The 279812-nt window shown below is 40.0% G+C and overlaps 22 protein-coding genes, 2 non-coding genes and 3 pseudogenes across 38 annotated transcripts; 19 read left to right on the forward strand and 8 right to left on the reverse strand.

Moving 5' to 3' along the window:
* The first annotated feature begins 4669 nt into the window (after window positions 1–4669).
* dyrk1a (dual specificity tyrosine phosphorylation regulated kinase 1A) lies at window positions 4670–16510 on the forward strand. Of its 3 annotated transcripts, XM_011482467.3 has the most exons (12): window positions 4670–5473; window positions 7176–7242; window positions 8672–8868; window positions 9126–9218; window positions 9535–9723; window positions 9886–10033; window positions 10123–10409; window positions 10535–10681; window positions 10902–11042; window positions 11153–11456; window positions 12210–12334; window positions 12579–16510. In XM_011482467.3, exons 2-12 carry the CDS (start codon window positions 7233–7235, stop codon window positions 13164–13166), a joined length of 2229 nt encoding a protein of 742 aa, XP_011480769.1. In that variant the 5' UTR covers window positions 4670–5473; window positions 7176–7232; the 3' UTR covers window positions 13167–16510. The 3 variants fall into 3 exon arrangements, with proteins under 3 accessions (XP_011480769.1, XP_011480770.1, XP_020563863.1); XM_011482468.3 differs by lacking the exon at window positions 7176–7242; XM_020708204.2 differs by lacking the exons at window positions 4670–5473; window positions 7176–7242 and adding an exon at window positions 6056–6247.
* A 129-nt stretch (window positions 16511–16639) lies between these two features.
* trnap-cgg lies at window positions 16640–16711 on the forward strand. The gene has a single exon. It is a non-coding gene; the product is annotated as a tRNA-Pro (tRNA).
* Window positions 16712–16954: 243 nt separating this feature from the next.
* Window positions 16955–17026, reverse strand: trnap-agg. The gene has a single exon. It is a non-coding gene; the product is annotated as a tRNA-Pro (tRNA).
* Window positions 17027–17335: 309 nt separating this feature from the next.
* Window positions 17336–21211, forward strand: LOC101169875 (52 kDa repressor of the inhibitor of the protein kinase). The gene is made up of 5 exons (XM_004075596.4): window positions 17336–17670; window positions 18256–18376; window positions 18479–18586; window positions 18658–18694; window positions 18772–21211. The coding sequence occupies exons 1-5, from the start codon at window positions 17582–17584 to the stop codon at window positions 20673–20675; spliced, it is 2259 nt and encodes a 752-aa protein (XP_004075644.1). The 5' UTR covers window positions 17336–17581; the 3' UTR covers window positions 20676–21211.
* A 210-nt stretch (window positions 21212–21421) lies between these two features.
* Window positions 21422–28569, forward strand: LOC101169716 (microtubule-associated protein 6 homolog). Of its 2 annotated transcripts, XM_011482470.3 has the most exons (4): window positions 21422–22360; window positions 24136–24349; window positions 24599–24647; window positions 26786–26894. In XM_011482470.3, the coding sequence occupies exons 1-3, from the start codon at window positions 21651–21653 to the stop codon at window positions 24641–24643; spliced, it is 969 nt and encodes a 322-aa protein (XP_011480772.1). In that variant the 5' UTR covers window positions 21422–21650; the 3' UTR covers window positions 24644–24647; window positions 26786–26894. The 2 variants fall into 2 exon arrangements, with proteins under 2 accessions (XP_011480772.1, XP_004075400.1); XM_004075352.3 differs by lacking the exon at window positions 24599–24647 and having other exon boundaries at window positions 21424–22360; window positions 26786–28569.
* Window positions 28570–37338: 8769 nt separating this feature from the next.
* Window positions 37339–41292, forward strand: LOC101169959 (histone H4 transcription factor). Its single transcript, XM_004075353.4, has 9 exons — window positions 37339–37931; window positions 38070–38296; window positions 38368–38479; window positions 38547–38699; window positions 38794–38868; window positions 39047–39167; window positions 40052–40190; window positions 40278–40402; window positions 40523–41292. The coding sequence occupies exons 1-9, from the start codon at window positions 37784–37786 to the stop codon at window positions 40950–40952; spliced, it is 1530 nt and encodes a 509-aa protein (XP_004075401.1). The 5' UTR covers window positions 37339–37783; the 3' UTR covers window positions 40953–41292.
* A 467-nt stretch (window positions 41293–41759) lies between these two features.
* Window positions 41760–48248, reverse strand: LOC105355410. 3 transcript variants are annotated; one of them, XM_020708206.2, is made up of 6 exons: window positions 47655–48248; window positions 46641–46760; window positions 46481–46555; window positions 44937–45005; window positions 43159–43282; window positions 41760–42996 (listed from the first exon to the last, which is right to left on the reverse strand). In XM_020708206.2, exons 2-6 carry the CDS (start codon window positions 46728–46730, stop codon window positions 42389–42391), a joined length of 966 nt encoding a protein of 321 aa, XP_020563865.1. In that variant the 5' UTR covers window positions 46731–46760; window positions 47655–48248; the 3' UTR covers window positions 41760–42388. The 3 variants fall into 3 exon arrangements, with proteins under 3 accessions (XP_020563865.1, XP_011480774.1, XP_011480773.1); XM_011482472.3 differs by having other exon boundaries at window positions 46641–46757; window positions 47655–48247; XM_011482471.3 differs by lacking the exon at window positions 47655–48248 and having other exon boundaries at window positions 46641–47620.
* A 2261-nt stretch (window positions 48249–50509) lies between these two features.
* On the reverse strand, window positions 50510–70059 carry LOC101170114 (mediator of RNA polymerase II transcription subunit 13-like). Its single transcript, XM_011482473.3, has 30 exons — window positions 69210–70059; window positions 68278–68512; window positions 66483–66651; window positions 64361–64506; window positions 64065–64262; window positions 63420–63614; window positions 63184–63340; window positions 62979–63086; window positions 62188–62892; window positions 61898–62114; window positions 61329–61353; window positions 61093–61214; window positions 60914–61004; window positions 60633–60829; window positions 60332–60531; window positions 58083–58972; window positions 57833–58000; window positions 57515–57738; window positions 57234–57429; window positions 56774–57149; window positions 56298–56514; window positions 53737–53928; window positions 53426–53649; window positions 53206–53348; window positions 52964–53122; window positions 52677–52859; window positions 52441–52595; window positions 52143–52307; window positions 51839–51939; window positions 50510–51733 (listed from the first exon to the last, which is right to left on the reverse strand). The coding sequence occupies exons 1-30, from the start codon at window positions 69273–69275 to the stop codon at window positions 51601–51603; spliced, it is 6357 nt and encodes a 2118-aa protein (XP_011480775.1). The 5' UTR covers window positions 69276–70059; the 3' UTR covers window positions 50510–51600.
* Window positions 70060–70635: 576 nt separating this feature from the next.
* Window positions 70636–75606, forward strand: c13h3orf33 (chromosome 13 C3orf33 homolog). Of its 5 annotated transcripts, none has more exons than XM_004075355.4 (5): window positions 70636–70835; window positions 71122–71181; window positions 72082–72238; window positions 75022–75116; window positions 75311–75606. In XM_004075355.4, exons 1-5 carry the CDS (start codon window positions 70665–70667, stop codon window positions 75566–75568), a joined length of 741 nt encoding a protein of 246 aa, XP_004075403.1. In that variant the 5' UTR covers window positions 70636–70664; the 3' UTR covers window positions 75569–75606. The 5 variants fall into 5 exon arrangements, with proteins under 5 accessions (XP_004075403.1, XP_011480777.1, XP_004075402.1 ...); XM_011482475.3 differs by having other exon boundaries at window positions 75314–75606; XM_004075354.4 differs by having other exon boundaries at window positions 70638–70835; window positions 75022–75182.
* Window positions 75607–77695: 2089 nt separating this feature from the next.
* On the forward strand, window positions 77696–143632 carry plch1 (phospholipase C eta 1). 6 transcript variants are annotated; one of them, XM_004075598.4, is made up of 24 exons: window positions 77696–78258; window positions 89419–89532; window positions 107905–108051; window positions 113097–113340; window positions 113711–113840; window positions 118678–118848; window positions 119375–119468; window positions 121247–121450; window positions 121872–121992; window positions 124675–124846; window positions 125920–126027; window positions 129429–129584; window positions 130241–130303; window positions 131267–131361; window positions 133224–133321; window positions 133406–133585; window positions 134913–135020; window positions 135678–135802; window positions 135999–136083; window positions 136616–136762; window positions 138018–138097; window positions 138221–138280; window positions 138683–139070; window positions 139862–143632. In XM_004075598.4, the coding sequence occupies exons 2-24, from the start codon at window positions 89454–89456 to the stop codon at window positions 142468–142470; spliced, it is 5664 nt and encodes a 1887-aa protein (XP_004075646.1). In that variant the 5' UTR covers window positions 77696–78258; window positions 89419–89453; the 3' UTR covers window positions 142471–143632. The 6 variants fall into 6 exon arrangements, with proteins under 6 accessions (XP_004075646.1, XP_011480781.1, XP_011480782.1 ...); XM_011482480.3 differs by lacking the exons at window positions 77696–78258; window positions 89419–89532 and adding exons at window positions 97813–100572; window positions 139437–139464 and having other exon boundaries at window positions 139862–140037; XM_020708209.2 differs by lacking the exons at window positions 77696–78258; window positions 89419–89532 and adding exons at window positions 97813–100572; window positions 139440–139464 and having other exon boundaries at window positions 139862–139972.
* Window positions 143633–146799: 3167 nt separating this feature from the next.
* LOC101170609 (extracellular calcium-sensing receptor-like) lies at window positions 146800–150313 on the forward strand. The gene is made up of 10 exons (XM_023961840.1): window positions 146800–146983; window positions 147055–147146; window positions 147368–147547; window positions 147621–147809; window positions 147902–148360; window positions 148503–148712; window positions 148831–148954; window positions 149048–149241; window positions 149336–149617; window positions 149702–150313. The coding sequence occupies exons 1-10, from the start codon at window positions 146800–146802 to the stop codon at window positions 150122–150124; spliced, it is 2337 nt and encodes a 778-aa protein (XP_023817608.1). The 3' UTR covers window positions 150125–150313.
* A 1445-nt stretch (window positions 150314–151758) lies between these two features.
* LOC101170861 (extracellular calcium-sensing receptor-like) lies at window positions 151759–158104 on the reverse strand. The gene is made up of 8 exons (XM_020708210.1): window positions 157823–158104; window positions 157640–157726; window positions 157179–157448; window positions 156707–156904; window positions 156350–156610; window positions 155467–155694; window positions 154507–154630; window positions 151759–154432 (listed from the first exon to the last, which is right to left on the reverse strand). The coding sequence occupies exons 1-8, from the start codon at window positions 158087–158089 to the stop codon at window positions 153534–153536; spliced, it is 2334 nt and encodes a 777-aa protein (XP_020563869.1). The 5' UTR covers window positions 158090–158104; the 3' UTR covers window positions 151759–153533.
* Window positions 158105–160037: 1933 nt separating this feature from the next.
* Window positions 160038–164929, reverse strand: LOC101171098 (extracellular calcium-sensing receptor-like). The gene is made up of 10 exons (XM_011482714.3): window positions 164926–164929; window positions 164280–164445; window positions 163908–164202; window positions 163711–163797; window positions 163296–163565; window positions 162360–162560; window positions 162001–162276; window positions 161585–161806; window positions 161358–161481; window positions 160038–160972 (listed from the first exon to the last, which is right to left on the reverse strand). The coding sequence occupies exons 1-10, from the start codon at window positions 164927–164929 to the stop codon at window positions 160062–160064; spliced, it is 2556 nt and encodes an 851-aa protein (XP_011481016.2). The 3' UTR covers window positions 160038–160061.
* A 4404-nt stretch (window positions 164930–169333) lies between these two features.
* On the reverse strand, window positions 169334–178680 carry LOC101156827 (extracellular calcium-sensing receptor-like). The gene is made up of 10 exons (XM_023961841.1): window positions 178581–178680; window positions 173308–173473; window positions 172934–173228; window positions 172759–172845; window positions 172329–172598; window positions 171998–172198; window positions 171639–171914; window positions 171231–171449; window positions 171029–171152; window positions 169334–170894 (listed from the first exon to the last, which is right to left on the reverse strand). The coding sequence occupies exons 1-10, from the start codon at window positions 178678–178680 to the stop codon at window positions 169984–169986; spliced, it is 2649 nt and encodes an 882-aa protein (XP_023817609.1). The 3' UTR covers window positions 169334–169983.
* A 1413-nt stretch (window positions 178681–180093) lies between these two features.
* Window positions 180094–183994, forward strand: LOC101171351 (extracellular calcium-sensing receptor-like). Its single transcript, XM_020708211.2, has 7 exons — window positions 180094–180354; window positions 180452–180741; window positions 180952–181247; window positions 181344–181549; window positions 181660–181881; window positions 181957–182080; window positions 182153–183994. The coding sequence occupies exons 1-7, from the start codon at window positions 180094–180096 to the stop codon at window positions 183049–183051; spliced, it is 2298 nt and encodes a 765-aa protein (XP_020563870.1). The 3' UTR covers window positions 183052–183994.
* Window positions 183995–187866: 3872 nt separating this feature from the next.
* LOC101171600 lies at window positions 187867–191461 on the forward strand (annotated as a pseudogene).
* A 3886-nt stretch (window positions 191462–195347) lies between these two features.
* Window positions 195348–198391, forward strand: LOC111948505 (annotated as a pseudogene).
* An 11628-nt stretch (window positions 198392–210019) lies between these two features.
* LOC101172097 (extracellular calcium-sensing receptor-like) lies at window positions 210020–213109 on the forward strand. Its single transcript, XM_023961915.1, has 7 exons — window positions 210020–210307; window positions 210390–210676; window positions 210821–211116; window positions 211335–211540; window positions 211669–211890; window positions 211969–212092; window positions 212165–213109. Exons 1-7 carry the CDS (start codon window positions 210047–210049, stop codon window positions 213061–213063), a joined length of 2295 nt encoding a protein of 764 aa, XP_023817683.1. The 5' UTR covers window positions 210020–210046; the 3' UTR covers window positions 213064–213109.
* Window positions 213110–218282: 5173 nt separating this feature from the next.
* LOC110016284 (extracellular calcium-sensing receptor-like) lies at window positions 218283–221999 on the forward strand. Its single transcript, XM_023961842.1, has 8 exons — window positions 218283–218575; window positions 218726–219020; window positions 219103–219389; window positions 219533–219828; window positions 220023–220228; window positions 220358–220579; window positions 220659–220782; window positions 220855–221999. The coding sequence occupies exons 1-8, from the start codon at window positions 218283–218285 to the stop codon at window positions 221751–221753; spliced, it is 2622 nt and encodes an 873-aa protein (XP_023817610.1). The 3' UTR covers window positions 221754–221999.
* Window positions 222000–230112: 8113 nt separating this feature from the next.
* On the forward strand, window positions 230113–230968 carry LOC110016202 (vomeronasal type-2 receptor 1-like). Its single transcript, XM_020708215.1, has 2 exons — window positions 230113–230400; window positions 230495–230968. Exons 1-2 carry the CDS (start codon window positions 230140–230142, stop codon window positions 230783–230785), a joined length of 552 nt encoding a protein of 183 aa, XP_020563874.1. The 5' UTR covers window positions 230113–230139; the 3' UTR covers window positions 230786–230968.
* A 658-nt stretch (window positions 230969–231626) lies between these two features.
* LOC111948486 (extracellular calcium-sensing receptor-like) lies at window positions 231627–233265 on the forward strand. The gene is made up of 4 exons (XM_023961843.1): window positions 231627–231644; window positions 231698–231985; window positions 232064–232187; window positions 232260–233265. Exons 1-4 carry the CDS (start codon window positions 231627–231629, stop codon window positions 233156–233158), a joined length of 1329 nt encoding a protein of 442 aa, XP_023817611.1. The 3' UTR covers window positions 233159–233265.
* Window positions 233266–239488: 6223 nt separating this feature from the next.
* LOC110016203 lies at window positions 239489–242902 on the forward strand (annotated as a pseudogene).
* A 3029-nt stretch (window positions 242903–245931) lies between these two features.
* LOC101172835 (extracellular calcium-sensing receptor-like) lies at window positions 245932–252539 on the forward strand. Its single transcript, XM_020708218.2, has 11 exons — window positions 245932–247307; window positions 247428–247860; window positions 248161–248313; window positions 248389–248589; window positions 248677–249249; window positions 249327–249457; window positions 249620–249716; window positions 249798–249921; window positions 250069–250541; window positions 250613–250693; window positions 252162–252539. The coding sequence occupies exons 1-11, from the start codon at window positions 246964–246966 to the stop codon at window positions 252516–252518; spliced, it is 2967 nt and encodes a 988-aa protein (XP_020563877.1). The 5' UTR covers window positions 245932–246963; the 3' UTR covers window positions 252519–252539.
* Window positions 252540–254148: 1609 nt separating this feature from the next.
* LOC101173081 (extracellular calcium-sensing receptor-like) lies at window positions 254149–259594 on the reverse strand. Its single transcript, XM_020708216.2, has 9 exons — window positions 259530–259594; window positions 258899–259187; window positions 258711–258797; window positions 258332–258523; window positions 257599–257868; window positions 257335–257538; window positions 257030–257254; window positions 255754–255877; window positions 254149–255655 (listed from the first exon to the last, which is right to left on the reverse strand). Exons 1-9 carry the CDS (start codon window positions 259577–259579, stop codon window positions 254757–254759), a joined length of 2340 nt encoding a protein of 779 aa, XP_020563875.1. The 5' UTR covers window positions 259580–259594; the 3' UTR covers window positions 254149–254756.
* Window positions 259595–262767: 3173 nt separating this feature from the next.
* LOC110016204 (extracellular calcium-sensing receptor-like) lies at window positions 262768–263955 on the forward strand. Its single transcript, XM_020708217.2, has one exon. The coding sequence runs from the start codon at window positions 262796–262798 to the stop codon at window positions 263381–263383; it is 588 nt and encodes a 195-aa protein (XP_020563876.1). The 5' UTR covers window positions 262768–262795; the 3' UTR covers window positions 263384–263955.
* Window positions 263557–265633, forward strand: LOC101170608 (vomeronasal type-2 receptor 26-like). Its single transcript, XM_023961845.1, has 5 exons — window positions 263557–263685; window positions 264191–264314; window positions 264497–264969; window positions 265053–265449; window positions 265626–265633. The coding sequence occupies exons 1-5, from the start codon at window positions 263557–263559 to the stop codon at window positions 265631–265633; spliced, it is 1131 nt and encodes a 376-aa protein (XP_023817613.1).
* Window positions 265634–267579: 1946 nt separating this feature from the next.
* Window positions 267580–270440, reverse strand: LOC101173324 (extracellular calcium-sensing receptor-like). Its single transcript, XM_011482718.2, has 5 exons — window positions 270168–270440; window positions 269260–270084; window positions 268929–269150; window positions 268678–268801; window positions 267580–268520 (listed from the first exon to the last, which is right to left on the reverse strand). The coding sequence occupies exons 1-5, from the start codon at window positions 270411–270413 to the stop codon at window positions 267580–267582; spliced, it is 2358 nt and encodes a 785-aa protein (XP_011481020.1). The 5' UTR covers window positions 270414–270440.
* Between the last annotated feature and the right edge of the window lie 9372 nt (window positions 270441–279812).

The raw sequence follows: 279812 nt of genomic DNA on the forward strand, positions 1-279812 counted from the left end.
ATCTGTACTGTCCTAGAAATATATTTGTACTAACTCATTGACACACAAACACCATCCAAGTGGGCACAGCCTTTTTAATTACCATGTAGCATTGATTTCAAATAATTTATGCAGCCCAATCTTAATTAAACTCTATTTACACTTTCCCCCGTATTAAATTTACCTTAAATGCAAAAAATAAAAAACTTCTGACCAGCTTGTTGACAAGACTATAAATGTTTGTAAAAGGGTCATATAATCAAGTGAGCATCCACACTGGCTCCTCTCATGTCAGTAATAAACACAATGCTTCAGGTTTATCGACAAGCACTTTAAGATTACCGATCACAAAAGACTGCTTAACCTTTGCCTTAACCCTACCAATAATCCAATTCTGACTCTAAAATTCCAAACAGATGGCAAACCTGTAAGGGATAGATCAAATGTCCTCACAACTGCCTGTGTCCCCATAATGTCATAATGGTGACTGGTCCTTACAAAGTAATTAAAGACAGCTATATACCCACACACTAACACCCAAAATTAGACTTTGCATTGACATACATACAGTTTGAAGCTAGTAAATCCTAATCTTAAAAGTAGGCATCAGCATTGGATGCCAAACACTTAAACCAGGCAGACAAGTTCACCTTTGCAGCTCATTCATTCATTCATCTTCTTGACCATTTTTCCCTTTCGGGGTCACGGGGTTGCCGGAGCCTATCCCAGCCACTTGGGCGTATAGGCAAGGGATGCCCTGGACAGGTCGCCAGTCTGTCGCAGGGTAGAATATCCTCAATCACACATCCATTCACTCTCACACTCACACCTGTGGACAATTTAGAGTTGCCAATCAACCTATGAAGCATGTTTTTGGACGGTGGGAGGAAGCCGGAGATCCCGGAGAAAACCCATGCATGCACGGGGAGAACATGCAAACTCCACACAGAAAGGTCCCCCATTGATGTTGTGTTTTTCATGTCCCCCAGCTGGGACTTGAACCTTTGCAGCTCACAGATATAAAAAACTGATCACTTATGGGAACATTTTAGGTAAAGGTTGATCTGGGGTCTTAATAATTAGCAAGTGAATCAGCTGGTAATGAACAGAAATGTTTTTTAATGGAGTCACTGATAGATGGGATGGCTGCTATAACAAAGAGGGCAGCAGTTTTAAGTGGCATTAACTTGGTTTTTGTACATCGTCCACAATTAGACCTTTTTTTATTGATAAGCAACGAAGCCATGTGGTGATGCCCTGCCCAGACACTTTTTCAACTCCTTTTCTTTGGCTGTTAGTTAAAAGTATTCTACCTGCATTGATTGTTTTGAGCAGGATTATGACTGGCCCCCAGATTCCATCCAGATGGTCAAAAGCGTGAATGATGGGCAGGTTAGAGGTAGCTTTCATCTCTACTTTTGTCACACAGCCAGGCAACGATCCAAATTCCTAGAGATATGATGGAGTGTTATTTCGGTTTAACCCAACTTAGCTCATTTACAAGAACATGATATAATGTAAAACTGTGGTTTGGACAGGTATGTCAAGGTCCTGCAACAGAATAAGCCATTTGTGATAGTCATCAATTGTAAATGTTATCTTTTGTCAAAAGAAAAATCAAAACAACATTAAAGCGAGCATTGATCTTCTACGTATAGATCTATTTGAGTCAGTTAGTATATGAATCTAGGGGGAAAAAATACAGTATTACAGAACTTCACCCAGACAAATTGAAAATCACAGATCTGTTGAATTATTTTTTATTCTTCTCAGCCGCCTTTGACTGATTTTATTTACAAATAAAATATTGAACTCAGGTAACTTTCAAACTGTAAATGAAACTTTCTTGGGAATCAAAGCTTCAAAAATTATTCTTGAACCTAAACTGCTTTGATGTCCATTTTGATCTGTTAAGCTACCATCTTAATAACAAACCGAGAAGGAGGGTCTAAGGACAGGGATGCCCAGTTTAGTTTAGTCTGTTTAGTTTAGTTTAGCCAATACCTATTGAATTGTATGACTTCATCTTCTTTATGATTTAATGTTTATTATACAATTACCGGTATGAAGCCCATTGAGATGACTGTTGTTGTAATATTGAGCTAAATAAATAAAATTGAAATGAATTGAATCTTCCTGTCATGTATCAATTTCTCCTCTAGATCCAACTCCAACCAGACTATTGAGTGATATGTTTCATGTACCATAAATAATATTGATCCAATAAAGCTGCAGAGACCCATGAAATGTTTTTTATTTGCACATAAATGATTGGTTCTGATACAAAAAAAAGTTACTAAATGTTATAACGCGTCGATGAGTTTACTAAAACATTTTATCCTTCTAAATGTGAAACATTTTATAAATAAAAGATTAATGAACTGGACTGACCCAGCAAAAAAAGAAATGTTGAAGTTACTGTATTGCAAGACTTTGCTTTTGATTGGCTGGAAAAGTTGCAGATATTAGGAGTAATACAAAGATAAACCAGTTTATTTATTTATTTATTTATTTATTTATTTATTTATTTATTTATTCATTTTTGTATGCAAAACTCTGTTTAATGCTGAAGTGTCCCCCAGAGATGCAACAGGTTGTCTTACAGGCAGGTAAAACCAGTCAGGCTCTGAGAACATGCACACACCTGGGCAGAGAAAGTTAAGAAGATAAAGAAGGAATGTAAAGCACAAAATTTGACATTTTTTAGAAAAACATTTAAAGTTTCATTTTTATTTTAAAGTATTTTTTAAAAGTCTTTTTTTAAATATATTTTTATTCAGCAGCCTACAACGTCCCAAAATCCTTCTTCACTGCTGATAATACAGTCACAAATTCAAATGTGCAACAAGTATATCTCTATCAATTATATTTTCTTTGTATGAAAAAAGTGAATTCTTAAAAGAAGTAATTGTTTCTCCTCTTGAATTTGTGGCTGTTTATAAATGTAAGCAGCCCCTCAGGATAAAGGTTATTTCAGTCCAACACACAAAAAGGTAACAAACTATTGTATCAAACTTTTAGTTGTATGGACAGAAAATTAATGGATTAATGAAATTAGTATCAAATTTGCTTATAACCATTGATGTAGCCGCATTTAGCTAAGTCTGAATGTTGCATATTTACTGACCCTTTTCCATTTGTTTGGTTCTATCTTCTTTAACCTAAATGTACACTTAGGACAAGGTCTCAAATCACCAGTTCAGCTGACTCATGACAGCTGAGAAGCATCTTCAGTCATTTAAACACACATTTCACAACACACCAATCAAAATTTGCACCAACAGATAACAATAATAATAATTGAATATTAGCAGGGTTCATGAGCTCTGGACTCTGTAGCGCATAGATTGACCAATCTGATTGTTAAGTGTACTGTACTATGAAACAATGCCAGTCGCCTCTCTGCGACAAGTCAGTTACAAATTAGCTTCACAATATAAAATATGAACAAGGAAGTTTGTGTCCCTGAAATGCTGTTATTGTCTGATTTGGTTGCTAGCTGTAATAAAAATCAAGGGTATTTCACTTAAGTCTAACCAAGTAAAGCTGAGAAATACAGGCAGAATTTATCATATTCCATCTCAGGCTTTCATGATGGTTAAAGTCTAAAATTTAACAGTATTAAAAACTATAAATCCGTTAAAAAAAAAGTTAGAATTTTTTTTAACATTTATATTCCAGTTTTTGCATATGGGCATGAAAAGGCCTTAAAATAATTCACCATGGACTGTTAGCACTGTACAATTTTACAACCACAAATTTTTACACAATGAACATGCTTAACCCAACTACTGATTCAGCATTAATTGGTTCAGTGACAAGTTAACACCCATACATCTCCTGCAATGTGGCCAGTACTAATCTACTGCATGCAACTGGAATTTCTTTTTAAAAGCAGCATTTGATTATTGTTGCAGCATAACTCAAACTTACAAGGATAAGGTTGTTTTTTTAAAACCTTTTCAAAGTTTAAAGGATATTAATCTTTAATTATATGGGTATCACTAGTTTTATACAATTGTGATTTGTAAACAGATAACAAAATAGAGCCTTATATTTTAAAATTTTCTAAATTAATGTAGACTATTTCTGACAAAATTGTGATACATAGATAGATAGATAGATAGATAGATAGATAGATAGATAGATAGATAGATAGATAGATAGATAGATAGATAGATAGATAGATAGATAGATAGATAGATAGATAGATAGATAGATAGATACATAGATAGATAGATAGATAGATAGATAGATACATAGATAGATAGATAGATAGATAGATAGATAGATAGATAGATAGATAGATAGATAGATAGATAGATAGATAGATACATAGATAGATAGATAGATAGATAGATAGATAGATAGATAGATAGATAGATAGATAGATAGATAGATAGATAGATAGATAGATAGATAGATAGATAGATAGATAGATAGATAGATAGATATGAGGTTGAAGAGGTAGCAAACAGGGTATGACACAGCAACAGCACAAAAACGACTATACAAAGAAAAATTCACATATATATATAAAGCCATGGCTAGACACAATATCTAACAAAATATGTTGTCTGGTTCACCAAGCGAGCTACATGTGTAGAACTCTGGTCAGTTCAGATTTTATTCGTCATTGGTGCATCCGGGTACTTCCATTTTTTTTGATTGACAGTTGCCATGGGAACAAGCTAGAGCATCGCCATTTTGTCAGGAGGTTTTTTTTTTCCTCTGCTCAGTCTTTTCAAATGTTCTCCCTTCCCGCCGGAATAATGCTGTCAGAAGATATATGTTTGACGTTTTTGGATGTTGAAATGCGCACAGTGGATCGGATCAAGAAAGTCAAGAGGCCGATGTTTTAATTGAGCTGAAATAATTAGGCGGCGCCGCACTAACTCAGTTGTCCGTGTCTCTGGTCCACCGGGCCGGTTCACTGCGCAGGTTTGGACCGCGCGCCATTTTGTGAAAATTGACTCAAAATTCCTAACCAAAATTATCAGAGGACGCGGCTTATGGTTTGTGTTTTCATGATCTGGATATAATTGTATTGTCGCACTAGTCGAAGCGACCGATGTGAATTTTGTAAAGATAGCGTTAAATCGGAATTTGGCATAACGTTTGTTTAGCGGTTGCTAGAATAGTTAGCTTGAGGCCAACCAGGGCAGGTAGCTAACGTTAGCTGCGCTCATTTTGTCATCCAGCTAGCCAGCTCGCTAAGGTTAGCTACTGACTTATGCGTGCTGCTTAGCATGTTGCTTGTCATCGGGTAATATTAACATTTGCTGAAGTTATTTCGGCCTTGGATGTTGCGCATTAAAGCTTGAGCCATGAAGTGCATACCAGATGTGACTGACGGGTTATTTTAGAGCTTGCCGATCTGAGTACAGAGATTGGATTTACTCGCTAACCGTGCAGGGAGGGGAGAATCTCAAGCTGGATAAGTTTCCTCATCTTACAGGTTATTGGACTTTAAATGAAGATCGTGCCATCAGAGGTGAGTAATCGCAAACTGTTCTGTTGCGCATGATCGTTTCATGGCGTGGATACTACATCTTTCGGCGGATTTTTTTCACTCTGCAGAGGGAATAGTTAACAATGATGGACGCGGTAGACAAGGATGGTAGCTGGTGTGGCGGCTAGCTAACATTTTTTCCTGTAAAGCCAGCGTTAACGTTCGCCTCCAGTCAGTAGGTCAGTGGACGGATTTTAACGCTGGGCGGATTTAGTCTTGATGTCGGCTGTAAATGATGTGTAGCAGTCAATGGAAGTCATGTCTGCACAGTGTTAACGTTTTTGCTAACTTTGCTATATCAGACACTGTCATTGTATGATTGAGACCCTGTTACGTTCCGCCTCCGATTTGACTTACTGTCAGTGCGGTGGGTAATTACATTAATACAAGGGGGCGGTTTGAGCTTCAGTGCTCAGAGGCTAACCTGGCTTGGTAGCTTATTCGGCTAACGTGGCTAATGGTTAACGCTGACTTGTTGACGAACCAGTTTGAATGGGCCCCACAATCCGCTGGCTCCACACAGCGTCACTAGCTAACGGTGGGCTGGTGGTGAGAGACCTGCTCGCCTATCCCGCAGTTTCAGGGGAACGACGAGCACGTTAGCTAGTCGGACAGCTAACTGTAATGCAAGCCCATAAACGTTTGTCATCCTCACCGGGATTTGGAGTCCTACATTAGCGATACAAAGAGAGAACGGACGTTAACTCTGAACATGCCTCTCAAATTCCAGCCATGACGAGATTTATCGTATCATCTGTAAGTAAAGAATTTCTCGGGAAAAGCGTCTGTTTGGATTAACGATGGGCTTTTAATTGTTTAGAGATGGGTTTCGTCTGATTCCGCTTTGGAATGGATCTAAGCAGTTGGGCGTGAGAAGATGACACACCGGTTTGATCCATAGGTCTTTAACAATCACTTGTGATGTTATACCGCTCCGAATATAAGCTAACTGTTATTATATTCATGCTTTATTAAGCCCGTTGATGGCATCATGAGCACAGCTACTGAAGGAACTGTTCAGTCTCTTAGTCCTGAACCTAAAGAATAGTAAGACGTTTAAAAGACGCCGAAGCAGCGACGGGACTGCTTTCAAAATGCTTTATCGGCTTCACTTGTTTAAGAAAATTATATTTATTTGTCCACATTGAATTAAGAAAGTATTTTATTTGTCTTTAATGTTTAATCAGTGTTCTAAAATCAAACTTTCAGCTCTTTGTTAATTTTAGAAAGGTAAATAGAATGTGTCTGTGTTTGATTTTGTTTATGCATCTTTCTTTTTTCCTTCTCAAAAGTATTTAAAACTTCCCATATAGGTGACAATTTAAATAGTTTATTGCCTGATAAGTTCAGGGAACCACAAAAATATCCAACCTGATTTAATTTAGTGTCATAACTATTTTCTGATGAGCTCAGTTTGAAGATTTAGATGCTTTTTTTTTTTTTACTATTGAACTTGGTGGTCATACTGATTGTAATCATTTCTAAAAATTAAAAGTCACAATGGATGATTTTGTCCTATTATAAATATGAATTCCTAAAATGCAGCTAACCCCTGATGACTTTGCAAAGTTTTGGATGGCCCTCTCCCAAGCGGTCCTGTCATTCACTTCTTCTCAAGTTACTAGTAAAGTTCAGTAGCCACCAAAAATGTAAACTTATAATAATGTCTTTTTGTTCCTTGTAGTGGGTTGTGGTTTGCTGCTGGACTCTCCTTCCAGGATGATATGAAATTTTGCAGAAGATGCATCCAGGTTAGCTGCTGTATACTTTCCTCCACCACATCTTTGGTGGGGGACTTTAATATTTTTTGGCTTTCTTCTGTCCTCCGCTTACAGTTTTATTCAATCTGGCATCTATCCTCTCCAAATTTTTGTCTCCCTTTAGAAGATAAAGATCTAACATATAATTGAGACCATCAGGATTATTTAGTTTATTTTTTAAATAGCTATGCTACTTTATTAATAAATAAACACACTTTTTGTACAGTTAAAAAAAATGCTGCTTTTTGAGCCTTAAAGGGCACTAGAAATTCTACAAATAAAAATAAAAGAAAGCCCCAATTTTTTTAGGTTTAAATATAACCTCTATATCTAAAATAGAAGTGAAAGGACTCCCACTTATGTGTTTAAATTTTATAAGAAAATAAGTCAAATACGTAGCGCCTTATAGCACCTCAAATATAGTGTTGCTCTCTGCTCATCTTACAGCTCCTTTTATTTCTGTCAGTGGACGGGTATTTCTTTACTTTTCTAAAGCTGGGTCAGCTTTCTTATGCTCTCATATGAAGTGCAGGTTTTAGGCTGTGCAGCTATTTTGCTGTCAGGCTCTTGTGTTGAAAGCAACGTCTAAGTGTGCCAAAGTTCAATTTTATTTCTTGTTTATTTCTTGTTTTCTCATTGGAAAATGGGAGCAGCTCTGCCCTGGCAACAAAAGTAGGCTATTTGCATACTGCGTTGTGATTGGTCTGTGCGTTGATGGGCTTGCCAAATCACGCTGTATCTCTGTGGTGATAGGCTATGCTAATTAGGTGCTGTTGCTGGGATTCTGAATAGTGGTTACTGTGTAGCACTGGTGAATTGTGTTGTCTGGTGAGAGATGCTGATAGCTGAACATGCTATTTAATAATTTTTTGATTCCTTCTGGCTTAAAATGAAGGATGATTCACCGTACAGTGTGGAGATGCTGTATTCTCACCCCTTTTCACTGTTAAACTGGCTGTTTTTTCCCCTTTTCCTCACAAAGGTTGACATATTTCTGCTGTGTTTTGATTTTTTTGGGGTTGTCCTTTGATTGCATTGTTTAACGTGTACATGTTTAACATAGCACTGTGTATAAACCTGACATTTAATTCTTTAATTTACTAGATTTTGCTGTTTTTGTTGGTGTTTATCATCATTTGAGATTGATTATTAACACAAATGTAAATAATGCTGTTAATTTGCATTTATAAATTCCTATAGATAATTTCTTTTCATCTTAAACTAAGCTGAAGTTTTTTTTGTAAATCTAAACAACAAATAATGTTTCTTTATTATATTGTTTTACCTGTAAATAACATAATACATCTTGCTGGCTTTCTTTGTAGCGTTAAATCTCTGATGACCTCTTTTATTTTCCTTTTTCACTTTTGTATGTTTCTCTGTTCAATGACTTTAAAGGGAACTTTAATTTCCTTTTTAGGAGGAGAGACTTCAGCATGCAAACCTTCGTCCGTCCGGCTTGCGCCCTCTTTTTCTTTACACACTGCTGGTCTTCAGATGGCTGCTCCAATGCCCCATACGCACCAGCAGTACAGTGACCGCCACCAGCCAACCACTGACCAATCTGTTACGGTTTTACCGTACAGCGACCAGACACCACAGCTCACTGCCAATCAGGTACAATCACCCTTCCCACTGCCCTTTTAGGATTTACAGGAATAGCTAAACTTAATTGCACACAAAAGTTTGCTCCCTTTTTTTAAACAAGTATCACTAGGCAGAGTAGCTGCATGTCAAATGTCTTTCTGTGTAATTGTGTCACATTGTGTTAACAGCTTTGAAGTTTAAACACAAACCCTGTAAGAGGAACTTTTTACTTCTAAAGTTGTGTTTCTTTTGTTTGTTTGTAAAATGTTGTTGTACTTTTATTTCAGAGGCACATGCCCCAGTGCTTTCGTGACCCAACTTCAGCTCCCCTGAGGAAGCTCTCCATCGACCTTATCAAAACATACAAACACATCAATGAGGTGAGGCTTTGCTTTAGTAAAAGTTCAAATCATTCTTTGACATTTGTTTTCCCCTTGTTTTAAGATGTTTGCTATTTCAACATTCTTTTTTTTTAAATTGGTAGTCTTTATTATTTTATGAATTTGTTGTTCATAAAGATAGATATTTTTAATTTATAAGAAAAAAACATTATTATTCATTTAAAAAAACAGGAATTTTATACATGAAAAACCTAATTTGTTGGAGCAAAATCCAAAGGAACATTTAACATTTCCTGAAGAAATCTCTGCATGTGCTTTTCTGAAATGCATTCAATTTTCTTTTTTTCTTTTTCAGGTTTATTATGCAAAAAAGAAGCGGCGGCACCAACAGGGTCAGGGTGAAGACTCCAGTCACAAAAAGGAGAGGAAGGTTTTCAATGATGGCTATGACGATGATAACTATGACTACATCGTCAAGAATGGGGAGAAGTGGATGGACCGCTATGAGATCGATTCCTTAATAGGAAAAGGATCATTCGGACAGGTGAGGAATTAAAACTGACAGTCTGTTATTTGTCCACTTCTAAGGGGTTCCAGCTTTCTGACCTTCCTTTTTTTGGTTTTAAATCTTGATGTTTAGTGTAACAAATGTGCTTCAGATATAATACTTTTAACATATTTAATACTGGTTTTGTTCAATTCTCAGGTTGTGAAAGCTTATGACCGAGTAGAGCAAGAATGGGTTGCCATTAAGATCATTAAGAACAAGAAAGCTTTCCTTAATCAAGCCCAGATTGAAGTGCGCCTTCTGGAGCTTATGAACAAACATGATACGGAGATGAAATACTATATTGGTAATTTACTTTTGATGTCCCACATACAGAACAAATCCAACGGCTTGCAGTGTCAGCGACTAACGCGTCCAATTTTTGTTTCTTTGCAGTCCACCTGAAACGTCACTTCATGTTCCGTAACCATCTCTGCCTCGTGTTTGAAATGCTGTCATATAATTTATACGACCTGCTTCGAAATACCAACTTCCGCGGCGTCTCACTCAATCTCACCCGGAAGTTTGCCCAGCAGCTATGCACGGCACTACTCTTCCTGGCCACCCCCGAGCTCAGCATCATCCACTGTGACCTGAAGCCCGAGAACATCCTCCTTTGTAACCCCAAGAGGAGTGCCATCAAAATAGTGGACTTTGGCAGTTCATGCCAACTGGGACAAAGGGTATCTACCATCATATATTTCATCTGCTATACAGTCTATGTGTGTTTGTGAGAAATGGTTTGCAATTTTCAACAAAAGCAATGCGCTTTACAGTCACCCTCACTTCCCACGCTTTGTGTTTGTAGATATACCAGTATATCCAGAGTCGCTTCTACCGTTCTCCAGAAGTGTTGCTGGGAATGCCCTATGACCTGGCCATCGACATGTGGTCCTTGGGTTGCATCTTGGTAGAGATGCATACCGGAGAGCCTCTATTTAGTGGAGCCAATGAGGTATAAAACATGATAAAAATATCAAAGACATATGTGGAGCTTATTGATAACAGGAATATCGAAAAGTCACCTTGTTTGTAGTTCTTCAATAAAAAAGTACCCTTAAAACTGGATTTGTAAGCCGTGGTGTGTTCCTACAAGAGCTTAGAAGCATTTTGACATTTACCCTCATTTATAATGAGTGCAAATACTTATTAAAAGATGCATTTGGTTTCTTCAGGTGGACCAGATGAACAAAATAGTCGAGGTTCTTGGCATCCCACCCAATCACATAATGGACCTAGCCCCAAAAGCCAGGAAGTTCTTTGAGAAGCTTTCAGATGGTACATGGAGTGTTAAGAAGACCAAAGATGGCAAAAGGGTGAGTTGACAGCTTTAACGCCAACTGATGGGTGCTGATGACGGAACTGTCTTGTTTGATGTCTTGATATGCACATTAAAAAGCTTTACATGTCTTTGGTTTCTTTGTAGTATAAGCCTCCAGCTTCGCGGAAGCTCCACTCCATCTTAGGTGTGGAGACGGGCGGTCCTGGTGGCCGACGGGCAGGGGAGTCTGGCCACGCTGTTGCTGACTACTTGAAGTTCAAGGACCTGATCCTCCGGATGTTGGACTATGACCCCAAGAGCCGCATCCAGCCGTACTATGCCCTACAGCACAGCTTCTTCAAGAAGACTGCGGACGAGGGGACCAATACAAGTAGTAGTGTGTCGACAAGCCCCGCATTAGAGCAATCCCAGTCGTCAGGAACCACCTCCAGCACCTCCTCCAGTTCAGGTAAAGTCCATCTAAAGGTTCTTAAAGCTGCACTATGATGACACAAAAAGATGTATTTCAATAAGCCAGAAGGTTAGTAAACAGTTACTATTATTTTATTTTGTTATATTGATGCATAGTGAGAAAGGCTTAGGAAACCATTGCAGGCGATTCAAAACAATCTTTTAGAGTTTGACATGCCAATAATAGAATATTCCAATTTTCTGAGATTTGGAATTTGTTGTTTGTATTGACTACGTGTTATGATCAAGCAAAATAAACAGCTAAATTATGTCGTGTTTGTGACAAACCTGTGCGAGTTCCTTTTTTGAATAGAATTACTGAAATAAAGCAACTTTTGATGAAATTCTAATTTATTATTTAAAGCCTGCATTTTTCTGGTTGTATGTTGGCTTTAGGTATCAGGAAAATCTAAGTGTGTTGATGTTGCTTACATAATAACCTTTATGCAATACTTTGATGTATTTAGGGCTATGTAAGGGTATTTTCTGATTGTTTTTCAAGTGATAAAAGGGTTGTAAGTTTGGGTGCAGCGCATTGATTTTAAGATTTTCTTACACTCACACAGATACACAAACCGCATGCATGCCTGCCGGATCCTAATGTATTATCTTTAGCATTACTACTGGTGATCTTATGGGGAAATAAGACCTCTAACTGCTAAAGACATGAATATAAAGAAGAGCGACAGTGTGTTTCTGATGGAAGCGCTTTAGTTGGGGCTGACCTTATGTTGTGTATTTGAACACACAGGAGGATCGTCTGGGACAAGTACCAGTGGCAGAGCGAGATCTGACCCTACACATCACCACTTGCACAGTGGAGGACACTTTGGCACGACGATGCCTGCCATGGATGGTGACAGCCTCTGTCCACAGGTAAACCTGCTAGCTCCAAAGACCATTGGATGTGAGGCTTCAAAGATTTATTTTGGAGGGAAATGACACGAGGTGTAGCTTCAGTAATGGTTCCAACTCTACATTTTCTTTAGTGATGAGCAGCTTTTATTTCATGAAACGTTCAAGTGTTGGTAAATAAGATTGTGTAAATGCATCCATCTCAAAGTTTGATGTTGAAAGGCTTTGCCTGCAAATAACACCAACGTTTTCTCGACAACAACAGGCAAGACAGCCTTACCCGCCCCCACTGGTGTGGGGAGGGGGCGTCGGACCAGAGTCGGTCACTGGGGAAACTCACCCAGTCCAGGAGACCACCTTCCATGTTCCCCCTCAGCACCCCAAGGCCCTGCATCCCCACTCTCATAGTCATCACCACCACGGGCAAATGATGGCCACTCGTCCACGTCCACGCCACTACACCTCCCCGACACACAGCTCCTCGACACAGGACTCCATGGAGGTGGTTCATGGCCATCTGTCCATGACCTCCCTGTCTTCCTCTGCCTCCTCTTCCTCTACATCGTCCTCTTCCACTGGGAACCATGGCAACCAGGCCTACCAGCTTCGCCATTTGCCTGCTGGAGCCCTTGACTTTGGTCAGAATGGTGGGCTGAGCATGGGACTAGGTGCCTTCTCGAACCCGCGGCAGGAGACTGGCATGGCAGCACACCCTGCATTCTCCATGGGCACGAATACGGGGCCTGCCCACTACCTAGCAGAAGGCCACCTGGGTATGAGGCAGGGCATGGACCGGGAGGAGTCTCCAATGACTGGAGTATGTGTGCAGCAGAGTTCTATGGCCAGCTCGTGACTGCACTGACATTTGGCTGTGTGTCCCCACCCCCACCCCCCACCCCCTGTGCGTCATTTTTAAGGTGGTGTTTTTTACTACAAGGTGTGTTGACAAAAGCTGCTCACGTCAGAAGGGAGATATCACTGAACCGCTACTACAGAGGAAAAAAAAAACAACAAAACGACAAAAAAAAACCTTTGTTAAAAAGTATATATGTAATTTTCATCGATTTTTCTTTTGCAATCATTAGGCACAAAATAATACTGCGGAATAACCATAGTGAAATCAAAACATCCATCTTACCATTTCACCAGTTTCATGTAAGCACCAAGTTATCACCTTATGGTATTATGTGGCAAAAACCTTCTAAGATGCATTTCGGAGGAGAAGTCTGGAGCTGTCTTGCAGCTAGCTGTTGGTGGCGAAATGCTGGGCGTCCTCGGTCGCTTTCAAAGCGCGGACCGCCGGATGTTACTGTTTCACTGGTTCATTATTTCTGCCCTTTTTTAAAAAAAGTTAATTTACTTTTCTTTTTTTTTTTAAGTGAAATTCCACATCAAAGCTGCTTGTAAATCCTGTAGCTTGACAACAAGGGGGAAACGTTTGCGGTGATATTTCTTGTCGGTCGGTTTGGTGTGTCTCTGTGAAAGGGGGAACACTTCGCAATGGAGTCCCTCCCTGTGCGTGCGCTGACCAGGTGGAGGTGGGGTGGGGGAACACCCCCCCCCCCCAATGGGTGGACACCGATTTATCGAGGGGTGGGGGTGGGGGGGTCGAAGGAGAGGCACCAGCCCTCAGGCCCAGACGCCTTGTAGTCCTGCGAGCTGCAACCGGGCCCGGCACAGGCGAGAGCAGCGATGGGCACGGAAGGTGAAAAGATCCGGCCCAGTGAGAGGAAGACAGTCAGCGGCTGGTTCTAGATAACCCTTTGGCCTTATGACTCATGGACTTGGAATGGGATGGAGCTGGACATTATCATTTGAATTAAGATGGCTTTTCTCTATTTTTCTCTCTAGACAGCCCTTAATTCTTAAGGAAATTAAAAAAAAAAAAACAAATGTAGAAAAGGTTAATAAAAAATTGTGATTTTTGAGGCCTTTCTCGACAAAGATTTCGTCTTCAGCAGGGCCCCACACAACAGGGTTTTATTGTACATGACAACCTCCTAAACATCACTTCCTTCAAAAATTCACTGGTTTAAGGATTTTTCATAGAAAAAGAACTATCTATCCCACAATCTTTTCTTTCTTTTTTAATTTTTTTTTTTTGGAAATACTTTTATTTTGGTTATTTTACTTCTTCCCTTTTTTGCATGTAGTTTCTCATCTGAACCACCTGCACAAGTCTCTCCATCCAAAAACATGGAAACTGAAGAAAAAAACAACAACAAAAAAAGACGATTTAAGTGACTGCCTTTTTTCTCCTCAAATTATGCTGTGAATTTTACAAGAATTTATTTTCCCTTTGGATATGTTTTTATACCAAAGCAGTTGTTTTATAGCATATAGGTGTCTGTAACCAATAATGTAGCAGTTCACCACTTTGACGCAAACTTTATTAAGACCTTCTTTTAAACGTCAACACCAACAGCTACAATATGTTACTTTTAGCAGAACTGGAGAATCGTTGTGGAGACCGTTTGCTATTTGTTGTATTCTGGCCAGACTTCTTTGCAACATTGTACCAAAACTGTTTCCATATAAATTGGTAGATTATTTTTTGGGAGTCTTTTAAAAACCCTCAGTATGTTAGAAAATTTGGTAGTTACTCTGCAGGCTCCGGAGTAGCGAGATAGAAGCTGATGGTTTAAAAAAAAAGGAGACTAACAACGTGTTCTATTTCTGTCTTTTTTTTCCCTTTTTTTTTTTGTGTATTTCAATTTCTTTTTGCCCCCATCATACTATTTCAAAGGGTGTTGCTGCCTTTCATACATCATCAACGTGGCTAGTTTTTACAGTGGAAGCAAGACTTTGTCTCTGTCCTGCCAGGGTAATCGTGGCAAATCCGCTGGTGTTGAATGATAGATCTCTGATTCGGTCAGGAAGATCCCCATGATTGTCGCACTGTTCAAAGGGAAAGGGCTCCTCTCAGCCCCGCAGTTACATTTCTTTGTCTCGGCAGACATGCATGTCCTCCAACATAAGTCAATAACCAGATTTTTAAATAACATTATTTCTTAGTTTTCTTTTTCTTTTCTTTTTTTTTTTTTTTTTTTTGTCAGGGATTTTGAAGTGCTTTCTTTCTTCTGTTGGTCATTGTGCTGGGTTTGAAATTAAAATTAAGGAAGGAGAAGAAGGAAGAAAAAAAAAAGCCCACAGCCTCCTTGCAAGTTAGGGGCAGGGCACAAGTCCACACTGTTGTCATTTTCTAGGAGAAACCCTCGAATGCAGTCCTGCTCGGTATTTTCCAAATATAAAGCTACCTATTTTGAGATTGGGGTTTTATCTGGATGTCGAGGTGAAATTGCAAAATTTGCAATCATTTTCCTTTTTCTTTCCTCCCCCTCCCCACCACACCCTGCTGAATTTGAGGCATTTAAAATCGCGTCAGTTGTTTTAATGCTGACACTCATACTGGTACTAAACATTCCAAAAATAAAGACTGAAAAAAATTTGACTGCAGTGACTGGTAAGTGTGCGCCTATTTCAGATCATACTGATTGACTTCTTATTTAGAGCAGTTGTCATGAAATGCAGCCCCTTTTTAATAGTTGAAATAGAATTTATGTATATATTTATATTTTTTTAATAAAGGAAGTATAGAACTCACTACCTTGCTCCTGCTGGTATGTTGATTATGTTTGTCAAATTGGTGACCATTCAGTGGGCAGGAACTCCTGTTTTCTTAGTGGCAAAACCTTGTCTTTTGGCAAGGCTTTGTCTTGACCACATCAGGACAACACTATGAGGTAGGGTTTGAATCAAACAGGGAAAGCTAGATCTTCAAACCTTAATAATTTTCACAGGGTATATTGTAAGTGCATGTACATCACAAATCTTACTTTTTGGTTATATGAGAAGCACATGGTTGAAAAGAGGTTCCATTTTTCATTCGCCTGTTCGGTTTGTAGGTTATACACAAATAGTTGTTGACATATCTTAACACCCAACAGAAGCTGAAGTCCTTTTATTTAATTTGGAATTATCCCTTTCATTTTTTCTTTTTAATTTCACATTTTTTTCTCCACATTTTCTTTTGTACATGCAACATGCACTATAGAATTGAACAGCATGGGGGAAAGGATAAGTCCATGTATCCACAGATTGTAAGATCTAGTCAAGACTTTGCTGTGTTTATGACAATGCCCTTTGTATTATATTAAGACAGTCTTATGTATGATATATAAAAAGAAGTTAATTGAATTGTTGTTTGTGTCGTTATTGTTACGATTCACAAATACTTAAACATAGAACTCAGCAAACCAAGGACAATAGGACACAGACCAAGTGAGTACAGTACAAGACCAGAGTGTGCGCCTGTTTTCATGGCTTGGCTCGTTGGTCTAGGGGTATGATTCTCGCTTCGGGTGCGAGAGGTCCCGGGTTCAACTCCCGGACGAGCCCATTGCCCATTCTTTTCTTGAAAATCTGTTTTGTTTTTATTCATTCGTTAGTAATATAAGAGTCATACATAAATCCTGACGTTTTTACAAAAGGTAACTAGAATTTTCTTACTCTGTCATTAACGGACACGTGGACTAGTAACACTGGAGAATGAAAAATACGCTCGAACAAAATTGATCACAACTTTGTGTTCGATCAACAATTTACTCCGTCCGTCTCCCCGTTTCCACTCCTAAAAAAGTTGGGCTCGTCCGGGATTTGAACCCGGGACCTCTCGCACCCTAAGCGAGAATCATACCCCTAGACCAACGAGCCACGCCAGCTCGGTGAAACAGATGAGGATTTCAATCTAGACCACCACCAGGGTACGACGACAGCTTGGGCGATAAACGGAGGAAAAATCTGTATTTCTTCTAAGCTTTTGTTTGGGGATTTGTATTTTCTTCTCCTTGTATCTCTCATTACATTATTTTGCTGTGTCCCAGGGATCGCAACAGTTTGGTCTGTAGGCGGCAGTACTGTTTTAAAGCTGTTGTTAAGGGACAAAGAAGAAGATCTGACTGCCACTTGATTGGTTTTTTGAATTATCCATGTGACCAATCGTGTCACTTGTAGTTTACGGATGTCCAATCGGGTTCTTCGTGGGCGGGACACCGTTCTGAAAATTATACGAGCTAAATTCAACCGCTTTGTGTAGGTTCTGTAGTTTTCCGTACAGTGGTTTATATTTTATTTCACATTTTTGTTGCATAGAATATATTCAAAATTCGTATCCGAACAGTTTACTGTTATGAAGGTGGCGTTTTAGAGTCCGAAACCACCGACGTGGACCAAAACAAATCAAATGATAGCTAGCTTCCTAGCTTAAGCATGCCGAATTTTTGCGCGGCCCCAAACTGTACACGGAAAAGCACACAGTCAGATCTGGCTTTTTTCCGTTTTCCAAGAGACCCAGAGAGGTAAGGCGGAAAATATCACAACAACAGATCCTTTGATTAAAAAAATAATAAAAACACCTGTTAGTAATAGCGATACCAAACATGCTATGTATTTCCCTGTTTATTGATGATGGAAGAAAAAAGAAGCCAAGCTTTATTTAAATGTTACTTAGGTTTGAGAAAGGGCTCCAGTCACTAGTATATGTAAATATATATTTTATTTGGACCCGTCGTTCTTGTATTTTTTGTTGTTTACTAGCATTAACATACAAGAGTAATCAATTTTGTTACACATTTTAACTTTTTTTTTAACTTCTTGAGCATTGTTATTGTCGCATTTGAGATATGAAAAAGCAAATAATAGACTTTTCTTTTTAAAATCAAAACTTCCTGCAATGAAGTTTATTTATATATTATAACGTATGTTCTATTTTTTGTTTTAAATGGCTGGAGAGCATCACAATTTTTGTTTTTCATCATAATGACATTAAAGGAAGTTCTGGTTATTTTCTTTCTGCTTGTCAGTCAATCTTTTTTTCTTATTGTTTTTTAAAAGAGTTTTGCACATCAAACTAAATTTGGCTTCTTTCATTTTTTACTTTCTAGATGCAGGATCTGGGTGGAGAACTGCCGCAGAGCAGATCTGGAAGCCAAAACTGCAGATCAGTTGAATAAACATTACAGATTATGTGCAAAGCACTTCGACCCGGCGATGGTCTGCAAAACGGTGTGAAAATACGCATACATTTTTTTGTCTCATTCTTTCCTGCTATGTTTGAATTTTTAAAATCAGAAAAGATGGATTGATCTAATAATGTTTGCTTTTCAGAGTCCGTATAGGACTGTGCTGAAGGACACAGCAATTCCAACCATCTTTGATCTAACGAGCCATCTGAAGAACCCACACACCAGACACCGCAAACGCATCAAAGAGCTCGTAAGACAACAGGTTTTCTGGCCCCTGTGGGACTTTTCTGTGGGAGTTTGACAGCTTTAACTCTTTTTCAGACTGAGGACGATATTAGGAGGATGAAAGAAAGACGACGTGAGTAATATTGGAATTCGTTCATAGATGTTGGCGCTTGTATTTTATTCCGTGTGCTATTCTTTTTTGTCTCTCAGTGGCAGCGGAACAGCGTTCTTCCAAAAAAGAAGAAGAGAGCCCAAACACAAACAATGCCGAACCTCAGCTGTCCGCAGAGGAGAAGGAATACAGAGATTACCTGAGGTCTTCCTTTGAGATTCTCTTGTTGTTGGGGAAACAGGGAATCCCTCTAACAGTGGACAAAGTGTCAGAGACTGAATTTAAGCCCAACAACTTCCAGGCTCTCCTGGATTACTCCATGAATGCCGGCGATGCCGCTTTGAGGAAGCGCTTCAGTACGATGGCCGTCAACACAGAATACCTCTCTTCAACCCAGCTGAATCAGCTGCTGGATGTTTGCGAGAACACAGTGCGCGAGGAGATGCTCATGGAGGTGAGAGAAAGTCGCTTCTTCTCCCTGGTCACAGGGGAGCTTGTGGAGTTTTCCCAGGAAAAGTATCTGCCTCTGTTTCTCCGCTACGTGAATCAGCAGAACCTCATTAGGGAGGAGTTATTGGACTTTTTGCCGTTCGGGGATGGGGACGAGTGTGGCCTGGTGGAGCAGCTGGAGGCCCAGCTGACGGAGCGCTGGGGTCTCAGCATGGAGGACTGCCGGGGTCAGGCGCACAAAGCCTGCGGAACCTCCACCATCAAGATGAAGGCTGTGGCGGTCCTGCTGATGGAGAAGTACAAGTTTGCGCTCCACGTGCCTTGTTCTCACATGGCGCTAAACATCCACCTGGCCAACAACCTGCCCTTTCCCAACGTCCAGGTCGTCATGGAAACTCTGAGGAGGATCACTAAGTTCTTTGAAACGCCGTCAACTCAGGCGGAGCTGGAGAAAGCCATCAGCACGCACCATCAGAAGAACGAGGACAAGGCCACTGCACTGAAAGAAGCTTGTGGCTGTCGCTGGGCCGAGCAGCACAATGTTTTTGATGTGCTGCTCGACGTCTTGCCGCCGCTGCTGCTGTGCATGGATAACGTTCGGGACAACGATGACGGACTGTTCACCTCCGCCACTGTGGCGAGCGCTTACTCCATCGCAGAAATCCTCGCCGACTTTGAGTTCATCGTTACAGTTGTCATCTTGAAAAACGTCCTCACGTTCACCAGAGCTTTCGGGAGGAACCTGCAAGGCGAAACGCTCGAAGTGTTCTCTGCGGCCAACAGCTTGACCGCCGTCCTGCATTCCCTGAACGAGGTCAACGACAACATCGACGTCTACCACGAATTCTGGTACGAGGAGGCTATAAGCTTGGCGTCCCTGATGGAGATCCCCGTGTCCATCCCGAGGCTCTTCCTCCGGAAGCAGAGATCTATCGACGCCGGCGAAGTCCAAGCAGAGCTGTATTTTAAGGAGTACGTGACCATTCCCGTGATCCGCGGCATCATGCAAGAGGTGGAGGACATGTTCTCTGACACGCACCTCAAAGCTCTCAAGTGCCTGTCTCTGGTCCCAGCCGTCATGGGCCACATGAAGTTCAACACCACGGAGGAGAATTACGCCGACATTTACCGCAACGACCTGCCGAATCCCGACACGCTCCCAGCAGAGCTCCACTGCTGGAGGATCAAATGGAAACACCGCGGCAAGGAGGTGCGCCTGCCCACCACCATCCACGAGACCCTGCAGCTTCCAGACGTCAAGTTCTTCCCCAACGTCAACTCCTTCCTGAAAGTGCTCTCCACCTTGCCCGTGCTGAAGCTGGAAAGCGGCAGCGACGACACGGCGACCAAACGGCTGCAGGCGTATCTCGACAACACGCCTGTTAAAAACTGGCACAAAAGCCTGGCCATGCTGCACGTCAACAGTCATGTCAAGCACGACCTGGACGTCATGGTGGACAAATACTGCAGGCTTTATCCGGAGGATGAGGGAGAGGGGGAGGAACCCGCAGAGGAAGAACCTGTGGAGGAGGATGCTGCGGCGGCAAACTGATGGAAAACTGTGGATCAGTAGTCCCTGCTACAACCTCTGACCATTTTAAAGAAACCGAAAGTGTTCCTGAAGGCTTCTAATGAACAAAGGTGCAAATCTGCAGCCTTTAAGACATTAAACAATCAAAACAGAGAAGTCTGAGCCAGGATGTGTTTATGCTGTTTGAAACCCATTCTTTAAAACAAAGCGTGTTGGTAACATTTTTTAGATCAGATTTGTTTCTTAAACAGACTTTTGGTTGTTCTTAATCCAAACCTCATGATGGAGGCAAAAGTCTCTGACTGTGAACCAATGAGGAGTCGGGTGGAGCAGTAGAGGGAGCAGTTCCACCAGCATCCAGGTCTTTTCTCACTTCGGGCCACAGTCATAAATGATAGAAAACATCAGATAAAGCAGCTTTTTTGTTCACTTACTTCGACTTTTGTTTTTTAACTGAAAAATAAAAGTGTGGTTTCTGTTGACATCATTCCTGCATTTTCAATCTATTTTTCAATGGACTTGTTGCGTCATTTGTGTAAATAAACATTAGCATTGCATTTGTGTTTAGTTTTTTTCAGGTGCAGTGCCCTCACATGACCTTAGTTGTAAATTGTTTTCTTTTTTTTATAAATAAATGTAAATGAGAACGTTTGAGGATATCATAAATCCTGTTCAGAAATGGGACATTGATTCCGGGATGGATCGGCTGTGCGCCATCATCCCTGCTGGACAGACGCTGGTGGGGGTGCGATCCTGGGGTATCACAAGGACGTGGGTGGGGCCGCTTTCAGACACAGCCAGACGGCGATGTGCGCGCTACGGCAGTCGTGAGAGTCCTGAACTGAAGTCAAACGCAGCTGCAGGAGCGGGTCTGGACGCGCGCGGGGCGCCTGCAAACGTAAGAAAGGCGCGCGCGGAGAGGGAGGGTCTCAGCACCGTAAGTGGGGGGATTTGTTCGTGCATCTTCCTCAGTCAGGCCTTCCAGAGTTGGTCACCATGGCGTGGCCGTGCATCACGCGCGCTTGCTGCATCAACCGCTTTTGGACCGAGCTGGACAAAGGGGACATCGCGGTGCCTTTGGTTTTCACCAAATACTCCGACGCTGCCGAGGTGCACCACCTGCCCCACCACCCGCAGCCCAAGCAGAGGGTCGTCGGAACCATCGCCATAGAAACCCAGCCGCATCCGGAGGAGCAGGAGGCGGCGAGGGCACCGCCCGCCACGGGTGCCGCAGCGGGGAGAACCGGCACCGCTACGTCCGTTATGCGCCAAGACTTCAAGGCGTGGGGAGTGCGCCCCGAGCCCAGCTGCAAACCCCGGAACGAGTACCAACCCCCGCCATCCCCATTCAACAACGAAACTCAGTACCAAAAGGATTACAAGCCATGGCCCATCCCGAAGAAGCACGACCACCCGTGGATCCCCAAACCCAGCTCCACCGCCGCGCCGGAGCGGAGCAGCAAGAAGGAGCACGCGGCCGCCGAGGCCGACAGCGGCGTGGAGAAGAGCGAGATCGAGGAGAAGATGCAGGAGAAGGAGTCGAAGGATGTGACGAAGAGGGAGAAGTCTGTGGAGAGGAGAGCGGCTGGCAAACCGGGGCCGCAGGAGTCTGCAAAGGCGAGCGCAGAGCTGCGGAAGAGCAGGGCAGCCGCAGACGCAGTCAACAGACAGATCAAGGAGGTCATGTCCACTTCCAGTTGCTACAGGTAAACATCATCACCCCATTAGGGCCTGCAGGACGCACTGATCATCAACCTTCGCCCCATCACCTACAGCCAATAGAGGAGACGTGATAGCAGAGTCTCATGTTACAACCTAAAGTCAACTGATACTGAGGATGTGAGCAGCACTGACCCCCCCCCCCCCCCCCCCCTCATCCATTCTATGGAGCCCTGGATAAAAAATGTAAATTCATCAAATGTTTCCTCCAATCATTCATTTGTGTCAACACATTAGTATTATGTGAGCACAAAATAATATTTTTGTGCACAAATGAGCATTTTGTGTTAGGAATTAGTACTAAGATACAAATTTGAGCCCACAAAAGTAATCTTTGCAAACACAATACTAGTTTTGCATAAAAATGCTTTCATTTGTGGCCACAAATCAGTAATTTAAGGGAACTTTTTGTTTTAAGTCATGTCCAGACTGTAATTTCTGAGGTCATTCAATCAAATTCCATAATCCATAAACGAGTCCAATCATTAAAACTGTGAATTCAAAGATCCCAGCTTTCTGAGTTATCCCTTGTACTATCTTAGATGACCCCACCCTTCCATTGACGTGTTCTCCCTACCATGACAAAGGTGGATAAAGGTGGAAAGATTTCATGTAATCCATGGACACCAGTGAAGATCACAAATCATTGAAGAAAAAATGTTCAGCGCACTGTCTAGTGGGTCTAGATGACCCAACTCCCAACGTTAAAGTGCCTAGGATAGCACAAGGGTTAAATCATTTTTTGGCTTCACTTTATTTAAGTTAAAATACAGTAGAAGACCTCTGTCATGGATAAACTGCACCAAGCTTATAGTTAAATCAGGAGAGACACGATCAGACTTGGCTATTTAAGTGTTCGAGACCCAAAGCCTAAAAGGATTCAATCGAGGAGAAGATATTATGATGCAAAACAAGGAAAAATAGAAACCTGACCAGACCTAGAAAAGCCTATTCCAACATATAAAAAATGCCACAACAAACAGCAACTAAAAGATTGAGTTTATTAATTCTGCACATCATACAGTTATTTATATTCTCCCATTGTAAGATATTAAAATATTGTGTTTATTATTTCAAACATAATATATTTTTGCATTTTTAATTGACTTCGAAAGACCCAGATTTGAGTCCAATTCATTTTTGGGGGAAAAGGAAGTTTGTCCTATTTTGCTGAAACAATGCAGCAAGTATAGAAAGAAAAATGTACAGTTAACTTTGGAGGTAGATTAATTACTTTATTCAGCCCCAAGGGGAAATTAGAGAGTAAAAGCCACTTGGTATCCTTAAAAACAACATTCAATAGTAAACATAGAAGTAGAAATGGGATTTGCAATTAAATGCTTGAGAGAAAATTATCTCCCAACAAGTGCAAAAACTTAAAACAGGAAAAAAATTTTTTTTTTTTATTAAAAGATGCAGTTTCTCGTGTATATCAGTTGATAAAATTTCAAATAAATTTTTTTTTCTATTGATTTATAGATGTTTGGTAAGCTCTATTTTGATTATACACGTAAACTACTGTTTTACGATTTCCCAACTTCCTGTCAGTGTAAATCTTATAAAAGGAAGAAGCTGCTGCTTCTGGTGTCCAATTTACATGTAAAATCTATACCAAGTGTGCATTTTTATCAATACTGTAACACAAAACCTTGTAAAGCTGACACAACCAGTTTTATTGATTCATTTGATTGATTTGTGTTTGTGTCGAATTATAAATAAGTAATCATCAGCTGCAGCCTGAATCGAACTTATATTTCTGCAGGACTGAGTTCAAGGCGTACAAAGACGTGAAGCCAGTGAAGGCTATCAAAGCCACGTCTCAGTATAAGCCGCCCATGGAGGAGACCAGTCTGGAGACCAGCTACAGTGCCACCTACAAGGGGGAGCAGGTGAAGCCAAAGGAGTCAGATAACAAGCTGCTGGAACGCAGGAGGATACGCAGTCTGTACAGCGAGCCTGGAAAGGAGGCCGCCAAGGTGAGAGGTCCACTTTGAACCCCACAGTTTTCAATCTGAGTGCAGTCAGCTCGCTGTTTTCTAGATCTTCTGCAACTAACTTCTTGTTTTTTGCACAAAAAAAACTAACCTAAAGACAAATGATTGTGGTTAAACGTCTATAAATCCCGATTAAAACTCCTTAACAACTAACTCTGTGTAGAAAGACTTTGAATCATGTGTGTGCACAGTGGTGTGTTCATGTGGCCACTTCCTTTCTTGTTCTTGTAGGACTTCTCAGAGGCTGAGAGCAGCTCTGTTCTTAACCTGCTGTAGTCAGGTGTGTTCTCTGTTTCTTCTGGAAGGCATGCAGGCTGACCAAACTAACGTGACTGTGCATTATGGACAGACACGAATGCAGAAGGTTTAGCATCTGTGAGCTCACCTACCTTCACCAAACACTGTCTTTGATGGTTTAGGTTTCAGGATGTTTGGCATTGAAAAAAGAAAATTGTGCATTCACAGTTTATTATATATTACCTTCTGTTTTTATGCTGATGATGTTGTGCTTTTTGCTTTAGTCCAGTTTGTGCATCTTGGTACTAAATTCTGGGAAAATGTAAATTTTATCGGTACAACGTCTCTTAGTTTCTCTGAAATTTTAAAACAGTGCCTTAAAATTAAAGTTTTTTTCCCGTATTTATTGTGATAAAGTTTGGTCTACAGCCTTCCCACATTACACCTACTCTCATTTGAATAAATGAAGCACTCATTTATTGATGGGCCACTATTATCAGTAGATACTTTTGTAAGGTTCATTTGTTTAGAGGGTTAGGGATAGAGCATGTTGTGCAATCTTATTGTTGCACTCCCAAGTTACTTGAAAACCTGGGAGCCCCTCCATCAGTGTTATATTTGCTTTGGCAACTCCTGAAAAACAGTGACATGCCAGGTGTCTTGCTAAAGGTCACATTTATCTCCACACCCACGTTTTCACCAATTGCATTTGAATGCACCATTCCAAACTGCAAGCCTGCTCAGTTCTGCCTCAAATAATAATGGCTGAACCAGAATGTTTATTCTTGAAAGCGTATTACTAACATCATTTATAAAAAGTCTAATATACCTTGTGTGCCAATTTTTTCTTTTACAGAAGGTAAATTGATGGTAAAAACTGCACAAACCACATTCTTTTGTTAGAAGGGCACAAACACACTTCTTGTGTGTTTTTTTCTTATCATTGCACTAACCACGTGTTTGCAAGTAACACATCTGCCTTAAGGTATCATTTGTCATTTTTAATTTAAGGTATTTGAATAAACAGGTATGTATGCATGCATGCTAAGAAGGGGGGATGACTCCAAAATAAGAAGAGTTATTTCTTTAATTGTTTTTGGGAAATGTGTTAATTTGTTTTCTTGTGAAAAAAAAGAGTTGGATCTACAGAGCTTTTGAAGTATTATCTGGGTAAATGTAATGCGGTTGCAGAAATAGACAAACATAGCTTAGCATAAATCTGCTAAATAAAATACACAGTGCACTATAGAGTGCGTCCAGCATTTTGTAGTGCTGTCCAAACCTATAATTCCAAAATCGAGTTTCCCCTAAATATTTCGCAGAAGTCTCAACGAAAAACGAGTGTGCAGCGATGCTCAGTAGATTGGCGAATATAGACCACAATGCATTTGTGTTTGAACAGTTTTTGGCCAAAAAAAATGTATTTAAATGTATTTTTTTAATAAACCATCCAAGTTTTCCCCATCAGAACACAGTGGAATTAGAAATGGTGTTTGTAAAATGTTCATACTTAGGCCTATTAGTTCTTCACTCCGGGAAATCAGCGACGTTATATTGTGTATTAAAAAAAAGAAAAGAAAAAAAGATAGATAGTGCGGCACAAAAATGTTTTGAAGTAGTTAGGGGGCAGTAAGGGAATTTGGACATAGCCTTAGTTTAGTATGACGAGAAAGTCATACTAAGTCCTTACTGCATAGCAACTAAAGACAGGTGTGTCAGAAAAGGTGACGTCAAACAGAAAAACAAAGAGAACTTCCACACACTGTTAAGTATTGCAAAACAAAACAAAATAAAAAAAAATACTTGTATTTCTGCAGTGTTTTAGCACTCCGAAATTTGCCGGATGAAGGCCTGCAATAAACCTTTTTTCTTGCAAGTCTTAATGGTATACCGTAACCTAGTTTAGGATAAAACTGTGTAAGCGCTTAAAGAAAGCCAGGGTTAACTTTAACAAGTATTTATCACTTACCGCTTTACCTTCCAGTGACACCAAACTGAAATAAAAGAACCGTTCCTTGCTTTTATGCTAAGCTAAGTGTACTTACTGAAGCTTGTTTGTTAAGGAAGGATCTTTTCATGATCTAATCAAGAATTCAGTTGTACATTTCCCAATCTAACACAAGTTATGTCCCTTTTCCCTTTCAGGTTACTTTTAGAGTTATGATGTTTCCTCTCTTTCAGGTGGATAAACCAGAGAGTCGCCTTAAACCTAAAAAGGCACCAACAACAACAGGGAAAATGTTAAAGAAAGCTAAAGAGAGGCAGATTGCTAGCTCCCAGTCGACTAAGAAGAAACCTTCTGCGGGCCCATCAGAACCCGAAGGAACCGTGACGAAGAAAAGCAAAGAGATCAGCAATAGACTGGCGGAAGCAAAGCAGTAGGATGGGTTCATCTGTAGACAGGTTATAAAATAGGCAAATCTCTTGACTTTGTTTTACCTCTTTACCTGTTGTCTGTCATGCATAGTTCACCTTTGATTGGTCACCAATGTCTAGCTTTTAGAAGGATGCAAACACTTTAAACGGCGTGTGTGGGTACATGTGAAAGTTTTTTTGTACTTTGGTGGACAAAACAGCTTTATGATACTGCGCACATATTTTGCACATGATTTTTTTTTTTATTTCACATTAGAGTTTGGAAGGAGCCGTCAGAATGCATGAGTATGAAAGCGCATTTCTACTTTTGTCTAAATGGAGGACGACTGAGCTTTTGGATGATTGTTTCAAAAAACAACAATATGAAAAGCGATGCTATTTTTTTGTTATGGCTTGTTTTTTTCTCTGAGGCTGTATCACACGGGGTCCTGATGAGAGTGCAATCTCTGTTTTATGGTTTTTCTAATTACAGTGCCTCTGCTGTACGGTCCTGGTTTTCACTGCATCGTTCTGGATGGTATCTGGTTTCATCAGTTTGGTTGCTAAGGAACCAAATTAGCTAGAATGTAATTGCTACAGCTTGCATGGCAGACCTTGTTTTTCATTGAGCAGCAGCATTTTAGCCGACTGTATGCCACGGTCTCATTCTAGCTTGTAAATGAAGCCATCAAAAGACAAAGACCTGTTCAGATAAATGCATGTGTAGGAATAGATTTAGATCACTCCAAAAGCTACACACAATCATAGTCTAGTGGCTGTTGAAGCTGTAAGGTGAAGACACCGACAATATGGTTTCATTGATGTCGCTGATTTAAGGTGAATATAATGTGGCATCGTGCTCCATCCTCTTTAAGATAAGTCATTTTAAAAAGAGGGGGAAAAAATTAAGACACACATTAGCCTAAACATTTGAAAACCTGCTGTACTCACACAATGTTTCTTCTGAACTGGATGATCTCTCCAGGTTTTGAAGGATACAGGCTAAGCCAGGACTCAGCAAGGACAACTGCTGCTGCTGTGTGAAATTGTGCGTTCCTGTTGTTAAATGGCTACAACAGCAGCCTAGCCTTGTTGTGGTGACCTCTGCGGTCCATAGTGTGTGAACCGTGATCCTGGTTTAACCCTTGTGCTATCCTATGACCCCACCCTTACATTGACGTGTTCTCCCTACCATGACAAAGGTGGATAAAGGTGGAAAGATTTCATGTAATCCATGGAAACCAGTGAAGATCACAAATCATTTAAGAAAAAGGTTCACCGGACTGTCTTGTGGGGTCTAGATGACCCAACTCCCAACGTTAAAGTGCCTAGGATAGCACAAGGGTTAAGTTTCTGCTTCTCTTTGTGTGTCAGCGAGTGTGTGACTGTGTGTTAGCCTATTCGTACCAACTCGAACCCAACCACTAGAAGTGCTGCTATGCACTCCCAACACCTTGGTGCTATCCTTCTCATCCGATAATGCTGTCTGAGTTGACCTGTGTGTGGCGTCACGCCAGGAAGGAGGATGTAACACCACTGCAGACATGTTGTGATTTGTGCTTGTATTCTCAGCTTGCTTTGAAAGAACTGATTAAAACTGATGCAACAGATCCCGTGTCTTCTTTTACTATTTATGTTTCCAGCAGATGTTAAAGATGTTCAAAGTGTTTGATATACGTACACACCAACGTTTTAGGAATTTAAATTTAAAACCTTCAATTAAAAATATGGTATATGTTGCCAGATATTATCTATTTATTTCTCCTTTATTTAACCAGAAAGTCCCTCAGAGAATCAAAGATCTCTTTTTCAAGGGGGCCCTGGCCAAGAGTCCCATGTAAAAATGTATAAAAATCACAAATTCTTATCAAGCTGAGCAATAAAACGTTTTTTAAAAAAAAGGAGTTAAAGTAAAAAAAAACAATGACAAGCCATTGATTGCATAAGCAATTTTTAATTACATTAATAGTTTAACCACAAGTTTACTTGTGTTTTGCTCTACTGTAAGTGTGTGATGGTCCCCAGAGATTCTTCTGCTTGGCCTAATTGAGTCAATCAATTTTGATCAGACTCTTACTAAAAAAGTTAATTAATTCATAAATTACAATAAAAACTTACCATTATTATCAATAAAGTTGTGAAATTGATCTAAAGCAATCTAAACAGAGTGAATTCTCACAACAGTTGCCTTTTTGATGAGATAACTCCTGCTTTGCTGATTTATCACCAATAAACAGTGGCATCCCATTATCTTAATTATTTAGACCCTGCACTTAGTATTTGGCAGCACTGACAGCCACAGATTGTCTCAGGAATGACCTTAACAGCTCAGCAGACTCTTGATGTTTATAGATTTCTTCCTTTCTTTTTTATATTTTTCTAGCTCATATGGGCTGGACTAGATTCATCAAGCTATTTTCAGGTTCGTGTCATCTCTGTGCCAACTTTTCCAAAGTCGTCTCCTTTTTTTCTTGGTCGAAATATAAATCTTCAACTTCCTTTCAATTTTTGGCTACTCTGGGAAATGAACGACACTCTGGAAATCTGCACACTGATCCCAACCACCTTCCTGAAAAAAATAAGAGCAGCTTTCAGTGAGGTGATGCTTAAGGTATATAACAAGTATACACATTTTTAGATTTTAAGAAGCATTTTTTACAACTTAAAAAGAGAAAACAATATGGTCCTTGCAGTCAGTGCGGGCCATAATTAACTGTCAGAGCTATGATGGTGGATAAATTGTGTGAAGTAGAAACATGTTTATCGAATTACATGTTGTTTCCAGTGCAATTGCAGCTCAAAGATGCTCTTAGATGCACCAACGCTCTGGTTAAAGCGTCCTAAAAAAAGGTCAGTGTGCTTACGCAACTTGCAGAGCCTGATTTTGCTTTGTCATTGGATTTTGCCTGTGTGTGTAGGTGTGTGTGGGGTGTCTGTAAAACTGGTGTGAAATAAAAATATAAACAGGAAAGTAAATATTGAAAACCTTTGCACCTGTGCATTTATGCATGTTGGTTGCCTTGCTTTCTTAATTTATCACTTTAACACGAAAATTGCCGAGTCATTATTTAGAGTTCTGAAGTAGAAATCCCATTAAATTACAGTAAATTCAAAACATAATCCTTTTATACATCGTTATTTTTAACAGTTTTTAAATGCATTTTTTTAGCTATTACAATTGAATTTTAATTCTTTTTGTATTAACTCAGCAAAAGTTTCAACCTAATGTCATTTATATCAACTTAACGCTGGTTTAATATGAGTTCCTTTACAGTACAACATGTATGGTTGGGCAAAGGTTACAGGATTTTCTCTTTTAGGCATAAAGAATAAATTGTTTTAAAAAGACATTAATGTGAAACGTGAAAATTGCATTTTCTTTTCTCCATGGTGTGGGACTCTGGTGGTCATTTTCCTGTAAATCAGCCATCTGGATGTAAAGCTGTATGAATAAATCAGGGGTTATGGACCCTTGTGTTTACAGAGCAGCATGAAATATTGATTAATAGCTCAGGGAAGGCAATGGAAGTGGCCAAAATCTACCCTCTCAACTCTATCATGTCTCTACAGAGGCCTTGTCTGACTTTGTTTTATAATGGAAATGACATTTAAATGTAAAGGTTCTTTTATGAAGATCCTCTCAGTTTCTATTTAAAAACAACAAAAGATTTGATAAAGAGTGTCAATACAAATACAACTAACAGTGTGAACTTATACAGGATAACACATGGGTCTCTCATTTGCCTGGTCACGGATACAGAATCAGCTTGACATGGATATGATTTGATTCAGAGCAGAAGCTGCTTTTTTGTGAAGCTGAGTTGTTATTTCCCACATTTCCCATTTCTCTACCTGTGAACAAACTCTGACCTCTGCTGGAGAAGATCTGCAACAACTTGGACAATACATGTTTGCAGAATTCTTGAGGGCAATCATGAGTGATCTTTGGCCTAACCAAGCGACAAGCAATATCTGGACTGTCTCTCTCTCTCTCTCTCTCTCTCTCTCTCTCTCTCTCTCTCTCTCTCTCTCTCTCTCTCTCTCTCTCTCTCTCTCTCTCTATATATATATATATATAAACACACAGTACAGACCAAACGTTTGGACACACCTTCCCATTCATTTGAATGGGAAGGTGTGTATTAATACATATACAGTACAGACCTTTGGTCTGTACTGTATATGTATTAATGTTTGCAAACAATTGTAGAAATAACATCCTATTACAGTAAAACAGGATATTGACAAAATGAAAATTACAGCAATGCACAAAAGCAGAAAAATGTGAATAAAGATTTTAAAGCAACTTTTTAAATTATTAACTAGAATATTAGAATTGTATTGTGATGTTCTTATTTTGATACATTAAGTACAAGCAACTTATATTGTTGCGGTTGTTGCTGTTATTGATGCTGATGCTATTGTTAGCATTATTCAATTGGTTGGAAAAATAAATTTGGATGAATTCACAACACTTTGACAGATTTATTTTCCTGAAAGTATTGTTACCAAAAAACTTACATTTTGTATATTTTCAAAAAGCAATCAGTGGTTTATTAAGGTAAAACAAATTAAATGTTTGTGATTAATTAGTCGGATATCTTGATCCTTAGCAAATAGTAATACACCAGTAAATACTCTTATAAAGTACACTTAAGTGTAAGTAAAGGGAGTATACTATATCTACAAGTAGTTTTAGTATAGTGAATACTTCTTCGTCCTAAATAGAATATTTTAAGTTTACAATAAATAGAAATAAATAGAAAGTAAATACAAAGTAAACTACCTCCTGCCTGTCATCTATCTCATCGTCAAAGGTTTCAATATTATTATCACAGGGTTTTAATTTCACCATGATAAACTTAATTTCTGTTTTTTTTTTCAACTGTGCGCATTTATTTAAATCAAACTGACGCAGAAAGTATCAATGTTCATAAAAGTGGGCAGGGTCACATGAACAGCGCAGTGAGAATGGACCCATCTCAAAGTCCATTGTGAGAAGAGATTGTCACTCAAACCCGATTTTTAAAAAAAAAAATCCGAATAATATTTTTTGAGGGCAGATCAATGCTTCTTGTTGTTACATGTTCTTATATCTCATCAGCAAATTGACTAATTTTAAATTCCCTGTCGAAAATGTTAATACCCTCAAAATCTGGAGAATATTTAAGAAAGATAGCTAGTAATTCTGCTGAAATTATGAACAACAGCGGGCTAATTGGACATCCTTGGCGAACACCTCTATTAACAGGAAAACTGTTTGAGAAACCTCGGTTGAGTGCAATGTTGCTACTTATGTCTTTGTAGAACATTTTAATTATGTTACAAAATTTTGATTCAAAGCCAAAGGTTTTCAAGGCATTAAACAAAAAGGCGTGTTCTAATGAGTCGAAGGCCTTAAAAAAATCCAAAAAAAGGATAAGACTATCCTGAGGAATAATTTGATTGTAATCTAATATATCTAAGATTAAGCGAGTGTGGTGGTGAATATGTCTCCCCTTAATAAATGCTGATTGTGATTCGTCTATGATCTGAGATATTCCTGATTTCAGTCTGTTAGCATAGATATGTGCTAGTATTTTATAGTCACAACAAAGAAGTGTGATTGGTCTCCAATTATCAATTAATAACACATCTTTGCCTGGTTTGGGTAACAGGGAAATAATGCCTCTTTTCATTGTAGGTGACAACATCTGTTCGTCGATGCATTCATTGAATGCCTCAAATAACATTTCTCTGATGTCAGTCCAAAAGTGTTTGTAGAACTCAGCTGTAATTCCATCAGGTCCAGGTGATTTACCACTGGCCATCTGGGAAACAGCTTTATCAAGCTCATCTATAGTAAGTTCAGATTCCATGAGATCTCTAAATGTCTTGTCTATTTTAGGGACTTTATCATAGATTAACCTTTCAAATAAAAGTGTGTTTTGATTTGAATATTGAGTAGTGTAAAGATTTTTATAGAAGTTGGTGATATAGTCCTCAATATTGTTTTGATCGTCTACTAGAGAGTTTTCTATCTGTAACTTAGTGATTGTTTTTTTCCTTTGTCTACTTTTTTCCTAGTTAAAAAAGTAAGTTGAATTTTTTTCTCCATCTTCCATCCACTTTGCCTTTGAACGAATAAATGCTCCTTTGGCTTTTTCGGTATAGAGTTCATCTAATTTAGATTGCAATTTGTTAATTTCAATGACATTTTCCTCACTCAGTTTAGTTAAATTACACAAAGTGTTTAATTTTGAAATTATTTCAGTCTGTTCTTGTCTTTTTTTTCTAGCCAAAATTTTTCCTTCTACAATTGCAATTTTTCTAATATTAAATTTCAACCACTCCCATCTATTAATAGGAGACAGGTATTGTATTTCTTTTATTTCAGGAATAAGTGATTTGATTTTTTTACAAAAGTTTTTGTTATTTAAAAGGCTATTATTGAATTTCCAGTGGGATGTTCCATTTTTTGGTTGATTTTTTTCAGGGGAAAGAGCCAAAGTGATAGCACAGTGGTCAGTGAGAGGAGAGTGGGAGATATTACAATTCAAGGTTGAAGATGTTAGATTACTTGTTACTAACCAGTAATCTATCCTTGAGCGTTGAGAGTGTTGAGAGTTATTCCAGGTGTATTGAAGCTTATTTGGATTTTGTCTACGCCAAATGTCGATAAGGTCGAGAGAGTTAGAAAATTCAGAAATAATTTTATTGAAATGAGGAGAGTTGTGTTGAGTTGGATGTCTGTCTTGGTTTTCATCTGGTACTACGTTAAAATCACCTGCAACAATAATCTTTTCAGTTGCATACATCTGTTTCCAGTTGATTATCTTGTGATTTATATTTGTGAGGAATTTCTGATTTTTTGTCCTATTATTGAAACCATAAATGTTAACAAGAATATATTTAGTGTCGTCCACCTCAATGTAAACCATTAGCCAATGACCTTCTGTGTCACTTTTATGATCAACAATTTTACCATCAAAATTATGTAAGAAAATTGCCACTCCTGCTGAACGAGGACTTCCATGAGATAAATAAATGTTTCCACTGCCCCACTGAGATTTCCAAAAATCAAAATCTTCTTCACTACTGTGTGTCTCTTGAAAGAAAAAACAGTTCACGTTAACTTGTGCCTTACAGTAAAGAAAAATTGCCTTGCGCTTTGTTACATTCTTAAAACCACGAACATTTAAAGATAACAAAGAAAGAACCATAAAGAATAGCTGGAAAGCAATTAACTCCATAAAGGGCTATAATGCAATTTCACATTTTTCTAATCTGTTTCCTCAAAGCTGTAATAACATTCAACACAATAACATAAACATACCGGCTTTGGATTTATTTTCTCTCTTCTTCTTCAGGAAGATGTCTTTGTCCATTCCGTCTAGATGAAGGAGTGTTGGTTTCAAGCAGTGACCTGATGACCATCGATGACCGCGTAGCCGTCCTTTAAAAAGGCCTTGAGTCCTCTCTTCCTCGCCTCCTCCACTTTCGGCCAAAGACGCTGACGAGTCTCCCTGTCTTCTTTGCAAAAGTCTTCTTTGAAGCGAACATTTAGATCTTTGCAGATTTTTGCATTTTTTGACATTCTCCAGACTTGGTCTCGAACAACTCTCATTCCAAACTGGATGATAATCTGTCTTGGTTGGTTATTTTTTCCTTTCTGTCCCAGCCGATGCACTGTGTCCACTGAGTGTCGTAGTTCCTCAACGTTGACCGACATCACTTTGGAAAGGATCTTGAGAGTTTCATCTCGTGTGATTTCCCCTTCTTTCTCAGGAAGGCCAATAAGTCGCAAAGACCATCTTCTTTTATATCTTGCATGTTCCAGACACATTTCACGGAGAGAAGCATTTTCTTTTTGCATAGACACCATCTGCAGTTTGAGGCGGTTCACATCTTCCACAACACTTTTAACAGCAGCTGTATTTGCATCAACAGATTCTTTAACTTGTTTAACTGCATCTGTGATCTCTTGCAGTTGAAACTCATATCCTTTCAGATATTCGCTTTGAGTGTCAAACTTGGTTGTCAGGTCAGGGTCTGAATCGCGTTAAAGAGGACACTGTTGGATATTTCCTCCTTGCGTTCTTGTTGAGCATTCTTTTTAATCTTTTTAGGGTTTGGGCTTTTTACCGGTGTATGATGTCTGTTGACTCTCGTCTGATCTTGTGAGATGTCTTCCTGTTCCTCCATCCATTCAACTTCTCCCTCGCTGCACGTCTGTCCTGAAGCCACTAGATGGTACTCATGGTCTTTGCTAGTGTTAGCCATTTCTTCACGTCGAAGTTTGAAAAATATAACGAAAACAGTGGTAAACAAACCTCTTTCAAGCTGAATCGGTTTGAGAGTTCTTTGCTGGTATTTTCTTTAGCTTTGGTTGAACTTGTCATATAGAAAGAGTTATTATTTCAGGTAAAGCGTCGGAGCCCCAAAAAAAGTAACCGCTTATTCCGCCATCTTGGTAACAGCTTTATTTTTAAAGAATAAAAATATGGTACCTGTTGTTATCAATAAAATACTTTTGTTTTCAAGAGCATCTGGCCTTACCCTAAATCTCAAAAAATGTGAAATCTTACCTATACATACCTGCAATCAAAGTATTATTGAAAACATACCTGTAAAAAGTGAAGTGAAATATCTTGGTCTAATAATAACAAAAAATAGTAATGATAGAGAAAGTGTAAATATCACTCCCAGACTAAAAACAATACAGAAAACTTTAAATCAATGGTTGGGACGTGGCCTATCAATATTTGGCCGCATTCTATTATCCAAAGCGGAAGGTTTTTCAAGACTTGTGTATCCCTGTCACTCATTATATACATCCCCAAAGAACATCAAGTTGTCTAATTCTATTCTCTTTAAATTTATTTGGAAAAATAAGACTCACTATATACGAAAATCACAATTGGTCAGAGATTATAAAAATGGCGGTTTAAAAGCTTTAGATGTTGAATCACAGATTGTAGCTTTTAGAATGAAATGGTTAAAAGGCTGTATTTCCCAGCCTCATTCTATGTGGTATCATATCCCAAACAAACTCTTCGGTAAGATCGGGGGACTGGAGTTTTTGCTGAAGTGTGATTATAATATTTCAAAAGTACCAATAAAACTATCAAACTTTTACAAACAAGCCTTAGAATTTGGGAAGATGCTTTTCAACCATAACTTCTCCCCTCACAACACTGTTTTATGGAACAACAGATTTATAACTGTAAACAAGAAATCCTTGTTTATGTCTGAATGGTATGATAATGGTGTGTATTTTGTCCATGACTTGATGCGTACTGATGGAAGGCTGTTATCATACTATGAGTTTGTAACCAAATACAAGATTAAGGATTCTAGTAACTGTTATAACAAAGTCTGTAAAGCAATTCCCATACCTCTACTTAATCTCATTCAAAACATACTACAATACAATGAAATCAAACCACAACTTTCGGAGCTGAAAATTAATAATATTCCCCTAAAAGATAAAAAATGCAACAATAAATTAATAACTCTAACCTTTAAACAATTAATTTTCTGCAACTTTAGTATAAACAATAGATGCGATTTAGAAACCACCCAAATGAACAAATCTTTTTCTTTATACACAAAGTACCCACTTCCTCCTAAAATGAAAGAAACGCATTTTAAAATAATATCTAAAATTTACCCTGTTGGAGATTTTTTACATAAAAGATTCAAATTTGAATCGGAACCATGCATATTCTGTTCATCTGAAACTGAAACATTAGAACATCTGTTTTACAGTTGCAACCAGGTTAAAATATTTTGGTCTGATATACACAATTGGTTGTCACTCAAAATTTTAAATATTCCCTTTTTTTCCTTATATGATGTTCTTTTCTATATGGAAAATCTGGACCCGGGAATTTCTGATGTCATTAATGTTGTTATTATTTTATGCAAACATTTCATTCATTTGTGTAAATGGAAAAATACATGCCCTTTATTTAGTATTTTTTTGAATTATTTTTCTGATTATTATAAGTGTCTTAAATGCATTCCTAACAAAAACAAGAAAACTACAGTCATTTATCAAAATATATCAAAAGTATTATTATTTTGAATTGTTTTGGCCTTGCCTTTGCCTATTATTTCATTTTTGTTTCTTTTTCTTTCTATATGTGCATTTATAACGTTTGTTCACCCTAATTTGGTTTGTATATGAGCATCTATAAAAAAAAAAGGCACACACATTGTTAAAAATATTACTATTTTTCGTTTTTTTCAGTCTTATATGTGTGTTTGATATTAACAATTGTTTATTGTGCAAGTAAGTGACTGTGAATGTCTGTAAATTGAAAAATGTACAATAAAGTTTGTTTAAAAAAAAAATGTTCTTATATCTCGAATCCTAAAAAAAAAAAAAAAACACTTCCGCTTTCCGTTTCAGACAGGAAGTAAACAAACAGGTCATTGGACATCTTTGAGGAGGGAATCAGGAGAGTTTCCAGCTGCTGCCGCGTTTATTTGAGAAATACTTTTTTTAAACTTTCGTTTTCCACATACAACATACATATGTATCTAAATTCTGTGTCTTGTTCTGGCATAAATTGTAAATATTTATTTTCTAAAATTTCCGTGCAAACTTATGCTAGCTCTGATTATGTTCGTTTGTTAGCCAAAGCATCCGAACTTTTTTGTTTTATTTTACCTTAAGTTTGTGTTCATGTTATGCCATTTGATTTTTTTATTTTATTAATACGGCTGCAAAGATTTGTTACATAAATTAACAGTTTAGGGGTGTGCTCAGTGATGTCAAAGTGTGTAGCTGCTGATAGGACATGTAGCATCCGCCTATGATCCCTCACCGTCACGACGATGGCGACGAAAAGACTGGAAAACTTCGAGGTGGTGTGTGAGTGGGCTTCCTGCGGCTTCAGCGGCCACACCATGGAGGAGCTTAGCGATCACATGTCTGCGCATCTAAATGAATACCTGGGAGACAACGATGCCCTGGAGGAGCTGGGTAAGGGAGGTGCAGAGCTTAACCAGAGAGACACACTCAGGGAGTGCTCCAGCATTAAACCATCCTTCGCTTCCAGACACAAAGTTTTTCCATGATGATCAATGGATGTTACAGATAGCATCTCCTTTCTCTTTTTAGATGAGTATGCTTGTCTCTGGAACGCCTGCGAGTTTCTGGCCATGGGCAGCCCAGCAGAACTTGAGGTTCACGCTTATTCCCATAACTACCACAGTAAACTCAAGTTTGTGGGGTCTCAGCTGCTCAAGTCACGTCCCGACTTACCCAGCTGCAACCAGGGTGTGCACAGCAACAATCTGCTGCCAGAGGGATCCGATGGATATGTTTGCCAGTGGGAGCATTGTGATGTATGTTTTTTTTTTTTTGTCACTATTGATCACAGTTGCTGCCTTTTGGGTTCACATATTTTGTTCCGCAGAGCACTTTTAACAACCCTGAGTGGTTCTACCGTCACGTGAACAATCACATTGAAAGCACTGAGCTGCAGACTCTCTCGCAACAGCAGCAGGCGCTTTTCTGCAACTGGGCAGGTACATCAAACAGATGTCCCTCCAGTTTCTCCTGCGTGATGTAAACGTCTTTGTGTTTCTGCGACAGGCTGCGACGCCTTCTTCAAGATCAGGTACCGGCTTAGGGAGCACATGCGCAGCCACACTCAGGAAAGGCTTGTGGCCTGCCCTACGTGCGGCAGCATGTTCTCCAGCAACACCAAGCTGTTTGACCACCTCCAAAGGCAGGCCGAGCCCATAGGTGAGAACAACACTTTGACGTGCATTCTTTTCTGGTGGGATCTTTTATGTTCAACGTGTGACGCTCTGTTTCCGATGTGGATAATATTTCTTAGAGTCGCTGGTGTGTGAGCATTGTAGCAAAGCCTTTCCCAGTGAGAGACTCCTGAGGGATCACATCCGTCAGCACGGTAACAACTCTCTGCAGTTCAAAAGATTCACATGATTGGGATCTCTTTTGTAATCTGAATATAATTGTCAGTTCGTAAACATATTCTTTGTGGTACTTTGGTATTTTTTTGTCAACTAGTCAACAATCAGTAGAGGTTTTTTTTTTTTTTTTGACTAAACAGCACCTATCTATTCCAGTGAATCAGGTCAAATGTCCCTTCTGTGATATGAGCTGTACAACCTTAGCAGCTCTGAAGATCCACATCCGGTTCCGCCACTGTGATGAGCGACCGTTTCCGTGTGACTTCTGTGACAAAAGGTAGTAACTGCGTCCGGTCAGCCGACAACACGTTTACTGTCAATTAACCGTCTGATCTGACGGTTTGCCTTTATTGTTGGCTAAATAATAGTAGGATACCAGAGAATCAGCAATCTGGAGTCTTCAGTCAGTTTAATTAACCCTTGTGCTATCCTAGGCACTTTGATGTTGGGAGTTGGGTCATCTAGACCCACTAGACAGTGCGCTGAACCTTTTTTCTTCATTGATTTGTGATCTTCAATGGTGTCCATGGATTACATGAAATCTTTCCACCTTTATCCACCTTTGTCATGGTAGGAATAACACGTCGATGTAAGGGTGGGGTCATAGGATAGTATAAGGGTTAAAGACCTTTTAGTGTTTGAACACATTATTGTGGCATTTTTCTCATGATGGAGGACATATATAAAGAAAAATAAGCTTGAAATTACATTTCTGAGTATTTCTTTATCCATATCGTTGGGAATTAGGAGCAGATGAAAAAATTCTGTTGGAAAAAGAGCTTATTTTTGACTTATGCTAAGCGGGCCACAAAGTCCCTGCTCCGAGCTCTCAACAACGAGGAGGGGAAAAGGGGCGGGGCTGCTCTACGCCAACGGTCATGGCCACAACTAAAAGGCACATTTCTAACGAACTACTTCTCCACTGTAGAAACAATGTCCTGGTTTATGGATTAAGCCTAAAAACGGCATAATCCTAATTAAGAGACCACTCGGAACACTTTAACAATAGTTTAATGGATTATTGGAGTACGACTTCAATAGATCGCATCAACAGTCGAGGAGTTACACTACGTCATGTGTTTTTTAGTCAAGCTGGTGCAAGGAAATACTGTTTTTGAAGTAAATGAATGAATTTCTATTTGAAGTTTTTTGTAATTCCAGATTTAAGAACCAGCGCGACCTCCAAAAACATACAGAGGTTCACAACGAGGGCACTGTGTTCCACTGTTCCGTGGAGGGATGTGACTATTCCTGCCACACATTCCAGACCATGAGCCACCACTTCAAGAGAGTCCACGAGGTTTGTTAACAGCACAAAGCGAACGCCCCGTCTCCTTCAAAATGAAGGAAGTGTGTTTTCTTAACATGACTTCCTATTAACCAACAGGTTGGGGGGATGTCCAAGTATAAATGCCACATCTGTGGAAAGGTCTTCTCGTGGTGCTACACTCTAACGCTCCACCTGCGGAAGAAGCACGAGCTGAAGTGGCCCTCTGGACATTCCCGCTTCAGGTGAGTTGTGAGATTTAAGAATCATAAAATAAGAAAGCATTTGATCTCCGTTTTATGGCAACTGAGATTTCTATGTTAGAATCTGAAGTGCTCGTCTCCCCCTGTGTGTTCTCCTCACAGATATAAGAAGGATGTGGACGGCTTCCTAAAGGTCAATATGGTGCGCTTCGAGACCGTCGAGGTGACAAAGGAGATTATGAAGAACATGGCCAAAAAGCCCCAGCGCCTCCGACAGAGCCAGAGAAGCAGCAGCCGCAACAGAAGAGCCGCTGTCGCACCGGAGAGCGGCAGGAGTTCACCCACAGGATCCTCCTCGCCCTCCTCCAGCTCCTCGTCCTCGTACTCCTCAGACCTCTCTGGGGAGGACGTGTCATCTCAATACAGCCCCAGAGGCGGCGACTCCCCTGTGTACTGCGTGATGAGCACCATTGACCACTTGGAGGAAGAGGAAGCCGGGCTGCCACAGGAGGACAGCGAGGTTGGTGGGACGTCCGGGGCGGTTCAGGTGCTCACAAAGGTTGCAAGAGGCCTGGGTATGGACGTGGTTTGACCTTACGTGGGGGTAGATTTTGGTTTGGAGCAGTCAGTGAGGCCCAGATGCTTCTCTCCTCTTGCATGGAAGTCCCTGCATTGCTGGCTTTTAAACCCTCAACTATTGACTTTTACAGCTGCGATTTACCTCAGCATCAGAGTTTAGATTTGTCATATGTGCTGCTGTTTCATCTATGAAAAATACTGACGGCAAATATAGTGTCGGAGCACTGCAGAACAACGCCATAGTTCAGTTTTGTGTTTTATTGTTCCTGGATATTGCATAGGACATGTTTTTTATTACAGAATTTAAAAACTGTATTATACAAGATCTTAATTAAATTTGATACAAAAGCAAACTTGAGTTTCTTGTTAATTTTTTTGTCTTCTGAAAACAGAGCCACACACACACACTCTTTTAAAAAAAACAACTTTTTATATAAATTATAGACGAACAGGAATAACTACAGCTTTGGTTTAGCTAAACATCACATATGAAAGTTAAAAAATGTACCCTAAAAAAAAAGAAAAAAGAAAATGTAGCCTCAACTAAATATAAATCATTTTAGTTGCTTTAAAAAATTATTTTTGTTAGTTTTTAAATAAAATTTATAATTCAATACTCAAACCTTAAAGTGAGGAAAATATTAAAATTCTAGTTAAAGAGAGGTCTTATTTTTTAGTGCTGTTTGTTGATTTATTTTATTAGGTCACAATTTTCCAACCATAAAGCCTATAAATAAAAAAAATCACTAAGTATACAAAAGAAGGAACTTAACAAAATGGACCACCTTAACCATGGATCTCAGCTCAAGAATAGAGGTTGTAAAAATGAACTGTTGTGTTTATTTCTCGCATTACCGGTACATATTCCAGATGAACAATTTGTTAAAGGGAACAAACCATTAATTTGATTTATTAGGAATGGAAAATTTGGAATTCAGTGGAAAAATATCTTTTTACAGTCATGATTATGGCCTGCAAAAAAAACAATAAGACATTGGCTTAAAAGTGAACCACTAAGACTGGATCAATGGAGAGACATTATGGAAGAGATCTGTTCTATGGAAAAAATGACATTTCACTTACGGTTGAAAGCTGAAAAACTTCAACTCCAATGGAGGAAATGGAAGCAATATGCACAACCCTCAGAACTTAAAGATCAAAACTAATTTTTGTTGTACTCCACTTGTTCAATTTAGCTTGTTTGTTTGTTTTTGTGTATTTTATTTTGTTTTATTTAATTTCATTTTTTTTACTTGATTGTGTTTTTTTATCTTTTTTTTGTATTTTAAAAGTGCAAAACTTAAAATAAAAAGTAAAAAAAAAATCACTAAGTAAAATTACACGACTTTTGAATGACCAGTAATATCTGGGAGCCCTGTAAAACAAAGCTTTATGAAACTTTCCTCCCGTCTGGAAATAGCAGGATCAGAGGGTTATTTAGCTATTGTTTCAGTCAGAAAAGTTCTGAAGCTTCAGTCCAGTCAGATGTGTTCTGAATGGAGGCACTGTCCTCTTCCAGGGTTCTGAAACGGAGACGGAACCTTCCATTTCTTTAAGAGAACGCGTTTCCTGCGGATCAGGAGGAAAATAAAAAGGCGGAGTAAAGAACTCTTGAAAAATATTATGTTTCACAAATCTTTGGCCAAAATTGAAGTAATTGCACCCAGCGTTTAGTGCAGTTTGTTGGTGGGGCTCAAACGTTGTCCCAGGGTAAGAAATGATGCTTTCACCACCTTTAGGATGGAACACACAGAAACCTGTCTGCAGTCGATTGTTAGGGGAGGGGTGCGTGGAAGGTGTGGTGACCAAAATGGAGTTTGGGTATCCAGATAAAGAAGGATGGCCATGACTGTCTTTGGTTTGGGGCTTGACTCTTCCCTCTTGGATGGACCTGTCCCACTGCAGCTGCTTCTTGCTGTAAAGTGAGTATCGCACGTTTACTTTCGTTGCTGGAGTGTTTTCAGTTCCAATGTATTTCATCGTCCCATCAAGTTTCTCTTCGGCAGAGTCCGAGTCCTCCACCTCTTCTGATGGTGTTCCTTGGCTGCGATAAGAACCTGAGAGGATGGCTGGAGTCAGTTTGACCCCTAACACTTACACATAGACATTCAAGCACATTTTAAAAAAGCAAAACATTTAGAAAATTTATTATTTCAATTAAAATCACACAAAATATGTTCCCAGGTTAAGACTCACTAAGGAGTCAGACTAAAACTCACCTGCATTAGGGTGTCCCCTCCATAGATGTTGTGACTCCTTATATGGCGTTGAGTCAGGTAAATCTCTGTGTGGAGACTTGGGCGAGGGTTGGAGATAAAGGCTTTTATTTTCTTCTTGCATTTTCTGTTAAAGATAAAAAAGAAATCCCCACAAACTCAGAAACATGAACAAGATAAACAGGTAATTTTACCTACAGGTGTTGTGCTGTTGTTTATGTTCATGTGAACTTAAAACAGTTAGAGACAATCAAGGGGGTGGAGTATCCCCTCTGTTCACTTGTCCTGTCCAGTATCTGAGAAAACAAATAAGAGCTGACGGCCTCTTGTGTTGGACAGATGTCACTGTTACAATGAATCTTCTGACACACAAGGTGGATATCTGTATAAACCCCTTTTGTACTTGAGGCTAAACTGTCTTTACATTAATTTTCTTTGTATATATTTTTAGTTGGACCGGACGGAAAAAAAGAACAGAGAAGGAGAGAGTGGGGTGTTGATTGGAGGATGGAGGATGATTATCCCTTGTGCTATCTTAGATGACCCCACCCTTACATTGACGTGTTCTCCCTACCATGACAAAGGTGGATAAAGGTGGAAAGATTTCATGTAATCCATGGACACCAGTGAAGATCACAAATCATTGAAGAAAAAAGGTTCAGCGCACTGTCTAGTGGGTCTAGAGGACCCAACTCCCAATGATAAAGTGCCTAGGATAGTACAAGGGTTACAGAAGTAGGGGGTAGAATCATAGAGCAACATGTTGCTGGAGGTTTATCATTATTACTGTCAGGTGTAAATGTTAGTCCAAAGGGAGGGGCCTGTCCACACTCAAAGACTACAAGCATACCTTTTGTCTCCAAAAATCTTCACACACATCCATGTCTACACGTACACGACACAACTACAGCTCACACGCACATACTTATGCATACAAACAAGCACATGTCAAGCATGTGGTGCTGTCACACAAACTCTTTGTGCAAAGGTGAGCTGACACCTGAAAAAAAACTTTTTTTATTAAATGTGCTCCAATATTTGAATGAGTGGTGATTTAAATAAAATAGATTATTTCATTATAGTCTATAGACTGTTTTTTATTTGATTTCATAGATGTTTCCAGTTTAGGTTCTGGTTTATTTTTGTTAGATCCTACTGTGTTTTTTTACTGGGACTATCAAAGAAAAAAAGCCTCAAGCGTGCTGCTTCTGCATCAACGCTCACGTGTGCCTCTCCAATTTCCTTTTTTGGGGAAGAAAGTTCTGGTTTTACCACTACAACCTGCTGTTGAATGAGTCAAACTAAACAGTTTGAAAGTCGTTTTGTTCCCTGATAAAAAGTAAAAAAAAAAGTCTTTCTTTTTTCCTCATTAAGCTCTCTTTAAAATATGATTTAAATGTGTGAGATGTCTGAGCAGAAGCTGGAGCTGACCAATCAGTGGAGAGCAGAATCAACCCTATATTGTTTTTTAAATAGTAGCAAAAAAAAGTATGACTACAGTTTCACTTTTATTTTGTAACCCTTGTGCTATCCTAGGCACTTTAACATTAGGAGTTGGGTCATCTAGACCCCCACTAGACAGTGCGCTGAATCTTTTTTCTTCAATGATTTGTGATCTTCACTGGTGTCCATGGATTACATGAAATCTTTCCACCTTTATCCACCTTTGTCATGGTAGGGAGAACACGTCAATGTAAGGGTGGGGTCATCTAAGATAGCACAAGGGTTAAGTAAAACTGATAGACATGACACCACATTTCCATGCACTGCCTGCACTTTACCTTCAGTTGTTTGTGGAAGTAAATCCCCCATGCGATGTGGACATGAGCAGCACCCCCTTTTCCTTGTATCTGGGGGAAAAAAATCAGGTCAGTCTTTTTTTTATGTGGGGTAAATCTCTTTAAAGACGCACTCCGATGCAAATGGTGTTTTTAACATGTTCATGTGACATTTTCCTCATAATGGAGGACATTTGAATTCCTAAAGCATCCACTTGTAGACGACTAGATCCATGTACGTCTTTGTTTTCCTCGTTTCATCTGGATCAGAACTGCTCTCCATTTTAGTTAACCTGGAATGTTGGGTAGGAGGTGAGAGGAACTATAAGCTAATGAACTCCTGCCCCTCTGCAGAAACTATGTCCTAAAAAACATCACAGGTTTTTTAGGTTTTGGTAAAATCGTGATTAAAAGACCACTGGAAACGCTTTGAAAATAGATTAAAATATGATTGGAGAGGGACTTCAATTGCTTTAAAAATTCTCAACCTTTTCAGTTTTATAATTGGATCCAAAAAGAAAAGTTTTCAAAATCTAAAAGTTCACAGTTGAAAAAATTTAAATTTACAGTTACTTTATAACAGCTAAACATTTTTTTTACTGAATTTTTAATTTTTTTTCTCAAAATAAAAAAGCTTAGAGAAGCATTTGAGTGAATCTTAAAACTATCGGTTCAGTGTCCTTGTGGTAGAGTGTCTATCCTAAGACTGGGTGGTCGTGAGTTCAAGTCGGCTGGTAAGGTCAAAGGCTGGCACGCAGGAATCCAGGGTTCGATTCCTGGAAGGGGAATAAACAATGGTACTGGGGTACATCACCATTTCAATGGTGAACAATTAACATCACCCAGTGAGGGTCCTTGGGCAAGACCCTTAATGCTACTTCCTCCTGAGTGCGGTTCAGCTGCAGATCACTTCTCCCCCAGGGGATGGGTCAAATGCAGAGATGAATTTCCCCATTGTGGGATAAATAAAGTATCAATTATTTTTATTATTAAGTTCAGCCAGAGAGCTGCACAGTGGCGCAGTGGTTAGCGCTCTTGCCTCACAGCAAGAAGGCCCCCAGTTCAAGTCCCGGCTGGGGGACATGAAAAACACAACATCAATTGGGGACCTTTCTGTGTGGAGTTTGCATGTTCTCCCCGTGCATGCGTGGGTTTTCTCCGGGATCTCCGGCTTTCTCCCACTGTCCAAAAACATGCTTCATAGGTTGATTGGCAACTCTAAATTGTCCATAGGTGTGAGTGTGAGAGTGAATGGATGTGTGACTGAGGATATTCTACCCTGCGACAGACTGGCGACCAGTCCAGGGCATCCCTTGCCTACGCCCAAGTGGCCGGGATAGGCTCCGGCAACCCCGTGACCCCGAAAGGGAAAAACAGTCAAGAAGATGAATGTTGAAAGTTACACCAGAGATTTTTTTTAAATGGGACCTGATGATTTCCTGCTTGACACTCAGCCTTCAGGGGTTATTTAACTTTAATTTTTACATATGAAGGTTTTTCTCTGGTCACTGGTCATTCTGACTGATTACTTGTCTTGAACGACTCACCGTTGATCTGAAGGGTCTCTGTGCTTCTTTGTAAGGAGAGTTCTCTGGAGTTTGTCTTACAGCATGCATGCTGAGCTGTACCAACAAAATAATGAGGCTTAATAAGTTTAAAGCTCGTCAGCATTGACACTGGAGGACAGAGATCCCAGGTGAGGCATACCTGCTTCCCATTTGTGTCCAGAGCTCCCATTGTAAAAGAAGCTGGAGGGTGCAGGACATAAAAGACACGCTGCTGCTGCTGCTGCTGCATGACTAGTAGGAACAGGCTGTAAAAACACTGCTGAGACAAAGAAAAGTGTCAAATTTAAGAAGAACTTCATGTGGACACATCAGATTCTAAGCATTACTTTCTTCTGAAGTGAAAATAAAAAGTTTAACCCTTATTTTTGGAGCAAAAACTGTCAAACAAACTTTTTTTCTCCAGAAAATCAAGTATTTTGTGTGTTTTCCAAGTATTGATGTTTAAATTTGAAACTGCCTATAAATGATGCTTTTTAGTTGTTTATTTATTTATCTTTTACAGTGGATTACATTACAGATGATAATCCAGTGAGACCTTCACTCTGCCAATCCAATTAATTCAATTAGATTTTCAAGAACACTTAATTGGTAAGGCTGCCTTCAGTCTCACTGGAGCAAACAGAAGAAAAAGATTTAAACACACGACGAAGATTCCCTTTGTCATCAATCATAAATGTTGATGGACTCATTGCTTCGTCTACTAACTGTTGATGTCGACACACGCTTGATTTAGCTGTGTTTGATTGGAAAAATGTCTCAATCTGGAGTTGTTGGGTTTTTTTTTTGGCAGCACAAAATAAAGTTTATAAGAAAGAGAATTCACTCTGTTATTTGAGATTACAGTCAGATGATGGGATGCCGGCAAAATCCCAGGTTCTCTGAAGCCACCTAGCTGCAGATGGCTGAATAAAAAACAGGAGTTAACAAGAATTTTAACACATTTAATTGTATATTTTACTTTTCGTTTTATACTTGTATGATTGCAAGCTAAATATTTTTAATCATGACACATTTTTGATGCACTTCAACACACACCAATAATAATAAAACTGCAAATATACACCGAGACATTAAGATAAATACTTATTGCACCCCCCCCCCTCCCCCCCAAAAAATAAAGATACTAAAAGATGAACAACTAGTTGATACTTACAGATCAAAGTATTCTCAGAAATTTCGATGTTTCTCCAGCAGATGGTTTTTTCCTAAAGCCCGGCTTCGTTTGGGAGCTTTGGGTCCATGCCGGACCACTGGCGTCTGAGAGCTGGTGTCAGCCACTTGCAGCTACTTACCAACACCAGGAAAGACCATTAACCACTTCCAGAGGCTTAAGCTGATCTAATCAGAACCTTAAACCATTGGATGGAGCTCACGTGGAGGCCGTTTTTTTGGGTTGTTTTTTTTCGAACATCGTGAAGAATCGGAAGCCAGAAATCTGCTGCACAAGGAAAGATCAAAGGTCATTCATGGCATTCTTGCCTTCATTTTTGCAGCCATTAGATAAAACGTATTAATTCACAAATAAATATAGTCTCCCTAAATTCACTTAAGACACCTAAATCACGCACAGATTTCTATGATTATTCTCTAAATGAACATTTTCTGTAGAATGATCCTCAATTAATAAACATTAATAGCAATAAAAGGCTTAGAGAGTTCAAAATTTTTATAAAAATAGATCTAATTCTAGCATAAAGGTATATTTTTGTTTTCCCAGTAAACTATTTTCAAAAGGCTGAAAGCGATTCTTTGATGGGGTTGTCCCGAATGGCCCCAAACACAGTGTGCTACTTTCCCATTAGATCCCATTAGGCGGAATACGGGCGTTATTGGATCAGGCTTTGGGATGACATGTTCTCCTTGATGAGCTTATTTCATTCTCACTAACCATCCAGATCCTGTTTGTGTCGGCCAGATTACCGCAGCCAACTCAGTCACTGCGCGCTTCGCAGCAGAACTTCAGGGAACTTCAATAAACTCTGCTGCTGGATCTTTGAAGCTCTACATCTCACTGCAGGAAAAAAAATCATACAAAACTTCAAAAATATAGATCAAAACAACCAATTTCTTTAGAAGTTTTCTTATATTTTTGGTGTTTGCTTTACTTTGGTCTTCAGTCCTGCTGGGATGAACCTTGGAGTAGATTTTAGATGAAGAAATTAACATTTCTAGACTGTTTCATTTGTCTACAAATGGCTGCAAAAAATTGGAACCTCCAATCCCGCAGAGACATACAGAAACAAGTTAATACATGGGCTTGGATTTGATTTATTTCAAGCAATCAAAACATGAATGACTTAAGATGATTGGTCATGATTTGATTGGAAAATTTAAAAAATTAAAGGTAAAAGAGATCCATATCTATACATCCACATTACACACGTAAAGGATGTCATTATAATTACTCTTAATCATACATAGACATATTTGCACATATACATATACAGTCCAAAACACAATGAATCTATTAACTGTGAAGTTAGTCAAAAACAGTTCAACTAATTGCTTGAAAAGGAGTGGGAGGAAGAGAAGTTACATATAATCACCTCTAATGCTTTGTATTCTAGTGTTAAATTCATTACTTCAAGGTTAGAAGAATTTTCTTCCTTTCAGGCTGTTCTGAAAATCCTCCAGCTGACCCCAAATGAAGGAGCCTGAAGTATCATAAGAATCATTTCTCCATTTTTATTTTCATTTTTTTTAGAACAAAAAGTCATTTCTTGATTACCACAAATTGTCTGATGTAGTGCTTAAATGGCCGATACATTTTCTTTTTTTTGTGTGGCAAATTTGGACAGTGTTAAGGGTTTACTAGACCAGCTCCATCTGACCTCAAAGACTTATGGCTCCAAAACAGAACATGTCATTTCAGGCTCAGATAGGGTAGCTGTTGAAAAAGTGGACTTGACATAAATAACTGATGATAGATTTATTATTTTCTTCTCAATAACCCAAATTCGCAGATAAAATAAAAATAATTCTTGGATATTTGTCAACTACATATGGGTAGTCTCAAAATAATGATAAGATAATTTGGACGGAATGGAATGATGTGGTTCAATAATATTCTTAATCAGGAAATGGGAAAAGGGCAGGAAGGGATAAACATGGCCCGGAAAATAACCGTCTGCCCCCTGCCCAGCCTGGAGAACATCGTCTTCAGATCATGCTCCCGAAGCAGAGCCAAACATGAAATCCAGGACTTCCTCCATCCCAGCCTCCACCTGTTCCAGCTGCTGCCCTCAGGGTGGCGCCACAGGTCTCACAAGGCAGCACAAACAGACACAAGGACAGGTTTTTCCCAGAACAGAGAACTATCTAGAATTTCCAATATGTTCAATATTTTGGTTTAGAAAAACGCAGTGATGCACATTCGGATTTTATTATATTTAAACTATTTCTTTTTCCAACACTGACCTTTTTTATCTTCAACTGGAGAGGCTCACAATTTTCATTGTCACACAATGACAAAAAAGGGAAGTCCTGATTCTGATTGATCCTTCGATTTGATTTGTTCCTGATTTAACGTCTTTTTCTTTTCTCAAGGAAGTCTCAGATTTACATTAGGACTTAAAGACACAAAGTTTTATAGCAAATAGATCATATTTTCTATGCGAGTCATGAGTTTTGTGTCTTTCTATTCTTGAAGACCAGAAAGAAAACCTCACACCTTTGCTCACGTTCAATCTAAGAACATTTTTAAAGAAACAAAAAAAAAAAGGTGATTTCTTTTTCAATAAAATGTCTTGATGCTGATTTAAAAAAATTGCACTGCCTTTGAAGTTAAACGTCTATTAATAGTTCCCCAACAAGACATTGCAGAATTATTAATATTTAACAGATTTATTTTGAAAAAAAAACGTTACTTAAGACAAAAATCCCTTATCTAGTAAAAGCTGTAACAAAAAAAGGACTAAAATTTTGCTAATTTTAAATATTAGAAGAAATAAATATTTTTTATTTGTTTTATAAAAAAGAGCAATGCAGAAATAGAAGCTGATGCCAAAATATCAGAAAGGTATTTAATAGATAAATCCCATCCATTGTACATGTGTAGAAAACAAAAAACAAACAAGAATTCAGACGTAAAATAAAAAATATTTATAAAAACTTGTTTCAGTGAAAGTGGCAGCACATGTACTGGATAGTGAAAATTTATGTCACTTGCATATAAGTTACTCAAGAAGTTCTGGTTCATGTCCCATCCTTTGGCGTCGATCCGCCTCTACGGAAGCCCAGACATGTCAAAAACCAGTCAGGCACAAAAACGCAATAAGGTAGACGCACTTTATTCCTAAAACAGAAGCTGCACCATCAGTAGCGGCACACAAGTATATGTACACATATACACGCACAATTACCTAAATCTGTTATATAAAATATATAATCTGACATTGTACCTTTAATTCCTCTTCAGAGCTCTTTGAGTTACTGTGCGGGAGACTCGAAGCAGACAGAGAGGTAAGTCTCATCCACTCGTTGGGTGGGACACAAATGCCCAGGCCAGCTTTTTACTTCATCTTTACAGCATGGCAATAGAAAGGTCTGTACCCCCTTTGAAAAAAATAAAAGCAATCTACAGCAATTCACTCAAAACAGCTTTTTCTTCCTCCCCTCCCCCCACGTGATCCAATTGAAAAAAATTACACTTTTTAAACCGGTTCCTTTACAGTGAGATGTACACACCCTCTGGGATTTGTAATATATAAAAAGATATTAAGCATTAAAAATTCCACATTTAAAAACTTACAATAAATAATATATGCAGGCATTTCATTAAGATAAAATTTCATAGATTGCAATCTACAGTCGTTAAAAAGACATTTTTAATTCTCCTTTTACGAAACGTCCCTTGATCACCCAAAATGCTAAAATGGATTCTTGGCATCAGATCGGATGGGACTTTCCAGGGTTCTGCGAGACGCACCGGGAAGAAGAGTGAGGGAGGTGGGGTGGGGCTGGAGGAGGACGGCGTCCTAATCCGAAGCTGCCCTGGCGGGAGTTTGAGGTCCTTTTAAGTGTCTGGGATTCTTCAAAGCATCAAATCCTTAGTTTCAGTGAGTTTTTTTCTCCAGCAGTTCATTCGCCGTCTTAAGAGTTCAAATCATGTTTATGATAAAGTTGTACATCTGTGTGAGCACCACAAAGTGAACAGGCAGACAGGAGCGCCGGTCCTGGGTTGCAGGGTCGCATGTCAGCCAGGAGAGGGCGTTGTATTGCTCTAGAACAAATCTAGCGGGCAAAAAAAAAAAAAAAAAAAATCAGTGTTAGCTCAGAGACAAACCAAAAACATAGATATTATTGGTTAATGAGAGGCAGTCGGATTATGGTTCATACCTGAGCACATCAGAGGTATGATTAGAGTCAAGTGGGTGGGAGTGTTTACTGTGCAGAAACTCGTCTGATTGGACAGAAGACACGTGCAGGTGGAGGGAGGCCTGGGGGGAAAAAAAAGGGAGGGCAAAGTGAATCCAAAGGTATTTTTTAGAACTTTTGAAAGATTAGATGCTTTCTAAGAGTTCAAATCATACGCTTTCACTCAATTTTTAGTGTTTACAGACAGTTTGTAGATGTGGATGTAAAAAAGACAGGGGAGGGGCAAAATCTGAAGCGATGGTGGGCTCAAAGCAGATGTCTTTACCTTCAGGAAGAGCGGGCACTGGTTCTGGGCTTCAGGGCAGGCTGACCAGAACCAGTCGGGCAGCGGTCCGGCCTTGGCTGTGGAGATGAAGTAGCCCAAAGCCATCGGCTGTTGCAGGATGTTGAGAGCCTCCTCGTGGGACTCCATTCGATCGGCGCTCGGGCCCTGCAGGACATAGGAAATTAGCGACTGGACGATGACGATGCAGAGTCATTTATGGGACGATTAGAGAAATATTCATAACTTAAGTGATAGAAATGTTGCCATTGTGGGTAAGATTTAAGAAAACCCAACAGACCTTCCCTCCATCTCCTCCCTGATGGTAGTGACCACTAGGAGAATGAACGGGGGAGGTTGTTGGGGAGTTGGGCAGGATGTTGATAAGGTCTGGGTCCATGTCGTGATCCATGTCGTTCCCAAAAAGGTCAAGGAAGCCCATGCCGTCTGATCCGTCTGCAAAAGAAAGTCAGTTTGGTTTGTGACAATCAAGCTTTTTTTTTCCCATTCTTTACTTTCCTCCGCAGCAGAACGTACCAGGATTGATGGGGTTGAAGTTGATGTCAATGGGCTCGGACGTGTTGGTGTTGACCTGCACCATGGCGGAGGTGGGGAACACTAGTATGTGCGTGCAGGAAGTGTCCTGAGGTGTGCTAAGCTGCGACGTTTGCATGTTGAGGGTGGTGCTGCGGCCGAACACCGAACCCGTGGACACGGAGTCTGCAGAGGCAACGTTTAAAGTGAGTGGGTTGCCAGATTTGACAGAATTCCTGCATAAAGTTAAAAAGAGAAAAAAAACTTTTCTTGTTTTAGTTTGTCCTTACCTGGCATAATGACAAAGGAGCCCTGTGGTTCCATGGCAACCAAACAGGCGCTAAGGATGCTGGGAGTGTCAGCGGCAGAGATGCCACACATCTTGCACATCTCCTTCAGACGCTTGCTGAGGGACTGCAAGTTCCTCCTGCTCAGCAGAATACTCCAGTCTGGAACAAGAACAGCTCCAGGTTGGTTTGGGGAAACAGAACGTTCTGCTCCGTCTGCATGTGCTAACTGTAGGACGGCGTACCTCTCAGCTCGCCATGCCCCATCCTGCCTAGTCGCCCAATCACCACCCTCCACGGCAGAGATGTCAGCTGAACCAGGCCGACGCACCACTCCCACAGCTTCTGCAGCCCCACCCGTCTGGCGGAGCCCTTTTTCCTGCGAGCTCTGTCACGATATGTCAGGAATGAGTGGACTTGACACAACGCTCAGCAAATGGCGTGGAGGTGAGGTGAGGTTTGTACCTGTTTGGTACGTCGATGCTAATGATGCAGGTCTCCAGCAGTTCTCCGTGTTGGTCGGTGCAGGAGGCCAGCAGGTAGCGCTGGTCGTGAGACAGGCAGTAGCCAACAAACAGGACGTTGTACTTCTGCGACGCCTCGCCAAACGTCTCGCCGAGTTCGGTCTGCTTGTCTTTAACTGGAGCCAGGATGAAGGGCGGCGTGTAGAGCCGCAAGCACTCCGGCCGCTGCAGGAAGAAAAAAAATCGTGTTAGTGTGACACAGAAAATCCCAGCGCATCCGGGTACGGGCAGAGTTTCGGCTTCGTGGGTCACCTCTGGGTTCTTCAGAGCCGTGTCAATGGCCAGGCCCGGCCCGAAGCCCGTCAGAGTCTTGAAGTTGGTGGAGGTGGGTAAAGGCCGGCGGCACTGAGTGTATACGGAGAAGGCCAGTGATTTCAGGTGCTGGCTGTAGAGGTGGCGCTCGCCGCTGTGCACCGGCTGCAGCAAATACTGGCATGGGACGATCTGACAAAAAAAGGTCAAGGGTCAGGAGGTTTGTCAAACCTGGCATTCTGTTTGGTCCGATGTCTGTCCATAAGTCACAAAAATATGAATGCAGAGAGCAGTTCACGATTCAGTTTCTCTGTGTTTACCAACATGACGCCGATGAATTGTGTTTTTAAATGTTCTTGTAGCACTTTTCTTGTGATGGACGACACATACCTAAAAAAATTAGCTTAAAATTGCATTTCTGAGTATTTTTTCATTCATATCATTGTGAGCAGACGAATAAGATGCTGTTTGAAAAAGAGCGTATTTGTCACATAGAAAAGGTGCTGGGCAGCCAAGAGCTCCCAGCTCTGAACTCTCAGAAACAGGGAGGAAAAGGGGGGCGGGGCTTAGGGTTGTGCCGATGGACGATATCATCGTCCATCGTGATGGGTGACTGACATCCCGATGGAGACCACCATCGTGATGCCACGCCCCCGCCACGTTGCGAGTCGACACCATAAGCCGCGGTTACATGTACAAAATATCTTGATGGGATCAATGGTCGGATTAGAATCCAACCGTGTAGATGGGCCCAGAAAAATGTTTTCAGAATATAAAAACGTTCACTAAGGTCACACTTTCCGTCGGAATAAATCATTCGCACATGCGCAGTAGGGTTTGAAAACCGGAAGGGGATATAACTTCCGCCGAGCGGCTTTTTTTTTCAAACTTTATTGAATGTAACAATTCAATACAAAACAATCTTAAACAGCGCCGAGCGGCTATATACATTGACATGTCAGCTCGGTAATATACGAGACGATCTTCTAAACGTGCTTTTAATAATGTTACGGTTATTATGAAACACCTGTTCGCTCATCATTTGAATTTTAATCCGTGTGGTCAGTGCTTTTTCTGAACGAAGCCAGGATTAGCAGTATGCTAACACGGGCTAACAACATTAGCTTTGGATGGTGCTGCTTGCTGGCTGCACGTAAACATGCAAGAATAACATCAGCCTTTAGTTAGTCGGGACACGACTGGAAACACAAATCCACGTGATTGTTTGAATGTTTTCTAAGGACTGAGCGACATTTCTGCTTTGAAGCTCAAACCACTGTGTGTGCTGACGATCCGAGCTGTGCTCAGACACACACTTTTAGACCCGGTTCTGAGTTCGGTTGCTTGTACCCATAGAGCTGCGGGACGGATCGCAGTCTTAAATCTCCCACACATACCGCTCATGTAACAAAGCATCCCCCCCCCATTCCCATTAAACACAAAGCTGGAAGTCCGCGCTCCGCCGGTCCACTTCGCTAGTTAAGTGCGGGAGCGGACTACTTCTTTTCTATTTTGTTTGTTACTTTTTTTGTTAAAGTCACTTCCCTCATTTTATACTGGATCATCGCAGATTAGTCATTAGTTGAGAAATAAAATGAAAAAAGCAAAAAAAAACGAATAGCAGTTGTATAAGAACGAAAAATGTAAAAAATACCCCCCCCCCCCCCCGACGATGTCATCGTCCATCCCGATGGTTGACAGCAAACATCGTCAACAGCCAATTTAAGGGACATCGCCCAACCCTAGCGGGGCTGCTTCATGGCAACGGCGCCGGCCACAACTCAGAGGACGAATTTCTAATGCCGTTCTTTAAAAATTCTGTCCTAGAAAACCACAAAGGTATTTTGTTTTTGGCTGCAAACGGCATTATTGTAATTAAAAGACCACTGTGAACGCTTTGAAAATAGATTAATAGATCAAAAAAAATTAGAGTGGGACCTAATTCCATGACAGGACAAAATAAAGATAGAAAGATTTTAAAGGACAATTTCTGATCAGGACCATCATTGGATGCTGAGCTGAAACTGAGGCCGCATCAGCATCTTGAAGATCGTTAGTGATGCATCCAACTCAGCAGAAAGCAACCATTGTCGGATCCTGATAACATTCCACATAGAAAGCTGACAGGGATGATATGTACCGCCTCCCTTACATGCAAACTGCATTGAAGCATCAAAAGTGCAGCAGCTTTAACTCCTCCCCCCAAACTGCTGTGAAGTATGTCTGAGTTCCTCGCATACATCCGCGTGCATGAAAGCTGCTCTCTGCTGCTGTTGGGCCAATAATAAAACCATTAGCTCATTAGACGCGTCTCCTGGGTTTGCTAAACTCCCTGCGGCGTGTTGATGTAATATGGCGCCGCTGCATGACAGGTGTGGCAGTTACCTTCCCTATTAGAGGATGCTAATGACTTCCCCTGTTCATCCTAACCTCCAACTGCCTGCTGGTAACACACCTCATTAAAACATCTGCAAAAAAAATACCCAACTGGAAGACTTCATAAATGGTCCTTGCCCCCCTTTTTGTTTGGGTTTTATCTGGACTCCATAAAGAAGCGGTACCTGCACAGAGACGACGTTTCTGATGTGAGCCGGCAGGAACGGGAGCATCTCCATGTAGCAGCGCAGCAGGCCGAGTGTGAAGGTGCTGGAGTGGACCTCTCGGTCTGCGTCCTCGTAGCTGAACGGGTCGACGATGTAGACGACGATGGCGGGCGGGTAGGACACGGCGTGGGAGTCTCCGTCTGTCGGCTTACCCACCTTGTCTCTCTCCATTGTGCTGTTTAGAGGAGGTAAACAGGTGTTTATCCACATTTTAGAATCCTAATTATTGAGAAAAGAAATGCCATTTAAACTCTAAGACTCCATCTTTTCCAAAAGCCAATGAATTTTGTAATATTCATTTAAAGGAGTCCACTTCTGCTTCGAGTTAGTCCACAGTTTAAGCAGTCAGCACAGGTATAAAAACATTTTTTAAACGTTTAAAGTAAAATATTTTATTTTTGTTTGTAAAGGGCAGGTAAGTGATTGGCAGCTACCTTTCTGGTGTCTCTGCGGACACTTGAGGTTGGCTGGACCCGTTTTCTGTATGGCCCGCTCCACCCTGTGAGTTTATTTGGGGTCCATTCTGAGTGGCGTTGCCCTGAGTGCCCGCTGACCCGAATGGCGAATACATGCTTGGCTTGGAGGAGGCCATGGCACCAATGGTCTGAGACCCTAAGGAGGCGGAGGAAGGGGTGGTGCTGTTGACCTGGGAAGGCTGGGCAGAGCCGGTGCTGGTAGTGTTGGTGCTCTGGAGTCCTGAGGAGGTGTTGGAAGTCTGGGGGGAGGAGGAGGAGGAGGAGGAGGAAGCTGGGGTGCTATTGCGCTGGGATAACAGGGAACTGTCCAATGACTGCTCTGACAAATAGGGAGCTGTAAATGAAAAAAAAAACAGAAAAATTAGACACTTGCACGTTTGACCACAGCGGTTTTTGAACATGAGGAGCAGTAAGGTACCTAGATCACAGCGAAACACTTGAGCGAAGAGCTTTAGCCTGTTAAAGGCTTCATTGTTTCCTTCTCTGGCGGCCAGATTGAGGAACCAGTCGCTGAGCGGCTGTTCGGCCACATTACTGCCTTCTGTGGAGCCGACCGTCACGATGCCCTCCGGGTGGCTCTTAGAGATGGGCCTGTGCTGGCCCAGCTGGCAAGCCTATGAAGACGAACAGAAAGTACCTTTGAATGGTGTTCAAAACCTGAAATTGTCGTGTTTGCGCGGAGAGGACGGGCGCTCGTACCTCGTACATAGCACTCAGATCTTTAAAAAAGCTCCTGGCACCACGGAGCAAGGCTTCAACATCTGGGCAGATGACAACGTATCCCACATCCCTTTGGGAGCCGTATGGATCCAAGAGAAGCTTCTCCCAGTACGGCAACGCAAAAGGCGACAGCACCACAAAGTCGTGCTCATAGCCGACCAGAAAGGTCGGAACGGGCAAAGGCTCTGGAGACTCATCTGTGCCTAAGGTGAAGAGACGACAGAGGATTGTTTTTTTTTTTTTTAATTATGTCGAATCTGTTAGAGGAGAATTCCTCAAACAGGAATGTACACGTACCATATGACCCCCTTCCAGCCATTTTGTGGAACTGCTGCCAAGTGAGAGGTCCCTGAACGCCCCAGGAGCGCACGCTCCTCTTCTTCTGAATGGTGTCCTGAAGGACTGGCTGGAGGGACAGCAGCACCCGCAGCACTTCCTGAGAGAACAGCTTGCTTATGTCGGCTGCTGTGGGAGGAAAAGCAAGCAGAACGTCTCAGCCGGTTCCATTTCAGGAAAGGAAAAGAAAAAGTAGGAAAACGGCACATACATTTGGATTTTGGCCACTGATGGAGACAGGTGCTCTTAACTAGTGTTTCATCTACTTTGCCTCCTGACATGTTGTCCATGAACTGCCTGCCGTGCTCCAGGGCCATGTAGCAGTCGTTATAACAGTCCCTCTCCTCCACCCGCAGGAATGAACTCAGGGTGGACCTCGGCTTGGAGCTGTCCACACCGGCTATCTGGGCCAGTGGGTTTGTGCATTGATCCTGCAGCAGCAGAATGAGCTCGTCGGGATACTTTTCCTTCAGACCGCCCCCTTTGTGTGTCGTAGAAAGCCTGAGCTCATCGAAACACCGTTCCGTGTCCCGGCCGGCGTCCGAGCCGCGGCCCACCACGTCCAGTTCGTCCTCCAGGAATAGGCCGGCCGACTGGCCAAAGCGCCGGTTGGTGACTGCGCTGAAGCCGCAGGTGCACGTGTACTGGGCGTCGCCGTTGTCCTTCAGGTACACGCCCACGTCCGCCCCTCGGATGTTCATGTTGCAGACGCACACGCAGCAGCTGTCAAAGTTGCAGTCCTTGAAGAGGTTCATGACCGACTCGGAGAGAATGAGGGTGACGTAGAGGCTGTGGGCCTCCGGGATGGAGGGTACGGTTGCGGGCTCCACGGAGCTGAGGGGTCGGCAGGTGGAGGGGGTGGACGCTGGCGAGTACAGATCGGAATTGTCGTATTTGAGGGAGCCCTGGACGCTGGACGGGCCGCGGGGGGTGCGAGGAGTGCGTGGTGTGCGCGGTGTGGGCACGGAGAAGCGTGGGGTAGCTGGAGAGGGCAGGATGCCCGTGCCGCTGTTGCTGGGGGGCGCGCTGCCGGCCAAGAAGGGCGTGTGGGTTTGGGGGGTGTATGTCTGGCTGTAGTCGGGCTCCACACTCGGGAGATTACTGTAACAGAGAAGACAATCAACACCACTGCGGCTGCGATCGTCTATACATGTTTGAACGCATCTATAGTTACAGACACATAGTAATGGAGGCACGACTGGAAATATTCTACGGTGCCGTTTTTGCCAACAATAATATGTGAAGAACTTTGCTATTACCATTGTAACGGCCAATACCTTAAGCTCCATTATATTGAATGAGCTACTTAGGTTGTTTATAGTTCCATTTAGATACAACTACACATTTAGAGACCCACTCTGATGAAAATAATGTTTTCGTTTCCTCCCGACAGGCTCCCTGCGCCGCTCCATTCTCATGCATCCACTTATAAACGTCTGGATCCACATACGTCTTTGTTTTCCTCGGCTGAGCTGGAATCTGCCTCTAAACTCTATGGCTTGATAGCTCAAATATTGCTCGCCATTTTAGCTGCACCAGTAATGCGTAATCGGCCGGGGGTGTGAGGGACTGTAAGTTAGCAGGAGAGCATGTAAACAAAGAGTTCTCCGGCATTCAGGAAGAGGAGGCGGGCTTGCTCCGAACCAATGATCCAGACCACAACTCGGCGCCGAATTACTAATGAACTCCTGTCGTTCTACAAAACGACACGGGTTTTTTTATTTAGGCTAAAAACGGCCTAATCACAATTAAAAGACCACTGGGAACACTTTAACAGTAGATCAAAATATGATTGGAGTGGGTCTTTAAACTTTTCTCATCTAGACTAAACAACAGACTTTAGCCTCTGAGAATATTTAGGATGAGCTAAAGATCATGAGGCAGCCCAACTTTCCAAATCATTAGTGCTCGACTCCACGTCTGTGAGATTTGTGGATAAAAACACCAGAGGGAAATTAAGTGTTAAGCCATTACATAAGCTGGCTACATGGAAGCAACAGAGAAGATGTGTAATAATCAAGGCTGAAGGTGGACCAACACACATCACTGTGTGCATTTTATCCTTCTTTTTTTATTATTCTAGTCCAGCACATTATAAAGTAATTCTGCTCAAAAACGTGTCAGCTGGATGCTAGAAGCTATTTCAGAATAAAATCTCGAGATACAAAATCGCTTTAACTGCTTCTCTAAAGTAGTCAGATGTTCAACAGCAAAGGCAACAATCTGGAGCTGTTTTCACACAGCAGCTGGGATGTAACAAAGAGTGATGGACAGACATTCACTCAGATCAAACACTGCAGCTCTGAATGGACGGACGCAGGAAGGTGGAATTAGTTGACTGTTTTGATGAACGGCTGCTCTTCCTCTGCTGGGAAGAGATTCCTTAACTACACAACCTCTACAGCACAGCAGAAACAAACACTCGCCGACAAACAAACAAACGTTTCACTTTGCGCTTACCCGTCTTTGATGAGGAGATTCACATTTGATACTTGGGGCATCAAGTCCATTTTTCCCATGGTCCAGCTGGGCGTGTACACGCAGTCCCCTGGCAGTTTGACAGGCAAAAGACAACGGCTGGGTAGCGTCTTGAGGGGAGCGTACATAGAGCAGCCGATGAACGACTGACACGTCTCTGGCTTGTACACAAAGGAGAAATCCTGAAAGCAGACAAAGCACAACAGTTGGATTAAATAATAAAAACAGAAAAAAAACTCTTCCCCCTCCTCGTCTCAACTGGCGTGTCATGGGGGGGTCGCACCTTTATTTCCGATGGTTTGGGGCTGCAGAAACCCTCCTCCACCTCCATCTTAAAGTGGCTGTTGAGCTGACTGCCGTCCAGCAGGGTGAGCCCCGTCCCCGTTTCCAGACCGTCTTTACTCCCAGAGTTCATGGGGGAGTAGCCCTGGTTCTCCGCAGAGGGAGGGGTGGGAAACATCACGTGCAGGTCTACCGAGCCTAGGCCAAAAAAAAAAGGCAGAGTTAGTTTCACAATAGCAACAAAATAAAAATGAACAAGAGAGCCAGTGGATCCATCCGTACTTAAACCCGACAGTTGATCTATTGAGGCTGGTTTGGTCTCTTTGCTCCCAAACTTTCCCTCCGTAACAATTCCCGCTCTTTTTGATCCCGGCTGTGCAGAACAAAGGGAAATCAAAACAATCAGTCAGGTGGATCAATCCCTGCTGACATTTATTTGTAATGAATCATAATTGACTTACTGCTAGTTCATCTTCATCAGAGTTGAAAATCTTGTCCAGGTCACTGTAGGACACGGCCAAGTCGTTCTCATGGATGAGGCTGGTGGAGGATAAAGGTTTGCTGCCTGATGGACCCTGACCATCTGCAGAGCAGGACAGAGCAAATGGAAAACTTTCAGATTAAAACAACAACAACAAGTATCTATGTTTGTCTTTTTACTGAGTGACAGCCAAAGGGAAGCATTTAAAAATCTCACCGTCAGTCCCAGCTCCTTCATCCAACTAAGAAATAAATAAAGAGAAAAAACAGAGTTTAGTTTTATAAAAAGTTTGTACCATTCAGGAAAGGAAATACTCAGACTTTTCAAAATAGGATAACATGTAAAAGGCCCACTTCAATCCTCTTGTGACCTTTTTCAAAGTGCTCCCAGTAGTCTTAATTATGTTTTTGAGCAAAATCAAAAAACCTGGGTTATTTTCTAGGATATAGTTTCTACAGAGTTAAAGAAGTCCATCAGAAAATTCCCGTCTGAGTTGTGGATGAGACCGCTGGTTTAGAGCTACCCTGCCCCCCTTCCCCTCCCCATTGCTGAAAACTCTTTCTACATCACAAATAAGCTTTTTTTCTCCGTAATTTTGAGCTCAATTTTCATGAAATATGTCCTCCATCGTTGGAAAAGAACACGTTCAAAACACGGACAGGATTTATATCGAGTGGATCTTCAAGTAAAGGAGCAAAACACTTGTTTATAATGAACTTCTGCACACTGAAATAAACAGGATCCCGCACACAAACATCTCTGCAGCATTCCTGCCTGCAGCCCACCTTGTGTTTCTTGCCGCCTTCTTTCTCCGCTGCAGCCTTGTCTCTCTTCTCGATGAAGCTGAACTCCTCGTCTCCCTCCACAAAGGCGTAAGGGTCGGGCTCCTCGCCGTGTTCATCGTCTCCCGAGATGGAGACGAGGTGGCTATTTCTCCGTTGGGCGTAGGTCCTCACCAGCTCTTGGGACACCTTCAGGGGTTGTGTGGAGTCGCACATAGTCCTAAAGAGAAGAGCGCCGTTAGAAGACGAGGGAACAAATGGATGCTTTGGTGGGATTAAGGAGCAACACTCACTCTGTGACAGAGACCAGGCTTTCAGTTCCCCCCCAGCAGTCCTCACGGATTTTATCCACAGGTAACTGGGGAGTCACAAAGTTGGAGTCCTTCCTCCTTGGCAGGTTGAAGTATCTCCAGGGGTTGTGAGAAGAGTCTTCACTGGGGTTTACAGCTGAGCCTACAAACACAGTAGGCTCCATGGATTCGTTGTAGGCGGGTGGGAAGGGCAAAGGCATAGGCATGCTCTCCAAAGGAGACTCCCCAGATGAGCCTTTCTGTGGCACCAGGCAGGGCTCCACTGACGGCGGGTAAAGTGGTTGGTGGATAGGGGTGGAGCAGGTTTTCATGCCGCCCGGGGTCATGTCGCTTTCTACGTGATCACAGGGGTGGGGGCTGAGAGGAGGCGGGGGCGGCGAGCCGAGGTCGGTGAGAAGGCTGTGCGTGTGAAGCATGGGGGCTTTGGGCACCGTGTCCACGTGGTGCAGGCTGGGATAGGAGCTCTCCTCCTGCGGCCGGGAGCACAGCCGCGGCGTTTGCGGCTCCAGAGACAGCTCTTCGCTCACAGAGTTGCGGTGGTGAAAGGGCGTTTGCGGCCTACGCTGCTGCTTCTCCCCCTTTTCCATCTTCTCGCTCAGCTTGTGCTTGGTGGGCGGCTGAGCGGGCTGGCCTGATGAAGAAGGGTGTCCTGAGGTGCTGCTGCATCGCTGCTTCAGATTCTTATGTCTGCGTGAGAGGAAAGAAGACAACACTAGTCACCAAAAGTTCCATCTTTGGATTACTAACCTGTCGGTGTGCTCTACTCTGAGTACCTGGAGCAGTTACACGGCGGTCTGTGGGCTGGTTCCACAAAATTCCAGACTGCCGTTTTGTCCGATTCCTCCTCAACTGCCCCGTTTGTCAAAGTTGTAAACTTTCTCCTAGTGGTTGTTAAAAATCAGACGCTGCATTAGTACGAACAGAAAGCCATATTTGACAGATAATGCTTGCTTTTTTGCGGTGCGACACGCGACATACTTGTTCCCTGTGCGGTTTGTGTTGTACTCCTGCCACACAGACTCCACCATCTGGCTGGCAAGCCCACGAGGGATTTTACCCCCATGAAGGCTGTTATTAGAGTTGTAGCAATCGGACGCAGACGACAACTTTAGCCACCTCTGGGCTGGCCGATAATCTGAGGGGGGGGGGATGTAACGAGTTATGAAGTCACAGGAAGAATCAGACGTTTCATCCCCAACAGGTTAAAGCTTTACCAGTGTGAGCCTCCTCTGGAGACGTCGGCGGAGTCAGGGTGACGGAGGACATGGCAGGGTCTTTGTGCGCGGCCTGGCCTTGTGGAGCGACACACTGGCTTCCTGGAGTGTTGCTCGAGCCCTGAGATACCACGGTGGGGAGATCCAGCAGGGGGAGGAGCACCAAGCAGGAGGGATAAACCATCCGCACGCCAGCTGGAAAACAAGACATTTACACATTTTTAGAAAAGAAAAAAATTAATCGAATAAAACACACAAAAAAGGCAAAACTGTCAAAATAATCAGGTAGTTAAATGGGATCCAATTATGCACTAATGTTGGTACCACCATCCCAGCGGTCATGTCTTCAAACCAAAATCACTTTTTGTGGTTTTGGATAAATATTCTCCTTATAACTGGGATTGACAAGGACTGGAGTTGTGAGATTCATGACACGGTTCTGATCGATCCAGACAACAAAAAACATTCAGGTCTTAAATACGGTTACTACAAAATAAGTTTCTCAAATCATTTGGCTAAACTTTGCTCTGGTGTCAGACTAAAAACCCCCCATCCTAAAGGTTTAGTAAACATTAGGCTTAAAATCTTACCTGCTTGCATTCCCGTCACCCATCGCCGCATTATGAAATTATTATAAAGTCTTACCGACAAGGACCTCCACAGCTGCAAGGGAGTCATCCTCCCAATCAGAATCTTCCATCTTATCTTCTTGGACCTCCTTAGGGTTGGGACTAATGGGATAAAACTGCCTCCACTCCTCGATGAGCTTCTGAGTAGGGTGGTCGGACATCTTAAAAGCCTGGCCAGTGAGCGTCCCGTTCAAGCCATACGGACTTAGGATAACTACAGAGGGCGGAGTCAACAAAACAGCTATGAGAAGCCACAAAAGACTGTTGAAATGGCGAACCGGCATAACATCGGTCCTCGGTGGAAAATCCTACCTTGCAAAGGGTTTGAGCTCTGCTGGGCGAGGCTGAGATGCTCCTCGCTCAGCCTCTGGAGGGGCTGGTGTTGAGCGATCTCCACGCTTGTGCACACATTGCTGTCGCCGTGGACGAAGAAGGTGAATGCGCAAGACAGGTGCTCACTGCAAAAGGCAGAAAAAGAAGACAAAAGACATGAACCAGTAAGCAAAGCTGACAGCGGCTGACAACATCTTGGTCTCTCCAGATGGTGGAGGCAGCGTTTAACACTTTGCATAATGCATTTGACTAAGCTCTTTCATGTAGCAGGCATTCATATGACAGTGTGATGAAGACCTGTTTGTTCTGTCGGTCAAAGGATGCATGTACTGCACATGCAGTTTCTTCACACTTTGAGCTGTTAAGCAGAACTTTCTCCAAGCTCCACAAAGACATCAAATCAAACACGGGATATTCCTGCAACTCCAAATGTATAAATAAAGGCGATTCACACCTTTGCTTCCAACTACAGTTGGAGGTCTAAGCAGCTAAGTGCACTAAAATAGACCTTGTTGACATGCCCCTACAGTACGTGCAGACTCAGCATTTTTGACAGACTGCTGTGTTTACCAGGAAGAAAGAGCCAGGCGACAGAAAGACTGACAAACCTTTTTTTTAATATTTTTTTTTTTTGCTAAAGATGTTGCCCTAGCAGGCCGACACCCATGCCCTCTTTTCTTCAGAAACAGAAACCAAACACAGGTAAACAAGAAATGAAATTGCTGCTCTTTGAACACAAAGAGAAAAACTGCCAGATGGAGAAAAGCCACAGAGCTGAACAGAAAGTATAATTTATCCCTCCGTGTAAAAAAAAAAAAAAAAAAAAAAAACCCAAACAAGACATTCCAGAGCAAGAGTATGGTGGGGTACTCTGGGGTTTGGTGGCCTTCAATCCAGGATTCAAATGCGGGTGAAATTAGACGACAGTCGAGTGGAAAACAGTTCTGAGCCTCTCTGGAGTTTCACCTATGCTTTGGTTCACATTGCCTTTTCCTCACAGGAGAGCAGCAACCCCCCTGCTGAACGCTCCCTCACATGTACGCAAACCCACGGATCACTCAATCGCAGAGAATTACGACTGTTTTGGCGTATTTATCAAAACCAAGAGCAAACGCATCTTGCAAAGGTTGTAATTAGGTGCCAGACTTGTGGGCTCACTGTTAGCTTGAGTAGATCCATCTTTATCCTCACATCTGGAGATTTTTGGTGTTGTTGATGTTGTTTCTAAAGGTTTAAAATGGTCAGCTTAAAAAAACACAAGAGCTGGATGAGCCTTTGACCCTGACGGCTGCAGACGCTAAAGCCAGAGGAGTATAGTTGATCTCTTCCAAACAAGACTTATTACACCTTATCTCTACTTTGCTTAACTTTTTGAGTGCTCATTTAAAAGTAAACTTGCATGCTCCCAACAACCAGGTCAAAGGAAAAGCTAAATAGAACGTCCGTAAACTCAAAAAATACCCTCATTCTGCGAATCTCAGTCAAACCTGAAAAACAGATGACAGGTGATGCTTTGAGTGACACTTCCCAGCTGGATTTTCACCTACAGCAGCTTGAATGATGTGCTTTCCCCCACTTGGAGAACACACATCAGAGGTTTAATGATATTGAAATTCATTATTTTCTTTTTTTCACTATTTGCACCAGCTCAAAGGCCGTGCAACAAAAGGGCAGATAGCGTTAAAAAAGTTTGGTTGAAAATACAAAGAATTGAATGTCTGTGATATGCAGTTACAAACAATGAGGAGGGGGAGAAGCTGTAGATAAACTGACTCCATCCTTCTGTCTAATCAAGAAGATTCTCATTTAGTTTAAGGGTTTATAGCATTTTTCTGGGTAGGGTTAAAGAAAAGAAATATTTTAATGTAAGTGAACACGTAGAAAAATCTATATTGATTCATTGAGGGTTTTTTTAAACAATTTGTGTTATTTTTGAATGTGAAAACTAAAAACTTTGTTGATTTAATTTCTAACTTTGTAAGAATTTAAATCATTTGATTCATTTAAAAATTGTTTATCAAAAAAAAAACAAAAACAAATTTGTTATGGAAAAGAATCAAATCATCTCTATATTTTACAGCCTTGCATAAATAGAAGGTACCTTTTATTGATGATCTTTTCCTCCTTCTGATATGGCTTGACAAACCACTTGCCGATGCGAACGAAGCCCCGGTTCATGAGACAGCGCTCCAGCAGGTTGTGAATGGCTTTGAATAGGAGTGTTCGACACTCATAGGACAGGCCACTCTCCCACTCACCGTCCTCCTCACCTGAAAATAGCAAGAAAGGTATCCGCGTGACTTCAACAACACTCCTGCCAGAAAAGCAGATTCAAGAAAACTCGGTTCCGCTTGACACCATTTTAAAAAGTGAAATCAGCTTGTCAACAGCTGACAGCGCTAATGACTGACAGGTTTAAAACAGAACATCATCTTAGAGACAACCCAGAGACAGATTTCTTAAAGTAATAAAAATGGCAGCACGTCTTTGGGATCATGCAAGAGTTTTGTCTTTCAGCTACAAATCAGACTTCCTGTTTTTGACAGCTGGACTTTTTCCAATTGTGTATCAGTCACAACCAACTTTTGACGTCTGCCATTTCCACTAGACCATGCAGGAGATAAGACGTGGTCAGTGTCTCAGCTACCAAAGGACGCTTGTCGTCTCAGATACCAATGTCAACAAGCAGTAGTGGACAAACGTGAACAACAACTTGCTGTCATATCACGGTGGATGGCTGAATCTTTGGGGAGATAACGTGGATTCCAACAGGAATTTGAAATCAAGACTAGCTTTTGTGACTTATCAGAAAAAAGAAAAAAAAAAAGGTTTATTTGCCAGAGCTTAGAATGATTAGCCTCAGCGCTGAACACCTGACGTGTTTCAACATGAACAACATTTCCACAGATCAGACTTCTTATTTTTGTGCGACTTTCAGTAAACTAGCACAAAACAATGTCTATAAATGACCCCCAAAAACCCACTCTTAAGCTTTTAAACTGTCATTTATGGCCTTGACTATGAGAGAAAACTAAACTACACACCATATAGATGCCGGTATTCAAAAACGATGAGGTTTATTAACACAGTTTACTCTCCTCCAAAAATGAAAGAAGAAAAAAATCCAAAATAAAGGCAAGATTGGCACATATTTCACAGTCACTCAAACCCCAGCAGTTCCCTTTATTTATGACTGTAATATGAGTTGTCACTGTTTCCTTAGAGATGCCTGGAAGAATGAGCTTCACCGGTCAACAACGTGTTCGATCAATGCGAGTCACAGCATACGAAAGCTACAGAAATAACACCAAGGAAAGTGTTGCTGCGCCATCAGAAACTTAAAAATTAAAAATTCACAAACACAAGCTAATGTCTGTTAGGACTTTGAAGTGTGTCTAAAGAGTACCAGTTGCCTGACATGCCTCTGACATGCCTGCTTGCAGTACCAAAATAAAATAAAATAAAAAGATTGCAGTGTAATGTGGTTCGTCACTGTGACGAAGTCATCACACGGCTTGTGCTTTGCGGTGGTTTAAATCCTTCCATCCTGTTACGCTGCAGTTTCACTTTGATTCAAACTTTTTATTTACTGGATTGTTATCTTCCTAAATTACAAATATTCCACAAACTCACCACCATCATCCTTTACTACTGTTATATCTCCTGATTCTACTAGCGCTCATGAAGAAAGGTGATGTGAAGTTATACATATTTTCAAAATAAAATCAAGAATCAATGTGCAAGAACATCATTGTAACCTTTAAACATGTAACCAAGTTTTACTCAAGTGTCAAAATTATTGTCGCATACACGAACCACAAAACAAAATGTACGTCCATCCTGATAAGAAAAATCAAATACAGCAAGAGTGGAAACAGTCAAATGTTTTCACTTACTTGAGAGTTCATTGTGGATGAGCTCTGCGAAACTGGGGTCATCCCCCCACCAGAAGAGCCAGAGCTCCCTGCGACCCTGGGTGTGGTGTCTCCTCCACACGCTCAGCACATCGGCTGCCAAGCATCGGCTAAAACTGTACAAAATTGGGTCCTCCTCAGTAAACGGGAAAAGGATGGGCGAGGAGGTAGGTCCCTGCCACACAAAGCGTCGCCACTTTATTCCAGTCAAATCCGCCTGTGGGACAAAAAAAGGGGGGAAAAAAGTCAGAATTCTATGAAACTGTATTAAAAGGGCTGAAACAGAGTGACAACAGAGTTACACTGCTTTGGCTCTGCTGCTGCAAATAAAAAAAAATTAAAAACAAGTCTGCCAAGAAATTAATCTAGCATTACTCATTTGAAAGGTGGAGAGGTTTGGCAACATTTCTACATGTTCTGCTATTATTTAAGTATTCTTTGAAGTAAAATAGAAGTTGAAGTTGAGTTATGCCAAAGTTAACAACTACTTTGATTCTAAAATCATTTTGCAGGTAGACATATAAAAAAAAAACAAAAAAAAAAAACATTTGACTTTCCTAAATAAACATAATAGATTGTATCCTGTAATTTAGAAAATATCGGGTGAGTTTTAATCCGTCTGCTGACCCGACCTGTTACTTTAAGTAAGGCTTGATGTTCCTGTTACAAAACCCGTGTAAACAATGGATCGTGCCATAATCGTGAGCGACCCTTTTATTAGCTTCCATGCAGTGTGCGCGCTATCTGTTATGAAAGTTTGATGGATCACGATTTGCAAGTTGCAGGCCCGATGCCTTCACGCCAGCTTGCAACTGACGTTACAAAGCTTGTTGCCTTATTAGCCAAAATGGCTTTCCCCTGGCCTCTTGGTATTACAGCTAACGCTAGCTAGCGAACTGAGAGCAGAGACTTACCAGGCAGAAGATGTTGGAGTGGCAGTCCTCCAAACTGGCCCCGTTTGGTACAAAGCACGAACTCATCCTTTCACTACGCAGTTGTAACGTTAAAGTCCATTGTCTCAATCACCCCAGGGGCAAGAGCCGATCTATCGCCAGCGCAGCGATGCTCAGTTGTAAATATGCAGTTAAAGCGCAGCTTGCTAGCTTCAGCTAGTCAGACAACTTCTAACCGGTGCTAGCCACTGCTAACCTAGAAGCTAAGCTAACGTGAGACAGGCAGCCAGATAGCGTCAACTGTAGGCTTATAGCTATTCGATTCATCAATCCTATTTGAAATGTATTGTCTGATTTGGTTAGCCACAAGCTTGCGACCCCAGTATCTTTAACATCAAACAGTCCGCATTAACATAACATGGCCAGGCTATCGCTGAATACAACGTTGGGAAAGTTAAATGCGATAAGAAATGCCAACTCGAGAACTAAAAAGAAACTTCATCCTAAAATGTTAGTCCCTGGTGTGCTAATGCTAACGTCAGCTAGCTGATCTGAAACAATTTCAAAGCAGAGGAACTCTCCCCTCCCCCTGATCTCTGCTAGCCTACTAGCATACAAGCTAACATACCAGAGCTCTAACGCTAGCCTGCTAGCTAAATAAAACAATTAGCTACCCAACCCTCCTTTCTTCTAAAACCATAACAGTACTCCGTCATAATCAAACTGCCTTTAAAAGAGACGAAATGTCAAATCTTCGACACAACTCGGTGGTTCCTCTTCTCTGGCTGTTCCATGGTTCCTGCAGATTTCCATTATTTCAGTACATGGATTGAATTCTTTAATGGCGGCCAGGAGGACAACTCTGCCTCTCAACTCCCATTGGCCACTTTGTGGTAATGGGGGCGTCATCTGACTGCAAGTAGCTCCATGACTTCACAATTTACAAGATGAGAGCTCCTGTGCATCTGTCATACAGTGGTGGCTCCTGGGTGATATTTCTTACTATGTATGTCTCAATGTGTTTGTCATTATGAAATCTACACTCATTTTAACCAGGTTGCGTAAAATTAAACAGAAGCTATTATTAGAACTGCAATTTAGCGAGTTAAAGTTGTATACATTTAAAACAATATTTGGTTTATTTTTTCAACCATTTTGCAGAAATGGAATAATCCAGGTTACACTGCACAGACAAAGGAGAGTGCGTCACGATACATTTATTGTGCGACGCTCAATATCACTACACAAATAAAAGCATTGTCCTCCACCAAATAACACCACAGCAAATAACACTTCACCATTTATAATGGCGAATGCGTGAAAATATAAAAGTCTAATTTTAGGGGCTTTATGTCAACTTAATGTACTCAGGAGGAGCACTCGAGACCCATCCTGTCATATTCGAAGCAGACCACGGGGCGGAGACTCTGTGCAAGCTATTTAAACACGCCCCGCCCCCAATGGGCGGGACCTCCGATGCATCGAGAAAATGTCAACAACATGCCGGAGTGTTCCAGAGAAACAGAAAGCGAGGAAGCAGCAACAACGGCGGCGAACGGGCGTCAAACAGTTAAAGGAAACAATACCTCCCACAACATCGTATCTTTAATATCTAAGATCGCAGATGAACATATCTCGGTCGTGCGGGTAGGAGTTTTCTTTGTTTGAAAAATGCCTTGCCACGAACAAAAGCGTACACGTTATGCGCTAAACGTGTGACGGTCGTCCTTTACTTCGATGGTAGCTTCCAAGGGGAAAGAAACCAAAGAAAAATGGAATGTTCCTGAATACATAGTGGCCTCATGAATTAGCTCTATGTTGTTCACAGCAGCTCCATTGTCATCGTCAATGAGGAGTTAGATTTCTTTTTTCATTCCTTCATCATTCATTCATTGTCTCCCTGCAAATCCTATGTACCTGTCCTGTCTCCCAGAGCTTCAGCACTTGTCTGGCCGTGGCTGGAGTCATTCTAATAGCAAGGAGCATCAAACTGGTAAGACATGGAGACACACTCATAATGTCTAAAATAATAATAACTCAAACATAGCAAAAATAAAACATTCAACACAACTGAAAACTTTACAGGTAGAAATCAATATTTTATGCTAAAATGCATTATTAGACTAAGTCAAAGTCAAAGGGTAGATTAAAGCAAAAAATAATTTTCCAAAAAATCAACAAGTGATTTTTGAAACTTGTAAAACATAAAAAACACACACATTTTAAATAGTTACAATCTTGTTTTTAAGAATCTGCATGTTTTGCCATAAACAAAGTACAGTTTTGATCCAAGGACGCAGCTTTTAATGTAATCGCAAAAAGATATCTGATATCAATGAAAAACATGCAAAAATAAATAAATAAAATCTTGTTTTTACATTTTACTTTTGTAGGATCAATAAAGTTCTATTCTATTCCACTTTAAATGTTTATACACATGCATACCAAACAGGTACATAGTGGTAGTATGATGACATGGAGACATGTTTGTAATATGTACTGTATAACACATCAACACATGCCTTTTAAGATCATGTTAAATTAGCCACAAAAAATGTCACTTTTCGCCCAAGATGTGGTATTTAGGTTTGTACTAAAATGTGAGGAAGACAAAAGATTGATGAGCCAAGTCAAAGAATCAGACTGAAATTTAAAAGTAACCCCAAAAGGGGCATTTCTGTGAATCCTGCTTTGCAGGTTTACTGATAGTGAATAGAAAATTACCATGTTTTCAACCTGGTATTCTCTCAGACTCTCAGGAGACATCTAGGATTAAAGATGACGTTGTGTCTGTCTTTCACATCAGTATTAACATTCTCTTATTCAACTGTACAAGTTACAGTATTTAACTTAAAAAAAAAAGTTGTTCAGCTTTGTCGTTTTATTCCCCCAGCTCACAAAATTTCAAGCTGCACGTGAGATCCCTGCTCTCTTCATTGAGAGGAATGTCCGCCTCCGTGGGAAAGTTCATTCGATCACAGAAAAAGGAATTGAAGTGGAACATGTGCCAATTTATCTGCCTGTTCTCTCTACATTACTGTCTAAACGGGGTAAGATGGGAGAGGGATTTTTTAAAGTGAACCATGTGTTCTGATGACCAACTTTGGTATAACAAACAAAAAGGCTTAAGAAAAGTGCAATATTCAAAATAAACAATTTTATTCTTATTAGTTATGTCCCCGGTAAATATATTTAAATATTCACAGTCTTAAAAATAATTAGTTTTTTTGGCAGAGGGAGGAAACTTTCTTTACTTTTTAGATCATACAAACTTTATTTGTATTGCAGTTTTCCGACAAACGTAACTTAAAACTCTCAACATTAAAAACATTTTCCAATTTCAAAAACCAGAAGCAAGCCAAAAAAAATAAATTGTGACAACACAGACCCCCCCTCACCCTTACACACACACTCACATGCATACGCATCATAATTATGCATAAATGATTCAATAATACAATGTGGAGTAGAATCCTGGCTTGATACTTAAGCGTGAAAATGATACCATCTGATACAATGGCATTAGATGGATATGACAGCCCAAGACCTAAAAAACATTTATAAACCAATAAAACAACTTTAAAATGAATCCTGAATTTCACTGGGAGCCCACTCAGCAATTTCAAAATTGGTGTATTGTGTTCCTGACCCTTGGTCCTCGGCAGCTCATGCACAGCTGAATTCTGCAGTAGTTGAAGGTTAAATATCCTCTTTCTTGGAAGATCAGAGAGCAGGGCATTAAAACATTCTAATCTGCTAAAAATAAAAGCATGCATTAGCGCCTCTGTGCTGGCAAGAGAGAGAAATCAAATCAAATCAAATCAAACTTTATTTATAAAGCACTTTTCATATAAAAATATAACACAAAGTGCTTTACATTAAAACAACAAAATATAAAAACAAGCAAGCATTAATAAATAAATAAATAAATAATAGGGCCCCCCTCCCCGTACCTAGCCCCCCACGCCTTTCACACCTCCCACTCTCTAACTGATGGAAAATGACAATGAAAAATAGGCTGTAAAACATATGCTGAGCACAAAAACATGATGCGGGAAACGCTAGTAATTGGAACCTCCCCCCCCTGTGAACAGCCGCATAGACAGCCAAATGCAACATCACAGGCGGGGACCGCTCCACCACAGCTAAGCGGTGATGCAGGTCCCCACCCAGAGCCGCAGTGGCTGAACAGCAGCCGTCCCAGATGGAGAGGTTCCAGCTGAGGAAGCACCGGAAATAAAAATGAATAAAAATTGAGAATCAAAAAGTAAACATATTGATAAAAACGATAAAACATTGAAATAAGGTAAATTAAAATAACACGTTAAAAATCAGGTTCACGTTCATAAAACAAGATAAAATGGATAAAGAAATAAAATAAAAATAGAAAATACATATAGATAAATAACTGAATAAATAAAAAAAAGTAGTAAAATAAATAAATAATAAATAAAAATTAGCTAAAAGCCAGGTTAAAAAGATGGGTCTTGAGCCTTTTCTTAAAAGTATCAATGCTCTCTGCGGCTCTCAGGCCCTCTGGCAGACTGTTCCATAAGCGGGGACCATAGTGCTGAAATGCAGCTTCTCCATAGGTTTTAGTTTTTACAGTTGGAATGGTTAACAGACCAGTGCCAGAGGATCTCAGGGTCCGCGAGGGTTCATATCTTACTAAAAGATCTGATAAATAAGAAGGCGCAAGACCGTTAAGACATTTAAAAACTGTTAAAAGTATTTTAAAATCAATCCTGAAGCATATGGGGAGCCAATGCAGGGATTTTAAAATTGGGGTGATTCTCCAGAATTCTGGAGAAGCTGAATGTTCCTAATATTTGTTTTTGGAAGACCAGCAAGCAGGGCGTTACAGTAATCAATTTTACTTAAATGGACAGTAACAGATTGACGTATAAAACTCAGGGGACGGAGAGAAAATGAACAAAATAAAGAATGGTTCTCAGCCGACCACGAGTCGATTCCCATCGTTCACATTAATGATCTGTTCAAAGGATTCGATTTGTTCGCGAACATCACATCACTAACTCGCACGCTGTTGCCCTGTCTGTCACAAACCTGCCTGCTTTCAGTGAAAGTTCAATCCAGTCAGACTGAACCATTTAGAAAAAAAATGGGGTTTGGAGAGTGGCTCCTGCAGACATTGATGTTTCCAAAAAAAAAAAAAACGTTAGTGCCAAGACTTGAATTTAAAATATTCGTGATTATGTATTGGTTAAGGAAATTATTTTTTTCTGTTTTATCATTCCATAATTTTGGGGGGCCTCTGTGCCCCCCCTGTCTGGGCTCCTAGAGTCAGCCACCTCTCCCCCAGACCTGTGTCTAAAACAAGAACATAAAAATAAATATAAAAATATTCATAATAACATAAATACATTAAGACATGTCTTTCCACCAATTCATCGATAAAAAATCATCACAATGCAGTTTTCAATAATTTAACAGATAATATCATAAAGTTTTACATTTATGTACAGATCCTTCTCAGTGTGAACTGAACAAATCAGGCATAGTGGCATTGAACAACCTCTTTTTTCTTATCCTGTTACGGAAAATTGTCAGTGTGGCAGTTTTGCTTTAGAATGTCAGAGTCAGATTAATGTGATCCTGTTATGACTAAGTGGAAGAAAAGCCTGTTACTGTCCCTTCAAATAATGGTTCTCATAGAGTGTTGGTCTTATCTTATATAAGTTGCACTATTATCCTTTATTTTTTAGTTTTTGGTGGTTTTGGGGATATTTCTTTCTTATAAATATGTGTTTTGACCATCATATTTGTACATCGCACTGAGTTTCATAAAGTCCCCTTTCATTGTTTTCTTCAGATGTGTCCACTTCAACGATGCTGGTGCATCTGGCAGGAGTGGAGCTGACACCAGAGGGGCAGATATGGTTACAGAATACCCTGGCACCTACCCAGGTGGTGTGGCTAAAACTTATCAGCAGAGAGGACAATGCTTTGAATTGTTTGGTGTCCCACAACAGGGTGAGGCATCTCCTCACTCTAGCAAAATAGCTGAAGTCTCAAACACCATCAAATATAAACCCAGTTTGTAAATTATGAATGTTTTGAAATTGAAAAAAAAAATTATTGAAATTTCTTCATCTTTCCAGCAGGGGTCAATGTGGGGCCACTGCATGAATGAAGAGGTCCTCAAGCTTGGCCTGGCTCGCACTGCGCCTATTGTGGGAGTGCAGCCTGAGTCCCGCCTGTACTGGCGCCTGCACAAACGGCTGCACAGGGCTGAGCTGAAAGCTGAGAAGAAGGGACGGGGCTTTTGGAAAGAGGAAAGTCCGTGGGAGAGAACTTTCAAGGCTGTCAGGGACAGCTCTATAATCAGACTGATGAAGACCATCTTTAAACGGTCTTGACAAATAATTGCGGTGTGTTAAAAAGTTGTGAAAGTCAATGATAGTTATTGATATTTGTATTATGTCATTGGATTCCTGAAGTCACTGTAATAACTCCAAACAGTTTTAGTTCACATCAACACAGAATCACATTTTTTCATATTATTTACCTTAAGTTTGTTCATTTTCAAATCACAAATCTGGCTTCACCTTGGTCAGAAAAATCTGACTTCACTGATGTTACACCAGTTAAAAAAAAAACCTGTAATACACAAGAACAGTTCTGTCTCAAAAAGCCAGCTCTGTGTTTTTGTGCACAAAGATGGCTCTGCCTCCATAATGCTAAGCTGGTTCTATCTTGATTACTCCAAGCCGGCTCTCCCGATGTCAAACTAAACTAGGGCTGTGTCTGATTTCCAATCCTAATCCCTAACTACTAAATACCTGTATAGTGAAGAACTATATAGTGCCCTGGATTTTAAAAGAAATTCTGACACCATTCTCACTACTTTTTTTTTAAACGACAAATATGATGTCATCGATTTTACAAAGTGAAAATCTAATTGAAATGAGCGTTTTGCGACAATTAGTTATGTGTCCTCTGTGTTCTGAAGATGAAAACGTTGATGGCTAATTAAAAAAATGAATTTAAATAAAAATTTTCGCCAATTATTCAAACGCAGTGCATTGTGGTCTATTTTCGCCAATCTAGTGAGCATCGATGCACACTGGTTTTTGCAGAGACTTCTGCTGCCCCCGTGAGCCGGTCCCAGATAAGCGGTGAAAGATGGACTTCTGGGAATTTTCTAGAGCACTCGATTTTGTAATTGTCGATTCAGACAGCCCTACAAAATGGCGAATGCACTATATAGTGCACTATGGAGTGAGTAGTGAAGGAATTCGGACACAACCTAGCTCTGCCTGTGTTACACTGGGCTGGCTCCGCCTCCATCCGGTTTAGCAACATAGTCAAATTACTTAATTAAGATAGTTGTTCAGTTCAACTAGGTCGAAATTGTGAGCGATTTCTTAAAAAAAAGTCATGTCATAAATTATAAACAACAGAACAATGTTAGTTTTTACATCTGCTATTTTTTATATTTAAAGTAATTTTTTTAAAATGCATTAATTTAGCAGTAAAATGAAATTTTCCAACCATGTAGAAAGGGTGGACCCCTGAGCACCTTGCCCGTCAAGACAAGTGTGTGTGTGTTTGGGGGGGCATTCAGCTGAACTTAAGTCGGGGGTGGTGTATGTTAATGGTGTTCAAAAAAAAAAAGATAGAAGGAGGGGGGTCTGTTGCTATAGAAACACCAAATGTGAAACACAAAGCCAACTAAAGGCTGGAGTCTATATTGGTCCTCTTGGGATCCTTATATGTTAAGTGTAAGGGGATCTTCCTGTACTTGAAAAGCCGGTCCATTTAGGGATTATTTCAACAAGATGGTTACAGTATGTATGCATTTTAACCCTGGGTGACACCTTAATATTTAAAATGTAACCAAATAAATAAGTTTAAACAGCTATAAAGAAAATATTGTTAACATTTAAAGCATCGTATTAATTAGATATGATGCATTTATTTTGCATACTTCTGGGTTGGTTATGGTCTTCATTTGGTTCTTCAGTCTTTACAGAAGAATGCACTCTGCCCTATAGTTGCTGTCCACGCTTATGCGGGAAAAGAGGAGGAGGTCTGCAAAATAGGCCAAACTGCAATGAGCCCCATGGGGTGCAGGGTAAAGGGGTCTCAGTGTGGTGAAAGGTACTGCTGTCAATCCACTGGGCACCAGGAGATTAGTACTGAGTGGAGGAGGGTCAGAGGGGGGGGAGAGAAGAGGGATTTTGGTTGAGAAACACAAAGGCACAAGAGGTGGAGTTAGGGATCGGGAAAGAGAATGAAGGAAAAAGGGAGAGGAAGAGAAATCTGTGTGTGTTTTTTTCGGGAGGGTGGGAGTGGGTTGATGAATCAGCTCGTCGCTTTTGTTGTGCAAATGTTACTAGAGACTGTTACTGCCAGAGAGACCTGTGATTGGTGGGCTGTTTAAAATTGTAAGGTGCACTGGAGGCTGATGGCTGTTGCTGCTAGACTTTGAACTGCCACAGGAGGAGGAGGAGTGGGAGGCAAACCACGGCTGAGGGAGGCAAACATGGGGAATGCTTTAAAGGCTCACTACAGCTGAGAGATATAGTTTCTGAGCTGCTCAGAGAGGAAGCAGACGTCCAGATCTAAACTTTAAAGGCAGACTTTATTTGTCTTAGGCAAAGGATGTAGGGCATCTCGTAAATTTGAGCTTTTAGCCCTGGTTAGATGACAAATTGAATCAAAACAACACCTGCACTTTTTAAATGTCAGCAGTGGAAGCTATTCTATTTTTTATTTCTTAAACTTTAATGGGAGACGTGAAAGGAAGTCTTTTTTTTCAGAAAGCAGTTCCGTTCCATAATCCATGTCAGGCTTTGTCACACTCACTATCTCACACTAGCAGCAGTCATTTCAAAAGGCACCATGCTTGATGTAGTGGTGGGAACTCACCCACACAGAGGAGTTGTTGGGACCTTTTCTGAGCCAAACTGCTGGAACTACTGCTCGTTTCATTCCACACCGATGCCATGGGTGTTTGGTGTGTGATGAACCGCTTTTGCTGCTGCTGGTGAAAAGGAGTGAGTTTTCTGAGGACCACAGAACTCCAAAAAACTGCAACTGTCTTGTAAGTAAACTATTGCCAAGTCCAAAATATATTTCCAATCATATTTACTTTTAAAAAAGAATATTTATTTGCTTCCAGTGTTTGATTCTTACCTAATCACTTCTCTGGGCGCCACTCTGCTTATAAAGCTGTCACTTTAAATTTACAGTTGTTAGGCAACTGTATGCCGTATCCAAGCAGTTGGGTACCTAACAAACTTGCCCTTGCAGGACACAAGGATCCTTAAACAATCAACACATTTCAGCAAATATGTTTGCTGCAGGTAGAATACAGACAATGATGATGGATACATTTTTTACCATGGGAGGATTTCAGCAGCCTGTTTTGACACTCAGATTCGTGTATTTTTGTGACTTTGGGGACCTTTTTCTACACAATCTCTGGAGTTTAGAAAAGTGTGACATTCTAGATATTTTCTGAGGCCTCACAGACTTTAGACTTTCACAGACTTCTTTTCTGCTGCTTTGCAGCAATACAGGACAAACAAAGGCTTTCATTTGTAGCCATCCCAATGAGAAAGAGGAGGGCACTCCCCCATCTGAGGCACAGTCCTTGGGGATTTTTTAGATTTGATTTGAGAGGGTTGAGTGCGACTGACCCGGTGTGAAAGACAAAGAGAAAAAGGCAGCTGGTGTGAAACCAAGGCATGCCTGATGCCGCAGCACCAAACTGTACATCTATTTTCATTTTCTGGTCAACCTAAACGTGTTCATTTTGATTATCACTGATGTGCCCTTCTCCTCAGTAAAAAGACTTGTCCAGCAGGATTTCTTCCAAACTATGTTGCTGTTTCATGGCAAACTCACATGCACTGTGAAGAATGTGTGTATGTGCACAAACGCATTAGTGTGTTTGTGTCGGAATTCATAATCTGCAAAGTTTCGGCTCACTGTGAGAAGTATTGTGCACGGTGTATCGGCTTGCTTGTGGATACTCGACTCTCTGTAGGTGCTGAGATCCCTCATGAATAATATAACCTTCTCTGCAGAGAGAAAAGCAAAGGAGCAAACAGAACAGATCCAGAAGCACTGCGTTTTAATTGCACACGGGGTTAAACAAGCACACGCTGTTTTCATCCTAGAACATCTTAGAAGCTCACATGTTAACAGATTTTGCTCCAGGCAATTTCAGTTTTTCTGCAGAGAGTGGACAGTTCTTTATTCCTAGTTGTAGAAAATGTAAGTTGTTTGGGTCCAAAGGCATCATGCAAAAAGGGTTGAGGACTGAAATAGCTAGAAGACATGAGGCAAGATGTCACACGTGTAAAGAGTTTATCTGAAAATCAAAGACACGCTGGGTTTTGAAGGTACTGAAGGATCTTTAGATGAAGTAGAAAGTATTTCACCCTCTATTGTTATTTTCCATAAGCTTGTTACATTCTGGTCAGAATACATCACATAAAATTTCTAATTTCTATTGTCTTTGGCACTAGGACTGTGGTTCAGTGGGATGTCCAGTCAATTTGCTTACAGAACGTTTCTGGTTTTAGAGCAGGTTGGTCCTGGAATGCCATTGGTTATAAAACCTTCACACATTACTACTCTGTGGTGACCCCTTTTATGGGAAGTAGCTGGAAAACAAAACAACAACAACTTTGTTTTTGCTTTTTATTACTGTCTTCTGGAACTCCTCAGATAGTAAATGAGAGTACTGCCCGTGTGTGAAGCAGCTATGGCCTCTAGGTAACCTCAAGCTGTGTGTTTGTCTCATTAACAGGTCAAAAGGATCACAGCAACAGGCTTATCTGGACAAATAAAATGTGGCATCTTCATTACCTTTTTATCTTAGCCTAAGATCCTAGTAGGTTGAACAAGGCAACAGTCAATATAACAGTTACAAAAATATGATCATTTTTAGGAATTTTCTGACAAAAATGATCTCAGCTGCAGAAAAATTTCACTTCCTGAGTTAATACCTTAGTTGCAACTACCCTTACAGATAAATGTGGGCTTTCTGGGGGCAAAAAATGTATAAATTTGTGAGGGACACGCATGTGACCTTACAAAATATCAAGGCTGTAGACTTTTCCACAAGCCTGTAGAGTGAAAATGTTCTTGCACATGTTTTTTTTCTACAAGCATGCTGTTTGTGACAGGTCGTAGTGAACACTGAAAAAACACAAGGGAGTAAGTAAGGGTGAGGTAGGTGAGATGCAGGCACGTCGTATGGAGTTTTCATTTATTTCACGCCCACCCCTACATCTTGCGCACTGCTCAAGGAGCCTGTTAGTGCTGTTTAGGTGAAAAGTCTGTGCTCCTTGCACTCCTTGTGTACAGCATGACTGTTGAAATTTAGGAAATTAGACAATCCGTTTATGGGCGTCCGATGGGCACACATGTATCACCTGCACACCCTGTGCTTGTGACATTTGCCTGTTGTCAGTAAGTGGCCAATAAGCGCACCTTACTAGTGATTAGAGTGTAACAGCATCACCTGCACATCATAAGTGTAAGCAACTTACCAGACGTCGTACCAAATGTTTGACTATTTTACGTTGCATTTTCATGACGTCCCTTAAGGTGGCCACACAAGAACCAAGTGAACTGCAAGACACGCCTGTGCACCTGCAGTTATTCTTGTCTACATCCCTTCACGGGTCCAGACAAGCCAAAAACCCGCAGCACCCGTATGGGTCAACTTCCTCTTTGAATTGCATGTGACTCAGGCTGTAGGTAGCGTGAGCTAATTATCACAGCTACTATAAGGCCATGTGTCATCTATTATTTTTCTTAACTTATCTTAAGAGCAGCTTTTTTAATGCCAACCAATAAGTGAGTTCTAAGAAGCATCCGTCTGACCATCAGTATTCCTGACTGTTTACTCTGATAACTGCTTAACAAGCTATTACAAGCTACTCATTGACTTAGTAGAACCTAAATGGCTGACATCCTGTTTGCTATTATCCATCAGGGTTCCAACTGACTTGTAGTCTAGGTTGATCTTCAGAGAGAAACATACGTTTGTTTGATGTGAGACCACAAAGAGTTAAATGGACCATTTAATCCATGTCTGCTTGAAGGTTTGAGGGAACTTATGGAGTCTGATGTCACTGAATGGAAGCACACAAAAACACAGACACACATTGTCTAAAGTTGCAGCATGACTTGTATTCATTAAGCCTTTATAACAGCAGGGCATATAATGTAAAACAGAACAAACGTCTGATTATCCGTGTCAGGGAGGCATGCTCTTTGGACTGTGTCAGTATTGAGCAGCAGATGCTGTTTTCTTTACCATTATGGACAGTAGAAATTCAAACCGCCTTTTTGTGTAAAACCTGTAGATATACAGACTGCATCCATCAGATTAGCAAACGTTTTTGACAATGGTAGACTAACTTTTGACTCTTTTTCACATCTTCAGTTATATTTGCTTTTTTCTTTAAACATTAGTGACCTTTTTTGTCTAGCTTTACTTCTTAACATCTACTCAAGACCCCCACAGGTCAGGACAAAATTATTTTCCCACAAAGATTCTTTACATTACTCCCTATTGTCAGCTTTCTACATTTAGAAAAATATTTCTTTATTTAGGAGTGTAATAAAACAAAGGCGACAATCATGTTAAGGTGCACCCGGAGTCACAAGAATAAGAGAAAATTGAAAAACAGAGACAAAATTAAAGCAGTGGGAAAATGTCATAGTGTATAGTATGCTTTGTTTAGGAGTCCAATGGGTAGGAACTGAGTTTGAGTCTGTTGGTCCTGGCTTTGTGGGATCTATATCTATATCTATCTACGCCAGGGGCAGAGCTACAAGGGGAAAGGGGTGGCACCTGCCCCTCTCTGCAAAAGCTTTGCCTCTCCACTTGCCCACCCATTTTTGAGTCAATATTATTTTATTATTGACACAGATTTAGCAATAATCAATACAGGCATCCTTCAAAGAAGCATTACACAAATGAAACTGTTTGAAATACTCATGTTTGATCTTTTCATTAGTGATGGCTTGCTGCTCTGCTGTTCTCGTTTTCCACCCTTACAAAGTCTTCCGACCCCCCCCAATAAAATGTTTTAGCAGTGCTAGAATTAGGTAAATTTCCTTTTCAATTAATTCCAAAGGATACTGCAGATGGAAACTAGCCTAAGGCTAAAATCTGGCATATTTATTTTTAAATGTTCATTAATATGCAATTTCCCTCTCTTAATTAATGTTCTAAATGTTTGCATGATTGTGGAGGAAGTCAACCCGTTCGAAGATAACATATAACTGTTATCTGAACAGCATAAACTACAGCAAAAGTCAGACCATTTATGAAATGAAAAATAGATTACTGGCATATCAACTATTGTGTTTAGTGGTCAAACTAATCTGCACTAATCTGCTGTCACATTACATATTTTACATGACTGGGATATTTGGCTCAATTTGTACTAGTGCATCCATGCATGTTTCCCTCTGGTACAACATGGTGGTTCTGTTTTGCCTTTAAAATGAGGATATATTGTAGGAGATTAAAGAGCAATTCCTCTGCACATGTTACGCATAAAAATAGAATGGAATGACCAAGCACTAATTCTCTGTTGGAGGAATTTCATGGCTCATTCGATGTCAATACAATCTAGAAAACTTTTCACTTGTGGGCATCCTCGACCTACTTCTCATCAGTGCCTAAAATAAAGCAGCTCTGATGGTCTGGCAGTAAAATATTTATTTTGAAGCTGCTCTCAGTGGAAGAACCTCTTACATGGAAAAGAGGATATCATGCTCTTGTGAGGTTTTGGCAGATTAGAAGGCTACTAAAGTTACATGCATTCAGGAGACTCCTTTTGCTAACTCTCGTGTCACATGCATGATAGTGGACACAGCCGCAAATGTTGACAGAGAAAGTCGTGAGTGCCATAACTTCATAAATGTTTACTGGCCATATTAATTTGGTCACTGGGGTATACTGTTTTGTATTCTAGAACGTATGAAAAATAAGATTTTGTTTTGCTCTCAAATGTACTTAGTTGCTAGAAATGGATGATTTAAGATCCAGTTCTTAATACTTCGAGCTAGTTTTCCACTGGGATATTGAAAACCAATAAGACAGATGTGGTTTCTTGTGAGTTTAGAAAGTCCACTGTCATGTTCTATATGCGTCCGTAACCCTTGTGCTCTCCTAGGCACTTTAACATTGGGAGTTGGGTCATCTACACCAACTAGACAGTGCGCTGAACCTTTTTTCTTCAATGATTTGTGATCTTCACGGGTGTCCATGGATTACATGACATACTCTTCACCTTTATCCACCTTTGTCATGGTAGGGAGAACACGTCAATGCAAGGGTGGGGTCATCTAAGATGGCACAAGGGTTAAACTGACTACCCATAGTTATAAGAATCCCGTCTAACTCAGAGACTCTTAGACACCTAACCGATTTCCTACTACAAGAACCTTGGCTGGTCTCTATGCCCCCACTTTCACACCTGAATCCTCCAGTAGACTTGGTTTGAATGGACGATGGATGCTGATAAAATTTAAACCTTCAATTGGGTTTAGTTTGCATCAAAACACTCTGAGAAGCAAACCCAAGACGGACGTGGAGTGACTTGCCTGTAGAAATCGCAGTTCCAACAGCCGCTCTTAAGGGGAGCCATTTCCCTAATCAAGCCCTGAGCAGGAAGGGAAACAAGCTAGAAAACACAGAATTTAATTTTCTTTCTTTGTTCCTCTGAATAGTTTGTGGAGCACTCACACTGAAGCTAACTCCACCAGAGTTTAATTGCATGTAAACCAAAATCTTTGCTTTCTAGTCAGCCGGGGTTTTGCTTCCATCAAAGTTTTCACAAATTCCAGACATAATGAACTCTGGTAAGGTTCAAAGATGCTGGTGAATGCGGACTTATAGAGCAAGTTCTTCAAATATGTGGATATCTGAGGGTTCTTTCAAACTGAGATAATCAGGTGAAAAAACAAACAAACAAAAAAGTAATACCTACACACGGTTTAGTTTGTGCTCACATTTATAGACAAAACTGCCTGGTAAAGTTATGCGGACAGAAGCTTTATTATTAATTGGGAATGAAGTTGTTTGCATTCTCGCCTCACAGAGAGGTTCAAATCTTGCCTGGGTCTTTTCTGTGTGGAGTTTGCATGTTCCCCTTGTGCATGTGTGGGTTTTCTCTGGGCACTCCGGTTTCCTCCCACAGTCCAAAAGGACATGCATTCTAAATGTTGATTAAGTAAGGTTTAATGGTCAACAAAGTGTGCGTTATCACTTTTTAACGCACGCCGTGGAAGCGGACGTGCGTTACATTCTGGTCAGACGTGCGTTAAAAATTAATAACGCACACTTCGAAGGCCATTAACCCGCTTATACCATGGTCACTTACAAAAGCAATACATATTAACCAGTTTTTAGTCCTTAATTCTTGTTTTTTTCTGATTTGGATCACTTTCCTCACAAAAAGCGGACTATTTGTTACGTGATGCGGCGCATCGCAAATAGGCCGCACCACCGCTGCAGTCAAGATTCGGCGATATATATATGCTGGTCTTTCCGATGGGTTGAATAAAGCATCAGTTCAGAGAGAAAGTTCACCTCTTACCACTTTTTTGTCCAAAGCAAAAGGTTGTTTTAAAGATTCCAGCGCAGTGATACAAAACATTTAAGTTAGGTGACCAGAACATCTTTTTTCACCGTGCGGTTATCAGGTTTCAATGCACACCCAGCAGCGAATCAGAATTGAGTATTCACCCGGACCATGGTATAATGAGTCTAAATTGTCCCTTAGGTGTGAATGTGATTGTGTGACAGTTTCACGACGTGTTCAGGTTGTACTCTGCCTTTGCCCAACAAAAGTTGGGATAGGCTCCAGCAACCCTGTGACCCCCAAAAGGATTAAGTGGCTTCAGAAGATGGATGGAAATATTATTATCAAATATGAGCATTCATCGGTCATCCAGCGGATTTCTGTTTATTGAGAAGCACCTTCAGCTGTTAAACCTTATTTATTATCCAGATCTTTTGTCCTTTGGTCCATTAGATAGTCTGTCAGCATTCACACTGTCACTAAACGACAGCAGAGTCTATCTGCAGGTAAACCATGATCTGGTTTTAAGGTGAACCAGAATTACACGTTTGGTCTGTATCAGAGTTCAGATGAGCCTTCACCTCAAAGTATAGGTGGATGAGGAAAAATACCAAGCAGTCTAATCTTAAAATGCACTAAAGTAGAAAAAGGTGCAACTAGATGAGATCCATGTTCCTTTCTCATTAACACCATAGTATTCCTTTGACTGCTCTTGCTGTTTTAGTGCAGGTCATTCTTGTTTTTATTCCTTCTGGTCTCCCTCCTTTTCGGCTGTCTTTCATTTTTTTAAGTGTCTGTAAATTCTAACTATAAATTATATTTAAAAAAAAAATTGAAATCACAGACTTTAACGTTTCAAATACAGTATGTGTTTTTCTTTTTATACACTTTGCATTCATTTTGGGCTAAACTTCTAAGGCTGTCAGTCTAATCAGACGATGATGACCCAAAGGCAAAACATGAGCTGTGGAGTTCTTGAGGAAATTTTAGTTTCAGCAGAACTCAGTCTACACATTTACATCAGTGAGCAACATTTTCACTTCTAAACTGAAGTTTGTCTGAAAACTGAAAGAGCAACAGGCCTTGTGGTTGAGTGTCTACCCTGAGAGTGAGTTCAAATCCAGGCAGAGTCATATCGAAGACTAAAAATGCTTGGCACTCAGTCTGACGGGGTTGAACCACCAAATGGTTTACCAGCATGGCTGTGCCTGCAGCTCACTGCTCCTCTAGGGGATAGGTCAAATAGAGAGAACAAATTTCACACACCTAATGAAAGTGTGACAGCTAATGAAACGTTAGCTTTACCAGGACTTTTGGGGTTGCTGGAGCTTATCTCTGCCATTGTTGGGTGAAGGTCCCCGAACGGGGTGCAAATTCACTGCAGTCACACAACCATTCACACTTAAGAAAAATTTGGAATCTCTAGAGAGGTCCCAGCTAGGATTTGAACCAGAGGTTTCTTACTTTTAGGCACTAACCACTACACCACTATTTGTCCTGCTTGTTTTATAATTACGATTAAAATTGCTTGCAAAGAAGAAATTCTTCAGGCAAGCAACTCTTTTGGCTCACTGAGTGTGCTCCATCAAATTTCAGACTTATTGGTCCTTGTTTGCAGTTTGTTTAAACTTTAAACGTTTGGGATTGGTGACATCATGTATGAGTCAAGATGTTGAGAACCTTGTAGCTAAAAATATCAGGAAAGCTGAGTTTAGTTTGGTTGATGCAAATACATTTATGTACCTCATACTTTATAAGCTTATCATGGACACACTAACACAATACCCCCCCCCCCCCTCTTAAAGAACCATAATAAAAACAAAAAAGAAAGTTTTCTTCATTGTCTTTGGAATCACATAGCTCATTCAAAAAAGCCTTAACTGGGATAGCCTTCATTTAGACTTTGTATATTTGGATACCTATCTGTTGAATTAGACTTTTTTAACCCTAGATGTTCTTTAATTTTACTGCAATTAAATGTGGTTAAGTTGCATCACCATCTGATTAAAACCCCTCAAACAATCCCTCCCAGTCACTTGCCTTTTTCACTCAACTCCTGCCTATAATTTAGAGACTGTTTTGAAAACATTCAGTAATTTAGAGACATTATTCTTCGACTAAGCTGTGACACTCAGAAGGGGCTCAGTTGTGAACTCAGAGCAGCTGAAAGGCATTACACAGATAAGTTAAATCAGACTGTATTAACCGCCAGGAAAAGCCCCAGATGACTCTGGCGCTTTAAGTATTAAGGCAACCACCACACATTCCATAAATTATTATTTTTTATTAAGTTACACGTTTTTACATTTGGGCATCACATGTCAAGTATTACACAGTTGGTAATAGCTTATGTTTTGTTTGGATCCCATCACAAACCTCTCTCTTTGGGCTCAGTGTCTAACTCAGTAGTTAAACAAAACATAATGGAGTAACACCAGCCTGCCTATTCAGAAGATCAACACAGTCACCTTTGTATGAGGTCACAACCTTTTTGCAAACCCAAAGACCCCCAACATGACGACTGGGAGAGTGACCGGCAGCAATCGTTTAGCTGATGGAAGGATTAACCGCACAATGAGTTAAGGGCAAGAACCCTATTGCAACTATTATTTGGAGTCAAACATGCAAAGTCAACCAGATGTGATAAATGATGCAACCTTCAACACTACAGCAACAAACACCAACAATAAAGTAAACAAAGTTAAGGCCCAAAGAGATTTACAAGACTGAATAACATCAACCTGTGACAGCCTGTCACAAGACCCTTTCATCCATGCATACACTCAGACACAGTTTACCAGACCACCAGGAGCAATGCAGGGCTCAGTGTCTTTCCCAAGGACTCTTAGACACAAACATGAATTCATCTTACCACCAGAGGTCAACTGCTTTACCTCTATGCCACATCCAGAAATGTTGCAGAATTTGGTGAAAACAAATTCTGGATTCAACCTCAGAATTTAAAAACAACCTCCTTTAGATTAGCCTGAAACTGACAAATGACTGGCTTCTTGTGCTTTCATTGGTCAGACTATTGGCAACTCACACAACTGTGTCAACATGGTATCCCTAAAGGGACAAACAACTTCTGAAACTTTGCTTCAACTATTTCTTTGCTGCAATCAACTTCTAATTGTTAAAGGCCTATAACATACACAGAACCTTTAAATTCTATGGAAAGAAAATAGTCTCAATGGATTTCTGTGTGCATCATACTTGATTTGTAACTATACAATACATTTTGTGTGTAACTGTGCGTACTTACAATTCTGTATTCAAAGTTTTGAAAACAGTTATCTTTAATGTACTCTTTAAATAGTACACACCAATCACCTGATACACACAGACAAAACCGCAATTACACACAGATCAGAGTTACAAGCACATGAAGGGCTTTGATACTCCTTTCATGTCTCCAGATGTGTGCATAAACGATGTGTTAAATGCTGCTAAAATGCTGGGTCATCAGAGTTTTCTCATCAGCCACTTTGAACTTATATTGTGAATGAAATCTAGTAAAAACTTTATATGTTTTCCACTTTCTTAAACAGATATGTCTCACTTATTAATATTTAAAAAAAAGACTCAGGTTACAGGTCGATGCAAGGGAGAGACCTAATCGACTCTCAGCTCTGTGGGTGCAAATCAAGCATTACACACCCACACACAATCCAAACACAAAAACAAGCAGTCTTTTGCACACACAGAAATCCACTGAGACTATTTTCTCTCCAAAAAAACTGTGTTAATCTCTTTGCTTTGTCATGAAGATAAATCTTCAAATTTATGCATTTATTTATATTTTTCTGAGTATTTCTATTCAGTGTGTGCACACACATAATCAGTAATTCTAATGCTCTCATTTTTTCCAAATAATCCTGTCTGTAACCAATAAAGTTTATTTTTTATTTTATTCTGCCAGCTTCCACATATGTCAGAGGTTTCCTATCAACACAACAATGAGTTTTGGTTCACATGATCACACAAAAACACCACACACCTCTATAAAAGCGAAAGTTACGAGGTCACAGAAAAGTACTTTCACCTCAAACATACTTGACCCCTGAGCTCCACACATTTACCGCTCACCTCCTTTAAGGTCACCCGACACCAGACACTAATAAATGTCCAAAAGGCTTTGCGCCCTCCAGATCCACACTGTGTGTGTGTCAGGGAGATAGAGATCAAGTGTGTCTGGAGCTGTAAATTAAGCCGACAGGCAAGCAACAGGTGGGAAATCACAGAGAATCAGGGCTGGACCTGAGAGGGATGAAAAGAAACCAGAAGGACAAAGCGGAAAATGGGAAGTACTTGAATAGAGGTGATGAGAAATGTAAGGAAGATAAATGGCAACATGCGCTCAGAAAAAAAGGGTTGAGGTTGGGCAAAAAAAGTGTGAGAAAGAGTCGGATCTATATTCAACCGGTGAAAATCATTGTTTTATAACAGAAATTGTTATTCATTCATTTGAGTGGATCATCGCGTTAGAAAAACCCCTAAAAGGAATGTTGTTGTTTTTTTGCACATAGATCTGTCTTTTCAAGAGGTTTATGTGGAAAAGTTTAGTTTTGTATCAACTTTTAATATTCAGATGAATTTATTTTCCACAAAACAGCCCACTTTAGCTCTCCTCTTCCCCACAGGTCCACCAGCTGTCTGTTGTCCTCCTCTGCTCACCATGAGCTCCTGGGTGGTGAACAGGAAAGGACAGCCACAGTACCGCCGGCACTTCCTGACTGACAACAGTGTCTTCCATGGTAAATACAACAAACTCACAAAGAGAATCAAATTTTTGCTCAAATCAAAATATATGGTGCAAAGATAAACTGCGTGTCATGCTGTTAAACACTAGAGGGAGACTTGCTGTCAACTCTTTATCTAAAATACTTCAAGTGTTAATATTGAACACATTGAACAAATTATATATATATCTTTTTTAAGCTAAATAAAGTTTTTTTTTCTTTCTTAAAACCACTGTAGCATTATCTTATTACATTTATTTGTTCCCACATGGACATTGCTTAAGTATCTTGTATTCATCTGATTCAAACTGTACCTTTTTATTGGTCAGGTAACATTTCCAACTGAAAATATAGATGTGTAAAATGTAATCTTCTTTCTTGTTTTTGTTTTTCAAGTGCATTATGTGCGCTTAAATGTCATTCTTAGAATATTTCTATCAGTAGGTGCTCCTCCTTCAAACCGTAAAGGTTTTTTTTTCAACAAAGCAGGCTTTCCCTCATCTGATCTGCCAGACAAATTTGTGACAAATCTGATAAGTTGTTGTGCGCCTAGGGCTGTCACACTCTCAGCAGTCACAGGCTCACAACAACATCTCCATCCTGTGCTTTTTTCCCCCCTTAAAGTACTCTGCTCCTTAGACTGCTCTCTTTTTAGGAGTGGCATACTATTTCATGCCTATGCATATTCTGAACACCTGATTTTAAAGTAGCTCTCTGCATTTAGGCCAATATTTTGGTGGATCAAACAGTCATTAATTAACACATTTCAACCAGTTTATCACAAAATATTTCAAATTCCGATTGTAAGCAGGCAGCAGTCAATTGACTGAGCCTAAATTTTTGTTGAGTCATGAAAATACATGTCTGATAATGATGTCTGTGAGCTCTGTCTCCAACTGTCATTCTGTGACAGCCAATATCAGATTTTTAGACACACGCTTTTCTCTTTCCCACTTATTTTCTACTCTATTTGACCCCACTCCCCCACTCCTTTAAGTCAGTTTCACCCGTAAATTACAGAGATGGTATAGGCTTTTGGCCGTGGCGCATAATTCACACAGCCAGCGGGGATACAGAACAGGTGGGCACGAAAAGGCGCGCACTTAATGGAAGTGAGCAATCACCAAAAAACCTCAAATACCCACAGTCACGCGTGATGGGCGCAAACGCACATAGAGACACGTGCATCGTCATGAGCTGATGAGGACTCAAAACGTGCCATCTCCTTTTTTTCTGGGGACCGCATCGGCTAATCGATTTGGTAACCCCTGTGTTTGAACTGCGCGTGATGATTGCGCTCTCTGCGCATTTGTGTCCTGTCGTCCTAATGAAATGGCTTTCGTGTGGACCAGTGAACAACACTAATCTAGAAGCCCCAGACTGACTAGACTTTCATTAGGGAAATGACTCAACCAAGGGGATACACTGCGCACGTGGTGCGCAATTTCAAAGCCAGAAAGAGAGAGAAAAAAAACGGTCTTTTAATTAATATCCACAGAACTCCCCCGTCTCTCTCTGGGGAACCCCAATCCCTGCTCCCTCTGCTGTGTTACCTAAACAGAGGGTGACTGGGGGAGAAACAGGCGGCTGAAAGTGGGTCACAACATTGGCACCACTGTGCCATGATGCCTTTTCCTTCCCAAGCCTACGGGCTGGGTAAAGACATGCGAGCGGCTGCATTACGAAATCACTCAAGTGGGCATTTCAAACCAAACGGAGACACTCTCAGAGGTTAAAGCACGCGAAATATCCCACTCTCATCACTCACACCCACTTCACGCGCGTCCTAAGCTGACGTTCATTAACATCCACTCCGCCGTGGGGCCATCAGGCGCGTGAGAAATCGGCTTATCGCCTTGCCTCCTCGTTGTGCTTGACTAGAAGAGAGGCTGTGCGCGCAGGATGTGAAGAGGTTGTTGGTTTGGGAACCCCCTCTGCAGAGCGCAGATGAAGACAGGTGCCTGGGAGCAGTTCGCATTTGGGGGGCTTGAATTTTCTTCTCTTTTTTTTGGGTGCAAAGAAAGTGACACTTCACACCCCTGGCACGTTTCCCTTCGATGCCTAATCACAATGGAGCGAATGGAAAATTGCGCATTTACGGCACCTCTGGCTCAGACAAGCAGGAAATAAACATGATGCCCAGAGCGCATGGAGGGACCCTGTGAAACCGACAACTCCAGTTCTAAATGGCAGAGCTCGAAGTTTGCAGAAATCTTAGTTTGGAAAGGGGTAAGTTATTATTTTTTAACATTTTCTATGATGTTGGTTTCCACCTTCTTTTTTTTATCTTCTGCCTTAGTAAGTCCACGTGTTTTGGGGTGTCTTCCCTGCAAACAGGAGCTCAGCTTCTCTGCTGCGCTTGTTGATAATTTCATCATCCTTTAACTGCAACACCAAGAAATCCATCTGCGGGGGCTTTGGCTGGAAATAAAAAAATATATCAAACATATGAATAGATAGTTTTTATGTGATTGATTTTGGTTATATTTTGTGGCGCAAAGTGGGAGAAACATACAAAAATGGCCATTTTTGTTCATCTGTACATTTGGTTCACATGAGATTCTTTGAGCAGCGGGAAACTGTCCCTGGTGCTGAAAAATGCCCCTTTGTTTTTGTCACTAGGGGGCAGAAAAGAAAAGCATCGTCCACGCCTGTTCATACAGATGCTGAGAGCCCCCTGCCATGGCACTTTTTATTAAAACCTCCCCAATCCTGGCTTTTGAAGTCCTACCATCAAAATAGCTTGGTCTAAAGCTGTATGAGAACACGATAGAGCGCGTAGCTTTTAGCCACTGGTCAGTAACAAAGGGAGCCTGGATTGTTATAAGCAGCTCCTCTTGAAATCCAAGCAGGGCATGTTGAGCAGCACAGAATGTGACAGAGCTTTGAAGGCGGATCTGTCGTCCTCGGCAGACCCTCGGCTGTTAAAGAGACCATCTTAGTGTCTTCTGCACCGTTAAAAAAACCCCAGAGAATCTTGGGGACTTAAGAAACAGGACATGTCAACCTGACACTATTCACCCTGTAAGTACTTTGGGTTTAAGTGCATCACTGTTGGAGTTTGAAGAGTTGTAGCTGTCAAGAAATTCCCCTATTTTCCGTCTCGTTCACGATGACTTGAGATGATAGCAAAGTGGACAAAAAAGGAGGAATAATGAGCATGAGGGAAAGGGCAGAGGTAACATCCATGTCTACTGATCTCCTCCACACAGAGGAAACAGATTTTTGATGTAAAAAGTGTTTTTTGCTAATGTGTCTCTTTTGTACTGATGATGAAAAATCCCAGCACGTTCTCAACATCTTCTCCCCCATTTTCGCTATTCTCTCTGATGTTGCTGCAGGGCAAACGCAGCAGCAGACTTTAGGAGGGAGAACACACTTATGTTTTTAGATCTTTTCGGTTTTTTAAAGTGTTCCCTGAATACATTTTTCTTTCCTTTCCTTTTTTGATTCTAGAGAAAACCTGCCCATCCTTTCATTGTCCGAATTCGGTGCAGTAAAAAATAAGCCACATCTTCTGTTTTTTTCATTTCCACTGACTTTCCAAGCACCATCTCATGCATAACATAAAATTTCACAGATCCAGAGTTACAGTATCGGCATGAAGAGGATTTTAATGTGGTTCAGCACAGTTGTTCGTGCATGCCACATCTGCGTCGCACAGTGTGGGAGCATAGTTGCATGGAAAAAAAGTCAATTATAAATAAGACTTCGGAGAATTGATGCTCTTTCCAGAAGTTTTTTTTTATATAATTCTTCAGATGAAGAACCAGGCAGTCAAAGTATTCTTACAAAAAATTCATAGTTCAGACAGTCTGCCTCTGCTGATAACTTATACCACTCCTGTCATCCAACCTGGCTTTTGGAAGAAGAGAGGAAAAATTCCTAGCAGGAACAGCGTGAACCGGATGCACACATGAAACACACACACGTTGTCAAGCGCGCCCAAGACCCCATTTTCCCTTTTGAAGTCAGAGTTGCATATTTCTACTCGGGGAACCCCTGTAGCATCTTTGTAGAATGCGCTATCATGCAGCAGCTGTCATGTATATATTTTCATTCCGGTTCTACGTCTGACTTCCCGCCCCCGGGGAACCAGGGAACCCATTTGTGGCTTTGGTGACTTGAGCAGCAGCTTGAAAAGACCTAATTAGGGATGTGAGAGTGCAATAAAAAACGTGTGGTTTTTTTTCTACTGATGATTTGCTTGTGTTTTATGCTGTTCACAAGTGGGTCCATTTTATTCCACAGGTTTTGAATACTATTGAACACTAACATGCTGACATTTACATTTTAATGAACGGAATTTGTGAGTTTTTGAACTCCTAACCTGTTTCTTAACAAACCAGCTGAAAACTGTTAAGAGTGCAGGCGACTGCATCTTTGTGAAAAACACTGATTCATTCCTGGATGAGTTTCTTGGCTGACACATTAAGATAATTGCTGTTAGTGCTGGAACAGCACTGGAATCTTTTTCCAATAACACATTGAATCACAACAAAATCTAACTGTGGATTTCTTTTTTAATTCCTATCCGAGTAATCACAGCCATCCTTTCATGCTTTTTCACATAAACAAGTTGCCTAAAATAAAAATAAAAACAATCATCCTGACTTGTATGCTGTAAAAGTAAGGGACACGCCCCTTCCTCTCTTCACAGCATTTGCTGCCATTTGCTGATTTTGTTAGGTTGGATTAATAACTTGTTCAAACTAAAGGAAGATGAGAAGGAGTTTGCCAAAAGAAAACTAAATTCCTCCGTTCTGGGATTTGCAAATGAACAATCTGATTATTTGCCAAAATCCAAACTCTTGTGAAATCCATTTTTGAAGTAACACAAAATACTGATTCAAGGCGTGGACTAGATAAATATTAGCAGCATTAGTATTTATTTTTTGTGCAAAGTGATCTGTCAGATTTTTATGTAAGTAATCATACGCCTCATCAATTCTCAAGTACTGAGCATGCGTCTTCATTTATGTGACAATATCAGGTCAGACTTGAAGCAAGAAGACCATAGTTTTATAAGCCTGCTATTTTTTTGTGGAATCACAACTAGAATACCTGCGTTTAAAAGTAACGCCTGGCTAACACCTATCAAAGCCCTGTTGTGCTGTTTTAAGGATCTCTAATCTATTTCAATCTGTCTTTAAACTATTGCACTAACTCATTTGTTAGTTTAAAATACTCATATTTATTGTAATTTTTTTGTTTTTTCTTCATTCAAGTATCCCCAAATAAAATAAAAAAACGGCTTTTTTTAAAATAATGCCACAACCCTGTGATATCAGGTCTCTTCTGATTGGTTAATTTTTTCAGGATACAGTGGTTGAATAATTGATTGATTTCTTTTAATAATGGGCTGGATGTCTTTTAATTGAGCATTCCCCAGCCTTTTTTGCACCAGCATTTGACTTTATAAACAGAGTTCTTGTATCATTGGAGAGCCGGTCGCTGCATGTTACACAGAGTCAGTGCGTGGGAACAACCTGTCCCCATAAATCCATATAAAAAATCTTAAAAGCAGCTCTTCACTGCAAAACGCCCCCCTTAGAAATAAGTTAGAAATTATGACCCAATTGACAAATTTACTTTAAATACGGTAAGCAATATAATCTGTCAATGGCCTAAGAAAAATGTCGAAAAATCGTCTTAGCAAGAATTATTTTTTTATTTTTCATGTTATTCTAGTCACTGTAGGACATGTTTTCTCAAACTAAGATCATTTTGCTATAGAGAAACTTTCCTGATAAGATTATTTTCCTTTTAAGACAGAAAAAAAGTAATTTTTATTCTCAAAACAAGGATCTTTTTATTTTCTTAAGATTCAGCTTTTGCATTTTTGTCAGTGTTTATGGCAAATTTTTGTCTTTTTATTTGTTTAGAGATACAGTAATCATAACTGCAACGTTTTCCTAAAGGTCTCACATGTTTATTGAAGGTAAAGGATTTGTTATATGTTCTATTCATCAGCTTTTAAAGGCTCTATATGACATTTTTAAATAATATTTATCCAAAAAAAATGGTTTGATAACAAATTACAGTCCAGTATTTCTATAGCCTCCTGATAAACCGAGGAAAAAAAGTATCTTACAATTTCAGTTTTTATGTGATTTCCTATCTGTTTGGGCCTAAAAAAAACACCTTACAATTTTAATTAAAAAAATGTTTATTTTAATTTCCCAACATGTCAATTGTAGAGGACAACAGGACGATATTTCTGTGAAGATATAAGTCAATTTGGAAAAATCAGAAAAAAGGAGCAGATTAAATCTTTAGAGTGATATTCACCCAAAAAACATTAAATTTTGTTCTAAAACAATAAAACTCTATGTCACTCTATTGTCACTTGTTAAACCATCTGCTACAGAGGAAGATCAACCGGTAAATTGAGAGCTTTGCTTATTGGCTCAGCTCTCTCCTCACCACAACAGACCGGTACAGCAACCGCCCAACTATGGACGCTGCTCTGATCCGCCTGTCAATCTCACGCTCCTGTCTTCCCCCACTCATGGACAAGACTCCAAGATATTTAAACTCCTCCACCTGGGGCAGGGACACTCCACTCACCAAGAGAGGGCAAACTACCTTTCTTGCGTCGAGAACCATGGCCTCAGATTTAGCGGTGCTGACCCTCATCCTAGCCGCTTCACGCTCAGCCACAAACCGCCCTAATGCACGCTGGAGGTCCCAGCTTGATGAAGCCAACAGGACAAAGTCATCTGCAAAGAGCAGAGATGAAATCCTGTGGTCCCCCTACAGCCCCTGCCTGTGCCCTAGAAATTCTGTCCATAAAAACTATGAACAGAAGCAGTGATAAAGGGCATCCCTGCCGGAGTCCAACATGCACCGGGAACAGGTTTGACTTACTGCCGGCTATGCAAACCAAGCTCTTGCTCCGGTCATGCAGAGACCGGACAGCCCTAGGCAAGGCTCCCCGGACCCCATACTCCCAGAGCACCCTCCACAGGATACCATGTGGGACGTGGTCGAATGCCTTTTCCAAATCCACAAAACACATCTGGACTGGATGAGCGCATTCCCTCCAGGACCCTAAAGAGGGTGTAGAGCTGTTATACTGTTCCACGACCAGGGACGGAAACCGAACTGTTGTTCCTGGATCTGAGGTTCGACTATTGGACGGACTCTCTTCTCCAGTACTGTGGTGTAGACTTTCCCAGGGAGGCTGAGGAGTGTGATTCCCCGGTAGTTGGAACACAACTACAGATCCTCCAAAATGTAATCAATGTACTGTGAAAAGTATGGGATTGGACTCCAGTATTCACAAACTTTAGGGTCATCTTGATAGCCAGGGCACCCTGCTAGCACAGGTTAACCTGTTATGATGGACGTTTAAAAAACACAAAAAAATCAAGTTAATTAAAAAAATTAGTTATTTTTTCCTGAATCTCATCCTTTTTATCATCCGAAAGCTCCAAATCTGAATCTCCCTGAATTATCTGGTATAGAATCCTCTCTGCTTCACTTTTTTCTCCTAAAATAATCTGCAGCCATTAAATACATTAAAAGGATCCTGGTGTCCACCACAGTTGACATTCATTAAATGCCTGCTGTTTTAAAACAGAAAACATGAAACTGTTTTCAGATCTAAAAATATAGTTCCTAACATGTTTATGACCAAGAATATATATAATTATCATGGTAAAAAAAGGAATAGATACAGAATATTTGACTTGCCTTTCACCTTTCCATAAAATGAGGTAAATGGTATGGCAGCCATCTTGGTAGAGGTAAAAGTTCTAAGCATGCAAACTCATCACATGACATCACTGGAAAGCCCAGGATGTCCTCTATAGAGTAGAGTAGGATTTGGAAAGGTATCTCTTAATTCCTTAGAAATATACAGGTAAACAAAATGTCCATTATAGAGGACATAAATGAGTGGGCCGGGTCTCAGGAGGGTAAAGCTAAGCTCACTGGGCAAATTGAATGTTGCTGCTTTTGTGGACTACAGGTTACTGGATACAAACAACTAGTTAGTGAAAAATAAATGTGGACTAACCAACTTTATTCTTTATAAAATATAACTTTTCAAGGTTCATGTAACAACACTGATGATAGTCAAGTCCAAATTAAAATGCAACACAGTTTTTCTTTTATTTAAACTGTTTACCAAAGTTTTCCACAGTTTAAAAAGTTTTTCAAATGAAAGATTACAAGGCGAAATCAGTAACTGCATTGTAAAACCTGAAAACTCTCACATTTTCTCATTTATTTATTTTTTTGGGTGCACGCCTGAAGAAATGATTTTGTGTATATCATGTAAATGTCATTCTAACCAGCTTTGCTATCTGCAGAAAACCATCCCTGCCAGTTTTAAGCATGTGTGCATACCTTTTTCACAGACAAACACCTCATTCATTTAACTTTTAACCAAAAAAAAAAAGAGCAGCTGGAATAGCACTCCCAGAGGGCAGAAGAAGCTGTCCTAAAATGAAGCCCACAGGCTCTCTTTTTGTTCTGCAATTTTTAGTTCAACAAAATAGCAAATTGCTTCTGTGTGAAGCAAGCAATGCACAATCACATTGTGCTTCCCTCTGTGTAAAAAAACCTCTCTAATTTGACATCATATGCATAAAAATATGTCTAAAAGCTGGACTTTGTAGTGGTTCAAACTAATATTCCCCTGAGAATAAGAGTTTCCTTTTAACTTGGGACAATTTATTATATTTCTGTGAATAAGTTCAGAATTTATTTACATAAAACATACCAGGAATTAAACCTGTATTAGAATAGGACATTTGAAACAAAATCTTTTAATAAAAAAAACAGAAAAAAAGAAGCAAACTGCAAAAAGATCAATGTATTGTTTGATTTATTTTTAAATCTTAAAAAAATGGCAACTTACACCAGTGTTTCTCAGCCCTAGCCCTCTGGGAACAGAGTTTCAATACAACTCTGCTCAAGCACACCTGCCTTTGGTGACTGTCATTGTCCGGGTTTTACAGAGCCTGATGATGAGCTGAATCAGGTGTGCATAAGCAAGGCAACATGGAAAACATGCAGGACGGTGTACCCCAAGGACCAGGGTTGGGAAATACTGACTTACACTATTAAAAAGCCACAGCACTGTTGTGTTGATAACACACCCCGGTGTCATATTGCAGATCACCCTGTATGTGTAGCAGCTGATGGAATTCAGATTTTTCAAAAGGTGTTGGCTAAGTATGGTCACATTCCCTTGTGGCAAAGCCTGATTTACATTCATCTGGAAGTCATTATCTGTCACAGAGATGTGGGCTTCACTGATTCAGTTTCATGAGCTCACGAATGTCCTGGGAGGACAGAGAGAAGACTGGGTGACGACTGTTAGCTCTATAGCAAATGTTAAATGAAGACACGATGAGATCTTATCAGATATAATCTGTGGGTTATCTATCTCCTGAAGTGAAGGGATGATGATGTTCAGAGAGAAAGAAAATGTGTCAAACCATGTCTGGGTTTGAATAGGGATGGAGCCATAGAGGGGACAGAGGTGTGGGATAGAACAACTGAAATGAAATGCAAACATCCAATTTCTCCATGTAGATATTAAGGAGATTCAACATTGAACTAAAATAAAAGGTAACAGCAAAAAAAGTGTTTTCCAATTAGTCACTGCACCTTTCAGTTTTTAGTTTTTTTGTGCTTATCTTTGGACTTGTAATGTAATTTTACCACCAACTATAAATATTTAACTGCTAGTTCTAACAAGATGCAAACTTTTGAACTAATTTAAAAAATAATTTCATTATTTCTAGGTCTGAGCTCTTAATGAGACAAAAAATAAGATTTTACATTTTTTTGCAAGTATCTCATGTTTGCAGTGATAGCAATGCAAAAACTGAATTAAAAAAAAGTAACAAGACCCTTTCTCCAAGAAAAAATGTATTACTTTCTATATTGCAAGAAAAATAAGCATATTAAGAAAGTTTTTCAAGAGAGAAATGATCTTAGTTTGAGGAAACCTGCCTAGAACTTTTTCTTAAAATAAGAGTTCTTGGTGAGACCTTTTTTTTTTTACCCCATTGGCAGATTTTATGACTTTTTTCTAAGTGGGCCTGTTTTTTGCAGTGTGTGTTTTAATCTCCAAAGAAAATGTAGAAGGTGCAGAGATGTGGTGATGCTTTTGCAAGACATCAGAGCATGGAAATAAATAGATGTAAATAATGCAAAAAACCCTGAATACATCCCCAGACTAATTGGAAAAAGGTTTATCAAGAAAATTTGTATTTTCTATCTTAAAAAAAAAAAAAAAAAAAAAAAACCTGGACAGATTTACATTTTTTTTAGAATCAGTTCTGTCCAAGCAGTAAAACTCTGGAACTTTAGTCTCTTACATGCAGAGTAGGACAGATGTGCGGTGTGTGACTCCCCCACATGTCTATCTATTAAATCTTGCTTCTGGTGCATTATCATGAATGTTATGTCACCAATTTTATCCCTGTATTTCACTGGTTAACCCTGATGAACCCAGCCGGTAAGCTGCACTATCTTCTTGCCTCATGCACAACAATGGCTGCTAAGAACTAAATGTCAGTGTGGAGTGGAACTATACTGACACAGCTGGACAGATTCTGGGAATCAGAGAGGGGTGGATGTGGGGAGGTGGGAGTGAGGAGCAGATGACCACGAGAAGAGACAGACAAGGCGGGCAAATGAACACACCACTGGAGATCAGAGTACAGCCCAGAGGAAGACGAACAGCAGGGGGTTTGATTCCGTTGCTTCTCTTCGGAGAGTGAAGATTCACTAAAGTGATCCATGATCTGTTAAATATGATGTGAGAAAAAGTTTTTCGATTTTATTCTTTTCTTTTGGAAGTTTTTGCAGCAGATTGGGAATTCCTACTGGCGTTCGATTTAGTGGCTGAAGCGATGGGAGAAATCTGCTCTTCTTTTGTTGGGCCCTCTGCTTTATCTGCTCATAAAGTACGTTCTGGATTTTTTTATGTTTCCACTGAGAAACCCACTGGAACGACCCTTTTGGCACGCAACATATACTTTATTGGCGGCACCGTTGCAGTTCCACAGAAATGCAGGCTTGCACAAATCGGTAAGACTGGATTCATCTGATCTTTCTCTCTTTTTTTGTGGTATCTAGGTCCCAGAGATTAAAGCAAAATCTCAAAAAACACACAATTCCTGTTTCTACTAATCTTTTGTTTTATAGATTTTCTCTGTCGCAGAATGTTCCTTGAACCAGTGTACGCTGACAAATACAATAAATTTAAGGTATTCATAGACGCAGTGGAGCAGGAGCTCATGTTTATGTATTGGAATATCCATGGGATGATGGAGTTTTTCCTTTTTCTGCCAAAATAACTGGATCTGCACAAGGCTGTTTCTTAATGAGCTGTTGTTGATTGCACTCAAGGGAAAATCCGACTCGTCCGTCTGCTGAAATGGGCTTATTTTGCCCGCATTCAAAGCAGTAACAACGACTAAATGTCACTCACTTTGTGGATGGCCAAAAATGAATGTGATTACACTTCTGTCACCCATGAAACCTGTGGGGTCATAAGAGGAAAAACAGAGCGGTGGTAAATGGCACTTCCAAGGCCCTGTTAAGGGAACTCCACATAGTTTGATTGCTCCTTTTCTTAATCCATCACAGTCGAACTGGCTGTGGTATTTGGGACCCTGTTTCTCTCTGCCACATGAATTGTGCATGAAGAAATCAGGCAGATGCTGGTGAATATGAATTTGTGTAGCTCTGCATAAATTATGACGCCTCTTTGAACTATTGTCCATTCCAGTCACCCTGTATCTAAAATCTTAACAGTCATTTCACGGGGACCCGTTCAAGAATTGAATATTAGGACTTGAATTATGGGATGATTTTGCTCCAATAAAGATCAGGAGCAGCTGAGAGATGACTCTCTTTGCTGTCATTGAAAAGGACAGTTTGTGTTCAGTGAGAAACAGAAAATGCTGCTGCTGAAAATGTGGCGTCAGATGTTCTGTGTCATGCCGAGGAAGAGCTTTGTTCTTCAGGTTACCAAAGAGGTATCTTCATAACTGACCACATCTTAATATGTTTGAATTAGCCCCGCCGCAGCACCAGGATACAGCTTTGATCTGTTGTCTGCTTGTGATGTGAAGATGTGGGGTTTTTGAAACGTGTGAATGCAGACACACATCCTCAGAGAGGGAAATGAACGTCAAGGATTTTTGTCTAGCTCTGTCAAAATAGAACTTTTACAGTGTTTTGTATTTTTATTGAGCTATAAAGGATGTTTTCCAGTGTTGGGTAGAGAAGCCATTTAAGGCGGTCTTAATGAGGTCTTCTCTGAAGTGTTGCAGAGAGCAATGCCCACAGAAATCTGAAATGGAAGCGCAATTAGATAACTTAAGTAATCAGATTTGAACAGTTTACATGCACTTGACTAAATCTGAAACTCTGTTATGTGTCAGTGCATAATCAGATTTCTGTAAAGGTTTGTGTGTGCTCTATTCAGAGACAACCTGCTAAAACCTTATTGTCTTTTTAACATCTACTCTCACGTTGCTGCAGTTATTCATGCCTATAGAGTTGTCCTACAGAGCTTTTAGGTCTGAAAATTGTTAACATGCTTCTGCACTCCATTAGAAGTTGGCTTTAATGTATCTGCCCTTTGTGTTTTGTTTCCCACTCACACTGTGACTACATTACTTGAAATGTCTGGAATTTTTACTGGTTTTATTTTAAAAGAACAAACCAAATCAGATAAATAGTTAATGGTGTTAATCGGATTTCTAAAAACTGGATATGGTAAATGCGGTATTCTGCTTGTTTGTCAAATCAGATAATAATAATCAGATTTTTTTATGCATGTAAATGGATTAGATTGATTCTGAAATTATGACTAATGATCCACAATACTGAAAATTATGTTTTAACATGTTCTTGTAGCATTTTTCTGATGATGGAGGACAAATTTAAAGAAAGTTAAGCTTGTATTTCGGAATATTTCTTTATTCCAATTCTTGTAAATCCGGAGCAAAAGTGCAGTTTGAAAAGATTGTCTTTGCCACATAGAGAACACGATGGGCAGGCGACAAGCTCCCTGCTCCGCTCCATCATGTTTCCACGACTAAATCCATTCTTCATTTTCGTTGCCTGAGCTGGAATCTGGCTCAAAACTGTACGTCTAATAGCTCCAATATTGCTTGCCATTTTTGTTGCACTGGTAATGTTAGTTTGGAGTTGTGTGGGGCTGTAAGCTAGTGGGAGAGCGTGTAAAGAGATTGCTCAGATAGCTCAGGGGCAGGGTTAGTCCGTGCCAATGTTCCTGCCCACAACTCAGAAGGGAATTTCTGATGAACTACTGATACAAGTTTTTTGATTTTGGCTAAAAATAGCAAAAGACCACTGGGATTTTTTTTTTTTTACAATAGATCAAAAGATGACTGAAGTTATATATATGCTACATATTATTTGCCAGCATGTAAAACACAATCATTGGAAAAACATTGTGGGGTGGAAGGACTGCTTTTTATGATGACTGTTCTTTTGATGATGATGAAGTTCTTTTCCTCTGTCTGCATCTGTTAGCTTTTATTCACACAGAGGTGCTCCACTGAAACATGGTCTAAAGAATTCCTCCCAAAGATGTTCAGATAGAGAGAATTTTATTAGAGGAGGTTGTAGTTCACAAGATTAACCAGCCTGTTTGCCAATTAGTCAGCCAGGGGTTCTGATCTAAGGGTGGATAATCACTGTGGATTGGGACTCTGTGATTATCTACTGACCTCACAGCGCTCCCAGCTGTATGGGGGAAAAAAAAGTATGTTTCTTTGGAAAATAGGAGCTGCTAAATGCTGTGTAATGCAACAGCCCTGTTGGATTTTTTTTATTTTTTATTTCATCTTTGATGAAATTCTTTATGTGCCGACAGAGTATTAATATGGTTTGCAGAGCAGAAAGTCTGGGTGCAGACTGTTCACTGAGTTTAGCTTCTCTGCTCTTACATGTTGCACATCTGCATCGCAGCTAAGCAAGTTGCCATGCGGTGTCAGCTTTTAGCCTCTCCTATTAGGTGTGATGACATCTTGCTATGTTCACGCCTCACTGCACGCCGACGTTTTTCATTGTAGATTTCACGCAAGAAGGAGGCGGTGGATGGCGAGATTAGCCCAAAACCATTTCCATCTCTTTCATTTTTCATCGAAGTGTCTGCCAGAAACTGTTAGGAGTCAGACAAATTAAGGATTCGGATCTTTGGTTTAGAAAGATGATGCTTCGTTTGAGAATTGTCACAGAATTTCATTACAGGCAGCAGCAGCTGTACAATATTTAAGCATAGGTTTTCCTACTTCACTGAGCAGAATTTCCTCTCATGAGTGAAAAAAGCTTTTTTTTTTTGCTTGTTTGTGTTCATTTGAACGAAAATTGAGTTCAACTACTTATGGTGCTGAGAAAAGTTAAAGTGATTGGAGAATAATTGGGTAAACATAAAAGGAGGCATACGAACGGAAAAACAAAGAGTTGTTAAAAAGCGTGACAGATCGTTGTGTTATTGTTTTGTGTCCTTGAGCTAAATAGAAGATAAAAACTTTTGTATTCCCTTTCAGGTTTTTCTTTTCTTTTAACTATAACTAACTGGCTCTCCGAGAACCACTTAAACAGGCTTAAACAGAAATTGCTTAATTATTTGTGAAAAATGAATCTTAATTTTTGACATTCAATTTAAAGAAAGAAAGTTTAGGTGCAAATATTTGAAAAATCTATTTAAAATCAACCTTTCTTAAACAAAATAATCCCATTATAAGATGGCGAAATAAAACCAATCAAAATAATATTAATGCAAGGGGATCCTGGCAGTTTAGCACTTAAAACCCACACAGCTGGAAAAATTTGCAACATGATACATAATACATAATACTGCAGTGACAAATAAAAGCTTTGTTTTTCAAAAGACTTCCTTTAAAGCAGCAATGATTTGAGTAACTTTTGCAGCCCCTGAAGAGTCTCTAGCACTGAACTTGAGTCTCATTCAAAGTTTTTATGAGTTTTCTTTTAGCTGCACGAACCTCAACCTTTTGTGCTTATGCATGGCAGTAATGGGTTTTTGCTGAACTCAATAACTCATGTTCAATTGTTTTCCTTTAAAGGAGTATCTGAAAAACTGTGAATACTTACGGTAGTACACTTTTAAGAGTCTTTAAAAATGTATTTATTTAAAACAGAAGTAACATCTCATGAAGTCCATTTTTTAACGCGTTTCTGTGGTTGCTTTATATCAAGGCATAGGTTTCCACATTTCATGGGACAAAAGCATTTTGTTCATTATTTTCTTTAATGTCCATAGGAATAATCCCTTTTATCTTATGTAAGTTCAAACATAAAACCCTTGCGGTGTGTTTTAAAGGCTGATCTCTGCTGTCCATTAACCTCTGTTAAAGCCGGAGCCCTACCATATCTGTGGAAATAGCAACAAATTGGACTCCATTATTTGTGTGACAGTTTTCCTGCCGGAGACAGGACTGATCTGAGGTAATATTCAGTAAAAAAACAGCAGAAATTTTGTGCGGCTTTGTCTTCTTTTGTTTTCACAGACAGAGATTCAGGTAAAAAGAGTAGACTGAATGAGAAAGAAAAGAAAAGAAGGAGAGGTTAATGATGATTGGAGGGAAGACAGGGTTGAGAGAACTGAAACAATGGATGAACTGGATCAGGTGATTTGAGACATTTCCCAGTTGGTTGACATGTTGACATACCTCTATGAATTTGTCCACATCCATATTTCCACTCTTTTCATCTTTCTTTGACCAATCTCCAATACTTCATTAGCATGCCTGCATGCACGCATGCATCAGTAACTGTTTTTATTTATTAGTATCCATTTTGTTTCATTTAACTAAGAGACTATATGTCAGTGCCAACTGTTTACACAAATGAATTTATTTTATTAGTCACATATGGCTTCACTGCACCAAAAAGTAAATAATGAGGGTTTCTGTAGTCTAGTAATTGTATTTAATTACTGAAAATTGAACTGTAATTTATTACGTTACTCCATTATTGACAAAAGTAATTAAATTACAGTACTGTAATTCATTACTTTGTAATTCATTACCCCCACACTTTTCATGACATCCAACTGTTTGCAGCCTTTCCTGCTTGCTTACGGCCCCTCATAACCTAACATTAGCAGTGCAAGAAAAGTGGCGAGCAATATTAAAGCTATCTAGCTTTGAGCCAGATGCTGGCTTGGACGAGGAAAAATGAAGACGTTCATGGATCTAGTCGTCTACAAGTGGATACATCGGAATGGAGCAGAGCAGGGAGCTTGTAAGCCGCAGATTGTAGCACCTACGTCACAGCTACAAACTTCTCCAATTACTTTTTTTGTCTGCTCCTGATTTACCATGATTTGACTAAAGAAAAATTCGGAAATGTAATTTAACGCTTAATTTTCTTTATACATGTCCTCCATCATCAGGAAAATTCTACAAGAACATGCTAAAAACACACAAAAAAAGTTGTAACATATGCTGTGTGACATTGGAGATAGTTTTCAAAGCATGACGCTATTTTGAAGGACCTGTTGCTCACATTCACACAGTCTCACCAAAGATCTCCTCATTCATACCATAAGTTCACTTTGGCTAATAAATATTAATAATATCAGAGCTATATTCATTAAATTATATCAAAGATATAGTACACTGAAACAGTTGGGTAAAAGGCACCAAAGTGCATTTAATAAGGGAGGAGAAACACTGCTGATCATGTGAAAATGTGATGTCGCTTTAGTAGAAGAAATGGGACCATTCAAGTTAGAGTTGGATCTACATGGAGCAACTCAATGGAAGCAAAATCCCTAGTACTGATGTATGTATAATATGTGATCTTAGATTTGTTATGAGTAGGACATATGAGGATTTTGGAACAACATTTTGGATCTGTCTGTGGCAGACACAACTTTAACAGTTTGGTCTTTTCTGTTATTTCTCCTCTTTTTGTGTTTGAACTATTTTCCTGGCCGGCTGTACGGTGGTGCATTGGTTGGCACTCTACAACCTTACATAGAGAAGGCCCTCATTCGAATCCTGGCTGGGAATTTCCTGTGGGGAGTTTGCACATTCTCCTCATGTATGCATCACAATGCATTCTCATGGACACATTCTCCCACAGTTCAAAAACCTGCCTCATAGCTTAAGTTGTGTCTCTAAATTGTTCCTAGGTGTGTGTGAGTATGTGGTTAGTCTTAAAACAATCACATTAAATTAAAATGATTTTTTTTTTTTGGTTTGCATGCAAAAAAAAACAAACACTGTTTTAAAGATGTGTACATTAAATCATATTAACAAGGGCATATTGTTTCAATGGTGATTGCAAATCTACATGTCCAAAAAGTCATATACATGCATTCAAATGCTTTTTAATAGGAATGGAAATGCTGCTTACATTCTGTGGTCATGTCTCTGTGGCATACCGTCACTCAAAGTAAAAAGGCTGAAGTGTTGTCTTTTATTCTTTTGCAGAATTAAGCAGAGAGACAATCAACCCGCGATTTAAAACACTTTACTCAGCCCATCTGCTCTCCTATTGTTTTTCATCTGTAACTGTAGCCTTAATGCAAACATTCATCCACGCAAACAGCCAGAATGCTGAAGTTTACTCCATGCTATGCATGAAAACTGGAGCACATTTTCTGATGAGCTGCCACCAGCTTGTCTTTAATGTGAAAATATGCAACATTTTACAGTAAGCTGGCGTGTGTGTCATGCTGAAGCTGATGCGGAGAGACGTTTGTAAATGTCATAATATGTAAAACATAATGCAGATGCAAAGGCATCATGACACCCAGTGGAAGCTCATTCAGATTCCCCTCCTGCTGTAAAAGCCCCTTTCAAAAAGCAACAGCAACTGCACAGCGGCTAGCGCTTTCATCACATTAGAGTTTACTTTCTGTAAAACCTAAAGATATTTTGCCTTTAAAGTTTTTTGGTTTTAGGTTTTTTATTAAGTCTTTTCAAATAAAGTTTACTTTAACTGTGCTGCTGTACAAACAGCTGAACTCTAAGACACGGTCAAACAAAAGAAAAAAGAAACTTAAGTTATAAGTGATGCAGCAGACCATCTAAACTTACTTCATCTTGATGTGTTTAGGTTTTTTCTTGGGCTGCCTCTAGGCAATCAGTGAAAGTCAAAAGGGAGTCTCAGACATCAGAGGAGTCTCTGTCTTTTAAGCCTTTGAGATTTCACTTCTCTGAGTTGCTCTTAGCAGCAGTTTAGTAGGTAACAGAGAGCACTCCTGTTTGCTCCCACAGGAGCATCTTTGTTGCAGTATTTTGGATGCTGACTCCCATCAGCTGCTGGCTGACTCGCAAGACTTCTGCTCTTCCTGAGAAAAGGAGAATGTTGATCACTTTCTGTCTTGTGTGTTGTTTCCCGCAGTGGAGCGATGCATGACGGTGATGCAGTCCGGGACACAGATGGTCAAGCTGAAGGCTGGATCCAAAGGGCTGGTGAGACTCTTCTACCTGGATGAGCATCGTTCCTGCATCCGCTGGAAGCCTTCACGCAAGAGTGAAAAGGCTAAGAGTGAGTACATGCACACACACTGACACACAAACACACGGCACACACACACACACACACACCCACACACACACACCCACGCACACACACACACACATATATATGGGGCTTCTTTGGTTGGTCAAGTTCATGTCCAACAAAGTTATGTCCCCAAAGTTAGTGAAAGACCTACATATGATCAACGATAAATTCAAATTACGGTAAGAAAAAATAGTTTGGGCAAATTGAAACATCCTTCCTACAGTGACCATGTGGTCCTGCAAGTTTTTTCACTATTGAGATCTAAGAAAAAAACTCAATTTATGTTAAAGAAATAAAACAAAGTACAATTTTTTAAAAGTCATTTAATTTCAAAAAGTAACAAGTGTAAAGGCATATTTTTTTTCTTTATATGTAACTGCTCACCTTTTGCAAAGCAGCTGAACTTCAACCTTTCTTTTCCTCGGAAAAATTCATCTCTTATAATATTAAACTTTTAAAGCCACTAACAAAGAAAAGCAAACCATCTGAGCTCTGGTAGGGTTAGGATTTTAGAGCGCATTCACACTGGACTTTTTGATCCATTCCATGATCCATTTCCTTGGTTAATTGGGCTCAGGTAACCAGTATGAAAGAACATGTGATGCAGGATCAACATGCAAACTCCAGTCTTCCAGAAAAAAGGGGAGTTGATTCACTTGCAAAGAAATCCTGGTGTTGCTTTGCAAGTGAATACATAAAAACCTTCCAATGGACCAAAGAGAAAAAGAGAATTTATTTAGTCAAAAAATAAATAAAAAATAAATAGTAAAACCCCCTGCTTAAAACTAAGGCTGTTGTTATATATTTACATACAACCAAGCATAAAACTGATGGAAATCATGTTGGCCATGCTTACTGTAATAAATGGGGCCACGGAACACATTGCTGCATCGCCTTCATGTATTTTAGTTGCATCCAAGGCTAAATATTGTTGGTGGCATGTATTAACCTAAGGCTAGTTCTATATTATTATATATTATAGATTTAGAAAATTATGTGCTGATAGACACTTTCTAAATCTAAAGTGAGTTTAGAAGGAAAAGTTAAAAATGTCACAACAGGAAACAATAAAGACATTAAGATGCTAGCTATTAAATAACAGTCAGAGGATAGTAAGATCAACCTGATTTTTTCTTTTTTTCCTTCTTTGTTCTGTTTTCTTTCCTGGAAACAACTTTGCTCCCAAACCAACAGCTGCTGTAACTGCTTGACTTTTTATAGACGTTTTTTCCACTTTCTTCTTTCGTTTGTACTCAAGAGAGCAGTGTGAAAGTGAACATAACTAAATAAGGGTATACCATTCTTAAGCAGCCCTTGTTTAACTGAGCTAAGCCCTGTGCTGTGAACAATCCTGGAGAGAAACTTTAATTGTCGAGAACCCCTTTAAATGATTTGTTTACATTATGATCTTTTCTTACTCCGGGGTTCTTCTGTGGCTTCATTTCATTTTCAAACCTTTTTAGTATTATTTAGAGATTTTGTGAACAAAACCAAGAAATCAGAATAATTGACTATAATTGTTAAGTTATAAAATCCCTTTTTTCAGTAACTCCTTGAAAGACTTGTCAATGTTTTCTATACGAATTTCAATGTGGATTGGGATTTCTGAGGATTAATATCAGTAATTTTCTTCTGTGGTCGAAGAATCTCTGAAGAACCAGCACATGTTTGATTTGCTCTGTTCTTGTGTGACAAACGTTATTTCGGTCAACTGTTAACATTGGATAAGCTTCTTAAAACCTTTCCATTGACATTAAAAAACTGACCGGCTTTTTATTTAAAAGTGTGTTCATGTGATTGTGTGCCAGTTTTGGTGTGTGTTACAGGATCAAAACAAAGCTGCCATATTGTTACTTTCATTTACGCAAAGATTATGCAACAGGATGTGAGCACAGCAGGGTAAAGAGAAAATAGACGATGATTATTTTGAAAAGGATTATGTTAAATTATTTCTCCTAACCGGTAAGGAAAAGCAATATTTAAATAAAAATGTCATTTCTATAATCCATCATTTCAGCTTAATGAAATGTAGAAAAACAAAAGATTTATTGTTTATTCTGACAGAAAAATGTGGTAATTTTTTAAGCTTCTTGTGTTTAAAATGAATGAGCATGTTTCATACCAAATGCGCTTACATTTCAGTATTGGTTCTGTGAAAATAACATAAGATTATTGACCTCTATTTAAAGTAACAGGAGATATTTAATTTTTTTATTTTTTTTTATAATTTTCTTTAAAATCATATGACTATTAAATAGTTACCCGGTACATACATTTTGTCATTAAAAAACAGTCAAGAAATTTGACACTTTGACCAAAATCCTTACAAAACTTAAAACAAGTTCACTATTTTACCTAAAAAACACTCCAGTGAAAACTCAATAGGTGTACAAAACGTTCTGACAGCTGTATGCATATATTCACTAGGTTTATCCTTACTAAGGTTGTAAAACCTCAGATTTGGCAGTAATTTCCTAAAAACAGAGAATCTTGGATAATTGAGATCACACACCAATCTCATTAGAGCATGAAAGCCTTCATCGCCTGCAGGAGTTTCACAACATCTGCATCTTGAACGAAAGCAGAGAAAGCCTTGTCGTTGTACTTTCATGTTTCGCTTTCATCCTTTTTAAAACTCCACAGTCATTGTGTCTGTGTCATTTCTCGTGGAAATTCTGCTGTCAGATCCTCCAATTACAAAGTGAAGGGTAAAAAAATGAAAATAAATACAGAATCGAATCTAATCAACGATTTCCAGGTTCAAGCATCACATTAAACAACAAAATTTTGCATGCAAATTTAAACTAATTACTTTACATCTACATCAAAACATAGAACCCTTTATGACTGAGCTGCTAGAAGCTTGATTGCAGCTTCAGAACCTATCTGTAAGCTCCAGATCTTTGTCATTTCACAGATTAAATAAATAATTTTGCTGTAGGACCATAAACACAAGGAACCACATTGTATATAGAAAGAATTCAAATCTCAAGTAGTGTATCTTAAGAGGTCCGTTCTCCATAATTACTTGCATACAATGTTTTTTTCCAACACAGCAGGAGTTATTTTTTAATTTTTTGCAAAAATCTGATTTGCCTCTATATTACTCTCCTAGTTTTTTTTTTTCCAATAGTCTGACATCAAAAGTGCCAAAAGCCCTTCATGATTTCCAGTAAGAGACTGATGTTTAAGACAACAATGTTGAATTGAAGCATGTTTGGAATTATATTAAATTATGTATAGAATATCACCGTTATTTTGTGCATGCAGAGTTTAAAGCAAACTGAAGATGATGATGTAAACTCCGATAAGCAACCACTGGGAATTGGTAAAAAAAAACAAAAACAACAACTATTTTCTGCACTGTAACCTTTTTTCCTGTTTGGCAAGTATGTCCCTTTATTTTTTTGAAAAATTCCACCATAATACCTCCTTCTCCAGTGATGACACCAGCAGCAGAACATTTTGTTCTGTTCACATCCCACCCATGACATGTTGATAGGTGTCAGAGGAGGGGATCACGCTCAACCCCAAATGCAGCTGTCAGAGTCAGCCGGGTCGCAGCAACAGGCCAATTTAATCAACAACCTGAAAAACCCACCACACAGATCAGGAAACACACACCGACAAACTTGACCGGCAAGGCAGGTAACGGGATGACACGCGGATCAGGCAACTGACAACAGAAGGGAACCAAACAGGGATGATTAGGGAGCAGCTGTGGGGTTGGATCTGAAACCAGGTGTGAGCAATAAACAGGTTAATTACCTCTGACAGGAAGAGCTCAAAACAGTGCTATGGGGAAAAAACAAACAACTTTATTATACTAAAAATCATTAACATACTTTTCTGAACCAATAGCTTTACATATGAAGCCCCTAAAGGGACATGGAGGTAAAAAAAAAAAGAAAAAAGAAAGAAACTCCTGCAGCGCACCCGTTGATCAAAGCTGGTGCATTCCCTGCGCTGAAACAAACTGCATAAATATAGAACACGTTTTAAGTGACGTTCAGAGGTAACGATGATGCCGTCCAAAGTCCAAAATGAAAGGAAAACTCAACAAGCCCATGTAATGTTATTTTCAGGTAGCTGACAATGAAAGGTCTCCTGTGATCAACTAACCACTCGCACGTTCAAGGAACCATACTAACATTTTTTTTCATTTTAGCAGATATTGTCATGATAGGTAAACATGCAGGTTAAAAATGAGAATCTCGTGGTGACACTGAAATAACTGAATATTTAATATTTAAATGTGGAAAGTACTCAGAAGAACAGAATGTATCCAATAGGGAAACTGAAGATAAACAGAAATATATACAACTTGTTTTAAGTTATAAAGATTCTTATGTTTTCTTAATTCCTTTCTAAGGAAAAAAGGATTTAGGTGGTTCTCAGGAAGCTTAGAGAAAACAGGATACTAAGAAAAAGAGGAAAAATTAAAAATATAAAAAAATGAATCCAGTCCAGACTGGATGGAGGCAGTAATTCACCACAAACTGAAGCTTGTGTTAAAATTAACCCATTGGTCATTATGACCTAACTTTGGAGTGAGTCAGAACGGGTGGAAATATTAGTTTTAGCTCCTCAAAACATGATTTCATGTGTTTACCAAAAATATTAACTTTTTGTAATACATTTTAATTTTCCTGCCCTCTCTGTTGTTCATGTTTCTGTAAAAGCATGAACAACAGACACATATTTTTGATTGTAGTAAGAATTACAAAACAGCAAATTCAGAAGTCCCTATTATCCCAGTTTCTATAAAAATCTGAGGTTTTTAAAGGATCAACCATTGGAAACCTTTACGTTTTAGTGTTTTATCAAATTGTTAAGATGCATTTTAATTAATTGGACAACATTGACAGAAAATTTGGGGTCTTGTTTTTTAAATGTTACTACTTTATAGCTCGTATTATATTTTTTTAGAGAAAAAACATATATTTTTGTCTAAAAAGACTATCATTGATAATATTTCGTTTCATTAATCGTTATTTTTTGCTCTGTCTGTTTTTTTACTGCTTTAGTCACCATAGATTCTCTGTACAAAGTGACAGAGGGTGGCCAATCAGATATCTTCCATCGGCATGCAGATGGCAGCTTCGACCCAGCCTGCTGCTTCACAGTGTACCATGGAAACCACATGGAGTCCCTCGACCTGGTGACATCAAATGCTGAAGAAGCCAGGACCTGGATAACTGGCCTCCGCTACCTGATGGCAGGGATCAGCGATGAGGACTCGCTGGCCAAGCGGCAGCGCACACATGACCAATATCCTTTCAACAGGACACAGAAATCCTCCTCATCGGGTTTCCTGTTTCTAGTTGTTAAAAGTAATTTGTCCCGATGCAATTATGTCACTAGAGCCCATTAAAACATTCACAACACATCAGTCCATATCGTGAACTAAAAGCTTTTTTTTTCACTTAACCACAAGCAGATTACAGGCTGTCAGTTGTCATTGTTGGGTTTGTTTTGATTTATCTTTTGTTTGAGATTTCTCTTCAGTCTGAATGTTTTCTGGAGCTAAAGAGCACTTATCTTACTGCACAAAAGCCAAAACAGATGATATTTTGCAGATTTTACACAAATATAATCACCCGTCACACCTCATTGGCCTTCCTTAACGAGTGTGCTTGACATGGATGAAGCAAACCTTCGAGGAGGCTGACAAAAATGGAGACGGCCTGCTGAACATCGATGAAATCTACCAACTTCTGCACAAACTGAATGTCAATCTGCCGCGCAGGAAGGTCAAGCAAATGTTTCAGGTGAGGATTAACGGACATCTCCATTCATCTGTGTCCACATCAGAAGCTATTGTTTGGGATTAAAAAACTGGAAAGGCACAATAAAAAATATAGAGACAGATATTATCAGTGTTAGATTTGAATTTGATCATGTAAGTTTATATTGAAATATTATTATTCTAAAAACCGTTTCCTCACAGCAGAGCTAAATATTAAATTTCTTTTAGTAGTCACTTATATCAGTATTCATTGTCTTTGGGGTCATGGGTCGTATGTTTTAACGGAGGAGAGTGGGAGAGGTGAAGGGTGGGTTGGGTTTTTATTTTTAATTTTGTGTATTTTTTTGTTTTTTTTTGTTCTAAATGTTAAAGCGCTTCAAGTTGCGCAGTGTATGAGAAGCACTTTTTTTAATGAATAAGCTTGATTTGATTTGATTTGATTTGATTTGATTTGATGTGTTTGCCACACAGCCTCTAGAAGCAGCTGTGTGTTTCAGTGCACCTGCAGGGTTGATATAGAGGCTGAGCCAAAGTAGCTTTTAAGCTGTTGAAAATCCATTTCTGATAACAGAACTCAGTTGAAGTTAATGTTTACGTGGAGGAAATAACTTGTGTAAAAACATAAATAATAACCTGGATCAAAATGAGTTAATTGATAAAAGATGAGCGTGTTCATTGTTTACAGTGATGCTTGTTAGCCTTGTCTGAATTGATCCAGCTGCTTTCGATGAGAAAAGGGTTCTTGCAGACTAAGAAATATCTGATGATGGCAGTAACTGATATTCAGCAGCTGGGCTAAGAAGGTGAAAACAGACTTTGCAGAACCAGGGCTTGTAAATTGTAATATTGAAGCCACAGGAAATGAGGAAAACAAAGATGCACACAAATCTGTTTGTCTGCAAGTGGATGCATCGGAATGGAGCAGAGCAGGAAGCTTGTAGGCTGCCATTGTGGGTTCTACATCACACTGACAGGCTTTCTACAACTGCATTTTTTGTCTGCTTCTGATTCACACTGATTTGAGTAAAGAAATACTGGAAAATGCTAATTTAATCTTAATTTCCTTAATGCGTGTTTTCCGTCCTGAGAGAAATGCCACAAGAACATGTTAAAAGTACCACAAACATAACTTTTCATTAAAGTCCCCCCCCCAGAAATCATAGTTATTGCTAAATGTTGGTCGTTGGAATTTTTTTCTCCAGAATTTGTTCTGAAATGGCTGTGTTCATGGACAATAATCTCCCAAAACATTTCTCGTCTAAAAGTTTAAAAAAAAAAAACGAACAATAAAATTAACCGTCTCCCCTCCCAACGATTTAAATTCTGTTAGATGCTATTCTAAACCACTTTTTAACAGTTCTTTAGCTGCTAAAAAAACTGTAGAGCTGAAATAAAAACTATTGCTCAATCTCAGAAGCCGGGAAAATCCATTTTCAAGGCTGTTAAGTTTCTAAATGAGCCTTTTGAGAGCCTACTGACCACAATAAATTCTATCTTTAACCTAGAGGGATCCCAAAGTATTTCCTTTGTATTATAGATAAGAAATGTCCTTAGAGGATTACCCTAAAAGCCTCTGCTTCTCCACCCTCATTAGTGCAGCTTTTACAAGAAAATTCAGTTTTTATGCCTCCATAAAAGTGTAATGTAGCACTACAGAACAACAAAAATGTTTGTGGATGAGACAAATATTTCTTTCACTTTATCTTCTTCCATTCAAGCTGTGACAAACAGTACTTTTGCCACTTGAACAGCTTGTGTTGCTTAAAATACCCTGAATTGGTTTATTGTCTTTCCATGCATTCCAGGTCCATCCTGGCGATTTATCCGGCCGCTAGTCTTAAGATTTCATCTTTGATTGAGTCCCCAGCTCCAACTGGGAACTCGTTATGAGAGTGGAACAGAAGAATTCGAAGTATAATTAGATGGCTATTGGTGTGAGTCAAATGGGCTCCATAAGATCCAGGTAATTTCAGATAAGATCCCCGCGAGCAGATGGAGCAAAGTGGCAGAACAGAGTGAGCAGGATGGAAAGAGCAGGGAGTTCAGTGGTTGCATATATTATCTGTGAATGTCTTGTTGGGTAACAAACGGTGCATTTTGTCTGCTCGTTTGTGCAAATGTTACTGTGCAAAGTGAGATTAATGTTCCATAAAGGAAAATGCACCAGCCATATACCTGACATTTGTGACCATTTGGAAATGTGGCAAAGATCTTTGCCTTTATCCATTTTTTTATGATTCGATTTAGGTTCAAAACACAGAGTTATAATAAACACAAGCAAGACAAAACACACAAAAAATAGCAAGTAATATTTGACATTGTTCCAAAACACACTAAAAAAAAAAAAGAATTGTTTACATTTTGGACAAAACCCGCTTGTACGTGTTGAATAGTTTTTCATTTCTGTGATAATGTTTTTGCTTCTGTTGTGCTCTTTTAAAGGTTGAAGTAATTTGACTAAAAAAACAAAGTGTTTTCTAAAGTTGTAGAAGAATTGAAATACATTTTAACTTTGCTGTCATTGCAGATGTTAAATGTGAAGCAGCTAAACTGTCAGCATCAGAACACAGATGCAGAGCATTAAGTGGAAAATGCATAATGATGATGTGTTTGGGTATAAAGGCAAGGTAGTGGAATTCCAATAAGGCTCTGAACATTTTTTTCTTGTTTTTTTTCCTTTGGGAGGGCAATGACAGAGTTGATCATGAGTGGTATTTTATTTTATTTTTTCGTAAGAACCACTGTGATTTTGTTCAAGCTTGATATGTGGTGAACCAATACGTGTAGACCCTACACCCTGTGCTGCCAAATATAAGTTACATGTTTGATCTTCCCACTTTTTGAATGAGGCTGGGATCCAATGGAGGTTTGGGTTGATGAAGCAGTTACAAATTGTTTGCTTGTAAACCTCCTTGGTGTAGATACAGATCTAAGCTTCCCCTCTTCTTCAGGCAGCATTTCAGACAACTTGTAGGAGACAAACCACACTTTTTTGATCCTGAATAGGATAGATTCACAGCTTTTTTCCTGGAGTCGGATAGTATTGAAGTTTCTATTAATGCGTCTTGGTTTGTTATAGAGGTTGAGAAGCAAACATTCAGAGGTCAGGCCAGTTCTGCTGTGCTGTCTGTCTCATCTGGCCTCACTTTTGGTTGTCTGCACTAGAGGTTTCACACTTGTAATGGCTACTATGTACTTGAGAACAGGAAACAGCAGGAGGCGATCAGACTGCTAGGGTAGAGGGTTTTTTTCATGTCTTGTAAATATTGCTTTGGCTATCATGTTCCTGTGTTGTTTTCTACGACATAGTTTCTGCAGAGCAGCAGTAATGCATTTGAAATTTGCCTCGGGGTTGTGGGCGTGACTGTTGCCGTGGAGTAAGCCTGCCCCCTTCCTGTCATCCATCTGTTTACACTCTCTCTCCCACTAGCTTACAGCCCCTCACACTCCCAACCTAACATTTCTGGTGCAACAAAAATATTGGAATGATCCAGCTGTACAGTTTTGACCCAGATGCCAGCTCAGAAGAAGAAAAAAGAAGAAAAAAACGAAGACTTATCATCTATTTGTCTGCAAGTGGGTGCATGAAAATGAAGCAGAACGGGGAGCTTGTGGCTTGCAGTATCTTCTATGTCACACTTACAAACTTTTTCAAACTGCATTTTTTCGTCTGCTCCTGATTCATAAAGATTTGAGTAAAGAAATGCAAATTTAAGATTAATTTTCCTTGTATATGTCCTCCACCATGAGAACTTTCCACAAAAACGTGTTAAAAACACACAAAAAAACTACTTTAACTTGATTGGGTTTTTGAAACTTAAATTGGATCTCCCAACACTAGAATGGTGAAAAGTGATTTTCAAAAATTACTCCAGCACTAGGATACCTATTGTTTAAGCATATATTGTATTGAATGTGTAGCAGAAAAGATGAATGCATTCTGCTTTCCTTTTGCCTTTGGTGAATGCTCTCTTTCCAGATTAGTTGCTTTTTTTTCTTCCAGTTCCAATTCTTTATGACTTTTTCATAATTCTTATAACAGAAATTTTGTGTTTAACATGATAGACAAATAAAAAACCCACTTGCTTATGAAAAAAAACCTGTGCCTAATTATGGACAAATTTAAGCACTAATAACATCAAAACAGCTGATTTTATTAGCGGACTGTTCTTTCTTTTTTGTTTTTAAAGCAAATGCAATAAACATTTAAAACGTTTTTGTGACCAGGCTTTACAGTTTTGTTGAAAATTTGGAGTCTTTAACAAGGAGGTGGTTTTGAAAATTATTCATCTTTGAAACCAGCCTGTTCATAAAAAACAAAAAAAAAACAAAAAAAAACCTGCAGCATTTGATGAATTTGGGTTCACTTTAAATTCTTGAATGGTTTGTTGGAGCTTGGTTAGTACCAACCCGTGTAATGTAATTGTGAATGGCTGTAGCTCACAGGGTTGAACTGCTTATCTGCCTGTTAGTCAGGGGTTCAAAACCCAGAATAAACAGCTTTTGCGTCCAAAGGCAAGAATCCCACGGCATTCCAAATGAATACTTTCAGGAAAGGAATTTGCTGCTATTTGTAGTAAAATTACTCTTTTTTGCACATGCCGAAGCTGCTGGAGCTCCATACCTGTCTTTTTAACCAATAAATGTGGCGCCAGCAAGTTAAAACTGTACCTGAGTGTCTTCTTTTGTCATTTATGCTGGGAATAATAATGTCTATGAAACTCTCCTATCAAGTCGTTTATTAGTATTCTAGAGTTTTACCATGTTCTCATAAGTTGTCCAACATTTCAGTTAAAACTAACATGACTGATGAATTTAAAGAGCAAAAATGACGACCGGCCTCTCCTCTTTTCTCCTAGGAGGCAGACACAGACGATCAACAGGGCACGCTCACGTACGACGAGTTTTCAGTTTTTTACAAGATGATGTCCATGAGGCGGGACCTGTTCCTGCTGCTGATGGCGTACAGCGAGAGGAAGGACCACCTGACAGCAGAAGAGCTGACTCACTTCCTGCGAAACGAACAGAAGGTGGGCAATATCTCTGGAGACAGTCAGTCAAATTTACAGCTTGTTGAGAATGTTATACCTGAAGGATTCTGAGGATGTAAAAGCAACGTCTCTCCGATCAAGCTCTCTAATTTTAAAGACTATCATTTTACCAGCATTTTTTTGTCTTAGCACAGGAATCATTTCCACTGAGAGAATTTATCACACCTAAAATTGGTTTATGTCCTAGGAAGTCTTGACTTGATCTGTAAAGTTTCTTGTTTTTTTCCTAAAGGTTTTCCCTCTTTCTGACACACTATTCCACTGTTACACTGTGTTGGTGTGATTTTTCATCATACTACATTTTCTCTCTCTAACACGCTCAAGATTAATCCCGTCTTTTGACTGAGTAGCTTTTCGACGTGACATTCTCCCAGCATCACCAGATTCCTACTGAAAATAGGGGACCCCCTTACATTAGTTTTGTAAATCTGAAGCTTTGTTTATCTGCTGTGTGCTGGAAACTGGATTTATCGTGACTGGTCTTTCTTTCCCTCTTCCTCTACAGATGCCCAACGTGACTTCAGAATATGCAGCAGAAATCATTGACAAGTTTGAGGTGTCTGATGAAAATAAACAGAGAGGTGTTATGGGGATTGAAGGTAAGTCATGGTTGAAAATCCTATTTTGACCTACAATGTGTTTAATAATTAGTTAAAAGATTAGAAAAATGTAAGAAATGGAAAAGGTGAATCTTTTCGATAACTTCAAAAACGTTTTAAGACACTAGTAAACATTGACATTTCCTCTTCTAGAAGTAGAAGAAGGAGATCAGGACATCAGTACAGAATGAATAATATAGTCAATAAAAAGGATGGTAGGGACTGGAAAATTAATGAGTTTGAGAAGAAAAGAGAAGGTATGGAAGTAGCATAAATGGGAAAAGACCCAAGCAGGCAGAAGATCAAACTTGTGTCAGAAATGAAAACGTTAATGCTGTGATTTTCATAGTTATAGTCATGTTTTTTGCACAGTTTGGCCGGGCATATTTGGCATGTTCAAGAACCTGTTGAACATGGGTTTTTGGATGCACTTTTAGCATATGGTGTTCACATTGGCCTGTTGCTACCTAAAGTAGCGCATGTTCTGGCTTCATGTGATATATGGAAGCAAATCTTGTGAATCTCGCTTCAGGCTTTTTCTTTCACAAGTCTATTCGGATACATAAAAGACTTGATGTTATATAATTCTGTCCGGGCACAAACCGGAATGATAGATTTCTCCTCCATGATCTCATTTCAACGGTTTGTACTTCTGTTTTTTGAAAAAGGGCACTATACATCACTACCAAATCCGGGTTCCTGATTGGTCACAGTTCAACTGGTTTAACTTTTGACGTATGCTAAATGGTAGCACATGTTGTGCGTAGAGCCTGAAAAAGGACTTAAAAGCTTGCACAGCGATGCTTGAACTCAAGAGTTTTGAAGGTTTCTACCTGAAACGCACATATATGTGCATTTACATGTACCTTTTCCTTGAAAGTAGATGCTCAGACGCACATTTCCAAGCCATGAGTTAACGTAGCATCATACTCGGGTGCGACAAAACACATTAAAAACCATAAATTTAAGTAGAAGAAGACCAAGAAGTCAAACAGCAATGGATGATTATCATATGATACTAATCTTATCATCTCAGGCACAACAGTAGTCAATAGATTCGGCTGAGCAGATTACCATGGCCGATGCCCTCCTTGCAGTCTGAAGACTATGTTTATGACAAAAACGTGTATATGTCCACTCAAATATACTTGATTGTTATTTTTGCAAATGTAATGTAAAATTTGAGATGTTTTATTTTTATTTTTTATTTTAATTTAGTTATTTTATTCAGAAAATAAATTTTGGAATACAGCTATTTTGAATATTATCTTAAAATACAAGAGTAAGTAAATCGTACACTATTTCCTCCAGAAAATACTCTGCACTCAATATCTAAAGCAAACGTGCATGTTTAAAGGAAAAACCGAGTCCACTGAAAGCAGATGAGTGTCATAAAGGGGGTGTAATGTCAGTCCATCTATCTATATAAATCCTGATGGTTTAAGTACAAAACCTGACCTGCTGTTGGGGTTAGATAAGAAGTCAGGAGACCACTGTAATCATGATTTATCCTCTTTTCAATTCATATCCTTCTGCAATCTCTTTGATGATACAAAGATCTGCAAAGTCATAGGATCAGGAAAGCTGTTGGAATCCATCATGTGAGAATGTAAACTGTCTCTAAAAGCGTCTCAGCGGTGGTTCTGATAGTTGTTGAGTGTTTATATTTTGTCAGTCATATTGGTAGACAGACAATTGTCAATTTTGAATTAATAAAATCCAATCTGACATCGGGAATACAATGTGATTCTTCCTTTGTATTTTTTTTACCTTTACAGGATTTACCAGTTTCATGCGCAGCCCAAGCTGTGACATTTTCAACCCTTTGCACCATGAAGTCAATCAAGACATGGACCAGCCTTTATGTAACTACTTCATCGCCTCCTCCCATAACACCTACTTGACTGGAGACCAGCTCCTCTCCCACTCCAAAACAGACATGTATGCCTGGGTGCTGCAGTCTGGCTGCCGCTGCGTGGAAGGTACAGAAATATTTGCCATGTTGGAAATAGAAGGATATGTTCAGTTACGCATATTATATTGGAGGTATTAAAGAGTGTTGACACCAGATTAGCTCCTGCAAACTCAGGGTGTGGTTTCTGTGCTTAATGTCATGGCTCAGTGGGACAGTCGACAGAACAACAGATTTCTCATTGGTTGTGTTTTTTCCTCTTATTATGGTTGAAATTTCAGTTTTATAACAGATCAAGGTATGATTTTTTTCTTTTAATCACTAGTTTATGGTGTCTTTCCCATTAGTTTTTTTTGTGTGATTATTTTGACACACTAGATTAGTTTTTTTTTTTTAATGCTCGCAGAGACTACAAAGGAAATGCTCTCATTCCAGATGAAACTGGTGTAGTCTGACATTAATCTCAACATTTGTGTTTTGTTTTCTTGCAGTTGACTGTTGGGACGGTCCCGATGGAGAGCCCATGGTCCAGCATGGCTACACGCTGACCTCCAAGATAACATTCAAGTCAGTTGTGGAGACCATCAACAAATATGCCTTCATAAATAACCAGTGAGTGACAGGTGCTTGCAGTTGCTCATCATGGAGTTTGTGCTTTTCTGACCCAGCAAGTAAAAAAAGAGGATCCTGATGCATGCATGACACTGTAACAGTAAACAAACCACCTAACAACGTCTGCAAATTTAAAGAAATACAAGAAAAAAATATCTTGAAACTTTTTCATAGTCTGAGCTCACTTTGGGCAGGTCTGTTGAATCATCATGTGATGTCTGATTCCATGAGACCTTGTTGTGTGTAAGAAAAAAAACTGTTTAATGCGGTAGTTTATCTGCTTGGGCTGTGCGACTCGCTGAATGCAAACTATGAGTGTTATCTGCCTTTTTCTGTCAAAACTTTTGACCGTGTTAATGCTCTAAGGACTAAATATATTTACTTTTCTCATAGTTTTGTATTAGGAAAAAAACAAATACGAATACCAAAATTTGTACTGTATGCAAGTATTTTTTTCCTACATTTATTAGAATAAGCACATTTTTTTCAGGGCTTTACATTGTTATTATTTCTGTAATTAAAGTAGCAAAAACTGATCCCTGATATGTTCAATTTCAGTTTTAATTCCTTCTCCCCTTACCTGTGTGGGTTTTGGTCCATGAGTCCAGCTAATTCTAAAGTGACCAACGGCTGTTTCTCTCCCCTGTGAAAAAGTGTTGACTTTTCTAAGGAGTTCCCACATAATCCTGTAATAAGTCATCTCCTTTATCTTATTAGCTGCCATCGTTTGACATCGATGCTTTAGAATAAAAAAAATAAAGGGGAATTTTGAAGTAATTATCACCTATTAGCAAACCATCTGTCGAATGGCGTCCTCCCAGACTCTCAGAGGATCCATTGATTATCTGTGATGAGTAAAACAGACGTCAAGCCAAGTGGTGAATGGCTCACTTCAGGAGTTTCACAACATCCAGTAGCAACTGTGTCATTTATCTGAATTAAAATTGACAGCATTTCAGTGATATTCCTGTTGAAATATTGTAGTTAATTTAGCTTCTTCTGGATGAGACTGAACTCTCCTCCCTCCTGGAAACACAACATCAAGCCAGTATTTCTTTAAAGTCCGATCACTTTTTGATCTGTTTTAAAAGTGGTCTTTTGATTATGATCATTTATAGAAATCTGTTATTTTCTAGGACATAGTTTCTGCAGAGCGGCAGGAGTTCATTAGAAATTTACATCTAAGTTTTGAGCCACAAGATCGTGTTAAAAACACAATTCTCAAATGAGTGGGTCTTAAAGCTTTCCGAACAACCGTCAATTAATAAAGGAATTACAAAAATAGTTAAAAACTGTGGAAGAACATACGTTTTTTTTGCTGACATAAAAACTTTTAAGTGAATAAAAAGCTGAGGCTTGGAGCTAGTTATTCTATCCATGCGCGAACCCTGTGAAGTGATAAATTAAACATTTCTTTCTGAGATTCTTGTGGCTTCAAAAAAGATAAAATGCATTTATTAACAAGCTTGCAGGCATCTCAAGATTATCTCTTATAATTTTTAAAAAGAAATTTCTTTGTTGCAAGTTAAAACAGCAGGTTTTAGGCTGTATCATCATATTTTTAGTATACAGGGCTAAAATTGGCTAGAGAATAGGAAAAGATTTAAAAGAATGTAACTACAGTATTAGGAGCCGAGCTGTTTATTTGACCTCCTTTTATATCCAGTGAACCAAAAAGAAAGGATTTCTAGATAGTTGGAAAACAGATAACCTAACACCTAGTATTTCAGTCATTGGATAAACAAAAATGTTCAAAAGGGGAAGTTATATTAATATATTTTTTTATAAGAAAAACACAACCAATGTCAAAAGGTGATGCGTAAATGAAAAAAAACTCCACTCCTAATAGTCTTTTATGTCCCCAAAATGCGCATTTTATTTCCCAAAACATTACATTTCAAATCCATTGCAAATGTGTTTATTTATTACTGTCAGCATAAAAGGAAAAGTACATGAAAATATCTGTAAATACCCATTAACCTGCACCTTTTTTTAATTAATCAGCTGTAATAATGCTAACTGAACGTGTCTCTTTTGTTGTTTTTCTCTACCATTCGTTCGTGTTTATCCTCAGTGCCACTTGCAAATATGATTAATAGCCCCCAGAGCTTTCATGAAATTTAAGAATTTCCTGCCTTTCCCTTTCATTCTTACTCACATCAAATAGCTTACAGACAGAGGGAGGAACACCCAGCTGCCCCTCTCCCACACGAGAGGAGCAACAGTTTCCTTCCAAAATGCAACTGCTCTAGATTTCTCTCTGTTGTCTCTTTCTGTTGCTTTTTGCAGAGCAATCATGCATGCACATGTTAGGCGTTTGTGTGTGTGGCTTATGCGTGTTGCTGTGTGTTTCTGGAGATCAGAGTTGGAGGTGGGAGCACGGATGAATGCCCCGGAGGATGGGGTGGGGTGCTGTCAGTCTGACAAACCTAACATTTGAGCTGAGCTGTGCGGTGGCCACAAGTCATTTCACCTCTCCTAAATGAAAACATGACGACACACAAAACACGGCACGCTTACCGACTTACGCACACTGAGAGAGAAAAGCGTGGGATTTTTTTTAACAAAAAAACAACAAAAATTTGAAGGCTGAAGACTGAATGCTTGCAGCAGGTCGACCATCTTCCTGATAATTGGCTGTATGGTGACCTGATCATGTTTGTGATCTGATGTGTATTCCAGATATCCAGTCATTCTCTCCATTGAGAACCACTGCAGCATTCAGCAGCAGAAGAAGATTGCAGAGTATCTGCGGGTCGTCTTTGGAGACAAACTCGACGTGGGAAATTTCCTGAACAGGGACTCCAAAACATTACCTAGTCCTCACAGTCTACAAGGAAAGATACTCATTAAAGTAAGAAGACCTCAATGGATGGACGTTGCATATTTTATTAGACTGTACTGCAAGTAAAAAAGGGAAGTGAAAATTAGGTCATTTCATTAACCACAGATGTGTAGAGAGAGAATTACGAGTTACATTTGTAAATTTTTTGTGACATTCATGCACCATTTAGCATTTTTTGATGGTTTTGATTGAGTTCATTTGTTTTTGAAAACTTTGTTTGCTGCAGTATTTACAAGAAGATCTTTTAAATTAGCCAATTTTCTCCAAATTCTTGGCCAAAAAGAAAAGCATTGTTCAGTCATGGCAAAACAAGGTGTTAAAGACGTCCCTGCTCTAAAATCATACAGGAGCAAAGTCACACATAAGTAAATAACCTTGTTTTGTAGAGCCGATTTTGCTGTAATTCAGATAGAAGTGAAATCAAAACATTGGGCAGGTTTTTAGATTTTTGTTTATTCAAAAAATTATACATTTTAGGAAAAAGTATCATAGAATTCAATTAAAAAAGTCAAATAAAGTCTATCTGCTATATCTGAAAAAAGAGGTGTGGTCTTCTAGGTAAAACAGTAATATTGATTTTCTATAAGGTCCTTTTACAATCCTATCTTTCTTGTTTCCTCTTCTCTCGTTTGATAGCCTTTCACCCTCCTCTTTCCCCAGCAGAGCGAAACACAGAGACAGTACAATAAAGAGACATATCATGGAGGATTTAGACACTCACACATGAGAAATAGATAAATAAATAAAAAGGTGGGAGACTGCTTGTGGCACTATTTGAAGCGAGAAAGTCGATGTACTCCAAGAAGCCTTGAGTCTCATATTTTTTCTCTCTTCTTTTTTGGAAAGATGCTCAGAAAATCTAGACTCCCACTCACTCTTAAGAACAGTTTGCTAATGGGCTTTCTCTATGCTGAAAGAGCTGCTCAGGGAGTCTGCAGCTGATGTATCATGTGTGTTTGCACAAGCTTACGCTCCCAGCTCTTGTATGTCTTTAAATATGAAAAGGGTCTCAATCTGCCTGGAAATGCTACCTGTAAATGAACCAAAGAAGACACACACCCTTTTATCCTTTCTCCATGCAGGGTAAACGCCTGCCTGCGTATCTGTCTGCGGATGCTGAGGAGGGAGAGGTTTCAGATGATGACAGCGCTGATGAGATAGAGGAAGACTTCAAACTCAAGAGCAGTAATGTATGTCTGTTTGTGGCTTTTTTTCTAAACTCTTAAAGACTTATTTTTTGCATGTAGGTCCTTAGGTTGTTTTACTGCAGTTTTCCTGCAGTTTCATGTAATAATAGTTGCATATTTAAATTTCCACAATGAATAGTGAGAGACAGGACATTGGTCACTTTAGAAAATATTACCTTATTAAAAAAAAACCTCACATGTATTTTTTAACAAATAAATGTTAATTTGATTTGATACATTTTGTTATGCTGAAAAAAGTTCTAGATTGATCAATGAACAAAACTTAAATGAAACAAATCAAAAATCAACTTGGTGTGAATTGCCCCTATTATACTGCAATTGTTTTTTTAATATGTATTTAAAGACTACTTTTCCCAAATACTAGTCATAATAAATTGCTAAGTATATTTGGAAACTGTACGCTGACCCAAAAACAGCCTTTTTTTCTAAAAGTCAGTGTCAGAGCTTTTATGAACTTCACAGTTGGAGAGAAAAAAGCTCAGATATTCAAGTGGTGTTAAACTCAAAATGTAGCCGTCAGAGGAGTTGAAACTCACTCTGATGGGTCTCTGTTAAGAGGGTTTCTGTTTCCCTTTCATAATGTACGAGTATGAGTGGTCGGACTTGGTGTTTGGAGGGGGCACATATGTAGTCAGCTCACCTGTGACAGTTGTCAGAGAAATGGCAGAAAACATGGACTTACTACGGCTTCCCAAGGACTCCCAACAATGGCTTCATTGTTAAGAAACACCAAACACACGGAGGCTTGTGGTGTCACACAACAAGAGGCATTATGAACTGGGCAATTGGAATAAAATCCAGGGTGTCTCCTTTTCATGTTTATATACTGTGGCTTTTAAGATTTGAAGAAATTTTAAGTAAAAAAAAAATAGACCTAAGACAATGTGCACTTAATACATGCAGATTCTGAGATGTGGGAGGGGCTGAGTCACAGGATTCTGTGGGATGTTTGGTGGATGGGTCTGAAAGACTTTAAAGGACACAATGGCCAGAATTCCATCCATTTTCCAAACCCGCTCAATCCCTCTTAGAGTAACAGATGTTATCACAGCCAGTTTCAGGTGAAGTTGGGGTACACACTTGCCCTTGAGGCCTGGAGTTGCTCATCCCTGATTTAGAGTCACCAACTATTCTACAATACATGTTTTTGGACTGTGAGAGGAAGCCGGCGTGTCTGGAGACAACCCACTCATGCATGGGGGATACATGCACACGCCACACAAAAATCTTCCAGCCAGGATTTACACCAGGGAAGAGTGGTAACCACTACACCACCATCTAGCCCTAGCCAGAATGCCAGGGCCACATTGTGCGTCAGTTTGTAAAATTGACACACAAAAATCCAGCTTATCAATTGATGTTGGTTTCCTTAAGAAATCATTTGTAGCAGAAAAAGTTAATAGTTATTAAGAACATAGCATAATTGAATACAATACTTTGTTTTGCTCCCCTACATTCTCTGCTCTGCTGCAGAGAGAGAGGGCAGTTAAATGGATCTTACTTGCTTGTTAATGACTTTAGACATTATTGTATATGCTTGTAAATTTGGAATATAAATTGCTCATATGTTGTTTGAAAACACTATGCCACTTAAAATTTATTTTTATAAAGTACTTAGATTGCACAATTCTAAACAAGCTGTTGCATAGAAAGTCCAACATACCACAGAAGGCTGCCAACGGCAGCTAATTGTTTGCATATTCACATCCATCTGGCTTTTTTACAGTCAGTCTAAAAGAAAATCATCTTGTAAAATTGGTTGTACCCTCTTGCCAGGGACCCCCTTTCCAAATTTAAAACAGGAAACACTTGTGCTGTTTTCTGCAGTCTCTTGCTGACTAACTGAATATGGCATTGTTCCTCCACACTTAGCTGGAGGCATGAAGCGGCAGATGCCACCTCAGATGATCATTGCCGTTTTGAAAGGAAAGTTGGCAGGTCTGTGGGTGGTTTTGTATAGAGCTCATTAAACCAGTATGATTTTACAGCAGTTACCATTAACTTTGCATTAATGAAGTGACTTACCTTTTATACAGTGTTCCTCCATTTGTTATGTTGGGAAAAAGAAAAGAAAACGATTAGTGATGATAATCCATTAAGGCCACTTTCACAAGTCTAAGCACACATAGTTAAGGTAAAAAAAAAGAAGCAGATCCTTAACATGTAAACATGTCAGCTGCTATATGGTGTAAAGTTGTTGCAGGTTTGCAGTATGTTTGGAATGCTGAACAGTAAAATCTGTGCTCACAAATCCTAAACCAAATATCTGGGATAAATTGCTGAATCTGTATTTGTTCTTTAATGAATTCCAGAAAACAGTGCATCCTCTAAAATCTTTCTTGCCTCATACATTAGCAGTTCTCTACTGTCATAGTTGACTGCAGGTCTTAACAAAATAATAGAAGATACTGCACTGGTTACATTTTGATATATTTATTTATAAACCAATACTTTGGGAATATGCAGTCTGGATCCACCTTAAAACCATCTAGTTCCTGTGGAACCGAAGCAGGACATTTGTTTGTATCACTGTTTCTTTGTCCAACTAGTTCCAGATGCATGTTGGACTCTGGGAGAGATACTTTCGTTACCAGCACTTTTCATACTTAATATCAATACTAAATACTAATACTAATAATAAATACTAATACTAAATATCTAGGCGGAGACATGCGCCTTTGTGCAGATGATGTTGTTGTGTTGGCCTCAGTGAATCAGAACCATAACAATGTGTTCTAAATTGGTTCACATAGGATAAATAGCACATCCAAGTCAGAAAATGAACGACTCTGGGAGTATTTCAGGCAGGCAACTCGAGCAGTGCGTTTACCTGGTTACTTCTCCCCGTGGGCGGTTCAGCCTAATCAACTCACCTGTTCAATGTCCTACTTAATGGTCTTAAAAATGTGCGTAGCTATGTATATATTCAAGTACATTTACATAGACTTTTCATTAAAAGTGGTCTCTTGAATGCACGTTGCAGAGGGGGGTGTAAGCGTAGCTTCAGTGATTGGGTTAGAAGCTCTGCCATCTGGAAGACTTGGTGTAGAGTTCCTTCTCTTTTACATTGAGAGGAGCCAGTTGAGGTGCCTCCTGGACACCTCCCTGGGTAAGTGATTGTGGGCATGTTTTACAGGGAAGGGACCCTGGGGAAGACCCAAAACATGATGAAGGGACTATGTCTCTTGGGTGGTCTGAGAACACCTTGGGGTTCCACGTTTAGAACTGGAGGAAGTTTCTGTGGAGAGGGAAGTCTGGGCATCCATGCCTAGACTCGTGCCATTCCAACAGGATAGGCAGGATATGATGGATGGTTAAAAAACAATGCTCCAATAAAACTCATTGTAATAACTGAACTCTCTTTTGCCTGCTCCATCACCTAGGGCAACGGCCATCATCAAGTAGAGTCTCACATTAGAAGCAAGCTGGATTCACTGTTGAAGGAGTCTCAGATTGGAGACAAGGAGGATACTGACAGCTTCAGCATCAGGGCTCTGCTACGAGCCACGCACCAGGGCCTTCAGAAGAACCTGCGGCAGGTAAAAACCCCAAAAACCACATGTAGGGATGCAGAATACTTTCATTTGTGTCTTGACAAGTTTTCATTGAGATAATAGGAAAAGGAAGTGAAAAGGCGGGGTGATAAAACTAGGCCATGATGTTAGTCACAGAAGGGGGTGGAGGAAATAAAAGAGCTGAGTTGGTAATGGAGTCCTCTCAAGTCAAACACACCCACCCAATACATGAAAAGCCATAGATAAACAGCACCTCTGTAGGCCACTCTTAAGGAGCCGGCTTTGTTTCCCCTCTCACATGTGTTTCCTGTAAAGGGAATCAAAACAGACTGAAAGTGACACAAGATTAAATGTCTGCAGTAATGCTTAATTTTTCATTTCCCTCCTTGGCTCCTGGGCTATTTTTAGACGCCTCATTTTCCTGACAGTCATTTTAACATAGTGGGTTTTGGATTTTTTATCTTAGATTCTGATGATGCCTCACCGATCCTGGCTTCTTTAGCTGCGTTATGCATTATTGGCTTCAGTCTGTTGCAGCCTACCCAGATCCTAAGCTACAGGGTCTAATTGACTCACAGTGGGCTAATGCACTCGGCAGTACACTCACACTCAAAGTGAACTCCATACCCCAATGCGAGCAAGCACGTCAAGTCTCTGAATGTGCTCTTCCTTTTTTGCAGAGTTCCAAAGGGGTTCTGAAGAAATCCCAAAGCAGATCTTTCATCACAACGCTCAAACAAAAGGTGTGGACCATGTCTCTATCCTCATATTTCTCTGTGCACAGAATCTCAATTAGTTTAAGATTAAAAGACTTCCCCATAATAGTTTCTCAAATGGTTGACATTATTTAAAAAAAATGTCAAGAACAGACACTGCCTTAAAATAGGAGGAACGCTTATAAAAGTCTGACATATTTATGAGCAGTACATAGTACATCTGCTGCTGTAATTATTTTGAAAACATATGACAGTGATGACACGCCTCTTCACGCAGCAGAAATACTACACTTCCTAAGGACTGGGTTTTTTTTAGCCCATGCTTGGCACCAGGTTGATTCTAGACCCACAGAGATGATTGGTAAATTAAGCAATGTATACGCATAAAAAAAGCAACCACAGGTGAATAGATGCAGTGGTTGCAGTAATGTGAATGTTGTATCAGTCCACAGTGTGTTGATTTTAATCCTTTTTTAAGACATAGATTTGATTTCTCTTTCCTTGAGTTTACAGCCTGCTTGATTCTCTTCCAACTGTCTCATATTTACTCTAGTTTTCTTCTTTTCCTTTAAATTATGCAGCCTCCCACACCAATGCTTATAGATAAACACAGGCATACAGGGTAGGCAGGCAGACTGAACTCTAAAATGACTAAACCTGCATGCTTTTCTCAGCTACACCTGGACTGGAATTAATACTGTGATGCATTTTATCTTGCATTATTTTAAAAGCACAATGTGTTTTATAACAACAACAAATACAAACACGTAAGGTAGAAATCTTCTGCAAAAGCAACCACAGGGAAGCTTTGCTGTTGGATAACATGCTGCAGCAGCTAAGTAGCTTGTGTGTAGCAAGGACGCAGTGTTGTTTATGATGTACAGAATGTAAAACATTTATTTTAGCATCACACCTGAAGACAAAGAGAGAGACAAAGATGATGCCTTTTTGACTTACATTGTTCTTTCTGCTTTTTCCTCTGTTGTCCAGAGACATTCCAAATCCAGGCTGTCATGCCAAAGCACGGAAAATGAAGACGATGTTCAGGAAAGGTCTCCGAAAGAGGCTGCAGGACAGTTCAACAGGTGCTTTTAAAAGAGCTTATAGCGCTGAAAATCCCTCACAGCTGTGGGATTTGATGAACAATCACCAATCCAGGTTAACAGTGGTGCCCCAAAACTAGTGAAGCTTTTTGAGCTGTCATAAAAAATACACAAAGGGCAGAGGGGACAAATTTTATTGTGAATCTTTTGTCTTGTAGTTTGTAATTAATATCTTACTCAGAAAAAATCAAGCTGGAAAATCATGCAATGAAGCAGAATATGTGTTTTTATCAAAATATTTTAAACCTACTGTTTTTATCGTAGGTTTTCTTTCAAATTAAACATGACATCAAACAAAACTACATTTTTAGAGAATACAACATGTTGACATGTCATAAAAACATCGTTTCCAAAAATGTTCAGAATTTTCTTTTGTATTTACAGATTTTGTTTTTATTTTGATTTCTTTTTACGTAGAGGCGTAACGATTTTTTTTTATGTTTCATTGTCAATATCGGTTGGTTTTGAACAATCCAATTCAATCCGATTCACTAACCTAAAATGGATCCAGGACATCTTTAGCCAAACATTCAACCATTGTGAGTCAGAGGTAAATACCTGGTACTGAACAGTGCAGGTGAAGTTTTCTAGATTCCTTGGATTTCTTGCAAGATAATCAAGTGTAAATTTAATATGTATACAAACAAACAAGAATTAATGTCACATTTATTCACATTTTAGTTTTATAAAGTTCATTCCACTGTTGGTTTTCCACATAAAACTAATACAAATAGAACATTATTAGAACATTCCACCACACTGTATGGTCACATGTCTTTGCTAAATTCAAAGAGTTTCCGCACATTGGACTGGAATGATGGAGTGATCATTTTTTGCTGTCATCACGTGTGTTGTCCGCTGTGATGGCACGTGGTCGTTTTTACGTTATGGTAAAATAAACCTACCATGTCTAAATCCAAATGGAATTTTCCAAGATCAAAATAATTGATTTATTTAATTTTGAAAAGAGCTTTAAATGATATAGTTCGATTTGATTAACAGCCTGCCTCAGACGGATCGATCTGGTTGGATCGTAGGAACATAAATCAATTAATCAATTAAGTCGATTATCCACTACACCCCTAGTTTTAAGCGATTTCGTAGTTTAAAGCTAACAGAACATTTACTTTTAAAAATTTTGAATGTACAATGCTTAAAATATTTTCACTTATTAATATGGGTGCTCCCCAAGAAACCCTTTTATGAGTTATTTTTTATTATATTTTACAGAGCTCGCATTTTTTTTAGGAAAAGACAGTTTTTTTTTTAAATACAAGAAGATAAAGAAAAATCATAGTTACATAAGAATGACAAAAGAATATATAAGACCGAATTTGTTTTTCCACTCCACTGTGTTTGTCTGCCTTGTTCTTGCTGTAACCCTGTGTCTGTGTGAATACATTTTGGGCAAAGGCTCATGCGCTCAGCTTTGTTTTTCTCCCCAGCTGGGGTTTGTGTATAAGGCTTTTGTTCTTGCTCGTCCCGATGTATGCATGTTCTCTTGAGCTGCAGCACACAGATTCCTGCAGCCATGCTTCTGATTGGCTCTGCAGCTGACTGTCACTGTCGAAGGCTTCACGTGCACGTCTGTGTAGGTGTACATGTGTGTGAATGTGCGAGTGTTGCTGCACTGCATGTGTTCCGGTTCCTATTAGCTTTTTGCCTTTGATGCTCGTTCCTGTGGTTTGCAAGCTGCTTCTGACAGACAATCCTCTCCATCCTGCCATGTTTTTCCACTGTATATGGGTCAACAAGCATGTGCCTATCTTATGTCATATCTCTTTTTAATTTATCCTGATCTGATCTTTCTGTGTCTCTCATATCCTGCTGTGCTATGGTTTCAGAGGTGGAAGGAAGAGGAAGACGATGAAACTGAGCAGAGATCTGTCAAATGTGGTGGTGTTCACCAATTCTGTGGCTTCGCAGGAGTGTTTGAACGAAGGTGAAACACCGAACCGCTGACACGCAGGCCATTAAAAACGATGCAGAGCATTCTTCTAACGCCTAAACTCACGCTTCTCTTTAGGCACTCCAGGTGACGTTTTGTCATTCAGCGAGACCAGGGCCCAATCTCTGGTCAATCACAGGACTGAACAGTTCCTGGCTTTTAACCAGAGGCAGCTGTCACGGATTTATCCGTCTGCCTATCGCATCGATTCTTCTAATTTCAACCCTCAGTTCTACTGGAATGTGGGTTGTCAGTTGGGTAAGATGCTGTCACTATAATCTGTTTATCAAGAAAAGAACCATGTTTACCACAGCATACTAAAAAAACCTGTGCAAAGGCACTCAATATCTTTACAGGTTAAGTGGTATGCAAAACGTACCCCTCCCAGTTAAACTAGCTGTTATTGTTGTTTTTTCAGCCAGTTGCTAATGACTTAATTATCCAAGTACACATTTAGACATTATTTAGGCTAAAACATGACCATTCTTCTGCTGTCTCAAGGCTTTAAAAAGGAAAAAAAACAGTCAAAAGGAAAGGTTTAAAACCACATCATAAATACATGTGCAATCAGCTTCTGAACTCTTTTAGTTTGTGTTGAAGACATACATTTTAAATGTATTCACAAAAAAAAGAAATTTTACAGTTTCAGAACTCTTTGTAGGTTTTCCCAAAGTACAACAAGATTAATTTTATAAATATCTGGCTTTGTACTAGCATACATTTATTTATAATGCAAATATAAGTGAAAATTCTGGAACAGAGAGTTCTATGTATACGTTCATGGTTTTGGGTGATTTACTTGAATTTACATTTGCAAGCAAAATCTGGACCACGATATAGCAGTCATTGTTGCATTCATTTGTGATTTCTATTGGTAAATACATAGTGAATATGAACTGAAATCTCCATTGTTTCTTTGTGGACTTGATTTTCTAACTTAAAATGAATCTACAGAAATATATGTGATTATAAGAAAAAATAAAAAAATACACTAAGTTGGATCAATTTATTATTTTTCTGGGCTTTAAATTATCACACTGCCAAAAACCCTTGTTTCAAGAAATACATTTTTTTCTGTCTTGCGAGAAAAATAGTTGTTTTAAGAGAGATTTTTAGAAAAGCAAAACAACCTTAGTTTGATAAATAGTCTTAGTGACTTGAATTTATATCTTAAAATAGGTGATTCTTGGTGATTCGTTGTTCAACAAGGCTGTCTTCTTTGTGCAATTTGTTTACATTCTTGTGAATATCTCATGTGGTTAGAATGGGGGGGTTGTAGGGACTACGGGATCTTATTTTTTATGTGTCGTATAGATGTAAAAATTATTAAAACAAAAATTCTTGGTAAGACCGTTTTATTTACCCCACTGGCAGATATTCTACTTCTTTAAGAATTTTGTTTCAAATTTAAAAAAAACCTTTTGACAATTTCTTGGTTTTTTTTCTGCAGTGAAAAATAAAAAAGACTGAATTAATAAAAATCTAAAACAACTCCACGGGATCTTAGCACAACTTCAGCAGATTTCCAGGTAGAGTTCTTGAGGGGTCTCATCAATAAACTAAAGCTTTATTCTGATCTTTTCAGTGGCTCTCAACTATCAGACAGAGGGGAGGATGATGCAGCTCAACAGAGCCAAGTTTATGGTCAATGGAGGAATTGGCTACGTTCTTAAGCCTCCTCCAATGTGTAAAGGTACAACTGCAAACTGCACCTATAAAAACTACAAGGACATTTTTTGTGTTCAAACATAAAAAATAGAGAAACTGGATGACAAGTATGTTCAAAATTTCTGTTGAATTTTAAACTAATATATTCAGAAATTCTGATTTCAGTCAGAAGTGAATGCAGGTTTAAAAAGCAGGAGGCACACAGTGTACATCATGTTCCGTCCATCTCTACGTAATTCATCTTTTCCCCTGTATGTTTGTAATAAGCATCTACTTTTTAGGTGCTGCTTTAGTTTAAAGCATAATCAGTTCTCTTAACCCTTGTGCTATCCTATAGGCACTTTAACATTGGGAGTTGGGTCATCTAGACCCACTAGACAGTGCGTTAAACCTTTTTTCTTCAATGATTTGTGATCTTCACTGGTGTCCGTGGATTACATGAAATCTTTCCACCTTTGTAAGGGTGGGGTCATCTAAGATAGCACAAGGGTTAAGAGCAGAATTGAGTGTTGGTCTTTATATTGCTTTATCTATTATAAACAATTGCACAATATGCAGGGATTACTGAGGATTTTCAAGATGATGTGTCGTGTGAAGTCAACAGTGACAGAAGGATTGCATGTTGGCATTAAGTGATGACATTAATTCAAGTTGTTGCTCTGCTGTGTATTACTCCCTTTAGGCACCTTCAACCCATTCAGTGATGACCCACTTCCAGCTTATCCCAAGAAGCAGCTCGTTCTCAAGATCATTAGTGGACAGCAGCTGCCCAAACCACCAGACTCCATGCTGGGGGACCGCGGAGAGGTAAAAACACATGACAGCAAAGGCTGAGTTTGGGCTGAAACTCCATCTGTCGCTCTCTTCTACAGAAATACTCGTTCATTCACACATTGCCATTTTTAGACTTGAACCTGCTATACTTAACCTGCTTTTCGCTTGAATGGAACCAGTTTCATTGCTTAAACTACAGCTATTTTGTTTCCCCCCTCTCCCTTCTCAGATTATCGATCCGTTTGTAGAAGTGGAGATCATCGGTTTGCCAGTTGACTGCTGCAAGGAGCAGACGCGAGTTGTGGATGATAATGGTTAGACCTATACTCATTAAGCTGACCAGCTGTGACTGCATTGCTTTTTTTTCATGGTTTAAATCCTAGTCATGCAATTGACATGTTTTTGTCACATTTGTAAGTCATCATCTTAGTACTAAATCTGTTTGTTCTACAGCACATTATGCACTTTGTTGTAACTAAACGAAAGCAAGCCTTTTTTATTTGCATCTACATTTACACTGCATTTTAAAATGGGCTGTTGAGAACAGCCAGCATCAAAAATCAAATGAAATAATTAGAGCCACAAAGGAAGCAAAATGGAGCGATCTGCTGGTTTGACCCCTAACATGTCTCCAGAGATCAAGGGCCCCCATTGGGGGGGAAGGGAAAATCTCCTCAGGGAAAGGTTATGGAGCCCTGGGAGCTTAACAGCATTATAGGATTAGTGCACAGATCATTGATCACTGAAATGCATCATTTAAGTCTTTGAGTCTGTTTTATTTTAAATGTATTGCTGTAGGTTGTTTCTCTTTAGATATAAAATAATATAAATTTGTGTGATGTTTAGGTTTCAACCCAGTGTGGGAGGAGACTCTGTCCTTCACACTTCACATGGCTGAGGTGGCACTTGTGCGCTTCCTCGTCTGGGACCACGACCCGATTGGACGGGACTTCATTGGCCAACGGACTGTAGCCTTCAGTAGCCTGATGCCTGGTCTGTGCAGAATTCCTGATGTTGTAGCTTTTAACAATTACAGTCTATCAATAGCACAGACAGAATCACATCTTGCCTTATTGATTTTATTCGGCTCACACAGGTAATTTCATTGAGACACGATGTTTCATTTCAGAGAGAGCCTTGGTCAAAAAGCATGTAACAGCGAATGTGTAAAGACAGAAAATTAGATGTCTCTTCTTAAAAAATAAAAGACATCAGATAAACAAATATAAATATTTATTTAAAAAACATGTCTTAAACTCTGATTAAGATTGCAGCAACAGAATAGAAGACACTTTTTTTTTTATCAGATAATGATTTGCTGTGATGCAGTCCTAGGAATGCAAGCTGTGACACTTTAGTTGATTAGGGATTGAGGGGTTAAACCACTTCATAGCTCACCAACTCACCCATAGCTCAGAAGATAGGTTAAATGCAGGGGAAAAAACTGATGTGTGGCAACTGATGAAAACATGGCATTTTGCTGGAATCCTGGATCAGGTGGGGATTGCAGCAATGCTTTACAAAACCAAGCATTCTAAGTTGTGTCAACAATATGCACCAGTTTAGAATGAAACAGCTGAGGTTGGAAATGGTCCAATCTCACTCATTGGGACATCTGATAATGTACACAAATAATACAAATATTATCAGCAAATCAATGTAAATTGTAAAAGTCCCATTATTTGTCACACACCTAGGTGAGTGAAATTCTTTCTACGCATTTGACCCATCCCCTGAGGGGGGCAGTAAGCTGCAGACAGCCATGCTTGGGAACTATTTGGTGGTTTAACCCCCCAATCCAACCCTTTAATACTCAGTGTCAAGCAGGGAGGCATTGGGTCCCATTGGGACTGGATTTGAACTCACGACCTTCCAGTCTCAGGGTGGACACAATGCAGACGGAGAAAACCACACAACTAGAAACACGATTTAGAACTTAAAAAAACCTTTTGATAACCAGCAAATAAATGATCCAAAACACCTAATCCTTAATAGCACTATAACAGCACTGCCACAGTGTTGCTCCATTTTATTTTGCGAAGCAATGACACAATTGCTTTGTATAGTAAGCGACCTGCGGCTTGGCTAGAGTATTTTAGTCATCTTCATCAGTCAGAACTGACCCTGAACTCCTAATGCCCTCTCCTGGAGGCAGCTATGGCACAATCAGCCGCTTGATGACCACTGTTATTTTTCTTTTGCGTGTGCTTCAGGTCAGAACTTGTCTATTTTCATTTTTGAACAACAGGTTTCAGACACGTTTACTTGGAAGGGCTAACCGAGGCTTCCATCTTTGTGCATGTGTCCGTACATGATGTCTATGGGAAGGTGAGCTCTCTTGTCTTAATGCAATAGAAACCCTCTCCTGACCTCTTGTGTACATTAACAATTTGGGGGTCTCCAGAAAATGTGCCTTTCTATTCATATTAAAGCTCTTCTTTGTCTCTCTAGTGGAGCCCATTAGTCCTGAACCCCAGCTTTACCATTATGCACTTTTTAGGAACCAATAAGGTATCCTGTAACGTTAGGTTGATGCTGCATGAAAAGTGACTGCATGGTGCATTTGTGACAACACTGTTAGCATCATATTTAACTGTGGGTATTGCCATGCATTTTGCCTTGTTTTTTTGTTTGTTTGCATGTGTTTTATACATATTATTGTCAAATAAAGCAACTGCTGTTGTGTTTTAGGCAAACATGCACTAAAAAATTTGCATCCTGCTTTCTGTGCAGCAGTTAAAGAGTTGGGGTGCCACCTATTGGAAATGTTCATAAAGGCATGCATTTGTTAATTATTATTTCTACCTGGTTTTTCATGGGTGTAAATACATTTTAAGCACTTAATGAGTGTCTTCTGATCCAAACTTCCTCTCTGTTAACCTTTCCAATGCTAATTTGCTTGTTGTTTTTCAGAGTAATCAGCTGCGAGGTATCCGAGGTTTCTTCAATCGATCCTCAAAGTCTTCCGTGGACTCAAACTCCAGCGGACTGCGGAAACGCTCCATCAGCGATCATCTACTGCGGCGCACAGCGAGTGCTCCTGCAAAGGGACGGAAGAAGACCAAGATGGCGCTATCAGAGTCTGTTGCCTCAATATCTGACCATAAGAAAGGCAGCGGTGCAGGGCAGGGAGGTGAGGGAGTGTCAGAAAAAGAAGGAGGAATGCGAAAGCCTCTCCAGCCTCGGCCCCCTCTTATCCACAGACCTATCTCAATGCCGTTAGACAAGCTTCTTCAAGGACAGCTGTCCCTCTGCTCCCCAGACAGCACACAGAACGATATAGTCACTGACACAGTCACTGGTGGGTGTTTGCATTTTTATTTAACTAAAACTTAGGGTTTAGTATGTTGTAGTAATAATAAAGTGCAATTTATTGGTACACTGGTTTTTACCAATTATGTGACATTAGTCCCCACTGGGAACAATTTGTTTACAAGTTTATGCTAACAAAGCAAGTCAAATTTGATTAATAAATACCTTTTTTTTGTGTGGTTTTCTTAAAGTTTTTTGCCGGTTCCTGTATTGCATAATATTGAATATACGATGTTTCTACCCGCTCCTTGCTAAACAATTTAAACTGATTTGCAACCTAGACCACAACCTTCTTACCGTGATACCTTAACATGCTTTTTCTGTCCCGTCTTCATTTGTTGTGTTGCCTCTATAGTAGAGAACTGACTAGGATGTTCCTGCAGGTAATCTCAAATACGTCTCGTGTAAAAGGTTGCATCTTCCAAGTACATACCAGTATTTTGTTTGCCCAGTGTATTTTGTTTGAAAGTGGTCAGAGAAATATATTCATGTGCCCATTATATTCCATTTGAGCAAAAGTGATCCCAAGCAATGCCATCCTTTTTTTCCTAATCTGGTATTTGCAAACATGAATGCTTTCTTGTTTTCAACCCCAGCAGCCCCATATCCCTGCTTTTGTTTGACCGTTGTTCTTGGTGATCCATTCGTCTTGTATTGTTATTGCCTTGTATTAGTGAACTGTTGATTATTGCAATTTCCTAGTTTTCGGCCTGATTGTTGCATCAAATAAAGCATGAAAGTCTTTTTTTTTTTAATCCACTTTTTCTCCTTTGTTAACAGGAACCGGTCCATTTGACCGGCCCAGGTCGTCCTCTGTGGACCTCTTCAATAAATCTTCTTTCCAAGTTGGAATATGCATCTCTGGTCCCTCTGAGACACATGAACATAAGGAGTCAAGCCACTCGCAAGAGGCTTCCTATTTAGTCATTGGTGATGACGAAGTGCAAAAGGAAGAAGACTATGTCAACTATCAGTCAAAACACAAGAGATCAAACATCTCAGCAAGAGAAGATAATTTTTCATCCCCCAAGTCAAGAAATACTTATACGAAATCAGACAAACCAGAGACATCATCTAACAGCACAGCATTCACAGTTGCAGCTTCTGTGTCCTCCTCCTCTTCCTCTACCACCTCATCAGTTTCGACTGTTTCCTCATTCAGTAACAAAATCTGCCCAAAGAGCGTTACCTCTCTGAACGATACCACCATCTCAAGACTCATTGATGCAGTTTCCTTAAGCAATGAACAAGACACATGCAGCTCCATTTCTGCTCTTCTTGATCAGTTTGAATTCAGTTTGGAAAAAAACAGCCTTACCCCGTCTCGGGTTTCAAATTTAAGACCCGAGTTAAGGTCTCCTTTTGAAACGAAAACATCATCCCATAATAAGAAATTTCTCCTCAGTCCCCGTGAAGTAGCTCAACAGAACAACAATCGGAATTCTGAGATGTGTTCACCGAGCTATAGTTCCCAGTCAGATCTAAAGGATCTTGCCGTCACCTCAAGCCCAGAAACGGCCGAGCTAGAGGAAGTCTACACCATTCTGGATGAAGAAGTTCTGTTGCCTCCATCAGTGCATAACCAAACGAAACAGATTAATCACATTCAAGCAGGAACTACAGTGAGTGCATCTTTGAGAAGTTTTAAATTCCCCCCAGGGAAATCTGTGCAGACTTTAGGTAAAGAGCACAGTATGGACTGGAATGATGTAAATAGAAATAGGGGTGAAAGTGTAGAGACAGAGGAGAGGGTGTATGAGGAGGTATTTGACCTGCCGGGTCCATTACCTAAAAAGAACCACTTAAGCTCCTCTTCAAAGAATAATTGCTTTCAGATTCTCCACACTTCAGCTGAAGAGGCATGTACAGAAGTAGAGCTAAATGTGGATGAGGATCCTTTGGAGTTTATGGTTACTTCACCAAGCAACCAGTACAAGGGGCTTACAAGTTCAACCAAGCGACATGCAATTTACCAAAACCACGAGCCCACTTTGAGCAATTTCCAGCAAAAACAGCAATCATCATTTGCTCCATCTCAGTATCCAACACAGTTTTCTCATGCAACATCTGCACAATGTAACTCCCCAGTAAACAACCATTGCAATTACATGTTCAACCATGAACAGCAGGTTACTTTCCAATCTTCCCATTGCAATACACTTTTATTGTCTGGGCCTTCCAACCTTAGCGCACTCCGTCAGAACAGTTACCCCACATCTTGGAGCAACACAGAGGTAATCAACAAAAACATCGACTTAAGTGTTTCCTGTGCAAAAGAGAGGAGCAACAGTTGCAGCCAGATTCAACACAAATCTCATGAAGATGGATCGGGCCATAACCCAATGAATCGAAAACAAGTGGGGTACTTTTACAATGGTGTTTCTTCTGCTGAGAGCATTCCAGACCATTCAGATTTATCTGTTAACAGATCTAGAGACAGAGACATGTATTTGCCCTTCTCTGAAAGTGAAGGCATGTACAACCTCATGGACTACGACTGTACTAGCCCTGTATCAAAGAGTTCAACATCCAGAAACATCCAGACATGTAACCAAAGTCAAACTAAACCCCCTATATCTGGTCAGTTGCATAGGGCTCCGCTCAATAACACCAGGTGCAAGCCACAGCCAGAAACCCAAACATTGATCCACTCAAATGTGGGACCTTTGAGAAGTTCCTTCCACTCCACTACCAAAGACTTTACAGCTCCCACCCCATGCAAGTCTAAGTCTTTGGGAGACTTGACCTCCGAAGATATTTCATGCAATTTTCAAAGCAAATATCACATAATTAGCCGCAGTTTCATAAAACCACAATTGAGGAAGCAAAAGCATGTAGACACTAAGGGGGATTCTGCATTTCACTCACAGCCCAGTGATCCACTCACAGAACAGCTGCGTAGGCTGGTCAGTCTGGAGGGAGATAATAGTGACACAGAAAGACCTCTGTCCCCTCAGTTGAATCAGGAAGCTCAGTCTCCATTTCTTCCAAGAAACGATTCCCCTCCAGTCCTTACCCGTCGTCTTTCCTCTCGAAGCCAGAGTCGAGTGCGTCACATAAACAGTCGTGCTCGTGAGAGGCAACAGGAAGCTATGAAATCCCAGCCGGAGGTAGTGAACTGTGGTACGGCCACCTCAGATGGAGTGGTGCTTAGGAATAAACCAACTTCACAGAATTTGTCAACAAACAGACACTCTACTGGTTCTTACATAGCTGGCCACCTTGATGAGATAGATGACAGGGGACTTCCCGAAGGTACTTGCACATTTCTACGCTACAGCAGTGGGGACCATTATGGAGATCTGTATCATATGGACGACTCTCTCCCATCTTTGCACTCTTCCCATTCAGTGTCTGAGCCTGAAGTCTATTTTCTGCTGAGATTGTAGCTTTGAGCTAACTTTGTATGAAAACATAGTTCAGTCAGTGAGATTTTAAGATTTTTTTTTTTAACTACTGTTGTACACCAAAAGCCAGACGACCATTTAAACTTGCAATTGTTCATCAGCATGTTCACTGACTAAGAGAATTTCCTCTCCTGCATTTAAAACCGTGGTCCGGCTGTTTCTGGTACTTAAAATAAACTGTGAGTGAAACATTGCATATAACCCATTGTTGAACCTTACGGCATGACTTCCTGTATGAAATGTCCACTATGACCTAGATGGCTTTGTGTTGTCTCTATTCAGTGTGTTAATGTACTTGGGAATGTGCAGTCCTTTCAAACAGCTTCTCGGACTGATTGTATAGATACGTGTTATCGCCATCACTGTGTCGTACCTTCCAATCTACAATCACAAACGTTGAAGCAAAAACAGACCAAGCAGAGAGAGAATGTCCTTGTAAAATTTGAATGTGTTGTGAGAACGAGCGATTACTAGATGGATTTTTTTTAAAACATCAACTGTAAGTCTTCCTTTTCCTTTTGGTGGTATTTTCATACTTGTGTTGTGTGTAAATTTCCTTGACATGCTTCTTTGTCAAGCTATATGTTACAAACCACTTCAAACTGTACATCTCTGTGCATGTTACGTGTGAACATGTCAAGCATGACTATGCACCTGTTTCTACTATAGATGTTGCATTACCTAAATACATTTGCACAGAACCAATGGAAAAAGGATATAGGGTTGTTGGCACTGGGTGCAACACAGTGCATACATGTCTGTGCTTGGACTTGTTACTTTTTATTACCTGTAGATTTTTCAAATCTGATGGAAAAAGTCAAATGAAAAAATAGAAGAAAAGAAAAAGAACTTGGGTTTAAATGTTTTTTATTTTTATAATTACTTTGATACAGATTTCAACAATGCCCTTTTGTTTGTTTTGGTTATTTTGTTTTATACAACTTAATCAGCAGAGCAAATAAATTGTCAGACACACAGGGCCATGCTTAAGAGTGCAGGGCAGCAGAGCTGCAGGTTTACTATTACTTTTTAGAGATTGTTTCAGTGTTAATCCATTTTGTTTTCTTTGTAATGTTGCTCATCGCAGACATGTGAGCATTTTCCTATCAATGCAATAAAACATTGAAATACATGATTTAACAAACTGTGTGATTATTTCTTATTTTGAAATGAAGACAGCTAGACCACTTTTTCACATTTATTAAAAGTCTGCCATTTTTCCACCAGCCACATTTATTGAATTGAGTTGTACAGAAGAATCTTGCAATGTTGTACAATTTAGCTATTTCATTTCAACAATTTACCAATTAACATAGTTGTTTATGTATATGTTACCTATGCAGATTCCAATTTGGGGACAATTAGGAAACATGCAAAAAGCAGACAAATCTAATTTGATAAATTTGTTGTTTGAATTTTCCATTTGTTTTTAAACATCTAAGCTCACTGATATAATTATAAAATATTAGTAGCCATTTTTCTAAAACGTTGCACTTGACCCCTCTCCTAGATGCTACTCTAGATGCTCAGCAGTATTTTCTCATCTGCTTTATAATGACCTGTTTGTTTATCTGGGACACTTTTAGGTATGAATATGACCGGGCGAATTTGAACAGAGTATCCATAAAAAAGAAAGCACACTTCATGCAGATCTCCTCAGTTTTCAAAGCTAACCTCCCTGAGTTGTTTGAGGAAATGAGTAACAGAAACTTGGTTAGAAAAATGATTCAATTTTTCTTATAAAGGTATTAAAAAAGTTTTAAAGGTTGTTGGAGCTCCTGGTGTAAAGCAGCATTCATTGCTGAGCAAACAACAAGCAGTAAAAATTAAGCATATTTTATGGCAGCATATTATAGTTGTCTGCATACACACAACTAGTAAAAGGAGTAAACAAATGGTTCCATGCCCAGTTGCATGTCAGGAGGGGTGGACTATGCTAATCACTTTATGGCTTCATATGGTCATGGAGGTGTGGCTCGTGCTCTAACTGGTTGCAATTTGTGTGTCCATCTGGATGTGGTGTCAAATTAATGATGTCTGATTTCTCTTCCTGGGTCCTGTCATGCAGCTGAACAAGGTCATTCTGCTGCACAGTGGAAAGACTAAACCCATCCATCAAAAATCATGACGAGGCACTTGCTTTCATCAGAGTTTGCCTCATCAAAGTTGAATCACAAAGTATCATATATGACCACTGTGTACTCATCTTCAGATGGCCACTTCCAGCAGGATAATGCAACCATGGCTGGCCTCCGCAGTCCCCATATCTCAACCCAAAATAGGGCACCTTTGGGATGTGGTGGAACGGAAGATTGGCCTCATGGATGTGCAGTCGACAAATCTGCAGCAAATGTGTGATGCTATCATGTCAATATGGACCAAACTATCTGAGGAATGTTGAATCTGTGCCACCAAGGATTGAGGCAGTTCTGAAGACAGTCCAATCTGGTACTAGGAAGGTGTTTATAATAAAGTGCTCAATGAGTGTATTTGTACAATGTTTTCCAGTTAAAGAACTGCTCACACTCTGCCAAATTCCAGTTACGATTTTACAGTCAAAACCATCACTCTATTGCATCAGGTTTGGCTGAAAAACAGGAGACAATTTCCTTTTTTTTTATTTTATTTTTTTTTTTCTCCAAAAAAAGGGAAAAAAAAAAACAGGAGACAATTTCCTGATGGAACAACATAAACAACTGAACAAACAAGAAAATAGTCTGTTTGTCTCCTCAGTGGAACCTTTGTGTCACCTCATAATAAGGTGTAATTATTTAACTTTAATTGAGATGGGTGGTTGCACACCTGTGGCCCATTAGGGCTTGCTACTAAGTTTGAAAGCACTTTTTCCAAACTCTGAGTTTTGGATTGTGACTCAAACTTCTGTCTAAATTTTAAAGTTTTCTTGAACAAAGTCCTAGTTTTAAAAACAAGAAAAGGGCCAAGTGCTACCTACTAGCATTTTCTTTCTGTCTTCTCAATGCACCAAGCTTGCTTCACTATTCTTGGGATGGAAACTTTCAGTGTCATGTGACCCAACATTTTGGTCTTTTCTGTTTCCACTTGAATGAATGCAGACTTCCTGAAAAGAAAAAAAACATTTATTGACATTTATAGACATTTCAAATTTAGCTACAATCTTTTCCACCTCAAAGTGACTTTTTTTTGCTTTTTTGTTTTTATGTATCCCTCCTAAATTAACGGACGATATAATCTATGGGATTTTCTTTCTTTGTGCTGTAAATATGAATACGTTATTGTCTTTCCTTTTGAGCTAAGCTGCTTCAATAAGAGAAAGGCTAAAAGTCTGTATATGACGATGTGCAACAGGGCAGTTACCAGGTCAGTAAACTAACAAACAATCAACATGTATGAAAAATGAACACATTTTCTAAGGTTGAAATGACTCAATAAATGAGTCATTTTCATTTATTTATTTATTATTTTATTTATTATTGAGGATTTGTTTATTTATCGCTTTTTTATTTGAAAAAATTAAAAAACACTTAACATTGTGTTAAAGTGAACCAACCTGTAATGCTCAGTGTTTTTGGACATCACACTTCACTAATAAATCTTATAATTGTTCTGCCTTTGGGGATGAAGAGCAATTTTGTTTCCTAGGATTCAGTTCAGGGCTTTTCCACAATTATAAATACCCACAACAACATTTTTGTTATTCAGAGCAGGAGGAGGAAGGTGTCTCAGTTGAAGCATCCTGCCATCATTATTTTTAGTATGTCTTGTTAGGATTAGCTGTTTCCTTTTTTTTTGCATCAATGAGTTTTTTAAGTGTTCATTGAATTTAACTTTCACCCTTTCTCCCTCTTTTTTGTATTTTATTCTAAAATATATCAGAGGTCAAACTTGGACTCATCCAAAACAGCTCCACTCATGTCTTGGGGCTACCGCCTTGTCACTCTGTGGACCAGCCACGCTCCGTCTCTGCTTCTGGTGGGGCTTTTGGGCAGACAACTGGGACTGCAAGCAGGTTTTCAGGTTGTTAAGACTACGAACTGCTCTCGGTGGGGAACACACAGCGACAATGGGTTGTTTGAGGATGGAGACATAATAATCGGTGGGCTCTTTAGCCTGCGATATACTCCACCAAGTGTGGATTATAGCTTTAAGCAGCAGCCAGACAACAAACCTTGTACAGGGTAAGAGTTTGGACTTGAATTTTCCTGCTTGCTGTGTTTTCTTTTATAATTATGTAAATTTTCTGTTAAAACATACACTTGTTGTACTCATATATCTTTTATTATTTCCTGTGTTCTCAGTGTGCAAAATCTGCCCTTACAGTACATCTATGCAATGCTATATGCACTGGAGGAAATCAATCGCAGTTTGACCTTGCTACCAGGTGTAAAACTGGGATATCAGATCCATGACAGCTGCGCACTTCCTGCTTGGGAACTGAAAGCTGTTCTGTCTATGGTTGGCGGAAACACTTTCACCTGCGACACAGAAGCTGGAAACGGAATGGACATCGGACAAGGTATTTCCTTAAACGCCGGCATGGAAAGTAGCCATTACATTGAATTAAATCTCATCTTGTCCTGTCTGCAGGTGATAAGCCCATCCCTTTGATCATTGGTGGTTCCAACTCTGTGACAGCGCAGATCCTCTCCAGGGTGCTGGGACCTCTTTCAGTTCCTGTAGTAAGCTATTTCCTACTGTCTTTACCTAAATCGTCTTGGGTGTACACATTTTACAGTTCACATTCTCTTTCTTTTTCAACATCCTCCGTCCAGATTAACACATTTTTTCAACTTTGATTTTGAAAACATAACTGAGAGGGAAAAAAGTGTGTAGAACTAGATTTGTTGGGTAAAAAAAGAATTCATGCTTTTAAATAGATGACGTATTTTCTATCTCTTAGTTGAGTTACACAGCCAGCTGCCCCTGTCTGAGTGACAGACAACAATACCCTAACTTCTTCAGGACCATGGCCAGCGATGCTTACCAAGCCCGCGCTGTTGCCCAGCTTGCAATCCACTTCAACTGGACCTGGATTGGAGCAGTAATAGCAGATAATGATTACGGTCACATGGCAGTAAAGGTGACTCTTTCTTTCTTACACGAGGATGATGTAAAAATAATTATTCTTCATGATCATTTCCTCTGATCTGCAGGTGTTTCAGGAGAGCATTCAGGAAAATAGTGTGTGCCTGGCTTTTGTGGAGACTCTCCAAAGAGAAACTATAGTAAGTGATGCCAAACGTGCAGCACTCACAATTCAGGCCTCCACGGCAAAAGTGATCCTGATCTTCACCTGGTATACCGATGTGATTGAACTCTTCCATCAACTGTCAAAGCTGAATGTAAGAAAAGAAAAAAAATAAGGAATTAACCAAAGGCTGTTAAAAACAGACAGTTATCATGAAAAAATGTTTTATTTTTTTTTTATTTTTAGGTGACTGACAGACAATTTCTAGCCAGTGAGGCTTGGAGCACCAGCGGGGATCTTCTTCAAGACACAGCCTCACATAAAGTGGCAAGAGGTGTTCTTGGTGTGGCCATTCGAAGTACAGCTTTACCAGGGTTTGACAGCTACATCAGAAGTTTGAGCCCCCTTCTTCGGCCGAGTGATGAGTTCCTGAGGGAGTTTTGGCAGAAAGAATTCGGCTGTGATCCCAATACAAATGGGCCCACTCAGAAAGCTTCACTGCCACCATGCAAAGGGACAGAAACCCTGGAAGAAGTCCAAAATTTCTTTACTGACACCTCCCAGCTACGTGTAACGTATAATGTCTACTTGGCAGTTTATGCAGCAGCTCATGCACTTCACAGCCTTCTGTCCTGCCCTGAAAGAGCCAACTCTCCCGGAAATGTCTCCAGCTGCTCCTTTCCAAAAGAAATCAAACCTTTTGAGGTAAAAACACTTTGTAAAACTTGATGCCTCTCTGTGCTGCATGTTTGACATGCACATTTGCATGCAATTTTATGTCAAGAAAAATAGTCATAAAAATGTATGAAAATTTCAGTTTTCCCTGTCAGCTTTTTCATGCTTACAGCTAATGCAGCACCTGAGCCAGGTAAACTTCACCACCCCACAGGATGAACTATTTTACTTCAAAGGGGGTGATATCACTGCAAAGTATGACCTGGTGAACTGGCAGAGCACCCCTCAAGGGGGGCTTCGTCTTGCTTTGATTGGTCGTGTGGATGGATTTGACCTGCATCTCAATGACACAGCGATAGAATGGAGCACAGGAACCAGCCAGGTGCTAAAAAAGAAACCACATTTGTTGACAGAAACTGCAAATGTTCTGCAATTTAATTATGTGAAACTTATCTCATAGGCCTTTGACAAAAAAAAAGAAGTTATTTTTGTGTGTATAGGTGCCTGTTTCAGTGTGCAGTGAAAGCTGTGCGCCAGGCACACGGAAGGCCAGCCGAAAAGGAGAACCTATCTGTTGTTTTGACTGCATCTTGTGTGCCGATGGAGAGATTAGCAACCAAACCGGTGAGCTAAAGATTTCCGTCAGCCAGGACTGCTGACCTTCATTTTCAATTAATAGCAGTCTTCCTCTCTCTTGTGTGCATCTTCCTCCCCCAGGTTCCCTTCAGTGTGACCACTGTCCAGCCGAGTTCTGGTCGAACACTGAACGCACTGTCTGCGTCCCTCGCCAGCTCGACTTTCTTTCTTTCAACGAAACTTTGGGCGTCACTCTCACGGCCGTGGCTGTTTCCGGAGCCACGGTGACCACAGCTGTGTTTGTGGTGTTCCTTCACCACCGTCAAACTCCTGTGGTGAGACAAATGGGGATGACATGGAATATATTGTTCATTTCAGACAGATATTTATGAGAATAATTCATTTGTTTGTGCTGATTTGCATTATTAGGTACGCGCTAACAACTCAGAGCTGAGCTTCCTGCTCCTCCTGTCACTGAAGCTCTGTTTCCTCTGCTCACTGCTGTTCATTGGCCGGCCGTCTTACTGGGCCTGTCGATTCCAGCAGGCGGCTTTTGGGATCAGCTTTGTACTTTGTGTTTCCTGCCTCCAAGTGAAAACCATTGTGGTTCTGGCAGCGTTCCGCTCAGCCCGTCCCGGTGCTGAGGCTTTAATGAAGTGGTTTGGTCCAGGTCAGCAGAGAGGAAGTGTCTGCTTTTTCACTAGTATACAGGTCAGTCACTGTTAACAACAACAACATTTGACCTCCTCTTACTTCCTGCAACGTAAATAACCTGACAATCTTTTTACCATTAAGGTGGTCATCTGTATCATCTGGCTAACACTTAGCCCTCCAATACCTCAACCCGACCTGGAGATCCCAGGGTTAAAAGTCACCCTGAAATGTGCAATGGCCTCCGTGGTGGGTTTCTCTGTGGTGCTGGGCTACATCGGCCTGCTCGGCTGTACAAGCCTCCTCTTGGCCTTTCTTGCTAGGAAGCTCCCTGACAACTTTAATGAGGCTAAGCTAATCACATTCAGCATGCTGATTTTCTGTGCTGTCTGGGTGGCTTTTGTCCCCGCCTATGTCAGCTCTCCTGGAAAATATGCTGTTGCTGTGGAGGTTTTTGCAATCTTGGCTTCCAGCTTTGGTTTACTATTCTGCATCTTTGCTCCAAAGTGTTTCATCATACTTTTGCGGCCCGAGAAAAACACTAAGAAGCATCTGATGGCCAGGTAGCAAAAGCAAAAGTCATTGAGTGCCGAGTCGTGCCACCCTTTGGTACTGTTTTTTGTTGTATTTCAATTCATTTTATTTTTAATATTGGGTTAAATAACACTTTTTGTAATAAAAATCCATGATGACCCTGTCTGCTGTCAGTTAGGTTCTCAATTTTTGTGATTTGTGTTGTTAAAAATATTACGTAACGCCCTGTATGATAAAGAAAAACTAAAATGAAAAATAAAAATATAATAAAATAAGAACCTCTTTTGTTGGGAAATTCATTCTGCGATGTAAATCATAAATATATGCATATTATTAATGAAAATAAGGAAAGAGTTAGAAAGAAAACTTTTCACCAATTAGAAAATGCAAAATATATATTTTTAATAGGGAAAGAGAAATCCACAGGTTCAGATTAAGTTACAGATGCTGCATTGTGATTTTAAACTGTCTTTGTTACAAATGCGATGAACTGTCATATAAAGCTTTCATTAAAAAAATGAAAGAAATCAAATTCCTCTAACACATATGAAGGCGTTTCTGATGAGAACCACAGCCTGAGCAGAGTCGTGCTGCCATCTGCTGTTCTTTTATCCAAAGTGCAACTTCTTGTCTTTAAAATATTTTAAAATATTTTGCTAAATTATTTCTGAAAAAAATGGTGGGTGTGGAGAAAATTAATGCTATATTTCAATCTATTAATCTCAAATTATCAAATTTTTGTGTCTCAGTTTCAGGTAACATTAAATGGCAGTAGCTACCAACTTAGAGTGAGCACTAGCTTTACTTTTGTTAAGTCATTTTAAAAGGTTGATTGATAAAAACGCAAGTTCTAATATCTTTATTTGGCTTCAATAGTCAGTCTCTACAAGCATAATATGTGGAATCAGTATCAAAATCTGAACAATAATTTTACAATAGAGTGAAACATTTAGGAATACACAAACAACTGCAGTTTAGAAGTTTCTTAGATAAAGTTACAAGTCAACAAACAGTAAACTTAGTTAAAAATATTTAATTCAGCTATGATATTCTATTATGCTCCTTACTATAATACCATAATGTTAATAATATTTATGAAAATTAAAGTCCCACTCCAATCATCGTTTGTAAAAGGGCAAAATCAAGAAAAACCTGTGTCAGTTTCTAGGACATAATTTCTGCAAAGTAGCAATAGTCCATTAGAAATGTGTCTGCTGGTGAGGCGTAACCCGGCCCCTACCTCACATCATTCATCTGTATATAAGATGTCCCTCTAACTCTCTGCCCCTCACAACCCCAACCTAATAGTACTAGTGCAAAAAAATGTGCTCGTGATCTTGGAGCTATCCAGCCGTACAGTTTTATGTCAGATGCCAGACATACTGTAAATGGATTTATTTGTCAACAAGTGGAGGTATCTGAATGCAGTGGAGCAAGGAGCTTGTGGCCTGTCGATTGTAGTTTGTACTTAATTACAAGCTTTTTCAAATCACATTTGCTCTTCTTCTCCTGATTCACAACGGTCTGAGTAAAGAAATATTCAGAAATACAAATTAAAACTTTATTTTCTTTATATATGTCCTCCAGCATTAGAAGATTGTCACAAGAACATGTTCAATAAACCAAACCATATTTTTCATCAGAGTGGATCAGTAAAGTGGGTTCAGGAAATCCATCCATCCATTGACTTTCAGGACAAACTGAATAAACCAGGGCCTTCTTGCTTCTGCCAGCGAAGCTTGTTTGAAGGGATTGAGAAATGTTTTATATCTTCAAAGATTTATTCAGTTAACCATGAAGAGACCTTCAACATTTCAAACTCCTATTCACTAGCACCTACAACTTGATCCCAAGTGAATCTGTCATCTTTTTATTGAAGTTGTAGAGGGGGGTGTCATGAAATTGTGCTGCGGAGGAGTAAAACGTTGGAGACTGCAGACAGACTTGGTGGAAAACAAAATAATTTATTGACTCAATTAAAATAAATAAGCAAAACTAAATAACTGAACTAAGCCATGTAAAAATCACAACTGTGGAAAAAGCAAACAAGGGTGACATGACAGGATCTGACCATAAAATACATACAGATGGCGTGAGCTCAGGAAGAATAAAATCTGATCAAAATCAACGGGGGGGGAAAAAAACTAGAGCAAATTTACTCTCAGCTGGACAAGTCAGCATGCAGGACGAGCTATCAAGCTGACTGTTGTTCATCATAATTCCACTGTGTGGAGCTACAGCCCATGAATTTATACTCATCACATCTTTACTGACAGGAGGTTGCAGGCCTCCGCACTATCCAAACACTGCTAATAATTTTTTCTTAGTAAATACATTTACGTGCTCACACACACACATGCACATAGATTCTCAAAAAATCCACTCTAGTTTGCAGTTGGGACCCACCAGCAGATCCCAGCACAACTTCACTCCTGACTCTTAAAGGATGGGACAAGTTAGACTTTGGGGTTGAGACAAGAGGAGCCCTGCTGATCTCTGATATGACTAGTCCTAAAACCAAAAATGATTCTGGAATGCAAACGTTCCATGAAATCCCTCAAACACAGATCAGTTGTGTTCCAGCGTATGTGTCAGTTTAAGAACAGTCAGATGAGATAATAGTTGTAAAGTTCTAACAAACACTGCTGTTAGCAGTCATAGCAAGGTTTTCTTTGTATCTATGACTTGAATGCATTGGTTTGTTCACAAATGACTGTGTCTTAATCCTGCTCTTTAGAATGCATTGTCCTGCATGTTTTTGCCCATTTTTCTGCTCAAACACACCTTTCTGTAACAGTTGCAGAGCTTAGTGATGAGTTGAAATAGCTGTTTGAGCAAAAACATACGAAAAAAATATCAGTGCTCTAAGCAGCATAGCTGGGAAAAAGTATCTAGGAGATGCAGACATGACAATTGAGCTCATTTTGCTGGCCACAGGACCTTATAGCCAAAAGATACTAGAATATTTTAGATGTGGAAGCATTTAGAACTGTCTAGAGTCAACTTATATTTATTATTTTTCGTTTGTTTTGTTGGAGAGACCTTCATGTGTGGAGTTTGCTTGTTTTCCATGTGCATACGTGCGTTTTCCCTAGCTTTCTAAATTTTGCCCTGGGTGTGAGTATGTGTAATTGTGTGGCACTGTGATGAACTGGGGACTTCTCCAGGATGTACCCCACCTTTGCACATCAGTGGCTAGGATAGACTCCTATATCCCTGTGACCCCAAAAAAGGGACTGAGCAAGTTAGGAAAATTAAGTTTTGTTGGATGATGGAGCTCTTATTGTTCCTCTATGCAATTGTGCACATGGTGTTAAATATTTAATCTGAAAAAGTTATGAGATTCCAGAACAAAAATACACCTTGCACATTTTTGACTTTACAGAGTTGTTTTTGCTCCTATTCACACTATTGATGTTTAATAGATAATCTGCTGTTGTCCTCATCGACCCATTATGGCCTTCTTTGTATTTTTTTCTGGCTTTAGTAGGATTATGTAACATTTAGGTCCAAACAGCGGCACCAGAAGGCCAAAACTAGAGGCCAGTATGGCGAACACCTCCACTGCATCAGCATATCGCCCTGGAGAGTTTATATAAGCAGGAACAAAAGCCATCCAAACAGCACAGAAGATCAGCATGCTAAAAGTGATGAGTTTGGCCTCGTTGAAGTTGTTGGGAAGATTTCTTGCCAGAAACGCTAGGAAAAAGCTAAGGATAGCCAGCATGCCAATGTAACCAAGTATTACAGCAAAACCAATAGTGGACCCAACCTCACACTCATAAACTATCTTGTCGTTGTGGTATTGAGTGTTTTTACGAGGAGCTGGTGAGGAAGAGACAAGCCAAGCAGCGCAGATTGCTGCCTGAATGCAGGTAAGGGAGAACACTGTTCCTCTCTGCTGCTTTGGTCCAAACCACTTCAGATTGCCTCCCCCTCCTGGTTCAGAAGCTTTGAACACAGCTAGAACCACCATGGTTTTCACCAGAATACATGAGATGCAAAGCACAAAGCTGATCCCGAACACTGCGTGTCTCAGTTGGCACGTCCAAAGCCTGGGTTGTCCGATGAACAACAGGGAGCACAAGAAGCAAAGTTTCAATGCCACTAAAAGCAGGAAGCTCAATTCTGAGTTGTTGGCTCGTACTATTGGTGAACGCCGATGAAAGGCGAATATTGCCAAGACAACAGTACAGATAAATGTACCCAGAAGGGAGGTGGTTGTCAAACAGATACCCAGAGGTTCATGATAGGACAGAAACTCTGTTTTCTTTGGAACACAGAGGTCACGCCGGGAGTTGGACCAGAAATCCTCTGGACAAGTGATGCACTCCAAGGAGTCTGAGCAGAAAGAAGAAACTGTTCAGCATTTGCAACAAAAAGCTACAGGTATTAAATGTTTTTGAAACACGTACTTGTTGTGTTGCTGATCTTTCCCTCAGAGCACGACACACAGCTAAAGCAGCATTCAGGTTCCCCCTTCCTTCGGGCCACACGGGTACCTGGAGGACAGCTTTCACTGCACACTGACTGAGGAGGCTGTAAGACCCAAAGCATATTTATAACTCAGTATTATTTTCCTTTAAAGATAATCAATCTTCCAAAATTATTATTTTTAAATGAAGCACCATGCCCATTCTTCAAAGTGTTCATAATCAGTGATTAAGCAAATGTTATAAGCAAATCGAAAAGATTTCCAACTAAAAAATGCTTTGATAACACTAAAAAAACTGTTTAGTCAGAAGATGTTACTTATGTGTTATACCATGTTACTTATGTGTTACTTATGTGTTATACCATACCGTGAATACTCGATTCTGATTGGCTGCTGGGTGTGCATTAAAAAGTGATAACCGCACGCCCCAAAAAGAAGTTCTGGTCACCTATCCTAAATCTTCTGTATCACCGCGCCAACTTCTTTAAAACAACCTTTAGCTTCATCATCTGGACAAAAAACAACCTGTAAGAGGTGAACTTTCTCTCTGAACTGATGCTTTATTTAACCTATTGGGACGATGAGCATATATATATAACTTTATATCGCCAAATCTTGCCTGCAGCGGTGCTGCGGTGCCTTGTCATGTTACCGTGACAACGCGCCGCACCACGTAACAAATAGTCCACTTTTCGTGAAAAAGCAATCCGAATCCGAAAAAAAACCAGGAGTTATGGAATAAAAACTGGTTCAGATTTATTTCTTTTGTAAGTGGCCATGGTATAAGCGAGTTAATGGCCTTTCAAGTGTGAATTATAACTTTTTTAATGTGGTCTTATCTGATTTTAATGAGTTTTTTATTGCTGGTTAAAGAATTTTACTTTTTTCTCATTCAATCATAAGTAATATACGAATGACCAGAATGGAAAGAAGTCATGACCTGTTTAGACTCAGTGTTCCAGAAAATTTTGTCCACATCAATATAGAGTTCTTCACCGCCGGAACCTGCTGACTTCACCTCGCCAACATTCTGAACTTTAGTTTTTCCATCAGGGAGCCACAGCCAGTTCATAACATCATAAATCGGTAAAGCATCGCCATTCTTATCGAATGACACCTGATCACCAAACGGTGTGGTGAAGTTGACCTTTTGCAAATAATGAGCGAGCTGCAAACAGGAGAAGAGACAGTCTGAAACTTACAGCGGATGGAATCGTGAATCATTGTCAATAACTGATCGATTATTTACAAAAAGAGTCCTACACTTTTCCATCCGCCTTTTCTCTCATAATCAACAACTGTCTCATATGCAAAAGAGGCTTTTTACATTTTTTTTATTATTCATATTATATATGAAGTCAATAAAAATGTTCAGATCATACTTTATACTTCATCTAAACCAAAAGAACAACACAATAAAAATAAGACAACACTTTCTTAGAATTAAAAAATGAACAAAAACAAATATAAAATAAATTGTTGTTCTGTGACCAAATAGCTAAATTTGAAAAATAGAAACAAAACAACTAAAGTCAGTGTTAAAATTAAAATTCAGACCAAAAGCAACAACATACAGCACAACTGTTGGCACTTTTTAATATTTAATCATAAAGTTGTACATTATGCCATTCTATAAACAAGTAAAAACTGTCCTAGAAGTGGAATATTTTTCCCAATTGATGTATTGTAATTCTGCATCAAAAGAACAAAGTTTAAATAATGTAAACATCAATGCCTTTATTTTGTTAATAAGATTCTATAGTAACAATAACTTGAGGGAGCAAAAATTGTTTTAAAGATACATATATTTGCTGATAGCCCACCTGCCATGGCTCCAGGGTGGACAAAGTGGCACAACTGAAAGGGCCACTCTCTGACTGACACTTTAGCATGTCATGGAGGGCATAAGCCAGAGAATACACAGCTTTGTAAACATTGTACTCTGGCCTGAGATTAGAAAGATCCAAAAACTCGGTCTGCACAGCATCAATGTTTTCCATTCCAGTGCATAAAGGTTTCTCAGTTTCCACCGATCCTGCTCCATCAAATTTACACTTAAAGGTGTGTTCCCAAAACTGCCTTACCTGTTAAAAAGAGAGATAGACTTTCAATGGCTTTATTAGAACCTACATACATTTTCATGTCATATTTGATGTCAGATTCAGTTCATTCACTCTTACAAGATCATTCCCAGAGCTGTTTTTGACAGGTTTGATTTGTGACAGAAAGTCCCTCAGACCTGGTATCTCCCCCCTGCGGATGGCAATACCCAGTGTGCCACTGAGGTATGGCATTAGGTGAGGCACTTGGAGTACGACTGCAGTTGTCCACGTTTCACTTGCAATCCACTGACGACCTGTAACATTCTGCCTCACCACCTAAAATTAAAGTAAATAAGACTTTTTGTCAAGAAGGCAGACACTTACTAAAAGCGTCCTCTTCTAACCCTAATTCTATGCCTGTCTATGCAGTCACACCACAACAATATTTGATTTTTTTCACAATGTTTCAAGACACTCAAGCTTTACAGTTGAAAAGTATGAAAAGAAAGTGTATTTGATTACGATTTTTTCTTAAAAAAAGAAACATGTTGTTTTTGGAAGCGACAAGACCAAAAAAAACAAAAACAATGTTGTTATTTGTTTGATTTACCTCTTCCATCAGTTGAATCATGTGGATCTCATGCGCAAACACAATGACCACTCGAGCTGTTGATGCCTTAATCAAATGCACAATCTGTGTGAGCTCGCTTTGGTCACTGTTCCAGGGTAAAACCTTAAGGTACGCAAGACACCCATCACCAGACCGAGCCAGGTCCGACTGGAATGACTGAGCGACGTGCAGTCCATAATCATCATCACTGACCAGCAGACCGACCCATGTCCAGCCAAAATGTTTAAGGATCTTAACCATAGCACGCACCTAGTTTGAGGAAACAATGAAACGTCATTTAGTAAAGGTTAGTCATTTTTTTAAAATGTCATCGCTGATGCACATTTACAAAAGAATGCTAGTTGTTTTTGAATCAACCCAAGAAAAAATGAAGGATGTCACAAATATTGTTACAGTGTTGTTCAAAACTGATAATTCTCAGAATGTTTGTTGAGTTTTACCTGGAAAGCATCACTTGGAATTGTTCTAAAGAAGGTCGGGTAGCGTTGACGGTCACTAAGGCAGGAACAAGTTGCAAAATAACTCACCTATAAGTAAAGAAATCTCATAACGGCTGATTCTATCCTGCAAAACCGAGTTATTTCCTCAAAATAGACAAAAACATCAAACAGGTAGAAACTTACAAGAGGCATTTTGTATAAACCTAGTACATTAGCAATGGCAATAGAAAAAGTAGAGTAGTGATCACCAACAATCCCAAGGACTGGTGGGGTTCCTGAGCAGTTTTCCAGAAGCTTAAACTGTTCATCAGTGCCACTGGCCAGTGATAAGGCTCCACTGAATCCAACCACCAAGGCTCCACAGTTGTCATAAATTCTGTATCCCAAAGTCACATTAGGGAGCAAATTTATTTTCTTGTTGATCTCATCAATAGCAAAGGCCATGGTCATGGCATGTCTAAATCCAAGGGTGTCAAAACTAAAAGAAGAACATGGACAGTTAACCACCTCTGAAATGAAGAGGAGTCTGCCATTGTGGATCAGACACCATGCAGTTGCAGCAGTCACATCATTTTGCAAATGCTGATTAAACGGTTGTAGCACAAAAAGGGCTGCGGAAGGGATACTTACCCTTTGCAGAGTGGCTGCTGTGGCTCTGAGGTAAAAGCTCGTTCAGGTAAGACAGACGTGTAGTGTACCTCAAATAGCCCACCCAGAACCACATCCCCGGGCTTGTGGATTTCATTGAGAGTAAAGTTTTTTCTTAAATTACAAGTTAAAAGAGAAGAAAACTCTGGATACAATGTAATAAAGTAAACCGTTGAGATAAAGTACGTTGGCAAATAAATTGTCATAATTACTCTCCCCCTTTCACACCTTTTCCCTCACCTTTGTTTAAGGTGACTGGGTTTTATGCACGGCCCTATTTCTCTTGTGTGCTTTGTGTCATTGTTTTATCTTTGACAACACCAATGGGGAGGCAGGACAGGAAATAATGCTTAATTAATGTGATTACTTTGAGGACTTCAGAGGAGAAAGCTGATCCTTCTATGAAACTAAGTAGCTCGTGTGATGAAAAAACGCATTTTGGAAAACACAAGAATAATATATAAAAAAAAATAAAAAAACAGATTTGTATGCGCTTCTGCCCCCCAAGCACAAACCCGGACATCTGGACACGCCAGATGTAGGTGAAGTCAATTCTAATGTTAGTTGTTTTAGAATTCAAGTATTGCAAGTGCTCGGTTAAAAATAACTTTGTGAGTGACCTGCTTCTGCTGTTGTGTGTGGGGGAATGTAATAGAAACTTCAAAGTTTTTCAACACTACCAAAATCAAAACATCACTCAGTAGTGAAAAACAAAAATCACAACTTAAAGACTAAAAGCAAGAGGATCTGGATCTGGTAATTTGGAATCAAAAGCAAAACTCCTATGTAGGACTGATATATAAAAAAGAAAATGGTTAAACCAAAAACACAAATGGATGGTGATTACATTTTACAGAACATCAATTAAACATGCTGTATATTCATTTTTAAAATGTAGACTGCACTTTAAAAACAAAACAAAAACCCTGAAATTACAAACTATGAACAACACTTGTTTCATAAGGGGACAATTCCAAAAAATCTCCTCATAGATGGCAACCTTATTCTTATCTTTATGTACAGTTTATAATCCATGTTCTCAATCTTCTATTTTTTTCTTATGTTAACACATGATAAAAAAGTAACCTGTGAGAGAAGACAGCCTGCATAAGTTTCATTCTCTTAAAGTAGTCTCTCATGGCTCTCTGCATCCCCCCATATAGTAAAACATTTGGTGATTGTTTTTTTTTAAATGGGTTATTTCGAGATTTTGTTCATTCATTCATTCATCTTCTGCCGTTTTATCCCTTTCGGGGTCACGGGGCTGCCAGTGCCTACCCCGGCCATTTGTGGGCGAAGTTAGGAGACACCCTGGTGAGTTCGCCAATCTGGCTCAGGGCCACAATCACACACACATTCACACTCACACCTATGGAAAATTTAGAGTTACCAATTAACCTATGAAGCTTGTTTTTGGACAGTGGGAGGAAGCCGGGGACCCCTGAGAAAACCCACGCATGCAGAGGGAGAACATGCAAACGCCACACAGAAAGGTCCCCCATTGATGTTGTGTTTTTCATGTCCCCCAGCTGGGACTTGAACTGAGGGCCTTCTTGCTGTGAGGCAAAAGTGCTACCCACTGCGCCACCGTGCAGCCCTGGAAATATTGTCATCAGCAAAAAAATTATGGTTTTAAAAATGGTAAATCCTATTGTTTATTTAGTGTCATCAACTAAAACATTGTTTCATCTTCAAAAGCAATATATATTTCATCATGTCTATTGAATGCTAACTTGGACGAATGATTTGCTGGACGTGTCATTGATTATTCATTTTATCTTTTTATGTCTCTGCCCATTATAGCTTTCCTTGTATTCTTTTCTGGCTTCAGTAGGATTATGTAACATTTAGGTCCAAACAGCGCCACAAGGAGGCCAAAACTGGAGGCCAATATGGCAAACACCTCCACTGCATCAGCATATTTACCTGGAGAGTTAACATAGGCAGGAACAAAGGCCACCCACACAGCACAAAAAATTAGCATACTGAAAGTGATGAATTTGGCTTCATTAAAGTTGTCTGGAAGATTCCTAGCCAGAAATGCAAGCAGAAAACTTATGATAGCCAGTAGGCTTATGTAGCCCAACAGGACTGCAAATCCAATTGTGGAGCCAACGACACATTCATAAATGATCTTGTCATTGTGGTATCTGGTGTTTGCATGTGGGGTTGGTGAGGCAGAGATAATCCAAACAGTGCAAACTACTGCCTGAACACAAGTGAGAGCTAAAACTGTTCCTCTTTGCTGAACACTTCCAAACCATTTGAGTTTGGATCCGCCTCCAGGCTTTGAAGATCTGAACACAGCTAGAACCACCATGGTTTTAACTAGAATACATGAAACACAAAGCACAAAGCTGATCCCAAACACAGCATGTCTCAGTTGGCACGTCCACAGTTGAGGTTGTCCGATGAACAGTAGGGAACAGAGAAAACACAACTTAAGTGACACCAAAATGAGGTAGCTCAGTTCAGAATTGTTTGCCCGCACTACAGGTGTGCTGCGGTGATAGATGAAGATGGCAAAAACAATGCTGCAGATGAATGTACCCAGCAACGAAGCGGTTGTCAAGCATATACCAAGAGGGTCGTCGTAGGAGAGAAACTCTATTTCCTTCGGAACACAGTGGTCATTTTGTTTGCTGGACCAGAAGTCTTCTGGACAACTGAGGCACTCAATAGAGTCTAAAAAGAAAAAGGAAATGCTGTAACTTTGATAACAATTCGGCATGACAATATTACACATTTTTTCTTAAAATACTCTGAAAACAGAACTGAGTAAAAGTAGTGGTAGTAGTATTAGTATATCCTGCAATCCTAATACAGTTTAAAAGCATCAGTGAAAGTGATTTCATGATAAAGTAAGAAGGCTTATCTGTTGCTTGTTTGTTTTTTCTTGACCTGCTAATCTTTTTTTTGCTGCTTTTTTGGTGTCCCCAATTTTATTAGGGCTTATCTGAAGCAAGCATCAAACTATCTTGGTCCCAATGTGGCCTTCAAGGGCAAGTGGTCTTATCCACACTAAGTATGAGAATTTATTTATTCAAAATATATTGGTACTGAAACTAACCTGTTTGATTGGTGATTTTTCCTTCAGAACATGGGACACAATCAAAACAACACAGAGGTTGTCCCTTCCTTCTCACTATCCGGGTACCTGGAGGGCAGCTCTCACTGCACACTGACCGTGGCACCTACAGACATAATAGACATGAGCATGTTTCAGAACTAGTTTAATTTAATTTTTAGAAAAGAAAACTATTAATGTAAGAGCAAAACAAAATCAAACAATTTAACCGTATCAAAGTTCCAGAAGATCTTATCTTCGTTGATCATAAGTTCCTCAGCCTTCATGGGTGTCTTTTTGACAACACCTACATTCTGAACTTCTGTTTTTCCTCCAGGAAGCCAAACCCAGTTCATGACATCATATATTGGTAAAGCGTCACCATTTTTGTCAAAGGACACTTCGTCACCAAAAGATGTCGTAAAGTTGACCTTTTCCAAGTAATGCATAAGCTACAAAGACAGACAAAAAACATTTAGAACCTAATGCAGTACAAAAGATGTGCAGGGGTTAAAATTTCGAATAATTTCAACAAGGTATTAAGTAGGTCTTAACATGTGACTATTATAATTCTGCCAACTCGTTTCCTATAAGGGCTCAAAAAGGGCATAGCAGATGATTGGAACAATACAACAAAAGATCAAACCTGCCAAGGCTCCAATTGTTGCAAAGATGCACAGCTGTGCTCACTAAAAGGTCCTCTTCCTGGTTCACACCGTAGCATCTGATCAAGAGCGTACACCAGAGCATACACAGCTTTGTAAATGTTGTACTCAGGTCTGAGGTTAGAGACATCCAGAAATGTAGTCTCTACAGTCTGTAGATCTTCTTCTCCACTGCACAAGGCCCCACCAGCTTCCATCCATTCTACTGGAGGTGGTGCAAATCGGCACTGAAATGTGTGCTCCCAGAACTGCTTAACCTGACATGTTTTTGAAAGCAGACCATGAGAATACATATCAAAAAAGCACTTTGGTAACATTCAGGTTGTTTTGAAAGTCTTACCATGCTATTTTCGTCGTCAATTTTGTCATGTGGACGTATTCTCAGAAGAAAATCTCTAAGCCCAGGAATTTCTCCTCTACGGATGGCGATACCCAACGTACCACCGAGGTATGGCATGAATCGAGGTGTTTGAAGAACATTTGCTGATGTCCAGGCTTCACTGGCCATCCACTGTAGACCTGTCACATTCTGATTTACCACCTGTTGGTTGCATAATTTCCAATATGGAACATATGTTCACATTAGTGCCGTCAAGTGATTAATTCTTTTTGCGATTAATCATGTATGACCTGTAATTAATCAATCTTATTGATCGATTTTTATTTAAACGTAATTAGTGCTGTGAAATGCCTGGTTTAGAGGTATTTTATTGGAATTTGTGACTATGTGGAGCAGTAAAAGATCAAACTACAGCTAAAAAAAATGGTGTTTATCAAGTTTTTAAGACTTTAACTACTTTATCTTTATTTTAACAGAACTTGACTTCTATACCACCGAGGGATATCATTTGCAATCTCAAACAATTAGGGAAAAAAAAACACATCAGGTCCAGAGTGCTCTAATTAAAATAAGAGATATCAGTTGTGGTATTGGTTTGGCTATGTTTTTGGTAATTTCTGTTAAAACTACTAAGTCGCACTACAGGGACACAGAGAGAGATGTAAGATGCGTTTTCAGCTGAGTTCAAATAGAATGTTCAAGCAAGTAAACACCTGGACCTCTGTTTTATATTTGAAAACATGACACTAGCTTTATTACTATAATGAGATTAAGACAGTTAAAAAAAGAATAACATCCAAATAAATTAATTGATTAGTGGCAATAATGCAATAATTTGACACCCCTAGTTAAAAATGTTGCTGAGGCATCTTACGAGATCGACATGACTTTCACAATAAAACCCACACTTAGATGTAGTCAGTTGGACAGATTTACCTCTTCCATAAGTTGAATCATATGTATTTGATGAGCAAAAACAATAACAACCCGAGCTGTTGATTTCTTCATCAATCCCACAATCCTCCTCAGCTCGACTGGATTATCTCCCCAGGGCAGCGTCTCCAAATAAGCCAAACAACCTCCAATAGAATAATGCAACTCAGACTGGAAGGACTGGGCTACATAGTGTCCATAATCATCATCACTGACCAACAGCCCCACCCATGTCCAGCCAAAACGCTTCAAAATCTGTAACATGGCATGAACCTAAAGTGGAAACCAAGTGTAAAGATAACAGTTTAGAAAGAATAACCTTGGATACACGTGTTTGTCATAAAACTCCAATGCCCTGTATTTCAAAAAAACACATTTAGTGTGTTAAAGGGGTTTTGGAAATACCATATATAAATACCTGGAATGCATCGCTTGGTATTGTTCTGAAGAAAGATGGAAATCTCTTGCGATCACTGAGGCATAAACATGTAGCATAGTAACTTACCTAAAAAACATAATGACATAGAATTACTGTTCAAGCAATTCTGACAAAGGTGCTGTGCACGTTTACTATCAAAATAAAGAAAACAAAAAATTAAACAAAATAAAACTTACAATTGGAAGTCTGAATAAACTTATCACATCAGAAGTTGCAATAGTAAAGGTGGAGAAAGAGTCGCCCACTATTCCCAGAACTGGAGGTCTTCCTGAACAGTTTTCCTCAGGCATGAATTCCTCATCTTGGCCATTGAAGAGTGACATAGCAGCACTAAATCCAATCACAAGTGTAGCACAGTTGTCGTAAAGACTGTACCCCAAAGTCAAATTGGGGAGCAAGTTGGGATTTTCATTGACCTCATAGATAGCAAAGGCCATGGTCATGGCATGTCTGAAGCCCGAAGGGTCAAACCTAACGAATGATGTTACCATCAATTACTTAAAAACATGGCACGAATACATCTTTTGCTCAGGGAAAAGAGCACTTACCCTTGACAGCTGATCTTAGTTGGCTCAGAGGTAAAGATTAGCTCAGGGAAGACTGAGGTGAAGTGAACTTCAAACAGTCCACCCAGAATCACATCACCAGGCATGTGCAGAGCGTTCAGATGAAACTGTCTGCCTAATTTGCAAGATGAGTGAATACTAGATGAGTCTGAAGAGAAACAGCAGGAAAGACAGACTACGAAAGCACAGAAAGATGGGAAGAGAAATGTCCCCATGTCTGTGTCTCCTCCCTACACCACTGCACTAAATCTTTACAAAAACACTCTATATACAGATTACCATAGTGAAGGGAGGAGGGGAGGGTTTCCAGGTGATAAGGAAAATAAGTCATCCTCATGTCATGTTTTTTTCTGTTTTGATCACTTTATTCTTGGCTTCATATGAAGAATACATTTTTTTGTTGTAAACTTTTGCTGTAATCTGGACACAATAATAAAACATTGGTTTGTTAGATTTTCTTTGTTTTAAACCATGGGCATCCATACCCGCCCTATAGTTGTGAAGGTATCTGTCTAGTTTTTTTCCGACAAGAGAAATACAAAAAAGTGCCAAGTTACAGATAAACATTACTAAAAGATTAGATTAATATATCGACATTTGTGATTGCTTCCTTGTGCTGTTTTCCTACTCATTATTGCAATTACTGTATGTATCAAAAAGGTTCATTCCCTGTTTCTCTGAGTTTTCTCACAGATTTAAACTAATCTTTTTGTTATTTATCCTCAATACGGGTTTACGCTGGGGCATATAAATATCAATTAATTTTTCTTATGCTACTTATTGGTTTTAAATTTAACAATACTTTTTACAAACCAGTTTAGAAATGGCAAATGAGCAAAAATTGGTTAAGGACCCCAATTGTGGGCTTTGAGTGGGCAAGGTACATTGTGGGAGTTCACTATTTATGTCACTATTCTTTAATGGAGAGCAAAGGCAGCCTTGGTTCTTAAACGTTGCAAAAAAGATAAAAAAAATTCTACTCTCGGCAGATATCATCCCCTGCAAATTGAGAAGTACATGTAAGATAAAGAAGTGTTGTGAACTCAGTTCAGCTGTAGGGTCCATTTTTCCACATGTTTCATGTTCTGTAACTAAACTGACTGCAATGAGCAGAGACACTTATTAGCTCCAAGGTCTGTCATTCAGTCAGTTGTCAAGTTTCTGAGTTGACCAATCTGAGAGACTTGTGACTTTGGGAGGAACCTGTATTAGTGACCGCTGCTTCAAAACAGTGAGTCACAATAGAGCTTCATGCTCAGCCCACGTCTATACTGATTTTGTCTGCAACATTGGTGACCCCTGCTGTGATGAGAAATAATACAGCCACTTCCTACCACTTTCAAGCTACAGACTGTGACTGGAGAATGGACTACCATGCAGGGGGAGGCCTTGGAGATGAGGACATAGCAAGTAAATTGGCCTATGTGGGTTGCTGATCTGAAAGAATGCTCACTAAGCCTTCATTTATGTGAGCTCTGCGCTGTATTATTGAAACCAAAAAGGGGAGTCTTGTATTTTCTGAAGGACATGTTATCCAAATGACTCAGAGTCCCCCTAGATCAGGGTCCTATGTGGTTCACACCCTAGCAATGATGGACAAAACCAGGTTTATTTAGTGGAAAGACAGACTCCTATACCCAACATCCCACTAGATGGGTCACCTGAGCTATCTGTGAACAAAACTCCTGCAGGTACTGAAAATATTGCAACATTGAGGGAAGTATGAATATGGAACTGTAAAGGTCTGTTATCTGATGAGCAAGATCAAACACAACATTACCACCACTTTTCAGAACCAGACCTCACAGTCTTTATTTGGCCTGACAGTCTGCTGCTAGAGATGTGGCAGGCCTCCCTGAGCCCTCCACGAGTTCACGGTGACAGTCTTCATGGTGACAGAAAGAAAAGAAAATATGGTGTTTCTGCAAAGACCTTAGAGCTCTCAACTAAAAGAGTAGGAAGAACCATACACCCGTCCATGCATTGACGGAACACTGTATGCTCTGGACCTGTTCAGTTGGCACTAGCAGATAAGCCTGGCTCCCAAAGCAAAACTCCAAACAGCCTTCATTACCAATAGGGGCCTGTGGTAGGTCATGGTTCTCCCTTTTGGCCTCTGAGATGCCCCCACCACATTCAAAGACTGTTGGACAAGGTTTTGATTAACATTACCCTCACACACTGTGTGTTGTACCTGGGTGTCATCCCGGGCTATGGATATTTATTTGTAGCAGCCCTGAAGAGACTCAATCAAGTGTTGAGGAGAGCGGAAGCTGCAGGCCTAAAACTACAACTGCAGGCATGTCCAAAGTCCAGCCAACTTTTCACCGGCTCGTAAACTCATGTCATAAAATCAATAACCTGTGCCCCCAGTACTTTCCAAGAACTGTGTGTACAAAAGCGAGCTATGAAGTAACCACACTGACTGCAAAGCACTGCAAACCTTATTAAAGACTGTGAAGAAATGAAAATACCACTGCAATAAAAACGTTTAACTGTTTATTTGCATTTAATCTTATTTAGAAAGATCAAAAGAAGTTCAAGAATGCAGGCTAAATGGTTGGCCATTACACAGTTTCACCTCACCAAATCTGGTTGGACACCCTTAGAGACAGATGGCAGCAATGTGGGCTGTGTTGCTGTTCCGTCCCACATAACATTCGAGCAGAACAGGGTGGTTGCATTCTACAGCCAAACAAAGGCTGAACAACACTATTGTAGCATTTGAAGGGAACCGCTTGCCATGGTCAGTGCCATTAGACAGTGCCCTGTGACAGTTTATAGAATCTGGATCTTTCTTGAAATATTTCATCCAAGTGGCTTTGTCAGTCAAGTTCAAGTTTCATTGCTTTTTATTACCATTATTTCTGTTTTCCATTATTTGTGTTCTCCAGAGTTGTTTTTCCCCTATGCCAAGCTTAACTGTTTAAATGACAACTTATAAGTTTAAAGTTTCAAAGATTGGCCATCATTCTTCAATATTTTGGTTTTCATTTAAACAACATACACTTCTTGTTATGTCTCTGGTCCAGAGAACAAGGAGAGAATAGGCTATGCGACATAAAGGATAATTTCGATAAGTATACTTGCATGCATGTGTGAACGGTAGTTGTTTTATGTCCATGTTTACCTGTATGTATATGAACATCGTTGGAGCAGAGGTATGTGTGTGTGGACAGGCCCCTTTTAGATTTGTTATACATCTAAACCTGACCGTAATGATTATAAACTTCCAGCAAATTGTTGCTTTATGATGCTGTGGCTACAACAGTAGCTTACCATCACCAAGTATGAATGAGGAGTGAATGAATAATGGCCACAATGTAAGCGCTTTGAGCGTCTGGAAAAGCGCAAATAAATCTAATCCATTATTATTATTATTATTATTATTATTATTATTATTAAAAGTAAAATATTTCAAATGCAAGAGTCCTTCATCACTTATTTGTTTGCTCAGCCGTTGGACAGGACAAGTAAAAAATATTAATAATAATTTTGATGCTGGGTGTGATAAATGGCAACATAATATTTAATTCTAGTGAATGGTGGAAGGAATAAGACAAATTAAAAAACAAATAAATATAATTGAAGTATGGCAATACCTGTGAGTTTATTGACTTAGCTTCTCAATCTTTTCAGTATTAAAATAGGAACAGAAATGCAGACACAAAATAAAACACATAGCCTAATCAAATAGAAAAGCACCAAACAACAGAGGAAACTGAACAAGAACTGAACCACAGAAGCGAACACAAAAAAGGTACAAGACAATGCACAAGAGCAGAGAAAAAAACAGACTTTAACAAGCTTTTAGGCCAAGGCAGACAGCAGGGGCATGCTAAGGAAAGGGGTCCACCCAGGAGTTCAGCCGCCACTGGATCAGGGTTTTCTGATAGCTTTTAAACCTCTCTCCCAGCATGGTGATTGGTGGAATGAGAATCCGTAATTAGGTCTGCAAGAGGCGGAGCAGTGGTGAAGCTGGACTTCTGCAGTAGCTGAAAACTCACTCAAGACCTGGGGGTTGTAACACTTCTACAGTGCAGCCTACATACCACACTTGCATATAGGAACTTGTGTCAAATACATTTTCAGTAGTTTTCATTGTGGCTGTGTCCATTGAGCTGCATGTCTGAGGTGACACCCTGAGATGTTAGGTTTGGTTGGCAGCCAACATCTTCTAACCTGTGTTGATTCAGAATACTTCAGAGGGGAAAGTTGTTTCTCTTGCAGTACATTACAAGTAATACAGACCCATAACAAGACACATTTTCCATTTCTTATTGGTTTAATCTTAAAGTGTTATTGGCTATAAAAGTTAAAATAGGTTTCATGACATTTTTTGTGTTTTAGATTGTAGGTACTGTGTAACAATGCAAATGTTCAGTTATGAATAAATTTGCCAGTAAACTGCTTCAGCTATTAATGCTGGGAATGTTTTGGTTTGTAGAGGAACATAATAGGAAACTAGAATTTTCTAACATGACAAAATTTACAATTTGAAACTTTAACAAACCCTCGTTGTAAAGGAGACAATTCCAGAAAATGTCCTCATAGACTATAACAACATTATTATTATTTTTTTTTTGTTTAACTTGTCCTGTCCAACAGCTGGGCAGGCAGATGAGAGCTGAGGGCTCTCATCTGCATCTCATCTATCTTCTTGAATAGCTCATAATTGGTGGGTATTTTTTTTAATATTCCTTTTTTCATATAGACAAAAAAGTATGCAGGAGGAAAAGTTTCAAACATTTCACCCTCTCAAAAATGGGAGAACGATATCTTTCTGGGGTCACCAGGTGGTTTCTGCATTTCAATTAAGAAAGGACATTTGGTTGAATGTCTGGACCAGTGCATTGCAAAATAAATCCTACATTAACTTTAACTTGACTGAATTGTTGGTAAACTGTCATAATCTGCTTCGGCTGAACTGGACCAGACGCGGGAACCCAGAAAGAGCACAGGAGAGTTAGATGGAGAATAAGATCATTTATTATTCTGGATGAGGACCAGTGATGTGGCGTGGAGTTGTTGTCATGGCGTGGAGAGGAAACGGGGACTTGAGGTGAGTCGTGATGTGGCTTGGAGTAGAAGCTTGGCTTGGAGTTGTGGCGAGGCTTGGAGTTGTGGCGTGAGTGTGAATTGATGCGTGGCTTTAATCTGTGGCGAGGCTTGGAGTTGTGCGTGGCTTGGAGCTGTGGCGTAGCTGGAGGCTTTGGAGGACTGACGGAGATGAGGCTGCTCATGATGAGATAGGACCCAGGTAGACACTCGTGGAATATTGTCCTGAAGATGAGCTAGAGAATAGTTAACATGAAGCATAAACATAGTGAGCATGATACTAAAACTTGAGACCAGGTTGTGCACCATGAAGGGGAAACCAGCTGGCGATGAATGCTGGAGCTGGATTTCCTTTAGTATGCAGGCAGGTGATGAGATAAGTGTCCACAGTTGGGTCCAATCAGGAAAGCAGAGAGGAGAGGGAAGGGGGAGGAAAGACTACCAGAGGCACCATGACATAAACAAATTTATAATTCCAATACATCACTATCAGCAAAAACAATTAAGGTTTTAAAAATATGGTTGATCATCCTATAATTCGTTATCATCAACTACAAGCTATTTCATGAAAACCTTTTAACCAAAACTTGGACGAATGATTTGCTGGATGTGTCATTGATTATTCATTTTATCTTTTTATGTCTCTGCCCATTATAGCTTTCCTTGTATTCTTTTCTGGCTTCAGTAGGATTATGTAACATTTAGGTCCAAACAGCGCCACAAGGAGGCCAAAACTGGAGGCCAATATGGCAAACACCTCCACTGCATCGGCATATTTACCTGGAGAGTTAACATAGGCAGGAACAAAGGCCACCCACACAGCACAAAAAATTAGCATACTGAAAGTGATGAATTTGGCTTCATTAAAATTGTCTGGAAGATTCCTAGCCAGAAATGCAAGCAGAAAACTTATGATAGCCAGTAGGCTTATGTAGCCCAACAGGACTGCAAAACCAGCTGTGGAGCCAACGACACATTCATAAATGATCTTGTCATTGTGGTATCTGGTGTTTGCATGTGGGGTTGGTGAGGCAGAGATAATCCAAACAGTGCAAACTACTGCCTGAACACAAGTGAGAGCTAAAACTGTTCCTCTTTGCTGAACACTTCCAAACCATTTGAGTTTGGATCCGCCTCCAGGCTTTGAAGAGCTGAACACAGCTAGAACCACCATGGTTTTAACTAGAATACATGAAACACAAAGCACAAAGCTGATCCCAAACACAGCATGTCTCAGTTGGCACGTCCACAGTTGAGGTTGTCCAATGAACAGTAGGGAACAGAGAAAACACAACTTAAGTGACACCAAAATGAGGAAGCTCAGTTCAGAATTGTTTGCCCGCACTACAGGTGTGCTGCGGTGATAGATGAAGATGGCAAAAACAATGCTGCAGATGAATGTACCCAGCAACGAAGCGGTTGTCAAGCATATACCAAGAGGGTCGTTGTAGGAGAGAAACTCTATTTTCTTCGGAACACAGAGGTCATTTTGTTTGCTGGACCAGAAGTCTTCTGGACAACTGAGGCACTCAATAGAGTCTAAAAAGAAATAGGGAAACTGTAACCATGGCAACAATTTGGTAAGACAATGTTATAGATTGGTCTTCGGGCAAGTCCTTTTGTGGACAATAAGTATGAGAATTTATATCAAATATATTTGTACTGAAACTAACCTGTTTGATTGGTGATTTTTCCTTCAGAACATGGGACACAATCAAAACAACACAGAGGTTGTCCCTTCCTTCTCACCATCCGGGTACCTGGAGGGCAGCTCTCACTGCACACTGACCGAGGCACCTACAGACATAATAGACATGAGCATGTTTCAGAAGAGATGTTAACAGAACACAAGACTGTAAAAAATAAAAATTCAACCTTGTCGAAGTTCCAGAAGATCTTGTCTTCATCGATTACAAGTTCTTCATCATTCAAGGTTGTCTTTTTAAAAAAACCTACATTCTGAACTTCTATTTTTCCAGGAAGCCAAACCCAGTTCATGACATCATATATTGGTAAAGCGTCACCATTTTTGTCAAAGGACACTTGGTCACCAAAAGATGTCGTAAAGTTGACCTTTTCCAAGTAATGTATAAGCTACAAGGACAGACAAACACATTTAGAACCTAATGCAGTACAAAGGATTTGCAGGGGTAAAAATGTGAAAAAAATTAAATAAAAACACAATGCTGCCAACTAATTTCATATGAGGGCTTAGAGAAGGCACAGCAGACAATAAAAGAAAATTGTATTTAAAGTGTGTGGGGGCGTAATTTGAAATCAAACCTGCCAAGGCTCCAATTGTTGCAAAGATGCACAGCTGTGCTCACTAAAAGGTCCTCTTCCTGGTTCACACCGTAGCATCTGATCAAGAGCGTACACCAGAGCATATACAGCTTTGTAAATGTTGTACTCAGGTCTGAGGTTAGAGACATCCAGAAATGTAGTCTCTACAGTCTGTAGATCTTCTTCTCCACTGCACAAGGCCCCACCAGCTTCCATCCATTCTGCTGGAGGTGGTGCAAATCGACACTGAAATGTGTGCTCCCAGAACTGCTTAACCTGACATGTTTTTGAAAGCAGACCATGAGAATACATATCAAAAAAGCACTTTGGTAACATTCAGGTTGTTTTGAAAGTCTTACCATGCTATTTTCGTTGTCATTTTTGTCATGTGGACGTATTCTCAGAAGAAAGTCTCTAAGCCCAGAAATTTCTCCTCTACGGATGGCGATACCCAACGTACCACCGAGGTATGGCATGAATCGAGGTGTTTCGAATACATTTGCCGATGTCCAGGCTTCACTGGCCATCCACTGCAGACCTGTCACATTCTGATTTACCACCTGTTGGTTGCATCATTTACAACATGAAACATATGTTCAAATGTTGCTGAATGTATCTTTCCAGATAGACATGACTTTCACAATAAAAACCAGACCTAGATTTAGTCTTACTTAAGTTGGACAGATTTACCTCTTCTAAAAGATGAATCATGTGTATTTGATGAGCAAAAACAATAACAACGCGAGCTGTTGATTTCTTCATCAATCCCACAATCCTTTTTAGCTCGACTGGATTATCTCCCCAGGGCAGCATCTCTAAATATGCCAAACAACCTCCAACAGAATGATGCAATTCAGACTGGAAGGACTGGGCAACATGGTGTCCATAATCATCATCACTAAACAACAGCCCCACCCATGTCCAGCTGAAATGCTTTAAAATCTGTAACATGGCATGAACCTAAGTGGAAACAAAGAAGGATAACAGTTTTGGCAGAATAAGATTGTAAACATTGTTTGTCCTATGAATACAAAACTCTTCTGTGCACTTTAGCTTAAGTAAATTCAAGATCAATTTGTTAAAGGGTTTAAAACGTAATTTCTAAATTTAAAATGTTTACCTGGAATGCATCGCTTGGTATTGTTCTAAAGAAAGAAGGAAATCTCTTGCGATCACTGAGGCATAAACATGTAGCATAGTAACTTACCTAAAAACACAGTGACATAAAATATCTGTTTAAGCAATTGCAAGTTGCTGTGTACTTTTGCTTTTTAAGTAAAAAAAAGCAAACTTACAATTGGAAGTCTGAATAAACTTATCACATCAGATGCGGCAATAGTAAATGTGGAGAAGGGGTCACCCACTATTCCCAGAACTGGAGGTCTTCCTGAACAGTTCTCCTGAAGCATGAATTCCTCATCTTGGCCATTGAAGAGTGACATAGCAGCACTAAATCCAATCACAAGTGTAGCACAGTTGTCGTAAAGACTGTATCCCAAAGTCAAATTGGGGAGCAGGTTGGGATTTTTGTTGATCTCATGGATAGCAAAGGCCATGGTCATGGCATGTCTGAAGCCCAAAGGGTCAAACCTAACAAATATGATGTTACCATCAATTACTTAAAAACATGGCACGAATAAATATGTTGCTCAGGGAAAAGAGCACTTACCCTTGACAGCTGATCTTAGTTGGCTCAGAGGTAAAGATTAGCTCAGGGAAGACTGAGGTGAAGTGAACTTCAAACAGTCCACCCAGAGTCACATCACCAGGCATGTGCAGAGCGTTCAGTTGAAACTGTCTGCCTAATTTGCAAGATGAGTGAATACTAGATGAGTCTGAAGAGAAACAGCAGGAAAGGCAGACTACGAAAGCACAGACAGATGGGAAGAGAAATGTCCCCATGTCTGTGTCTCCTCCCTACACCACTGCCCTAGTCTTTAAAAAAGACTATATATTCACAGTGCCATTGTGATGGGCGGAGAGCAGTTGATGTGGAAAACAAGTCAGCATCATGCCATGATTTTTATTTATTTATTTTAATTACTACGTTTTTGACTTAGATATTAAGAACAAAGTTCTTAAGCATTTGCTTACAGTAAACTGGGACACAATAATAAAACATTGGTTTGTCAGATTCTCTTTGTTTTAGATGAAGGCCATAACTACATCCCTTATAGTTGTCAAGTTTTTGTTCTAGTCTTTTCCGACCAGAGAAAAGCAAAAAATACCAATTTAAAATGATCAGATAAACACATTGATAGTTGTAATCTCTTTCAAGTGTGCTTTTTACTTTTTTTATTTTTAACTTGTCCTGTCTAGCAGCTGGGCAGACAGATGAGAGCTGAAGGCTTCTTGTGTTGAACATATTTTACTTTAATAACAGGGGTTATTAATCTTCAGGCAAACCAGAGGTATGTCTGAATAAACCCCTTTTGTAATTGAGGCCAAACTTTATTCATTTTAATCATATTTGAAAATCTTTTGTGTTGGACCGGACAGAAAAGGAAGGGAGGGAAGAAGAGAGAGGGATGTTAGAGAGGGGGGATAGGAGGGTGATCATAGGAGGGGGGGGGGATAAAACCATGAAGCAGCATAAAGCAACAAGTTTCTGGATGTTTATCATTACGGTGAGGTTCAGATGTAATACAAATCTCAAAGGGCAGGGCCTGCCCACACACACACTTAAATGTTATAAACACAACTGCTAGCTGCAAAAAAGTCCACATGTCAACATGTACACAATACAGGTAGTGTTAACACATGCATACTTATACCTCCAAACCAACTAGTATGAAATATTTCATTCATTCAATCACGCAAACTATAAGTGTAAAGGTGAGCTAACACCTGTGCTCAATTGAGAGTTTATGTTCTTCTAAAATGGATGGTGGAATGTGAAAAGAAGGAGGGAGAGTGCCCAGCCATCCCCACACCAAGACCCCCGCCGCAGCAGCCGCGGCAGCCTGAACCCCCCAACGCCACACGGCAGCAGGCAGAGAACAACCGCCCCCCGGGCGATCACATCCGCCACCCAGGCCAGGGCCAGCAGGACCGCCGCGAGGCCCCCAGAGCTAGAGAGCAGGGAGGCATGGGGGGAAAGAGAGCGCCGCCCCAGCCCAACCAGGAGAGCAGCCCCCCCGCCGCACCGGGGGGCCCAACGCAGGGCCCCACCCGAGAAAGGTGCCCACAGCCCCAGACGAGAACCCCATCACCACCCAGGAGTTCTGGGCATCCCCCCGCCCCAACCCCAGGTACGAGCCAGGAACCCCCAAGGGAGACCCACTCCTCGCTCCAGGCAGCCACCCACCCGGCCCACTGTTGGTCCAGAAAGGAACAAGGCAGGGGCCAGCCGTCCCCACCCAGGAGGGGGGAACCCCGGGGAAAAGGGGGGCCCACGAGGGGGGTTGAAAACATGGCCCGACTAGGCTCGGCCACAGTTGGTAATTTGGTGAGGCCCAGTACCCAGGGACAAGGGCCAGAACCCACCTCACAGGGACACGGACACCTCCGGCTCAGGTGTGAGCCTTGCCAGAAGGCTCGGGGATCCCTCTCCCTGCGCGGAGAGAGGACCGCCGGGCCCAGGAAACCAGCACCCAGGGGACACGGCCGCCGTTGCCAAGGGTCCAGTCCCCCTACCGGGGATGGGGTAGGGGACAGATGGTCCAAGGTCCCACCTTCCTTGCAAAATGTGTGTGTGTTTGTGAGGGTGTGTGTGTGCATGTGTGTGTTTATGTCTGAATGTATATTTTGAAGGGTGTGTGTACTAAGGGGGTGCAGTTAAAATTGGCGGGTAGGGCACTGAGGGGACATCTCCTGATTACTCACAGTGATGTCCCATCACCGTCCCCACCAAAGGGCCCTAAATGTCTAAGGTGCAGTTAGAATTGGCAGGTAGGGCGCTAAGAGGACATCTGCTGCTTGCTGGCAGTGATGTCCAAGCACCCCCTGCCAAGGGCCCTACATGTCTAAGGTGCAAATGAAACCGAGAGAGGGAGGGCCCATTCCATACTGCAACCATGGGAGGGGGACCACTGCCAAGTAGCTCCTCCCCCCAAGGTGCATCCCAGGCTAAACCCCCCACCCCCTCACCCTAATATGAGATAATATGAGGAAGGGGGTAAGTTGAGGTTGTCCCCCGGTGGTCAAATAGCCGTCCCCCCCCCCAGCATAGGGGCCAGGTTCCCTCAGCCCAGGGGTCCCATCCTCAGAGGCGCCGACACCCTAGGCCCAGCACCACCCACCCAACACAGAGAGAGAGGAGCCAGAAAGCCCCCCCCCCCCCCCCCCCCCCCCCCCCCCCCCAGTGCAAGTCCAGGCCCCCACCCCAAGGGGCCGGCCCTGGGAGAGCTCTGGTCAGGCCTCGACGGGACCGAGGCAGCCAACCGGCCGGGGCAACCGCCGATTGCCTCAGCGGAGACCCCGACCCGTCAAACCCCCAAGGTCCCGTACTGAAAGTGCCCCCCCCCCCCAGAAAGACCCCCCCACTGGACAGCGCCGACAAGCCCGACCCCCACCCCACCCCCGCCGCAGCTGATGACACCCAGAGCGACCAGGGGTCCCAAAAGGGTTGCCCCGCCCCTCTCCCAGAGCCAGGGAAGGGTTGATCCCAGCCCCAGGTGTAGATGGGCAGCCCATGCAGCGCTGCTGGACCTCCCCTCTGAGCAGTGCCCCTGCCAACCCCCCCCAGCACAGGCAAAGAGACCACCCCCCCAAGCCAAGCCAAACCACCACTCCACCCCCCCACCACACTCCCCTACACCCAAGCCCAGAAGACCGCGCAGCGCCTCAGCCCGCCCCACCCAGGCACTGGACCCGACCCCCCGAGTAACAGAGTCCCCACCGCCCCTACCGGGCACCGGAGGCCCCGACCCTACCCCGAACCACGGCAGCAAGGCAAGGAGCAGCGACGACCAGGCCACCCACCCCTTAAGTCATGGAGTTAGCTATGGGAGACCAGAGAGACTGAATTCTTTCAAAGTTACTTGAACTTTGGGCTGACATTTTTTCCAAGCTGATATGATCAAACAGCAGATTTCTGTATTGACTTGTATTTATATTTTTCTTGTTTTTCCAATTTATTAAAATTGTTTTTTTAGCAACACAAAGAGTTATGAAAATGATAGATACTAATCCTTCTTCTATATTGATGGCACTCATGTCACCAAGCACGCAAAGTGTCGGTGAAGCCGTGATTGAAACCTTAAGCCAGACTGATAGATGGGCACATACCTGCTGCCAGAGAGCCTGGACAGGCGTGCAGAACCACAGTGCATGCATGTAACTGTCGGGTAGATTACTGTCGCAGTGCTTACAAATGTCTGAATTACTGAGACCCATCTTGAACATCCTCTGTCCAGTGTAGCAAATTCTATGAAGAGTTTTGAAATGGATTAGCTGCAAGTTTGGACTTTTTGTCAGTTTAAAGGTGTTTAGACAAAGGTCTGACCAGAAGCTTTCATCTGTGCTGATGCTCAAATCTGCATCCCATTTTGTTGTCGGAAGTGAAATATTATTATCTAAATTACATAAAAGTTTGTATATTTTGGAGAGAGTTTTATTCATTGAAAAATTAATCAGAGAGGTAACTACTTCTGGTAGCTTTGAATTGTTGTCTTTGTATTTAAACTTTTTTGTAATATTAGATTTAAGTTGCTGATATTGCAGGAAGTTATTTATACCATGTTTGTCTTGTAGTTCCTGGGGATTTATGAATCTTTTATCAATAATTAGGTGCTCCATAGTTGTTTTACGCCCCCAGCTTGCCAAGCTGGGAATTGTATCATTTTTTTGTTTATGAGGATTTCTGGGTTGCTTTTTACTTATTCCTGCAATCATATGAATCAAATGTTGCATTTCCTTTTTCTCAGTGCTCTCTGAGATTTACATAACAAATGGTTGTCTTTTTCCTCGATATGTTTCTTCATCTTCAATCTATTTCTAGATCACCTTGTGTCACATCAGTTTTTTTCCCCATGGGGATCACACTTGTTTGGTCTATCCCACTGCTCACCGTCCTTATTTATGCCATGGATTGGCTTTATGTTTAAGAAACATTTTTTACACACCACTAAAGAGACAAAAAAAAGAGCACAAATGACTTAATTAATGATCCATGCCAATTGTGGGAATTAAGTGGGCAAGGTTCACTGTGGCATTTAACTATTTATGTCTCTTGATGGAAAGCTGTAGGGGTCCTGTTTCTTTCACAAAATAAAACAAAGGTTTTTTTTTTTTTTAAATCCAGCATGCTTGGTTACAGAAACTTAGACATTTAATAAATAAACTGAAACATGACAAAAAAAACAGTAGCAAGAACAGAGTGACAAAACAAAACAGAGCAGCACATATGATCAGACATTTATATAGGCTGAGGGTAATTAACTAAAATGAAGACAGCTCTGGATCATGCATAACCTGAAACTGGTGGAACTGACAAAGGGCAACTCAGACCATGACCAAACACAATTTGAATTGGATTGAGAAAATCAACAGTATAATAGGGAGACGTAAGAAAGTCAGAAATATAATGAGAATGATTGAAAGGCACCACATGGGGAGTTAGTTCATGGGCTTAAAAAAACAAAACATATATTTATGTATATATATAATTTTTAGGTCAGTTGTTGATTATGGAATTATTGCTCATAGTGCAGCTTGCAAAAGGTTGTTGCCAAACTAAACAACAGAACCCCTACACCAGAAAAATGAAAAGTGCATTTAGGGTAAAGTAAGTTTGAGATCTAAAAACATTAATTGTTAGTGTTTATTGTTGTAAGAAACACTGCTGTGAATCTAGATCTCTGTCAAAATGGAGATATTTTTTGGTTTATTTATTTAATCTATAGATATGTTTCACGGGACCTTGCAAAGTTATTGGACTGATTAGTACAACAATTTTAACCCATAAATGAGACAGTTGTTTTTTGCCTGTGCTTTAGTCACATCCATATAAGGCGCTGTAGGCTTTTGAGTTTTTCGGGCCCGTGAGGGTTTTAGACGGGTGCCAGGGCATCTTGGAGGGAGCACAAGTGTTGAGGCTCATACGGCCACCTTAATTTGCTGCTAAGGTTTGACAGGTGAGAAAGTTTTGAGAAAACATTTAAAATATCTGACTCAAAAAATCCATCTGGATTTGCTAGCAGTCCTCGACACTGATCTAATCTCATTGAGAATTTCACTTTATTTTCTAATTGGACAGACATTTTTTTTGATCAGGCATTCATGTTCTACATAGTTGTTTTGTTTTATTTATTTTTATTAGCTCTGATTCCTTTAGTGTTGCTAAGGACCACATCGTATTAGTTCTTTCAGATTTACTTAGTCTTGTCTTGATTGAGTGCCTCTTTCCCTAAAATTAAGATTTTTTTCTATTCTTTTGTGCTTTGTGCAAAGTCCTTTTTCAGTGCTAAATGCTCTGTGAACATGATAACTCCGGCACAGGTTTTGACTGGGTGGACTATAAAGTAACTTACTAGGGGTAAGGAATCTAATTCATATAGCCACTTCACTGGTGGTGCACATGCTTCTGTTCTTGGTCCTCATTTTCTGGGGTGGGGGTCATGCAACATCTCTGAGCACCATCATTCTTGTCTGAGCTTACCCAATAACTTCTATATCCAAGAGGTACTGTACTATGTCCTACATATTCAGATGTTTCAAAACATCAGTGGTATTCAAATAAGACTGGACCTAACCACAGAAAAAAAGGTCTGTGCACAGCTTTGTTCAAAGATGAACTCAACATTATGCTATGTGAGGGGTGTGACAAATCAGTGGTTTATGAAACAAAAAAAAAAAAATCCACACAAGTATATAAACAGTTTAGTGCATACTTGCTCACACCAACATGCAGACATTTGAGTGATGGAGATTTCTGCTTTCTGTACTCTCCTCTTATTGGCTGTGGCTTTGTTAGAGATTAACTCAGTTTGTGTGTTGTGTGGGTTACTAACTAGCTTCAAACAAAGGGCTGGGCTTTCTGAATCCGGGGTTACCATCAGTACTGATTCTTCATCTGTAAAATGTTATCTGCAGGGCACTGCTGGATCACCGGTATTCTCAATGGAGGGTGACTTTGTTTTAGGTGGTGTGTTCTCCATTCACTTTAACATGGACGCAAAGATTCATCCTTACACTGCCATGCCGGAGCCACCAAGGTGCACAGGGGGGTAAGTAAGAGAGAGGAAAAGTCAAGAAAAGATCTTTTAATGTGTTAGTTGGTGTTTTCTGTATTGTTCTAAACGTGGTTTCAGTAAAGGTTATGTCATAAGTGCTCATAATATTTATAATTTAGGCGGTACCATTAAATTTCCATTATTTTTTTTGTTTGTTACTTATACTATCTCAGAAAATTTTATAGAAAACTGCACTCTTTGGCAATATATTTTATGTGTGTATATATTTGTGTGTGCATATATGCAGCATCGATGCGCGTGAACTACGCTTCTCTCGTGCAATGATCTTTGCCATTGAGGAAATTAACAACAGCACAGAGCTGCTGCCTGGTATCAGGCTTGGTTATCAGATCCATGACTCATGTGGTGTAGTGCCTGTGGCAATGCACAAGGCCTTTCAGCTTTCAAATGGAGGGGACAGTATCTTCTATACTGACAACAATTGCTCCCAATCTGGCATGATGGCGGCTGTTGTTGCTGAGTCCGGATCCACACCATCCATCAGTATGTCTCGGATCATTGGGTCATTTAACATTCCCCAAGTAATTTCTTCATTTGCTTGATTTTTTTTTTTTTTTGTGGGCATTTTGTGAAATAATTAATCACTCTTAAAAGTTAAACTGTAATGTTTTTCTTTAGGTCAGCCACTATGCCACGTGTGCTTGTCTGTCTGATAAGCAGCAGTATCCAAATTTCTTCAGAACTATACCCAGTGATGCATTTCAGGCTGTAGCGCTGGCCAAGCTGGTGAAACACTTTGGCTGGACTTGGATAGGTGCTGTCTGCTCGGATTCAGATTATGGCAATAACGGGATGGCCTCTTTTCTTCAAGCAGCTCAAAAGGAGGGGATTTGTGTGGAGTTTTCAGAATCTTTTTATCGTACCAATCCATATAGCAAAATTCAAAGAGTGGCTGATGTTATCCGCAGGTAAAAGCAATCTTTTTGTCCTTCTAGAAAAATAGACAAATAAAATGGCAGGAAGAAAATTGTATTTAAATAACAATCTGTATGTGTTCCTGACACATTAATCAGTAAAAATCCTTGTTTTAAAAAAGCATAACATTGTTGTTGCATCAAAGAAAAACGTTGTTAGTGCTCTAAATAACTTTAAAAAGAATGCATTTATTGACTCTTTAGGGCAACTGCAAAAGTTATTGTGGCCTTTACTGCCTCTGGAGAAATGAAAGTCTTGTTGGAAGAACTTGCCAGGAAACCTTCACCATCTCGTCAGTGGATAGGGAGCGAGTCCTGGATTACAGACCCAAATATGATGAAGTTTGATTTCTGTGAAGGGGGCATTGGATTTGGGATTCCAAAATCTGTCATCCCAGGTTTGAGAGATTTTTTGCTGGATCTTTCTCCCTCAGAAGTGGCAGCATCTCCACTGCTGACAGAGTTCTGGGAGAACGCCTTCAAATGCAGACTGAGAAAAGGTTTGGGTTAGGGACGTGAATATGAAGTCATGCATGTAAACAAGATTTTTCAAAAAACAAAATTAATAATCTGTGTTTGTCTCTGTTTTTCTGTAGATGTTGGTGCAGAAGAACGTGTCTGCGATGGAAGTGAAGACATGACAAAGCTTCAGAGTCCATACACAGAAACATCTCAGCTGAGAGTCACTAACATGGTTTATAAGGCTGTTTATGCAATAGCACATGCTATTCATAGTGTTGTGTGCCCAGAAAAAAATTCGACAACCAAGTGTGACAAACATTTAATGTTGGAGTCCAAGCAGGTCAGCTAAGATATGAAGAAAATTTATTTCTAATTACCTATCACTGAACTAAATAGTGTTTAGTAGACTAAAATTGACTGTTTTTCTTTTGTTTCAACATTTATCTGCAGGTTTTAGATGCACTAAAGAAAGTCAATTTTACCAAGAATGGCTATCCTGTGTCATTTGATACTAATGGAGATCCTGTGGCTGTTTATGAGCTGGTCAACTGGCAGAAGGGTGAAAGTGGAAATATTGAGTTGGTAACAGTAGGATACTATGATGCGTCTCTGCCTATAAATAAAGAATTCCATATCAACGGAAATCTAACCTGGATGGATGGTAGAAAACAAGTAAATAGTCTGATAATTATTTACAATAAAAGGTTTTGGTTAAATGTTTTTATAACAAATGTTCCTTTGTGAAAGGTGCCAGTGTCAGTGTGTACTGATAGCTGTCCTCCAGGAACTCACAAAGTGCTGCAGAAAGGAAAACCCAGCTGTTGCTATGATTGTATACCATGTCCTGAGGGAGAGATTAGCAACACTTCAGGTAAGATCCTCCATTTGCAAAGCAGACTTCATGATGTTTTGCAACTAACATTTGCTCTCTGTGTTTTTCTAGATTCCTCTGATTGTTTCCCATGTCCCATCGAATTCTGGCCAAATCCAGAAAAGGACTCATGTCATCCCAAACCAGTAGAATTTCTTTCCATTGATGAGACTCTGGCTATCATCTTGGCTGTCGTCTCTGTTGGTGGAGCATGTCTTGCCATCTTAACAGCAGCAGTGTTTTTCCATCACAGAACCACCCCAATAGTACGGGCCAACAACTCAGAGCTGAGCTTCCTGCTGCTCTTCTCCCTGACTCTGTGTTTTTTATGTTCCTTAACTTTCATAGGGGCTCCCACTGAGTGGTCTTGTATGCTGCGTCACTCAGCTTTTGGCATCACCTTTGTTCTTTGTATCTCCTGTGTGCTTGGAAAAACCATAGTGGTCTTGATGGCCTTTAAAGCTACACTGCCAGGTAGCAATGTCATCAAATGGTTTGGTCCTCTACAACAAAGACTGACTGTAGTGTTCTTTACATTTGTTCAAGTGTTAATCTGCATGGTTTGGCTTGTGCTGAGGCCTCCATTTCCAATGAAAAACTTCTCCACATATAAAGAGAAGATCATCCTGGAGTGTGCTTTGGGTTCTGCCATTGGGTTCTGGGCTGTGTTGGGTTACATCGGCCTTCTGGCTGTGTTCTGCTTTGTGTTAGCTGTGCTGGCTCGGAAACTGCCGGACAACTTTAATGAAGCCAAGCTGATAACATTTAGCATGTTGATTTTCTGTGCAGTCTGGCTGAGCTTCATCCCAGCTTATGTCAGCTCTCCTGGCAAATTCACAGTAGCTGTGGAGATATTTGCTATTCTGGCCTCCAGTTTTGGACTAATAATGTGTATATTTGCTCCAAAGTGTTTTATCATTCTGTGTCAACCTGAGAAGAACACCAAAAATTATTTAATGAACAAAAAATAATTATTCTTTTAACACTTCATCTAATTTGTGTAAGTTTGTGTGTGAAGTTGTATTTTTCCATACATTGTTTATAAATTATTTCTATGAGTTAATTAATTCTAAAACATTGTTAACAGGTAACAGTTTTAATGATATTCTCCTAAACAAAATCAAATGTTTAACATAACAGGATAAACATTTATAGTAAATTTGTCACTAAAAAATGCATGTCCTGATCCTTAAGTTGCAAAAAGTCTCTTTTTAAAAAAAAGGTTTTGTTTTATTTAGTTTCAGCTTTGACAGTTTTAATCATTATTTGAGTCTTAGAACAGTCATTTTTCTATTTCTGTGTCATAAACAGACTTTTTCTGTTAAGACATTTGCTTTTTTAATCCAATGTAATGCTGTAATTACATGACTGTGATGCTGTTTAATGTTCTAAGTTTCAATAAAAAAAATTCCCTGCAAGTCAAAACAATTGAGGACTCCAAAGTCCTGCTTGCATTAAGTAAATAGCTGACTAAGTTTGTTTTTGCACCAGAAGTGTTCCATTGACTTTGCTTGAATTAGTGGAGAATGCTAATAATTTTCACACTTTTATCTTATTTTGGTTTGCTTTCAAACATGACACTTTCAAAGATAAGCCAAAGACTGAACAGGACAAACTGTCATGAACAATAATAACAGTTCTCTGTGCTGCTCACTTGGGGGCAGTATTACCTGACCTACATATGGAAAGATCATGAAGCCGCTAATGAATTATCAAGGTGTAACAAGGACTTCTACCTTCTCACTCTTTACCCTCTTAAAATTTTATTTAGTTTTTGATAAGTCCCGCTTATCATATACAATACCTATGTCACTTAAGATAAGCAACTTTATCATAATCTGTACAATGAAGTAACTGTCTTTTGTAACTTCTTCACATTGGCTTTTTCTCATGAACCACATGCCCAAAAAAAAAGAAAAAAATGAACCACATCCCCACGCAGACCAGAGTTCATTTGAGTTCAGGTGAGCTTTAATATTTGCCAAGCAGTTTATCCAAAGAAAAAATCCAGAGAAAAATCAAACCTGTAATTGTAAATGTACCAAAACCCCTTCATGCCTTATTTCACTACTTCACAACCCGCTGTTTAACCCAGGACACCACTCATCACCATCACCATGAATGAAAAAAAAAACATTATTATTTTTCATATAATTGGAAATACATTCCAATTATAAATGGTTAACCCCTATACTTAACCCCATGAAAATACATACAGGGGTTAAGTGTGAGTAAGGTTCTGTTAAGAAAGCAAACTTAGCCTGTTCAAAATTTCGATATCTGAATTTCTCCTCTAATATTTGACTTTCACATATTTACTTACAGATAATTGGCAGGTTATGATGTCTTGAGACTTTACCTGTGACTTGGAAATTTATTTACAGCCTTTGGCAAGATATTCTCTTATTAAATTTTTTGAAATCCATTTTCCTTTTTGTTGAACTGCATTGAGTTAAGAGATGTCAATGATGTCTTGTGCACTCTTTGGACACCTACCCAGAGACCAGACCTCTTTTCCAATCTACACCTGTACATCACATATAGAACACCTATATATATTAGTTTTAACTTTTTTAACAATTTGGAGACAAAAGGCAGATATTATCAAACAGAAAATGAGAAAACTACTGGCAGTGGTAATGTCATACAATAAGCAACCATAGGTCAGTTATTAGAATTAGAGGACCTTAGGCCACTGGAGTAAGCTGGCATTTGGTTGGGTGTTGCCCAGTTTTATTTTATAATCCTACAGTGAGTAGAAATACAGATACAAAGGAGTAAATAAGTATTTGATCCCTTGCTGAATTTGTAAGATTGCCCAGCACCTCAAAAGAAAGTGACAAGTCTCTCATCTATGGTAGGTTAACTTGAACAGTAGGAGATAGAAATAAATGGACTTTAAACTTGTCAATTTATTCACATGTCATTGAGGGAAATAAGTATTTGAACACTCTTGCGGAAAGACGTAGTACTAAATGGTAAAACCCTTATTATCAATTACAGAGGCTAAACATTTCTTGTGGTTCATGACTAGGTTTCTTGGCATATCAGGAGGAATTTCGGTCCACTCTTCTTTGCAAATTATTTACGAATCATTAAAATTTGGTGACCAGTCCTTGGTTGCCTTGTTTGGATCTTTGGGTCACTAGAAAGACCCATCCATTACCAATTTTAAGCCTCCTGGTGGAGGAAAGGAGGTTCTCACTCAGGATTTGATAGGATCTCACTCACTCAGGATTGACAGTGTAGTAGAGGGTGTTCTTGGTGTCATAGGCAGCATTTCTTTTTCTTCAAACATGACAGGTTGAGTTGATGCCAAAGAGCTCTGTTTAGGTCTCATCTGATCACAGCACCTTCTCCCAGTCACTCTCTAAATAATGAGGGTGTTCATTGGCAATCTTCAGGCGGGCCTGCAGATCTGCGCTCTTAAGCTGGGGTATTTTACAAGCACTCCAGTATGTTAAACCATTGCAACGAATAGTACTACTAATGGTTTTCTTGGTGACTGTGGTCCCAGCTGCTTTATGGGCCTAAAGCAACATAGCAGGAGTTAGTTGAGGACATCAAAGCAGCTGTCGTCCCAGCTGCTTTAATGTCTTCAACTAACTCCTGCTATGTTGCTTTAGGCCCATTTTTACTGTGATCATAATCATGGAAAACCCCATCAGGTGAGATCTGGTTTGCAGTCACAGATCTTTATGTCAATTGAGGGTCGTATCGTAGTTTTTGCATTTTTGCACAGTTGCACCAACGGTTGTCACTTTAACCCCCAGCTTCTTGCAGATGGTTCAGTAGTCCATTCCAGTCTTATTCAGGTCTACAATTTTCTTCCTCAAATACACTGAGAGCTCTTTAGTCTTTCCCATGTTGGACAGTTTGGAGTCTGTGGCTGATTCTGTTGAGAGCTGCCTTTTCTACAAATAATTAGATAAAGCAGGTGTCTTCAATTCCGGGGACAGATTGATTAAGAGAATCTTAGGCCCCATTTACACTGCATGGTTCAAGTGACCCAATTCCGACTTTTTCCTCTCATGTGTCACAGATCGGATATGACCGGTGAACGTGTAACAGGAAAAAAGCGCATGGGTTCCGATTTTCTCAGATCGGATACAGGCCTCATTCATATGTGGAAATAAATCGGATACGAATCGGATACGTGCATTTGCGTGTGCCATGTAAGCAGACAAATCGGATATTCCCCAGTAAATGCGAGTCGTCCGTCAGTGATGTCAACTCAGAACAACAACAACTGAGATCACATGACTTATTAAGGTGCTTTTGTGCGCTGATTTTGCTGTTCGAGGACAACTGGAGCCCCATCAGCGTGTTACCTTTCAGCCTCAGGCTTCAGACCGTAGTCGGAAACCGCTGTTATTTCCGGTCCGTCGGGACACAAACGGTAACTAATCAAGTGGGACACCGTTGCTCTGGAACAGGCTAGAAGCCATTTATTTCTTTGCTCGGATCAAACTATTAATACAGCACAACGTTTCCAAACACTTCCTCATTCAAAACTTAGCGAGAGCACATAAGCCTGTCGTGCGCCTGCCTCATCCTCGAGCGCACAAGGCAACGCCTTCTTCCGTCGCTGCATTGCCTCCATGACAACCGCAGTCACACAAAAGAAACACAACAAAAAAAGGGGGGGGGGGGGGGGACAAGCGAAGCAGCTAACATGCAGCTCTAGCAGATCTCGCCATGCTATACGTTTGCCATTTGGACCAAGACGCATCTTCTAAATGTGCTTTCATTACTGTTATGATTATTATTAAGGGCCTGCTCGTTCATAATTTTTTTAATCTGTGTGGTCAGTGCTCAGGTCAGAGGAAGGCGGAAATGATGCTGCTATGTAGTCCTCAGAACATCTGCGTTTGATAGTTTCAGCATTGTATACTGAAAATGTAAAAATTGGATATGGGTCACTTTTAAAAGATGATGTAAGCGGGTCGTCAAAAAAATCGGAGACAGTCAGAAAATTGGATTTGGGCATCAAGACCTCCAGTCTAAATGCAGCCTAATTGGTTGGCGTGAACATAAACTCTAAATGGTTACTAGAGCATCAAATATTTAGTTGCCCTAAATGACAGACAAATAAATTGTGTTTGTGATGGATTGAAACCAAACTGGGCCTCCTAAATGTAGGCAGCATATAGGAAATAAAATAATTTAGAAAAAAAGAGTTATCTTTTCAAATTAGGTTTTGCTTTCTGGACAGTTCCTTTTGTTGCTGAAAGCAGTGCAATAAACATGAACCGCAACCATGGAAACTTGAAATAGTGGGCCTACATCTGTGCTTCAGCTATGTGGCAAGCAATACACAGTTAAAAAGAATCTTTGGGTTGGTGCAAAGGAACAGATGAACAAACAAAAGATTTTATAATTTTTAAAACCACAGCTTAGCAATGTTTTTTATTCAAGTATTGTTAGCTTTTAAGTTGAACAAAAGACCAGGTATCATAATGTTATTTGCTGTAGACTGAATTGCTTGTGTTAATATCAGTAAATTAAAGTGGAAAAATACTCTGTAGATAAATGTAATCAGTTGTCAGAAAAAAAGACTTTGACAAAACATAACTTGAGGGAGGGGTTTGTCTCTGAAGAATCAACAGAGATGTTATATAAAGCAGGAACACAAATTTACTTGAACTAATTTTAGGGATGGCGACATCACCTGTCTTTACCATTCTGGTATTGGGTTTGAGTTTGTTTGAGAGGAACACAGTTTTTGTCTTGAGCGAGTCCATGACCAATGATCCACCTGTAAGATGTATACCTCTGGCCACAGCATCTTCACCTGCATTCTCAATAGATGGTGACTTTATCATAGGTGGTGTGTTTTCCATTTATTATACCATGCACACAGAGATTTACAATTATACTATATTACCTGGACCACCTTGGTGCACAGGGAGGTGAGTAAGAGACAAAGGGTGTGAGTAAGAGTTGCATAGAAGACAGAAAAAAGTTTTAAAGATGTTTTTATTCCTTGACTGAAAAAGACAATGTGTCATACTTTATTCATTGCCATGTTGTATGAGTCTGCCTTTTCAATGAATATGTAATAATCTTTTTTTAAATGTAGACATCTTTCTTGACAGCATAAATTCTCGTGAACTGCGCTTCTCTCGTGCAATGATCTTTGCCATTGAGGAGATTAACAACAGCAGAGAGCTGCTTCCTGGCATCAAACTTGGTTATCAGATCCATGACAAGTGCGCTGCAGTGCCTGTGGCTATGTATGCGGCTTTTCAGCTGATAAGCGGGAAAAACACTGTGTTTTACAAAGACAAAAACTGTTCCCAGTCGGGAATGGTGGCAGCTGTAATTGGTGGGTCTGGATCCACATCATCGATTGGTATATCCCGGATTACTGGACCCTTTAACATTCCTCAAGTGAATATTTTATTATTGCCTTTTGAAGATTACTTTTTGTGGAAACATATTTCTTTAAAAGCAGTTGTCTTCTTTAGGTCAGCCACTTTTCCTCGTGTGCTTGTCTGTCTGATAAGCAGCAGTATCCAAATTTCTTCAGAACTATACCCAGTGATGCATTTCAGGCTGTAGCGCTGGCCAAGCTGGTGAAACACTTTGGCTGGACTTGGATAGGTGCTGTCTGCTCGGATTCAGATTATGGCAATAACGGGATGGCCTCTTTTCTTCAAGCAGCTCAAAAGGAGGGGATTTGTGTGGAGTTTTCTGAATCTTTTTATCGTACCAATCCATATAACGAAATTCAAAGAGTGGCTGATGTTATCCGCAGGTAATAACAATCTTTATGTGTTCCTGAAACCTTAATGAGTAAAAATCCTTGTTTTCTTGAGAAAAGCATTTATTGTTGTTTTGTAAAAGATCACACTAAAATAGCAAGAATAAGCTTGTATTCAAAGAATGCATCCGTTGACTCTTTAGGGCAACTGCAAAAGTTATTGTGGCCTTTACTGCCTCTGGAGAAATGAAAGTCTTGTTGGAAGAACTTGCCAGGAAACCTTCACCATCTCGTCAGTGGATAGGCAGCGAGTCCTGGATTACAGACCCAAATTTGCTGAAGTTTGATTTTTGTGAAGGGGGAATTGGATTTGGGATTCCAAAATCTGTCATCCCAGGTTTGAGAGATTTTTTGCTGGATCTTTCTCCCTCAGAAGTGGCAGCATCTCCACTGCTGACAGAGTTCTGGGAGAACGCCTTCAAATGCAGACTAAGAAAAAGTAAGCCATATTCCTTGAATGAAAAAAAAACAAAAATAGATGTATTTGTTTTTGTCACTGAATATCTTTCCCTTAACCAGAGACATGTCAGGCTAAGTACTACAACCAAATATAAAAAAAAGGAATGGCTTCAATTTAGGCATAATTTATGATGTTTCACTAAGTATTCAGAGTAAGTCTCTAATTTAAATGAAATTAATGTCCTATAAAATAACAACATGTATATCAAGTCATGCATGCATGCATTCGTTCATTCGTTCATTTTTTTAACCCGTTTTGTCCTTTTCGGGGTCAAGGAGCTGCCAGAGCCTACCCTGGCGTCTCATGGGCAAAGGTGTTGCAGACAGTTGTGCATGTAAAACAAAAGTAATAATCTGTGTTTGTCTCTGTTTTTCTGTAGATGTTGGTGCAGAAGAACGTGTCTGCGATGGAAGTGAAGACATAACAAAGCTTCAGAGTCCATACACAGAAACATCTCAGCTGAGAGTCACTAACATGGTTTATAAGGCTGTTTATGCAATAGCACATGCTATTCATAGTGTTGTGTGTCCAAAAAAAAATTTGACAACCAAGTGTGACAAACATTTAATGTTGGAGTCCAAGCAGGTCAGCTAAGATATGAAGAACATATATTTCTTATTACCTATCACTGAACTAAATAGTGTTATAGTAGACTAACATTTATTGATTTTCTTTTGTTTTCCACATTTATCTGCAGGTTTTAGATGCACTAAAGAAAGTCAATTTTACCAAGAATGGCTATCCTGTGTCGTTTGATGCTAATGGGGATCCTGTGGCTGTTTATGAGCTGGTCAACTGGCAGAAGGGTGAAAGTGGAAATATTGAGTTGGTAACAGTAGGATACTATGATGCGTCTCTGCCTATAAATAAAGAATTCCATATCAACGGAAATCTAACCTGGATGGATGGTAGAAAACAAGTAAATAGTCTGATAATTATTTACAATAAAAGGTTTTGGTTAAATGTTTTTATAACAAATGTTCCTTTGTGAAAGGTGCCAGTGTCAGTGTGTACTGATAGCTGTCCTCCAGGAACTCACAAAGTGCTGCAGAAAGGAAAACCCATCTGTTGCTATGATTGTATACCATGTCCTGAGGGAGAGATTAGCAACACTTCAGGTAAGATCCTCCATTTGCAAAGCTGATTTACGTCACATTTCTGACCCTTAGAAACTGACCTGTACTGTCTGTGTTTTTCTAGATTCCTCTGATTGTTTCCCATGTCCCATCGAATTCTGGCCAAATCCAGAAAAGGACTCATGTCATCCCAAACCAGTAGAATATCTTTCCATTGATGAGACTCTGGCTATCATCTTGGCTGCCGTTTCTGTTGGTGGAGCATGTCTTGCCATCCTAACAGCAGCAGTGTTTTTCCATCACAGAACAACCCCAATAGTACGGGCCAACAACTCAGAGCTGAGCTTCCTGCTGCTCTTCTCCCTGACTCTGTGTTTTTTATGTTCCTTAACTTTCATAGGGGCTCCCACTGAGTGGTCTTGCATGCTGCGTCACTCAGCTTTTGGCATCACCTTTGTTCTTTGTATCTCCTGTGTGCTTGGAAAAACCATAGTGGTCTTGATGGCCTTTAAAGCTACACTGCCAGGTAGCAATGTCATGAAATGGTTTGGTCCTCTACAACAAAGACTGACTGTAGTGTTTTTTACATTTGTTCAAGTGTTAATCTGCATGGTTTGGCTTGTGCTGAGGCCTCCATTTCCAATGAAAAACTTTGCCACGTACAAAGAAAGGATCATCCTGGAGTGTGCTTTGGGTTCTGCCATTGGATTCTGGGCTGTGTTGGGATACATCAGCCTTCTGGCTGTGTTCTGCTTTGTGTTAGCTGTGCTGGCTCGGAAACTGCCGGACAACTTTAATGAAGCCAAGCTGATAACATTTAGCATGTTGATTTTCTGTGCAGTCTGGCTGAGCTTCATACCAGCTTATGTCAGCTCTCCTGGCAAATTCACAGTAGCTGTGGAGATATTTGCTATTCTGGCCTCCAGTTTTGGACTAATAATGTGTATATTTGCTCCAAAGTGTTTTATCATTCTGTGTCAACCTGAGAAAAACACCAAGAAATATTTAATGAACAAAAATTAATAAACTACAAGAATGGAAAATGCTTGTCAATATTGAAGGAAGTGCGTCACACATCTTTTTTTGGGAAAAACATACTGTCATTTGTATAATTGTCATGGTTCAAATAAAGAGAAATGTGAAGTTCTTCCATTTATTTTTAGATTCATTTGACATTGGTCAACATTGTGGCCAGGTCAAAGTCATGTGCAGAGAGTCAGCTGGATTTATTGCTTGGTAAAAGAAAGCGGATTGTTCCATACGGCAAGGGGGACCACTACCAATTAGCTCCTCCCCCCAAGGTGCATCGCAGACTGAACCCCCCCACCCTAATAGTAGATTATGTAAGGAAGAGGGTAAGTCGGGGAAAGCTGGTAGATTTTCCCACAGTGGTCAAACAGCCCACACCTCCCAGGCTCCACCCCACACAGAGATAGAGGAGTCAGAAGCCCCCCCCCCCCCGGAATGATTGGCTTCCCTTGATAAATGTGACCATTTTATAAAACGTTGGTGCCAGTTGTTTTATGTATGTTCTGTATATATCTTTGATGGCTTGTGATATACCCACATGTCCTTCAATCCTGATCGACGTGATCAGTACCCCTGGTCAAGACGATCTGATGCAGTTCAAAATGAGCATCAAAATAGGGGAAGAAAAGCAATTTAAATAACTTTGATAGTGACATGGTTGTTGGTGCCAGATGGGTTGATCTGAGCATTTCCGCAACTGGTAATCTGTTGGGATTTTATCACACAACCATCGTTAGGGTTTACAGAGAATGGTCAGAAAGAGGAAAAATATCCAGCAAGTGGCAGATCTGTGTCTGAATAAACCCCTTTTGCAATCAAGGCCAAACTTTATTAATTTTAATCATATTTGAAACTCTTTTGTGTTGGACCGGACGGAAAAGGAAAGGGGGGGGAAGAAGAGGGAGGGATATTAGAGAGTGGGGGATAGGAGGGTGATTATGGGGTGGTGGTGGTGGTGGTGGTGGTGGTGGGGGGGGTTAAAACCATGAAGCAGCGTAAAGCAGCAAGTTTTTGGATGGTTATACTGATTACAGTAACGTTCAGATGTAATACAAGTTTTAAGGGCGGGGCCTGTCCACACACACACTCAAATGTTATAAACACACCTGTTGGCTCAGAAAATGTTAACATGTCAACATGTACAAAATACAAATAATGTTCACAAACACATCTTATGCCTTTATACCAACTAGTGTGAAATATTTCATTCAAACACGCGAACTATTTATGTAGAGGGACCACATATTCAAACCACATTGATAAACCTCAGATACTTTACAGCAGAATGTTTGGACAGGTGAACAGAACCACAGGGCATGCATGTAGTCGTCTTTGTTGTCACTGTCTGCATACAACAGACTGATTGAGACCCATTTTAAATAACCTGTGTCCTGTGTAATGTGTTCTGTGGAGAAACTTGTACTGAATACGTTTTAGATTAGGACTGTTGGTCATATTAAAGGCATTTAGATAAATCTGCAGCCAAAATTGATCACTAGAATTCAATGATAGATCAGACTCCCATTTTGCCTTGGGTAGGTAAATTGTGTCATCTGTGTTAGCTATGAGTTAGTAAATTTTGAAAGTGAACTTTTGGTTATCAAGGTCAATGAAATTTGTTACTGTAGGAGGAAGTTCTAGGTCTATTTGGATCAAGCAGTTTTTTGTTCTTATAATTGATTTGAGTTCCTGGTATTCTAGAAATTTGTTTTTTGTAATCCCATAAATTGAGGATAACATTGTGGAGGGTATAAATGATCTATTCTGAAATATATTCAGAAACTGTTGGAAAACCCTTTGTTCTTCCATGAAGTAAAGTAAATAGCGTTTTGTTTAGTAATATATCAGGGTTGTTCCAAATGGGGGTGAGTTTGCATGAAAATGTTTTGAAGTTTTTTAGAAAATCCCTCCAGGCTGTTAGAGATGAGCTGATGTTTAAACTTCTGAGGCATTTATGATGTTTAATTTTGGAACTGAAAAAAGGCAAATTAGAAATATCAAGGTTAACACAGAGAATGTGCTATATATTTATCCAAGATTCATCTAACAGACCAGGTTTAAGCCATTTCAGGACATAAAGTAATCTGTTTGCGGAGTAGTAATCCTGGAAGTTAGGTAGGCCTAGTCCTCCTCTGTCTTTGGATTTTTGAATAGTTCAATAAAGTGGCTGGTGAGTGTTGCTGCAACTGCATTTAAAAAAACAACAACAACTTTACTGCTTGTTTTTCACATTTATTGCAATACATTTGATGTATAAAGTTTATATTTTAAAGTAAAAAAGAAGTTTTTATTCTGAAACCCAGACCCGTTTTCCATTTCTACGGCTTTTTGCCGGGAAATTGATGCATCATTGGACTGGAAATAGAACTCTTGCGTAAAACTTGCATTGTATTGCAGAGGGGTAGACATCAAACCCAAACATGACGTAGGAGAGGAAACAATCCCACTGATTAATCAATGTGTTATTTTTTGCGTCAATATAAATAGAGAAGCACTGCAGATGGACCAGTGTAAATAAGTTCTGGGGGATCATGGTTGCCTAATGGTTAACATTCTCACCTCACAGCGAGAAGGCCGTATTTTGAACCCCAGCTGGGGTCTCTCTCTGTGTGGAGTTGGAATGTGCTCTTTGTGCATATTTGGGTTCTCTGTGAGTATTTCCCCTTTACAATCCAAATACCGGTACTTGATTCATGGCTGATTGGTGACTTTAAATTGACACCAGGAGTGTGTGTGTGGCCCTGCAACAGACTTATGACCAGTTCAGGGTGGACCCCACCTCCACTCTATAATAGCTAGGTTAGCTACATCAAGCTCATTACACCAAAAGGGTTAAGCAGGTTCTGAAAATAAATGTTTGGAAGATTCATTTAATGTACAAAATTTTGACACCCAAGAGAAATATTCTGTCAACGTCAGTGGGCTAATCAAAGCAGCATACGTGATCCAGCAGTAACACTTTCGTATGCCAGATTATTCTGTATGGTTTAGCCCTTATTTGCTGTGTTGACAACATTTTGTTCCTTTTGTCATTGTTTCTTTGTATGTTGTTGAAGGAATAGGCCTTTAAAGAGGTGAGACTTTATAAAGTATAACTACCGTATATTTTTCTAGATGTGGTGTTTAATCATGTAAGAATGTTTTTTTTTCCGAATCAATAAAAAGTTCTCATTCAGACGTGCCAAATTAAGGGTATAGGAATGATAGCTACCCCTAATCCTACCACAAAAGAATCAACTGTTTATTTTTCTTTCTTAGTGTATCCACTTATTTAGAAGAAACGAAAAAGTGAGAGCATTATCACGTTTGTATCTTTTTGTTTTTATTTCTCACAGAGGTAAATGACAGACTCAGACAAAGAATAACAATTTCATGGTGTCATGGAAAAACAACACTATGGGGCATTTTTCCCCCAGAAGAATACAGAATATGTTATATAAAAAAGGCAGGACCTCCTTGGATTTACATTCAGACATTGGAGGGATGGAGATCTCAGCTTTCTTTACTATCCTGCTGTTGCCTCTCTGTTCGTTTGAGATGAACTCAGTTTTTTTCTTGGGTGGGGCTCTGAGTGGCTTAAAACAAAGGACTGAGGTTGATGTTGCCAACATTGATGCTTCCTCTGTGAGATGTAACCTGTGGGGTACGACACGTTCACCTGCATTCTCAATGGACGGTGACTTTGTTATAGGTGGTGTGCTCTCTATTCACTATAACATGTACACAAAGATTTATAATTATGCTACCATGCCTGAGCCACTAAAGTGCGCAGGAAGGTTAGTAAGAGTTTAAAGGAAAACTAATGTATCAAATGAAATCTTTTACAATATTTTTTTTTTTTACAACTTTCCTGTTAAGATTTAAAAAAAATGACAGTATTGTTATCTGAATTGTAATATTTTTGGTAAATGTGTACTTATTTTTGCTACTTTTAGTATGAACGCTCGTGGACTGCGTTTCTCTCGTGCAATGATCTTTGCCATTGAGGAGATTAACAACAGCACAGAGCTGCTGCCTGGTATCAGGCTTGGTTATCAGATCCATGACTCATGCGCTGCAGTGCCTGTGGCCGTGCAAGCTGCTTTTCAGCTCTCCAACGGGGAGGACAAAATCTTCTACAAAGATAGTAATTGCTCTCAGTCTGGCATGATGGCGGCTGTTGTTGCTGAATCTGGATCCACACCATCCATCAGCATTTCTCGGATCATTGGATCCTTTAACATTCCCCAAGTAAATATGTCTACAGTTATTTTAAGACCTTTATTTATTTATTTATTTATTTATTTATTTATTTATTTATTTATTTATTTATTTATTTATTTTTTAAGTAATTGAACCCATGCTAATTAAATTGTTATATTTATCTTTAGGTCAGCCACTTTGCCACGTGTGCTTGTCTGTCTGATAAGCAGCAGTATCCAAATTTCTTCAGAACTATACCCAGTGATGCATTTCAGGCTGTAGCGCTGGCCAAGCTGGTGAAACACTTTGGGTGGACTTGGATAGGTGCTGTCTGCTCGGATTCAGATTATGGCAATAACGGGATGGCCTCTTTTCTTCAAGCAGCTCAAAAGGAGGGAATTTGTGTGGAGTTTTCAGAATGTTTTTTTCGGACCAATCCATATAGGAAAATTCAAAGAGTGGCTGATGTTATCCGCAGGTAAAAGCAATCTTTTTGTCCTTCTAGAAAAATAGACAAATAAAATGGCAGGAAGAAAATTGTATTTAAATAAATGCATCTATTGACTCTTTAGGGCAACCGCTACGGTAATTGTGGCATTTGCTTCTTCTGGAGATATGAAAGTCCTGCTGGAAGAACTTGCGAGGGAACCTTCATCCTCTCGTCAGTGGATAGGCAGCGAGGCCTGGGTAACAGACCCAAACTTGCTGAAGTTTGATTTCTGTGAAGGGGCCCTTGGATTCGGGATTCAAAAATCTGTCATCCCAGGTTTGAGAGATTTTTTGCTGGATCTTTCTCCCTCAGAAGTGGCAGCATCTCCACTGCTGACAGAGTTCTGGGAGAACGCCTTCAAATGCAGACTGAAAATAGGTTTGGGTTAGGGAAATTAATATTAATATTATTATTAAATTTTGGAAAAACAAAAGTAATAATCTGTGTTTGTCTCTGTTTTTCTTAAGATGTTGGTGCAGAAGAACGTGTCTGCGATGGAAGTGAAGACATAACAAAGCTTCAGAGTCCATAGTGTTGTGTGCCCAGAAAAAAATTCGACAACCAAGTGTGACAAACATTTAATGTTGGAGTCCAAGCAGGTCAGCTAAGATATGAAGAACATATATTTCTTATTACCTATCACTGAACTAAATAGTGTTATAGTAGACTAACATTTATTGATTTTCTTTTGCTTTCCACATTTATCTGCAGGTTTTAGATGCACTGAAGAAAGTCAATTTTACCAAGAATGGCTATCCTGTGTCGTTTGATGCTAATGGAGATCCTGTGGCTGTTTATGAGCTGGTCAACTGGCAGAAGGGTGAAAGTGGAAAAATTGAGTTGGTAACAGTAGGATACTATGATGCGTCTCTGCCTATAAATAAAGAATTCCATATCAACGGAAATTTAACCTGGATGGATGGTAGAAAACAAGTAAATAGTCTGATAATTATTTACAATAAAAGGTTTTGATAAATGTTTATATAACAAATGTTCCTTTGTGAAAGGTGCCAGTGTCAGTGTGTACTGATAGCTGTCCTCCAGGAACTCACAAAGTGCTGCAGAAAGGAAAACCCAGCTGTTGCTATGATTGTATACCATGTCCTGAGGGAGAGATTAGCAACACTTCAGGTAAGATCCTCCATTTGCAAAGCTGATTTACGTCACATTTCTGACCCTTAGAAACTGACCTGTACTGTCTGTGTTTTTCTAGATTCCTCTGATTGTTTCCCATGTCCCATCGAATTCTGGCCAAATCCAGAAAAGGACTCATGTCATCCCAAACCAGTAGAATATCTTTCCATTGATGAGACTCTGGCTATCATCTTGGCTGTCGTTTCTGTTGGTGGAGCATGTCTTGCCATCCTAACAGCAGCAGTGTTTTTCCATCACAGAACCACCCCAATAGTACGGGCCAACAACTCAGAGCTGAGCTTCCTGCTGCTCTTCTCCCTGACTCTGTGTTTTTTATGTTCCTTAACTTTCATAGGGGCTCCAACTGAGTGGTCTTGTATGCTGCGTCACTCAGCTTTTGGCATCACCTTTGTTCTTTGTATCTCCTGTGTGCTTGGAAAAACCATAGTGGTCTTGATGGCCTTTAAAGCTACACTGCCAGGTAGCAATGTCATGAAATGGTTTGGTCCTCCTCAACAAAGACTGACTGTAGTATTTTTTACATTTGTTCAAGTATTCATTTGTATTGTTTGGCTTGTGCTGAGGCCTCCATTTCCAATGAAAAATTTCTCCACATATAAAGAGAAGATCATCCTGGAGTGTGCTTTGGGTTCTGCCATTGGATTCTGGGCTGTGTTGGGATACATCGGCCTTCTGGCTGTGTTCTGCTTTGTGTTAGCTGTGCTGGCTCGGAAACTGCCGGACAACTTTAATGAAGCCAAGCTGATAACATTTAGCATGTTGATTTTCTGTGCAGTCTGGCTGAGCTTCATCCCAGCTTATGTCAGCTCTCCTGGCAAATTCACAGTAGCTGTGGAGATATTTGCTATTCTGGCCTCCAGTTTTGGACTAATAATGTGTATATTTGCTCCAAAGTGTTTTATCATTCTGTGTCAACCTGAGAAAAACACCAAAAATTATTTAATGAACAAAAAATAATTCTTTAACATGAATTTCATCTGCATAAAATGCTTGGCAATATTTTAGACAATGCATTAAACATTTCTTTTGGAAAAACAAAATGTCATTTGTGTAATAGTTAAGGTTCAAATAAATAAAAATGCGAACTCTTGTGTTTGAAAATTCATTTAACATTAGTCAATATTGTGGCCAGTAGGAACTTGTACTTGGAATAACAGTATAAAAGAAAGGGGAGAAAGAGAACCACAGCATACTTAATCTCTGCACTGAGAGAAGCTCAGTGTGAAGTATTGTTTGTGCCACTCTGCCTTCTTTACCGAGCGTTATATTTGGACCTGTTCTTCTGTCCCCTGACCCTGTTTCTGATTCTGTTTGCCTGCCGCCAGCCCAGACTTTCGCCTGGATTTTGACCACCCTGTCCTCTTATGATCTTTTGTCTGTTATCATCTCCTCTTCTCTCACACCGAGCAAGCTGACAACAAAGAAAATGCTTAACTTTCCAAACTGGAAGGCTAACAGAATAACTTATTTAGAACACATAATTTAAGATTAAACTTTTGTATCTTTTGAAAAGTTGAAAAGACGACATGAAAAATAAGTTTAAAGAAATTCTCAGAATATCAGCAACTGAAATCAGTAATAAGTGCAAGGTTGTCTGTCGGTGGGGCTCTTGGATGCCTTGATCTGCCAGGCTGCTGCGCTGTCTCCCCTTAGCTCTGGGGGATGTGGGGTGCCGGGCCTCCTGCTTTTGCTGGAGCATTCGGTGTGATCAGGGTACACTTTAACACTTGTGCTATCCTAGGCACGTTCATGTTGGGAGTGGGGTCATCTAGACCCTACAGGACTGTGCGCGAAACCTTTTTTCTTCAATGATTTGTGATCTTTACTGGCGTTACATGTAATCCTCTTCACCTTTATCTACCGGTGTCATGGTAGGGAGAACACATCAATGTAAAGATCGGGTCATCTGGACCCCATAAGATAGCATAAGGGTTATGAAGCACACATTCATTTAACCAAACTGCTTATCCACAGTGAGGTCAATAAGTATTTGATCACCCAGTGATTTAGCAAGTTCTCTCACTTAGAATACATGGAGGGGTCTAAAGTTTTCATCATAGGTGCATTTCCACAGTGAGAGACAGAATCTGAAGAAACATTCAGAAATCACGTTGTACGATTTTTTAAAACAATTTATTTGTATATTACTGTGACAAATAAGTATTTGATCACTTGATTATCAGATAGATTTCTGACCAGCAAAGACCTGCTGTTCTGCTTTTAAATAGTTCAACTCCACTCTGCTCATGATTCTAAATTAGTGGCACCTGTTTGAGGTCGTTAGCTTGCATAAAGGCACCTGTGCCCCCCACAATCAGTCAGATGTCTAACTACCAACATGGGCAAAACCAAAGAGCTGTCAAAAGAGGTGACATAGCGAGCGCGGCGCGAAAAACATGGCTAAATCGAGGATGGACGCTAAGGCGGTGGCGGGTAGGCACAGCTGTGTTGTGACTGGGAAGGAGTGGGGAGATGACGGGGGATGTGAAAGTGAGGATAGTATGGAGATGAGCTTTGGGATTGAAACAGGAAGGGAAAAGAGAGGAAATAGTTTTGATGGAACTGATCCTAGAAAACAAAGACGAGTGATGTCAACTGACAGTGATGAAGAAGGAAGGGATGGCTATAAAGTCATTTTGAGATTTTCTGAAGGACAAGGGTTAAGTACTTTTAGCCCGATAAAATTGACGACTATCTTGAAGAATCAAGTGGGGGACATTAAAGTTGCTAAAGTCCTGAGAGATGGGAACCTGTTGATTGTTTGTAGAAGTGAGGAGCAGAGGGACAGGGCCTGTAAAATGAGAGAAGTGGGGAAACATAAAATTGTTAGTATGAGCAAGGTAGGATTGGGAGGTCAGGGGCGGAGGGGAGTGATTTGGGGCATACCTGTGGAAATGTCTATTACAAAATTTAAAGCTAACCTACGAGGGGCAGAAATAAGAGAAGCAAGGAGATTAAGTGTTTTTCGGGATGGTGTGAGGAGGGAGTCTGAGGGAATATTGTAGGAATTTATGGGAAGGAGCCTGCCGGACAGAGTGTCCCTGGGATACATGTCTTATACTGTGAGGGAATATGTTCCTAAACCCATTAGATGTTTTCACTGCCAGAGATTTGGACACACTGCTGCTGTATGTAAAGGCAAGCAGAGGTGTCCCAGGTGTGGAGAAGATCATGGCTATGAGTCCTGTGGAAACAAGATGAAACCAAAGTGTTGTAACTGTGGGGGGGACCATAGTGCTGCATATGCAGGCTGTGAGGTTATGAGGAGAGAAGTCCATATTCAAAAAAACAGAGTACTACATAGAATCTCATATGCAGATGCAGTTAAAATGGTTGGTAAAAGTTCTGATAGACAGACAGGAGTCATACACGAGGTGCCAAACAGTATACAGGGCAGGAATGTTGAGGGGAGAGTTTTGATAGATTTGAAGAAACTGGTCACGTTTGTAGCTGGAGTTATAAATGCAACGATGGAAACTAAATCAAAAACAGAAAGAATACAAATCATTGTAAAAGCAGCAGCGAACCATTTGGACATCAATGAGTTGACATGGGAAGAGGTTCGGAACAACCTCAGTGCCCAGTCTAGTCAGGAGGTGGGAAATGTGGGATAGTAAATGGTTCTTATACTTCAATGGAATGCAAGGAGCTTATTGGCAAATGGACAGGAATTGAAAAAGTGTATAGATGACTTGGATCAAAAACCGGATATTATATGTATTCAAGAGACGTGGTTAAGGCCAAATTTAGATTTTAGAATTTCCCAATATACGGGAATCCGGTGTGATAGAGCAGAGGGAGGTGGGGGTGGTTGTTCCACCTTTATAAAAAAATAATTTCAATTACAGGCTGATTAAGATAGGAACACAAGAAGAATTTATTGGCATTGAAATTTATATTGGTCTGGGGAGAATATACGTTGTTAATTACTATAATCCATGCAAAAAGTTAGATCTCAGTCTTCTTAAATCAATTATTCGTCTGGACAATGGGCATGTCATTGTTTGTGGGGATTTTAATGCACATAGCACATTATGGGGGGGGGAAGGTGACAGATGTTAATGGTGAGGTATTGGAGGATTTGATGGATGAATTACACTTGGTGTGTCTCAATGATGGGAGAGGAACAAGAATTGATGTTCGAACAGGGAATATGTCAGCACTAGATCTTACTTTTGTTTCAAATGATTTGGCAGGGGGTAGCGAGTGGAATGTACACAAGAGCACAATGGGGAGTGACCATTATCCTGTGTTCTCTAGGGTTGGTGGTGATAGAGAACCACCAAGTAATGGAAAGGAAGGAAGATGGCTTTTTCATAAAGCAAAATGGGATGAATTTACTTTTATGTGTGAGGAGGAATGTTCAAACATTAGTATGGAGAGTACGGCTGAAGAAATGGAAAAGAAAGTTCGAAATTTAATAATTTCAGCGGCGCAAAAAACAATTCCGAGAAGTAAAGCAACTATGACGAGGAAAAATGTTCCATGGTGGACTGAAGACTGCAAGATAGCAGTTAAGAATAGGAATAAGGGTTTGAAACTCTTAAAACGGACTCACACATATGAAAATCTGTTGAACTATAAGAGACTTTGTTCACAGGCAAGAAGGATTATTAAAAAGGAGAAAAGGGAGTACTGGAGGGGTTTTTGTGATAAAATTGATCGAACAACTCCAGTTAATACGGTTTGGGGAATGATTAGAAAATGAGTGATGATGACCTGGCGATATCGGATACGGATAAAGCAGAAATGTTGGCTAAAACTTTTGTGAGAAGTCAAAGTAATGAGAATTTGTCAGGGTATAGGAAAGGGAGGAGAGATGAAATTAGGGAACGGCACTACAAGGAATTTGATGATAACACTTATTTGACAAGCATGGATGCTCCGTTTACCTGCTTTGAATTGGATTTAGCACTACATAAATCTAAAATTACATCACCCGGTAGGGATGGTATAAGTTATGTTATGTTAAAACATTTAGGTAGGAAAATGAAATTGAAATAATTGGACATGTATAATAGGGTCTGGTGTGAAGGTAAATTGCCGACCAATTGGAAAGAGGCTGTGGTTATTCCTATATTAAAACCTGGGAAAGATCCGAGCAGCCCAGAAAATTACAGGCCCATAGCACTCACATCACATGTTGGTAAAGTGATGGAAAGAATGATAAATGAGAGATGCAGTATTACCTGGAAAGTAAAAATTTGCTGTCCCCATATCAGAATGGTTTTAGGAAAGGTCGAGGGACAATGGATCCTGTAATCTGTCTAGAAGCAGACGTTAGGAAAGCCCAAGTAAATAAAGAATATTTGGTGGCGGTATTCTTTGATATTGAAAAGGCTTATGATATGGTCTGGAAAGAGGGTTTATTTATAAAATTAGGTACGTTAGGACTTAATGGAAGAATCTATAATTGGATTAAGGGGTTTTTGTTTGATAGATGTGTTCAAATTAGGATAGGAAAGTCCTTTTCTAATAGGTACGTAGTGGATAATGGAACCCCACAAGGTAGTGTGATTAGCCCTGTGCTGTTTTCAATTATGATTAATGATATATTTAATTCAATTGGATGTGAATTTGGGAAAGCATTATTTGCAGATGATGGAGTCTTGTGGAAGAGGGGAAGAAATATTCATTATGTGGAGAGAAAAATACAAGACGCGATTACGGAGGTGGAAAACTGGTCTTATGACTGGGGATTCAAATTTTCAGTAACTAAAACAAAATGCATGGTTTTTACTAGGAAACGTGGAACTGTTTTGAACTTAAGGTTATATGGAGAAGCAATTGAGCAAGTACATAGTTTTAGGTACCTGGGTGTTATATTGGTTACAAAATTGAAATGGAGAGAGAACATTGATAGTATAGTAGGGAGATGTAAGAAAGTCATAAATATAATGAGATGCTTGAAAGGTACTGGGTGGGGAGCTAGTGCACAGGCTTTAAAACAAATATATATTACAATGATTAGGTCAGTCACAGATTATGGAATTATTGTTTACAATACAGCGTGCAAAACATTATTACATAAAATAGAAGTCATCCAAAATCAGGCATTGAAAATTTGCACTGGGGCTATGAGGTCAACTCCTGCTGTGTCATTACAAGTTGAAATGGGGGAGCTACCATTGAAACTAAGAATTAAAGAATTAAACAGCTGATGCTTAACTATTGGGTGAAAATACAGGGTTGTGTAGGTGTAGAGAACATGGTTAGGAGGGCTATTGATCCTTGTTGGGAAAGTGATAATGGGACAAATGAAAGTGCTGCTTGGAAATTAGCTAGGTTAGCAAGAAAAGCAAATATTCATGGCAAAACCCTAGTTAAGACGTTTTTGTACCCGACCACTCCTTTCTGGATTTTTCCAACTGCGCAAGTGGATTTGTATCTCCATAGAACAATGGAGGATAGAAAAGGGAAGGGAAACTGGGATGAGATAACAGCAGACAGATTAGACACAGTCCATGCTTCATTTATACCCATATATACAGATGGATCTAAAGACCCAGAAACAATGAGAACTGGTTTTTCTTTCTGTATCCCTACATTGGACAAATCTGTTGGAGTTAAGACGTCAAAGGATCTTTCAGTTTTTGCAGTTGAAATGTTGGCAATATCATATAGTTTACACTGGCTGGAACAGAACAGAATTGGGGATGGTATAATTTGTTCAGATTCATTGTCAGCTTTGATGTCTCTGAAGTCATACTATTCTGAGAGCAGATCAGATATATTATATGAAATTTATGAGAGTTTGATCAGGTTGGCAAACTTGAAAATAAACATTAGATTCATGTGGGTACCAGCACATAGGGGGGTGGAGGGAAATGAAATGGCTGACTTCCTGGCAAAAAGGGCATTGAAACGGGGAATAGAGATGGAAATTCCATTAGGTAGGACAGAATTTAGGGCAATTATTAGGAGGCGTATTATGGAAGAATGGCAGACACAATGGGAAAGGGAGAGGAAAGGAAGACATCTATTTAGTATTCAGGACAGAGTAGGGAGAGGTATGAATGTCAGAGTAAACACCAGAGATAGCTGCATAATATCACGGTTGAGGATGGGGCAGACTGGTTTAAATAATACATTGCATCTGATAGGGAAACATCCAACTGGTTTGTGTGAGTGCGGGAAAGGAGAAGAGTCGGTGGAGCATGTTCTATGTCAGTGTGAACTGTATAGGGAGGAAAGACGACAACTGGAAAGTAGGGTACGGATGATAGAGGGTGAGCAAATGACTTTAAAGAAGCTTTTGGGAGGGGAGGAGAATTTAAATGGTGCAATTATAGGTTTTTTGAAAAGAACTAGGTTATTGAGGAGAATTTAGTGTAATTTATTTATTTATTTTATTTTTTTTAAAGTTACATTTGGTTAGGTAATTCCCCACTCTGACCCACACTCCAACACAGTAGGTGACGGTAATGCACCTTCACGTTAGTGCCTCCTGCCAATAAAATCACAAGAAGAAGAAGAAGAAGCTGTCAAAAGACACAAGAGACAAAATTGTAGACCTTCACAAAGTTGGAAGTGGCTACGGGTCAATTGCCAAGCAGCTTGGTGAGAAATGAACAACTGTTGGAGCAATTGTAAGAAAATGGAAGAGGCTAATGATGACTGTCAATGTCCCTCGGACTGGGGCCCCTCGCAAGATCTCACCTCGTGGGGTATCGATGATGCTAAGGAAGGTGAAGAATCAGCCCAGGACTACACGGAAGGAGCTGGTCAATGACCTGAAGAGAGCTGGGACCACCGTTTCCAAGGCTACTGTAAGTAATACATTAAAATGTCATGGTTTAAAATCATGTATCGCACGGAAGGTTCCCCCGCTGAAGTCACCCCATGTCAAGGCCCGTCTGAAGTTTGCCAATGACCATCTTGATGATCCAGAAGAGTCATGGGAGAAAGTCCTGTGGTCAGATGAGACCAAAATAGAAATTTTTGGTCTTAACTCCATTCGGCGTGTTTGGAGGAGGAAGAAGGAGGAGCATCATCCCAAGAACACCATAGCTACAGTGAAGCAAGGGGGGGAAGATTCAAGGTTTTATTGCCGTTTGCACATGCGGTACATCGGAATTTTCCTTTGGCATCTCTCATGTCAGGGTAAATTAAAAAGGTAAAAAAAAATTAAAAAAATTAATAGAATAAAGTTAAAAGTTAAAATTAGACAACAAAATTACAAGGTATATAAAATATATAAATATGAGTAAAATATGAATATGAATATTGCAGCGACCCAGTCTGTACAGAAGAATTATTGCACATATTATTGTTTATTGCACTTAGTGATTTAGTCCAGTCTTCCCCTTTCTGATGTCCTTTGCCAGCATTCTGATTGCTGCAGGGAAAAAGCTGTTGTGGAAGCGTGTGGTGTGTGCTTGGATGCTTTCAGGCCTGAGTCCACACACTGGATCAGTGCATGAGCAGGGTGATGTCTGTCTCTGATGATCTTAGAGACTCTCCTCCTGCAGCGCTGTTCATAGATGGTGTCCATGGATGGAAGGTTGCAACCTATAATTTTGCCAGTTGTGTTAATGACCCTCTGCAGCATCTGCCTTTCTTTTATGGTGGTGTTTCCAAACCAGGCTGTTAGTCCGCTAGTGAGGATGCTTTCCACAAGCCCCCTGTAGGCTTGGGTGAGGGTCCGGCGCTTGAGACCAGCCTTCTTCAGCAGCCTGATGAAGTACAACCTCTGCTGGGCTTTCTTCACTGTGGCAACAGTGTTTTTTTTCCCCAGCTGAGGCTGTTAGTGATCTGCAGACCCAGGAACTGGTGGCAGTCGGTCCGCTCCTCCACAGTCCTGTTGATGATGAGCGGTTGATGTGGTGGTGCTTTCCTTCTGTAGTCCACGATTATTTCTTATGTTTTCTCTACGTTGAGAACAAGGTCGTTGTCCTCTTCGTAGATGGTGAACCCGTGCACGAGGTCTCTGTATGCAGACTCTTCCCCTTCTCTGATGAGGCCAAGGACGGTTGTGTCGTCTGCATACTTAATGATGATGTTGTTGGAATTGGGTGGAGGTGCAGTCGTAGGTGTAAAGTGAGAAGAGCTTTGGTTGAGGCAATACCCCTGTGGTGTACCGGTGCTGACTGTCAGCTCAGCAGAGACCTTCTTTCCCATCTTCACCACCTGTGGTCGGCTGTACTGTACTGTGCAGTCGACTGCACTGTATTAAGGAGAGGATGAACGGGGCTCTGTATTGTGAGATATTGGGCAAAAAACCTCCTTACCTCAGTCAGAGCGTTGAAGATGGGTCGTGGCTGGGTCTTTCAGCATGACAATGACCCGAAGCACACAGCCAAGAAAACCAAGGAGTGGCTCCGTAAGAAGCATATCAAGGTTCTGGAAAGGCCTAGCCAGTCTCCAGACCTAAATCCAATAGAGAATCTTTGGAGGGAGCCGAAAGCGACAGCCCCAAACCCTGACACATCTAGAGAAGATCTGTATGGAGGAGTGGGCCAAAATTCCTGCTGCAGTGTGTAGAAACCTAGTGAAGAACTACAGGAACTGTTTGACCTCTGTAATTGTTAACAAAGGCTTCTGTACCACATATTAAAGTTGTGTAAATCAAGTGATCAAATACTTATTTGTCACAGTAATATACAAATAAATTGTTTTAAAAAATCGTACAACGTGATTTCTGAATGTTTCTTCAGATTCTGTCTCTCACTGTGGAAATGCACCTATGATGAAAATTTTAGACCCCTCCATGTTTTCCAATTGGGAGAACTTGCTAAATCACTGGGTGATCAAATACTTATTGACCTCACTTTTTGCACAAATATGGGTACGGGTACTGTTTATACACCCCTCTTCAAGAATATTGGTTATGCAAATCTTGTGTGTACCTGTCTGTGTGCATAATTCTTGTGAGATAAATCCTCCATCGTCAATGAATGAATATACTTAAAACCTGTTAATAGCTTTGTGCATTTGTTGATGTGTGTAGATAAGTCTATGTGAGAACTAAGTCATGCAATTAACATATGAAACTCTTATGTTTTGACATACATAAAATGTAAATCTTTCCCATTCTAACCACTTATCCTCCATATCTAACATACCACTCTATATATATCTCTCTTCTTTTTCTTCTGTCCGGTCAAGGACAGAAACAAGGAATTCATATAAATATAATTATTACAAATAAAGCTTAGCCTCAAATACAGAAGGGGTTTATAAAAATATACATCGTGTTTGTCTGAAGATTAATAAAAACCCATTTGTAACAGTAAAATCTGTCCAACACAAGAAGCCTTCAGCTTTGATCTGCTAACTCAACTGTCGGACAGGACAAGAAAAAAGAAAATAGAAAAAAAGAACCAACTGCAAAGACTCAAAATCCTTTTTTTGTTGTTATTAGCTCTAGATCTAGATGTGAAACATCTAGACTTAATTGATGAACATTTTTGGACTCGTCTCAGCTTCAGAAACAGCTGAAGCATCTCCTCAAACAATACTTGATATTATGAAGATTTTTAAATTATACAGAGGGTTTGAGGTGAAATGAGTGAAAAGCAAGCAAATTTTAGATATCTAGGGTTGATCAATCCAAACATCAGCAGAAGTCCCTGGGACAGACTCAGATTTGCCTCCAGTTGGATCAGTGTTGGTGTAGCAAGCCTCCACTGCACTCTAAACCTCCTTTTCAGTTTTGAGCTAAACGTAGGTGCAGTGGATCCACACCTCTCCACCTCTGTGGCCAAGAATACCGCCAAGACCGTGTAGCTCTTCTGAATTAACTCCAAGCAGCTGCTGTGCTCTCAGGCCGATGCCAGTCAGGTGATTGGTCCGTTAACAGAGGGTCAGAGGAGGAACGTTGGCATGGTGAACTCGCTTTACCGCCTGCATCAGGGCGTCCTGAAGATCCTCTCCGGTTTGGTCTCATGTCCACCGGCTGCACTAAGACCCTCTCTTCTTCTCTGCAGGTCATGCACTCACTAATAGGGAGTGCGCTTGCACCTCTGCTGCAGTCTGTGAGCAACTCCATTGAAGTCATCATCTTAACCCTTAACCAAGAAAACGTTTCCGGCCTGGATAAACCGGATATTCCGTGTTCTCCCAGTACATGAAGGAGCGGCACGGCTTCATCTGCAAGGTGATGGCCGACTATTTCAGACACTACCAGTGTGCAGACTTCATCTATGAGAAGACAGAGGCCATCGCCCAGAGAGCCATCCAGCTGTTTGTCCGCCATGCCTTCCTGCTGTGCCCACTGGGGGAGGGCAGCAAAATGAGGCTGACTGCTGATTTTGCAGAGATGAAAATGGCCATGGCTCCGCTGTGCAGGAGGGTCTCCGATCATGAGAAGTTCTACAGGATGCTCTGCTCCTTCAGGTCTTTCCTGTTTCAGACCACCAACTTGATTGCCAGCAGTCCAGCTGTGGGAGACCTTATCTCCTTCAACACCCTGCTCCACTTCTTGTTCTCCAGAGCCTCCCCTGAACACAAGTCACCTCACCAGAGAGCAAACTGGTCTGTCGCCCATTACTCTCAGTGGCTGGACGACCAACCCTCTGAAAAAGACCGCCTCTCCCTGATCACGGATTCCCTGGAGGCTCAGTCAGAGCCTAGCAGGGGAAAGAGTTTCCCCCCATCTATCCCATCATGCTCCAGGTCCTCCAAAGAGCCACCAGCAGAACAGATGCCTGATGGAGAGCAAAGCTATGTGAAACCACAACAGGGTTCTCAGGAATGTTAACATGTTTGAAGGACACCTCTTCATTTTTTCTTTTTACATGGTTACAAAGTTCATACTGGGTTTTTTAAATGGGCCACTTCCACTGGTTGGGTGGGGGCTCCTCCACCAGGGGCTCCAATGGTTTCTACTAAAGCATTTTCCTGGACAGAGCCAGCTCAAACTCGGCCTGCAGACAGGACACAGACCGGCCCCCTTTTTGCTGTTTTGACAGTTCCTTTTGGGGTTGTATATTGTTGAAGCAATACGTATTTAAATCACTTTAGAAAATATGACCATGATATATGAGATGTGGTGTTTAATCGTATTTTTTTAAATCAATATAAAAAAAAATCTTTTTCCGGAACCAGGACAGAATTAAGGATATTGTTATCAAACATTTTGAAATAAATCCTTACCTTACTCCGTCCAACCCAAATTTCATTGTCTGTCTCCACTTAGTTAAAAGAAAAGAAACAGTGTGAGCATTATAACATGTTTCATGTTACTTTGTCAAAGACTCAGACAAAGAATAACAATTTCATTGTGTCACAGACAAACAACAATATGGGGCATTTTTCCCCCTAAAGAATACAGAATATGTTATATAAACAAGGCAGGACCTCCTCAGAGTTACATTCAGACATTGGAGGGATGGAGATCTCAGCTTTCCTCAATATCCTGGTGTTGCCTCTGTGTTTGTTTGAGATGAACTCAGTTTTTTTCTTGAGCGGGTCTCTGATTGGCTTGAAACAAAGGACTGGGGTTGATGTTGCCAGTGCTGATGCTTCCTATGTGAGATGTAACCCGTGGGGTACGAGACATTCACCTGCATTCTCAATGGACGGTGACTTTGTTATAGGTGGTGTGCTCTCTATTCACTATAACATGTACACAGAGATGTATAATTATGCTACCATGCCTGAGCCACTAAAGTGCACAGGAAGGTTAGTAAGAGTTTAAAGGAAAACTAATGTATCACTAGAAATGACATTTTTTACAATGTTTTTTTCTTTTGCAGTTTTGCTGTTAAGACTTAAAAATATTATTTGTACTAATTTTGGTAAATGTTGTGTCCTCAATTTTGTCACTTTTAGCATAAATGCTCGTGCACTGCGTTTCTCTCGTACAATGATCTTTGCCATTGAGGAGATTAACAACAGCACAGAGCTGCTGCCTGGTATCAGGCTTGGTTATCAGATCCATGACTCATGCGCTGCAGTGCCTATGGCCGTGCAAGCTGCTTTTCAGCTATCCAACAGGGAGGACAAAATCTTCTACAAAGATAGTAATTGCTCTCAGTCTGGCATGATGGCGGCTGTTGTTGCTGAATCTGGATCCACACCATCCATCAGCATTTCTCGGATCATTGGATCCTTTAACATTCCCCAAGTAATTGTGTATTTCACTTATTTACAAACTGTTTTATAAATAATTGTATGAGGTAACCATCTTTCTTTGTTTTTTTTTTAAGGTCAGCCACATTGCCACATGTGCTTGTCTGTCTGATAAGCAACAGTATCCAAATTTCTTCAGAACCATACCCAGTGATGCATTTCAGTCTGTAGCGCTGGCCAAGCTGGTGAAACACTTTGGCTGGACTTGGATAGGCGCTATCTGCTCTGATTCAGATTATGGCAATAACGGGATGGCCTCTTTTCTTCAAGCAGCTCACAAGGAGGGGATTTGTGTGGAGTTTTCTGAATCTTTTCATCGGACGCAGCCTCATAAAATCCAGAAAGTGGCCGATTTTATCCGCAGGTAATGTTGTGTTGCTTCGGAAATTTGCAAATTTGGTTATTTCTGTCTATGTTTCCCCTGAATTTAAACCTGATAAAACAAGCACAAAAAAGGATATAACATAAAGATTTTTATTGATTAAAAATTCATTCATTATGCTCTTAGGTCAACAGCTAAGGTTATTGTTGCCTTTACTGCAACTGGAGATATGAAAGTCTTGTTGGAAGAACTTGCCGCAAAACCTTCACCATCTCGTCAGTGGATAGGCAGTGAGTCCTGGATTACAGACACAAATTTGCAAAAGTTCACTTTCTGTGAGGGGGCCATTGGATTTGCTATTCCAAAATCTGACATCCCAGGGTTAAAAGATTTTCTGCTGGATCTCTCTCTTTCTGAAGTGGCAGCATCCCCAGTGCTGACTGAGTTTTGGGAGGAGACATTTAAATGCAGACTGAGAAAAGGTGAGTTTTTTCTTGAGAAGAGACTTTTATCTCTCAGGTTGTGTGGTTAAATATATTGGTATGTTAAATAATTATCAGTAAAAAAGTCTTAGTAAACATTAAATAGTGTTTAAAATGTATTTTTTATTGCCAATACATATGAATACCCAAAAAAGGACTCCAGTGAGGAGAACATCATGATAATTTCTGTTATAATATTTTTCTCTGTATCTTTGGAGATGTGAATACAGAGCAACGTGTCTGCAATGGAAGTGAAGACCTACAAAAGGTTCCAAATGCATTTATTCCATCATCTCCATTGAGAATTACTACACTGGTATATAAGGCTGTTTATGCGATAGCACATGCTATTCACAGTGTTGTGTGTGTGAAAAAAAATGAAACAGCTGAGTGTGACAAACATTTGATGTTGGAATCCAAACAGGTCAGCTGAGATATTGTTTTATTTTGTATAATATATGAAAAAATAATAAGATATTTGCCTTTATTTACTGATGTTTTTCACATTTTTAAATTACTTTTATTTTTTTTCCTTCATGTGTTTTTCTGCAGGTTTTAGATGCACTAAAGAAAGTCAATTTTACCAAGAATGGCTATCCTGTGTCTTTTGATGCTAATGGAGATCCTGTGGCTGTTTATGAGCTGGTCAACTGGCAGAAGGGTGAAAGTGGAAATATTGAGTTGGTAACAGTAGGATTCTATGATGCATCTCTGCCTATAAATAAAGAATTCCATATTGACAGAAATCTAACCTGGATGGATGGTCAACAACAAGTAAGCAGTCTGATGAGAATTATTTTTGAAATAACTTTTTGCAAAAACACTCAATATTTTGTGTTGCCTCTGTGAAAGGTACCAGTGTCAGTGTGTACTGATAGCTGTCCTCCAGGAACTCACAAAGTGCTGCAGAAAGGAAAACCCATCTGTTGCTTTGATTGTATACCATGTCCTGAAGGAGAGATTAGCAACACTTCAGGTAAGATCCTCCATTTTCAGAGCAGACTTCATGATATTTTGTAACTAAAATTTGCTCTCTGTGTTTTTCTAGATTCCTCTGATTGTTTCCCATGTCCCATCGAATTCTGGCCAAATCCAGAAAAGGACTCATGTCATCCCAAACCAGTAGAATATCTTTCCATTGATGAGACTCTGGCTATCATCTTGGCTGTCGTCTCTGTTGGTGGAGCATGTCTTGCCATCCTAACAGCAGCAGTGTTTTTCCATCACAGAACCACCCCAATAGTACGGGCCAACAACTCAGAGCTGAGCTTCCTGCTGCTCTTCTCCCTGACTCTGTGTTTTTTATGTTCCTTAACTTTCATAGGGGCTCCAACTGAGTGGTCTTGTATGCTGCGTCACTCAGCTTTTGGCATCACCTTTGTTCTTTGTATCTCCTGTGTGCTTGGAAAAACCATAGTGGTCTTGATGGCCTTTAAAGCTACACTGCCAGGTAGCAATGTCATGAAATGGTTTGGTCCTCTACAACAAAGACTGACTGTAGTGTTCTTTACATTTGTTCAAGTATTAATCTGCATCGTTTGGCTTGTGCTGAGGCCTCCATTTCCAATGAAAAATTTCTCCACATATAAAGAGAAGATCATCCTGGAGTGTGCTTTGGGTTCTGCCATTGGGTTCTGGGCTGTCTTGGGATACATCAGCCTTCTGGCTGTGTTCTGCTTTGTGTTAGCTGTGCTGGCTCGGAAACTGCCGGACAACTTTAATGAAGCCAAGCTGATAACATTTAGCATGTTGATTTTCTGTGCAGTCTGGCTGAGCTTCATCCCAGCTTATGTCAGCTCTCCTGGCAAATTCACAGTAGCTGTGGAGATATTTGCTATTCTGGCCTCCAGTTTTGGACTAATAATGTGTATATTTGCTCCAAAGTGCTTTATCATTCTGTGTCAACCTGAGAAGAACACCAAAAATTATTTAATGAACAAAAAATAATTGTTTTACATGAATTTCATTTGCAGAAAATGCTTGGCAATATTTTAGGCTGTCATTTTAAACTGTCATTTGTTTAATTTTTAAGATTCAAATAAATACAAATGTGAACTTCTCTTGTGTTTGAAAATTCATTTGACATTAGTTAATTTTGTGGCCAGTAGGACTTTAGGCGGCAGAGACTGGGTTGGATTTTTTTTGCCAGGTGTGTTGTTTGGATTATTAATTGAGGTTCTACATCTTTGACTGGTTGGTAAGATTTGGATTTAGATGCAAGCACATTTTTTAAATATACCCAACATTGCAGCATCTTCTTCTTATGTATTGCAAGAATTACAAAAAAATGTGAGTTTTTTTTTCTTTGAGCTTTTCATGTCAAGCAGTTGAGCAGACAGATTGGATCTTAAAGCCTCTTGTGTTGGACAGATGTTACTGTTATAATAGAGGGATCATCTTCTGAAACCAGAGGTCTAAATTTGTATAAAACCCTTTTGTACTTGAGGGTTTACTTCATTAGTGTTAACTTTGTTTACATTTTATGTTTGACTAAACGGAAAAGACAGAGAAAATGAGAGAGTGGGATTATAGAGATGGGGAATAACAGTATAAAAGAAAGGGGAGAAAGAGAACCACTGCATACTTAAGCTCTGCACTGAGCTTCACTCAGTGTGAAGTTTTGTTTGTGCAACTTTGCCCTCTTTACAGAGCGTTGTTTTTGGACCTGTTCTTCTGTCTCCTGACCCTGTTTTATTTATTTATTCGGTTTTATTTGCACCATAGACATGTAGGGCCCTTGGTAAGGGGGGGGTTGGGATGCTTGGACATCCAGCAGATGTCCTTTCAATGCCCTACCCGCCAATTTTAACTGCACCCCCTTGTTACACACACCCTTTACTCCTCAAAATATACATTCTAACATAAACACACACACATGCACACACAAGCACTCACAAATACACACACACGCATTTTACAAGGAAGGTGGGACCTTGGACCATCTGTCCCCTACCCCATCCCTGGTAGGGGGTACTGGGCCCTTGGCAACAGCGGCCGTGTTCCATGGGTGCTGGCTTCCTGGGCCCAGCAATCCTCTCTCCCCGCAGGGAGAGGCAAGACCAAGAGACGGGGATCAGATCACATCCCACCTGAGCTGGGGAGTGTCCGTGTACCTGTGGTGTGGGTTAAGGTCCTTGCCCCTGAGCGCTGGGCCTCGCCAAATTTCCAACTGTGGGCGAGCCTGGTCAGGCCATGTTTACAACCCCTTTTGTGGACCCCTTCTTCTCCTGGGTGCCCTCCTCTTGGGCGGGGGCGGCTGGCCCCTGCCTTGCTCCTTCCTGGACCAACCGTGGGCTGGATGGGTGGCTGCCCGGAGCGCGGGGTGGGTCTCCCTTGGGGGGATGCCTAGAACTCCTGGGTGGTGATGAGGCACTCGTCTCCCTGTTCTCTACCTACTGCCGTGCGGGTGTATGTGTGTGTGGGGGGGTTCTGCCGCAGCTGCTGCGGCGGGGGTCTTGGTGTGGGGATGGCTGGGCACTCTCCCTCCTTCTTTTTACATTCCATCATCCATTTCACTTGAGCACAGGTGTTGGCTCACCTTTGCACTAATATTTTGCGTGACTGAATGAAACATTTCGCTCTAGTAGGTTTGGAAGCATAAGTATGCGTGTGTGAACCATATTTGTATTGTGTACATATTGACATGTGGACATTTTTGAGCCAACAGGTATGTTTATAACATTTGAGTGTGTGTGTGGACAGGCCCCGCCCCTTCTAGATTTGTTTTACATCTGAACCTTAGTCAAATGATAAACATCCTGCCTTTATGCTGCTTCATGGTTCCCCCCCCCCCCCCCCCCCCCCCCATATAAATACCCTCTCTAACATCCCTCTCTTTTCTTCCCTGCTTTCCTTTTCCGTCCAGTCCAACACAAAAGATTATCAAATAGGATTAAAATGAATAAAGTTTGGCCTTGATTACAAAAGGGGTTTATTCAGACATACCTCTGGTTTGTCAGAAGATTCATAACCCCTGTTGTTAAAGGAAAATATGTCCAACACAAGAGGCCTTCACCTCTCATCTGTCTGCCCAGCTGTTGGACAGGACAAGTAAAATAAATAAATTAAAAATTAAAAAAGATAGTGATTGGTTATTACTATTACTATTACTATTACTAAATTACAATACTACCATAGAAGAAGAAATTATGAAGTCTGTTGTAAACAAGCAGAGCTCCAACACAGAGCGAGATTGTCTTCTAAACATGCCTTTATTATTGTTATGATTATTGTTGAATGCATGTTCGCATATAGTTTTTTTAATTTGTGCGCCCAGTGCTTTATTGGCAGAACGGACCCGGAAGAACAACATTTAGCTGTGCTAACAACATTTTCAGCCACGGCTGAACTTAAACTGGAATTACGAGCAGATTGTGGCAAAATCTCTTTATAAAAATCACAAAGAATATTGTAAGACACATATCATTAGGGAAAATACCTTCAGGTTACAAAACGGAACGTGAAATGAAAATTTGTAGAGCCTGAGCAGATCTCGAGATACGTAGTTTGTCCAAGTTACCGTAGTGTGACTTTATCTTTAGTCGAAAGGACCCTGAACGGAAGTTCCAGGCCGAACGGTTATGGTACCTACACCACCAGTCCAGACTTTCTTCTGGATTTTGACCACTCTGTCTTCTTTTGATCTTTTGTCTGTTATCGTCTCCTCTTCTCTCACACCGAGCAAGGTGACACCCATTTGGAACAACCCTGACAACAAAGAAAATGCTTAACTTTCCAATCTGGAAGAATAACGGAATAACTCATTTAGAACGTATGATTCAAGATAAACCTTTTGTATCTTTTGAAAACTTATAAAGACGACACGGAAATAAGTTTAAAAAATTTCTCAGAATATCAGCAACTAAAATCAGTAATAAATGCAAGGTTGTCTGTCGGTGGGGCTCTTGGATTCCTTGATCGGCCAGGCTGCTGCGCTGTCTGCCCCTAGCTCTGGGGTGTGGGGTGTCGGGCATCCTGCTTTTGCTGGAGCATTCGGTGGGATCAAAGTACACATTAACACTTGTGCTATCCTATGCACGTTCATGTTGGGAGTGGGGTCATCTAGACCCTACAAGACAGTACGCTAAACCTTTTTTCTTCAATGATTTGTGATCTTTACTGGTGTCCATGAATTACATGTAATCCTCTTCACGTTTATCCACCGGTGTCATGGTAGGGAGAACACATCAATGTTAAGATCGGGTCATCTGGACCCCATAGGATAGCAAAAGTGTTATGAAGCACACATTCATTAAACCAAACTGCTTATCCACTTTTGCACAAATATGGGTACGGGTACTATTTATACACCCTTCTTCAAAAATATTGGTTATGCAAATCTTGTGTGCACCTGTCTGTGCATAATTCTTGTGAGATAAATCCTCCATCATCAATGAATGAATATACTTAAAACCTGTTAATAGCTTTGTGCAAACTATTTGTTGATGTGTGTAGATAAGTATATGTGAGAACTAAGTCATGCAATTAACATATGACACTCTTATGTTTTGACATACATAAAATGTAAATCTCCCCCATTCTAACCACTTATCCTCCATATCTAACGTACCACTCTATATATATCTCTCTTCTTTTTCTTCTGTCTGGTCAAGGACAGAAACAAGGAATTCATATAAATATAATTATTACAAATAAAGCTTAGCCTCGAATACAGCAGGGGTTTATAAAATTGTCATGAGCTCTTTATCTAGATGTGAAACCTGTTGACTTAATTGATGAACATTTTCGGACTTTTATTACTCGTCTCAGCTTCAGAAACAGCTGAAGCATCTCCTCAAATAATACTTGATATTATGAAGATTTTTAAATTTTACAGAGGGTTTGAGGTGAAATGAGTGAAAAGCAAGCATATCTTAGATATCTAGGGTTGATCAATCCAAACATCAGTAGAAGTCCCTGAGACAGACTCAGATTTGCCTCGATTTGGATCAGTGTTGGTGTAGCAAGCCTCCACTGCACTATAAACCTCCTTTTCTTTGGTCAGTCCCCACTTTCACTAAATAAATGAAGATTGTTCCAAATCTGTTTCTGCTTCTGTTTGCTTGTGCAGCCCGGAGAAAGCTCTGAAGGTTTCCCTGCAGGATTACGAGTCCGTCAAAGTCCCTGTCTCGCCTGTTTGATCCCATCAACGTGTTTCCTATTGGGGACCAGAGCCCCCCTCCAACGACGAGCTGGGTGGCATCATCAAGACCATCAGTTTTGAGCTAAACGTAGGTGCAGTGGATCCACACCTCTCCACCTCTGTGGCCAAGAATACCGCCAAGACCGTGTAGCTCTTCTGAATTAACTCCAAGCAGCTGCTGTGCTCTCAGTGGCTGGACGACCAACCCTCTGAAAGAGACTGCATCACCCTCATCAGGGATTCCCTGGAGGCTCAGTCAGAGCCTAGCAGGGGAAAGACTTTCCCCCCATCTATCCCGTCATGTTCCAGGTCCTCCAAAGAGCCACCAGCGGAACAGATGCCTGATGGTGAGCAAAGCTATGTGAAACCACAACAGGGTTCTCAGGAATGTCAACATGTTTGAAGGACAGCTCTTCATTTTTTCTTTTTACCTGGTTACAAAGTTCATACTGGGTTTTTTAAATGGGCCACTTCCACTGGTTGGGTGGGGGCTCCTCCACCAGGGGCTCCAATGGTTTCTACTAAAGCATTTTCCTGGACAGAGCCAGCTCAAACTCGGCCTGCAGACAGGACACAGACCGGCCCCCTTTTTGCTGTTTTGACAGTTCCTTTTGGGGTTGTATATTGTTGAAGCAATACGTATTTAAATCACTTTAGAAAATATGACCATGATATATGAGATGTGGTGTTTAATCGTATTTTTTTAAATCAATATCAAAAAAGATCTTTTTCCGGAAACAGGACAAAAGTAAGGATATGGTTATCAAACATTTTGAAATAAATCCTTACCTTACTCCGTCCAACCCAAATTTCATTGTCTGTCTCCACTTATTTAAAAGAAAAGAAACAGTGTGAGCATTATAACATGTTTCATGTTACTTTGTCAAAGACTCAGACAAAGAATAACAATTTCATTGTGTCACAGACAAACAACACTATGGGGTATTTTCCCCCCTAAAGAATACAGAATATGTTATATAAACAAGGCAGGACCTCCTCAGAGTTACATTCAGACATTGGAGGGATGGAGATCTCAGCTTTCCTCAATATCCTGGTGTTGCCTCTGTGTTTGTTTGAGATGAACTCAGTTTTTTTCTTGAGCGGGTCTCTGATTGGCTTGAAACAAAGGACTGGGGTTGATGTTGCCAGTGCTGATGCTTCCTATGTGAGATGTAACCCGTGGGGTACGAGACATTCACCTGCATTCTCAATGGACGGTGACTTTGTTATAGGTGGTGTGCTCTCTATTCACTATAACATGTACACAGAGATGTATAATTATGCTACCATGCCTGAGCCACTAAAGTGCACAGGAAGGTTAGTAAGAGTTTAAAGGAAAACTAATGTATCACTAGAAATGACAATTTTTACAATGTTTTTTTCTTTTGCAGTTTTGCTGTTAAGATTTAAAAATATTATTTGTACTAATTTTGGTAAATGTTGTGTCCTCAATTTTGTCACTTTTAGCATAAATGCCCGTGATCTGCGTTTCTCTCATACAATTATGTTTGCCATTGAGGAGATTAACAACAGCACAGAGCTGCTGCCTGGTATCAGGCTTGGTTATCAGATCCATGACTCATGCGCTGCAGTGCCTGTGGCCGTGCAAGCTGCTTTTCAGCTATCCAACAGGGAGGACAAAATCTTCTACAAAGATAGTAATTGCTCTCAGTCTGGCATGATGGCAGCTGTTGTTGCTGAATCTGGATCCACACCATCCATCAGCATTTCTCGGATCATTGGATCCTTTAACATTCCCCAAGTAATTGTGTATTTCACTTATTTACAAACTGTTTTATAAATAATTGTATGAAGTAACTGTTTTTCTTTGTTGTTTTTTTAAGGTCAGCCACATTGCCACATGTGCTTGTCTGTCTGATAAGCAACAGTATCCAAATTTTTTCAGAACTGTTCCCAGTGATGCATTTCAGTCTGTAGCGCTGGCCAAGCTGGTGAAACACTTTGGCTGGACTTGGATAGGCGCTATCTGCTCTGATTCAGATTATGGCAATAACGGGATGGCCTCTTTTCTTCAAGCAGCTCACAAGGAGGGGATTTGTGTGGAGTTTTCTGAATCTTTTCATCGGACGCAGCCTCATAAAATCCAAAAAGTGGCCGATTTTATCCGCAGGTAATGTTGTGTTGCTTTGGAAATTTGCAAATTTTGTCATTTATGTCTATGTTTCCCCTGAATTTAAACCTGATAAAAAAACACAAAAAAGGATATAACATAAAGATTTTTATTGATTAAAAATGCATTCATTATGTTCTTAGGTCAACAGCTAAGGTTATTGTTGCCTTTACTGCCACTGGAGAAATGAAAGTCTTGTTGGAAGAACTTGCCGCAAAACCTTCACCATCTCGTCAGTGGATAGGCAGTGAGTCCTGGATTACAGACACAAATTTGCAAAAGTTCACTTTCTGTGAGGGGGCCATTGGATTTGCTATTCCAAAATCTGACATCCCAGGGTTAAGAGATTTTCTGCTGGATCTCTCTCTTTCTGAAGTGGCAGCATCCCCAGTGCTGACTGAGTTTTGGGAGGAGACATTTAAATGCAGACTGAAAAAAGGTGAGTTTTTTCTTGAACAGAGATTTTTATCTCTCAGGTTGTGTGGTTAAATGTATTGGTATCTTAAATAATTATCAGTAAAATATTCTTAGTAAACATTAAATAGTGTTGAATATGAATACCCAAAAAAGGACTCCAGTAAGGAAAACATCATGATCATTTCTGTTATAATATTTTTCTCTGTATCTTTGGAGATGTGAATACCGAGCAACGTGTCTGCAATGGAAGTGAAGACCTACAAAAGGTTCCAAATGCATTTATTCCATCATCTCCACTGAGAATTACTACACTGGTATATAAGGCTGTTTATGCGATAGCACATGCTATTCACAGTGTTGTGTGTGTGAAAAAAAATGAAACAGCTGAGTGTGACAAACATTTGATGTTGGAATCCAAACAGGTCAGCTGAGATATTGTTTTATTTTGTATAACATATGAAAAAATAATTAGATATAGGCCTTTTTTTACTGATGTTTTTCAAATTTTTAAATTACTCTTATTTATTTTTCCTTCATCTATTATTCAACAGGTTTTAGATGCACTAAAGAAAGTCAATTTTACCAAGAATGGCTATCCTGTGTCTTTTGATGCTAATGGAGATCCTGTGGCTGTTTATGAGCTGGTCAACTGGCAGAAGGGTGAAAGTGGAAATATTGAGTTGGTAACAGTAGGATTCTATGATGCATCTCTGCCTATAAATAAAGAATTCCATATTGACAGAAATCTAACCTGGATGGATGGTCAGCAACCAGTAAGCAGTCTGATGAGAATTATTTTTGAAAACAACTTTTTGCAAAAACACTCAATGTTTTGTGTTGCCTTTGTGAAAGGTGCCAGTGTCAGTGTGTACTGATAGCTGTCCTCCAGGAACTCACAAAGTGCTGCAAAAAGGAAAACCCAGCTGTTGCTTTGATTGTATACCATGTCCTGAAGGAGAGATTAGCAACACTTCAGGTAAGATCCTCCATTTTCAAAGCAGACTTCATGATATTTTGTAACTAACATTTGCTCTCTGTGTTTTTCTAGATTTATCTGATTGTTTCACGTGTCCCATCGAATTCTGGCCAAATCCAGAAAAGGACTCATGTCATCCCAAACCAGTAGAATATCTTTCCATTGATGAGACTTTGGCTATCATCTTGGCTGTCGTCTCTGTTGGTGGAGCATGTCTTGCCATCCTAACAGCAGCAGTATTTTTCCATCACAGAACAACCCCAATAGTACGGGCCAACAACTCAGAGCTGAGCTTCCTGCTGCTCTTCTCCCTGACTCTGTGTTTTTTATGTTCCTTAACTTTCATAGGGGCTCCCACTGAGTGGTCTTGTATGCTGCGTCACTCAGCTTTTGGCATCACCTTTGTTCTTTGTATCTCCTGTGTGCTTGGAAAAACCATAGTGGTCTTGATGGCCTTTAAAGCTACACTGCCAGGTAGCAATGTCATGAAATGGTTTGGTCCTCCACAGCAAAGACTGACTGTAGTGTTTGTTACATTTGTTCAAGTGTTAATCTGCACTGTTTGGCTTGTGCTGAGGCCTCCATTTCCAATGAAAAACTTCTCCACATATAAAGAGAAGATCATCCTGGAGTGCGATTTGGGTTCTGCCATTGGGTTCTGGGCTGTGTTGGGTTACATCGGCCTTCTGGCTGTGTTCTGCTTTGTGTTAGCTGTGCTGGCTCGGAAACTGCCGGACAACTTTAATGAAGCCAAGCTAATAACATTTAGCATGTTGATTTTCTGTGCAGTCTGGCTGAGCTTCATACCAGCTTATGTCAGCTCTCCTGGCAAATTCACAGTAGCTGTGGAGATATTTGCTATTCTGGCCTCCAGTTTTGGACTAATAATGTGTATATTTGCTCCAAAGTGTTTTATCATACTTTGTCAACCTGAGAAGAACACCAAAAAATATTTAATGAACAAAAATTAAATGTTTTTCTTAGTTTTGAAAATGCAAGTCGTTATGTTTAAACTTTCTAAACCCATAACTAAGCCACTTAGTCTTTTCTTGCTTTTGTGTTTTTAAACCCGACAATTATTTTTTATTTAAATATTTATGAAATATGTAATGAACCAAAAATGTGTCTGTAAAAGAAATTGCATGTGTGGAAACTGTTTGGCAATACTTTAGACAATGCAATACACATCTTTTTTTGGAAAAACAAACTCTAACTTGTTTAATTGTCATGATTCTAATAAAGAAAATCTGAATTTCTTTTGTGCTTCGATACTTTTTTGAAATTGGCCACATTTTTTACCCGAAGTAACTCGTGTTGTCAAAAACTAGTCTGGATTTTTTTGCCAGGTATGTTGATGAGGTTGATTAATTGATGTTCTGCATCTATGACTGTTTGGTCTAATCGACAAATAAGATGTGGTTACAGATGCAACCACATTTTTAAAACACAGACAACTTTGCTGCATCTATCTCACATGTGTAGCAAGGATTACAAAAAATGTCAGCATATTTTCTTTTTCTTTTTTAACTTTTCATGTCCAGCAGCTGAGCAAACAAATAAGAGCCAAAGACCTCTTGTGGTAAGCAGGTCCTCCTGTTACAATTGAGGGTTATTAAACTTCAGACACATGTGGTGTATATTCGTTCAAACCCCTTTTTTTTATTTGAGGTTAAACTTTATTTTATTCACGCAGAGCGCGAGCCCCAGCCTAGCCAGAGAACAGCCCTCCCACTACACCAAGGGGCCTAGCACAAGGCCCCACTTTCCAAAGAACCCACCCAGCCCCAGACGAGCAGCCCACCACCACTTACAAGTTCTGAACATCCCCCACCCCATCTCCAGGCATGAACCATGGTCCCCCTGAACCAGAGAGACCCGCCCCACACTCTTGGCAACCACCCAGCAGAGTGAGGCAGGGGCCACTCCTCTCCGCCCAAGAGGAGGGCACCCAAAAGAAGTGGGGGTCACCGACAAGAGTGGTAAACATGGGCCAACCAGGCTCCCCCAAGGTTGGGAATTTTACTAAGGGAAAGGGATCCCTCTCGCCTCGTGAACCAGGAAGCATATTTTAGTATATTTCTTTTTAAATATTTTTCTTTTTATTGCAGTTTTATGACTGATTTTTAACTTTTTTCCAACTTTTTATTATGGCCTCTTAATTCTCTACTGCAGTGTGTATTCAATTCAATTCAATTCAATTTTATTTGTATAGCCCAAATTCACAGCAACAGTCGTCTCAATGGGCTTCGTATCTGTGTATGCTTCACAAATATACTACACCACTAAAGCCAACTGCCATTACAAGTGAATATAGGCTGTCTGCAGGCAAAAGATGAGCAAAACTGTGCAACTTGTAACCCTCTCTTTGCTTCTACTGCTCCACAGGTGAGGCTGTCCACTGTGGTAGAGGGGAAATCTTTACTCTTGGTTGGGTGAAGGCTTAGGTCAAATTTTACCTATCAAGGTTTATACTATCCACCCCAAGAATTTCACACGACACGTGCTGAAAATGATAACAAATGTATTAATAACACAGAATTATACTCAACAGTTTCAAAAAAATTGTTCAGACATAAACCGCATGGATTCTGAAATTCTGTCAATTTACAGATATTTTTTCTTTCCTTTTTTTCCCCACTTCAGAAGCAAAAAAAGATCAAATTAATTAAAAAAAAAACACTGAGATCTCAGGGAAAATTGTAATTTGGAGCTCCAAAAAACCTCCCACAAAAATACCCTCAAATGAGTGCACTCAACAGTCCTACCGCCCTCTAATGTCCAGGAATGTAGTTCATGGAGTCGGTTTGGGTGTAAGGGGATGATGGGATTGGACCAACGGTCTTTTCACATGAGGAGGGAAATGATCCAAGATGGAGGCGTAGAAGGACCGGGAACAGAAGACGGCAGACAAACGAAAACTCCTCTGGAATGTCACATACAAAAAAAAAAAAACAGCCTGCACAACGTGCAGTAATATTAGTAATTTATAGTCTTATTCATTAGAAATTTATTTATTTAATTTATTTATTTATTTATTTATTTTTTAACTTGTCCTGTCCAACAGCTGGGCAGACAGATGAGAGCTGAGGGCCTCTTGTGTTGGACATATTTTACTTTAACAATAGGGGTTATTAATCTTCAGACAAACCAAAGGTATGTCTGAATAAACCCCTTTTGTAATTGAGGCCAAACTTTATTCATTTCAACCATGTTTAAAAATTTTTGGTGTTGGACAGGACGGAAAAGGAAAGAAGGGAAGAAGAGAGAGGGATGTTAGAGAGAGGGGTGGGGGTTAGGAGGGTGATAATAGGAGGGGAGGGGGGATAAGGCAATGAAACAGCATAAAGCAACAAGTTTACTGGTTGTTTATCATTACGGTAAGGTTCAAATGTAGTACAAAAAGGGCGGGGCCTGTCCACACACACACAAAAATGTTATCAACACACCTGCTAGCTGCAAAAATGTCCACATGTCAACATGTACACAAAACAGATAGTGTTCACACACGCATACTTATGCCTTAAAACCAACTAGTGTGAAATATTTCATTCATTCTATCACGCAAACTATTAGTGCAAAGGTGAGCTAACACCTGTGCTCAGGTGAGTGTTTATGTTCTTCTAAAATGGATGGAGGAATGTGTAAAGAAGGAAGGAGAGTGCCCAGCCATCCCCACACCAAGACCCCCGCCGCAGCAGCAGCGGCAGCTGGAACCCCCCCAACGCCACACGGGAGCAGGCAGGGAACAACCGCCCCCCCGGGCGACGAAATCCGCCACCCAGGCCAGGGCCAGCAGGACCGCCGCTAGGCCCGCAGAGCCAGAGAGCAGGGAGGCATGGGGGGAAAGAGAGCGCCGCCCCAGCCCAACCAGGAGAGCAGCCCCCCCGCCGCGCCGGGAGAGCCCAACGCAGGGCCCCACCGGAGAAGGGCGCCTACAGCCCCAGACGAGTACCCCATCACTACCCAGGAGTACCGGGCACCCCCCCGCCCCAACCCCAGGTACGAGCCAGGAACCCCCAAGGGAGACCCGCTCCGCACCCCAGGAAGCCACCCACCCGGCCCACGGTTGGTCCAGGGAGGAGCAAGGCAGGGGAAAGCCGCCCCCGCCCAGGAGGGGGGCACCCCGGGGAAAAAGGGGGCCCACAAGGCTCGGCCACAGTTGGAAATTTGGCGGGGCCCAGCGCTCAGGGGCAAGGACCCGAACCCACCCCCCAGGGACACGAACACCCCCGGCTCAGCTGTAATGTGAACCCCCTCCCCGCACGGAGAGAGCACCGCCGGGCCCAGGAAACTGTCACCCAACGGACACGGCCGCCGTTGTCAAGGGCCCGGTACCCCCCACCAGGGAAAGGGTAGGGGACAGATGGTCCTAGGTCCGACCTTCCTTGCAAAATGTGTGTGCGTGTGTTTGAGAGGGTGTGTGTGTGCATGTGTGTGTGTTAATGTGGGTATGTATGTATCGAGGGGGGAGGGGTGTGTGTACTAGGGGGGGTGCAGTTAAAATTGGCGGGTAGGGCACTAATATCTCCTGATTACTCACAGTGATGTCCCCTCACCCTCCCCACCAAAGGGCCCTAAATGTCTAAGGTGCTGTTAAAATTGGCGGGTAGGGTGCCAGGAGGACATCTGCTGCTTGCTGGCAGTGATGTCCAAGAACCCCCCCCTACCAAGGGCCCTACATGTCTAAGGTGCAAATAAAACTGAAAGAGGGGGGGCCCACTGCATACGGCAACCACAGGAGGGGGGCCACTGCAAAGTAGCCCCCCCCCCAAGGCGCATCGCAGGTTAAACCCCCCACCCCCTCACCCTAATATGAGGTTATATGAGGAAGGGGGTAAGTTGGGGACAGCTGGTAGACTGTCCCCCGGTGGTCAAACAGCTGTCCCCCAGCCCCCCCCAGCATAGGGGCCAGGTCCACCCAGCCCAGGGGCCCCATCCCCGGAGGCGCCGACACCCCAGGCCCAGCACCACCCACCCCACACAGAGAGAGAGGAGCCAGAAGCCATTCATTTCTTTTTTTTTTTCCTTTTCACCGCATAGCAAAAACATACAATGGTCTTTTACATTTATTAACTGCATTAACCAAGTTATAATTGACAGTGTGACTGAATATAAAACAACTGACAAATTCTTATAAAAAGTAATAAAAGTTATCCCGACTGGTTTTAATGTAATCTTGTGCCCGCGGCAACTCGGTTTAGCATGCTAACACAGATTTGAATAGCTGCAATAACTCACCAGGATATCCGTTGTACGAAGTATCTAAAAAATGTTCAGTGCAGTTTCAGCAAAGCACAGCTTCAGGATAAATCAAAAAGCTTTCTAGGTTTTTCTGTCAGGGTCGGGTGGTGGACACAAACGCAGGACGCCAGCGGATACGTATAACTCGAATTTAATCGACTATTCTCGTGAGAGTACAAACAAACGAAACGACACTGTGACCATGACTGGGTTGACAAAGAATATATACAGTGACTAAAGTGGAAACAGGTGAAAACAATTATTGAGGTATAGACAACGAGTGTAACTAGTGACCAGAACAGGAAGTGTCAAACGGCCGCCCTGGCCCCTCCTGGTACCTAACATTTTCTTTCTTTATACTCCAATATCAGTTTGGTTTTCGCTCCCACAATCCGTTTCCTTCTCTTTGACTCTGCACACAAGGTGTTGCAAAAGAACGCAATCACACAAAGATCTCAGTAGGAGTAAGATGATCAATCTGAGCTAAAAATCTGTATGCCAAAAATGCACTTCCAACAAAGATGGTAGGCAGTTAAAATGTTTTTTTACATTAATTTGTTAGGAAAAAAAAGTTTTTTTCTGTTACAAACAAAAGAACCTGTCATGGTGCCTCTGTCAGCCCTCCTCCCCCTCCCCTCTCTGCCTGGCCACTGATTCAACCCAGCTGCGTCCACTCAACTCATCACCCCACCAGACCTAATTAAGGAGCTCCAGGACCAGTATTCATCACCAGTTCGTTGCCCCTGATGGTGCTTAGTCTGGTCTTCTCTAAGTCTCTTGTTTTGTACCTCGTGCTCTTGCCTCACGAATCTCTACCTTGTCTCCAGGACCTTCATTACCACAAGTGGATGCCTGAATCCGTGACTACCAAAGCTGAAACAACATTAACTCATCATTAACTCGTGTTAATGAGTTAATGATATGAGTTAATGATGATGGGCCCTGAAGTGGGCCCAAGCCTTCATTTCAGCTAACCCCATTCCTCACTTACACTATGAACATTTCATTAACGAGTTTCGTTTGAATTTTTGATCAACCCCGTAAGCAAGAGGAAGCTACCAGACGCCTCTAAAATTTAAAGCAACGTAATCGGACCATCAGTGACCACATCATTGACTTCCGCATTTTAGCGGTGGAAGCAGGCTGGCCTGATCTAGCTTTAAAAGGCATATTCTATCAGTCACTGAACGAAACCATTAAAGATCACCTGTGTACACAACCCGAGGCCAACTCGTTTGAAGAACTTGTTTCGGCAGCTCTCAGATCTGACATCCGGCTCAGAGAACGGCATAACGATTGTCAACAGAACCCACGTAAATTCACCAGTAACCCAGCGACCTCTTCTGCTACCATCCAGTCATGCAGATAGGACATTCAAAACTGTCTGCGGAGAGGCGACAACGACGCAGAGAAGAGGGTTCGTGTTTTTATTGTGGTGCTTAAGGACATTTAGTTTCACAATGCACCTTACGTTTAAACCCCCGAACCCCCGCTAAATGACAAAGTAATTCCATCATTCAAGCTACCATGACTTTTTTGTACATTCCTGTCAAACTATGCTGGAAAGCAGAGGTTCATTGTGCTAAAGCCCTGATTGACTCCGGTGCCAAACAGAGCCTCATCGATCATGACCTTGTCATTAAACTCTAAATCTCTCCCCACAGAACCTTTGGATACACCCATCGAGGCCTCTGGCTTGGGAGGTCAACACCTCTCCAGGATAACCCATCGCACCAAACCAGTTCAGCTACTTCCGTCCGGTAATCACAGGGAAACTATTCAATTCTTCATTATGCAGTCTACCCACACCCCGATAGTCTTAGGTTTCTCTTGGTTAAAACTTCACAACCCTCAGTTTAATTGGAGCCTTGGTCAAATAACTAATTGGAGTGCCTACTGTCTGGCTAACTGTCTCTCGTCTGCTATACCCTCCACTCGCCATGTTTCCATTGAACGTTCCAGTAAGGTGTATTTAGAGCTGCATCCAGGAGGCGCTATCCCTGGGTCACATTCGCCCCTCGTCTTCCCCCATGGGAGCTGTTTTTTTCTTCGTGGAGAAAAAAGACAAATCTCTTCACCCATGCAAAGACTATCGGGAACTCAACCAAATAACTATAAAAGATAAGTACTCTCTACCACTAATCACCTCTGTGTTAGACTCTGTTCAGGAGGCCCGTGTCTTCACAAAACTAGATCTTCGCAACGCCTATCACCTTGTCTGTGTCAAGGAGGGGGACGAGTGGAAGACGGCATTCAACACACCACTGGGACACTATGAATATCTGGTCATGCCCTTCGGGTCGACCAATGCCCCTGCCGTCTTCCAGAGACTGGTTAATGATGTTCTCAGAGACTTTTTGAACTGATTCATTTTCATATATTTAGATGACATCCTCATCTACTCCAGCAATCAATCCCAGCATGAACAACATGTCTGTCAGGTACTCACTAGGCTTCTCGAAAATCAACTTTATGTCAAGTCTGAGAAATGTGAATTTAACGTAAATACAGTACAGTTTTTGGGATACATCATAGAGGCTGGTCGTATATGACCTGACCCCTCTAAAATCAAGGCTGTGACTAATTGGGAGCTCCCAGACAACCGGAAAAAACTCCAACAATTCTTGGGTTTTGCCAATTTCTACAGGCGGTTTATACGTAACTACAGCATTATAGCCGCGCCCCTTACTCGGCTCACATCCACCAACCAAAGTTTTCTTTGGACTCACGAAACTCTACAGGCTTTCGACTGTCTCAAAGAACTTTTCGTCACTGCACCCATATTAATCCAACCCGACCCTTCTCGTCAGTTCATCGTAGAGGTGGATGCCTCGGATACTGGGGTCGAAACCGTCTTATACCAAAAAGAACTTAAATCTGGTAAACTCAAACCATGTGCCTTCTTCTCCAAAAAATTATCACCAGCAGAACAAAACTACGACGTTGGGAACTGGGAACTGCTGGCGATCAAACTGGCTCTAGAGGAGTGGTGGCACTGGCTGGAGGGGGCAGAACATCCTGTCATCGTTTGGACGGACCGCAAGAATCTGGCTTACCTGGGGACAGTATGCTCATCAGTAGTGAGGCGTACATATTACAAATTATTCAGTATAGTTTAGTTTTGTGCCCTTATTTTCCGTGTTAAAAACATTTTGTTCCTTTCCTGGTTGTTTCTTTGTTGTTGTTGAAGCAATACGCCTTGTAAAAGAGTTGACATTTTAGAAAATATGACCATAATTTCTGGAGTTTTAGTATTTAATAATGTTATAATATTTTTATAAATCACTATCAAAATAAGGTCTCACTCAGAGACCAGTGCCAAATTAAGGATATCAGTATCACACATTTTGGAATGATAGCTACCACTAATCCTACTAACAAAGAATCAACAGTTAATTTTTCTTCCTTAGTGTATCCACTTATTTAGAAGAAACAAAAAAGTGAGAGCTTTAACACGTGTTTTGTATCTTTTTGTTTTTATTTCTCACAGAGGTAAACAACAGACTCAGACAAAGAATAACAGTTTCATTGTGTCATGGAACAAACAAGACTATGGGGCCTTTTTCCCCAGAAGAATAAAAACAGCGATATATAAACAAGTCAGGACCTCCTCAGAGTTACATTCAGACATTGAAGGGATGGAGATCTCAGCTTTCTTCACTATCCTGCTGTTGTCTCTGTGTTTGTTTGAGATGAACTCAGTTTTTTTGTTGAGTGGATCTCTGACTGGCTTGAAACAAAGGACTGGGTTTGATGTTGCCAACATTGATGCTTCCTCTGTGAAATGTAAACTGCGGGGTACGACAAGTTTACCTGCATTCTGGATGGACGGTGACTTTGTTATAGGTGGTGTGTTTTCTATTCACTATACCATGTATACAGAGATACATATTCATGCCACCATGCCTGAGCCACCAAAATGCATAGGAAGGTTAGTAAGAGTTTAAAGGAAAACTAATGTATCACTTAAAATGAAATCTTTTATGATGTTTTGTCTTTTGCAGTTCAGCTGTTAAGGTTTCAAAAAACAGAAATCGTACTATTTTTGCTAAAAGTTGTGTCCTTTTTTTTGTCACTTTCAGCATAAATGCTCGTGAACTGCGTTTCTCTCGTACAATGATCTTTGCCATTGAGGAGATTAACAACAGCACAGAGCTGCTGCCTGGTATCAGGCTTGGTTATCAGATCCATGACTCATGCGCTGCAGTGCCTATGGCCATGCAAGCTGCTTTTCAGCTATCCAACGGGGGGGGGAAAGTTTTCTACAAAGATAGTAATTGCTCTCAGTCTGGCATGATGGCGGCTGTTGTTGCTGAATCTGGATCCACACCATCCATCAGCATTTCTCGGATCATTGGACCCTTCAACATTCCCCAAGTAAATACTTTATTCAATTATTTTCAAACATTTTCACAAAGTATTTTATCACTAACTGACCACTTCTTAATTAAATGTTTGTAATCTCCTTTAGGTCAGCCACTTTGCCACATGTGCTTGTCTGTCTGATAAGCAGCAGTATCCAAATTTCTTCAGAACAGTTCCCAGTGATGCATTTCAGTCTGTAGCGCTGGCTAAGCTGGTGAAACACTTTGGCTGGACTTGGATAGGTGCTATCTGCTCTGATTCAGATTATGGCAATAACGGGATGGCCTCTTTTCTTCAAGCAGCTCACAAGGAGGGGATTTGTGTGGAGTTTTCTGAATCTTTTCATCGGACGCAGCCTCATAAAATCCAGAAAGTGGTTGATTTCATCCGCAGGTAATGTTGTGTGTGGTAATAGGTATTTTCCACATTTTGTCTTTTATGTTTATGTTTCCTCAGAGTTTAATCCTGTTAAAAATAATAAAGACATAACATGAAGACTTTTATTGATTAAAAATACATTTATCATATACTTAGATCAACAGCTAAGGTTGTTGTTGCCTTTGCTGGCTTTGGAGAAATGAAATTCTTGTTGGAAGAACTTGCCGCAAAACCTACACCATCTCTTCAATGGGTAGGCAGCGAGGCTTGGATAACAGACACAAATTTGCAAAGGTTCACGTTCTGTGAGGGGGCCATTGGATTTGCTATTCCAAAATCTGTCATCCCTGGCTTGAGAGATTTTCTGCTGGATCTCTCTCTTTCTGAAGTGGCAGCATCCCCAGTGCTGACTGAGTTTTGGGAGGAGACATTTAAATGCAAACTAAGAAAAGGTGAGTTTTTTTCTTGAACAGAGACTTTCATCTCTCAGATTGTGTGGTTAAATGTATTAGTATGCTAAAGGATTTCATTAAAAAACATTTTTTAGTAAGTGTTGAATAGGGTTTAAAATTTATTTTTATTGCCAATACATATGAATACCCAAAAAAGGACTCCAGTGAGGAGAACATCATGATAATTTCTGTTATAATATTTTTCTCTGTATCTTTGGAGATGTGAATACAGAGCAACGTGCCTGCAATGGAAGTGAAGACCTACAAAAGGTTCCAAATGCATTTATTCCATCATCTCCACTGAGAATTACTACAATGGTGTATAAGGCTGTTTATGCGATAGCACATGCTATTCACAGTGTTGTGTGTGTGAAAAAAAATGAAACAGCTGAGTGTGACAAACGTTTGATGTTGGAATCCAAGCAGGTCAGCTGAGACCTTGTTTTAAATTGTATAATATTGCAATTAAAAAGATATAGGATTATGATGTTTTTTCAGATTTTAATTTTTTTATACAATATTTTCTTTCATGTTTTTATCTGCAGGTTTTAAAAGCATTAAAGAAAGTAAATTTTACCCAGAATGGCTATCATGTGTCTTTTGAAGAAAATGGAGATCCTGTGGCTGTTTATGAGCTGGTCAACTGGCAGAAGAGTGAGCGTGGTGTGATTGAGTTGGTAACAGTAGGATTCTATGATGCATCCATGCCTATAAACAGAAAATTCCATTTTGACAAAAATCTAACCTGGATGGATGGTAGAAAACAAGTAAGCAGTCTGATGAGAATTATCTTTTAAAATAACTTTTTTCAAAACACTCAATGTTTTGTGTTGCCTCTGTGAAAGGTGCCAGTGTCAGTGTGTACTGATAGCTGTCCTCCAGGAACTCACAAAGTGCTGCAGAAAGGAAAACCCAGCTGTTGCTTTGATTGCATACCATGTCCTGAAGGAGAGATTAGCAACACTACAGGTAAGATCCTCCATTTTCAGAGCAGACTTCATGATATTTTGTAACTAACATTTGCTCTCTGTGTTTTTCTAGATTCCTCTGATTGTTTCCCATGTCCCATCGAATTCTGGCCAAATCCAGAAAAGGACTCATGTCATCCCAAACCAGTAGAATATCTTTCCATTGATGAGACTCTGGCTATCATCTTGGCTGCCGTTTCTGTTGGTGGAGCATGTCTTGCCATCCTAACAGCAGCAGTGTTTTTCCATCACAGAACCACCCCAATAGTACGGGCCAACAACTCAGAGCTGAGCTTCCTGCTGCTCTTCTCCCTGACTCTGTGTTTTTTATGTTCCTTAACTTTCATAGGGGCTCCCACTGAGTGGTCCTGTATGCTGCGTCACTCAGCTTTTGGCATCACCTTTGTTCTTTGTATCTCATGTGTGCTTGGAAAAACCATAGTGGTCTTGATGGCCTTTAAAGCCACACTGCCAGGTAGCAATGTCATGAAATGGTTTGGTCTTCTACAACAAAGACTGACTGTAGTGTTTTTAACATTTGTTCAAGTATTAATTTGCATCGTTTGGCTTGTCTTGAGGCCTCCATTTCCAATGAAAAATTTTATCACGTACAAAGAAAGGATAATCCTGGAGTGTGCTTTGGGTTCTGCCATTGGATTCTGGGCTGTGTTGGGATACATCGGACTTCTGGCTGTGTTCTGCTTTGTGTTAGCTGTGATGGCTCGGAAACTGCCGGACAACTTTAATGAAGCCAAACTGATAACATTTAGCATGTTGATTTTCTGTGCAGTCTGGCTGAGCTTCATACCAGCTTATGTCAGCTCTCCTGGCAAATTCACAGTAGCTGTGGAGATATTTGCTATTCTGGCCTCCAGTTTTGGACTAATAATGTGTATATTTGCTCCAAAGTGTTTCGTCATACTGTTTCAGCCTGAAAAAAACACAAAAAAATATTTAATGAATAAAAATTGATTGTTTAGAATACATTTTATATGCAAAAAATGCTTTTAAATGTTTAAAGCATGCTTTACGAATCTCTTTTGGAAAATTACGTTTGTTATTTTCTTTAATGTAAAGGTTTAAATAAAGAGAAATACACCATCTTCCATGGTAATTATGTATGCATTTCTTGTTGGACCTGGTGGAAAAAAAAGAGAAGTTTGACATAAGAGTGGGGGAATAATAGTATTAAAGAAAGGGGAGAAAAAGGTTAACGAAATTTGAGAATGTTTAACACATAGGAAGGGTTAGAATTACAATGCAACAAGTTACTGGAGATTTATAACTATTGAGGTCAAATATTACAAACAACTACAGCACACTCGTATATAGTTATGCACACAACAAAAGCATGTATTATTACATCATGCATACTATTTGTGCAAAGGTGAGCTGGCACCTGTGCTGAGGTGAGCGTCTGTGTTCTACCATGGAGGATGATGGAATGTCAAAAGAGGGGGATGCCTGGTAAAGCCCACACCAAGACCCCGGATGAAGGAGAAGCATCAGTGGCAGCCAGGTCTCTTCATAAACCTGCACGGATTAGAATATCAAGGAAATCTGCCAATGGGGCAATGCATCATCAGCCACCAAGACCAGAATGACCACCACTGTGGCTCACAGTACCAAAGAGCAGGAGCTGGAGCCCCAGCCCAGACAAAAAACAGCTCTCTGGCCGCACCAGGGGGCCTATCATAAGGCCCCATTTGCCTGAGAGGTTCCCCAGCCCCAGACAAGCAGCTGATTAGCCCTTGGAAGTTCTGAGCATTCCCCCCATCCAAATCCAGGGTACAAACCAGGAGAGACCTGTCTCATGCTCCAGGCAACAACCCTCTTACCCTACCAGACGTCCAGTAGAGAGCAAGGCAGGGGTCACTCCCCTCCGGGCAAGAACAGGGCACCCAAGATAAGTGGAGGTCTCTGACAAGCCTGGTAAACATGGGCCAACTAGGCTCCCCACTGTTGGGAATTTTGAAGAGGGCCAGAACAGCACCACAGGGACAAGGTCACCCCCACACTCAGATGTGATGTGATCCCCATTATGGCCTAGCCAGAGAACTCGGCAATCCCTCTCCCTGCTGCAAGCTGGGGATATATATATTTATCATATCTCCTCTTTAAATATTTTCTTTAAACACAGGGTGTTCCTGTGACGTCATATCCGGGTCAACGTAATCCAGTCCTGGTCATGTTTGACGGTTGCTCTCTTGTTTGGCATTAGCCTGACTACTATTGCTTAAATTAAGTGTTATTTGGTTTAATATTCACATTCACATCCATCACCTTTTAGTAGCAAATACACTACTGTGTTAACCGCTTGCTGTCCACCACTTTATTCTCAGTTTGCTAAATAACTACTTCTCTTTAGCTAAACACCTCTAGCCCTAGCTTTGCACTTTTTTAGCATGGCTACCACTTCTTCTGCCTTTCTCCCTCTCTCCTGCCCCATGTGCCATATGTTTAGTCAGGATCCTGCCTCCTTTAGTGTAGATAGTGGTAGGTGTGTTAAGTGTAGTCTTGTGTTAGACTTGGAGGCTAGGCTAGAGCAGTTAGAGGCGCGGCTCCGCACAGGGGAAGCTAAGCCGGCTAGCCAGGTCGTTACTCGTAGTGCGGGCCGCGCTGCCAGGGCTAACCCAGTTAGCACCCCAGCACCTTCTCAGCAGCCAGGAAAAAAATACGGGTTTGGGAGGAAACATAGTGCTAAACGCAAAAACTTAGAGCACTCGAGACTCCACGTTAGTAATAGGTTCTCCCCCCTCAGCGACACACCCGCAGCACCCTTAACTCCAGTTATTGGCTCTTCTGTAGTTAGTTGGCTACAGTCAGGTGTTATCTGGGGGACCAGAGTTGGTGACATCGAGGAGAACCTTAGGATGTTAGCCCAGAGTAAGTCCAGGTTCCTTTGAGTCATGATTCACGCAGGCGGTAATGATGCCCGACGGAGACAATCAGAGGTTCTTAAGTTAAACACAGCTTCGGTGTGTAAACTGGCCAAGTCTATGTCAAACACTATAATTTTCTCTGCTCCCTTGCCGAACTTAGTCATTGATGAAACGTACAGCCGCTTTTCATTACTTAACCGCTGGCTTTCTAGATGGTGCCCAGAAAACGGCGTTGGTTTTGTGGATAATTGGAGCGCGTTTTGGGGGGAAGCATGGTCTCATGCGGAGAGATGGCGTCCATCCTACAATGGACAGAGCCACTCTTCTTTCTAGAAACATTTCTGCTAGCCTTAGTTGTGTAACCTGACAACCCAGAGACGAGGCGCAGAGCAGCGGTGTAAAACTCTCCTCTGAGCCTCCCTTAGTGCTGGTGCAAAACCCATGCAGGAAAGTCAAGCAGTTTCTTAGCTTTAGCTTATGTGCTAAAAGACAAGATAAAGGAGCGTGTCACAGAAACATTAAAGTGACAGACAGCGCTACTCACAAGCAGAATTATGATGTCATTAAATGTGGTTTATTAAACATTAGATCAATTTCCTCTAAGTCAATGAGTTAATTAATGATAAAAAATTTAGTCTACTAGCCTTAACAGAAACTTGGCTCCAATAGGATGACTATGTTAGACTGAATGTAGCACCCCCCCCCCACAAGTTATAATAACTAGCAGAAATCCAGGATTTCAGGGAAAGGAGGTGGTTTGGCAGTAATATCACAGCCTAGCTTACTTTTCTCCCCTAAAGTTAAACATGTTTATAACTCATTTGAAAGCATCAGATTGTGTATAAATCACCCAAACAGGAAGACTCGAAAACCTATTTTATTCATTTATTTATCAGCCCCCCCCCCGGTCCGTATTCAGAATTTTTAACTGACTTTTCCGACTTCCTATCGACTATTGTTTTAGATTCTGATCAGGAAATGCTTTTGCAGCTTTATTAGATCATGTTGGTTTCACACAGGATATAAATGAACCTACTCACTGTCATAAGCACACCCTTGACCTTGTTTTAACCCATGGTATAGAGATTAGCCAGCTGAGTGTCCTTCCTCATAACCCCATCATTTCTTATAACTTTCTAATTACCTTCCAGTTTACATTAGAACATGCCACTGCCCCAGTGAACAAAAAACAAGTTAGAAGATCCTTATCTGACCGTTCTGTGTCTGAGTTTAAACTCACAGTTCAACCAATACTTAGTAACATTCTGAGCAAATACTCTGAGACCAGCTCCCAGCATCAGTCCTAGTATAAATGACCAATTTGTTAATGATGCTTTACAAGCCATTATGAGTACACTTGATGTTGTTGCCCCCCTGAAACCTAAGTTCGTTGACAAAACAGAGTAGCACCGTGGTTTAATGCTGAAACATGTTCTCGTAATTAAACAAATAACCCATAAGATGGAAAGAGAATGGCGTCGCTCCGGTGCAGAGCAGTCTCTGAATACCTAGAAACGTAGCCTCTTAAATTATAAAAAATACCTCTGTGTAGAGCTAAAACCCAGTACTATTCAACCTTAATATCAGAGAATGAAAATAATCCAAGATTTCTTTTTAGTACTATTGCTAGATTAACTTGCAGTCAGAGCTCAGTGGAACCACATAAGCTCTCAGCTCTGATGATTTTCTTACATTTTTCGATAGTAAAATCTCAAATATTAGACATAAGTTGAATCTAGTTATTCCTACTATCAGCCTAGAGCAGGCTGAAGCGGTAAAAGTGAAGGCATCCATAGAAACCTCTGTAATATTAGACTGCTTCACTACTGTGGATCAAGCGAAAATAACATTAGTTATATAAAAAAAAAAGTTATTACGTCCTTCAAATCCTTAACTTGTCTGTTATCCCTAACTCCCACTAGAATTTTGAAAGAAACCTTCCCCCTAAATAATTATTCCATATTAACAATAATAGATTTCTCTCTGGAAACTGGTTACGTGCCACAGTCTTTTACATATTCAGTCGTTAAACCTCTTCTGAAAAAGCCCAGTTTAGATCCTAGCAACCTGGCCAACTATAGACCAATATCAAACCTCCCCTTTATTTAAAAAATCCTAGAAAGAGTTGTAGTTAAGCAGCTTTACCGCCACCTACAAGACAATAGCCATTTTGAAGATTTTCAGTCAGGGTTTAGACCTCACCACAGTACAGGAACTGCACTAGTTAGAGTCTCTAATGACTTGTTATTGGCCTCAGAAAAGGTACTACTCTCTATTCTGTTCCTGTTAGAGCCAGGTTTGTCGGCCTAGGAACTCCTCCAGTTGGATCCATGTTTGGCGAAGTACAAAACAAGGTCATAAGCACAAGATCATATCTAGGTATAATGCTTGGTAATGCAAGCAGAGTAGGAGTAGCACAAGTTTCTTTTGCTGTTTAAGTATGGTTCGGTTGATTGAGTGAATGAGAGTTAGGTGAACGGCATGCAGGAAGTGTGTGGTGGGGTTGCTAGGAGATGTAGTGTTGTTAGAACTCTGGAGATGGTTCCCGCTGGTGACCAGAGGGGTAACCAGAGCTTTGATTTCTGACAGACATATTGACACGTTGGGTGAGCCCATGTCCTCATTTTTCGACGTGTTGCCTGCTCAGATCAAATGAATTCTGCGTTTGTCCAACAGTAGCTGAGATGACCCCAGCAACCTCAGGACTCTAAAAGTGATTAAGTGGGTCCAGAAGATGGATGGACTATGTAGAGTTGACAGATCCATTTTTATACAACGAAATGACACCCAAGAGAATAAATCTGTCACTGTCAGTGGGCTAGTCCATTCAGCATGCTTGATTTAAGTGCTCACCACCATTAAGGCTTACATAATCCAAATTAAAAAGCATGGCTTAACTGTGTGCCCTTATTTGGTGTGTTGACAACATTTTGTGTCATGGCAAGGTAGGCGAGGCAGACCCAGGCACTGGAACCTGGAAGGAAAACACAGGTGAGTAGAAGGTAAGTAATAGTTTTAATTATTATTCGAAGTAGCTTGACATCTTGACATGGCTGGAGGCTGAGATCTTGATGTGGCTGTAGGCTGGAGAGCAGCAGGTGTCTTTGCTGGAGGAAGCTATGGCTCGCGGCAAGCTGGAGAGTAGAGTTGGCTCGTGGTGTGGCTTGAGGGTACTTACTTACTTACTTACTTTCCGACAGGTTCTTCGGCGCAGGGAAACAGGAGACTTAGGTGTCCACTCGTGGCATGAATGTCCTAAAGGCGAGATATAATAGACGTTAGCATAGAACTTGAACATTTGGACTAGAAAATACATGAAACCAGACTATGCACCATCGGGGGCAACGAACTGTCAATGAACACTGGTTCTGGATCTCCTTTTGAAGGTCTGAAGGGTGATGAGGTGAGTGGACACAGCTGAGATGAATCAGGAACCAAGCGGAGAGGGGAGGGGGGGAGAGAGCTGCCAGAGGCACCATGACATTTTGTTCCTTTTGTGTTTGTTCATTCGTTTGTTGTTGAAACAATAAACCTTTAAGAGTTGAAACTGTAGAAAATATAAAAAAGGATCTGAGATGTGGTGTTTAATCATTTTAAAAGGTTTTTCAAATAATTAAAAAATATATAAAGAAACCACTGCCAAATTAAGGATATCAGTATCAAACATTTTGGAATGATACCCAGCATTACTCTGTCCAGCAAAGATTAAACTGGTTATTTTTCGTCTTTAGCATTTCCACTTATTTGAAGAAAAAAACAAAACAAAAAAAACATTGTGAACGTTATAACATTTTTTATTTTTCGTCATAGAGGTAAACAACAGACTAAGACAAAGAATAACAATTTCATTGTGTCATGGACAAACAAGACTATGGGGCATTTTTCCCCAGAGGAATAAAAAAATAGATATATAAACAAGGCAGGACCTCCTCAGTGTTACATTCAGACATTGGAGGGATGGAGATCTCAGCTTTCTTCACTATCCTGTTGTTGCCTCTATGTTTCTTAGAGATGAACTCAGTTTTTTTGTTGAGTGGATATCTGACTGGCTTGAAACAAAGAACTGAGGATGATGTTGCCAACATTGATGCTTCCTCTGTGAAATGTAAACTGCGGGGTACGACACGTTTACCTGCATTCTCGATGGATGGCGACTTTGTTATAGGTGGTGTGTTTTCTATTCACTATACCATGTACACAGAGATTCATATTCATGCAACAATGCCCGACCCACCAAAATGTATAGGAAGGTTAGTAAGAGTTTGAAGGACAACTAACATATCACTAGAAATTAAATCTTTTACAATGTTTTGTCTTTTGCAGTTCAGCTGATAAGATTTAAAAATATCATTTGTATTATTTTTGGTAAAAGTTGTGTCCTTTTTTTTTCACTTTCAGCATAAATGCTCGTGAACTGCGTTTCTCTCGTACAATGATCTTTGCCATTGAGGAGATTAACAACAGCACAGAGCTGCTGCCTGGTATCAGGCTTGGTTATCAGATCCATGACTCATGCGCTGCAGTGCCTGTGGCCATGCAAGCTGCTTTTCAGCTCTCCAACAGCGGGGATAAAGTCTTCTACAAAGATAGTAATTGCTCTCAGTCTGGCATGATGGCGGCTGTTGTTGCTGAATCTGGATCCACACCATCCATCAGCATTTCTCGGATCATTGGACCCTTCAACATTCCCCAAGTAAGTGCTTCATTCAATTTTTACAAAGTATTTTATAAAGTAATTGGACACTTGTGAATTACATTTTTATATTTTTCTTTAGGTCAGCCACTTTGCCACATGTGCTTGTCTGTCTGATAAGCAGCAGTATCCAAATTTCTTCAGAACAGTTCCCAGTGATGCATTTCAGTCTGTAGCGCTGGCCAAGCTGGTGAAACACTTTGGGTGGACTTGGATAGGTGCTATCTGCTCTGATTCAGACTATGGCAATAACGGGATGGCCTCTTTTCTTCAAGCAGCTCAAAAGGAGGGGATTTGTGTGGAGTTTTCTGAATCTTTTCATCGGACGCAGCCTCATAAAATCCAAAAAGTGGCAGATTTTATCCGCAGGTAATGTAATGTTGTGTTGCTTCGGAAAGTTGCAAATTTTGTCATTTACGTCTATGTTTCCCCTGAATTTAAACCTGATAAAAAAACACAAAAAAGGATATAACATAAAGATTTTATTGATTAAAAATGCATTCATTATGTTCTTAGGTCAACAGCTAAGGTTATTGTTGCCTTTACTTCCACTGGAGAAATGAAAGTCTTGTTGGAAGAACTTGCCGCAAAACCTTCACCATCTCGTCAGTGGATAGGCAGTGAGTCCTGGATAACAGACACAAATTTGCAAAAGTTCACTTTCTGTGAGGGGGCCATTGGATTTGCTATTCCAAAATCTGACATCCCAGGCTTGAGAGATTTTCTGCTGGATCTCTCTCTTTCTGAAGTGGCAGCATCCCCAGTGCTGACTGAGTTTTGGGAGGAGACATTTAGATGCAGACTGAGAAAAGGTGAGTGTTTTTTTTTTTTTTTTTTTGAGGAGAGACCTGTATTATTTTGGTTATGTTGCATCGATATGATAGAAAAATGTATGCATGTGGTAGCATACAGTACAGGTCATGCGTGATGGAGTGATGGTTTGACTGTGGCAGTGACAGGGAATGGTATGGTTTTTTTTTTGTTGTTTCTTTTTGTTTTCTTTACTTAGTTTTATTATAAACACTTCTTGTAGTTATTTGTCTTTCAGACTAACAGAACTCTGTAATTGTGTTTGTATAATGTAAAACTCAATAAAAATACTGGGTTTAAAAAAGAAAAATGTATTTTAGTAAAAGTCTTCGTAAAATGTTAACATGGTTAAATATTTGTTTTTAATACATATGAATAGCAAAAAAGAGAAGTAGTAAGGAAATAATCATGAAGATATCTGTTCATGTTCATTAAATCCAATATTTTCCTGTTTTTTTTTAGATGTTAATACAGAGCAACGTGTTTGCAATGGAAGTGAAGACCTACAAAAGGTTCCAAATGCATTTATCCCATCTTCTCCACTGAGAATTACTACAATGGTGTATAAAGCTGTTTATGCAATAGCACATGCTATTCACAGTGTTGTGTGTGTGAAAGAAAATGTAACAGCCCAGTGTGACAAACATTTGATGTTGGAATCCAAGCAGGTCAGCTGAGATATTGTCTTAGTTTGCATAATTTTGAAAAAAATAAAACTAATAATATATAAGATTTTTATTGATGTTTACTTAGATTTTTTTTTCTACCATTTTTTTCCCTGTCTTTTGTAGGTTTTAGATGCTCTAAAGAAAGTAAATTTAACCCAGAATGGCTATCCTGTGTCGTTTGATGCTAATGGAGATCCTGTGGCTGTTTATGAGCTGGTCAACTGGCAGAAGGGTGAAAGTGGAAATATTGAATTGGTAACAGTAGGATTCTATGATGCGTCCCTGCCAAAATACAAAGAATTCTATATTAACAAAAATCTAACCTGGGTGGACGGTATACAACAAGTAGGCAGTCTGATGAGAATTCTCTTTTAAAATAACTTGATATCGCAAGTTGTGAAATATACTCATTTGTTTTGCTGTTGCCTTTGTGAAAGGTGCCAGTGTCAGTGTGTACTGATAGCTGTCCTCCGGGAACTCACAAAGTGCTGCAGAAAGGAAAACCCATCTGTTGCTATGATTGCATACCATGTCCTGAAGGAGAGATAAGCAACACTACAGGTAAGATCCTCCATTTTCAATGCCGATTTTTGTCACATTTCTGACACTTAGAAACTGACCTGTACTGTCTGTGTTTTTCTAGATTCCTCTGATTGTTTCCCGTGTCCCATAGAATTCTGGCCAAATCCAGAAAAGGACTCATGTCATCCCAAACCAGTAGAATTCCTTTCCATTGATGAGACTCTGACTATCATCTTGGCTGTCGTCTCTGTTGGTGGAGCATGTCTTTCCATCTTAACAGCAGCGGTGTTTTTCCATCACAGAACAACCCCAATAGTACGGGCCAACAACTCAGAGCTGAGCTTCCTGCTGCTCTTCTCCCTGACTCTGTGTTTTTTATGTTCCTTAACTTTCATAGGGGCTCCCACTGAGTGGTCTTGTATGCTGCGTCACTCAGCTTTTGGCATCACCTTTGTTCTTTGTATCTCCTGTGTGCTTGGAAAAACCATAGTGGTCTTGATGGCCTTTAAAGCTACACTGCCAGGTAGCAATGTCATCAAATGGTTTGGTCCTCTACAACAAAGACTGACTGTAGTGTTCTTTACATTTGTTCAAGTGTTAATCTGCATCGTTTGGCTTGTGTTGAGGCCTCCATTTCCAATGAAAAATTTTTCCACGTACAAAGAAAGGATCATCCTGGAGTGTGCTTTGGGTTCTGCCATTGGGTTCTGGGCTGTCTTGGGTTACATCGGCCTTCTGGCTGTGTTCTGCTTTGTGTTAGCTGTGCTGGCTCGGAAACTGCCGGACAACTTTAATGAAGCCAAGCTGATAACATTTAGCATGTTGATTTTCTGTGCAGTCTGGCTGAGCTTCATCCCAGCTTATGTCAGCTCTCCTGGCAAATTCACAGTAGCTGTGGAGATATTTGCTATTCTGGCCTCCAGTTTTGGACTAATAATGTGTATATTTGCTCCAAAGTGTTTTATCATACTGTGTCAACCTGAGAAGAACACCAAAAAATATTTAATGAACAAAAATTAATTCTTTAGAATACATTTTATTTGCAAAAAATGCTTGTCAATGTTTAAAGCAATGCGTCACACATCTCTTTTGGAAATAACACATTATTTGCTTAATTGTAAATAAAGATAAATGTGACTTTGTTAAGTGTTTTTAAGATTTTTTTGACATTGGTCAATATTTTTGCCAGGAGGAGCTTGTGTGTACACTGTTGGATTTGTTGTCAAGTAAAGTGATTGGGATATTAGATGTGCTACATTTATGACTGTTAAGTATTGACAAATAAGATTGTGGTAGAGTTGCTACCGCATTTTTAAAACACTCCCAATTTTTTTATTTCCTTTTTTAAACTTGCACTGTCTGGCACCTGAGCTACCAGATTAGATATGTAGACCTCTTGTGTTGGACGGATGTTACTAGAAGGTTATCAATCTTGACACATGAGGTGTGAATTTGTAAAAACCCTCTTTGCAATTGAGACTATACACTATAGACTAGACCAGGGGTCGGGAACCTTTTTGGCCAAGAGAGCCATAAATGCCACATATTTTGAAATGTAATTTCGAAAGAGCCATACAATTATGTAGTGTCCCTTTCCCACACTGAGGCACGGAGACTTAACCTCTTTTAAAGTTCTTTATTCCGATTACTGCAGACCGCAACAAACGCCGTTCAATTAATTCAGCAACCCCTGAATCTCTCCCGCCGACACGAGAGCGCTTCTCCCAACTTTATATTCCCCTGCTCCCGCTGCAGCCCTCCCATTTCCCTTATTCGGCCCATAGCTGAACCCCATTGGTCCAAACTACCTAACAACAGGCTGAGCGACAGAACTGAGGGCCAATCAGATCTCTGCTTGATCGATGCGTTCAATGAACTCCAGAACTTTTAACGCGGCCCAACAGCCATCCAACTCAGTCCGCGACAATTTGTTTAAAACTAAATATACAAATGAATGTGTGCATTTGATTTAATTTCAACATTTTTAAAGTACAATAAGTCTGTGGATTCTTTTTTAATAACATTGTTATTCTGTTGCTAATAAATGATGAGTATTTCTCGTGGTAGTTTTGCTGATGGTCTAGTCCGGTTGATACGTGGTGAGTTTCTGCTTCACGCAGGCGTTGAGACTTTAACGTGATCTTAGGTCTGAATGTTCTGTAGATGTGACAAAGACTGCTCACATGCAGACGGGGAGCCAAACACACACTCACACGCTGCAGTGAGTGACGGGAAGCGGGTTTTACGTTTTTACAATCCCTGCGCGATTCACCTGCTGCCTGTCCCCACAACACCTCAGCCCCACCCTCTGCTTTCTCCCTCACACATCCCGTCCCCGCATCTGCGCGCTCTTTCTCAGAGACGGGAGCGCGTAGTTTTAGGCACGGCAATTCACAGGTTTCCAGCTGGTACAAACTCTGTGAAATAATAGATAATAGTAACTGATAGCGCTGGCGCAGATTTCTCTCTCTAAGCACTGCTACTACTACGCGCCTCTGACATCGCATCGCGCCCGAGAAGGACTGGTCTAATGAAAAAAAAAACTATAATTAAAGATTTGTCTGCGAGCCACATGTGACCATCAAAAGAGCCATATATGGCTCGCGAGCCAAAGGTTCCCGACCCCTGGACTAGACTATACAGTATGGTAATTATGTATGCATTTCTTGTTGGACCGGATGGAAAACACAGGAGAAGAGAGCGTGATATAAGAGTTGGTAAATAATAGTATCAAAGAAAGGGGAGAAGATGGTTGACGGAATTTGAGAATGATTAACAATTAGGAGGGGTTAGAATTGCAATGCAACACGTTGATGGAGATTTATAACTATTGAGGTCAAAAGGCTAGGACCCCTCCAAAGACACAGTCAAATATTACGAAAAACTATAGCACACACTCATAACAAAAAGCATGTATCATCACGTCATGTATACTATCTGTGCAAAGATGAGAGGGGGGATGCCTGGTAAAGCTCAGACCAAGACCCCCGCCGAAGGCAAGGCAGCAGTGGCAGGTAGGGCCCCTCAGGAACCTGCATGGAATAGGAGATCAAGGAAATCTGCCTATGGGGCAACCCAACATGGGCCACCAAGATAGGAATGAACACCACTGGGGAATCACAGTACCAAAGAGCAGGAGCTGGAGCCCCAGCCCAGCCAGAAAACGGCCGTCCAGTCGCACCAGGGGGCCTATCATAAGGCCCCATTCGCCTGACCAGCCTATGGAAGTTCTGAGCATCCCCCCATCACAAACCAGGACCCCCCCTAAAAAGACCTGTCTTACGCTCCAGACAACAACCCACTTGCCCTACCCGAAGTCCAGTAGAGAGAAAGGCAGGGGCCACTGCTCTCCACACAAGATGGCACCCAAGAGAGGTGAGGGTCCCTGACGAGCCCTGTAAGCATGGGCCAACTAGGCTCCCCACTGTTGGGAATTTTGAAGAGGCCCAGCACCCGCAGGCAAGGGCCAGAACAGCACCACAGGGACACGGTCACCCCCACGCTCCGATGTGATGTGATCCCCAGATTATGGCCTAGCCACAGAACTCGGCAATCCCTCTCCCTGCTGGAAGCTGGGCACTTATATTTTACTGTAGTGTTTTTTTCATTTGTTCAAGTATTAATTTTCATCATTTGGCTTGTGTTGAGGCCTCCATTTCCAATGAAAAATTTTTCCACGTACAAAGAAAGGATCATCCTGGAGTGTGCTTTGGGTTCTGCCATTGGGTTCTGGGCTGTGTTGGGTTACATCGGCCTTCTGGCTGTGTTTTGCTTTGTGTTAGCTGTGCTGGCTCGGAAACTGCCGGACAACTTTAATGAAGCCAAGCTGATAACTTTTAGCATGTTGATTTTCTGTGCAGTCTGGCTGAACTACGTAGCAGCTTATGTCAGCTCCCCTGGCAAATTCACAGTAGCTGTGGAGATATTTGCTATTCTGGCCTCCAGTTTTGGACTAATAATGTGTATATTTGCTCCAAAGTGTTTCATCATACTGTCAGCCTGAGAAAAACACCCAAAAATATTTAATGAACAAAAAACTAATTTTTACTTTGCTTTTGTGTTTAAATCACATTGATTGTGTTGCAAATACATAAAATATGTTTTCATGTCTTTAAAGATTTTTGACATTGAAATAAAAATATAACTGGAGCTAAAATAACACTTGAAAAGTCTGATCTGTCGTGTTTGTTTGTTTTTTTAAATAAAATGTTCTGACTCAAAAGTCACAAAGTAAGAACATTTAACTGACCTTACAAAATAGTAGCACCCCATAGCAGTATGGGGTGTTGTACTTTAGGGTCGAACAGGAATGTTAATATTCAGGACGTGCTAAGTAACTTGTCTTTTACTAACATCCTCGTTAACAGTTACTTTATATCAAAAGGCTACATGCTATGCATTCCATCATGCATTACACATATCCGATAATGCATCTCGACCAATTAGCGTGTCACTGTAACTGAGGTGCATTCAAATACAACAGGATACTTGTATGTAAGAATATTATTTTGTTGGAACCAATTTGTTATTTCGTCGGAATGAAAAGTTATTTTGTGGGATTTAATTATTATTATTTTTACCCATGTCAGGTCACAGACTCTGTAATTGAAAGCCCTAACTGTGCTGAAATTTGTTTTAATAAACAAAATATGTCAAATCAAAATTAATATGCATGGAACATATGTCCCACAACAAAAAACATAATAAAGAAAAACACAGAGGTGAGTGCTGAAGACTATAACAGACACAGTGTTATAGTGTGTACATCCTGGGCTATACGCTCATTCACGACAGCAAAGCCCGGTGTGAACGTAGCATTCAGATGCAACCAGTTTATTGCCAGTATGAGCAACTTAAACTTTCCATTTGAGTTCTTTTCTTGATCTTTTTTTTTTTTTAAATTGGATGTAAGCAAGAACACTGGCTTATTATTTTAAGTTTCCAGTTGTGTTTAAGACACATGTTTTCTGGTGCTTGCTGTGAATTATGGTATTCAAAGCACCCTATACTGTAAATCCCCTTTTTAGTTTTTTACAACTAATGTCACTTCCTTTCCTTGTTTTGAACGTGATTGGTTTAACTTGCGATGACTCACATGACCAATGAAATTACACATCCACACAGCTTTTAATGTGCGGTTCGTTTTCCTGTTGAAGGCGACATTGGCAATTTATTACAAAGCACAGTCTTCATAGGGTCAGGATGGAAAATCGGCCGCTAGTTTTTAAGACTTCTTGTTTACTGCATGTTTTTGTGGGCAGCGTCTTTGTTACTGGGTTAGTAGGCTGTTCCAATTCTATAAAGGAACTACAAACACTGATTATCAGAGAAACGGCAGAGACGAGACAAGAGGTCATACATTTCAGAGTGGCAGGGGTTGGGGTTGATTCTGATGCATCTCAGTGTGTGACATTAGGAGACAGTCATCCTGTGGTTTTGCAGTCAGAAGGAGATGTTATCGTTGGAGGGCTTTTCCCTTTGCATTATGAGGCTTCTGAGCCAGAGCACACCTACCACAGCAAACCCCCAACCACACCTTGCACAGGGTAAGTATTCAAGCCGACACCTACTGTATGGAGATTGTGTGTATATTATTCATAGATTACATCAGCCTTTTATAAATGTAATTAAAAAAAATAAAGAACCATATCCTTAATGCATTGCAGGTTTGATCAGAGAGCCTTCCGGTGGCTGATGACTATGGTGTTTGCTGTGGAAGAAATCAACCACAGCTCAGTCTTGTTGCCAGGTGTGACACTTGGCTACCGGATCACAGACAGCTGTGATAACGTCCACAACAGCCTGAGAGCCCTTTTCCCTTTAATCAGTTCATCCATTCCTTTGACAAATCAGCTAAGAAAAAGAGAAGCCACTGAAAATACTTCAACAATTTTTTTTGAGCGTGTACAGTCTGTTGAAGTCACCACTGCAAAAGCAGGGAATGTGACAACATATAGCAAAGAACAGGAGTTTAGAACAACATGGTCTGAAACCAATGCATGTCTGTCTGGTTCCCCTGTTTCTGCTGTGATCGGTCTTGCTTCCTCCTCTCCAACAAGAGCTGTAGCTCAAGCTCTTGGCCCTTTCAGCATTCCACTGGTAAGAATCGCACAAATTATTCAAACTAAAGATTTTATTATTTGCATTTGATTTGGTTGGGAATTTTATTCCAAACGTGTGAAAAACAACTCCTTAAAAGAGGAAAAAAACAAGAAAAAAAAGAAAAAGTAAGAAAATCTGATAAAATAAATCTTTACTTTCACAGTCATTTGGATTTAGAAAACAGAGGCCAAAGCTTCCATTTTTTATGCTGTTATTCTACATTTCAATATTTAATATTTCTTTATACAGTTAGTTAGAGACCCTGTTTATTATATAATGACATTTTTGTCCTTTCAGGTGAGTTATTTTGCCACTTGTACCTGTCTCACTGACAAGCGCATGTACCCGTCATTTCTGCGAACCGTGCCGAGTGACATCTTTCAAGTCAGGGGTCTCGTGCAACTCGTCACATTCTTAGGCTGGCGTTGGGTGGGCACAATAGGAACCACGGTCAGCTAAAGCTTTTAAACTATGATTTATATGTATAAACCTTTTTTAATGACAAACTTTTTGTTTTCCTTGCAGGATGACTACAGTCAGTATGGGATCCAATCATTTTCTGCTCAGTTTCAAAAACAAGGGGGTTGTGTGGCATTTCACCTCACCATTCCAAAATCTCCCACTTTGGCTGAAATACAAGAAATGGCAGACAGAGTGCAGAGATCAGCTGCTCGGGTTGTGGTGGTTTTTGCCACAGAGGGACAACTCCTGGATCTGTATTTTGAAGTATGTGTCTCAGCTGATTTGACCACACAGAATGGCAGTTGAACATTTGTGGAAGCTAGAATAACTTATTTATACTTATCTTTTCAGCTTGTTCAGAGAAACGTTACACATCTGCAGTGGGTTGCCAGCGAAGCGTGGGTCACCGCTGCCCTTCTGACACTACCGCACTTCCACTCTCTTCTAGAAGGAACATTGGGCTTCTCTTTCCCTGGTGTCAACATCCCCAGTTTAGAAAATTTCCTTCTGAACATTCACCCCTCTGCTGAACCAGGAATGGAATTTATCAACATGTTCTGGGAAGATCAGTTTGGTTGTAAACTTCACTTTGAAGAAGATGGATCCATAAAAAATGTAGGAGATGTCAACTTAAGGGGTTTAAATGCATTTGGTTCTAATCCAGAAATCCAAAATGCTTCTTCTGCGGAACAGGAAAGCTTTTTTAACAGGGACAGCTTTGCAGAAACACCGTTTTGTACAGGTTTTGAGAATCTGAGTCTCACTGGGAGCAGTTATACTGATGTATCCCGAGTCAGAATATCCTATAACGTGTACAAAGCAGTATACGCCATTGCCCACGCTTTACATGCTTTACTGAACTGTGATTCTGCAGAACAAAACGAGAAAAGCTGCGATAAACACAAACAATTTACCTCTGAGCAGGTATATGTCACCATTATTCTACTTATAAGATAATTTTATCAGGATGTATGTTAAGACATTTTTTATGTCTTTCACAGTTGCTGTCTCATCTGAAGTTAGTGAATTTCACTAACAAATTTGGGGAGAAAGTATGCTTTGACTCCAATGGAGAGCCTGTTCCTCTTTATGACATAATTAACTGGCAGAAGGACAAACATGGCAAAATGAGGTCAAATTTTGAATATATTTTAACATTTTTCTAGTACTATTAAAGTTCAGAATCAAACAATTTATTTTACATGTATTCATGTATGTGGACATGTTTAGTTGCACTGTTAAACAAAACCAAAAAAAAACATCAGTCTGACAAGACTTCTTTTGGTGCACTCAGATTTGTTACAGTGGGAAGTTATGATGGCTCAGTTCCACTGGGACGACAGCTGCAATTAAACCAGAGCAACATTATATGGACAGAAGGACATACAGAGGTACGTTTGAATTATTTTATAATTTGCATCACAATACATTTTGTCAGGTTTTCAGATTCCACACTTTTCCTTACTGTTCAGGTGCCCGTGTCTTTGTGCAGTGAACCATGCCCCCCAGGCAACAGGCAGGCTAGGCGTAAAGGCGAGCCCCAATGTTGCTTCGATTGTTTTCCCTGTGCAGATGGAGAGATCAGTAATGAGACAGGTAACATGTACTAGCTTCAATTTTTCAAGATGTTTTCTCTAAAAAATCCAGTGACAGTTAGAAGTCTTCAAGTGTAAAATATGTAATAATGTCAATGGAATTACAAAGTTTTTGAGCATCCATTTACAGTTTGTTTGTCCCTCTCAGGTTCCGCTGAGTGCATAAAATGTCCCGAGTCCTACTGGTCAGATGAGAAAAAGGTGAAGTGTGTTGCAGGGATTGAAGAGTTCCTGTCTTTCAAGGACTCCATGGGTATCATCTTAGTGGCCCTCACTCTGTTGGGTGTCGTTCTGACAGCAGTCATCATCGTCATCTTTCACCGTTTCCGTACAACTCCAATTGTCAAGGCTAATAACTCAGAGATAAGTTTCTTGCTTTTGCTGTCACTCAAGCTCTGTTTCCTGTGTTCCCTGGTGTTCATCGGCCAGCCATCTGTGTGGACATGCAGGATCCGCCAAACAGCCTTTGGGATCAGCTTTGTCATTTGTCTGTCTTGCCTCCTTGTTAAGACTATTGTGGTCCTCCTGGCTTTTCAGACTAAACTGCCTGGCTCTAGAGCTTTGAAGCTGTTTGGTCCTTCTCAGCAAAGAATCATGATTGTCTTCACTACAGCTCCTCAGGTGAGGGGAGCTACCACTGACTCAATTCCTTTTTTTCTAAAGAAGCTTTAGTGTTTCTGTTTGACCCTCAGGTTTGTCTCTGTGCTGGCTGGTTGTTGTGGGCACCCCCTTTCCCATTTAGGAACTCAGCTTATCAAGCTTCAACTAGAAAAGTAAGACCAAAGTGTATTCATTGTTGATTGAAAACATACAGGTACATCTAAGAAAAATTAAATACTGACAAAGAGTAAAATATTTTTTTATCATTTACAGAAAAGTATATTGAGCAACATATATTAATACTTTAGATCTTTTAATTCTGATGATTATGGCCTAAAGACAATGAAAATGTAAAATTAAGTGTCTTAGAAAGTTAAAATTTCACATGGAATCAGTCAGAAGGGTGGGTTTTCAGTACAAGATGATGGCCTTTGGAAACTCTTCATTTTGATGCCCTCAGTTGTGTCTTTAGTGTCTTTTTACATGTTACTGTGGATTTTTTCTGAAATTGGACATAGATAAAGAAAATTACGCTTACATTTGCATTTATGAGTATTTTTTTTAAATGCATCCACTTATAGACAAATAGATCCATTTTTTCCATCGTCTGAGCTAGAATCTGGCTCAAGACTGTACTGCTGGATAGCGCCGATTTTGATCGCCAGTTTTGTTGCGCCAGTTTTGTTAAGTTGGGGGTGTGAGGGACTTTAAGTTGGCAGGAGAACACACAAATAGAGAGCTATCAGAGTTCTAATGAACTACTTCTACTCTGCAAAAACTATGTCCTAGAAAACAACACAGTTTTTTTGGCTAGAAATAGCATTATCATAATTAAAACATTGCAGAGAACACGTTTAAAAGACAGTGAGATTGGGTTTTTTAATAAGTGTTAGCATTAATGTGAGGTGGTCTTGTGGCAATCAGCCTGTGGCTTTACGTAGATGTTATGGAAGCCCAGGCTGCTTTGATAGCTCAGGTCATCTGCACTGTTGGGTCTGGTTTCTCTCATCTCCATCCTGAAGACTTTTCAAATTCTCTGAAAGGTTTATTGTCAGATGTTTGCTGGCCACTCAAGCACGGTAGCAGGGTCACTGAACCAGCCTTTGGTATCTTTTTGGTACCTTTGCCGATGTGGGCAGTTGGAAAAATAAAGCCAGCATGTCCCAGAGAATTTAATTACGAGACATCAAAATGTGGGTATTCATCACCGAAAGACAAGGAAAAGGCCATAATCCTGCTTACTTTTCAACGTGCCCTGCTCTGACATGTTCTGGTTGGCTAAACTCTCCTGATCCAGGTAATCAACCATGAGTTGGACAATGATATCTTGAATGCACGTTGATGTGCTTGCCCTTGAGGCCTGCGGTTCCCAACCCCAACTGTAATGCATGATCATCAAAAAACAATGACATGAGTATTACTTTTTATGACCAATAATAACAACACATTAATTATATAATTTAGCCTTTTTCAAGTAAAATTTTGTTCAGTTTAACATTTTCTGTGCATGTGCATACACTCACAAACACACACTTAAAAAAATTATATATATGGTGTTTTTTTCATGAGCTTGTTTGTAAAAAATAAAAATGGAAAAAGCTCTAATAAAACCTTATCTCTTATTTTGCATGTTGCATTTAGATTGTTGTCGAGTGTAAAGAGCCATGGCCTCCTGGATTCTGCTTGGTCCTTGGTTACATCGGCTTGATTGCCTCAGTTTGTCTCCTGTTAGCGTTTCTTGGTCGAAAGCTACCAGATACCTTCAACGAGGCAAGACTCATCACCTTCAGCATGCTGATTTTCTCAGCAGTGTGGATTTCTTTCATTCCAGCTTATATCAGCTCTCCAGGGAAATTTTCTGTGGTCGTGGAAATATTTGCAATTTTAGCCTCCAGTTTTGGTCTGTTACTGTGCATTTTTGGGCCTAAATGTTACATCATTTTGCTACACCCAGAGAGAAACATTAAAAAATGTGTTCGTAGCAAAAACTCTAGATGATATCAGCTCTGCTCTTTCAATAGTGGATCTCAATGTTAGATAAAAGAATGTAAAGGTTCAAAAATTGAAATGCCTAAGTAAATGCTATATTAACACTATTTCACTGTCTTTATTTTTGAAATTGTACGCTAGATTACATGACACAATTAGTTAAGAGTTAATAAAGGCAAAGCAAATGTTAAAGTGGTAATTGAAAGGGGATCTGGAATTCTGAAACATCTATGACAGGCTTTAGAAGATAAATGTCTGTTTTAAAGCAATGCAAGCAAATTCTTTCTGGTTCCTGCTTCTGTGTGTGTGCACAATTCTGCAGTTCTTTGAATTATCACTAGAGGGTGGGTGGAGAAATGATTAAGGTTCTGTAAGAGGTCTGCAAACTTTACACAAGAATTCAAAACATCTAAAGCTTGATTCATAAAAAAATGTTGTCTTCAGCAAGATTTTGCATTTTATAGTTTTGCTTTAAACATTTTACATGCAATATTTGATGCAGATCCATTAGGTGCAACATTTCCTTTGAATCAATTGAGCAGAGAATGTTGAGGAAACGACTCACCCACGGCTGCTGACAGTAGACAAAACACTAATACTGTGTGTGTGCTAATATTTAAAGATGAAACATTTTTTACACATCATTTTCAGAACACAGAACAGCAACAACCTTACATACTTAACTATCACCAAAAACTTTAGTAGTCAACAGCTGATTCAACTTAGTTATCTCTCAAATTTTTGGCATTCAAGAGAAAGTGTGTTCTACCAACTCCTAATGTTATATGACTTTTTTAATTCAGATTTAGACATATATGGGGGTCAATGCACTTTAAACTAATTTGAACAGAAATGATATCAGATTATGACAGCTTTTTTCATAGCTCGAAGGTTTTATCATTTTATTACCAGCAATTTGGAGAGAGAGCCAGAAGGGCTGCAGCAGAACATCTGCAAGAAAGACTGCCCTGCAGAGAGAGCATGTACTTATCTTTGCTGGACATAAGAAAAGAAAGAAATGTAAATTTATAAATGTCAACATTTGTCTTTGGTCTTATTGCAGACTGTTTTTAAATGGATGATCATTTGCGACAACTCCTTAAAAATGCTGCACTCATTTCATTACTGAAGCAGCATTTATTAAGAACTTTTTTGAAGCCTGATTAATCTGATTCATTCAAGATTAAACATTTGTCTTGATGTATTCGCTTCCTTTTTTGTTGTTAAGCTGTGCACGTCAGTTCAAGTCCAAATATGAGTTTGCAAACTTGCAAATAGTTTTCTAACTTAATTTTACAGTTTAAAAGCATGATTTACAAGAAGAAACATTGTAGTGTGATGTGTGCCACAGAATGAATAGAAGTTTCAAACACTTTACTGTATCTGCCTCAATTGTTTGATTGAATATGGTGTATATGTCAAGACATTAAACTTAGAAATCACATTTTCAATGCAGTGTTCAGTAATCATGAAAGCGTGTAGAATGATTCATCAACTTGTTTATATAATTTTTTCCTTAAATTTTATTTATTTATTTAATGATTTTAACCAAACACAAAATGTAATTAATCACAAGTGCTCTGGTTAAAGAACAAACAAGCACATAAAAATGTTGACGATACACGGAGATCCTACATGTTACTACAAATGTTACTCTGAAAAAAGCTTAATATACACAGGAAAGAATTTGCTTGCTGGTCTGAAGATATCAGGCACAATCTGGCAAAATACAATATAATATTTTATTAAACAATTAGAATATGTTATCAGTTGAACTTTTATATGATTTTTAAATGTTTAAATTGACTCACAACCAAAACATGAAGAAAAAGAGTAAATAAGGTGGATATTGTGAGTTGCCTTTCTGCAAAACCTCTCTTGCTCAAAGTACACTCTCACAGTGCAGCAGTAATCTGCTTCAGAGTCATCGTATCCATGGCAACTACTGGCACCATTGCCATAGATATGATCTCTCAGAGCGACTCGAAACACCATTGACTGGTTTCAACATGGCGGTGCCTCACCATTGCTTCCTGATGTAGAGCTGGAGGTGAAACATTTTCTATGGGTGATGTCACATCTTGATTCGTCCATTGTTTTTACAATGTATGAGTGGTTGTGTGCTTCAATCCCTCTGTCATTCTGTTTCAGTGTTTCTGTTTCAAACTGGATTCTGTAAACTTTTAGCAACGTTTGCCAAGTTGCTATGACTTTCAAGCCTTATTAAAAACGATTGATTTTTATTTTTTATTTTTCCTTACCCATTAGATGTTGTTTTGTATTTTTTTCAGGCTTCAGTAAAATTATGTAACATTTTGGAGCAAACAGACAAAACAGCAAGCCAAAGCTGGAAGCTAAAATGGCGAATGACTCCACTGCATCTGCATAGATTCCAGGAGAACTTATATAAGCAGGAATGAATGCCAGCCAAACAGCACAGAAGATCAAAATGCTAAAAGTAATGAATTTGGCCTCATTAAAGTTACCAGGTAGTTTACGTGCCAGAAATGCAAGCACAAAGCAGAGGCATGCCTGGAGGCCAATGTATCCCAGAACACACCAGAAGGCCAGACTTGATCCCACGCTGCACTCCAATATAATCTTGGAACGTTCATATTTTGTGTTTCTGGATGGATAAGGGGAAGCATCAATGAGCCAGGCAGCACAGATTATCACCTGCACCATAGTGCAACTGAAAATAATAACCCTCTGATGCTTGGGCCCAAGCCACTTCATGATGTTGTCTCCCGGCCTGGTGGCAGTGAAAGCAGCCAGCACCACCAGAGTCTTTGCAAGGATGCAGGAAATGCAAAGTGAAAACGTGATGCTAAAGGCTGTGTGGCGAAGCATACAAGACCAACGTGTTGGCTCTCCAATAAAAACAAGTGAGCACAAAAAACAAAATGTCAGGGCAAACAAGATAAAGAAGCTTAATTCAGAGTTATTTACGCGGACCACGGCTGTGTTTCTGTGATGGAAGAAAACCAGAAAAACACCTATGGTGAGACAAGCTCCTACTACAGAGATCACTGTCAGAGCGATGCCCAAAGAGTCATAGGCCAAGAACTCCACTTTCTTAGGGATACAGATTGTTCTGTCTTCATTTGACCAGAAATCTTCAGGACAAAATATACATTCTACTGAATCTATAAGAAAAATAAGAAAGGAACATATGTAAACTTATTATAGTATATCGCGCAGAGACATTGGAAAAAAGCTTTAAGCTTTGACTTTTTAATCTTACTTGTCTCATTACTAATTTTGCCACTATCACATGGTATACAGTCAAAGCAGCAGATAGGCTCCCCACGACGGACAGCTTTCCTGGACCCTGGAGGGCAGCTGGCACTACATACAGACACTGGCACCTATGGAAGAACAGGAGAAAAGATAACCAGCAGCTTTACAGTCTCTAAAAGACAGGGTTAAGTTGCTTTTTTTGTCAACTAAAATGTCAAACTGCAGACACACTGGACATGTGACGCATGTTCAAGAACACGCTAAATGTGAGTTCCTGAATGTGCATTTGCGTGTTCTTTTACGTGTTCTACAAAAAAGAACAGTTCAATTCCCCTCTTGCACGCCCATGAGTCGAAGTGTCATTGGGCAACACACTGAACCCCACCTTGCCTCTGGTTGCAGGCTGGCACCAGTGTTCGGCAGCGGAGCCGCGGCCAGTGTGTGAATGTGTGTGTGACTGGGTGAATGGGACTGTGACTGTAAAGCGCTTTGGGCCTTGTAGGTAGAAAAGCGCTATATAAACATACACCATTTACCATTTACTGTTTACTAGAATTCCGGCAGGGCACAAACTGTAATAATTGATTTTTCCTCCATCATCACTTTTTCAAACGACTAGCACATCTTTGAATTAAAAGAGATGGCACCCATCTGTCACTACCAAATCTGAGTCCCTGATTGGTCAAAGTTCGACCTGGCGCAACTTGCAACACGTGTTCAATGGCTACGTGTATTTTACGTAAAGCCCAAAAATGGTCATGGAAACTTGTATAGCTACGCAAAAGCTTTAAACGTGGGAGCCCAAAATGCGCATTTACACACGTTTACATAGACTTTTTACTGTAAGTGGTTGCTTGAACACGTGTTGCCGAGGGTGGTGTGAATGAAGCTTTATACAAACTAGTGCTAAAATGTGTATTCTTTGTGTGTTCGATTAACTCTTGTAGAAAGAGTGACTACGTTACTGGATATTTGTGGGCTGTCAGTTTATAGATCCTAAAAGGTTCATGGAATGGAAGACAAGTACTTTAAATTTTAAAAGATAAAAAAACAGCAGAAGTTTTTCTTGATAGGTACTAGTTTTTCAATTACCTATACGAAGCCCATCAAGACGACTGTTGCTGTGAATTTGGCTTATACAAATAAAATTGAATTGAAAAAAAAAAGTTTAACACATCGGATCCAGTTTTTCCTGCCAACCTGACTCACCTCAATCTTAACCTACAGAACTTCAACAGCTGGTGTCTGATGAAGTTAAAAACACAGTGCGAGCAGCTTGCCTCTCTCTGATGCCCTGCCCACGTGAGCTTGTCTTCGTAGATCACCAGCTCTTCTCCAGCAGCCTTGGTTCCATCAAATAACCCTACATTGACAAACTCAATGTTCCCACTTGTGCCTTTCTGCCAGTTGATGATGTCATAGTAGGGTACAGAGTCCCCCTTCAGGTCAAAGTTGACCTCCTCCCCAGCAATATTAAACTTTACTTCTTCAATGTAATGCTGAAGCTTGAAAAAAATAAAAAAAGGTTGAATAAATACATACATGCTAAAGGCACAAGTGTTATGTTGATAATACTGGGACATACCTGCCATGGGAGCACGTTGTTGCTTTGAGCGCATGAGTTGTTTTCAAAAGGCCCCATCCCCGGCTTACACAAAAGAAGGTTATGAAGAGAATGGGCTACTGCATAAACTGCCTTGTAGACATTGTAAGCCACCCTTGGACTGGATGTGTTCATGTAGGCTGAGTGCTGGACTAATAGTATCTCCTGTCCTGTGCAGAGGGGCAACTGCGAGGCAGAGGGTGCATGTGGGCTACAACCGTATAAAGCCTCCCACAGCTCCTTCACCAGAGGATTATTTGGATAGTTTTCAGGGCTGACTGTCATCAGGTAGTCGCTGAGTCGCGAAATGTGTCCCCTTCTGATGCCGAATCCAATGGTGCCGCCCAAGAAAGGGTAATACTCACTTCCTGTGAACACTGACGCAGTGACCCAAGCTTCACTTGCCACCCACTGGATTCCAGTGATATTCTGGATCATGTAATCTCTTAGGAAAGGTGTCATTTCTCCTTCGGCTGAGAACACCACTACCACTTTTGCCAGGGAGCTTTTCATTACCTTTGACAAGGAGACATAAAGTGAAGTAAAGAGAAGTTCAATAAGGATGCAGCAAAAAAACTATTACAAATGCAGTATTTTTAATTTGATTATTTTTAGAAAAAAATGTGTAACAATAAGAAAAGCATAAAAAAAATCCAATCCCAATGAGAAAAGCATTTTAATGATCTCTCTAAACTATTGATATCTCTTCTTTGGAGAAAAACACAGGCGCCGACTTTTGACCACCGGTAAGAATGTGGGGTTCAGTGTCTTGCCCAATGACACTTCAACAAATGGGCGGGCAAGGCAGGAACCAAACTTGCGATCATCCCATCAGAGGTCTACCGCTCCACCTCTGCACTACTGCCGCCTATATATTGCATAATGATTATTATTGTGTTCTAAATTTATAAAAGCCACATGTGTAGTTTTTAATCCAAAGATAAAAAACAAACATGAAACTGGACTACTTTGACTCTACCTGCATAATCTCCAGAGCCTTCTGACGGTTGTAGAGCAGAGGGATCATTTCCTGGTACGCGACACACACTTTGGTACCCTTTAGTTCCCTCAGTAAACCCTGCAGAGCAAAGCGGCCATATTCATGGTCTCCCCGGACAACCCCCACCCATGTCCAGTTGAAGCGCACCAGCAGTTGAGCAATGGCTTTCACCTTTTCATCAAACAAATGAGATAGAATTCTTTAAAAATTTCAAAGCCTAATGATTAGGATCAGCTTAAAATATTTGACCAATCTAGTTGTCTTTAAATGACCCCAAAGGCTTTATTTTCAACTTTGCTTTATTTGTAGATGATGCATAAAGAAGACTAAAATGTTTATTTCAGCACAGAACTCTTACCTGATAGTCATCATTAGGAATTACTCTAAAAAAAGTTGGATAACTTCTTCTGTCAGTGAAACAAGCACATGAAGAAAAGTAACTAATCTGCAAAGAAGGACAAAAACAGCAACAAAATAACGAGGGTAAATACCAAATCAACATTTTGTGTATGGAAGAGGCATAGAGCATCTTTTTTTTAATATTACCATTGGGATTCTGAAGGGCTGCAGGATTCGTGAAACCACAATGGACTGTGCGGAGCCTGATTCTCCGATGACAGCGAGGAGCAGAGAAGCATCGCTGCATGTGGGAGATTCCTCCTCGCTTATCCCATTAAGCACAGCAACAGCAGCCCTTTGGCCAGTCAGTGGATATGCACATGAATCAAAGATTTTGTAGCCCAGAGTATAATTTGGCAATAACTGAGTACTTTGGTTTATCTCCTCGACTGCTAGTTTCATGGTGAGAGCCCAGCGGAAAGCCCTGGGATCAAACCTGTTCAGCAAATCAGCATAGCAAACACAAACATCAAACATGAATAAGCTTATATTGCCTAAATTACAGGTGTGAGGTTATTTACATTTCTGTGTTTAAACACAATGGTTGCATCATTTTTATTGTTGCATTTTAAATCCAAAATTAGTCTTTTTTTCATTTAAAAGGTAGCAAACAAAAAAACCAAAAGTATAATAAGCAGAAACAAAGCATCTTATGTGTGTAACAAGGATTCTTGCCTCCAAACCTGCTCTTGATTGTCACGAGTCAAAAATCTACTTCAATGGCTGAAATGTTTCAAACAACAAGTGCAATTGGAGAAAATGAGTCACCCATGCTCACCCGTTACACCTCACTGGTGGTGGCCTGTAGGTGCAGTTAAGGTCAGGCATTTCTTGGTTATAATGAAGGGGAAAGATCCCTCCAATGACATAATCACCATTGGCTGTGAAGGCTGGCTGGAAGCGGTTTTGCAGAGTACATGGTCTGACTGTGGAAGGAGCCGGAGAAGTGACGCTGAAACATTGAAAGTGTGTTAAAGTTAGGATATTGACAGAGTAAAATAAAGACAATGGAGTCAATGCAAACATGTTGAGAGGTGTCCTATAAAGGAGAGATGGTAAGGAATAGGTCCGTTTTTATAAAAAGCTTGGCTTCAATGTTAACTACAGCGAGCTTCTTGATTGGACATCAGAAACTCTGCCTACTTTATTCAAATGGATTGATTCAAAATGAACTCTGAGAAAAAAAGAACTGATAGAACATGTAGATAATTTAAATAAAAAAGATAAATGAAATTGAAGGAATAAGGATTCCTTTGGGATGAGAATAAACTTAGAAACTGTTTATTTTATTTTTCCCACCATAAGCTAGGAAAACTTTTTGATTTTTTTTGCTATATTGTTTGTTGACACTAACACTAATCTATTTCTTTGAATGAACACCCCCTTAAGAAAACAAACATACAAAAAGAATTGACTTCTTGGTTCTTCTGTTATTAGACACAGGTTATGTTTGACACATACCCGACATGTTTCGACTGACGCCTTCCGTCAGAGTTGTCCAAAAAGAATTAATGGGAAGGGAAATGTGGATTATCTGATATATATATGTATATATGTGTATGTATAGATAGATAGATAGATAGATAGATAGATAGATAGATAGATAGATAGATAGATAGATAGATAGATAGATAGATAGATAGATAGATAGATAGATAGATAGATAGATAGATAGATAGATAGATAGATAGATAGATAGATAGATAGATAGATAGATAGATAGATAGAGAAATTATTGACAATTTTGACATTTGTAGTTTTGTAGTTTTTTGGGGGTTTTCAGGCACCAGTGTAAAAGGCTGCATGGTGATGTTGTGGTTTACACTCTGGCTTTACAGTGAGAAGGCCCTGGTTCAAATCCTGGCTGGGTCTTTTCTTTGCGGATACGTTATTTAAGTGAAACTGCTTTTTCTTTGTGTTTTGATTTTTCCTTCCGCTGTCCAAAAACACGGTTCATATGTTAATTGGTATTTCTGAATTGCTCCTAGGTGTGAGTGTGTATGACTATGTGTCTCTGCAACAGACTGGTTTTCCCAGCAGTAGCTGGGTTGGCTTCAGCAGCTTTGTGAACCCAAAAAGGAAACATCAGGTTTTATAAATTGATGGATGGACAGTGTGAATGTTAACTGAAAGCACAGCCTAATAACCTAGGGCACCCTGTGGACACATAGTTCCACATTACCTCCTGGAAACTACCCAGTTTAACCTTTGGAGCATCAATGGAACATAATAAAAATATTTGGGACAAGTCAGTTTATGGTCTTCTTAAATTACTTGGAAATTACCGTTTTATAACTCTATTAAAATAATTTTCATTTTCTAGGTTTTATCTGTTTCTCACATTTGGTGTGTGTCTAATTTATGGTTGTTCATCGGCACTTTAGAAATACCAATTTAAAAAGATATTTGATCCCAGCTGGAGTCTTTCGGCATAGAAAATTTTTTTTGCCTGAGCATGCGTGTCACCTGTTGTGTAGTAGGCATTGCCCTGAGATTTGCATGTCAACTCGACTATATAATTCGGTTTTCTCCAGAAATCTGACAGTCATCTGCAAGTGTTCACAACTGCATCAAACATGGCGCTGCTGGCTGCAAATGTTCTTGCTTTTATTGGTCTTTTTACAGGACGTTTTTGCACAGCTGGTACACTGGATAGCTGTGTGTTTTTGGGAGAAAGGGAGGAATTGAGTCTGTATGAAGATGGAGACGTAGTGATAGGAGGATTGTTCCCTCTACATTTTAGTCCTGTGTCGTCTCCTCTGACATACAAAACAAAACCACCACCTAACTCATATAATTAGTGAGTTATAGATGACTGTTGTGATTTACTTAGACTTTTTTTTTATGTGTATGAGCGTGTATTAACTGTGCTCTGTTTCTCCACAGTTTCAGCTCTCGCGCCTTACGATGGATGCATACCATGAGTTTTGCAATCAAAGAAATCAACAAGCGCAATGACTTTCTGTCAAACATCACCTTGGGTTTTCACATTCGAGACAGCTGCGATGACATACCTGTGTCTTTGAAAGCAACCTTGCAGTTAGTGAATGGCCAGCCGGAGAGTAATCTCTCAACTGAGGGCGTTACAAGAAATTCGAGCATGGAAATAACAAATACTTTGGGCTGTGCCGCTGTGAACAGGAGGGTGTCCTCTGTAATCATAGGAGATGCTGGCTCTGGGGTGTCCATGGCTTTGTTAAGAAGCCTGGGTTCTTTCCATATTCCCCTGGTAAGATTTTTCGGCTGTCTTCTGTGTTGCATTTGGGTTTCTGATAGTTTAATTCCCAGCAATTTATAGGTATTCTGTCAGTGCAAATGCATCCTGGTTCTGTATGTAATCTGACACGTCTAATATTGAGGGGGTAAGCATCTTTTTAGCTTTTACAAGCTTTTTTTTATAAAGAACATATGCAACTTCCCCTTTTCAATTGCATGGGAAATTCTGCACCACTGAATGCTTTCAAAGACTAACAAAAAGGTTGTTAGCTGACATGTGATGCCTGTTTGAAACCTTTTCAGGATCCGCAGGGCTAAATATTAACTACCGTTCTGCTGTAACACTAGGTGAGCTATTTTGCATCCTGCAGCTGTCTGAGTAATCAAAAGGAGTTTCCCACCTTCATGCGCACAATGCCGAGTGATGCCTTCCAAATAAGAGCCTTGATTCAGCTGGTTAGGTATTTTGGCTGGACCTGGGTGGGAGTCATTGGTGTGGAGTCTGATTATGCCAGATTTGCTATCCAGCTTTTCCTTCAAGAATCTATGCATTATGGAGTGTGTGCTGCTTACACTAATTTCTACCCTGTAGAGCTTAACCAGCACGCTCTTGATGAGCTCCTTGATGTTATTCAGGTAATATTATTTCTGCACAGTCCTTATAGTCAGAAAGAAAAAAAAATATGATAGGTGTTTGCTCAAAAACTGTAATAAACTGACAGCATGTTATCTCCCAAACAATCTACTGTAAATGGAAGCTTGTTAAACCATAAAAACTTGGTCTACAATATAACTCTTTAATACGTTTTTTTTTTTTTTTGTATTTAGATGAAAACTTCAAAAGTGATTGTTAATTTTTCTGGGGAATCAGAAATGCAGGACATTCTGAGAGAGGTCCAGCGTCGAAATATAACAGGGCTTCAGTGGATTGCCAGTGAGGCCTGGGCCACTGCAAAATCTCTATGGGAAAAGTCTGGAAAGCTCCTTCAAGGAACATTAGGATTTGCCATCCAGAGAGCTGCTGTGATTCCGGGTTTGCACCAACATCTCACAAGTCTCTCACCGTTATCCATTCATAAAACTGCATTTTTGGACGAATTTTGGGAGGAAACGTTCAAATGTCGCCTAAATGACTCTATTAACACACATTACCATGGAGAAGATACCTACCATGACAGAAAGATGTGTAAAGGGACAGAGAAGTTTGATGATGTCTACTCTCCATATTTTGATGTAACACAACTGAGAGTGTCCTATAATGTCTACAAGGCGGTGTATCTGGTGGCTCATTCCTTGCAGGACATGAGTGATTGTAAAGATGGAAAAGGGCCTTTTCAGAACGGATCCTGTGCAAACCCAAAGAATTTCAAACCTTGGGAGGTGAAATCTGCTGTTACATTCATTAAAATGTTATGAAGCTATGAGCTTTAGATATGAAAATGAATGATTGGTGATTTGTGCTTGGATAACTTTCAATCTTTTTTTTCATCTTTTAGCTTCTCCACTATATGAAACGCACAAATTTTTCTGTTCTCGGAAAGGAAGTCAACTTTGATCAAAACGGTGACCCTATCGCATATTATGATCTCATGAACTGGCAGCAGATGTCTGATGGCTCTCTCAGTTTGGTGAAAGTAGGTTTCTACGACGCCTCTCTGCCCTCTGGACAAAACCTGGTCATAAATGACTCGATGATCCAGTGGCCTGTTGGAAAAAAGGTGTGTTCACATCAAAGTGGCTTGAGGCCATGTTCCCCTCTAAGGCTGCTCTATTCACTGTTTATTAATGGCTCAGTTAAATTGTTGCTAGAAGTTGCCAACATCATTAGATTTAGAAACATAAGGTATTACTTGGCATAATCTTAATCATCCACTGACCAAATTCATTCTTAACGCCAACATTACATACATTTATGTTTTATTAACACTTATGACCAGTTTTAGATGTGAGGAATTATTAGTATCATCTAAATTCTGAGTCTACAAAAATGAAAAAAAAAAAAAAAAGTTTTTCCTGTTGTTTTTACTTTTCATGACAATTTTTTTATACCACAGAATGATTCTATGTCATGAGTAAATGTACATATGTGAAATACTTTCATAATAACATTAAAATCAATTTTAATGTTAGAAATGTTTAAGTCCAATTGAAGCTATTTTCATTCTCTGCAACAAAAAAAGAAGGTTCAGTGTTATTCCTGAGGTGCAGAACTTTGCCCTCCAGGCTCTCCAGTCAGTTTGCAGTGAGAGCTGTCCTCCAGGTTTCCGTGTAGCCAGGAGAAAAGGGGAGCCGATCTGCTGTTACGACTGTATCCCCTGTGCTGAAGGAGAAATCAGTAATGCCACAGGTGTGGAAATATTCCTGTTTTGTACTAACCTCTGCTTTTAATGGAAACCTTGGGGACTATATATTCTATAAAAAAAACATTTTTTTTTAAAATTTGCCGTGTATTAGATACAGAATCCTTGAAGCAAGCAAAAACAAAAGGCCTTTGCTAACACTATAGTTTGATTTTCTCTACATTTTCAGATTCTCTCGAATGCTCACCCTGCTCAGAGGACACGTGGCCCAATGCTGCTCGAGATCTTTGCATCCCAAAGAGTGTTGAATTTTTGTCTTACTATGATGCTTTGGGTATTCTTCTGTGTACCACATCTGTCTTAGGAGCTTGTATGTCCTTTTTTGTGGTTATTGTATTTTTTAAATATAAAGACACACCCATAGTCCGGGCAAACAACATGGAACTCAGCTTTCTTCTTCTGGTATTTCTGGCTATCTGCTTCCTAGTGGGCTTGCTTTTTATCGGTGAGCCTTCAGACTGGCTTTGCCTCATCAAGTTTCCTGCATTTGGTATCAGTTTTGCCCTTTGCATATCGTGCCTTCTGGCAAAGACATCTGTGGTTCTCATGGCTTTTAGAGCCAGACTTCCAGGTAGTAATGTCATGAAATGGTTTGGGCCCAAGCAGCAAAGAGCAAGTGTTCTTCTTGGAACTGCTGTCCAGGTAAATTAAACTTTAAAGTTTAATAGTAAATGTGTTTTTAAGTCTCTAAAAATAATAATTGCTTTTTGTTTTCTTTTTTGAAGGTATTTGTCTGTCTGTCTTGGCTGCTCACCGCTCCCCCTCATGCCAATTATAACACAAACTACCACAGTTCCACAATCATCATCGAGTGTGTTACCGGTTCAGAAGTCGGCTTCTGGTGTGTTCTTGGATACATTGGTTTCCTCGCTTGCATGTGCCTTCTAATGGCCTTTTTGGCCCGGAAGCTGCCTGACAATTTCAATGAAGCCAAATTCATTACCTTCAGCATGTTAATATTCTTCGCTGTGTGGATAACTTTTATTCCTGTGTACATGAGCACAGTTGGAAAGTTTACTGTGGCTGTTCATGTCTTTGCAATTTTAGCCTCGACTCTTGGGCTTCTGCTTTGCATTTTTGCTCCTAAGTGTTACATCCTTTTGCTGAGACCAGATAAAAACTGCAAAAAAAAAAGTTTACAAAAGTAAAATGAAAATATACAATGACCTTACTTCAAGTTACACAAGAATACTTTGCCTTTTGTTGGTTCTTGTTGCCTTGTGTTGTAAAAAAATAAATAAAATAAACAGCATCCCAACAAGCTTCTCAATTTTAATGAGATTCTTTCTGTTCATTAGCCTACTGAGCTAATCATCCATGTTTTTTCAGCGCAACATATACATTCTGCATCAAAGAAATACTTAAATACATAAATTCAATAACTCTAAACTGATTTTAAAAGTCCCACATTTAAAAAAAATGTGCGGGTCTTAAAAGTTAAAGCCTACAATAAATACAATAAATAATGAATTTAAAAAAAAATGTTTTTTTTTTTTTTAAATAAAACCTGCTGTTAATTAACAAATCTCTATATTAAGTATAGATAAAAATATATAGCATGGGAGAATGCAAGTGTAAGGCAGTAGATCAAGATTTCTGGTTGCAAGGTTGTTGGTCCTGGCAAACGCAACAATCCTCAATCTGGTGGTGAAGATCACAGAAGAAAGAGTGAAAAGGATGACGGTAGTCTTAAAACGGACCAAAATCAGCAAAAGAAAACCTGAAATGCCATGGTAACCTTCTTCGGTTAATAAAAGGAGTGCCCATGAGTTATCAAAGAATGAGGATTGAATAAAAGTTTTCTTCTTCTTAGGCAAATAAGAATCTATGTTTGTACCGCGTTTGAAGTGCACTAAATCAACTTAAAAATTGTTCCTTTAATCATGGTTATGCCGTTTTTAGCCTAAAACGAAAAAGTTTTGCTGCAGTAGTTCATTAAAAATTGTGGGCGGTACTGTTGGCACTCATCAAACCCTGCCCAGTAAACACTCCTTCCGGTTGGCATACAGCCTTTCACACCCACAACCTAATTAACCATTAATCTTTTTAATCTATTGATATTTTTACTATTTTTATTGTTTTTAATGTGTGTGTGTTTTATGAGTGTCAGCAGATGGCCATTTTTAAATTTCCTTAGGGATTATTAAAGATTATTAAAGACCTATTCTATTCTATTCTATTCTATTCTATTCTATTCTATTCTATTCTATTCTATTCTATTCTATTCTATTCTATTCTATTCTATCAGTAGTGCAACAAATATGGCGATCACTATCGGAGCTACCCAGCAGTAAAGTTTTGAGCCAGATGGCAGTTTGGGTGAGAAATACGAATATGCACATGGATATGGTTATCTACAATAAAAATAAAATCTTATTAGAACTGATTTTTTTAATCTACACTTGATTCACAACAATATGAATAAAGAAATATAAGAAATGCTATTTTAATCTTAATTTTCTTTATGTATGTCCTCCAACAGAAAAATACTGCAAGGATATTTTAAAAACACTATTTTCATTAGAGTGGGTCTTTAAAGGTCTTTACCAAGGTGGCAAAGCTTTGGAAATATGCAGGAAATTAAAAAATAAAATTAAAAATGATTTATAAAACATGAATGAAAATCAATATAAAATATAATCCAAAGAAATAGAAAATAAAATCACAATAAGTGACCTGTAAGAGTAAAGTATTTTAAACAAGGTCAGTAGAAAAGAGCTTTGTTTTGGGTTTGGACTAAATATAGAAACAGTTGGAGAACATTTATGTAATTTTATCAGCATGAATAAGCTTCTCTAACTGTTATTTGGACAAGAGATCTCACTTTTTAAACTTTTTTTAATATACTGTTTCACTATTTGATCAAGTTATTGGATAACTAAATGCATGAATTTCGCAAGTTGTAATGACACCCCCTGATTATTCTAAAAGCATCTAACATGCAGCACGGAGAGACTCAAACCTCACTGAATAAGTCTCATTGTAAACCTTTTTTTTTAAACAAGTAAAGTTTTATTAGATTCATTTGAATTCAATTATGACAGTCTTGCATTTTGACAGAGATGCAAAAAACGCAACAAAAACACAACAATTTATTCCAATGTTTGTATTAAACAATATTTTGGGTTTTGACGGAAATTTGAAAAAGTGTATTAACCCAGACTACTTTGTTTGCTCATTGGTTATCATGCAATTATAGATTAACTTCAAAATTTTATATGATTTCAGGAGTTTTGCCCAGTTTTCCAGGCTTTACCTAAAATCTACAGAATTTTTGCGGTGTCCATACTTGTTCAAAATAGGTCCTAATACATGTGACTTGGTATTTTTCTCTGGCTTAATCAGTATTATGTAACATTTAGGTGCAAAGATGCAAATTAACAAACCAAATGTTGATGAGAGAATGGCAAATATTTCCACAGCCACAGTAAACTTTCCAGGGGAGCTGACATATGCAGGGATGAAGGTGATCCAAACGGCACAGAATATCAGCATGCTGAAGGTGATACATTTTGCTTCATTAAAGTTATCGGGCAGTTTTCTTGCAAGGAATGCAAAGACTAAACATATCACAGCTAGGACTCCTATGTATCCCAGGACTACATAAAATGCTGCCTCTGAGCCAGTGTTGCATTCTAAAATTATCTTCTTGTTACTGTATCTGAAAACCTTTTCAGGGAAAGGTGGGCTCAGGCTCAACCACAAAATACATATTACTACTTGAATCACCGTGCAGGAGCACACAATGATCCTTTGCTGTACCGGACCAAATTTCCTTGCAGCTTTATTACCAGGATGCCTGGCTTTGAAAGCTGTAACAACAACAGTAGTTTTTCCCAGGACACAGGAAATGCAGAGTGCAAATGTTATGCCAAAGGCAGTGTGGCGCAGCATGCATGTCCACAGTGTTGGCCTGCCGATGAATGTTAAAGGGCAGATAAAACACAGAAAAAGGGAAAACAACAAAAAGCAGCTGAGCTCTGAGTTGCTGGCTTTAACTACAGGTGTTTCCTTGAAGTGGATAAAAACCACCATTGTGATCAGAGAAAGAGAGGCTCCCAGCAGGGATAAAACTGTAAGAATGATTCCCATAGGTTCGGAATACGTCAGAAACTCCTTTTTCTTTGGTATGCACTCGTCTTTTCTCTCATTGGACCAGTATTCCTGTGGACAGGGTTCACAATCTGCAGCACCTATTGGATGCAAAAAAAAAAAGGCAGCTGGAAACTTGCACAGAATCAAAGAGTTCCTTAAAGTTGCAACATATCATCTGCCGTATGTACTTCAACCTAACTTAGCTGTGTTCAGTAAAACAATTGCTACAATTTACTTTAAAATTCATGCAACTACCTGTTGAGTTGGATATAGTTCCATCAGCACATGGAATGCAGTCAAAACAGCACGTGGCTTTCCCCCTAATTGAAGCTTTCCAAGTTCCAGTTGGACAAACGTCAGAGCACACCGATTTAGGAACCTGTGGAAGAAAAAAAAGGTAAAATAAACAATAAAAAAAATTCTAATTTTTACTATTTTTTTATATATTAAGTTTTAAAATTAATCATCAACAGGTAGTGCAAAAAAGCATTTTTTTTTATTGTTACCATCTGCCCTGTCATCCAAATGATCTTTTCTTCATCAATCTGAAGCTTATAATTTCCACTTTGAGTCGATATGAACTGTCCCACAGTCACATGCTGCACTTTGCCATTGTCAAGCTGCCAGTTAATAATGTCATAAGAGGCAGGAGGGTCACCATCTTCATCAAAGAAAACATTGTCCCCAAACCGATTACTGAAATTCACACGCTTTACATATTCAGTAACCTGTGAAAAAAATAAAATAAATGTGATTTTTTTTTTGTAACTGTCTCACAATCAATTACAACACACTCTAAATTATTGCAGAATTTATTTGATATATATATATATTTACCTCTTTAGGATGTATTTCTGACACGTTCATGCAGGGCCTTGCAGATTTTCTGTCAACTGATTGACAGAATACAAGCTCATGAAGAGCATGTGCAATGGCATACACAGCTTTATACACATTATAAGACACTCTAAGTTCTGTGACTTTGAAAAAAACATCCTGAGAGTTCATTAATGTCTCATTGCCTTGGCATATTTTATTTATTTCACTAGAGTCTCTGTAAATCCCAGTTGAGACTGGTCTGCAGCCGAACATGGCCTCCCAGAAATCCTTCACAAAGGCTGCATTTGGGTCTGTATAGGGATTAATCTTTCTGAGAAATGGCTGTAGATCAGGTATGGCCATCTTTTGCACAACAAATCCCAGAGTGCCACCAAAAGCAGGGAACATTTCAGGTGTTGAAGGTCGAGCTGCTGTTATCCAAGCTTCACTTGCGATCCACTGAATCCCTGTTATGTTCTGCCTCGATACCTCTTTCATTAAAGGGTAAAAATCTCCCTCAGGGACAAAAGCCAGGATGACTTTGACAGAGGACTGTTTGATCATTTCCACCACATCTAGAATTTTACTCATAGAGTATGTACGCAGGACTGTCCCCACAAAGGCAACACAAACCCCAATTTTTTGAACCTCTTCGGTGAAAGCCTGCATCCCATTTCGACCATAATCGTTGTCTGACTGTATAGCTCCAATCCACTTCCAGCCAAAGTGTTTAACCAGAGCTGCCAAAGCTTTGGCCTGGAAGTAGTCACTGGGAATCGTCCGGAAAAAGGTTGGAAATTTAGCCCTGTTACTCAGGCAGGCACATGTTGAGAAATAACTTATCTAGAAAATGAAGAATATGGATTTTTAGCACCATCCAATACATAAAAAACTGGTGGATGAAGACACCTTTTTTAACGTCTTACAATTGGTAGTTGAAATGGTCCGAGAGCTCCTGCTACAACCACGGACTGGGATGATCCAGACTCAGCAATGAGAGCAGATATAGCTGGAGGACAAGGAGATCCCATCCCTTGTAATCCACCAGCGAGTGTTAATGCTGTGCGCAAAGCATTTGTTGGCGACGCACAGGAGTCAAGGATTCTGTAACCAAGAGACACGTTGGGAAGAAAAGCAGGATCTTTGTTAATTTCTTCAATGGCAAATATCATCACTTGGGTCCACCGGAAAGCCCGTAGATCAAAACTAAAAATTTGGAGGAAAAAATTGAGAGATTAAAGGCCTAATACAAAAAAACAACAACATTTGAATATTATAATTATTTAAAAGTGCTCTGTCCTAATCATACCCTGAACAAACCGTTCCTAGAGGCTCCCTTTCAAACATTACAGTATTGCTAATCTCTTTGTTGAAAATGGGAAAAATCCCTCCAATCATTATATCACCTGGCTTGGACAAACTAGGCATATTAAAATGAGCGAATGTGTCACAGCCAGAAACTCTGCTCATGCAGAGACCATACAAATGGAGGAGAGTAAGTCGTTGCATGACTGCGCTGCATTACCAAATGAGAAGAAGCTTGCAGCCTTTATAAAAGGTGAGCAAAGCCTGAGACACTGTCATTCATGTCCCTTAAGACTTGGCAGTAGCAAACTTAAGGTACTGGCACATTAATGTGGATAAATCTCTGTGCGAGTATATAACTACTTATGCCTGTCAGAGCAATACAAGTAAACAACACTTTCCTTTAATACTGAGTTCCTTGGTTCTTTTATTGTTCATAAATCATTGCTGGTGGAGGCTCCTTATGAAAATGGCGGGTCTAGGGTGTTATGTTATGGGGGGAGCATATACTTATTTTCACTGAGATCACATTGGGTTTTGGAATTAAAACCAGATGAGGCCTAAACATTAGAATTGCCATGGACAGTATCTTTTTAATAAAGAAAGGAGCAGCTAATTTGGTATTCTTTTTAATTAGCTGCAATAACAGTTACTCTTACTTGTCCTAGTTTATACATTGGTTGTATATTATATTTGGTTCACAATAGCGAACATGTTTTTTTTTTTATGTCCATGAACCCTGGTTAACCAATTAGTTAACCCTTTAATACTGTAACTGTCGCCAGGGACAGGAAAAAACTCTCACTCTTTTCAACCGTATATAAATGTAATGAAATTTCAAAGGATTTTGAAGCTGAGAAAAGCTTTTATAGACATGCAAAACCTCATGGAAGTAAAGTGATATCTTAACCTATTACATGACGTGCACCACTCACCTAACATTAAAGGAATTGTTACCGAAGAACTGACAGATATAGATTCTTCTTGTCCTCAGCTAACATCAACAATGAACAATTCCCTTAAAGTTATTTGGCTTTGATGCATTCATTTTATTTGCCATAATGGAGCATTGTTGGATGTTGAATTTTATGCTTTTCGAGTGTTCCTGCTATTTAGAAAAAGGCAGGAAAAATCTTTACAGTGATCCCCCTTTTTTTTCTGAAAGCAGTTGCTGTGCTCCTTCAAAGTAACTTCAGAAATACATCAATATTATACATACATGTGCACATACAGCTAAATATGGTTTCAAAAATTAGTCGACATCCTTTCCCAATCCATTGAGATGAGAAGAAAAAGAAAATTGCACAGGATTTTCCTGCATGGTTTTTAGCAGTACAATTGTGTTGGTCTTTTTTTTTAGAATTTATTTTGTATGTGAGAAAACCAAGGAATTTCAGTCAACAAAAACATAGGAGCTCTCTATGTTGAACACAGTGAAATGTCTTACCAGTGAAGTGTCTCCTCTTAATGTGATGGGGAAGAAGCACATCTTTATTATCTTCCCAGAAGACTCTCAAACCTCTGAGAGCCTCAAACATTTTATTAAAGGGAAGACCAAAGCCGTCTTGTGAGGGAAGCTTTATCATGCAGACTATGTCCATAACCTTGTTTGTTCACAACCAACAGCTAATCTTAATGGATTAGCTAAGGAGTCACAATTGACTGGTAAAATAAGAACCTTTTGTCATTGATAATCCTTTTACTGGGGAGGTTGAGATATTTTGAAAAGGGTTAGAATAATAACCATTCCCTCATTACTGAAGGACCTGACTTTTATCCCAACCAATGCTCAGCTACAAACCAGAGGTCATGACTTGAAGAACCTAAAAGCTCCACATATAAGTGTCTACTGGTTTCTACATCTGGCAGGAGTTCCCAACACATTTAAAGGTCCTTCATGATCAGGACAACTTCAACAGTTCTCATGTGTTCCATCCATTGGCAACTGGTTGGTCTTAACTGTTCAACAAATGTCACAGTCTCTTTAACTTTTTGAAATGTGTCAGGACTTTGGTTCAACTTTTTCTCCAGATGCTGTTGTGAGTGTATTGTCTTAGCTCTGGCTGGCTCTATAACACAACTTTCTATCAAGAGAAAAGTTTGGATGGTTTAGTAGAGAACTACTAAAACTGCAGTTGTATCAGTGCTGCCACTATGATAAGATGACATCTTCAGTCACTTGAGGTGTTTTTGAGTGAAAGACCCACAAATGTCAGCCAACAAAGTCCACCTGTGGGGCAGCCAATATTCTGATGCATACACACAAAACAGTAAAATGGTAAATGGCATGTATTAATATGGCGCTTATTTACCTTGCTTTAAGGTAAGGCAGAATAAAGATGTGAACACACATTCACACACTGATGGCAGATCTGCTGCCTTATGCTGCATTCACACTGAATGCGATTCAAGCATCAAATTCGCATCAACAGCCTATATTTGGACGCGTGGCAAATTCGCTGCTTGACGTCTTTTAAAACAATGTGTTGATTAGCTTGTTGTGCAGTTTCTGTGTGGATCTCATTTACAATGCATGCAAGACACAGATGATGTGTATTTATTTTGAAGACTTCTGCAAAAGCATCAGTAATCACATGTCCATGTCTTGGTTATTGAGTTCATTCAGAGACCCTCCCGATAAAGTGGGCTTCGCTCCTGCTGTAGGAGCTATACCTAAATAACAGCCGCTTTCAACTGTCATTTCTCGTTTCCGTGCTCCAGTCTAATGACTTCCTGTCCTGCAGTAGCCCTAGGAGGGACAAAATAAGAATAACATTAGAGGACATTTTCATTATTGCCTCAATAATAACAAGAAAAATATAAAGTTTAAGAGGAAAATGGTTGGGTCGATCCTTCATGTTGGATTTGGACTCCATTTGCTGATCAAGTCACTGCATGTCACATTGGTTGACGTGACATATTGTCCTAACCAAAGTTCAGATTTATAACTCTGGATGTGTTTTCATGTTTACTTCGAAGCCCATCGAGACGACTGTTATTGTGATTTTGGGCTATACAAATAAAATTGAATTGAATTGAATTGAATTGAATTGAATTGTATTGAATTGAATGTGCCGTGAAACAACACCCAAATTGCGCCGTGTCGCTCAAATCGTGCTGCTGCCAGACCCATGCATTGCGCCCAACTATCAAATCGTACCTCAGATCATGTCTGTACATTAACTTAACATCAAATGTGGATGGCCCTGATGCGCAAAAGGCGTTCGGTGTGAGTGCAGCTCTACACTGGCGCCAACCCTTAACCACCAGGAACAATGTGAAGTTGAGTGTTTTGCCCAAGGACACTTTGACTCATGGACATGTCAGGAACTGAGATCGTCCGATCAGAGTAGGACTGCTGTACCTCTGCTGCTCTATATATGTGAACATTATTTAGCTCTCAAGTAATCTCATCATTCTAAATGCTTCTTTTTGTCCAAAAAGTGAAAAGGAATTGTTAGGCCACCTTTGACTGTAACTGAATGTTTCCTAGCAAGACTGAACTATTAAAACATTTCAAAGTTTGTCAAAATTATACAGTTGAATTTTGTTCTTCACGTCTTTGTTTTTTTTTTTTGCCTAATATCTATCTCAATTAAAATGACCCCAGATGGTTAGGGATTTATTGAAATATATGTACGATGTATGAATAAAGAATATAATATTAAAATCCATGAAGTGGTATTACTCGCAGATGTAGTTCTTGTGTCAAAACAACTTAACTTTGAAATGACAAGAGACAAATAAATTCATTTAGGTTTTTTGTACCAAATTTAATGTCAACATGTTCAAATCATCAAATTTTTTCAAAAAGAGTGACAAGTAAAAAATAATGAAATTAACTTTTAAAAAGACAAAGTGATAGTAATATTCAAATCAGTGTGGTAAGTGTGAAACATGTATTCAGGTTTTCAATTCTGCTGTATTTAGTTGTGATTGCCAGCTGTATTCTTTGACCTGATCTCAAAAATAAACATGTTTTCAGAGAAAATTTGTTTGTTTGTTTGTCATTACTTTTCTATAGTCATCATTTTTGACATTTTGTCTGACTCCAAATTTGCATCAGTTGCTCAAAGGAGATCTTGAGAAGTAACTTTAAATCATCCCACTGACCTCAACAACAAGTTCATATTTTTTTGCTAGTCGTGAATTCTGCAGGCACGTCACCAGCTGCAAATGAAAGAGGACACTCAGCCGGTTCATCTTAGCCTGAATAGTTTGCAGCAAAGGAGGAAAGGAGACTAACACCCAGTAGAACAAAGCCAGAAGCTCCATCTGCTCCAAATATCTCAATGTTGATCCCATCCTCTCCTCCAAGTCTATGTGTTGGGACCAATGTTTCCTGCTTTTATTTACAAAAAAAACATTGTAAATCATGCTGAACAAGAACAGTGGAACTGACAGAGTTCTTGTTTGCTGCTGTGTGAGATGACATATTTTCATGATGCTCATCACAACTCTGCCTGCAACAGCCACATGCACAGTTCTCCCCAGGGCCCAAAACAGAGAGGCTATTAATGACCTTTCTGACAGACGGTGAATGGTGATCGATGGCAAAAAACAGTGCATTATCAGGGTAAAGAGCATCACAACTGTCAATTTGCTCATACAAATAGGAATGACTTTGCTGGGTATTATCAGTGCCATTGTGCAGATATTAAGCAGTAAAGTGGCTCCCAGGAGAAGTGCACCAACACATTTGCTTTGAGGAGAAAGATCAGTCCTTTTTGATTTGTTGTTTTTGTCTGTAAATGAAACAAAATAAAAAATAAATATCCTTGTTAATTCTTTAGAAAACACTTTTTCTGCATTGACGGATGCTACGCAGACACATACCTGGTTGTGTAATGAATGCTTCATTAGTGCTGCATGTTAAATAAAACATGGAAGGTTTCTGCTGATAAGAAACAAAAAACTATGAGCTTCTGGTTCAGTTAAACACAGATTCACTATTTGCAAAAAATAAAATAAAAATGATATACATCTGCTAAAGCCAGAACTGTAAATATAATTATTATAAAAATTTTACAAAGAGAAATGAAAAGGGGATGAAATTACATGTTATTGATTTAACAGATAAAGCAAAATTAAATCATAGAAATGAAATTATATTATTATAATATTGATTTGTGCAAAGGTTCTTTCAATAATTGCATGTTTATAGTTCATGCATTTCTCTTTAGTACTCTATGTAATACTGAAACAGGTTTAGTTAACATACATGTTCTAGTTATTACACGATTAAAGCCTCATACAGGATTGGACAAACAATCTCAAGAATTTTTGTAAAAGTTCGCACACCTTACAAACACTGAGCTGAAGGGATGTTTTCCAGTGCTGCACTAGAATAAGGGCAATAATGTTGGAGCGGTGAGTCCTTGATCTCAGGAGACCAGATGGCGAGCAGACACTGTTGTAATTTAATGGCGTGGTTAGGTTATACCAGCTGATCTAGAAACAGAATATTAAACATAATATTAAACATATTCCACTATTGTTGATAGAATTTGAATGCCACACTCACCTCAGTTACCAGAAGAGTGGAGTTTGGCCCATCAGTAGGGCAATACGACACATAAGGTATGACTTCAGGCTTATGAACACATCTGCATTCTGCCTTCTTCTTTTCTGGATCTTTTCCTGTCTGAGACGTGTTCACAAACCTATTAAAGGGCATGGAGTTCAAAGATAAACTGTAAAACAAAGAAGGGTACACTGTAAGCCTGTTGTGCAAAAATCTGCTACAAGCCACTCCGTTTTCAAAGCTCTGATAGTATTTATTCAAGATCCAAATGTATAACTGTCTGACAAACAAAAACAGACTTTTAAAAGGATTTTAAACTGAAGAAAATCCAGACAATTATCATCAATCTTAGCTTTTTTTGTCCCCCAACGTGAGACAAATTTTACAGCTGGGAAATCAATTATGCTTTATTACAATTATGCTTTTATCTTAAAGAGTGTTTTGAGTTATTTAGTCTTCCCTAGAGATGATATTATTGCCAATTCAGTTGTCTTTCAATTTGACATTTGGACCTCTTTAATTCTGTTGAAATCCCTGCAGAGGAAATCATTAAATTATAGCTCAGCTGTTGATACTTACACAGAAAAATGACTATGAAATTCCTGGGTCTTCAACCACACACAACTTTTTTTTAGGAAAATAACCATGAGTACATTTGAGAAACTGTAAATTTAGTGAAAATATACGGTTACTCACCCCTGACATATGACTGTTTCTTTTGTGTTTCTGTCACGACAGACAAAACTTTGAAACGTTGCCTTTATAGGCTTTCTAGGATCAATCACACCAATCTCAGAATGCTGGTCCAGGCAGAACCATAAGCCAGATGACACAGTCCAGGTGAGAAGAGCCAAGAGGACTAATGTGGTTGATCTCATCTTAGAGCTGTGTCTGTGGCAGACGGCTGTCATGGAGGGTAGAGGGATGTATTTTATAGCGTCTTCACTGGAACAACATTGTAGGAGGAAACAATACTGACCATTCTAAGTCAACCGTTTTTTCCCGAGGGCCTGACAAATTTATGGAACTGGCAAAACACCTACCTGGAGGACAACATTTAATTTGTACAGCTTGTGAATTAAATCAAAACAATTTTGATGTTTTTTTATTCCATGCTTATTTATTGTGTATGTTCTAAATTGTTTGTTTTACTAGTTTTTCTAAGTACTATGAGCGAACCAAGAACGAACTGTGATTCCTGACAGAAATCTTTTAGTGTTGGGGATGTTAGCATCAACACATTTACCTGTAACTATCCTGAAATCCTCTGCTTGTCAAAGTGTGACTGGTTTTAATTGGATTGTGTTAGTGCCAAAATCAGCTGTCTGTTTATGTCACATACTTAATTTATCAACACCTGAATGTGACATTTATTATTAAGTTGTAGAAGCTGCAGCTCTGGGTTTTAAAGCCCTCCAACATGTATTTAAAAGGTCTTCTGGTGGAATTGGTATCATGTGAATGTTTGAAGCTTGGTGCGAATTGGTGAACATTTCACGATTTGGGCAAGAAATGGAAGCAGTTTGGTTCAATGCTAGCATCCTTGTAATGGGGGAGAGTGGCCTTGGCTTGTCTTTATTTGAAGAACAAATGCAGACGTCAGACTCGTTGCCATGGGGGGGTGTGTAGTGTGTAGGGTTATGGGGGGTGGCTGTGGGTGCGTGGCGATCTCTGGGTTGCTCAGGTCGCGTGCCGGGGCTGGCTTGCGGAGACGGGGCGCCGGTCGGGTGGTGGGCTGCTCATGGGTTCTGGGGGCCCTGGCTTTGTCCCTGGCCCTAGTCTCGGTGTCCGGCGCCCGGTGGCCCCCATGGCCGCCGCCTGGAACGGCTAAGCGCTCCTGTCCTGTGGCCTGGGGGCCGGACGCCGGGTTCGCTTATGCCTCTGGGCGTTGGGGGGGCCCCTGTAGGGGGGACTTCTCTGCGTCTGGCTGGTTGGGTGGGCGGTCCCCTCCTCCCCCCCTTTCCGGCTGCCTGGGTCCCGATGCTGGGGGGGCTCCTGGCCTGGGGGTCTCTCCTCCCCTCTCCTGGCCTGGCTGGTCTTTCTTGGTATGATCTGGTTCCCCTTATGAACACACTGTTCACTTCGGCAGCATGCATGTATCTCCACCCACACGTGCAAGTGCACACTGCCACACTGCTCCCTGTCTGCTTCATCCCTCCTCCTAACCCACAGTGTATTGATGGACAGATATTTTCCGCTCATCTTCGTGTCAGATTTTCACCTTTGATGTAATATTTGTCTTTCCAGCAGATCTGGTATAATTGTTACAGCTTAAATTAATAACTTATTCAAATCAGTGCTTGCATCCCCCACTATTTCACCTTTCTTCCTTTTACTCTCTTCCACCCCCCCCCCCCCACATTCTTCCCCTCTCCCTCCCCACACACACTAAATGTAACAAATAAATAAAAAAATAATTCAACAAAAAGGGGTTTATACAAATCTACGCTCTGGCTTCTAAAGTTCTATAACCTCTTTTTATGATAGTAAAACCTGTCCAACACAAAAGGCTTTCAGCTCTAATCTGTTTGCTCAGCTGTTGGACAGAACAAGTAAAGAAAAAAAAAAGACTCGTTGCCATATCCAGGTTCACCAGATAAACCAGATCTATATGTCACTACCAAATCCAAGTCCCTTTTTTTTTTATCAAAGTTAAACCCAGTTTAACTGGCAATGCACATTCATTGCCCTTGTGTTTAGTACAATTTAGTTTGATACTGTTACCAAGTAATAGTGATAAATGCAGCACTTCCTTGGCTATGAATTGGTTACACTGGTCCCTCGCTGTATCGTGGTCCACCTTATGCTGCATTATTTGCATGCATTTTTGTGCAATTTGTGTTATTTCTTTTGTAATTATTATTATTATTATTTTTACAGTGTTCTTGTACATTTGTGTTCTTTGTTCACAAAGTTTAAATCTAATTAAAATTAGAGTTTTGCAATGATTATTTATGAGTCAACTGTCTTCTAAAGACAAAAACATTGATGGTTTATCAAAAAAATATGTTTAAATTATTTTTTTTGGGGTAAAAACTGTTCTGACACAATGCATTATGGTCTATGTCCGTCGATTTAGTGATCATCGATGCACACTGGTTTTTCTCAGAGACTTCTGGTAAATTTACAGGGCACTCGATTTTGGAATTGTAGATTCGGACAGCACTACAAAATGGTGAACGTACTATATATAGTGCACTATTTTAAATACAGCAGATTCCAATCTGTAGGTTTCCAGTCTTGAATTGCAATATGCCAGGAGAGTCTTGAGCCAGGCAATTTGAAAAGGACATATTATATGTTCAGTCTTTGGTCTCACAGGCCAGTTAAGAGCATCATTCTGCCTATTTGCCAAGGTGTCAGCAATAATGATGGAAGTGAACCTTATGTTGAGTCCATTTTCTCAATTGGGCAGTCAGACGATGAGATTAAAAGATTCAAAATATTTGGAGAACTATAAAGACCAACATCATTTGGTGGAGGCAGTGCAATGATATGGGACAAAATCTTTGTTACTGGAAAAATTAGTTTTTTTTATATTTTTATCAATCATAAAGAGGATATTTTAAACTCATCTTCTGCAACTTGACCAAAGTTTTATCCTTCAAGATGCTTATCTGTAAATGCTTTCTGATTTTAGTGGAGGAGATAATGGAATGACTTTCCAGCAGTCCTGACCTCGTCCACAGCTTACCCCACATGTAATAGTAGTGCTGAATGCTTCATGCCACTAATCACTAGC

The sequence above is a fragment of the Oryzias latipes genome, chromosome 13 (assembly GCF_002234675.1).
Source record: "Oryzias latipes chromosome 13, ASM223467v1".
Lineage (NCBI taxonomy): Eukaryota > Metazoa > Chordata > Actinopteri > Beloniformes > Adrianichthyidae > Oryzias > Oryzias latipes.

What these genes read in the sequence shown, in the direction of transcription:
- LOC101171098 (XM_011482714.3), bottom strand. An exon ending in TTGACGACGAAAATAGCATG is followed by an intron (nt 162,277 to 162,359) that starts GTAAGACTTTCA and finishes AAAACATGTCAG; the next exon opens with GTTAAGCAGTTCTGGGAGCA. An exon ending in AAAAATCACCAATCAAACAG is followed by an intron (nt 160,973 to 161,357) that starts GTTAGTTTCAGT and finishes TTTTCTTTTTAG; the next exon opens with ACTCTATTGAGTGCCTCAGT.
- LOC101169716 (XM_004075352.3), top strand. Translation starts at nt 21,651, where the DNA reads ATGGCGTGGCCGTGCATCACGCGCGCTTGCTGCATCAACCGCTTTTGG. An exon ending in TCCACTTCCAGTTGCTACAG is followed by an intron (nt 22,361 to 24,135) that starts GTAAACATCATC and finishes ATATTTCTGCAG; the next exon opens with GACTGAGTTCAAGGCGTACA. An exon ending in CTGGAAAGGAGGCCGCCAAG is followed by an intron (nt 24,350 to 26,785) that starts GTGAGAGGTCCA and finishes CCTCTCTTTCAG; the next exon opens with GTGGATAAACCAGAGAGTCG.
- LOC101156827 (XM_023961841.1), bottom strand. Translation starts at nt 178,680, where the DNA reads ATGAGCCTCAACACTTGTGCTCCCTCCAAGATGCCCTGGCACCCGTCT. An exon ending in GTTTATTCAGACTTCCAATT is followed by an intron (nt 172,846 to 172,933) that starts GTAAGTTTGCTT and finishes CTGTGTTTTTAG; the next exon opens with GTAAGTTACTATGCTACATG. An exon ending in TACCAAGCGATGCATTCCAG is followed by an intron (nt 172,599 to 172,758) that starts GTAAACATTTTA and finishes GTTTCCACTTAG; the next exon opens with GTTCATGCCATGTTACAGAT.
- LOC101173081 (XM_020708216.2), bottom strand. Translation starts at nt 259,579, where the DNA reads ATGCCTGACCTTAACTGCACCTACAGGCCACCACCAGTGAGGTGTAAC. An exon ending in AGCCCTTCAGAATCCCAATG is followed by an intron (nt 258,798 to 258,898) that starts GTAATATTAAAA and finishes CCTTCTTTGCAG; the next exon opens with ATTAGTTACTTTTCTTCATG. An exon ending in ACTATCCAAATAATCCTCTG is followed by an intron (nt 257,539 to 257,598) that starts GTGAAGGAGCTG and finishes TCTGCCTCGCAG; the next exon opens with TTGCCCCTCTGCACAGGACA.
- LOC110016284 (XM_023961842.1), top strand. Translation starts at nt 218,283, where the DNA reads ATGGAGATCTCAGCTTTCCTCAATATCCTGGTGTTGCCTCTGTGTTTG. An exon ending in TAAATGCAGACTGAAAAAAG is followed by an intron (nt 219,829 to 220,022) that starts GTGAGTTTTTTC and finishes GTATCTTTGGAG; the next exon opens with ATGTGAATACCGAGCAACGT. An exon ending in TGATGTTGGAATCCAAACAG is followed by an intron (nt 220,229 to 220,357) that starts GTCAGCTGAGAT and finishes ATTATTCAACAG; the next exon opens with GTTTTAGATGCACTAAAGAA.
- LOC111948486 (XM_023961843.1), top strand. An exon ending in GGATGGATGGTAGAAAACAA is followed by an intron (nt 231,986 to 232,063) that starts GTAAGCAGTCTG and finishes CCTCTGTGAAAG; the next exon opens with GTGCCAGTGTCAGTGTGTAC. An exon ending in AGAGATTAGCAACACTACAG is followed by an intron (nt 232,188 to 232,259) that starts GTAAGATCCTCC and finishes GTGTTTTTCTAG; the next exon opens with ATTCCTCTGATTGTTTCCCA.
- LOC101172097 (XM_023961915.1), top strand. Translation starts at nt 210,047, where the DNA reads ATGATCTTTGCCATTGAGGAGATTAACAACAGCACAGAGCTGCTGCCT. An exon ending in GATCCTTTAACATTCCCCAA is followed by an intron (nt 210,308 to 210,389) that starts GTAATTGTGTAT and finishes TTTTTTTTTAAG; the next exon opens with GTCAGCCACATTGCCACATG. An exon ending in GTGGCCGATTTTATCCGCAG is followed by an intron (nt 210,677 to 210,820) that starts GTAATGTTGTGT and finishes TTATGCTCTTAG; the next exon opens with GTCAACAGCTAAGGTTATTG.
- LOC101170114 (XM_011482473.3), bottom strand. Translation starts at nt 69,275, where the DNA reads ATGAGTTCGTGCTTTGTACCAAACGGGGCCAGTTTGGAGGACTGCCAC. An exon ending in GAGCTCAAACCCTTTGCAAG is followed by an intron (nt 64,263 to 64,360) that starts GTAGGATTTTCC and finishes CGCCCTCTGTAG; the next exon opens with TTATCCTAAGTCCGTATGGC. An exon ending in GGGGCATGGCGAGCTGAGAG is followed by an intron (nt 53,123 to 53,205) that starts GTACGCCGTCCT and finishes TTCTTGTTCCAG; the next exon opens with ACTGGAGTATTCTGCTGAGC.
- LOC101170861 (XM_020708210.1), bottom strand. Translation starts at nt 158,089, where the DNA reads ATGACCATGGCCTTTGCTATTGATGAGATCAACAAGAAAATAAATTTG. An exon ending in TGATTCAACTGATGGAAGAG is followed by an intron (nt 156,905 to 157,178) that starts GTAAATCAAACA and finishes CTTTAATTTTAG; the next exon opens with GTGGTGAGGCAGAATGTTAC. An exon ending in AAAGATCAGCAACACAACAA is followed by an intron (nt 154,433 to 154,506) that starts GTACGTGTTTCA and finishes CTTTCTGCTCAG; the next exon opens with ACTCCTTGGAGTGCATCACT.
- LOC110016202 (XM_020708215.1), top strand. Translation starts at nt 230,140, where the DNA reads ATGATCTTTGCCATTGAGGAGATTAACAACAGCACAGAGCTGCTGCCT. An exon ending in GACCCTTCAACATTCCCCAA is followed by an intron (nt 230,401 to 230,494) that starts GTAAATACTTTA and finishes AATCTCCTTTAG; the next exon opens with GTCAGCCACTTTGCCACATG.
- LOC101170609 (XM_023961840.1), top strand. Translation starts at nt 146,800, where the DNA reads ATGCTATATGCACTGGAGGAAATCAATCGCAGTTTGACCTTGCTACCA. An exon ending in GGAGCACAGGAACCAGCCAG is followed by an intron (nt 148,713 to 148,830) that starts GTGCTAAAAAAG and finishes TTGTGTGTATAG; the next exon opens with GTGCCTGTTTCAGTGTGCAG. An exon ending in GCTTTTTCACTAGTATACAG is followed by an intron (nt 149,618 to 149,701) that starts GTCAGTCACTGT and finishes TTTACCATTAAG; the next exon opens with GTGGTCATCTGTATCATCTG.
- LOC105355410 (XM_020708206.2), bottom strand. Translation starts at nt 46,730, where the DNA reads ATGCAGCAGCAGCAGCAGCAGCGTGTCTTTTATGTCCTGCACCCTCCA. An exon ending in TGGACACAAATGGGAAGCAG is followed by an intron (nt 46,556 to 46,640) that starts GTATGCCTCACC and finishes TTGTTGGTACAG; the next exon opens with CTCAGCATGCATGCTGTAAG. An exon ending in ACTTCCACAAACAACTGAAG is followed by an intron (nt 43,283 to 44,936) that starts GTAAAGTGCAGG and finishes TATCTTTAACAG; the next exon opens with AAAATGCAAGAAGAAAATAA.
- LOC101171351 (XM_020708211.2), top strand. Translation starts at nt 180,094, where the DNA reads ATGATCTTTGCCATTGAGGAAATTAACAACAGCACAGAGCTGCTGCCT. An exon ending in TAATGTTGGAGTCCAAGCAG is followed by an intron (nt 181,550 to 181,659) that starts GTCAGCTAAGAT and finishes ATTTATCTGCAG; the next exon opens with GTTTTAGATGCACTAAAGAA. An exon ending in GGATGGATGGTAGAAAACAA is followed by an intron (nt 181,882 to 181,956) that starts GTAAATAGTCTG and finishes CCTTTGTGAAAG; the next exon opens with GTGCCAGTGTCAGTGTGTAC.
- LOC101169875 (XM_004075596.4), top strand. Translation starts at nt 17,582, where the DNA reads ATGCCGAATTTTTGCGCGGCCCCAAACTGTACACGGAAAAGCACACAG. An exon ending in CGGCGATGGTCTGCAAAACG is followed by an intron (nt 18,377 to 18,478) that starts GTGTGAAAATAC and finishes TTTGCTTTTCAG; the next exon opens with AGTCCGTATAGGACTGTGCT. An exon ending in GCAAACGCATCAAAGAGCTC is followed by an intron (nt 18,587 to 18,657) that starts GTAAGACAACAG and finishes ACTCTTTTTCAG; the next exon opens with ACTGAGGACGATATTAGGAG.
- LOC110016204 (XM_020708217.2), top strand. Translation starts at nt 262,796, where the DNA reads ATGAAAACTTCAAAAGTGATTGTTAATTTTTCTGGGGAATCAGAAATG.
- LOC101170608 (XM_023961845.1), top strand. Translation starts at nt 263,557, where the DNA reads ATGAACTGGCAGCAGATGTCTGATGGCTCTCTCAGTTTGGTGAAAGTA. An exon ending in AGTGGCCTGTTGGAAAAAAG is followed by an intron (nt 263,686 to 264,190) that starts GTGTGTTCACAT and finishes TTTGCCCTCCAG; the next exon opens with GCTCTCCAGTCAGTTTGCAG. An exon ending in AGAAATCAGTAATGCCACAG is followed by an intron (nt 264,315 to 264,496) that starts GTGTGGAAATAT and finishes CTACATTTTCAG; the next exon opens with ATTCTCTCGAATGCTCACCC.
- c13h3orf33 (XM_004075354.4), top strand. Translation starts at nt 70,665, where the DNA reads ATGCATCGAGAAAATGTCAACAACATGCCGGAGTGTTCCAGAGAAACA. An exon ending in TACATTACTGTCTAAACGGG is followed by an intron (nt 72,239 to 75,021) that starts GTAAGATGGGAG and finishes TGTTTTCTTCAG; the next exon opens with ATGTGTCCACTTCAACGATG. An exon ending in GTTTGGTGTCCCACAACAGG is followed by an intron (nt 75,183 to 75,310) that starts GTGAGGCATCTC and finishes TCATCTTTCCAG; the next exon opens with CAGGGGTCAATGTGGGGCCA.
- plch1 (XM_011482476.3), top strand. Translation starts at nt 100,395, where the DNA reads ATGGGAGAAATCTGCTCTTCTTTTGTTGGGCCCTCTGCTTTATCTGCT. An exon ending in GCCTCCTCCAATGTGTAAAG is followed by an intron (nt 135,021 to 135,677) that starts GTACAACTGCAA and finishes TACTCCCTTTAG; the next exon opens with GCACCTTCAACCCATTCAGT. An exon ending in GCGAGTTGTGGATGATAATG is followed by an intron (nt 136,084 to 136,615) that starts GTTAGACCTATA and finishes TGTGATGTTTAG; the next exon opens with GTTTCAACCCAGTGTGGGAG.
- LOC101173324 (XM_011482718.2), bottom strand. Translation starts at nt 270,413, where the DNA reads ATGATATTTGCCATTGAAGAAATTAACAAAGATCCTGCTTTTCTTCCC. An exon ending in GACCATTTCAACTACCAATT is followed by an intron (nt 270,085 to 270,167) that starts GTAAGACGTTAA and finishes TTCATTTTCTAG; the next exon opens with ATAAGTTATTTCTCAACATG. An exon ending in CAGAAATACATCCTAAAGAG is followed by an intron (nt 269,151 to 269,259) that starts GTAAATATATAT and finishes TTTTTTTCACAG; the next exon opens with GTTACTGAATATGTAAAGCG.
- LOC101172835 (XM_020708218.2), top strand. Translation starts at nt 246,964, where the DNA reads ATGGAAAATCGGCCGCTAGTTTTTAAGACTTCTTGTTTACTGCATGTT. An exon ending in AACAATTTACCTCTGAGCAG is followed by an intron (nt 249,250 to 249,326) that starts GTATATGTCACC and finishes TGTCTTTCACAG; the next exon opens with TTGCTGTCTCATCTGAAGTT. An exon ending in AGAGATCAGTAATGAGACAG is followed by an intron (nt 249,922 to 250,068) that starts GTAACATGTACT and finishes TGTCCCTCTCAG; the next exon opens with GTTCCGCTGAGTGCATAAAA.
- dyrk1a (XM_011482467.3), top strand. An exon ending in CATACAAACACATCAATGAG is followed by an intron (nt 9,219 to 9,534) that starts GTGAGGCTTTGC and finishes TTTCTTTTTCAG; the next exon opens with GTTTATTATGCAAAAAAGAA. An exon ending in AGACCAAAGATGGCAAAAGG is followed by an intron (nt 11,043 to 11,152) that starts GTGAGTTGACAG and finishes GTTTCTTTGTAG; the next exon opens with TATAAGCCTCCAGCTTCGCG.
- LOC101169959 (XM_004075353.4), top strand. Translation starts at nt 37,784, where the DNA reads ATGGCGACGAAAAGACTGGAAAACTTCGAGGTGGTGTGTGAGTGGGCT. An exon ending in GCTTTTCTGCAACTGGGCAG is followed by an intron (nt 38,480 to 38,546) that starts GTACATCAAACA and finishes TTTCTGCGACAG; the next exon opens with GCTGCGACGCCTTCTTCAAG. An exon ending in ACTTCAAGAGAGTCCACGAG is followed by an intron (nt 40,191 to 40,277) that starts GTTTGTTAACAG and finishes ATTAACCAACAG; the next exon opens with GTTGGGGGGATGTCCAAGTA.